The 288,358-nt window shown below is 43.4% G+C and overlaps 3 protein-coding genes across 7 annotated transcripts in view; 1 reads left to right on the forward strand and 2 right to left on the reverse strand.

The window, feature by feature from the left end:
- The first annotated feature begins 79,349 nt into the window (after window positions 1–79,349).
- tafa1b (TAFA chemokine like family member 1b) lies at window positions 79,350–202,458 on the forward strand. 4 transcript variants are annotated; one of them, XR_003984478.1, is made up of 6 exons: window positions 79,363–80,178; window positions 82,454–82,590; window positions 178,861–179,001; window positions 193,198–193,322; window positions 195,417–195,508; window positions 196,749–197,876. XR_003984478.1 is itself a non-coding variant. In XM_030421394.1 (5 exons), exons 2-5 carry the CDS (start codon window positions 82,467–82,469, stop codon window positions 196,776–196,778), a joined length of 420 nt encoding a protein of 139 aa, XP_030277254.1. In that variant the 5' UTR covers window positions 79,350–80,178; window positions 82,454–82,466; the 3' UTR covers window positions 196,779–197,876. The 4 variants fall into 4 exon arrangements, 2 of the variants coding, with proteins under 2 accessions (XP_030277254.1, XP_030277255.1); XR_003984477.1 differs by lacking the exon at window positions 196,749–197,876 and adding an exon at window positions 200,960–202,458 and having other exon boundaries at window positions 79,364–80,178; XM_030421394.1 differs by lacking the exon at window positions 195,417–195,508 and having other exon boundaries at window positions 79,350–80,178.
- A 31,603-nt stretch (window positions 202,459–234,061) lies between these two features.
- Window positions 234,062–288,358, reverse strand: part of tafa4b (TAFA chemokine like family member 4b) — a 57,680-nt gene continuing 3,383 nt past the window's right edge. The window contains exons 2-6 of the mRNA XM_030421506.1: window positions 274,823–274,974; window positions 273,539–273,654; window positions 264,689–264,844; window positions 237,095–237,219; window positions 234,062–235,104 (exon numbers count right to left, since the gene is read on the reverse strand). Coding sequence (XP_030277366.1) covers window positions 235,093–235,104; window positions 237,095–237,219; window positions 264,689–264,844; window positions 273,539–273,653 — 408 coding nt within the window. The 5' untranslated portion in view covers window position 273,654; window positions 274,823–274,974 and the 3' untranslated portion in view covers window positions 234,062–235,092. The remainder of the gene's footprint in view (window positions 235,105–237,094; window positions 237,220–264,688; window positions 264,845–273,538; window positions 273,655–274,822; window positions 274,975–288,358) is intronic.
- Window positions 250,282–254,874, reverse strand: LOC115584097 (myosin-9-like). Of its 2 annotated transcripts, XM_030421505.1 has the most exons (2): window positions 253,425–254,874; window positions 250,282–253,070 (listed from the first exon to the last, which is right to left on the reverse strand). In XM_030421505.1, the coding sequence occupies exons 1-2, from the start codon at window positions 254,847–254,849 to the stop codon at window positions 251,649–251,651; spliced, it is 2,847 nt and encodes a 948-aa protein (XP_030277365.1). In that variant the 5' UTR covers window positions 254,850–254,874; the 3' UTR covers window positions 250,282–251,648. The 2 variants fall into 2 exon arrangements, with proteins under 2 accessions (XP_030277365.1, XP_030277363.1); XM_030421503.1 differs by having other exon boundaries at window positions 250,282–254,874.

Below are 288,358 nucleotides of genomic sequence, written 5' to 3' on the forward strand. Positions count from 1 at the left end.
GGTAAAACCCTAAACACCATTTAAACCCCTTTTTTCTATTTATCTTGTTGTATATATTGTATTATTGTTGTATATGTTATGATTTGTATCATTTTTTGAATACCTATTTATGTTGATATTTATATTGTCAAACGAAGAGCTTTTATCTGTGTTTCGTTGTTTCTGAAATAATGACGATAAACATCTATTATATTCTATCTTTTACTAGCTAGTACAGTTTAATTGTAGGCATGGTAATCAGCGTTTCCTCTGTAGTATAACGGTTCTTTTGGCAGCACCTTTGTTGTCCCCTACAGGAATTTCTGCTGAAAATGTTTTCTGTTTATCATCCCCGCCAACAGTGAAGTGGAATATCCGGCCTTGTTAAAATCAGAAAATGTATAAAATTATGGTCAAGGTCTACTTTTTCATTTCGAGCTACAATAAAAGATCCAGGAAATTATGTTTGATTCACAATAGCCTTTTTAAATCCATAATTCTCTGAATTTTCAATTTTCAAATTTTTATGTTTATTTAAATATTCATGAGGGAAAAAAAAGGTACTTTTTCCTGATAACTCAGGAACTCTGGCTGACATGAATGCAATCAATCTTTTTTGCTTAAAAATAGATCATAGAGAATGGTGAAAACTGATCTGAAGTTTGGAACAAGAGGAGGAAATGAATTGCAGAAAATAAAATATTTAAATATTGAGTGGATTAAGTATTACTTATGTATGAATAATGCATGCTTACAGGGGTTGAATGGTGAATATAGGCTTTTCTTGTTAATGTTTTGGTATCATGGTTAGGTTTGTTTGGATTCCGGTCAGTTATTGTGTTTATCATTGTTGACATCTTCTGAGATTTTATAAAGGCAAAATATAAGATTGTCTGTATATGTTTAAACGTTCATTAAGCCAACATGTGCTGTAATACGTCAGTGGATATACATATGATCTTTTTGTTTAATTTCCGATTGATGTGCCTGAATGGTTGAAGTAATGCTGGTATCAAATTGAATTCATATTTATGGAGGTAAGTCCAAGTCTGTAAGTATAAGATGTATATAAGTATAAGTTCATTGTTCTAAGTTGAATGTTCCCTGCAACCCTCTGTTTGTGGGGTAATATGTAGGAATTGTGGTGTTTTGCAGAATAATTTGAGATAACCCCAAGAGAAGAACAAAACATTAGATATTCCTTCATTATTTTATTCATTCCCTGCAGACCGACATCTTTCTAACTTGTTCCTTGTTGGAGTTTCTCTAATTGAGGGGAAGAGACCCTTTAAAGGTGGCTCATCATGCTCTTTTCAGGTTCATAGTTTTATTTGGGATGTTTAAATACTCAAATATTCAATAAATACATATTTTTTTTCACACTGTCCATTGCTGCAGTACCTCTGCTTACCCTTTATTATGTCCTGTATTGCCAGACCTATCTCCACAGTGCTGTTTCAGAAATAAAGAAAGGTCTGGCTGCACCAATTATCATTCTCGTCCGATGGGAAAAAAACAGTCTTTATATTGTATTGTTTGTATTTCTTTAAACCAATCACATATATCTTGGGTGGGGCTAAACCTAGGACGCAGTGGTGGTGCCCCTGCAAAATACATCAGGGTAAACCTGTTGTGCAAACCTTAGCATTTAAATGGTAAAATCCCAGCTAAAGAAAAGATAACAGCTGTTAGCTTGTTGACGTTCATACCATTAATCACCAGGTTTGTGCTGGAATAACTTGCCATTTTCAGGTTGGAAGTTGCTGGCATGGAGGTTGTTGTTGTTGAGACAGGCATTTTGAAAACAGTAACATGCAGATAGCAGAAGGGAGAGGAACGTTGCCTGAAACAGGCGCCCAGCGGCAGGTTTATATTAACCACCTACAGACTCTCTCTCAATGTACCATTTGAGTGTCTGTCTCTTAAGCTCAATCTGCTCTCATTGGTCAGCTCTCACAGGCCTGAGCAAAGTAGGCCCCACCCACCGCGTTGTTTCCGCATCAGCTCTGCCAGTTTGGCAACCCCTGCTGTGCTGGTGACGTGGCTCTGTACAGTTGCCACATCACAACAATACGGAAGTCCTAACGGCTCATCCACACAGTGACACAGTCACTGATTGCGAGCTGAATGCATTTCTCAATAAATTAAGCATTTTCATACTTTCACAGTATTTATATGGCAAAATGGAAGCTTTAAAGGGATATTCCATCTTAAAGGGATAGTTCAGGTTTTTTGATATGAATCTGTATGGCATCCCGTCAGCAGTGTCGTGCATCAACACTGACTAACCCCCGACAGTGTCCTGTGCGCCGAGTTCTTGTCCGGTTTTGGTGCTGACGAAAGTAGTCCGGCAAGTTGTCTGGGGTCATGAAAATAAAACCTTTTTCTTCTCAAAACAAATGTGTTCAAAAGAGTGATACATATGCATCACAAAACCGTTGTCCACGAAAAAGTCAGACCTCATAATCGCTTGGCGCTATTTTCTCTCGATTCGTATCACCGCGCGCTGTTGCCAGCTGAGAGCCGCACACGAATCCAACACTATTTTCAGTTGTTGGCAGTGTTTTACGTGCTCGGACCAACGACCACAGCGACGCGAGAGAGCTAACGTGAGAGCTAGCTAGCGAGAAGTTTATAAGCTTATATAAGCTATATAAGAATATATATAAAAATGGTGAGGACTTGTGACTATCCAGGCTGTAACAACAAAAATCTGGCTGAATCTCTGCACACATTTCACCGTTTTCCTGTCACAGACTGGCTGGCAGGCAGCGCGCAGTGATTGAAGTACTGTTCTAAGCATTATTTGTGGCTATGAGTGGCTTTTTGAAGGAGGTTTCTTGGTTGGAGGCATAGACTGCAGTGTATTGTTATCGTGCGGTCTTTCTGAGGTTGCTAAAACTACATAAGCTAGCGGTCAGAAAACTTGATCTCTGCAGTGTTATCGTGCGGTATTTTCTGAGGTTGCTAAAACTACATAAGCTAGCGGTCAGAAAACTTGATCTCTCGGGAGGGGGGGGGGTCTTACTCGGTGTCACGGTGTGTTAGACCATAGATTAAATTCATACTGGAATATCCCTTTAAGCTGTCTATCGTGCCTTTAAACTTTTTATTCGTCAGGGGGATAGAGTGAATAGGACTGCTCATTTTAATCACGTGATTGACATGGCTTGAGTAGGCACTAAAAGAACATGGATTTTGAATGCCTGAGCTAACCCATCCAGTATGTGACCTTGTGAGCAGGACAAACAATCACTGTGCTCAGCTGAGAGGTATTGGTAGGGAGCCGAGTTAAAGAGCGTGGGATGTGTGAGCTGATCTTGTCTGAATAGCTAAATAGCCCACTCACACAGTCCTCCAGAGCCCTCATTACATGCCGCATCTTGAAAGGGCAGAGAGGGCAAACCGATCATAAAGAGCAGTGATTATGACAGAGGGGGAGAGAGAGAGGGATGAGATACTCACTTAGAAACCATCAGTGTCAGCAGGCTGGGGAGGACAAGACGGAGGGGAGGCGACGACGATGAACAGCTACATCCAAGAGATCTTTTTTTTGCCAAGCCCCCGTTATGGTCAAATACCTCAATCTACATTGTAAAACCTTGAAAAACTTTTGATATGTGCAAATGTAAACCCCTTTAATGTCAGCTGGGAGGGAATTTATCTCATGTTTATTTGATATTTTTGCTCTTAACCCCCTTCTTTTGGGCGAGAGCTTCTCATAGTCAGTGATCCATGTTCCACACAGTGAAATATTCTTTTGACGCATGCCGTCCTTTCAAGACTAACCATAGTAAGAGCACAAATGAAGTGAAAAGTGCTGCACTGGCATAATACTCTGGTATGTCAACAAATCCTGTCGAATGCATAAAATGCCTTCCCTGTCTCTTTGTGTTGGCGAAGAGTGGCGCGCTCAACTAAAGTCGAAGAATTCACTAAGAGCAAGCAGAGTGACTAAAAGATGATTCACTTGAACATTCTCAGCCTTTTGTTTTTTTTTTTCTTTTTCTTTGCCTCACCAGGGGCATTTTCTCCTCTCAAGGGAACTGATATTCAGACAGGCCTGTCAGAATATCAATGGCCTTTACTAATGCAATTCAACTTTTCTCATTTTGGATGTTGTCCTGTCTCGCAGAACAAAAGCTCTGTTTTTGTTCCGCAGTGATAGCAATCATGTCATTATTCTGCTGGGATACAAACAACATAGTGCTGCTTTTTCTTCTTCACGGAACACTTTCGCTGACATTTTGCGGATTTTGATTTCAGTGGGCACCTCACGAGGAAGCCACAGTGATATTTTGGATAACTTTATATTGTCCCATACACAAAATCATGATTGCTTTTCCAGATGTATGCTCATTTTCAGAATCAGTGGAGTGGGGAAAAAACATTCTTAAGATCATAATAGTTAGCAAATTACACCTATTGCGTATTGAGTTCTTGTACTTGCTTTAAGTGGTTCACTAAAACAGAGTTTAAATCTAAGAGTAAAAGTCAACACTCTAAACACCAGACATAAAACTTAAAGCTGATATTTTCTAAGTGTTAAACAGCTCTATATTACAACAGTAAGCACTGTCATAGAGTGTTTGATCAGTTACCCATGACAGTCACTCCTCCTCCTCCTGCTCGTGCAGTAACATAGAAAAGACACATTCTGGTTTCCCTGCCCACTTCATCCAATCAGGACAGAGAACTCCACAAAGAGGTTATCGACTTGCAGAGATCAGGATCCTACTGTGCTGCTATGTCTGGCAATTAGCGCAGTGCATTCATGTGGTGATGTAAAGAGGAGGGACAGGATTGCTAACTGTTAACACTTTAAGATTTTGGACAGGGAGTTATCAAGCCACTGCCGAGCATCAGCTGTTTTTTTTTTCCTTTAGCACAATTAGATGCCATAACATATAGATTTTACATGTTGCATTTATCCTTTGGCATTACCTGCATCACTCGCTTTTAAGATATATTGCCATGAAACCTGTCCTAGATAGGTATTCATCAGCAGGGATATGAAAAAAGAGACACGGGAGAATTAAAACTAGAGATCATCTCGCGATTGGATCACACCAGCTACAGCTCCCATCCATATCCTGACGCGCCAACCCATGAGTGCTCACTACTCATTACTACATTATTACATCACTGAGTTGTCATTTTTATTCAAACTCAGCCTTTATTTTGAGCTCAGCTACACACAATAGCCAGGATCATCTGTAGCAGTCATCTTCAGTTTCATCAAAGGTCAGGCAGACGTTTAAAGTGCAACAATTGTCATTAAAATGTCGGTAAGACAAACGGTTATTATATTGTACATCCCCTATATTTCCTTTTATTACACTTATTAATTTAATAAACTTTTTTTTTTTAAAGTAAGAACGATAAGTAGTTTATTGTCATTGTTTCAAAAACAACGAAACATGGATTAATGGATACATTTACTACTGACCCTTATTATAAATCAGATCAATAGGTGTTTGCGTGACCACATTTAGCCATGATGAAGAACTAACACACACAAATACACAGAGACTCTGTAGACAATATACACAATACACAAATATTTGTGAGGTAAGGATCATAGACCAAAAAAAAAAAAAGACCATATCTCACCACGAACACACACACACAATGTGTGGGAAGACTGCTTTACTGTAAGTGTGAAGATCAAGATGTTTGATCTCAGCCTCCAAAATCATGTGACAAGTTACACTAGAATGCATACATTTTCATCATACTCTCTGGTTAATTTCCCTACACTCTTAATTGCCCTGTGGGTAATAATAACGTTGCACATCCCATCTTTTCTTCCTTCTGCTCGCCTCCCCTGAGGAAAAATGTGGAGGCGAGAAACTAATTTGAGGTTTCTCTCAGTAATTCATTGTCAGCTTCCGCTCGCTGAGCTGCAAGCCGTCAGAATAGCAGAGACAGACAGCTGCAGCTCCCAGCAGGCCATGCGGTCAGCTCTGACCCCTCCCTCGCACTTGAATAACAGCGGGGCGCTCGGCTAACAACCCACGCGCGCTCACAGCTTGGGGCTGACACCTTCAGTCTGGACCACACTGTCGGCCTCTGTTCATCTGCCATCGCCCTCTCCTTCTCCTCTTCTGTCTCAGGTGTCTCTTCCTCTGTCTCCGTTTCCTCTCGCTGTGATGCCTCGCCCTCTGTTGTTCTCCCCGCGTCTCTTTTGTTTCTCGCCTCTTCCCCTCCGCACGCCTTCTTTTCCCTGACCTGCCTGTTAACCACATTTCCAAGATGTGGGCTCAAAAAGAGAATTCGGCACGGCCGGTCCTCCTGACTGCAGGGCCCTCTTCAAAAGTCATTGACACAATGACAGCAAGGTTTCTGCCCATCTAATTAACGTGACTGGCTGGACAGCATAGCAGATCACCAGAGAGGAGAAAGGAGAATTCACCAGCATCTGAAAGGCTTTTGCTTCACCGTCTGTCTGTCTCGCACACACACACACACACACACACCCACACACATACACACACACCCACACACACACTCTCTCTCTCTCTCTCTCTCTCTCTCTTAAAAGAAGGCCTGGACACTTTAATGACCCTTTTTCTCGGACCGAATGCAGATAGATCCATTTCATTTTATTCCACCAGACATGTCCAAGCACCAACCTACTGGTTTGACCTCTGTGAATAAATGTATACGATGTACTGAGGCCAAAAGTACGGCAGCGCATGCAAGAACGAGAGCGCATCGGCGGCATGCAGAGTCTGAAGGTGGCAATTCCACTTCGTAATAGCGCCGCGACTCTGCTCAAAGCCACAGTTTTAGACTCTGTTTTGTTATATGTTTACATATAGATTTATGTGGCATTACCCACCCAGAGAACAGTTTTGTTTTCTATCCCGCAGAATACCAAATGAGTGAGAGAGATGGGGAATTAATGCACTTAACTGCTGAGTCAACAAGCGAGGAATCTCGCAGCTTAGTCGCACAGACAGCGAGCAGACTGCCTGACAGGGAAATTAAAATAGGCGAGAAGGACGCCGCGGAGACCTGAGAGTGACGGAGAGCGCGCGGACAAAGACAGAAAGTGAAAGAGACGGGCAGCAGTGGGGACGGTCACTGCCACCCCCTGCTCAGCACATCTTTTGATATGACAGACGGCAAACATAATTAGTCATCGTTTTCTGTGCTAACCCTCAGAGTTCACAATGTCACAGCCATGCATATGTATGAGGCTGAGGCCTTCCTTTCATCCTCCCATTTGCTACCACAGAGTTTGGACAGATTATGACCCAGTAAACACTTTTGCGCTCCAGAAGCAGCGCGCCGATGACTTTCCCCCAGCGTCGACTGCCATACCTTCGCACCGACCTGCAATAACTTTCACTCTTTCTGCCGTGAAATCCGCACCAGCCCAAGAACATAAGATTGTCAAAGCTTGGCTCGTGTGTGCTCTGAATGTCAGCGCCGGAGAGTGAATCAATACAGCGACAGGAGCTGCCACATCTTAGCTATCTCTCTCCCCCAGATGTCTGACAGCCACACTCAGCTGGAGGCCCTCCATTAATGTGCTGTGGAATAACATAGTCAGTGGGTCTCCATGCTTGTAGACAGATGCATCAAACGGGGCTTGTGAAGTGATGGGCCTACAAGTGTGTGATGCTCCTGCAGGTTTTTGCAGCGGTTCCCTGGATGGAAATAACCAGCTCTGATCAAAGCGGGGGAGACGCAATATTATGATATCACATGAGAGAAGCACTCATGGAGGTGATTGATCTGTTAATCATGTATGCATGTGAGCTGATGCACGGCGAACCATTGGTGGGCTCCTCACTACATCTTTACAGATGATACCATATAGAGATATCATGCAGCTCATATTCATCTGAGAGTTTAGCTGCACTGCAGAGGGGAGGGAATCCAGTGGCTTTCTCGAACAAACTTCACAACAGAGGAATATTGGCTTCAATAGACAGCCATTTTTTATTTTTTTGTATTTTTTTTCTCCAGGCTTCAGCATCACACACAGCGTGGCGCGCTGCACTGGCGAGCACGGAATTCATAACCCAAACAAAGCCAAACACTGCACCTGATAAACACAAGAAACACACACAAATACCCCCACACAAACAAACACAGGGTGGAGGCCAGCGGAGGCCTGGCAAAGTGCTTAGATGTGCATATGAGAGAGTAAGAGGAGCCAGATTTCTTCACAAGCCTCTCAGCACACGCTGAGCCACCTTCGTCACCAAAGGGGGACTGGGTCATGCTTTAAAACTTTTAGCTGCTCCTCTGCTGCCTTTCATTCCCCTTATAAACCTCCAGCATGTCGCCGCCCTCCTTGCCTGTGACCTCGAAGAGGCAGCGGGGTGCCTCTCATCCCTTTCCCTCTGAAGGCGATATCTTCACATGGACAAGAAGATGTGCAGAGACAGACGGGGGTGCGTTGGCCAGCCTCTGAACTCATGGAGCATAAAGTAAACATGATTGTTGCACACGAAGCTCCAGGCACGCTATGAGAGATATTGTGTGTCTTTTTTTCCCCCTCTCTCTCTCTCTCTCTCTTTATTTGAGTGTTTTTCATGAGCGGCGGATGCACGCTCGCCATCCCCGGCCGAGCATGAAAAATGCATGCAGGTGGGATGGTCGTAAATGTCAATAGAGAAATCAAACAATCAGGATGGTGCTGAAGGGGAAGCTGGTGCGATAAATCATGTCGCTGCTGACGGAGGTCACGGGGAGAGGAGGAGGAGGGTGGGGTAAGGCATGGTGGGCAAGGTGCAGCCTACTCAACCACATGCCCGAGGGAATGGCTCAAAGACACACTTTATTCAAGGGTGTGATTCAGAGTGTGACTCTTGATGCAGAGTCATTTGTGACACAGTGACCTTTGCAGGGCCCCGCTCTCTCTCCCAGAGTTATTTCTTTGATTTAAGCCTCGTGTTGCCGCCTCTCTCCCGTGGGAAATGATGACAGATACACCCATGGGCTCGAGATTAGCTCAATAGGACATTATTGCCTACATCAGAAAAGCTGCTACACGGCAAGATCATTGATGGATGATAGTTCCTAAAATGGTTTTCCCGGCGAAATGATATCCAAATGCATTTTTTAGTAGCGAAAATGTTTCCTGCTCTTGCTGTTTCTGCACGCTGACACGCGATGATTAAACTTCTCGGTTTTCATCACATAATAGAGCTGGAAATAGCAGTTGGTTATTTACCATACTGCCATTTCCCATTGCCAAGTGAAGTATTACTTAAATAATGCAATGACCGTAAGCAGATGTGAATGTCATCTCAATAGCCTATACCCACAGTTCAAACTCCCAAGGCAGCCAGCCCCTCCACCTTAAAGGCAGATGAATAACTAAGACACAGTAACACTCTCCGTGTGGATGAAGGGAAGAGAAGGAAGGAGTTATCTGAGGCTCCATTAACCTTGTTTGTGTAGAGGCACCTCCACTATCCTAAGCCCACATCGCGTGGAGAACCTCAGGGGACCCTCCACTAATTAACCTTGTGGAGACACCCTCAGTAGAGGGAGGCTGGGGCCGGAATAATAAGGAGGCCTTTGCCAGGCCATTAGCAGGAAGATTAACACATCCAACTTTCAAGTAGCTTTTTGACACAAAACCAATATTTGTCTGCACTGGCTTGGACCGAGCTGTGACACCGCTGAATTCTAAGTGACACGTGTGTTTCAGCCCCTCGGAAAGCTCAGCCGTCACACAGCCTTTTTCCCCTGGCAGCTCCATTACGAGAGGGTCTGGTGTTTAGCTGAACGTCTGTATATGCAATGTGTATAAATGTATATTTTTGTCGTGCATTCTTGAATCACCATTCTCCTTTTGCAGTATAGGCTTTGAGCCAAGAGGAGACCGCAGCATCGCTGTGCCATATGTGTGACGGTAATGCGCTTCACATTTGTTGTATCACATCGCAGGTGCATGGAGTTCACGTTCATCGAGAAAGGCAAAGAGAGGGACCTTGATCGATTATGGTCCAACACAAGAGTAACACAGAAGAGGGAGAAAAATCCCACCTTCACACCTCCAGGCAGTTTACATTCATTAATTCTCCTGACCTACACGTCTGGACTGTGGGTGGAAATCAGCATGAACACTGGAAGAACATGTAATCACAAAGTGGGAAGCAAAACGAGGAATACGACTGGGCTGTGCTGTGAGATATAATGGGTAGCTGCTGAGCACCATACCCTGTACAGAAATGTTGCCTTTATATGTGTGTTACCTATAAGGTAATATACCATCATTGCATACCAGCGTTTTCTGAGTATACAGGAATATACTATGGGCATACATGAAAACACACATTGTAAAATTTGCATTTGTACACGAATACTTGCTGCGGCTATATATGTTAACAATGTAATTAATATTTGTAGACCATGTAGGTTTACAGAAATTCCCCCAACATTTGTATATCTGAATACATACATATAAATGTATCTGTGTGTGTACATGTATGCGTAAATATATTTCATATACGGGAATTCTATATATGTTCATATATTACATTACTAGTAATAAAGTACTGAAGTTTCTGTGCAAAAACTGTAAACCCAACATTAATGGATGAATGCATCTTTCAGCAGCCTAATTTGCACATATTCAAATGTTGTGTTATGTAGAATACATTTATCAGGTTGGGTCCATTAGGAACATCTTTGATCTAAATCCTCTGTTGTTGTTCTATGATTAGTCAACAGCGTCTTCTTAAACCCCGAGTCGGGCCCTGCATAGTCCACATCGCAAATGCAGTCGTTTCCTATGCCCACTGTATACTTTATATTCAACTGGATGCTGAATTAGCGTTTGAAGGAAACTATTAACTTCACACATCTGAATATATAAAAGGCAACATAATGTTTCACTGAAAAACTGTAGTTGGAAGAAATTGTGTCATTTCCCACACAGATCCAGATGTGCTAACAAGTGAGTTATGTATGAACTGGCCACCTGCTGAAGCAAGGTCCCCCCAACAAATACAGTGCATCATATCACCGGTTTAGCTTAGTTAGCTGTGCAGTTAGCGGTCCAGACTATGAACTTGTGGTGTTATTAGGCTAAGGGCTAGCTGGTTTGCATGCTAACTATAGCAGATATCTTGGCAACACAAGACAGTCGTATTTGACATAACGTCAGAACTGTTATTTCTTTACATTCTGTTGATCATTTGAGTTAATTCATTGAATTTCGAAAACCAAAAGTCATACATATTGCAATTTAAGGTGATCAGGAGCCCACTTAAGATGGCATTAAGATTATGACTCACATAATTTTGATTAATGCTCACCCCATAGTGAGCGCTGTCTAGGAATTAGCATGGTAAAAACATATTGATGATCCTTTCCATTGTCATTACTGAGATTCTATCACGGTATGCTCAACAAGGGTTGACCATGGGAGCGGAAAAAAAAGACAAAAAAACAGTTTCTATTGAGCGGTGCAGATAAATGCATGAAATGGAGACGAAATATATCCCTCTAAGATGTGAAAACTGTCACCGTAAGCATGTATGTCTGCTCGCAAGTGAGAGATCTCTGACTGCTTTTTATCTCATATTGCCTGACATGCTGGGATTTGTGCCAGTCGTTGCTTTAAAAAAAAAAAAGAAAAAGAAAAAACATGCACACAAAGGTGAATGTGGCTCTGTCTCACCGGCTTTTTATCGGGACATGCCATCACATAGCTTGTTCTGCGTATGATCTGTTTCAGCCTTTATCTCCTTTCTTTATTTCCCCTCCCTACAGTGTGTTCTACTCTAACTTTATCTGCAAAACACACCTGCACAATGTTTGGGTGGTTGCCACATCCCTATCTCGCACCCCTTCATTAAACTTTACAGCCGAATAAGGAAGTTTTGCACTTCCACCCAAGAGAAAATCCACAGAAATCGGGAAAAAAAATCCAAGGCAGCACTTTGAGACTTCAAAAGAAAAAAAGGACACAATGCATTTGAATATCTAACTCCTCCATGCCATTTCTTTATTCACCGTCCACCCACAGAGCCAGAGAGAGATGTCATATCTGAAGGTGACTGGCTGTTAGTCACACTTCAATGGGAGCACTGAGGTGGTGGTCAAGGCTGAAAGCGGGGAGAATTATCACCTCTTAACCCCTCATTGATTTGGACGTATTTTATTGTGTTATGCAACATTGTGAATTCCCAAAGAAATGGTGTCGGAACGACTTTGTATAGCGGAGCCGGGCGACAGCATGGTGCGTGCTCGGAGACCTTCTGGGCTTCATGCATAATGCTCTTTGTGTTTCCTGGGAAGGATGGACGAGTGACAGGGAGGACTGAGTCCCTTCCAGAATCTCAAATGGATTATGCTTACTTTCTCTCCCTCCTCGCCTCGCTCTCCCTCTCTCTTTTATACCGTTCGCTGGAAACAGCCAACGTCATTGATGTGGCCTTTTTCCTGCGTGTGGCATGAGAACAAAGGCAGTGTGGTTCTTTAGCATGCTATAACCGCCATCGCTCTCCCACTCTTTCTCTGTCTGTCCTCTCCTCTCTATTTCCATGCGCTCCCTCTACCTTTCTTTCATCTCGCGGTTTTTAATGATTTATTTTTGCAAGAACGCCTGACCTGTGCTCTTACTGAGTCGAAAGTGTCACTTCAAAAGGGGGATTCATGTCAATTATTTCCATCTGAGACGGCGACAGTGATAAGACACGACTGGATGTCTCACAATTATGTCTGGCAGTTTTGTTTATAATAGCACTTAGTTCGTTTCAAGCTGGCAGCCGGATACGCATCCTTGATAAGCACCTCACCTTGAACAGAGAGGGGGGTCGTCTTTCATTACAGTGAAATGAAGCTAACTTGACATGTGTAGCCATAACTTCCAAATTCATTAGAAAAGCCTAGTTCCCATTACAGTGGTCATACAATATTCCCAAATTTCATCAGGCTGCGTTTCATTACATAACAGCGCAGGGCCCATTAGCCCGTTGCACCCACATTTACAACTCCATGAATTATGAATCAGTTTCCTTTCATCACAGCTGGAACGCTCTCCCTGATGTGCAAATTACACTCAGGAAAACAACCTCGGCCCAGCCAGAGTTACTTTATAGAATCCGAACCTCCAAACAAGTCGGCGCGGACCTCAGACAGGCCCTGAAGAAAAAAGGAGCAGCATTCTTTTCATGCATTGGTCAATCTGGAGATTTCAGGCGGTTTTATATAACCTTTATATAATAGCGGAAAGAAGACGTCAAAATACGCAACTGGCTGTTTATCTCAGCTTAGATTTCTGTTGTAGACGTTTATGCAAATCAACACAAATTTGATTAGATAACCTTGGTGTCATGTTTGAGCGTAAGAAGACCAATACAAAAAAGAATAACTGTCTATATCTCTCAATGTTTAAAGGCCGACATTGAGCTGGTAAACCTTACCAATAACCGTAGCCTAATTGTTGAGTGGTGAATGTATAGTTCATGTAGCTTAACTTTAGTTTGAAATTTGAAATTTAGTTTATTTGAAAACAGGGACAGTGCATATTAATAACATTACTGTAAATGCGCCAGAATTAGCCAAGAGGCTATTTTTCATCTGTAGTCCCTAGACAGATGTTAAAGCCACTCTAAAAACAAAATGATATATAAAAAAAATAAGATTAAAATTACAAAATTACTAGCCAGGGCAATCTACAAAACATGCACAGCAGTTAACAAACATGACAAAATAGCATATATAACATCAATTTAGAAAACATCATTCAAGATGCAAGACACATCACACCACAGCATGCAAAGCAGAAGCACAAATACAGAATGCATGCAACACAATAAAAACAAGACCACAGTAAGACAGCACGCAGTAAAAAGAGAAGATGGCTACAGGTTCAGCCAGTGATGTGTACAAGGGGGGGGGGCAGGGGGGGCCCAATTGTTGAAAAACGCGCGCTAAAGTGCCCTCCTGAGAGCCAAAACGTGCGCTAAAGTGCCCTCCTGAGAGCCAAAACGTGCGCTAAAGTGTCCTCCTGAGAGCCAAAAAAGTGTGCCAAAGTGCCCTCTTGGTTGGAAAAACACACTAAACTGCCCCCTTGGCTGGTTAAAACATGATAAACTGCCCTCTTGGGCGCCAAAACACACGCTAAAGTGCCCTCTTGGGAGCCAAAACGCGCGCTAAATTGTCCCCTTGGGAGCCAAAACGCGCGCTAAAGTGCCCTTTTTTTCACCCCTGCCCTTCAAAAAGTCTGCGCACGCCACTGGGTTCAGCACAGACGGACCGAGGACAGGAAGGTGTAATCAAGTGCTGAGCACCAATTAACCATCTCTTCAAATGAGCTCTGAATAAACTATAGCTATATACTTATATACTATAATACTTTCCCTGTTAACAAACAGCCGTTTATTGTAAAGTTGCATGTGTGGTAAATGGTTAGTAAATACTGTGTGGCTGACCCATAAACATTCATTGGAAGGCTATTATGAAGTCGCAAATTGTGTTTTTAAGCATTGGGATTGTTTTATAAATGTTTTATAAAGAACTGAATTGCTTATTAATGTTGAAATGACTATGAAGTATTGTTTAATCAACTATTCATTAACCATTTATTTATATATATTATGTCATAAAGTGTCACTGTCTAGTTTATTTTTGTCCTACTGTCAGCAAAACATCTCCACTCTGCACTTAAGTTATTGCTATCTATAATCTCTTTTATTCATTTAGATCCCCATTTGCAGCTGCAGAGGCAGTGTCATGATTTGAACAGACAGGGGACCCAAATGCAAGACACACATGAGATCCAGTGACTGAACGAAAAGAAAGCTTTTAATGACAAAAGCCGAAAAACCAAAATCCACGAACACAAAACGCAGGGACGGCACACCAGAGCTAAACAAAGCACAGACCAACATACCAGATCAAACGGCAAAGTGTCAAATCAAAAAGGAAGCGGCACGAACCGTGAATAAGGAAGCAAAAAGCCAGAAACGCAACACGGGGTGATGGGAGTGGGAGACACTGGAACAGACGAACTGCCAAAGAGCAGGGAGCACACAGACTGTATACCCGAGGGAGGCCGGGATAATTGGATACAGGTGAAACACATCAGGGAGGGGCAGACAATCACAAAGGCGGGAAAATGGACAACGGGAGGAAGTAGAAAGTGAGACACAGGAGGATATAACTTAAAGCAACAACACCAACAACAACAAAAAAAAAAACAGGAAAAAACATAAGCACAAACTCAAACTGTTACAGGTGAAAGCTATTCTCCCTTAGCTTCACAAGCACAGTAAATGATACTGCATTGATCATATAGTCAGATATTACGTATGGAAGCCTGCCTGATGTGGAGAGAGGCTGCTGTTCTGTTCCATTTGATATTTCTCCAGACTCGTTTCAAAAACAGTTGGGCTATGTAATATGTGCAATGTGTTCCTGTGGCCATTACTGCTATACAGAAGTCCAAAGTACGGAACATTCTGGATTTGAAAAATGAATATTACCATCCCGTCCCTCACCAGTGACCAACCCGAGGCCCTCTGCATTCTCATGATGTTGGTCCTTCTGTTGCAGTTCGCAGCGAGACGTGCAGCTCCGTTCTCGGCTAACTGCTTTTTTCTCCAAGTCTTTTATTTGGCCGCACCGCTGAACAGTGATCCAGATGAGCAAAGGTCTAATGTTTGAACAATGCATTGTTGAGGTAGAAATTCAATAACTGCCAGCTCCTCTTCCCAAAGCTGCGACAGTTTCCTACAATCTGCTCCCGAATGTTACTTCCAGGAGTTTGGCTTCCTCTCACCGGCTCCACGGGCACTCCCCGTATAGACGAGGTTGGCTGCGGCTTATGTTTAAGTCTAGAACACGTTTTCTTTCTGATAAATCGAGAACTTGTCACTCGATGCCCACATTACAACTGACTGTAGTTATCTTTTTTGAAAGCGCTAGACAATCTGAAGGTTTCCACAGAGGGTTATGTTTCACTCATAGCCTGGTTTATGTAACAATTTGTTCCTAAAATCATGGTGAAAAAATAAATACAAAAAATAAATTTGAAAAAACAGATCCATAATTCCATCTGTGGAAACCTCTGACTCTAATATAGAGTCAGCAAAAGAACACAATCATTCTGACCCTGGCATTGTTCAGATTTCTGTTCGGAGAATGTTTTGCAAACGAGTGCATATTTAATTCGATAATAACTCATCCGCATGAATACAACTACAATCTCAGAAAACTTGAAATACAAAATATAGTTGTCTTAATGTGACTTTTCAGCTACTGTGTCCATTGTTTTGAAAATGTCACCCTGTTCACCTGTAGTGTCTCCAAAATGGCATTGACTCCACTGGACACATTTCTTGAACCTCTTCTCCTTTATATATGTGTACAGTAGATACACTATTCAAGACAGCTCAGCCCGGTTTTAATATTCTGCGCTTGACTCTTTCACTGACAATAAGTTCGAGCTAATAGATAGCTGCAGCCTGTAACACTCCCCTAGAGGTGGACTTCAGGACCGAGGACGTATTAACAATAGATGTGTACTCACAGCACTGCCCCGTCCACACGATTTCTCAAAGCCTGGGACTCCCTGTAGTGCTTTATAATGCTCTCAGATATCCAGGTCAGCCGCTAGCTACATTCACACTGCATGCAAGCCCATGAGCAGAGATTAGTGAAACATAAATCAGGGAAGCGAGAGAGGAATGGGCCCCCGGCGTAATGCAGAGGCGATTATGAACTCAAATGTGCACTCTTTTCAATAAAAACATGAAATATGATCCGGCTGCCGGAGTTTTGAAAGACACTTACAAGAACGTTAACAAGACCTGTTCGCCGAGGTCAGGGCACGGCTACAAGACCCGTTCCTGATTCAGCCCGATCCTGTCGTGTCGAGTTCAGTTTCGTGAGGGTGAAAGTGGCGTGACAAATCCTGCGTCATTTCATTCCCATGGCAACACTAAGGATGATGAGGAAGATGTTCTGAAGGCACACCTAATTGCACTAAAGCACCTGGAAATGTACTGATTGTGTGCAGCATCTCTGTTTTCCAACTGATTAATAGCCATTAACATTCCTGTGTGAAAAGAATTGACTATTCGATTGATGGACCGGGCTCTGAGAGTACAAGGTTTTCTCTACACGTTCGATGTGGCCACAAAAAAACACAAAGCTCTCAAGTAAAAATAGAGGTGGAGGAGGAGGACATTCGTCATAGATGCACCATAACAGCCACATAATGGGCCTTCTTCGGGCCTATGTGCCCTTGTATCCACTGTGCATGTACAAAGAAGCCTTGATAGTTCAAAGCACAGATTTCCAATCATTTCAGCATGGACCAAAGGTACAGTTACCGGAGTGAGTAGATAGCACACTGATCGAGGAGCCTGGAAAGAGCAGGGGAACAAAGTAGTCACCGACTCACCACGGAGACCTGAGGTTCCACCCACGGTCCGTGCTTATGGGTCGGCCCCTTCAAACCAGATACGTTGATGGGAAGTCAGTGAAGGGTCATGACCTCTAGATACTGTATGCACAGACTGTTCTGCACTCACTGCCTTTCTTCTGTCTTTTACGCTGGCCAGGCTAAGAAAAAGAGCACCGACCCTAACTGACGGAATTCTCACTAAAGGATAAGTTCACCCAAAGATGAAAATTCACTCAATTTCTACTTAGCCCCATGCTGATGGAGAATCAGGTGAGGTTTCGTAGTCCAGCATACATTTCTGGAGTTTCACAAAGAAACAGCGTTGCAGCACACTCCTAATCAACCAGTATCAAGTAGATGGAGACTTGTTTTAAAATATATTTAAAAAAAAAAAACACCTGGAAAGAAAACAGAAAATGGCGCAGAGATTCCAAATGGATTTGAAAAGATGATACTTACACCCTTGACATGCACTTTTTGCCAATTTCGCTTTTAGCTTAGCAGCTTCAGAGAAGATTTCAGCTTTATTTATTGTGTGTACTGTGTTGTTGTACTGCGCCAGTATGCAAGCTGCTGAAACCAATTGCCCCTGGTGGGATTAATAAAGTTGTCTGAGTCTGAAAAAGAGTGTAAATATCAAAATCAACTTTTGGATCTGGGGCCTCAAGAGACTTGGATAACACCTTACAGGGTATATGGTGCCATTGTTTTTTGTTTACAAAAATCCCCATCTACTTTATCTATTTAGGAGAATACTGCAACCTTTTTTTGTTATGAAGCTCCAAAAAGCTTTGACTGCACAGAACTTACCATTAACATGAAGGTAGGTAATGACTTACTTTATAGTTTTTCTTTCCTTTCTCCTAAGGCATGTGAAAGGAAATAAACTATGGCTTAGGTAAAGTTTGGGCTCAGCAGCCAAAACATCTAATTAAGGTTAATATATAAGATAAAATACAAGATTAAACATCTAAAACACTTGCTTATTGTTAGGGAAAAAAGCTTAATTACATTTGATGAAGCCGAGATGGGTTTTGCAAGTGCACAGTGCATCCTGAATTTGCACTGAATGATGGCATTGGACCTAACAAATGAGGCGCAGTGTCATTTTATGGGAGCAGCTCCCAGGGTTACCGGGCTGAAGGACTGGAGAGGAAACTGGCTTTTTGTAAAAGCTGTGTGAATGTATAAATGTGTAAAGGTGGGACATTTATTATTTTTTAGAACTTACTAATCTGACATTTGAAGTGTAAAGGAATATTGGACAGACAAAGGATTTTACTTTTGAAGGTATAATAGCGAGGTTACCAAAAGAAAAAGGCTCTTTTATGTATAAGGTTGCTCCACAAGGGTAAAGTCCTGCTGTATGTTTCCTCTGACAGTGTTTAATCAAACCCATGATTCATATTAATGGACCTTTAGTATTTAATAACTATGTCAGATTTACCGCCATTCAGAGATTTTCACAGCCGGGGCCTACCATCTCTTTCTTATCCACGACGCAGGGCGAGATGGATGCTGATGTGTGCTCACAGAATCTCATCAGACACGGCGTTCCACCTCAGCTCTGCTCGTCTCTCCCATTTAGCGTTGCTCTGATTAGGGCCCCTAAATTGGATTCCAGCGCGGTTCTATCATTTTTTATGTTGTTTTGTGTTTGCGCGCCGTCCCCTCCCACTCCCGCTCGCGCTCCACCTCTCGCTCTGTCTGCCTCCATTTCACAGCTTTTCTCTGTTCGCGCCGGCTCAGCTTTTTTGCTGCAGCGAGGGGCTGACATTTCGGTAGAATTGTGCTATTGTAAGGCCATTGCGTTCGGTTCAGATGATGTGACAACAGAGCAAATTTTCGGCCATTGTGTGGGGATGATGTAGAGATGTTTTTTTTTTTTTTTCGTCTGCAGTAGCGGTGAAGTTCTTTCGGAGCGAACAATATGTTATCATGGGTATGTGGCACACGTTTCTGTGCAACATCATATCAAACAGTTCCACATCACTTAATCTATGTGGAGCCTCTTTTAATTAATATACAACATAAAAGGCATTAAAGACAACCGAAGGAAGGCACTATAGTAGTACAAGCTCTTAGAGCACATTGCAGGGCCTGTAGGGTAATATCAAATTAAAAGCAGCACATAAGTAGTAGCTCCCTGGTTGTATTTTTATTAGACTTGCATAGGCCCATTGTCTCTTCATAGTGCAACTAATTAGCTACTTCCAGAATATCTTTGCATTCATAATTCATACCAACTTTGATGATTTGATGATGCCATCCAAGGCACAATTGCAGTGTTTACCATAAAACACAGCCAACACCTTAGTGTATGTTAAGCACAGCCTGTCACTCCTGCTGCTGAGGGTCTCTTAAATAGTGTTGTGAAGTAGCGTGGGATCATGGGAGTTGCTGTCTTCATTGTTAGGCACCACCATCGCTGCTGAAAATGAATAATCCCGCTCAGTCCGGAGAAATACCAGCTAATAGCAGAACAACGGAGTGGCTGTCTGGCTGGTTGGCCAGCTTTCATCCTCACTGTCTGACATATCATCTGGCGTAATTTAAAGGGGGGTTAACGGGGATATGACGCCTTTGACAAGCCACCAAATGAAGCACACCATCACCTTGAGTAAATTTGGCCTTTTCAAGTGAAAACTGGTGTAATCCTGTATTTCATTTGAAAAGACAAAACAAACTTTAGGCACTCAAGACAGAAAAGAAAAAAAAAAGGAATAAGACAATGTGTGGTATGTTTAATTTACTGACCGTGTAGATGTGTCCAAAAACTAACTGAAAGGAAACCAAAAGTTTATTCAATCCTAACAGTGAAGCAAAAGTAACTTTTCAGAGAAATAAATTATCATATGAACACGAACAACAATAGTATCTTGCAATAGCCATTGCCCATTGGTCCAGAGGGCGAGGCTATGCGGGTTCCCTTGATGAATCGATGCTGCGGAACATGACAGCGTCGCCATGTTCACTACAAAGCCCCTGAATTCTCAAACAAGATGAGGCATACCACTGAGAGGCTGAGAAAATCCACTGTGCGGAAAGCTTATTGATTATGATCAGCAGTTTAAAAGTTATTAAACCTTTTAAAACAATAGCTATTACCTAATTACTTAGCAGAACTTAAAAACAACTGGTCTGTGGAGATTAAGTTGAATGAATAACCCATTCAATCACCACAGCCCATCCTCTATCTTGGATTATTTTTTCATTGCTGTTTAAACCACAGTAATAACCTGCTGCTTCAAGAAGTGATCCTAATGGGGTACCTACACGTCAGATTGTGGAGCTTTTAGGGCCACAGACCAGCCTGCTGTATTTGATGTGTTGTTAAAATCCAGGATAATTCTGTCATGCTTACCCTCAGATATTCACCAACTCTCTGTTGTTAGGCGCGTTACGACACCTGTGTCCTCTCAAACAACAACTGAATTAAGGACCGGAAAAATGGCATAATCCCTACATTAAGATACAATGTGAGTATGACTGAAATGATTTCCTGTGATGTACACGCACAACCCACACCAGCACAAAGCTTACATAAATCTGAATGTTTCTAAACCTTTCATGCTGCTAAATCCGGCGCTTTAATGCTTTTATTTTGGCCATATGCGCCGGTTCTCCCACATACAGATACTTTATTAAACTTGGACTGTTTTTGGGCAGCTGCCAATCCACAGCCCACTGCTCGGAGAGGCAGAGTAAAAAGATTCTATTGTTTTTTTTTTTTCATGGAGGGAGCGCCTGGAGGTAGGTGATGAGTGGGGTCACCAGCTGAACAAGCCAAGCGTGCTGTCATGTTGCCCTCGCCTCCGCCACTCTGCTTCCAATGCACGTTTTCTCCTGCTCCGGCACAGAGCACACGCATGTGAACTGCCACACATTCTTGAATATATAAATCCGCCACATAGAAAAAGAAATGCGCATCCACATGTGCATCTATGAACACATACGCAGGGCACTGCCCATGCATGCACCCTTACAGAGAGTGCTAAACCTTGTAGTTTAGTTAGATTAATGTTAATCATGAATGATGGATGATGTAGTTGTTTATGGTATCGATGATGTGAAGGGCCTCTTTCATGGATTTACCAAGAAAAGTGCAAGAAATCAATGCACTCTCTCTCACTGTCTGCTCTAAGTTCAGTTTGAGTTTTTCAACCTTTGGGTACCGACTCCGTGTGGGGACACTTGATACAACAATTGTTTTGCTGGAAATGTCACGAGTGTTACTGTGAGGAAATGCACAATTTTGTGGCAATCCAAAGATTGCATCCAAAGATAAGATTTGCTCTGGCAGCACAAACTAAGGAAAAGACCTCATTTGGTCCGGTACACCTGCTTTGGACCTTAAGCTTCTCGCTATAATGACCTCTCTGACTGTTTAGACTGCTAGGTGCTTCATCGATTTGCCGGTGGGGAAAAGTCTGAATATTTTATGGATGGAGGCGATGATGTTTCCTGATTTTGTACGGCCCACTCAGAGAAATCATTCGGCGCTTATGTGCATCCTGCAGTGTGATAAATGGTCAAATTTGGGGATAAAATCAACATCTTCACACAGCAGCTTCTGTGTGCAGCGACACGACTCTGCTTGTATGCCTGTCAGCAGGTCAAACTTCCCCTTAGCGTCTTGCATGTATCAGCTGAATGTTTTAAGTCCACACTGCCCAGACCATCGGTTGTGTCTTGGCTTGTCTGTACAAGATGGTCATGATTGAACACAACTCCCCTACAGATGAGACAGGGAGATCCTGCTCGCATCTCCATCTGCTTCGGAGGCCTGTTTGGACCCGTGCCACTCAGTGTTTTCTAGTCAACAGACAACAGAGTATGTTTTCCACTGCGACATTTTGTTACCATTTCTCTGAAAGCTCCACCTTGTCAGCTGCTGACGAAGTCTCAACAGTTAGTGGCGGCAGGGTGGCGCTTTAATGACAGATCTTTCCAAGAGCACACGAGGGAAAGTGATATTACTCATCCTGCTACAGATGACCCCTCGCAGTACCAAAGCCTGCTTGCCACCAGCATGATTTTTCTTAATCTTCTTCTCTTAAAAGAAATCCCACCAGCAGAAAAAAAAACAAAAAAACGAGTGACCTGCAAAGCATGGCCCCACCGTGGCCTCATATTGCTCAAACGCACAACCAAAGCGTGAACCCCCTCTGGGAGCTGGCAGCCATTACTTTGTCTCGAGAAGAGCTGATAACTAAAAACATCTTACCTCACCTGAAGGGTCGTAAAGAGCACCGAAATCAGTGCACAGTGTTTCCCACCGTCTTCCACTCCTGTACGCAGGAGTGTGTGACAACAGATGTCAGCTATTTTTGTCCTCAACTCCATCTGCTACGTGTGATGTCACCAGGCAGCAGCTTTTCCACAGTCAATAAAGAGTGCTCTTTCTCATCATCTGCCACCACTCTTGAATCATCATCCACTGTAAATACATGAAGATATGTTTACTGTTAATGAGCAGTGCTGTTCAGCCTATGAACATTTCCATACTGTCTCTGGATGGGGCATTAGACTTTTGAATTTTTAAGGGGAAACTGAATCAGACAGCTTTAAAGGGATATTCCGGTATAAATTTAATCCATGGTCTAAATCACCGTGAAACTGTGTTAGAATCCCTCTCGAGAGAGATCAAGTTAGCAGACCGCTAATTTACAGAGTTTTATCAACCTCAGAAACGACCACACGACAACAATACACTGCAGTAAATGGGTCCAAATAAAAAAACGCCACCAAAAAGCCACAAATAATGCTCAGAACAGCACCAAACTTCAGCAACAGTACAAATAGGGTCTCAGCACATAGTCCGGGGCATCTAACCTCCGCTAGCTTAGCTGGATTTCTACTGAAAAGCTGACAAAATGTACCACTCTTCTGCAGCAGCTTCCTTTTGACGGGAAGTCCCGACGAGTCGATTACCGAGTGCAGTACAGTTCCGCGGCTTATGGATGAAAATGTATGATTATGACTCCATGGAAAAGCAATCAAAGTTCATATGTGTCTTACCTGCCAGTTTATAACAGTTATTATCGAGAGCGGACAGGGAAAAGAACGGAATTGAGCATTTCTAATCGAACTCGGTAATCGTCGCGTCGGGACTTCCCCGACACGGAAGCTGATGGAGGAGAGTTGAAATCTGTTTTTAGCTTCCCAATAGCTTCCCTAGCTAAGCTAGCGGAGGTTAGATGCCCCGGACTATGTGCTGAGACCCTATTTGTACTGTTGCTGAAGTTTGGTGCTGTTCTGAGCATTATTTGTGGCTTTTTTGTGGCGGTTTATATTTGGATACATTTACTGCAGTGTATTGTTGTCATGCAGTCGTTTCTGAGGTTGATAAAACTCCGTAAATTAGCGGTCTGCTAACTTGATCTCTCAAGAGGGAGTCTAACAGTTTTACAGTGATTTAGACCGTGGATTAAACTTACACTGGAATATCCCTTTAAAAAAAAAAGCCTTGGTATTTCTATAAGCTCCTTAGACATGCACATTGTGACCAGAGAAAACATAACCAAGAATAGGTTTGACTTACAATACCTGCTATCTTAAAGGTGCAATATGAAAGATTTTTGGTTGAAAACATTCTCAAACCTAACCAAAGTGATCAATAGAACATTCAGGGAAGGCAAACAGTTTTGCCATTACAACGTCTGTGTATGTGTTGCAAAGCATGCTTAGCATGCTAATCGGCTAGCCCTGGTCAGTCCTGCTCCAAAGCTTAAGTGCAAGCAGTATAGACAACTTTCAACACTTCCCCCAATGCTTCGAGGTGCTTTTGAGCCAGTCTGAACTGCTAGCTGCACGGCTAACCAATCTATCTAGCTAATGGCGGCTACAGTTGGCTAAAGTAAGCCTTTACTTTAATATGCCAATAACCTATTGGTTTTAAAAATGCATTCAACAGGTGGTTAATATATTGACCCTTTCATGTCCCAAAATTACTGAGATATCAGGAATCATGTTTTTTTTTTCTTCTTTTTGGAATAAGTTTTGTATTTTAAGAAATTGTTTGTGATAAAGGCTGATGACAGAGGACTTTTTTGAAACAATTCTATGTTGAATTTGACAATAACAAACTCCTAAAGGTCTCATGTCGTAGAAAGTGAGATGTCCGTCAACTGCGCACAGCTCCTACTCAGTTCCGTCAGTACTGCTTTAAGGTTGTGACGTTACAACTACACAGCCACTGCCATCAGAAGTGCCACAAGCAGTGTTCAGACAGAGGGTGAATAGAGGCGCTACAGCAATGAACACCACAAGGAAAACATTTTTTATTTTTTTTTCAAGATTTACATTTTCTAATAAACACCCAAAATGATTGCATTAACCTAAAAGTTAGCATAATATGAGGACCTATGCAAGATTTCTCTCCTTCAACCCACCTATCTCAGATAAATGCCTGTAAAGATATTCTGGGTGGTTTTAATCACCCACTGTAGAGCCCGTCTGTCCTGAGCCGTGCAGGAACCATGCAGTTTGTGATGTTTCCAGTCAGGATGCTTTCTTTTGATCATCTGTAAAAGCTGACCTGAATCTTGCTCCGGAATTCAGCCTTCCTAAGTTTCTGGAGGAAGAAGAGCCTTTCCTGTGCTTTTTTAACCAGGGTGGAGAAATGTGATGACCAAGGTCAAGACAAATAAATAAACAGGGCCTTTTGCACTGAAAGTAGAATATAATCTTTAACAGAGGCTGAAATGTGAGGCTGAGCAAATAACATCACATTGGTAATGGTAATAATCATTTGAATCGTTTAAATCCTCTTAGAGATAATAAAAAACAATGATTTCCACCACGGCAGTGATACATTAGGATTCAGGGGAGACCATCTCATATTTAATGTTTTTTAATCATGTTTACTGATTGCAGCGCAGAATTCTCCAGGTGTGTAATTGTAATTCTGTGACTCTTCCAGGTCCTGAATGGGGGAGTGTTCAACTCTGAACGGAATCTATTTCCTGTCTAATAACCACCTGCCACAAGATTTGATAAAAACCCTCTCAGCTAGACCTTTCTAATTAAGAGGCATTACCATTGTGCTTTTCCAAATCTGCCTCCCCGTTCATTTCCTCACCGTGTGCGTGCCAGCCGCTGGTCAGCGGTTGAAGAAACTGCGCCTCTCTTCCTCTCAGAGCACATTTCCTGCCCAAGACAGCTCCTCTCAGGGGAGTGACACTTATTCTAGTCTGGTAGAGTGAGAGCAGAGCCCGGAATACACTTCTCGCACTGTAGTAAAGCACACGCCAGGGCCGAAGAGACTAGTGCCTCACCTTTACTTGACCTTGTATGGACTGACTTGCTCTCAGCAGGCTGCCGCCGGTTGCTGCTGAAATGCTCCACCAGAGCTACCTCACAGCCCCTGAGCAGCAGCCGTCACCGCTGGACAGTTCCGACACTGAACGCGACACACACATCCTCTCAGGGCGGCTGATGATATTACATGTTTGGGTTCAGACACAGGTGACAGTCTGTTTTATCTAAATAAATCATCACAATACAGATGCTGTGTCAGCGACATTAAAGGAGTCGTTTTTCAATGCCAGACATAATCCACGTGAAACTGTGACCAGCAAAAATAGTCAGCGAACTGCCCAAAGATGAAACGCGCTCATACATTATTTTAAAATAGAGCTGTAATTTTGTTGAGGAGTCTCTATGCCCTGTTTGACTTTCAAAAGAGAGCGCCGCAGACAAAGGTAATTCACGCCAGGGCAGAAAAGAAAGAAACCTTTGTGCAGGCAGGAGGAAGTGTTCTGTGACTCACCTCCTGCTTTTCCCCCACACACACAAAAAGTGTTTTTTTACCTGAGCACAAGTCACTAATGAACAATTCTATATGCCATAATTGGGTCATAACTGGCTTGTCACATATAAGCTGCACATTATGAATGACTGTGTGAAACGATCAGCTCTGAGCCCTTTGTCAGCACGCTTTGGGAACAAAGGCAGATTGAAAGGTCGCCAGTGCATCACAATGTACACAAAGGATGTGAAGACCTTGTCAGCTCTGAGCATTCATGTTGTGAGGCATCAGTGCTGCCCAATCAGCTAACACTCCTTGCTGTCATGAAATTAAGACACATATAAAAGGGAAAAGCAGCCCAGTCGCCAGAATAAATGTTGCCAACATTAGTTAAGACGTTTAAACTTCCATGTTTGACTTGAGGTTTCTTATGGTTCAGTTTATCAGCTTCTCTAATGTCACGATGCAGTGCTCTGGTTACGTACGTAAGGGTTAGGAAAACATCCTGTTTTGGCTTTAAATACTTGTTTTGGTGTCCACAGGATGTCCCGTTGTTTTGTTAAAAACCCCCAGTATTATTGCCACAAACGCTCCTGCAGAGGGCCAAATATTCCGTCAGAAATATACATTTTTGTCACCACAAATGCAGCTGGAAAGCTGGAGGTCACCTTAAGAACATCCAGTGGTGTCACGTTAACAAATGTTGAAATGCTGTGGTCTTTCGACAAAGGTACTGAGTCATTTCACATTTACAAATGTTGAAACGGCGCCTCGAACTGTGGTCAATCACTGTCACTTCCACCCAAAGACATGTCAAAGTCAGGTTTATAGACATGTCATGTGAACATGATATGACATGTAAAGTAGAAATGTAAAAATAAAAAGGGACATAGCCTTTTAAATGTAGAAATTTGAACATATAATATAGAAGAAAATATGTTGGCAGAGATGCTAACTACTGACATTTAATCCTGGTGGAAAAAAGTCAGTTCCCGCACACACTTTTCATGTCTTTATTGATTTCTTGAGCAAGGTCGTTTTACGTTTCAGTCACAAGGACCTTTCTCAAATCAAGACATATCAATCATGAAGTGATACAGGGCTTAAATAAAGCCCATAATTGAGTCCACAGCTGTGCTGAGAGGTGAGTCTGTGATAACATACAGCAGCTCATTAATTCAAAATTCCCATGTCAAATCATACTCACAGTCCCTTTCATACCCCGGGTAGGAAGGATTTCTTTTTAATTTGATAGTATAAATACAAGACATAGCCCAAGTACATAGCATATAAACATCCCATGAGGTCATTCATCTAACAAAATATAAATATACAAATCTTGAATATAAACCAAAACACATTTTCGGGAGAAAAAGAAAAACTTGAAAACTTCACTCGCCCCGATTAACACCCATTCACCCGGTCCTGCACGTACATGCTGACTGTTGCTTGGTTACATGTGTAGTTAGTTTAGGCTGTGATACTGTTTTATCACAAACCCTAACCCTTTTGACGGAGATTTGATGTAAAGGATTATGTGACAGCATTAGAGACAATGTCCCCTTGACGATGACAATAAGATGTATCTGATTTCATGACTTCTTTTTCTCCGCGCCGTGCTGTGAGCTTGAATGTTGTACTTTGAATGGAAGGAAGATTCTCTCACATTTGGCCTTTTTTTTCTTTTCTTTTAGGTGTAAATCTCCCCGTCTTGTGCCTGAGGTTTGGAACAGAGGATTTAAATGTTCAGCGCAAAAAAAGAGGACGGCACGGCGAAGCATTTCACAAGGTTGTAGAAGAGAGTCCGGATCCTCCAGGCGCTTGGTAATGTTCTGACCCCAATGTAAATCCATCAGTGCCATTTTGCTAATGAACTGATCTATGATTTACACTGTCAGTGGAGCTCGTTTCCTGCCGCCGCCGCCGCCTCGCGCAAAGTGCTGACAGCGCCTCTCTGTATTCGGCAGACCTTTTGTGTTCTTGTGAGTAAGCTGATTTGTGTTATTCATCTTAAATTCCTGATCCAGTCTGGTTGTCGGTTGATAACTTCGGCTCGCTGCATACACAAGGAGAAGAAATACTTTGGGGGGGAAAGTTTTATTACATAAAACCAATTACTGAGCTGCTCTGGGTGTGTGGTGCTTGCATACAGATCTGGTGCTTATGTGCATAATTCATGGTGCATAATCGAGATGCCTTATGCAGCACATTTTTCTAACAATAAACGAATGCATCTGGCGCTCTTTCCAACTTAAACAATAGTGTTATTACACTTGATTGAGTGATCATTAACGGCAAAAACAATAAAAGAATGCATACATGCAAAGATGATTTTTGTTTTTCTTTATTTCCAGCTCCTCTGTGCGTCGGGGAAAGGTACGCGCTGTGGGACATCTGTGGCGCTGAGTGAACATCCTGAGGTGTAATGAGGCTTAATGTTACAGACGCGTGTCTCCAGCTGAGTGACGCCCACCTCACACAACCTGGCACTCTCTCGTGAGAGGGGAGTGCCCAGTGGGGGGGGAGGGAAACTGGGAATGGAAATGCAATCTAAATGTTGCAGAAAGCTCAACTAAGTTCTCTGCTTCAATTTGAGCAAAACACAGAGAAATCTCACAATGCACGCCGACATCACTCAATAAATTAAGCGCAGCGCCATCCACAGAGGACACGTCATCGCCACGTTAACACATGCTCAGTGCACACGACTCCAATCACAGCTTGCATCTCCTGTCTTGTCAAGTGTTTCTTAATCGCTGAAATTGAAATGTCCATCAGTCTCCTCTGACAGAGCGTCCAGGGCTTAAGGTGTCAAGGGGGTAATTACAGTGATAATCATGTGATTTGTCCCGTGTGTTCAGGCCTTGCGCTAATCTTGTTTTGATCATGCGTTGCTCACGTGGTTATACTTTCGCACAGTGTTGGGGAGCAGTGGACCACATGTTATGAAACTATCAGTTGAACTATTACATAACTTAAGTTATTACATAACGTCTTTTCTTCTTTTCAGATTTCCCTCGTATTTTGGAAATACTCAAAAATATCTTTAAAAAATAGAAACTTAAGAAAAAGACTGGGTTGACATGTCTGATGTTGAACAAAATAAATAAAGTCTGTTTTTGTACCAACGTTTTTTTTTTTCACATGATTTCACAAGATTTTTGTTGCATTGAAAATGTGATGTTCTAGTTTAACACTATTAACATTTATCAAATTAGATCAAATTAATGACAATCAACAATAAAAGAAGTACTGGGTTCTAATATTTCTGATTCAAGTCAAATTCCTTTCTCCAATTTTGGTATCACTAACTACTGAAACAATTTCATGCATAAAAGGAAAAGGATGATTATCTATGAGTTTACCTGTGTTTCCCTGCCCTGGCCCCTTTGTCTTTCAGCCTGATCACTTTAGCTAAGGTGATTTCTCTGTAGGGAACACTACTTTACCTAAATGCATCTTATGAAGTATATCCATCATGATTTTAAAATTTGTTGGGAAAGTGAACAAAGGTGAGCTCATTGCAAGACACCAGGTAAAGAAAGGTCAAATAACATCTTGAGTGACATCAGCCTGATCCCGGCTCTGTGTGTGCTTTGAGGACTGAGGGGAGGCTGCTTCTCCACAGTCATATCTGTGTAAAGCCGGTGATGGCTCTTGCTCGCAAAGAATAAAAGTCGACTAAGTAAATGAAACATTGTGCCGTTTTTGAACACTCTTTCTCACTGGTCCTAGAGAACCATTTTCCGTTTTAATGACACTAGATTCAAGCAGGGAGCAAAGCAAATTTTCACCTCGTGTTATTCATTTGACAGCGGCAAGTCCATGCACGAGGGGGGCTTGGATACGCTAAAGAAAGAGAGAGACTGCCAGGCCATTAAAACCCGAATCAGTTTGTACATACAGTATGTATAGTGTTGGAAAAATCTCCAGTGTGAACAGATCATACCAACAAAGAATCAATGTGATTATGTGGGTTAACGATAATACTAACAAATCTGTATGGATTTTGACTATAAAAATTAAAAGTAAAAAAAAAATAAAAATGAATCATTCAAAACCACAGAATGATCACCAGAAGTCCAGTCAGAGCTCTGAGGTACAAAACAAACACTTTATGTATGTAAATATCTAGTCCTGCAGCCTTAATCATAGAGTGAAAATGACTAGCTATTGCGCTTGGCTGTTTTTTTGAAGCAGTTTTTATGTGAAGTAATACAACTAAAAGATGAATTACTGGCATAAACAGTAAACAGAAAAAAAGCTTTCAACAAAATGGTTAAAGAACACTGTGGCCGGTTGTGAAATGGCCTCAGCTGATTCCTGTCCTGCAATCCCCGTCTCTTAGACGGCGCAGATTACGGATAAAAAGACTGAAATTTACTTTGGAAGAGGTTCTTTGGTAATTCTAAATTAAATCACTTTGGCGTCAGTAATCATATTTTACCTTCCAAGTGCCATAATGCAAAGGAATTCTGCTGAGATACTGCATTGGGCTACAGAAGCCATAGTGGAACAGACGTGACTTTGGACAAACCTACAAGATTTATGCCCAAGTTATGATAAATCAATAATAATAATCATTTAAAGCGGTTGTGAATTTCATTTTCTTGTTTAAAGTTGCAATATGTAACAATTTTAGTAAAAAATAAAAAACAAAATTATCAACAGAATGTGCAGAAATAACAGATTTGATGTCAAAGATGTGTGCGTTTTGTGTTGCAGAGATATCTACTGAAGACGTAGCTAACCTGCTAGCCCTGTGCCTGAAAACCTGAAGTGGAAGGCTCCTGTGCAAGCACCTGGTACATACACTGGCAATGGTGGATTTGAAATTTTGTTTATTTGAAAACAGGGACAGTTCACATTAATAACATTACTGTAAATGCGCCAGAATTAGCCAAGAGGCTATTTTTTATCTGTAGTCCCTAGACAGATGTTAAAGTCACCCTAAAAACAAAACAGAATATATAAAAAATAAGATTAAAATTACAAAATTACTAGCCAGGGCAATCTACAAAACATGCAGTTAACAAACATGACAAAATAGCATATATGACATCAGGGATCAGGGGAAGCTACCAATTCCTGCGCTGCCAGGGACAGTTTATACAACCAAACAGGCCTAGTGAAGAAAAACACCTGCAAGGAGTCGCACAAGTGTGGCGACGTAGAGAGGAGAGACGGGATTGCTATTACAGCAGCTTTAAGAGTGAATGCAAGAGAATTTGTGTTTGCTCCACATAATTTTTTTATATCAGCCTCCCACATGTTCATTAAATTATTTAATTCGAGCACAAGATATTTCTGAATGGCAAGTACATGCTCAGGGCCAGTATCAGTATTTCCATTTCCCCACTCTCCCAAAGCAGAGAGAGGCACACTTTCCGCACAATACTGTCCTCAGATCTGACTTTATGAGGCATTTCTCATCGATTGTTTCGTTCTCAGCCACTGAAACACAGTGATGAAAGTTAATGATGTGTGTCTGGTCTTCCTACAACACTATTAATTATTTTTAGACCGTGGGTGGCGAGGTCACGGTGTGAAATGGCACTGCTCCAGTCTGTTTGAGCGATTTCCCTAATAGACAGACAGCGCCGTGAATTTTAATATATGCATGTGTAGCGCTGTGGCGATTGCCTAACCCAGACAGACGGATCAGTGACGGGGGAACGAGGGAACCCTAACTAAATTTGGAGGTAATGGCAGATGCTCCGCTGTCTGCCAAACGTCTCCTGAGAGGAGGGGAGGGTGTTAGAGGGGTCTGGGTGAGTGGTATGACATGGTGTCTGATGGCATGTCTTTTTCATGTTGTTGTCGGCTAGCTATCCTCACCCCCCCCAACCCCCACGCAGTCCGGCCACTTCCAACCTCAGCGCACCTCTAGCTGAGGCACCATCATGTCCACCATTGCACTCACAGCCAGAGCTCCATGTGGCTCGTCAGAAAGCCACGGGGACAAGCGGTCCCGAGTGTTGACAATGGCTGTAATTTTATAAAGAGGTAGAGGAGCCGTGTCTCTTTATTCAGCTAACCTGATTACAGACCGTCATTTTGCCCGTGCGAGCACACAGTGTAATCTAAAAGCAACACCTGGGCCACTAGGCAATCCAAAGAAGGCATTCCAAAGTACTGGCACACCCCCAAAATGAATTAAGGTGGGCTATTCAGGTCTGTCCTGACCTTGGGGAGATGTGAATACCCGTTTCTGCTCTCGGAGAAACAAGCTGAATACAGTCTTTTATTACAGAGTCACTGTGAAATGTGTAATGTATGTTAATCCGGCCGGGATTGGGAGGAGGAGAGCCAGGTTCTGAAGGGGCAAAATGATGGCGTTAAGAGAGACGGAGAAAGAAGGTGGATAAGAGGTAGAGAGAGCAGGAAATTGGTTCAAATGGGACAGTGAAGGAGACCGGCGGAAGAAGAAAGACGTGGAGAAAATGATAGAGAGCCGACAGGCAGACACGGGTTAGACAGACAGAGACACCATAGGGAACAGGTAGAGAGAGCCAGGATAGACAGATGGAAAGACAAGGGCACATTCACACTGCAGCTGAAATACCTCCTGATTCTGGGTCCCCCGTTTTCTCCCCGTTCGCATGTCAGATTTGATATTTTCTAGTGAATGTGATGCAAGGAACAATCTGACGTCTACTTTATTTTTCCAGTCCGGAGCTGTAGCCCACCGAAAAGATCTAGTTCTGAAGCATGTGAGAGGCACGCAGCTTGACAGCGCTGCCATGGCGATAGGTAAAGCATATAATTCACCTGAGGCAGCTGACATAATGTTTCGCCGTGAATGCCTGGCTGAGGTATATGTACCTCCGGAAGAAACGAATAACACATCCAAACTTTTAAATGAAAAGTTGAGCTCATAAGCTATTGAATGCCTCAATGCACATAAGGTTTTTGGTGCTACATGCTCTGTGTATCAAAACGAAACAATCAGCGGTATATACTTTGACATGCTACGTGGCGCCGTTGACTAACTGTATGCTGTCTTGACGGTGCTGAGCTCTGGGGGAACAGAGGGCCAGAGAGGATGTTACTGTAGCATGTTTGCACATATTGCATTGTCCACTTTTGATTGTAAGGAGCAGTCTCAGGTTGGAACGTAACTGATGATGTACAAGGGTTGACCCCTTTCACAGGAGGAGATTTCAGTTATTACCCCTTGCAACTCTGTCCTGATGGGCAAGAGGTTCACCCGAAAACGAACGTCTTCAATCTATTTTTAGGGGTGGTTAATAAGAAAAGACATTATTTATGTCCATTTAAAACATTAAGCAGCCGCAAGACGTAAAGGAAACCTGACTTAACTAGCAGATCCCCGAAACGTGAGACACACTTGGCACTGGAATGTGCTTTATTAATGCATCCCCCTTTCAAGCAGTGCATGGTCTCACCATTTGTTTCAGGCTTTTGAATTTAGCCTACCTAATGATTTTGGAACACCGTATTTTGAACATGCTTTTCCTCTTGTACCGAGTGTTTTGATCAATCACTCTCGTTGGCTTTTTACCCACCAAGGTTTTTATTGCACTTACAGCAGCAAGCATTTTGTTGTTAATTTGAGTAAGACGTTATTATTCAAGTCTCCCTGCCGCTGCCTCTGAGTGTGTGTGTGTGTGTGTGTGTGTGTGTGTGTGTGTGTGTGTGTGTGTGTGTGTGTGTGTGCGCGTGGTGTGTATGTGGAGGAGCTCAGAATAGTTCTCGGGCAAACACCATCGCAGAGAGCTGTGGGGAAAGTGACAGAGGAGTGGCTGCATGTGTGATCATAAATTACACCGAAACCATTCTGTGATCCACTAATCTCACTCTCTGCTTTCTTCAAGTACCGAGAAAATGCTTGGGGCTCTTACAAATGTAGAACCGGTTCCAATTTAGTACCGGGTCTTGATGGGCATTCCCAGGAGTCATTTGCATACTCTTAACTGATGTTTAGTTGCATATTTGATCCCAAACCATAAGTACATGGAGTGCCGCTGTGGCGCTTTCTGGGTTGAAATCTGACACTAAAATACAAAATCAAAACGTACAAGCATCTACAGTGGGACTCTGGTTAAAGGAGCCGTTCACTGAATAATAAAGAAAATTCAGCCATCATCCTTGGCAGTGGAAAGTTGGGTGACTCTTCACAGCGAAACAGCGTCGCAGCATTCTCCTAAGCAACTGAAGTAGATGGGGACTTATAGATGGGGAAATAAAAAGCCAAAACAATTCTAATAACACTTATAATTCAACTGTGGAGTAACTCAACTTCCCAACCTTCCATCCACATGGGGATGAGTCGATAATGACTGAATTTATGGGTGAACTTTTCCTTTCAGCTTTTGGTCTGGTATGACCAGAAGCTTATGTTGGCAAACATAACGTTGTGAAAGTGACATAACTGAACTAGTTAACTGTTCTGATGTCTGTTCTCTATATTGCTGTTGTTACCCATGCTTTTGCATTAACAGTTACACTTCTACCATAAATACAGGCGTTAGTTATGCAAATGTATGACGAGTTGATGTAGAAGAAATCACAGAATTAGAGGCGGGACTACTGCCGAGGAGTTTCAGGATCCTTGTTGGAATTTTTCACTTTCAAGATCTTTTACCTAGGCTTGCTTCAACATAGAGGACCATGAGATATGTAAAAAAAGGAAATGAAAGTCATATATCAGCAGATTGTGTACTAAATGTATAGTTAAGAAGGATTAATAGAGCTGACGTGATGACTTTTGAAAGTGATAATATAATTGATGTGAGCATCTCTTCCAGGACAACCAGATGTGAGCAACCGAGGTGTGAACGCAGACACAAAGAGCTGACGGCAGCATAGCTCACACTTCAGTCATGTCCCTCGGCTCACGCCAGCCCTTCCTGTCTCCACCTATTGAGTGGGAGAGTGAGAGGCGCCTGGGCTGCACCAGCAGCTGTGGGATCAGGTGGCTTTTCTTCTCCGGGCCATACGATCCTGTCCTGCCCTCCTTTCTCCCTCATCTCTCCCACAACTGATCAGCATGCACACTGTCGCACGTCGTCCGCCTGCCAAGAAGAGTAAGGGAGAGGATACTCTGTAATCTACGGCTGCCATGATGACTTTGAGGAGCCCAGTTGTTACCTCCCATTCTCTCCCACCTCACCCTCTTCCCCACAGTGGTAATCCTGGAGCTGTCAGCAGGCCGAGAGTTATGGTCTGACCAGGGAGAGGGCATTTTGTCATAGAGATGAAAAGTGGGGAAAAAGAATGTGGGCAGCGGAGGCCTATAAACTTGTTTTATTGCATTGCAGAGAGGCGCTTCCGTGGAGCACATGCTTTTAATTAATGATACCCCCGCCTGACCCTGCGCTACTTCACGCTGTACATCCAGCAGCCTTAGTGCCGTGAGCCTCAAGCAGAGGACTGCCTTGGCACTGCATGAGTTTGTCCAGGCCCAAACTAAACAAATGAAACACAATTTACAGCAGCAATATTTGGCAATTATTCTCACTATATCAACCTGTTAGTTGTAATAAGTTGTCAAAACTTTCAGAGTAGAAACTCTAACATGCCTGGGTGAATTGCTTTTTATTTCAAAAAGGCGAGAACTGTAGAATTGGGGGTTTTGACCTCAATTTATATGATTTACCTGATTCATTGTCCTTTTGTAACTGCTTAAAGGGTAAACTCCACTAATTTTAAGGTTTTAAGGAGTCCGCATGTTCGAAAGAAAGTAGTATAAACACTTTTGTGGCTCCAGAGAAAGCCGCATTTAATCGGATTAATTATCTCCAGTGATGTCACAGTGACAACGCTGCACTATGGGTAATGTAGGCACCAGGTTTTGCAAAGGAAGAATGCACAGAATAAAAAAGGTGATATCTCTTGTTCTGCTGAATCAAAACAATAATTTTAGTTGTATTTATTGGTTTTTTAAACTGTATGTGTCCAATGAGTCCAACAATTTAAGCGCAATGCTAGACCAGTGGACTGCACTTCAAAACCTGGGGCCTACATTACCCACAAAGCATCTGGTCCATGACATCACTGGAGGCAGTTTAAACCATTACATGCAGCTTCCTCGGAACAGAAGGTTTTTTTACAAAATGTTTCACCTATGCAGTAATACTCCAAGACCTGTAAACGCACTTGTATGTATATAATTGTAATATACATATAATGTATTTAATTTCTTTGCCGTTATCTTTCTCTATATGAATAGGACTTTATTATCATAAACTTATACTTTTGACTATACAGTGGGTAATGCATTGTGAATACTTGGCTCCCTGTCAGGAAGGATATGAAAAATACATGGGACTCAGGTAGGTAAAAAAGTGCAGGCTAACATCAAAGCCATCACACAAAAGACAGGGAGAGCGGCCACATGAAAAATTGATGAGGCACTTAAATCTAAGATTAAAAAAAGTCTAGAGGAAAACAAAAAGGAATCTTTTATAACTCATAAACAACAGAGGGGCTTCGCCTTCACAAGAGAACTCCTGAAATATGGATTACTGGATTTGCGACCTGGAATGACCAACGTGCCGTACCAAGTCTGTCACTCTCAGCTGTGATGGCCCTTCATAGCGGGTCATGTATAATGGATGCTACAGCAAAAGGACGTGGGAAGAGTTCCCTGCCCTCTATTGTTTTATTAATCCTTCAACATTTGATCTCACACCTGTGACCTGGGATCTGTCTGTGAGACGGTTTTGGAGAGGAGCGTACAAACAAGCGACAACAGATGATGAATAAAGGAGGAGATTGATGTCAGAAGCAATGGTTCTGTCTGTCAGCAAAAGCTTTTCAAACAATTAGAAACGTCGGTCATCGATTGGATGGGTACGAGTCTCTGCTGGAATAAGACAGAGGCTTTATTGCTGCAAGGGGCTTCTTTTAAAGTGTTCAGACAGTTTGGTGCCTGGTGTGAAATCTGTGATATCAATACTGAAACCAGAGTCCGTCTCTCTCTCTCTCTCTCCCTCTCTCTCTCTCTCTATCCCTCTGTTTCTCTCTCACTGCCTCACACACACACACACACAACCACGCACGCACTAACAGATGTGGTTAGGCTTAGATCGGTACCTTGAGCTTGAATTGTTTATTTATGAGGCTTACCAAGCCCAGTCTGTCTGAAGCTAATTTTTCTTTTCTTTTTAATTTCCCGTCACAATCCACAGAGTTATGAAGAATTTTTAGTTACCATAGCAAACTGGCTCTGGGGATGGCTATGTGGGTGTGTTGGTCATTCAGTGGTCTGAGTGAAATATCTCAACAACTAGTCCTGACATGGAGCAGATATCCATGGTGCCCTGAGGATGAATCTTACAGACTTTGGTGATGCCGTGACTTTGCCTACAGCACATCTAGCAGTCCAAACTTTTCACTCACACAGTGAAATGTTGCTTCTTCTTCAAGGACAATCCGAGGATCCCAGACTGTCCTGAGGACATTGGTGATATCCTGACTTCTTCTCGAGCTTCTGGTGCATTGCAAATTTTAACTCATCTCTTCGCAAATCTTTGGTATGAACAGGACCTTCACTGCGGTGGTTTTAGTCGAGTTTGGATGTAAAAATAGAACAGCTCTGGAGTTCGAGTCAGACTTGGTTAGTACTTTCTAGGACTTGGATGCTAATGCTAATATCCTAAACCAGTGTGGGTTGTGGCCCCCTGGTGGGCCATGAAGGTACTGGAGGTGGGCTGCAACAGGTCATTTACAATAAACTGAAATAAAGTTTTTAATTTTAATTGAGATTCAAATTAAGTTGGAAATTGCCATGAAATTATCAAATAGATCAAATATGTACATTTAAAAAGTAGTCAGAACAAACACAGTGGTTAAATTAGACTAAATGTTATCGTTCATTTGGCTGACAATAGCTTATTTATCTGGTATTGTGCTGAAGTCTGAAACACAATTTTATCAGGAGTATTTATTTGACTGGTGAATTGACTTCAGCACAACATCGGCTCACAATCCTGTGTTGTGCCAATGACGGGATCAACTGATTTAAAGTTTGGGTGGACCCAAAAAGATTATCAAACATCAAAATGGCCTGCGTCACTCTTAAGTTGGTGAATGGTTGCCCTAAACTGTAGTGAATGTGGTGAACCAAACATTAGCATGTTGCTATTGTGAGCATATTATTGAGCTGATGTTAGCATTTAGCTCAAAGTAAAACAGCCAGCATGACAGGAGTCTTTTTAATGCTGCTTCTATTGTACCCCTCACTGTTAGGTCCATCCCAGCTATTGATACTTATATGATGTGTCTAATCTCAGATCCATCTTGTGTTTCCTCACTTTATGGCCTCAAAACTTACTGAATTTTTCCAATTTGTCTGTTATACTTACTCAGCTATTTATGTGCTTTATGTTCTCTGACGCATTTTGACCAACATCTATATTATTCAAATGTGCTCTGTAACCACATAGAATGCCTTCACTGTTTGGTAGAGATTCACAACATTCTTAGCTCAGTGGATTCATCCCGAGAACACGACAGACGCAGAAGATGCTCTGTTCTATTTATATGTACAGCTGTGATGGAACTTTTAATGTCCTGATTTAAGTTCATGGTACATTTAACATGACATCACACTGCTGGAAATACTTCACTGTGCATATACATTCAGTGGCCACTGATGAGTGGCCCTGACAAGTTGCCATCATACTGTAATCATATAAATCCCCTCGAGGGTGGAATTAGTCATGTTAATAGCAACTTTTTAATTCCATCAGATGGTAGAGAGAGGGGGATAGAAACGCAGTTATCCAACAGCCAAAGCTGGGATGCAGATCATGTATTTTTAATGAGCTCATGGTAGGATCAGATATTGAGAAAGGCTAAACATCTCTGGGATATTTAGTTCCTCTAAAAGCCACAAATGAAATGAACAAATGTTTTGGCTTATGAAGTAAACAGCGGTGGAAGCAACATCGGTGTACAGCGGAGGCTCTGGAGGGAGGGGAGGTTTCGGCTGGCTGTGACCTTTCGACAGCTTTCATATCACCCAGCAGGGCTTCTGCACATGTGTGGCTTTTACCAAAGGCTCTTTTCTTTTTTCTTTCTTTCTTTCTTTTTTTTTTTTTACAACACAAACGTGTAAAAGCCAACAAGAACACAAGACGTACGTATATGTTTTTAATCTTGTTCTTTAAGCGCTACAGACACATGCATCGTGCAGTCCAGGTCCGGAGGGAATTAAAGTGGCATTCACTTCTGTTTTCAGTAAAAAAAAAAAATAATATTGAACAAGTGACAGGCATTCAAAGACATCTCGAGAAAGTAGGAAACATATTGAGGTTGTACAAAGCTTTGCCCGATGTGCTGTAGTTCTGTCGCCGGAAGGTTATGCGTACAGAGAGATGCCCATGAATAATAAGACATTCTGGACTGTACAACAATTTCCTTTTCACTCATGTTCTTTTGAATGTCAACAGTGTGTATATATGTGTGTGTGTGTGTGTGTGTGTGTTTCTGCGAGACCAAGGCAGAGTGTCCTCAATATAAGAAGCGAACTGTGTAAAATATTTTAAAAATTGGAAAACTCGGCCCGGCTGCCCGTTGGGACAATAAAAGACAGAGAAAATATATAACATTTATTCTTCTTTAAGCAGTTTCTTCGACTCGAAGCTGAGCGTCTGCTGCAGTCGTTGTCACAGCTGCCAATCTATGAACACTGAAGCCAGACTGTACACGAGAGCCGTACAGTAGGTCACCACGACATTACAGGTGGTAAATTATAGCATTCGTCTTGAAGTGATATTCAACTTCGCGTGTCTTTTGAGCTTCATCTGAAAAGTGAATTTTGAGCAGCTTCAAGTCACGTCCGCAACGCATAACCATAAAGCCTCGGAACATCCACGTTGCTGTCTTCCTCCAACATCGTCCTCTCCTCTGTCTATTCTGGATGTCCCTACTATCTTGAGCTGATGAGCAGCACGTGCGCTGGTTTGTGCATTTTTAGAGCAATCTCACACTCATTCCATCGGTCAGAGGACCGGCCCTGTCACGGCTTTATTTGCCTGGCACATGTTAAATGGACAGATCGAGAGCGGAAGTGCATTATGACAAGGTTTCTGTGTGGCCATTTGTGTTCTCCGGGAAGTTGCAAGCTTTTCACACCTGCAAGTGGAGAGTGTTTTATTGACTTTATTGCACGTCTTTTTGTTCCCCATGTACAAACCATTGCTTTTTTGCAAACCTTCATACGAAACATCGATTCATGAAAGAGGATTTTCTTCAACCCAGAAGCACGAGAAAACGCTGAAAAATATAGAGTGGTCCTCTCAGGTGCAAATCCCAAGTTGGATGTTTCAGCACGTGTTAATATGTGAGTTGCACATGCACATGCATGTGACACTCCATAGCCGACAACACCAAACATATCTAGCCTATAATTTCACTGCTTTCTTTGCCATGTTCCTGTGCATACGTGATGACTTTGTCCTCGATGAAACAATTTCGAAAACGCTCGCTAAAGCCACTGGGCTTGTGAGTTCACTATCAGCATGAGCACAAATGTATAACCTTTTAAACAAAGGCTCACTTGCTCTGCCTCAGGCTACACTTGCCAGTTTGCTTTGTTGTCAAGGCAGAAAGGAAACGCTCATAAGAGAGAAGTGCGCACAGATGAAGAGGGAGAACATTGGTGACAAGTCAAAACTCTGACAGACAGATGCTGAGAGGCTGATAGCATTCTATTTACATGCCTGGAATACACATTTACACATCAAACGCTCGCTTGGTTTATATAAAAGCCATGTGCTTCCCTAAGATGTCTTCTGTTGCCAGCTGTAAGGGAAATAGAGGGAGGAATTGTGTCTCGTAAGCACAGAATGTGCACAAAAAACACAGTAACACAATGAGACCGTGCGTGTACGGAAGGAAAAAAAAACTGTTTTCCCTGCAACATGCACAGGAAGACGTGCACACAGACATAATGAGCGAGAGACGACAACAACAAATACCGAGCTTTGACGCAGATATCCACGGCATCAGTGAGCCATCTCATCGCTCCATCTCCTTGCTACATATCTACCTGCTATCTCACTGCTGTTGGACAGATGTTACAGACTGGAGCTGCGTCACACAAACAGAGGCAACTGCTGCATGTTTTCAGTAGGCTGTTTTTCATTTTTCGTCACGAGGAAATGTATATATCGTAAATAAGCTTGTGGCTTCTTGCTGAATGGATGTGGTCATATCTGTTAAGCAGGTGGAGCATCTGTGTTTAAGCATCTCAAGGCCTTTATTTTTGCTTTCAGTTGTCTGAGGAGGCGGCAGATGAGCACCACCTTCTTATTACTCGTCCTTTCTCCAAAAATCCTTTTTCATATACCAAACATGCTAATTAGTCTTCTGTTATCACACCTGCCCAGCCTTCCTCAATTCAATATTGAACAGAAATGCCAAAAAAAGGGCTATTCATTTTCTCATAAAGCGAAATATATTTGAATAATGGCGGAGGAGCAGGTAATTACATGAAAATGTTATTTTTTTATTTATTATTTTTTCTTTTTTGTAACTGCCCCCTAGAATGAAAAAAAAAAATGGAAGCACTTTTGTGATCTGATCAGCAGGAAGACATAATTTTTCTGTCTCTTAAAAACAATTAAAATAGCTGTTGAATAATAAACAATGACAATAAACTGTATTATAATTTGACAACACTTTGGTGAAGGTTTGGAAAGGTTAAGATACTTAAATGACTCGGTTCGGTTCGAGTAAAAGGTTAAATAGGCACATTAGTAACAGAATTTACATAATTAGTGTTGTGAATGGAACCCAAGACATGATTTTTATTATTAGACCAAACAAAAATTAGAGCGTACGAGGAAGTTCCGGTACATGTTTCGTGTTGTCATTGGACCTGTGATATGTGTCGCGTCCGGACATGCTGACAATCAACCTTTTTAGTTGTTTGAGTATGAGGGTCTCCACAAATATAAGAAGCAGCATATCACCAGAGTGACCAACAACTGCTGCTCTTGGCAAGCTATCCTTGGGCATAGCTAGCTACCATTAGCTAATTAGCTCATGGTAACCTCTGTGATCTGATGTCACATGGGTTTGGCTGCCTGACATAAGAGTAATCAGGGCTGGACATCAAACTGGAATTGACAACAGGGGATACCGTACAGAGGTGATTTACAGTGAAAAATATATATATATATGTCTGAACACTATACATATATATATATATATATATATATATATATATATATATATATATATATACATATATACATATATATATATATATATGAAATACAGTATTATTGCCTGTGGCCTGACTGACCCCAATGGACCTTTGAATCATTGAAAAAAATCTTTGTGGCCCTTTAAGATTTGTATTTGATTACCCCTGTATTAAGAGGACCTTTGTTTCACGGTTCCAATAATAACCGTGTGTTAAGATAACTTAACAAACCCGGTCGTGGTTAAAAGAAACTCAGAGTTTTCTTGACCATCTGTCCAACCTACCCTCCTCCTTACACAGATTTTCCAGCTCTATCAGAATGAGACTGGATTGTAAGAGGGCTGCAGATCAATTCAGCAGATTTCTGGGAAGGTGAGTGCACATGTTGATATGCATCTCAGGTATGCATTTTGTCAGCCAGTAAAGAGCAATTTAGCACCAGCTAAAAAAATTGTGGTTTTTTTTTATGTTTAACCTCGCTGCAGTTATGATCAATCAAGTAGTCTGTGAAAGCACTGTTTGGTATGTTGACATGTGCAGAAGAGCACACTTATGACCACAACACGGACATGACACGCAGCCTTGGATTTCAACAAGTCACTTTTAATCCAATTAACACTTTTTGCATGCATTCGATAATTACTGTTTGCATGAAGACATTTAAACATTTATCTATGCCACATTTTGCTCATTAAATCACGCATTCTGTCTTGTTAACTGATACAAACATTTAAAGTGCTACTAATGAACCCTACTATGAATTTAAACAAATTAAAATTAAGTGCACAGCAGGGTGGATTTCTTCTTTTATAGCTTTTTTTTCTTTCCAGGGAATGTAATCAGCATAATTTTTGTAGATAACACCATTCTTTAGCGAAAATTAGGATTTGTGAAACCACACATTTTCATCATCATACCGCCCCATTTCAACCGAATGTATTTGGAAGCTTTGTGTATATTTCAGCCATGTGTCTCTGCTCTGCACTCTCATATTGATTTCCCTCCTGAGGCAAAATTGTTTTGGCACAGCATTCTTCAGCCATGGACTACACTGAAGGAGTGTGAAAGCTTGTTTTGTAGCATGCTGTTCTTGTATTTAAAAAAAAAAAAGAAGCTTGACAGTGTAATGTGGTCAGAAATGCTGATAGTTAAAGGCAAAGCGGGGAAGCATTTACAGCAGACATGACAGGCTTATACATTTAAGTGGCATAGGATCCAAAGTTGGGAAGAGGAAGCACCTTTAAAAACCTGAATAACTGATTCGGCCAGAGGGAAGAACTCCTGCCTCTCATTGTTTTTGTCCATGAGCTGCTATCGAGTCTTTTATAGTCTGATCAATATGCTTCTCATGGAGCTGAGCCGTGGATATTATTGCACGGGCTCTTATTGCGAACTAAAATAATCCAACGTAACGTGCCTGTCAAACTGCAGAATCATCCCTCTGACATTTAGCAGACATCTGCCCTTAACCTCTGGCCTTAACCGTAAGGAGCGCAACCAAGCTCGATGGGGTAATGTTCTCCTCATGCATGGCCGGTCTCGGATCACGACAGAAGGAACCTTTGTGACTAACTACCGATCCGTCTTCTAATGGTATTCATGTATGTTAGTTACAGGAATTCATGCCTGGTGGCCATCGATTGTAGACCAGCGGGTCCGGAGGCAGAAATGTCTCTATTGTATTTCACCTAACCAGCCCTTTCATCTTACTTACAGTATTGACAGCCCAGCGAGAGAGAGAGAGAGAGAATTAGATGTAGAAAGAGAGGGAGAGGGAACAGCTCACTCTAGCCTGGTTTTCTTTTCCCTCCCGTGATCACTTGGCTCTTCTTAAAGCACATCTGTATTCAAGTGGACGTTATGTACGACCGTCCCTGCATAAACAGTGGCAATGTTAAGAAGTTGTAACGCGACAATTCATTTGCGCGGGGAGATAAAACATTTCAGTTGTGATAGAGGAGGAGAGCGAGACAGAGAACGAGAGAGAGAGAGAGAGAGAGAGAGCAAATAGAGGTTTTATTGCAACGCATCCAAATATATCCGGGCGATGTGTTACCAAATATGCAGGACCTATTTATGTCAGTGAGCATCAGTGCATCCCACTTACAGACAGAAAGTGCTGCTTCGACTCCCTCAGCACAGCCCGGGCATACAGCGCGTGTCACATGCGCAGAGGGAGACGGCCTTATTGTTTATGGAGCTGCAGCCACCTTTTAACCTAGATTATATGGCTAGATTACGGCCCTAAATAGGCTCTCCATTTCCAAGGCCAGAAGACACTAATGGGTAATGACCAACTCAAACGACCCGTGACTGAGCTTGGAGGGAACACGCCTGCGGGGCAGACGAGAATCCAGCGAGCAGCCCTTATAGTTTGAGACGTTCAATTATTTTCCACTTAGTACAGTGATGACTGCGGGAAAGCAAAAGTTTGCCGACGACTTCCAACATCTGTGTGAAAGTTTGGTGTTATCGCATTGTGCTTAAATATAGTGAAGTGTTTGCAAAGGGAGGTTGGGGGGGGGGGGGGGGGGGGGGGGGGGGGGGTGCAAGATAGCGAGATCGGGAGGTGGAGGATGGAGGAGGATGGGGAATGTGCTGCACTATGAAGTCTGTATAGTTTCTCACAGGTGTGAAAGAGAGCAGCAGCAGAAGGAGCACAACGCAGAGACGTCAGGCTGCGCTGCTCGATGCTAACCACTGTTGGCAACGAGGGGGCTTGCCTCCTCCCACCCAGGCTCCAGGCCGGGGGCCTCCCAGGAGGCTGCCGGTGATTGAAATGGAAATTCAGGAAGTAATGCTTCAGAGGGAGGAAGTGTCTCGCTCTCCCTGCCAGTCAGTCTGTCTGTTCATCCTGCGGTGCTTTATTACTGTCACTTTCTGCTCGCATTAACCCATAATCATTCATGGCACATAATCACTTTCGGCATTCTCGGCTCCGAAATCCACATGCAAGCTCCGAAGTTTAAAAGGGATGCACGGAATTTTAAAAATATTCCGTGAAGAGCAGCTGCAGGTCCTGTTTCCTTTCGTTGAACTCTGAAATAATGCTGATATTGTTGTCACAACTGCTCACGCTGTTTAAATGAATCAATTTCGTATGAGTAGGTCCCGTTGATCCGAGCTGTAGCTCTGATCATCTTCTATCCAGCCTCACGGGAAGCCCATAAATGTTTACAACATACTTAACTGAAGACTATAAACTTGTAGATATATTGTAAGTGTAATGAAGCTGCTAATAATGAACGCCTCTCCTCTCAGGCTACTCAAGAAAAGGCCTGTTTAAACATCTCTTTGCTTGTTTGTTTGTTTGCTTGCTTGTTTATGGCTGCTGGCAAATTACACGTGCGAAATATCACAAAGCGCACAGCGGCTCCGCTCCTATTCATGCCTGCTTCTGTCATTTCTGTGGTGTTGTTAAACGGCGAGATATGAAAATCTTTAAACCTTTGATTTATGCAGCCCCGAACACTTTAGAGAACAAAGCGGCCGTAGGCTAGCAAGAGGTTTGACAGTGCAGCCTCGATACATTGTATTCAGTCTGTGTGTTCGAAAAGGTCATTAATGATGGGCACGGACCCCCCCCGGTCAAAATCCCGATATCTCTTTATAGGGCAAACGGGCCTGAGTCAGTGCCTGCTGTGCCTCTCTGTCAAACCCCGGTGTGTGTCACTTTCCAAACAATACCAAACAAAAATCACACACGTCATCCCTCATCTATTTTGTTATAAAAGACCAGACGCCCGCGAGCGCTAAAGAGGAGAGGAAAAGGGTAAATTATATGCAAAGTGAGTGGAGTAGGGGGGCGTTTGGTTCAGCGCGCTGTAACCTTGTTTCCACGCCGAACAATGTGCCTCCCTGTTTGAAGAGAGGTAGTGGACAAAGCGAGGAGGTGAAGTGAGGAGAAGAGGCGGGAGGCGGTTGGCGCTACCCGCTGAGCGCCGCTTTGGTAATTTATAGGTGAAACAAGAGTGTACAGCCAAGGTAGCAGCTCGGTATGGCTAGACAGAGTGGTGCTTTGAGCTAAATGCGAATGTCAGGATGCTAAAACGCTGATGTTGGGCAGATATAATGCCCACCATGTTTACCATCTGAGTTATGTTTATTGGCATGCCGACACTTTTTAATTAGCATTTAACACGGAGTAGAGCTGAGGCTGAGGGGAAGGTCATTAGCTTTGTGGATTTTTAGTCTCAAACCGAAGTATCGGCCTAATTGTCATTTTAAGAAATGATACTTTTTGGGGTATTTGTGAATTTATTAGATGGTGCCAGGAGAGAGATGACAGGAAACCAGGGGGAGAGAGATGTTACAAAGGTCCCCAGCCAGACTGATGATGAAAGTTAAGAGACTCGTGTCGAGGCTAAAGTCAGGGGATCACCAAAGCCTCCAGGATGCAGGCAGGCAAAGGATAAAAGTCTGATGAATCCTTGGAAAGTGAAAAGGCATTTCTTTCAGCTTTCCAGTACATAAATTGCGCTAAATTACGTTTTTGTGCTTTCCTCTGATAAACTTGTTTGCCATTTTGGCATTTCACCAGCATGATTCTTCTTCAGGGGATATTTGTTGTGGTGCCACACTGGATGTGGATCAATTCGTGAACAAACATCATGAGTACTTAATTTCGAGTGGCAACGGGTTACTGGCAGCCTGGTCTCACTCCCAATGCATCAAATACTGCTGCCTGGCCAGTGGTCTTACACTTCTGAGTGTGACACTGTAGGTGCCCACCTAGTGTGACTTCTTTAAGCACCCCTCTATGTAGTCAGGATAAAGAGCAAAAACAAGTCAAATAACATCACTTGAGTTATGTGAAGTGAGTTACGTCACTTATGTTACTGCAGGTGAGACAAAACTTAGTTATCCTGACCCAAAGTATGATCTTTTCCTCTACCTAACCGAGAAGTCTTTGACAGTCAGTGACAGTATACAATATGGATGGAGCTGATGTGGTCAGTGCCCTGAATCTGTATTCTTTCTAATGGCCGGAAGTGACTCATTGGTTTCAATAAGAAGTTCAATTACGTGTAAGCTTATGAGAAGACGACCACACTTCTCACTTGATTTATTAGCTCAGTAAACAGTTTCCTACTGAGTTAATGGTCTCAATCGCTAGTGTCAACTCTTTTTTTTAATACAGCCTGATGCTCATTATATTAGCTATGGTCCCATTTAGATTAAGACAGACCATAAAGCATAGTAAGCTTTAGTGTGTGGGTGCCCTGTGATTGATAAAACATCCCTCCAAGCTCCACCCACTCTACTGAATAAGGACAGTGGGTCCCAATCCATGTAGCAGATGTTGAGAGGTTTAACAGGACACGTGTGTTTGATCTGTTTGATACATAGTGTTAAGTTCTGTTAAATATCTACCATCGTTTCAATAGTTTATAATCTCTGCTTATAAGTCACAGTATGGTTATTTGATAGACGGTCATTTAAATGCTGTTAAAATTGTGGTAATAAGTCAATCTAGGAGCCCGTAACAAAGTTTTCAGACCTCTGCAGAAGCCACTGATGAGAGAATGATCAGTCAGAAATCATGGAGGAGTGCTAAAACTGAAAAAGAGCAGAGTCGAGAGCGGAACTACAAATGAATAGTGTGGCAATGAACGTGTAGCGATGCGAAGTCACTGGAGTATCCGCATGAATACGGAAGACGGTGTGGTTTTCACCGGCCTTGAGCACGGCTCCACTGATATTTGCAGCTCTGTTGAGAAGCGTTTTCTTGCACGTGTGTTCGAAAGTCCAAGACACACTCCTCCCGCCGTCTCACTCGGCTCACGCTGCTGCTTGACGAGATCATCTGGATTTCCTCTTGAATGAAAAGTGACACTTCATTACGAAGATGCCAGCTGTTAACATCAGCCGTCATGCGGCTTCAGTTGGAGTCATTGCCGCCGTGGATATCCGCAACTTCCATTGCAGTTGCTGCTCATTATGGAGATGATAATGATGGCGCTGATTAGCGCTGGAGTTGCTGGCTGTGGTGGATGATGATAATTGGTGCAATAATTGGATTTGATCACAGAAACAACTAATAACATGGCAGTAACATGGTTGTTGATTCAATTAAGAGTCAGTGACATTTTCAGGAAATGTCAGTTTGTTACTTTATCACTGATTATAGACAAAATAGTGGTGGAGCTTATAGATATGGTAATCATACTGTGGTAGACGGAGAGATGAAGCACCTTTTGCAAAAACCTTTTGGAGTGACAGGCTCTCTCTGTAGACAGCAAAGACATCACAGTAGGAGTTGCTCTCACCGTGATAAAAGAATAAAAGATCTGATTTTCCAGATGATCACCTTAGATTTTATATTCTGTCAGCACCAGGGAGCAATGCAATCTTTCTGGCAATTTGTACGAGCCTGGCCATGACTAGGGGTTCTTTACAAATGCCCGACTTTTTCATGAATTTGTGCCGATCGCGAGTTTGTCAGCGCTCACACCAATAAACAGCAGCTCCCGAGATAACAAACTGGAACGTGACAACGCCAAAATAAGCGCTCTCACACCAGAGTGGCTTTCACAGGGTCTCCAGGAGCTGATGAAGTGTTAACAGTATAACGAAATTAATTAGCAAAGAAGCTAAAAGAGAGGTGATGGTGTGATGCACCTAAAGTACAGAGGTGGAGGGGGGCGCGGGCCGGGAACAGATATAGCATCCATGGAAGAATGAGACGAGGCGGCGGCAAGGGGGGGGAGGGGGAGCTGAGGGATAGGAAAATCAGCATTTCAATTACATGAAAGCAATTGTTTTTTATCTTGAGTGCAAGTTAATGAAACTAATTAGTCTTTGCAGCATGAACCCTCTGGCACGTCAGATAATCGCCAGGGGCTTAGATAGTGCCAGTCAATTTTTAGCTTACTGCAGTGGAGGGGAAAAACAAACAGGGCTTTATCGCTCCAACAGGCATTACACCTGGGGTTTACATCAACTTCAGGACCTCTTTTCACCTTTCCAGGTTACTTACTGGCCATTTACATGGGGTATCCGCAACGTAACGCCTCTATCGGCTACAAGCCTGCGGGCCCTTAGAACAACTTAATTAGCATTTGATTGAGAGCTCCGGCAGGAAATTTGAATATCTATCTGGAGTAGTACGTCTCAGCCCCTAGGAAGCCGAGGCTTTTATCTGCTTTACAAAAGTGTGTGCATTTGATGCATCGCTATGCAGCACAGGTAGACCCAAGACCTGCACATTGCTACAACACTATGAGAATAGTAGGTTATTACACCGTAAGTCTGGATTGGAGACGCCCACAGTGGGCTCGATTGCTGAGAATCGTACAAGGCTGCACACACAAGCATCCACATCCTGCTCTGGCTTTATCGTGGAATACGCTTTCAGAATAGAGTACCCCTTTGCAATGAAAGCAAAGAATAGCAGTAAATACAATCCCAAACTGTTCATCACAAGAAAGGGAAGTAGAAAGAATTAGACTCAACCCTAACCCTTCACCAAGAGGACACTGAGTTTGCCTGCCTGAGAGAGTCAAGTGTGGAGGAGAAAAAAAACAAACAAACATGGATAACCTTTTATAGATCGGCGCATGGATGAACTCATCTTGGTTAAATGTCTCGACCGGACAGAGCAGCACTGCGCTACTCCAACCCAAACATGGACAGCGCTTGTTTTTTCATTTGTTAGATAGTCGATTTCAACACCTTACAAGACTTTCTCAGGAGGGTTCAGGTGCAGTAGATATAGACTGCGCGGAAAGACCAACGTGTCCCAGTCAGGCGAGGACACCATCAGGAATGTTAAGGTGAGCTTCAAGGTCTGCGATCAAGATGGCATGTAGTCACGTAGCAGGCAGCGCAGAGAGGAGAGAGAGCGGGGCCGTCCATGTACTGTATGAGTTGGCGTGAGCTGAGGGAGCTGTCCGTGGTGCTGAACTCCGACTGCTACATGAAGAGGCAGCTGATGGAGAGCTGTCCACGTCGCTGAACTGTGATGCCCTGGAGCGCTCTCATCGGCAACAAAAAAAACATAAAAGATGCTAACTCTCTTCTCTGACATCTAACATGAACTTTAGTTTATAGCATATTCATAAAACAGCGCTCTAAAGGCTACACGGAGGATTCATGAATAATTGATCCCCTTTGTTGTAACCTAGGTTCATCGGGATTGTTATCCATGAGTTTTAATGTGAATGTGTAAGAATGCTAAATAAGCTTCGAGCAAATATTTTATGCATTCAGTTTAATTTTTAAATTGATGCTTACAGAGAACTTGTTCAAAGCTAAAAACGGGGCAGAGAAGGCACCGAGTGATCCAAGGAGATTTAGAATTTAATGGAAAAGGTCAGAACTTTGTGGAGTTACAGCGATAGATTGCTGGCGCATTGATCTGACAAAGCATCACCTTGTGTTTCTCGTTTTAATACTGCTATTGATTGACTGACCTTCATGTATATAAATGGACACCACCCTCAATGTGGCCGGCATGGATTATTTCCACTTATATCTGTTTGTCAAAGCTCTTAGAACCCCCGGCTTGTCAATCAATAGTCAGAACTGCATGGGGATCTTTCGATCCACATCAAAAAGTAATGAAAAACAGTATTTGGTGCCTCGGCTTCAGTCTTCTGGAGTGCATTCGGGAAAACCACTCCGTTTTGAAAAGCTTTTTATGCAATAATGCCCGATTTCGATTAGCAACAGATTGTGGCAACGGTCATCAGCCATCAGTCATCAGATGTTTACTGACCTGCTAAACAATGTCTGGCAGGAAGTATAATAATATGCTGTCCATTTTCTATGAACACCGCATTTGTAATTTGTTCATAATAAATTAATTCATACTGTATGACTAGATTCAAGTAATGCTTCCTGTCAGCTATATCAACATTATAGATATAATGAATTATAAGTTCTTGTGGCTTATGACCAGCCTGCTGATCAGATATGTAGACTAGAGGCTGACTGGTGGGGCTTATAATACATTATGACTGCCTACAGTATACTCACTTTTACAAACCTCAACAATCAAGGGCTCACATTATGCAGAAATAGTCCAAAAGCAGACTAAATTCACTTTTAATGCCCTGCATTTTGGCATTTTACATTATAATAACTTTACTTACCACCATCAATAAAACATAGTGATCCAGCATGTGTTTTTATAGATGCATCCGTATGCACTTCGGTCAACTAAATGATAGTTGTGATATAATATGTAACTGGAATGTCTAAAAACGACTGGATCTTGATATTCTGTTGAGTTCTGTGGTTGCATCATCACAAATGTTTCCTACAATGTTCAAACCCAGAGAAATCCACAATTTGACACAAGGTTAAAGGTGTTGTTTATTTGGTCGCCCATCTCTGCTGCCGAGATAGAGAAATCAGCAAAGGAGACTGAACTGAACACGAACAAAACATTACCTCATCTGTATATATTTGTGCCTGAGTCACGTCAGATGGACTTTTCATCCGCAATGTTGGTTGTTTAATGATGAGTTAAACGGGCCGTTATTTGTGGGAGCTGGACCGCAGCCTTACTCGTGCAAGTGTTTATTCGCCCCCAGCCTGATTACTTCACTGTACCCTAGCCTTATTAAGCTAGCAAGCGACGGCACACACGGAGGGTGGGGGCGTCTCTGTGTTTGAAGTCAGGTCGACCTCTGACACTCACCGGATCGCTTTAAAGTCAGGTTGATAAGGCGGAATGAAGGTGATTCTATCTTTCAGTCTTAAATTTCAAAAAGTATTCTCTGAGCTCTCCTCCCGTCAGTAAATGGCTGAAAATAGGATGTGAGTCTGAAATCAATACAACACTCAGGAATTGTCTTTTTGTTTTATTTCGATTGAAAGCTGCAAATATTACATATTGTGCATTTAACAGATAAAATGTTAATTTAGCAGAGTCCTTATGACAGTTGGTTGTAGAGTCGTGTCAATGTGCCTCTAGGTCATTATAATGTATTATAAGCCCTGTTAGTGAATCTCAAGTTGATAACTAGTCAAGATGATCCATAAAACATTTTAACTTATCATTAATTATAAGGAACCTTTATAATGTTCAATGACTGTTGCCATAGAGCATCAGAGAGTCTTATGTGTGTTAATGTCTGCACCATAAACACATGATACTCAACTATGAATGTCCCCATAAAAACACATTAGATGAGGTCTTCATAGAAAGTGGTGCTGAATCTGTTTTCAAAGTTTCATTACACAGTCATTAAGCCTACAGAGTATCTCTCAGTATTCTAGCTTGATTCATGGGCTGCTGTGCAATTGCTGCCCTGCTTCGATTGAACCCATTTATGTAAGCTCAACTACATCCAGTAAAAGCTTGGTACTTACTGAAGAAACCTCCGTACAAACTCCAAGGGTAAAGTTAGCAAAGGCATATGGCCCTGGAACTCACCGCATGGCAACCCAGAATCTAGAGGGAGACAGAAGTTTGATGGTGAAGTACAGAAGCTCCAACTAGGTCAGAACTATTCCTGGTCTCCCACCATATGTTAAAAGGTGCTCCAGTACACTGGCGAGTGTGAGTAGAAGAATATCAATGCTGCTGCTAAATTCATCAGCTGGCGCTGTGGGTACACAAACCTCGAGGTGTTTACAGCAGTGCAGCCAGTGTCCAGCAGCTGGTCATCCATCCAGCCCTCTAATACTGGGCCTGGCTAAAACCCAGTGCCACAAAGAGGAGAGAGAGGCAGCCAGCATGCATATACCACAGGCTGGATGATATATCTATTCTTTGAAGCTGAAGCTATTTAATAACAGGCTTGGAGCTTACTCTAAATCAAGGTAGAAAGCATCAGAAGCATATACCAACATCTCTGAAATCTAAAAAAAATGATTCCTGCTTCATCTCTGGATTCATGTTTAAACCTGACATTAACCAAAAACCGCTGCCGCCGCTCCATCTCTCCTGGCCTTTAGCTTTGGAACACACACATCCACACAAAAAAAGGACTGGATCAGATTGGACGGATCCATAAATGATATTCTGGAGCAGAAGGCCACAATGTGGATGACGGCTCATGCATCCTTTAAATACCAGGCAGCATCTTTGGACACCACCTAGCAACTGTGCTGCTACACCTCATGAATGCATCGTGGTTTTCAGCCATCAACTAACTCAACTATGTTATTTGTGAGTGCTGAAATGTATATGCAGAATATAATGTACCGTATGTGACATCTGAAGTAGAGGAAGTGATTTGGGGAAAAAAACAAACATTTATACACTTGGTTGCCCAAAAGTAAAGAAGAAAATGATGCACTTTATTAAGGGAAATTCAATTGATTCACACACACACACACACACACACACACACACACACAGGCCCTAAATACACACACATGCACAAATGGGATCTTTACACATGCAATAATGTTAGTCAGTGTGCTTGCTTGACATGGGTTGGGTTTTTTAGTTTGTGGATTTCCTATTTCATCTTGAGAGTGTATCCTCGTGTGTCATGTGTCACTTTACACACAGTCTCTTTGTCGGTTTTCCCGCCCCTTCTCTGTGTACACCTGTGTCTCAATAGTTTGCTGCCTGTGTATTTCAGCCTGTGTTTTCCCCTCACTCTGTTCTGGTCTGTCTGTTGTCATCCTGTGTCTCCTGCATTTCCAGCATCTGTTCCCTGGTCCTTGTGTGTTCCCCGTGTTCGTAACTTGTCTCCTCGTGGCTTACTGGTTTGACTTCAGTTTTCAGTATTTCTCTTTAGTTTCTGTGAACTTCTCTCTCCTGACATTTTGTTTTACTGGACTGTAGAGATGGGCTGCATGTGTAACCAGCCATCATATGTTACTGATGGAAATGGTGCCGAAAGTTGAAAATATTGAGACGTCTAAAACCCCCCTACCATAGGAACAGGTTTTTTTTCTGGTGGCGCGTTGCCGCTGACTAAGCACTGCGAAAAGGGGAGAAACAGCTTGCCCTAATCGAGGCGCCCAAAGGTACCAAACTATGCCTCCCACCAGTTGCCTGGAAACCAGCGGAAACCTGACCAAGAAATAGCACAACACAACCGTCTGAAAAGTGTTGGTTAAATCAGACTAAACAAACAAGTTTCATATTTACTGCACAGACATGGCAAATAAAAGACAAGTTGAGGCTTTGAATCCCTCGGACATCATCAGTGACACAGTGAACACGTGACATGGCTGCTTTCACGGACGGGACCAAGATCACCAAAACTAAACATCCTTATCATCATTTGTTGTTTTTTTTTCGTTTTTTTTTTATCTTGGAATCTGTGAGATGTGTCGGGGAACTTTAATTAAGTCTGCAGTGTCGGGAGAGGATGTCCATATTACTCCTCTGACATTTCAGCTCCACTGATATGGAAACCAGAAGTGCACAGATTCCATTAAGTGTGCAGGGTGCGTGGCGGAAGACATGGGGCACCCGCGGGATTCCTAAAGTGGCATTTCCTCGGCCTGTCATATCCTCTCTGCTAGTAATGAAATCAGTTTGGCTCCTTCACCCTAGCTCAGCGCTGTCTGATACATTGTACAGTTTTACTGAAAAGAAAAAAGAAAAAAAAGAGGACGTGATGAGGGGAAGAAAAGCTAAAATTTTGATTTATGTAGCTGTTTCTTCTCTGCAATCATAGAGACTATGATTAGATGAAAGATATAGTAATTGCTTAATCGATGAGGTGTTTCCACCAAAGAAATGTATCTGTCTCATATTTTACAGTCTTGTTTATTTCCATAAAAGATTCTGTTCAAAGCACTACTTCTAACCAGACTCCCACAAAGTACATCACACCTGACTGAGCTCTCCATCATTCCCCCTTTCCAGTCCAACTGCCTCATTAGAGAAATGCTTTCCTCAAAGCTTCCATTAAAGGATAACGTCGCCCGATTTCAGCTCAATTTAGACATCATTAGATTCTCACTGCCAGGGTTTTAATATTTCCACTGGAGAATCTCTCACAACTACAGTTGTTAAGTGCTGAAAAACACGCATGGGTAGAGCTCCTAAGACGAAAAAGTCTGATGCATCGTAGTATCAAATCTGATCCTGCATAGACCTGCTTTAGATTTCTGAGAGGAGCCTTGTCTTTGTGTGTTAAGTCCCGACCAATAAATGAACCCTAACAACACCATCCGCAGAGTGGAGGGCTGTGTCAGCCAAGCTGTCAGAGGAGCAGCTGGATCCTCTCTGAGCCGAAATCTCTTGGAGACAATTGAACACTTTGTGTGCTACCTCACCGGAATGAAGCTTGAAGTGGGATTATCTGGTTATCTGCTTATGCCCTTGATATCTGTTATGACTGACTCTGATGAGTGCACCGAAATACTGCCGGAAAAACATCTTTTTGGCTGCCACAAAGCAAAGGTTAAGGAAAGGCTTGCTTCAGCACGTACAGTAGAGTACGAGGATGAATTTCTAGAAGTAAAACACAACAGCTGGCGCTGGTTGCTCACAGTCGACAGCAGCACCAAATGATATGCACTCTTTAGGGCCTCGTCTTTGTCATCAAACAATGACAAAAGCCTTATTTTATTCCAAGTGTAGACAAGAGGATTTTATGACTGTGGCTTCATTGTGAGACATCTTATAAGTTACAGTTATAGTACATGGGAACAGTGGGGCAGGACGTATTCTGATCATTTACACAAGAAAGAAAGGAAGTAAGTTACTTTAATTAATTTATAGGGGCAGTGTGCAGCTCATACGTACTGTTAATGTGACCTTTTGATGCATTGTACCAGATTATAGCAATTACTTAAAGCAACTTGATGTGTATAAAAATACATTTCTATATTTCTCCTGCAGTGGCCATTCAAAACATACTGTTTAAAGTGCATTTTTTTTCAACCAGCTATTAAGCATTACCTTAGAGTTAAAGCTCCACCTTGAGCAGACATTTGCCTGGGGCCCACATGTCAGTAATTCATTGCAAAGCATTATGAACACACAGCTAAACCGTACACTGGAGTATGGCTCAAAAACATTTGAAGCAACAAACGCAGTATGGCAAGGCTAAGCAGTAACTAAACCTTGTTTCATATTTTATCAGCACTGCTGAATGTTCATCAGTGGGATCTGAGTTTGTTGAGCAGTGTGTGCTCAGATGCTGCTTTCTTCACACTAGTGACTACCAATGATGTATATTTAGCCTTAAAGGGACAGTGTGTAATAAATCAAGTATTTAGCGTCATCTAGCTGTGAGGTTCTACATTGCAACACTCCTTTGCTCACCCCTCCCGTTCTGAAGACGTTGGAGACGTTCCGGAAACTACGGTGGCCCTGACGGACAAGAAACTCATTTTCAAAATATGGACTCTTTCTTAACAGCGTCGAGTATTTCTACTGATTCAAGTAATGAGGTAAAGATGTAGTTAGTTATTGTTATTGTTAGTGACGAACGCTTTCGCTAAGCTCTCTCCCAGTTCCGCAGTCAAGCTGGCTCTGAGCGAAAACGCGTTCAGCCTTACTACGTAGTACGACTTAGTGCTTTGTGTCCCTCTCGGCAGTCCATAGTTTTTTTAAAACCGGAAAGACATGGTGGCCTCCATAGAGCTTGCCCGTGCTATGTATATTCAGATAGGTAATTCTTCGCTCAGGAGGATAAGTCAGATTGTTGGCAGAGGTAATTGTACACCAATGAGGACTTACTTATGAACGAAGACGTTGATTTGAGTTAATAAATTACTTAAATCGTTACACATTGTCCCTTTAAGTAAAACGTACCACTGTTAAAGTGAGCTGCATACATTCAGCAAAGTTATTCATTTCAAAATAGGCATATGAGTTTGTATTGCAGTAACCACTGTGGTTTCAAAGTGGAGCTTAACTTTGTGATTGTTATAAAATAGTTTGGTAAATGTACATAATCTGTATTTCCCAAGCAACAAGCAGCTGATCCCTCTCTCATTGGGTGTTGTTGCTTGTAAACATTATAGCCCTTGAAGCTAACGTTAACTAGCATACTACTGTTGACAGAATTTTAAAACCTCACCTCCGGTTCACGCTGAAGAAAGGAAAACCCAAGCTGACCCCATCTCTGTGTTTCTACAGCAACCTAGCTCAATGTGAGCCCAGCTTCTGTCTGTTGAGCCTTGACGCCAGAGCACCAAGGCCGCATCCGCTACAGTCAAGTGTCAAGTAGGTGGGATGACATTTATTTCGAGATATCCAAACAACAGAGAAACCAACAGAGATTCCTTGATTATAGTTAGATGTCAGTAGATCATGATTACTCAGGCTGTGATACAGAGGCAAGATTATGCTGCTGTGGTTGGCTGAGGTGGAGCAACTACAGATTACCTCATAATTGGATAATGGACTGATTATTTTCTCCACAATTGATTTTTTGGTTTATAACTTCCCGAAAATAGTGATAAATGCCCAAAAGTCACTTTGACAATGCGACTTTTGTCTTACCAACAGTCCAAACCTCAGAATGATCAAAAATAACATCATTATTTTATCACCACTTAATCTGTTCATTTAACCAGAGATCAGGTAATCTTGTGAGTTATACAGTGCAATGCTTTCTTGTGAACTGCAGTGGAGTAGAAGTTGGAAGTGATATTAAAGAAAAAATTTTTTTAAAACTACTGCATTTTTTTTTACTTAAAATTGCACTATGTAGTATTTGGAGAAGAACTTAAAATTCAGAATTTAGATATCTGTTCTCAAAGGAAAATGAGTTCCCAGACTTAAGTAAAACAGCATAAAATTGTGTCACTTTGTTTATTCAGTCACAAAAACAAAGGGGGTTTGTTTATTTAGTTTGTTTATCCTCAGTTCCTGAAGATCTTTCTCTTCTTATAAAAAAAATCCTCCCCAAACTAAAAAGTGCACCTTCGCCCTTTAACCTGTAACTAAAGCTTTCAGACACAATGCTTCCAAGCGAATTGCACTGGAACAGAAATAGAAACCAAGGTACAGTAGTTCAGTAAATACACTTAGTGACATCCCAACCTACATGTTAAGTATGTTGACCTCATGTACCGTACCGGCTTCTTTGTTCCTCGAACGCGCCTTCTCAAGGTGAGCATCAATCCATCACTGCGTCCTGTTTTAACACCGAAAAGCTCCGGCGAGGTTAAAAAATGGGCTGCCGGCTCAGCGTCCTAAATTTCACTGGGCCTTGACAGGTTGATGCCATATTTACTGTGTGAAATATAATGCAATGAGATGTGGCTATTAGAATGGCTGTAGCTCTTTTTTGATCAGAGCCCTCTGCAGCACAGAGCTGTCAGCGGAGCTCCGTGAGTTTTTTATTGGGTCGGAGATGCACGGCTCATCGGGGAGCCGGGCTAACAGATAGATCCTATGGGGTTCATGTACAACACAGACAAGCCCAATAGGTCCGGACGTATCTGCAGTGCCGCTTTGCTTATTGTTTAACAGCCCCCGTGCAGCCTCGAAATGTGAAGAAAGACAAGCTGAACTTTTTATCCCTCCTGTCAGATCTTATGGAGTGCTTAAATGAGACAGCATACTACGTGTAAAGAAGCAGTGACCTCAGTGATTGTAAGGCTCTGTCGGCTGAGGGAGGACAAAAAAAAAAAAAAAAAACATCCCGAAAAAGATTTGTGTTATTTTGTTTAATACACGAAATCAAGCTGTGATGGAAGAAAAAAAAAGGCAAAGCGGCAACATAATTTATTTTGTGGTCTCTTGTTGCCAAATAGGCTTCTGCTTTATTCACTTTAGTTATCACTGGAAAGGTATGAACGTAATCACTGTCAGTTCGAGTTAGAAGCAAAACAGGCAAGAATGCAGCTAATGGAGTTAGCTACGTCTCGAGACATTTCATCTTTTCGGAGAATGAGAAATGTCGGTTAAGAGTCACAAATTGGAAAGTCTTTTGAATAGCCAAGGAAAGTGTAAATAGAAACGCAGAAAATAAACTTCACATGCACACGAGAACATTTTGACGCGGGTCACAACATTACACACGTGCTCGTGACAACACGGCGGCGCCTTCCATTTCCTCTGAGGTCTTAGCAGAGGAAGAATAACAGCCCAGGACGAACCAAATAACAGCGAAAATAACCGCGGCGCTCTCCAGCACGGATCCGGCTCCAGTGTGCCAGCTGACATTGACGGAAGCCCTGAGCCTCCCCTGTAACAGGAGCTTCTAATATCTCGCAGCCTGCTGATGACTGTGGCCTTTCTTCCCCTTTTCCCCATTGTGTCCAATCCACAGATTCGATTTACAGGCCTTTAAAAATGATCCAAACTTTTATTGCACTGCTCACTGAACAGAACGCAGCCAAAATGAAATATGGGAGGAACGAGGCAGACATATTTTATTTGAAAGTTTTACTCCCATCTAATGTCACAGCCGGCACACAGCGCGGGGTCAGACTTCCATTGTTTTAGCTTTGAAAGCCACATTTTTCTTAGGCTGTTAAAATACATTTGACTATTTTTACAGGGGAAACGGGCGGCCTGATTTTTAAAAGGACACGGGTATATGTGGACGGTCATGAAAGGTTTTGAGCTCAAACGTCTCCAGATTAATTGTAAGAGAAATTAAAAAATACAAGGCCACAGAAGTCACTTTGGCACAGCGGGAAAATAGAGGAAAGGCCCGACACTGTATAGATTCATTTGAGGGAAGATGCCAATATTGCACCTAGTGTACGGCAGGCAAGAGAAGTGGAGGAAAATGGTGTTAAAGTTACCTCTAATGACATGCTACATTATGTATATTCAGACGATTATGCAGGCCTCACGTTGTGTAAATATACGGAAATTATTCTGAGAGTGGCAGACGATATCCAGCCTTGCCGAGGGGGAGTGCATTATACATACGGTACAGTGGGTTAGTTATGCATAAATGTATAGGGAGCAAGAGGTGCGAGTTGGTTGGTAAACTGCAGCTGGTGAGCAGTGAACAAGTTGCGCCGTGATCTCATTGATCCGCGCTCACGGGGGGGGGGCGGGGCGGGGGGAGCTGAAACACACTTGGGAAATCATCTCTGACCTAAAATGTCACCAGTGGATTTCCATGTATAGAAATGGGCAGGAGGGGTCGGAGGAGGTTGAGGAAATGAATGTTAAAGGAAGAGGACAGCCTTGAGAGGGTTGTCAGCATGGATTTCCTGGATTAGTGTTTGGGGGCAGCGGTGCGGAGTGACTGAAGCTGCATTTGTGGCCACGGGAAGGTAATTAATTAAAAGCGCTTGTAACGCGCCGCGCTCCGTCCCATAATGCCAATGCTGATGAGACTCTGCAGAGGAGGAGGTTATCTGTGCAGACCGTGCCCACAAATCACTTTCATTAGGTATCTTCTCCCCAAATCTCTCTTATTGTTATCATCCGCCTGGACTGACAAAAAAAAAAAGCCCAATGTTTTCTTAGCGGTCTCCGGCCACCGCCGCCACGGCTTAAGTTTCATCCCATTAAAGTCCAGAGCAGTCAATCTACCAGCATGCTTTAATAAATGAGTCAGGAGGCAGGACTTAGCGGGAGATTGGAGCTGATTGCGCCCTTGTTCTGTTCATTTGCACGGACCCCAGTTAATTGACTCCCGAGCAGCGATCCATTGGACACGCGCTGTCTGCTGCAAGCCTCCTCCTGACCCCCACTCGCGGCGGGGAACAAAAGAGCAGTGATTGTTTAAACCAAACGGTTTGTTTTCGTCCATGTGCAGGAAGATGTTTGTTCGTGTAAAACACAGAGAGAAAGAGAGAGAGAGAGAGAGAGAAACAAAGAAAGAGAAGAAGAGAAAAAGTAGGGAGATGTATTTATCTGGTGCCGGGATAATGTGCGGGGCAAGTAACGGGAAGATGAGGAGCAGGAAAGGGAGAGGTAAGATTGATGTAGGTGGCAGACTGTGCTTAATATAAGTCAGCCATTGATTCATAGCTCTATAAAAAGAGAAAGTGTGCAATGAACATGTCTAATTCTCTGATGATACATAGACAGCTGCAGCCTCTTATCGTACCAGTTGTTGCCAAGATGCGATGGACGTGCAGATAAGACAAAGCAATAAAACGGAGGGGGAAGCGCTGTTGGATTTTATTTTTTTCGCTTCAGTCTGTGTCCACAGTTGTTTCTCAGAAAGTAACCCGAGAAAGGGTGAAACACGAGGTGATCTGGGCTGTCAGGGAACTCACTCGCTGAACCGTTGAGGCGACTGTCATCCCGCGTCATCGGGGCTACACGGAGTCACATGGGGGACTCACATTCCAAACAGCAAGTCTCGCAACAAATTATGCCGAAATTAATGAGTCTAGAGAGCTCAGGAGGACACGACTGTGAGTGTGAGCGGCATTAGTTGAGACTGCAACTGGAGCCGACGAACGACAAAACGGGAGAAAGCTGCTACGCAGCCGCTAATTTTAACTACCTGTTTTTCTCTCAGTCTTTATTGCTTAACTGCTAAAATACACAAAGTAGAACATGAGGTCAACACACATCTGCGCTTTTACAGTACGCTCACATGCTCACCATGGTAACATCACTTTGTGGGAGTTTGAGAGATTGCTTTCTTGAGAGTTTGCGATCTGTATATTGATTCAGTAGCAGTTTAACTTGTTTTTATGCTACGACCGCACACATGCCATCATGAAATCATCTGTTTCACACCGCAAATGAAGCCAAAGTCTGCTTGGGAGCAGAAAAGGCCCCCCCATTTCAGCCAGTCTTGGGCCACTTCTGCACCAAAGTCTGATTCATCGTCTTCACTCGAGCCTGACCAAAATATTGTTTGCGCAATATAGTTTGCTGATATTGGCCGATTATAGAAACTTAAGTGTCGGTGTATATGTTGTTTGGTATCGGCTGAGAGGAAACAAAGAATAATGCAGAAACAGATGCTTGGGTGCCGGGTGTTGCCAGATGCCTGATTTTTGATTTCTACATTTCCAACGTTTACGGTTCAGTGCACTGATGTCTTTCTAGAAAATTTGTTTGATTGTTAATCTTTACAGTATCCTGCCTCCTTTAAATATCGTTGTCATACCTTTTTCGATAACCACATTGGAGGGATCATTCCAAAAATCATTTCTATATCAGCCAGTATAAGGAAATCGGAATAACCGTATGGTTTATTGGTCAGCCCTAGTTTTCTCACCAGTCAATATTTTTACTTAAGGGTGTCCTCTGAAGGACATCTCTACCGGTCATTTCCATGCAAACCCAACTGAACCTCACCTCATCCGTGTTCGGCCTCTGTCACTATATGAATTTTCTCCCTCTCTGTCTGTTTCCATCCTGTTACCTCCGCCGTGTGTGATCTGGATTGATGTCGGGAAGGCGGCATGCAGTGACGCAAGAGAAGAATAAATGATCATTCCCCTCGAATGCATGAAAACTAAAGTAACAGCCTGCTTTCACAGTGTAAGGTGTAGAAAGTACAGATGTTTGTGTTAAGACATAGAGGGTGGAGGTGCAAAGTTGTCAGAAAAATAAGTACTCAAGTAAGGATACATGAAAAAGCTACGTAAAGGACAGTTTTTGTGCTTTGTTACATTCCAATTCTGTCAAAAGCTTTTCAGTCCATACAAAAAGAAGTGGATGCAACACCCAAAGGTGTTCAGTGTTGATTCAAACTGCCTTCGGTTCAGCACTATGATCTGTCTGTGAGTCAGTCAGATTGTTCAAACTGTTCAGTTTCAGTTCAGGACAAAATTAGCACTGCACATGAGGTTAACAGCTCAGCCGCCTATTACCAGCAACCCAGTTATCAGATAATGATTGTTTCTGTGGCTTTCATGGTCCTTGGATAAGCTTCTAATGAGGAAGTATGTTCTTGCAGCTCAGTTCATATATGCAAACTTACCACGTCTAGAGCTGAAGTGCAGTGTGCTTAACGGCATAGCAAACAGGGTAGCTGTTTTTGTTGGCAGTAAGCGTTTTTGCATGCTGCCTATGCGGTTAAGATGCCCGAAGTGCCTTGAATCTTTGCTGGAGAGCTTTGAACGTGCAGAGTTGAGACGGAATCGTCAAACTGTGTGCTCCACTCATCCTGAAATGAGTCAAACAACAAGCCCTGAACTGACCGTAATCCAGGTGAAGCTCCTGGAGCAGCTGGAGCAGCTGGTTGCACTCGCTGCGATGCCTCCTCTTTCTGGTCGTCTCATTTTTCCACGTGCGTCTCTGTTTCTCAGCCTCAATCAGAATCCAGAGGAAGTGCCCTCCACCTGTCAATGTGGCGTGGCACTTTGTAACCGGGAAAACATGCCGTATGATCGGGCTTCAAAGTCGATTCATGGACTGCTGAGGGGGCTGCATGGTAAACGGACTTGCATTCATACAGCACTTTACCACTCTAGTGACTACTTTACAACACTTGTCACATTCACCTATTCATACACATATTCATACACTGATGGCGGAGGCTATACCAAAGCAGCCAATGATATTTAGATGCTCAGATATAGAGACACACACTCACACAGGAGAGATTTTTGGGTTCAGTATCTTGGCCAAGGATACTTCGACATGCAGCCAGGGGACCCCGTGAGCCAACCACCAACTTTCCAACTTGTGGTTTCCAACTCCTGAGCCACACTTTGAAACGGTATAGGTTTAAAAAAAAAATGTACTTCTTTTTTGCTGGGATTTGCATCTTAAGGCATTTGTGGGTTTTACCTCATATTTTATTTAGTCAAAAGCTTCATTGTATACAGAAACAGTGCTCCCTGCTCGGGGAATGTCAGTTAAGCAACCTTTCCCTCGACACAGTTCCTCCATTTGGAACACTCCCTGTAACTTCCCCAGCGCAGTCATCACTTCTTCTGTGCGTTACACTGACAATGTACCTTGGATACCTATCGTCACATGAACTAATACATAACAAAATGGACTGTATTCTATTGAATATCCTTGAGAATAAATGCGACTTGACAAGACGTAGCCTACAGTGTCAATCCTAAAGAGATCTATAGTACGCAGATGTTTACAGGTGTATTATTTTATGTCGATTGATTTTAACGCTATAATTGACAAATAATTGCATCATTCGTCTTTGGTAATTATGAATGGTACATGAAATGAAAGCCAGGACTCATTCGCCCTGTGGTCAACATTGCCAACCTTACCTTTCACATGTGAAACTAGCAAAAATACTGGAGGTGGCAACAGTAGCTTGTTTCCTGTGAAATATAACAGAAATAAATGTAAATAAATAATAATTAAATAAATATAAATAGTAGATATTATATGAGCAGTACTGGTTTTAAACAACTTAACGACTCAAATCTTCATACCGACAGTGATACCGTTGGTTACAACTGAGCTTGATTGTTTGAGCGCAGTGACAGATGGGTAATCTTACTTGTCAACTGCCGGAAAAGTGATGAGCTGTCCAATTGTTCCCTACACAGTTCACAGTTCCCTTTGAATCAAACACTGTTCGCTCCCTACGGTTTGCAATCCTACTCAACATGGCTGAACACCCGGCGCGGTCTACCTGGCAGAGAACCAACAGGTGATCTGAATGCACCTTTAGTCTACCAAACTTGCTGTGCAGTGATGTGTTGCCGACAGGTCAAAGGTTTTCTTTCGCACGCAGACACACTGAGGTCTTTCAGGGCGTACAGTGTGTCATTTGAATGAGCTCAGTGAATCAAACAAAAGACATCAAGACACTGATCACCCTTCAGATGCAGCCAGCTGATCTGTAGTTACTGCCGCTCTGCACTGCCACTTGTAAAACTCTGTATAAATCAAAGGCAGCGTTTCGCGTGACTTCAGCGCGGACTGACTTTCCCTCAGCACTCCGACTCTGACCTACTCCCGGGGTCCCTGCTTCACCTCCACCAGCCGTTTGTCACGCCACAATTTGAAGGAAATCCTCGCTGACTGCAACTCTGCCGCGCAACTGTGGTTTTTCAGCTCTTGCCTTCCACCTGAAAGCGTGATCAGACGGCGGTGACAGTGTTGTGTGAGAGTCTGGGATTCCAAAGAGTGAGCAAAGCAGCCCCTTGCTTAAATTTCCGTCGGGAGGGGGGCAAAGGTGACAGATGAGCTTGTGACAGGTGAGGCAGGCACTTGTCAGCAGCCGTGTCACAGAAACAGAAGTAACCATGGCAATAAGGCATAAAGATGTCAGCTCGGCGAGCCCGAACACGCGCTGTTCCTCCTCTATCATTATTCTGCGACGGATATGCCAGCTGGAGAAAGTATACACATATAGCTCGACTGCAAAACAACCCAAACAATAACACATCTTGTCGAGTGATACTGAAGGGATGCTGGAATCGCAGTGGTTGTGCTGACTCCAAATATTTTCCGCCACTTTTCAGCATGAGGCATAGATCTGGATCCAGCGCCGCCACCGCCTGCTTAGTGACTCACATTTTTGCAAGCGGGGCATTGGATTTCACTCATAAATGTTTTAAAATCCAGCCATATTTATGATCATCCACTTTTATGGCTAATCTATAGTAGAACCATTAGGCATGCATTAGTGAGTGAAGTATATTTGACCTAATCCTGGTCCTCATTCAGAAGTCAATAGCCCGCATTAAGCCTGCCTAAATAAAAACTATGGCCTGGCCGTGTTTTTGCGCCAGTCACTTGAGTACCACTTTCAAGAACCCCTCCCCTCCCACCGCCGGCTAATTGGGACATTCATAACTCGAACGTGATCCCTCCGCGACTATTTTAGACCTCAGGGACGCAGAGGAAGAGAGAAGCAGGAGAGGGGGAACGAGAGACAGGCTAAGAAAGAGAGAGAGAGACAAAGACAGTCCCATTAGGTACAGATGTATTGTGTACGGTAAAAGGTAAAGTGACGGTGCTTCTGTAGCCTGTCTCCTCAACCGTCGTCCCCCAAGGCGATCCATCTAATTACCTGTCCTTCAAACGACCTTGATATTCGTGACTCTGAAGTTTATTTGGGCTACGGCTTGATTCATAAAACGCTACGAATTGACTTATCAAATCTGTGTTTTGATAATTACATCAAAGCTAGAGGCAAATGTATAAAAAACTGGATTAGTGGCGCCATGGCGGCCTCTATGAAAACAGCCTGACAGGCAATTTGGCGTCCTACTGAGTGCACTTCCAAGGTACAAACTAAAATATCGCTGTTTTTCAAATCCCACATTGTTTCTTTTCTTTTCCCCGCGACTAACTTCTGAGTCACGCACAACTGCTCGGTATAACAAAAGGTCCAATCCAAGCACTCACAAAGGATGAAACTCTTGAATTTCACTCCTGAGAAGAAAGAGAAGTCTGTCGGCGTCGTTCCACCTTCTCCTCTTTGACAGCTGGCTGCTACAAACCAAGGCTGCTGCAGTACTGTAGCTCAGGGCGTATGTGCTGTGTTTGTGAGATAAATGGCGACATGTGGAAGACTCTCCACAACACTCCACCTCCTTTGTCACCAAGTCAGACTCTCGGGCTGCTCCGGATCAACTGTCTGGCTGAGGTGAACGGAGACATGAGGGGTGGGACGGCTGTCAGGGGCCCCTCGGCCACTGCGGATTATCGCAGCCTCAAGTGTGTTATATCTCATCACGCCCAGGGATCTGCTGAGAAGTACAAAGGAAAACCTTCGGCGAAACGATTACCTCAGCTCAACCAAGATGTGTCACGTGGCGGTCGCCCAAGAAACTGCACCGGATAGGTTTCAGTTATGGCAACACTGTCGGGCCGGGCTAATGAGAAGAGACACGCTAAACTACTTAACATGCAAATGTCCTTTGCTTTTTCCCCAGAGCTTTTAAATGGTTTTTCCCCGGTGCTTTTAAGTGGTTTGAGAAGTTACAAGTCTACAATTTGAATCCAATTTATAGACATATTGACCCATGAAGAATCACATGCAAATGGAATCAGTGGCGGCCAGGTTAAGTGAGCGATCTTGGCGGCGGTCGAGAACTTTTGGGCTCACGAATAGCAAATGGATGGCTGGACGAGGCCCACTTGAGTCCCCCTTTCTCTCTTCCTCTCGCGTTCCCGCTCTTCTTCCTCGATAACTCAGCCCCAGCATGAATATAAATGGAGACCGGTGAAGAGCAGGGACCGGGTGCCAGTGAATGGCTTTCTGCTCGGCCTCCGACAGCAGTGCTCCCCTAATGGGTTCAGCCTGACTGGATTCAATCATGTCCCCTGATACCCTCTGAAGAGGATGCAAATTGTCAATCAGACCTCCTCCCCCCCCTTCTGCTGCTGTCTTCGCCTCGTTCCCTGTGATCATCTTGCCATCATTCACCTTGCTCTTACTTCCCATTTCCTCTTCCTACAGCCTTCACATATTAGCCCGACCTCCTTGCTTCCGTGTTCGGTTCGTCTCGATCTGCCCTGAAGATATTGACATGAGCCGCATCCAGGTCGGATGGAATAATGAGCGCGGAGAAGGTCACGCGCATGCAAAATTCAAGGAAAATACTGCATTTCTTCAGTCTACGTGCTGGCATTTCGAGTAAGAAAAAAAACAAAACATCCCTCCTCTCTTATAAAGGGGCGATAAATGGAAGATTTTAAATGAACATGTCTATTGTAGTAACAGGTCCACTGACTCAGTAAACACTGGACAGCCCAGGAAAATTGAAAAGGATAAATATATTTTTGTTTAATCCAGACATTTTTAGGCAAACAGCCACAGTGAGGAGAAGATGACATATTTTTTATTAGCAAAGGTTAATGTATTTATTGGATTGCCTCATAATGCATTTGTATTTCATTAGCTTCATGTAAAAGCAATCAGACTGTGAAAGCTCTTGCTGGCGGGCAGGCACAGCGAGGAGACAAATAAACATATTGCCACACTGGATGACAACTTAATCCACCCTGTGGGCTACAGGTGCACCCTGCTTTCCTTCGAAATGCAGGGACCTCTTCCCGCGCCTCATTAGTTTGTGCCGCACAACACACCGGCCGCAAGACACGCCGCTGTGTCAGTGCGACCTCGTGTTCTAAGACGAATACCATGTGAACAGAACACTGTTGGCCTCCAGCTGAGACCAAGACGTCATCGTACCTGAAGACCAAAATCATTCATTACCCACTGCCTTTCTCGTGCATACCAAACTTCTACCTAACGAGGTATCTGAACTGAGAGCATAGCGAGCAAGTGTCAGTGCATTCTCATCTACTGGAACGGAATGTCCGAACTTGCAGCGAGCAACACAGCAACACATTGGACCACTTAGGGCTGAACTTTTGGTGGACTCCCTGTTCCTATTTGCTCCTGTCGCTCACGTTCTTCTCTGGTAAAAAAAAAAAAAAAATATTGCTAAAAACAACCTGCATGCTGTTGGCTATGCTGTATGTCATTTCCAGTAAACAAAATCGAATGTGTTCCAACAGTAATAACTGTTACAGGGTATACAATTTTTTGTATCCCTGCCTGCTTTATCCAGGACAGAGATGCCATAAAGAGGCGGTCCCCTCTGCTTAGGCTATGATAACTGCTCTTTGTTCATGTGGTGTCGTAGAAAGCAGAGAGGGGATTGCTCACCGCAAAACAGAAGTTAGCTGAAACTACGACAACGCTTACAGCAGCTTTGAGTAATTGCGTTGACCGGTGATGACATTTGTCCGAGGCGGATTACGGTCCTGATATTGAAAGTGTTTTCACATTGGGCGGTAACGGAATTTACTCTGTGGGTTATAAGTGCAACTTCCATCAGAGGACACGAGGTACATTAAAGGAGAACTTCGATTTAAACATGCCGCTTCATTGCTCAAGCTACCCTTGACTTGCCAGTACCGAAGACGCGAACACATTTGGTCCAGCCATTACAGAGCTCCGTGAACGGAGATTTAGCATTGACAGCTAACAGCATGGGGTCAGAACTTTACACTGTGTTTTAAGCGTCTTAACATGCTCCACATCTCACACCAAAAGTTATGCAACATCAGCAGACACCTTACAACACAGCGCTGTAGCGTGTATGACTCAAAATTAATAAAAAAGTGTGTTTGTGCAAGGAGCTACATACCTGTTTGTTGACATCCGTGTGTTCCGGTAGCTAGACCAAACTAGTATATCCATCGAGTGCACTTAACAGGCTATTGTAAGGCTTATGGCTCATGACAGGCTGTAACATGGACATGTACATTATGAACAGAAACACGAAAATGCTGGAATACGTTTCCGTCTCCGTCAATAAGGGAGTAAGTGCACGCTCGACCGATTGACTAGTTTGGTCTAGCTACCGGAAGACACCGATGTCAACAAACAGGTATGTGGCTGCTTGCAAAAACACACTGTTTAAACTACTTTTTTATTAATTTTGAGTCATGGGTTGTAAGGTGTCTGCTGATGTTGCATAACTTTTGGTGTGAGATGTGGAGCATGTTAAGACGCTTAAAACACAGTGTAAAGTTCTGACCCCATGCTGTTAGCTGTCAATGCTAAATCTTCGTTCACGGAGCGTTGTAATGGTTGGACCAAATGTGTTCGCGTCTTCGGTACTGGCAAGTCAAGGGTAGCTTGAGCAATGAAGCTGCATGTTTAAATCGACCGAAGTTCTCCTTTAAGTTTATGAACCAAACTCCAGTTTCTCTCTTTGACTGCTACTTGCATCATCTGTAAAGTAGTATAAAGTCTCTTTTGACATGGCTTGTTTTGAATTGATTTAATTCAGACACATTCAGTTCATTCAGTTGTATTTTCAACGCACCGTAAACAACATAAAACCAACAGATAGTCGTCTAAGTCACTGACAAACAATAGTAAGGCTTTTCAGGTTTCACGGCTAATGGGGTCCGGGCCGATGAGAGCTAAATTGCTCGGCTCGTTTTCGCCCATTTCACCGCTCGTGCTGTCAGAAACGTTCACTACCTTCCCCGCCGCCGTCGAAAACAAAGTTGAAATAGAAGGAGATGGTCCTGACGTGATCGATGACAGGGGGCGATGCGCTGCAATTAGCCGTGATGAATTGCCAGACTCTTTAGAAACTCTGTAAATAATTGATTTTAAAAAGAAACATCAGATGTAGGCATTCCAAAACTACAAGCATCAGTGTCAGTGGGTGATGTATGGAAACCCAGTTAAGAGCCCATTTTCCTCCCATTCCACCGGGAGAGGAGAGGCCGCAGTAAATAACCACCACATCGCCAGAGGGGGAAAGGGAGAGAGTGGGGAGAGTAGTGGAGAGGAGAAAATCCCCCGTACTCACACCACCTTTCTCCTCTCCCTGCTTTCCTGCTTATGCTAGTCCATGCATTCGTTTCGTCCCCACTCCACCCCACCCCCCGGCCTCCCCCACATCTTCTCTCTGTACGTCTCAATCTCCTTTGCTTTCTTGCCCTCTCAATCCCGCTCCTTTCATTCCCGCGTGCCTGGCAGACGAGTGCTGAAAGGAAGGTGGAATTGGATGCCTCCCTCGCCGAGCTTCCCTTTGAGACTCGCGGGAGATTTTGTTTTGCCGGAGTGAGGTGTTGCTGCCTCGCCGTCATCCAAAACATCAGCTGCCTGTCTGTGACGGGCGGCCGCGGTCCTTACAGGGAGTTTAGGAACATACACGCTTCTCTGACGCCATTCAGGCACCCACTTGAGATGTAATACATGAACATTACCTGAGACTATATTGTAGATGTTCTTTTTTTCCATTGATGCCTTTCATCTCCTGATTGAAGGAAAGAGAAAGCATACTTCCCCCACTGCACGCTCCTCGGGGCTGTACTCAGGACCTGGATTAAATTGCAGTTGTTATGATCTAGATTTGGTGAGTCACTCTAACAGACGCGCGCTCTATAATGCTTTATTTTTTTATCCAAGTATGGCTGAGTGACTCCCAGTACCTCTCGATATAGAATTGGAAGTCCCTCTCCGACTCCAGCGAATTGCACTGGAATATGCAACTCTCTGCGGGTGGAGCGCCGGGTGTTTGGCATTCAGCAGGGGCTGGGTTTTTTTTTTTTTTTTTCTCAAGGCTTCACTGCCATGTTTGACAGATTGTAATTGTCAGAGGAGGGAAAACGCTGAGCACCCTTGTCTCATGCCTGATGAAAAAGGTCACTCCAGTTCCCCCGTATTGCACTGAGTCACCAGTACACTCAACAATGACGGTGGCCGCGGCGGCTGACAACTCAGTAGCCCCCCTTTCTCCACCCCATTTCTCCCCAGCGAAGAAACAGAAGGTTTAATCCTTTCTCACAGGTTGAAACCATCTCCTCTCTTATCGCCCTTCTCTTTCTGCTTCTCTTTGAGTGACGGACAGGCGGCTTGAGCCGTTATGGAAGGCAGCGAGGCAGGTCAAAGGTGACTGAGCGGAATAAGCCTTTTATGAAACCCTCCTCCACAACTGAAGTAAAGCTGGCGTAAGGAAGGTCAGCTTGTAGGCTCTGTCCCTCCTCAGCATCAGCCGAAGATTGTACCGCTCTATTCACTCGCTTACCTTGAGAAGCGCACAGCTGGCTTATCGCCCTGGAATTGGCTGTGCAGCATGAATGCAGCAGAAGAGAGGAGCCGGATGAATGTTTGAATGGGGCTGGAGAATGTGAATGCCTTACCTGTTTCAGTCTTTCTGCCGCCAGCTTCCCTCTATCCTCTATCTCTTGTTTCTCCCCCCTCTTACTTTTATCTCAGTCTATTCTTCCGCACATCCTCCGAGTCTTTGTGCGCGGAATTGAATCCCGTCTCCCGTCTGGGATCTGTGTGTTTTGAAGATGACCTGAGTGAAGAGTGAGTCTTGCTGAATGGGATCATGCCCTTTTGTACAGGCCCGCTGAGAATCAAGCCTTGTCGTACTGCGACACAGTGTTCAGATGAATAAAGTAAAAAAGAGGAAAAAATTCCAGTGACTCTGAGGCTTTTCTAAGTCACCCCTCATGTCCGTTTTTTTTTTGCTTGTAGATGCAGCTCCTTATCCAAGCGGTGGATAGAAATAAAAACCCAGTGACAGATTGCGTCACTTTAAAGCTACACCGATCAATATTTTTACATGAACAATGGACTAAATGACTATCATAGTAAACTCACCAAGATTTTCTTTTAAAAACTCTGCAGTTCCTCCCACCTCTGCAGATAGTTTAAGCATTTCAACTTTCAGCGTCACTCTCACTGCTCTTGTCAGCCTCTTTCCAGCCCTTTTTTATATCTTAAAACCTCGATAAATCCACTGTATTGCTACTCGAATAGAGAGACAAAGTTAGGGATTAGCTGGTGGACAGGGTGGAGTATTAACCAGTCATGGTTAATACTCCACCCTGAAAATGGAAGACTCCAAATGAAAATGGAACATTCTTTGTTTCCTCCCATTGTACAAAAAACTTAATCCAGAATATTTTCGATACAGGTGAGGCCATCTTATGCTGGTGACATCATTTGAAGCCTGAGTCTGTGCACTAGCGATTTTGGAGTTGCTGTATCGAGTTCCCACACATGCACCTGCCAGAACCAATCAGGGCATGGCCCAGCTGTCAATCATGATTTCACACAAGCTTGTTAAAGCTCAAAACCATCAATTTAGTTTAGCTCATGTCTCATATGCTAACGGGGGGTTAAACATAGACTGAGACCAGCCACTAGGGCTGTCGAAATTGCTCCAAAATGACGTTTGAATATTCCCTTTAAAAAACACACATACTTTCGAACCATTCGAATATCTATATTTGGTATTAGGTGCTGTTATACATTTCTTCAGTTCTATTGTTGATTGTTCCACGGCTCGGGATACAGTACCTTGGTTCCAATTCTTGACAAAACTCTGAAGCCCGTGCCATCAACAATACTGATCACGTTACGCTGGTGCTAGCTGTTAGCATGCTAACTTTGTTAGCAACACAATAATTGGACATCATAACATCAAAATGTTACCTCTTCGAATGCAGAATTCTTAAATATTACATTTTTAAGGTTGGGTCACTGAAAATGCGGATAAGATTTGTGCTCAGATAGTCAAGTCAAATCTGGTCATTTATCTTTCAGGAAATCCTTCTGTAGTAAGATGTATTTATTTTACCTTTCACAGATGTTTACTACAGTGATAATCCCAGACACAGCAGGCAACCTCTTTCAGTGGAAGAGCTCTGATAAACCCAATGCACGCTACAAGCCCATTACCAAACATCAAACAAGGTTAGTGACTAGCTGGTAAAGAGCTAAAGATTTTTCCATCAGGGGCTGGAGACAAAAATACAGCTATACAGCAAGGCTACAGATGAATAGCGATGATAGGCCGTGTCTGCTGGATGTGTAAAAAGGCAACTGTTTGCAAACATATCAACTCTTCGAGGTGTTAATATGTTAATGCCTTGTTTACAGCGTGTTGCAGTGCCCTGCAGGTGGCACGAAAAAAGAAAAGGAAAAAAATCCATTAATGCAGGTTTAAAAATCAACACTCGTAGTTGGATCTGAAAATAACGTTAAAATGCATTTTGCACTTGTAATGAAAGTTCACAATGTACAGAGAATTCTCCCAAAAGGCCCACTGACCCGTCTTCGTTTGCAGCCTCTGACTGTTCATCACATTTCATTGTTAAGGTTTAAAATCTGATTCAGGTGCAAATGGGAGACTTGTCACTACAGAGACCCGGTCTGTATTATCAAGCAGTCAAATAAATCCTTCTCACTCTGACTCCTTGATACATTTCTGATCAGTTAAGTACTGTTGAGGGATGCTGACAGCTGTCACACTAAGGACGCCTTGAGCAATTACATATCCGCTACTTTTTCCAATCTGAAAAGTGAAAAGCAGTCGGGGCAATTTTTTTTTCTGTCTTCTTGTTCTCATCAGCATCACCCTCTTTATCACTCTTTTTTTTTCTCTCAGCGATTCCCCTGTCTCATCAGTTTAATAGTGGTGTATTGAGCAAAGCATTTCCACAGGTGGTCTCCTCGGGCCAGAACCCAACCCCACTGTCCCCGGTCCAATTACAGCAAGAAGGAGAGGACATTTTTATTGGTCTGTGAGGGGACATTTCCATGGCTGCCATCGTCTCCAGGAGTAGAGTCATCTAGCGCTCAATTACTCCTCCTTTCTGAACCGGCAAGGGAAAGAAACCTCCCCTGCTGAGACCCGGTGAGTCCCAGCGCATTACCAGCACAGAATTTCTGACCTACTTCAAACACAAAAACCCCCACAACTTATTTTCTCCCTGCTACCTACAGTTTATGATTGAATATGTGGCAAGTTATATTCCCTCGGAGTTTGCTAGAGAGGCACCAGCACCGGCTCTTTAATAACATACTTTTCACAACACATTACAAAAGCATTACAAGCACTTTCATTACGCTTGAGTGCAAAGATGCCATAAGTAATAAATTATCTCAAAGGCACACATTAATAAACAAACGAAAGCCAATAATGATAATAATAATAATAACTACTGTTTATATGGCGCGCTACAAAACAAAGTATTCAACCAAAGTTTTTTGTACTCAAACACCCCAACAAATGAATCCATACAAGACTGATTTTCTTTGTATGCCATGCAATTTTGTTACGCTTCCTCTGCCACTGTGCTGATTCTCAATACTATGAATGAGTGTTTCTGCTGTGGAAGGACATTTGACAATGGATAATTTGGCAGTGGCAGCATAGAAATACAAAAAGCGGACGACTGAGGACATTGCCAAGAGGAACTCCACCATTCAGAGTGTCAGTAACGGATTTGGAACATGTCAGGTGTCAAGTGGATTTGTAACGTTCAAGTAGAAAGTGTGATGTGATGATAAACCATAAAAGCCGCCCTCAGGTCAAGTAGAACTAAAACATGCGCCTCAACAGCACCAGTGGCGACGATGAGATCATTTGTGAATTAGAGCACGGGCCAAACAAGGTCATTTTGAATCATCCGATCAGTTTGAAAAAAAATCATATGTCTTTTTTAATAATGACGGGTTGGCAGTCACCCCATGAAGACAGACGTCGTTTTGTCAGGGAGGAGGTGTGAGCATGTGCCAAGGAGAAACGCGCCACCAGGACAGCGTGGACCAGACGCTCATACGGTTTTGATATCTAGCATGCAGAACACCAGGAAGGGCCAGATTGAGACACCTACGTTTTCTCTCTACCCCTTACAAGGAACCTTGGCGCACATCATAAGGCTGCTGCCCAAAGGCCTTCACGGAGGATCACTGGTACTCATGGCCGTGCAAAGTCATGCCAACAACAGCCTGTTCTCGCTCTCTACACATCAAATACAGCAACCTGTTCACTTGCCCGAGGCTTTTGAGTTTGACACTGCAATTAACCCTCTAGCGTCACTTCTGGAAGCTCCCCTCTAGTGTAGTAGCATAAAGAGCAAGACGCTCCAGGTTAGGGCAGCAGGTGGGTTGGGTGGATGGGTCATACGTGGGAATTTACCTCAGGACACCAGGGATGGAATCCTGTGTGCAAACATGACACCTTATTTTAAGCAGCGTTAGTTCTGGAGCCTGAACCTGACCAAGTAGTTTTCCCTCGAGGGGCAGGTAGAATGTGGTAGTCTGAAGGTTAAGGCCTCTAATCAAGCTGCTGTATTTTGATGAGCTGGGAGTGCGAGGGTGACTCCTCCGGCCGCACGGAAAGTGCACGGGGACCTCGGCAGGAAACTCAAGCTGACTGACACCTTCACACTGACCTTACTGACGTGATCACACAGCCAGAGGTGTCAGAACAGGTGCTCCCGTTTGAGCGGGAGTGGATTGAGGAGTAAATATCAAAGAACGCTGGTCAAATATGAGGTGCTGGTAGGTCAATGGCGGATGAACGGCTGGATGGTTGAAGACCTTGAGAAAATGTTGAAATTTGTGAGGTGCATACTGCAACTGGTGGCCCTTTATGACTGGAAACAAACAGCAGACTCGGGAAACAGATGTAGTGAAAACAAACCCTTAACTTGTCGACAGGCAGGCTTACAGCCGGCTGTGTGTAGGCTGTCAGGACAGGCAAACAAATCGAAAAGGGCTACAGCAAGCAAGCAGGTCATAATAACAGGTACAGGCAAGCACAACTGAGACTGGAACACCAAGAGAACATACAGGATCTGTAAGGAAAGGACCGCCAGTAACACAAACACGCCCGGCTCTAGTGCCATGATGCTCTGCTCCTAGGGCTGTACAGACGGATTACTGGGCCAGGTGATGGCAAACCGCGTTTCACCACGAAGTCACACACATGCCTGACGGCCCGCACTACGGCAGGATGTCACACACCTTCTGCCTTTGCCATCGAACGCAAACACCAGCGAATAAAAAACAGTCTAATTATAGAGGAACGGAGCGTCTCAATGACTAACCGACTTGAATTTGCCTCTTGATGAAAACGAGAAAGTAATTACAGTCGTGGCAGCAGAAATTATTTGTTTATGGCTTCGAAATAACTATTTGCTTTTTCGCGGAGTCGTGTACGACTCCCTTTGAGAGCTCATACGGACATGTTAGCGTTTATTCTAACAGGATCTGATGATCGGGGAGAAAAAAGCTGAAGGTAAAGCCTGAGAGGTTCCAGTGAGGAGGAGAAGCCTTACAGCGCATTTTTTTTATACGTTTCAAAAGTTCCACCGTTACAAATTGACAATATCCTCATAGCCGGGTTCCCTCGGTAATGAACACCTGTGAGCAAAAAAATAAGAGGGACGCTCTGATAAATGTGAAATAAATTATTTCTCCGGATCAGGCTCCTTCATTTCATTAATCATCTTCTTCCCTTCACCATCCACCGCTGAGCAGGAGTTGCCGCTGCGTACTTCTTCCAAATGAATTTTTATCTCCCGGCCTCAATCTTTACTTCTTTCTCGCTATTTTCGTTCTCTGCCTCCCTTTGTCGTTCTACCTGTCTCTCACATAGAATATTTCATGCGCCGAGTGTTTGAGGAGAGCAGGTTTACTGACACAACAACTCCCCCCATCAGACGGAGAAACGCTTGGTCTGCTCCGGTGAGAACAGTTGAGATGTATGAGGGGATAATAGTGGACAAGGGCTCATTTTCTTTAAAGGAAAGCTGAAAGCTGCAGAGAGGGGTGGGTTAAAATGGTATTTTTGCACTGCTAGCGGGTGCATATTAAAGCTTGTTGGCTGCTCTGGAAGGAAGAATCTTATTAGCCAGAGGGAGAAACAAAAAGAACAAGAACGACAGAATGAGACAGAAAGACCGAGCGAGGGAGCGTTATTGGCAAACGGCTGTGTTTAACAGGGCTGCCCAGATCCAAACACAGAGTTGGCCGGTGATTGGTCGGTTGTGGTTGGGTCTTGGCACAGGCGGCAGCGACAGCTGTTTGGAAATGATGGAAGCCCCAGAGAAGGGAGACAGGAAAGAGCGGCACCACGACAACAATCCAGAATTACTGTGAAATTCTGTCGTCCCAGTGCCCTCTCCCAACACAGCCCCGACCAACATGGAATGAAAAATAGGAGGCCGCAACAAATCAACAAAAGGAAACAAATTGAGATACAAATGGGCGAGTTGCGTTGGTACCGCTCATTGCTGAGAGGAACATGTAGTAATTGGATGCCTTCAATCTTAAGTTCTCCTCCGAGGCTTGTTTGTGGGCCTGTTTCATTTCACGCCTTCATCTCGGTCCAGTGGGAAAGATCATCAAAACATTAAGCGCTCAAGACAAAATGAAATCCAAGCGTGAATGCCATTAATGCTCCTCACAAAAGGAAATATCAGCAACTATGCACAAATACAAATAAGCCTATTTACTGGTGATCAAGCCATTCTGTGCAAATATAGCCCGACAGTGCAGAAACACTAATCAATGCGGTAATTACTCTGCAGTCCCTGCTTAATGTGAATCTGGTCACTTAACATGTGGTGTGCTTTACTCAACAGAGATCCAGATGGCAGCTTCACTATTCATAAATGCTTCCCAATTAGATTATTACACAACTATGTGAATACAAAGGACACCGTCCAAAGGCAATAAAACAGGAAGAACCACCACGACACTCGTATTGTTTCGGCCCATTTTTTCAGTCTCTGTTAACACGTATTATTTGACCCACTCAGGGGCACACATGCATCACACTTTGAGGGAATCCAACAAGGGGAATAATACATTCTCCCTGCCTCTCTTCCTCCATTTTGTAACACTGTATTTTTGCTACTTCCAGCCTCGTACTCGCCGGCAAATTGTGACGGCGTGGGGCTGTGCACGTCTGGCCGTCAAATCACACCGTGGCATGTAAAGAACAGGCAGCAGCAGAGGCAGTGCGGGATGCCCCGTGGCATGGACTGTTACTCCAAAAATGTCCACCTTTTTTTTTTTCTTTATTTCCTAGATAACTGGACGACAACAGCCAGTCAGGAAGCCGGTGATTTTGCACCGGGGCTCTCCGAGATTCATAGCGTGCGGTGGAAACAGGGTGCAGTACAGCTCTAAGACAAAGTTTATTCAGATATTCATCATCAAGTTCATCCGTCTGTACTCCCCCACAGTACCAACACCATCCTCACTGTCTGCCAGCTTATTTAGCCCCTCAGCTGTGTATTGTTGTGAGCAGCACCGGGTTCATTTTCTGTGAAATGTCAGACTGTGAGTGAGTCAGCCGTGGCAGGTGCGTGGGATTGGCATATACTGTAAATCTCTGTTTAACAGTATAATGAGTTAAAGGGGAGCTACTCCATATGGAGGGAAATGCGCTGGAGGAAAACACACTCCACGCAAACAAGACCGGTCGCTTTTTCACCTGCCTGCATGGCTCCGGCACAGCGGGGAACACACACATGCACACACCCACACAAACACACACACACACACACACACACAGGAAAAGACAATGGATGTGTTTCCTTCAGAGCCAGATTCAGTCTCAGAGCAGGCGACAGAAGAATGCTCACAGGCTCTTTCAGGCTGCCGCCGCCACCGCCGCCGCTGAGTTTGTTTCAGTGGTGGGAAACAACCAGAAAGGGGGCAGGTGGTGAAAACAAATCCCCTCTCAAACAGGTACAGAGAGCACAGCCGGCGCGTTATGGATAATATGGTGATTGCAGAGCTGTGATGAGGCGCTGCCTTCTATTAAAAGTGCTGCGCTCGGAGCATATTTCACTTTCACCCGTCAAACGCTGGAAGGCGATGACTAAAAAGAGGCACATTCAGTCATCCTCCCCTCCACACCCTCTGCAAGTCACACACACACACACCCACACACTACTACACACGTGGCACACAAGAAAGTGAGCTAAAGGCTACACTCATGCATAATGTGGCGAACGGGATGTATAGAGGGGTGGGTTCATAGAACATGCTTCATTTGCTGATGAAGTCTTGATGCAGAAGTGGGCAGTCTTGCTTTAATACATGTGATCTGACTCTCTCACAGCTCTCTCTCTCTCTCTCTCTCTCTCTCTTTCCAGCTGGGCTACATTGTAATACGCACACACACACTCTCCCTCACGCACGCACGCTCACTCACACACCCGCGCCGCCTCTCTCTCTGACACAGACTCTCTACTTAGTGCGTTGGAGAGAGGACTGAGGCTCACACTATCAGCGCAGCTTCTCAATGGGGGGACGCAGCCAAGAGCAGACAGAGCAGTCATTCCACTGGAGCCTTCCGCCGCGCGCGTGAGGAGGAGACGACCAGTCGGAGGTGTGCGTGTGTGCGTGTGCGCGTGTGTGCGTGTTTGTGGGTGCGTGTAAATTAGCTCCCTGTCATCACAGACATAGGAGTGTACTGACGGAGGCTGAAAGAAGGAGAAGGGACGACAGATCTCGCTCGCATGTGGCTGATGGAGCAGTGACATGATCAGCCTCCCATCCCGGCCAGTTTGTGACTTAGACCCCTGGGTGTTTTGCTTCTGGTGACTGTTTTCCACGGATTTCACGAGGAGCTGCGCAGCAGCGGGGGGTCCAGAGGAAAGATTATTGACGAAGAAGAAGGAGAAGAAGAAGAGGAAGAAGAGCATTTCAGTCCCCCCCCCCCCCCTTTTTTTTTGTGGCGTGTTGCGCTTATCTGGTGCTGGAATTTCAGGCGGGAATCCCTGGCTTCGAAGTATGGATGGATTTAAGACAGAGGAGTGAGTCTGCTGGGCAGGCAGGCAGGCTGTGATTCTGAGTGAGCTCCTTTCCTCCTGAACACACTGCTCAGGTAAGCAAGGGTGTGGGGACTTTCGAGGAACACCTCTGGTGTTTGGGGACGGGATGGGTGGGGTGTTGGGGGGTCGACGAAGTGTGTCTCGGGATACTCGCCAAACACAGCTTGTTGGAAAGGATGACAGCGGTGATATACGTGGAAAGGAAACAGGTGTTGTTATTCATGGTATACGTATTCTCTCAGAGCAATCTTACTTAAGTTATATACATGCTTGAACAGCGCACATACGTTGCATTTCTCGCGTAAAAACAACGAATGGCGGCCAGCGCGAAGGGTTAAATACATAAAGTGCGCGGTGGTTATTATAATTATAGTTCAGGAGCCTGTATTATCCTCAGTCAGACACATGTGTTTTTCGCTGAAGGAATCAGTACGAGCGTGACAATCTCAAATCACCGTTGCGCGCAGGTGCACCGCGCGCCTGCAGGTGTGTCTGCCGCTTCTGTTCCTCGACCGCACTTTACTACAGCTGGCGCTCTCTCGCTGGACTTGCCAATTAGGCTTAAAAGATGTGTCGCCTCTCGTTTGGCGTGATCCAACAAAAGTCGGAGTGAAGTGGCCCCCTTTACGCGTGGAAAAGAAAAACACACACACACACACACACACACATACAAAACAAAAAAAACCAAAATGAGATGGGCATTTGTGTGAAAAGAGAAACGAACGAGGCTGCAAGAGTTTGATTCAATCTCCCTGCTTCCTTTTTCATTCGAACTGACTTTAAATTGATTACCGTGCTTCTCGGTAGTTTCTCTTAAAAGTCCTCAACACCTCTGGCAGGAAGCACATTTTTTATTTATTTTTTTCGGCAAGACTGGCTCCCGACAACCAGGAGGAGAGCTCAGGGTCTCTGTGCAATATTCTGCTAACCACGCGAGCGCGACGAACCCTTTTTTGGAATATGCGGCCAGCCCGGCGAGCAGAAACACTACTGCGTGGTTAGAAAGAAGAAAACAAAGAGAGAGAAAGAGAGAAAGAAATAAAAAGGCAGAGGAAAACATACCCACGGGACCTGTTCACAATACCACCAAAACCGCGGATTAGGTTGGATTCAGTGCAGGGGTGGGGATTTACAATGCGCTGTTGATAATTATATGCGTAAATTTCGCTGAATATTGAGCAGCCTCAATGTCAGCGCGGGCGCGCGACTGCACGTGCAACATTCAGTGGCCCTAATGGCTTTAATCTCACGCGCACATCTGAGCGCGCGGTGGGTGCTGGGAGCGACAGAGCAAGCAGTGGCTTCGCGAGGCTTTGTGGCAGGACCAGGCCTGCCACCACGGCACTTTGCTCAGACGTGTGAAACATTCATGTCAGACTCCTTATTTAAATGTGAGATTTCCTCGGTTTGAAGTTCATATAGAAGAAGAGGCTCCCCCGGGGGCTCCGAGTCTGCTTTATATTCTCTTGTGTGTTAAGATACGGCAGAATCAAACATTAAAGCCCCATTAGTGCCACAGCGTTACATTAGAGCGGCAGACTCCCCCAGAAAAGTCCCCACCTCAGTGGAAAATGTAAAACAAATGCAGTCGGTGCCTGCAGACACAGGGAATGATTTGTGTGAGTGAAATCCTCTCAGAAGCAAGAATATTTCTGTCTTTTTTTATTCTCTCTCTCTCTTTCTCTCTCTCTCTCTCTCTCTCTCTCTCTTTCCCAATGAGTCTGGCTCAATAGGATGCAGTCAGCGGAGAGTCTAAACACAGGGGCCACCGTTTGGTTCAGAGGCGGTGGGATGGTGCTTTTAAATATTCCACAGAATGGGGAAGAAGAGAGGAGCGCTAATAACACCTGGGAAGGAGGAGAGCCTCATTATTCAATGAGGGCTAAGGCGTGTCTCCATATGCTGGCCCTCAGCAGCCATTAGGCAGCCGCTGAACGAATCTGCGAGAAGACTGCTGATGCTTAGAAATGCAGTTTTCGATTTGAAACTTTGAGACTATCCGGGCATTAAATACTCGACACTGTACAAATATTAGAGTCCGACAAAGAGATTTGTTATTTATCTTGGTGTTTGCAGGCAGCAGCAGGTTTGGATATTGACGCAATTAACGTTGCTTGTGATCATTTGTTTGCCTCTTTTGTCTGCTGTCGCCCCTTTTTCTTCTCATTCCTTGTTTTAGCATAAGAAAGTACCCACATACCCTTTTAATTAATCATACTAGCAGACATCTTGGTCCGAGTGTTAGACTCTGGTTACAGTATACTTCTTCCTGTCTCTCTTCTGGTGTTGTAAATCTGTCCCTGTTTCCCCCCGTGTGCCTCCCTGCAGACCCGGCCTCACCATGTCCTGGTTGCTGGCCGTGTGGATTAGCCTCGGCTTCCTGCTGTTGTGCCAGGCCACGCTCTACCAGACCATCCAGCAGCACCATGTGGCCCGGCCCGGCCGCACCGACATCCTCACCCTGGGTACGTGCACCTCTCTTGTCAGCCTTTCGGCCTCGCAGCGGCGCGTTGCAGAGCGAGACGTTGCCCTCTCGATGGGGGCAGGAGCTCTCGGCTTTGGCTGTTCAGAAAGCAACAGCGAGAGACTGCTGCAGTATGTCAGAGTGATTTGTCACAGCGCTGTACTGTAACATGATGATTCACCATGCTCCCAGTCATACAGGACGAGGAAAAGGGGGGAGACTTATAATTATGCATCTAATTGCAGGTTAGCTTCAGTCACTCTCATGTCTATCTCCTTTACATTTTGTCCTGTTTGTGGACGGAACATACACCCCGTCCATGTTGTTGGACCCTGGGGGAGAGCATCTTCAAACCCTGCAAGCTAGCTGGTAGGGAGATGATTTGTGTGTGAATTCTCGACTACAGCACTCTGCATCTTGCTGGCAGGACAAGCTGTAGGCAAAAATCCCTATTACTGTGCGGCTAGCCAAGGGAGCTTTGATCACTGTGGCTTAGATGGAAATGACAATTATGTTTCCCCCTTTTGCACTGGAAACGTTTGGCAATTAAGCGCGATGCCTCCCGCACCGTAGGGGCAAAAGGGAAGGAGGGTAGATGCCGAGGCGGATCTAATTCTCTGATTATGGAGAAGCTTACCAGCATTGCTTATGGTGTATGTGGGAGTGTTACGGGGGGAAGGCAATGGTTTTCCAGAGCAAAGCGACGACTTTCTTTAAGCTTCTAACAATGAGTGTGACTCCCAAGCTGAACCCTCGTACGGCGCGTGGCTCTCTCGCTCTCTCTCTCTCCAGAAGCCAAGCGACTGTTAAGCATTGATGCTATCTTCCCGCCTGCCTTCCCTTTGTGTGTGTGCGTTGCATTGCCAGGCAAAAAAAAGTGCAGTAATTGAAGCAAAAACTCCAGCATTGAATTCTCCACGCTTGTGTTGAACATCGGTGACTTTAAGCGGCATGTCGGAGAATTGGCTTACTTTTGCCGGGGAACAGCTGACACATGAAAATCCCAGCTATGATAGATCGAAACTTCTCAAAGAATCCCGCTCCCGTTAATTGGAACAAGAGGGTGAGGGATGAGCGACAGAGAGCTCGGGATGAATTTTTAAAGGCTCTCTTCCAGTTTTTCTGTTTTTCTTTTCTTTTTTTCTTTTTTTTTTTCTTTTTTGACTGGTTGGCAAGTCGAGCTTGGTGCCAAAGATGTACAAGGAAGTGCAAGGCTCAGTAAGTGTCTCTTGAATAATGCAGAAGTCCCAAAGGGGAAAAAAGGAAAAAAATAAAATAAAATAAGAGCCCCCCCCCCCCCAACTACAACACCACCCTGACGTAGCTCTAGAGGAGTCATCCAGGCAGGGGATAGTTATGGCTGAGAGTTCTCCGAGAGGCTTCCTGTCAGACAGATCAACTCACACACTTTGCAGCATACAACATTGAGGAGGGGACGGACATGTACATGCTCGCACATTTACACACCGTTTTCTCACCGAGGCCATTAGTGGTGTGGCATTTTCACGGGCCCTCTGGGGATGCCGCAGCTGTGTTCAGGACGCGTCGGGTCTTAAACTGCAGAGGCGGATGACAAACACACACTCTGTTGATTCAATCTCTCTGTAGTCTCGCATTTCATTAACGTTATTAGACTGACTTAGGCTGAGACACTCAACTTTAAACAACGTCACCTGAGAGCTAATCACAAGAGAGATGGTTACTGTATTGTTGGGGCAGGGTGATACTTTCAACATCATCTATCATCATTCATATATATATATATATATATTTATGTATATATATATATATATATATATATATATATATATATATATATATATATATATATATATATATATCGGTATCGGCCAATTTGTTTTCGGATACAAATCGGCCGATTACAGATACCATCCAATATGAAAGCTTTTTGTTATTGCAGAAAAACATGCTTGACGGGAAATTAGGTAAAATTTGTCTCACTTATATGATTAGTAATCATATAGTATTAGAAATTATGAGAAATAATAAGATGAGATGTGATTTACATGTGATCACGATGAAGGGACACAGCAGATAGCTGGCTGCTCTCAGCAGCTGTGAAGTCCAGTAGAGAAGAGCACACAGGGGCAGGACAGCCACGGTGAGAGACCAGGAAGGAAGAGAGGGAGGACAAAGACGGAGCTGGAGTTTTGTCAACCTCTCATATCTCTCCGCTGGATCTCTGGCAGGGCCTGACACCTAGGTGTGCTGACCTGAAGGATTGTGGGGAACTGAGTTAAGATCAGAGTTCAGTTGAAATCCCACAATGACTACATTCATCTGTGGATCCCAACAGTATACACCAGCGTACACACTGAGGCCTATTACAGTGTTCTTTTCTTAAACACAAGTGCTCTCCAGAAAAAAACTTTTAAAATCAACCAAACCAAACTGCGATGGATGACAGTTGTAATTGCATCTGACAATCATAATGGGAGGATATGTTGTGATATTTGACTATCCTAATCAGCAGCTTCCTCGATTTAACACCCTATCGCAACCAGGCACTCAAACAGAACACATCTCCGTCAGTTCTTTTCCTCTTCTGCTGCTCGGCAACTGAACAATTTACTGTATATCGTGTTTTTTTTTTTTAAAGAGGATTAAGCCGACATCAATCTTACTCAGCCACGGAGTAGCGTTAACCGATCTAACCAGAACTGCTCTCTCTGAATTGAAATGCTATGATGAATATTTGAATTAGAATTGATTTTATAATTTGAGGAGCTCTCTGGTTTCATTGAGGCCGGAGCCCTCGGATATAAATAGACATGGCTATGTAGGACGTAGCAAAAAAAAAAAAAAAAAAAAAGAGAGAGATGTCTTGCCTTGAAAAATCCATCGGCTTTCATGCCACGCTGTTTTTTTCCGTAATCTAATAATGTGCTTGCGTTTCTGAAGGGGATGATGAAAAGATGTGCGATATAGTGTCCGCCGCACAGAAAATTAAGTTGTAAAATGGTTTCGTTAATGAAGCATGAGGAATACAGAATTCAGAATGTCTGTGCTGATAAACAGGTTAATAGAAATCGTGTGTTATCTTGGATTGATTGATTAATTATCTTCAAATTGCTTGATGACAGATAGATCGTGCAATGCGGCATGCTTTTGCCACTCTGTCATCCTCTGTAGTGATAAGCCAAGCCTTGAAGTGAAATAAGGGGGTTGGTATTTTGAGAAATGAGAAACCGTGTCCTGAAATAAGTTTGTGTGGATCTTGGCTAGCAGCCTGGCCGACTGTCTGAGAGACTGAGTGGGACAAAAACTCACTCACCGTCCCACATAGACAAAGAGACGCAGAAGAGGGGCCATGTGGGCATCTGAGGAGGGGAAGTGAAGGTCACGTTGAGCTAGGCACAGATGTAATCCTCCAGCCGGTTGAAGCATCTAACAATGTTTGAGAAATCAGCTTATATGCCGTCTGCAACCCTGAGCTGACAGCGCATGCAAAAAAAACCCAAAAACAACCAAATGTGACTGCTGAGATAAAGTTTCAAGATTGCGTTTTATTTATTTTCATTGAATGCATCCGTGACAAATCGGCATAGTCACCGCCGAGGCGGAGATTGAGTAACGAGTTACCTGACTGCACCGTCACCTGCTCAGGAAGCGGCGCCGCTTTCTTTCCCATGAGCCTCTGCTCCAGCCGCTCCTCACCCCTCCACCCCTTGCGTCCTGCTAGTGCGGCTGAAGATTGATGGCGGCCTGATTCTGGGCAGCCAATTCTGGTCTCTCAAGAAATAATCCACTACATTGACAGATGAGCGGAATGTGACATGACACACACACACAAACGCTCGGCTCTGCACTCTCCCCACCTGCCAACACAGCGAGCACAAGCGCTCACTGCCAAGACCGCTGCTGCACAAACCAGGCCAATCTTGACAGCGCGTAGTATTGGAGTCCATCACCAGTCAGTAAAAGTGTAACCAATTCACAGTGTCAGTGCGTTGCTGGCTGAAGTTACTATAGATTCGGTGTGTTGTCTGCACGGTGTGTTGTCATTAAGTTACGCTTAGCAGGAACTGAATTAATTCACCCCTGTGCAGCCGAAGTATGCATATACAGTCGTCAAGTTCATGTAATGCATCAATACCCAGAGCGGCAGTCTGAATAGAACAACACTTAAGCTACTGCTTTGTTTTATTATGACTCTGACAGGGCAGTTTAAGAGAGTCTCAGATCTAATAGACCAACATGAGTCCTGTTCCAGAAGCAGCTGTAAAACTAACTCCACGAGCCTGTTAGGCTTTGATAGCAGTCTGCTGCTGACGTTTTGTTTGACCTTTTTTTTTCTGTCAGCCATCACGACCAGGCACCACTGTGTATATTGCACTATTACAGAACTGTACTTCATATATTATTAAACCCCTTATTAGGAAGTTACCAACTGTTCATTTTGAAAGACTAAAATAATCAAAGGCTGAAAGTGTTTCAACTGTGAGTGGCAGCCATGCTGATTTTGCATGTCCATGAAAAAAAAATGTGCCACGGGCCGGCACAAAATGGGCTATGATGTAGTTGAAAAGGCGGACGGTGGTGCCGCTGTTATGTTTTCATCCACTGACTACAGACGTCTTGTAAAGTCTAATCACAGATGATTGGAAGGCTTTTTAATGAGCACATTGTTCATTGTGCCATGACGCTCCTTCAGTGTAGGGAACTCTTTGAGGTGGAAGAAAACATGTAATTGCTTTGATAAGCCAAGATGCATCACATGGTCATACAAGGGCAGCAATGTGCATCATAAGCAGGGGCGTGTTTCTTGAATTAAGAAATGCATCTCCGGCTTTCAGAACACAACCTGTCAAAAACAAGGTAGCGCTCAAGTTTTTCTGTTGAGGCGCTGTTTTTTTAACTCGAGATCTAAGGACCAGAGTTTTCTGTCGGGGGGGGGGGAATCTGGCAAGAGCCAGGGTTTTGAAATAAACCTTGAACTTGATATAGGATAGCTGTCTCTTGCTAAATGAGGATGGGCTCGAAGTCTAAAAAGCCATACATACACATAGTATGAATTGATTTTTTTTTTTGCAGTGCAGAACGGATGGCTGCTTCAGAAGATTGATGATTTTTTTCAGACAGTGTTGGGGAATGTTCAGAAATTAGCTTCACTGGTTTACAAACCGAATGTGCACACTGTTTTCAACTCGGAACTCATTTCCATAGTTGTCAGACTCCTCATTGCAAGAACTCGGCGCTAGCCCTGGAAACACAGACGTGAACACGCACCTTTTTCTTTTTTCCCCCCCACACAGTCATCTTCAAAGTGCTAATCTTGCTGCTTCGCTTCTTCTGTGGAGATGTAAGAGCTTTTATGAAAGGCAGATCCATCCGCACACATACGGGGCACAGCTTTCCATATAGGCGCTCTGTGTTTTTGTTTTGCCGTTAAATCTGCTTTATTTACATCCCCATTAAACTGTGGCGACTAATTAGAGGGAGAATTGATGGTGAAAGAAAATTCAATTAAAGTACAGTCACTAGAATGGACGACGCCTGAGTCATATAATGTGGAGGAGAATAAATTGTTTGATCTGGCTGGCAGCAATAGCTCAGGCGGTGATATAAAGTATAAATATGGATATATACACACACATAAACCCAAACTCAACCAAGTAATTGCTGTCCAAGGGTGCCAAATAGCTTCTTTAAGTGGTTGAGGTAGGCATGTTTTGTATATTCACTGCTGTGTGTATCATGTAAAATCACCTCTTCGAGATTATCTCAAGTGAAATAAATTATTTATAACACCAATGTACTTACATTTATTTTTCCGAGCGTGGCATCTACAAATCCTGCCTTCTGCCAACAGAGCAACTTAAATCCTATAATGTACCTCCACATGGGATTATAATTGCTTTGAAAACTGTGGGCATAGCGAGCTCATCAGCACGATGTGATCGCACTTTCTATCACACAGCATGCCCTTCGAGGTAATGAAAGCAACCTTTCTAAAAACCAGGCAATAACTGCCTGATCATTCAGGTGCCGAGCGGCACTCTCTCCGTGCCTGGCCTCTTCCCCCCCAGCCCTCCATCCTCTTGTCTCCCCCCCCACCTCCCTCCACCCTTTCCCCCCCTCCATCTCCTCGTCTCTATCGGCCCCTCAGACGATTTGTCATGGATCAGATGAGACAATTTGTCATGGATTAGTGCACTTAAATGTCTGTGTGATAGTGGAAGCAGTCACTGGAAAAGCTTAGGAATCCTATTACACTGCGTTTTATGGCTGGCGAGAGCGGAGGGAGGAGTGGAGGTTGAATTGGCACTTTCTATGGCCTGTGTGCCATTTCTTGACTTTTTCCTCCACACATAATCAGATATACACTTAGAGGTGAGCTCCACTGATTTGTCTAATCTGAGAAAGTAGACCAGAAGTTGTATATTCTTTCTTGGTTCACCTCTTGCTAACTGACTGTTCGCCAAGCCTGGCTGGTACGCCACCCTGTCTGCTGTCAAGCTGTTCACACTCAGGATGAGAAAACTCAAAATGCTGTACTGCTGTGTTCCACGTTACAATTCATTGAAACGTAGGGAATCTGACAAATTGTTGTCATTGTAGCTTTTCCTCATTATCCAACAACTGTACAGACATTGGTAGTTAAAATCTGTTGGGACGTCAGGCCATATGTCAAGGTGAACCAACAAAATTACCTGTTAGCCATCAACCGCTTCCTAGCTAACATTACTGTTTTATAGTGTGACACCATAAGAAACGTGTTGATTCATCTGAAAATATCAGCGCACATCTTGAATACATTTACTTAAACAGGGAAGTGGAAGGCACCAGAGCCCTAAGAAGGCAGTCATTTTAGTGAAAATTGCTAACGTTAGCGAACAGGTTATCAAATCTGTTATTTCTACTTATATATATGACCCCATGTCCCTGCTGGTTTTACACAATCCACCATCTTTGAGGTTACTGATTTTATTTTTTATGATTTTAGCTTGCTACGTTGGATTTTGTTCTTTGAAATGAGGAGCTGTTTTTATCTGATTTAATTAGCTATAGCTAGCTAGCAAGCAAGTTAATGCTAAAAACCTGGAGTTGGTTGTAAATGCAGACTTTTAAAGCTTTTCCCCTTGAATTATTTGTTTTAAAACAAGAACCTTATAAAGAGCTGATATTTCTCCAATATTAGTATTTAGCTCTCTCACAGTGTATGTTCCTGTTCTAAACTTATATTTTCTCAACATTACCTGTATCCCCACAAAATATGAGCTAACCTACTGACACACACTGACCTTTGGAAGGTTACCACTATTAAGCTGGTTAACGGGACATGCTAACGTGCCCAGACACACAGTTTAATCCATTCCTTATACGTTTGATCTTGTGTTTTTGGTTGTGTAAAGGCTTTCTAAACTCTTAAGATAAGGGGTGCAGCTCATTAGTGTCTCGCACACCATTTCCTTACCACGAGGAACTTATAGCTTGAGAGGCCTGCTTGGTTACGGTTGATGAGCTATGATTATGAGAGGGTTTGAAGAACACTCAATTAGGATGTTATTTGCCTTTCCATATTACAAACTTCCCCCACACCCTACTGTACCTATTAATTTCTGAGTATTAGTGATACATTTGCAGCTAAATGTTAGCGTGTTTCTGTTTGAGTTCCAGTTACAGCTACGAATGACTCAGCTTCATATCCTGTGTCTGCAAACAGATTCTGATTCACCTGTGGCAATATTGCCATGTCATTAGTATTTATTTGCTTGGCGGTCTCTCTCATTTCAAGCCTTTAACTGCGTGTACTCTGGTGTATTCTACCCCGCCTTGCCCGAGATTAGATGGTCGTAAATTAGATCCTGTTCTTCTCTGATGTCAAATGATTGTCTCAGACAGAATATACAGGTGCTATTTAACAGAGGTGGCTCAGTCCCACAATTATTTCCAATTAATGGAAGGATATATAGATAGGCAAACCAGTCACACTATGCAAAGCGTGTTCAAACAACCCCGTCTGGAAACACCTTGGGATTCACGCCTGGGTCTCACAGTAAGTCTATTTCCAGCTGTCTATTTTAAATAGTCCTCTATGCTTTTTCTGTCAGGTTTTATTCTTCCCAGGCCCTTGCAGCAGCACATCCATATTATGTATACTAAACAGAGCAGCAGGAAGTTACTGTATCATAGATCATTACCATCTTTATTCATACAATATCTTATGCAGCTCTGCTATCACCTCTAGGCCCCTTAAGCCCTTTAGTAGCGTCTTGCTGAAGTCAAATAGCCTGCTTATGTTAATGGAGCACAGAGCGACACTGCCAGGTAATTGTGATGCAGCCGAGATGCTTCGCGGCATCATTTAGAGCCACTGCGGGGGACAAATGTTAGTCATTGAGTGTTTTGTTTGCAGAGGACCCACTTTGCCCCAGCAACTCATTTACCCAGTGGCAGTCAAATTAGGTTGACTTAACCATACTACTAATTTACTTTCTAAATTGTTTCACTGCAATTTTCTTCTCGCAATCAACTTCGGAGACCACTTTAGTGAGATGTATAAAATAGATGATTTTTAGCAATCGATCTCTTTTCAAACAGCCAGCTACTGGAATCCAAAGATAACATGATGACACCCATTGTCTTTGCCAGGTACCTGGTTATAGAGGGCCAAGAGTAAGTGGATATTTTATCCATGTTTTTATCTTCTCTGGTTTCACTTTTGTTGAAATAGATACGGAACCGTCGATTCTTAATTTCAGCTTTTACCTCGGCTCAGGCCTGATCAATTCCATGTTCACTGACATTACAGCTGCAACGATTAGTCGATTGAAAGAGCATTCATTGCCAACTTGACAATCGGTAAATAGTCTTTTTCGAGCATTTCCAACATCTGCTGGTCCCAGCTTCCTAAATATAAAGATTTGCTGCATGTCTTTGTCATCTGTGATTGTGAATGAAGAGTCTTTGGGGTTTTCGCCTATTGGTTGGACTAATGATGATTAGTGGCTTAGTCGAACAGTGATTTGGAGATGTCACTTTGGGAAATTGTGATGAGCGTTTCATTACAATTTTTGAACATTTTCTAGACTAAACAATGACTCACTTACTTGCCATATAAACTGCAGGATAATCAATCATTCATTACGTGGATACAGACATGAATTAATGCCAGCGTTGCTTCATATCTGCAGCATTTAAATAGGAACCCAGTGTTCCATCACAGAATGGCTGTGTAGTTGTGGAGGGGGGCATTAATGTTCCAGCCCAAGTGAACTATATGTGTGGGGAAACTGTTTGCTAACAAGTTAATATCAACTTCAAAGGTTATATTATGTCAGTGTTGTGTTTACAGCTCATTTCTCATCCCAAAATGCAGGTTTGACTTTTTTCCTCCCATCTCGTTAACCTTCTAAGTGTGTACACACCTCACTCACAAAATAACCAAATGCCACTTCATCTTTGCACCTTCTGCATCTCAGAATTGTTTTTACACTCCTAACAACATGAAATCTGAGATGCATACATTCAATGTGTTGCCAAGGTGACTTGCTTTCTCAGTACGGTCCACTGAGTCTTTCATTCAAGCCCTGACAGGGGACAAAAATTGATTATGGGCTTTGGAATTATGGAAACAGGAATCCTCTAGCTTGAATATGTCCGCACTTGTCATACGAATGATTGAAAGTCTGTCTACATTTTCCACCCGGGGTGCTCCGTCAGCATTAGCCGAGGTCTATTTGTCTTGCCTGATGTGTCTGGATGTTTCTATGCCGCTGCTGTGCCGAGGCAGCACCGTATTGTCTTATCACAGCTTTATCTGACAGCAGACGTCTAATAATGGAAAGGAATGGTTGAGATGTCACAGTTAACTGTTCATCACTGCCTCACACGAGATGGACATGACCAAATATGTGAATAAATAGACAGAATATCTTGCTGTATCCACACTATTGTGTATCTTGTATTAAATGTGCCAGTCACTTGTACTGTACACAGCGAGAACGGTGACGGACTGTTGAAATATGCGGTGGGACAATTAGTATCCGCTGGCCCAGCAATGTATCTTCATTTGCCACAGTATCTCCAGCACATGTCAGGTTCACTGAACATGGCTCAATGCCCTCATGCCTTCCCGCCCGGCGCCTGTTGGCCAGGAGAGTGAGAGAATGAAGGATGAGGTGGCACCTGCATGTGTCTGTCTGTAGCCTAATGACCCAGAGGAGCTTTCTCCCTCGCAGACCGTCTCTCTCCTCACTCTTACGCTCTTTATCTCAGACGTTCTCCGGACACCTCGTCTGCCTATTAGCCGCGCAGCTCATCCGCCTCGGGTCTTATCCCGGTCTTATTCTCTTACTCGCAGACTCCTCTGTACATCACTTCCCTCTGTGGATTTGCCAAAAAAGACACATTTAACTTCAATTATCTTGGGAAACTGAGCAAAGCTGGCAGTGTGTATTTGCAAGGAAATATTATTTCAAACCTCAGGCAGCCAGGCATGCTGTGTAGGGTTTTCCCTTCCTCATCTCACATCCCAGAGGTTTAAGTGGTAGGAGCTACTGAGCTTTTCCAACAAAAAGACCTTTTGACCTGCTTTCTGTAAGTTTTGTGAGTTGAGTATTAATGCCTGCGCCAAGGAACTCGCTCAACCTTCTCCCCGAGGGCTTCAAGGAAAGTATGAGGATGGCGAACATGTGTACGAAATAAGAGTGTTATTGGAACCAAGCTCATAGCACTGAATACTTTTTTGCATGCCGCCTTTGATCACAGCATCTTTTCCTCGTCCTCGCGGATTTCACTCGTCTCACAGGCACAGAATGCGAGGCACACATGCATGCTAAATAAAGAGCGCTGGAACTGTACCGATGTGTAACAGGATCCCTCACCTCATCTTTTATCATAATATGTTTTTTGTTTTTTTTTCTCTCCGTCCTCGTGGAGTTGAATCCGCATCAAGGCCCGCGAGCTTAAGCGCCTCCGTGAAAGACAAACAAAAACATTTTTTATAATCTTGCTGCGGCGCTTATCGTTTGTAGGACATTCAGGCTGACTCAGGGTGCAAAATGACTTCATCCCTTGCATCCACAGAGGGGGATGGAGCTGCAGTAGCATGTGTTTGCCAAACAGGCGGTGCAAAGGAAAACTGTGCAGGTTAATGTACGTACAAAGGACACTGAACATTGTGTAATATTAAACTCGTGTTATTTTCACTATTTCATACAATGAAAATGATTTTCTTAGCCAACTTAAATGCTGCTTTTCTTTCTCTTTCCTTACAAGCATTTTCCCTCATTGACTACGTTCATGCGAATGTGTGACTTGGTGTAAGCTTGTAATGAAAAGTCTGCTCAGAGCCGAGCCAGTGTACTCTGCTCTCGTCAGGATCAAGGGCTTTAGTTTCGCTCTCAGCAGATGCAAAGAAGCACAGGAACAGTGTGATGTTTCGCTGAAGAGAGAAGAAGTACCTCTGTTCCACTTACTGTATATTAGCTTTTAGCGTTACATTCCACCTCTCCCCCTCCTGTTTTCGCTGAGTTTTCAGGCCTCGCGTGGAGCTCGCTCGCGTCTCGACACGACTCCCCCTCTTCTCTTAGGTGCAATCAAAGCGTATGTCTTTGATTTAAGCATGAATAAAATACAGAAATGTTTTGTGAGACATTCGGTGGAGTCTAGTTTGGATGCTGCACTTTTTCTCTCTTTTTGTTACGGAGTACATGTCAGGCAGCCAGCTGGGAGTGAGGGAAGGAGCTGGCTCTGTCTCCACATTAGTCACAGTCACCAGTATTATTCATTCACTATTTTAGTCACTTAAGTCATACTTCCACACCTTCATCTCCCGTCTGATCGTGGGATGGATACGCTCACACGTGCTGTTAGTGTGATCAGGACGCTCTATATATAAGATGACGCATTACCTTGAAACGAAACATGGCTGCAGCAGGAGTTGTTGCAATATGGAGGAGCTGTGCGCATCCTGTCAGGGCCATCAAATCAGACTGGGGTCTCTGAGCTGCAGCATGTTGCTGTAGTGATGTTATTACAGTTTTGGATGATTCACATGAGAGGGCAGGCGGCAGCACTTTTTTTTTTTTCTTCTCGGCTCTTCAGCAAATGAGAAATGTCACCCACAGCTGCAGCTGGGGCAGGCTTAAAGGGGTACATATTCAGCAGAGCTGTGACTATTTGTTCCACTGGTGTGATGCAGTTGGAGGTATAGACCGGAGGGTAAAGGAATGCGCTTGTGAGGAGGAGGGAGGGCAGAGCAGTGAAGAAGATGGAAAGCTCTGAACAAGGTTCATTAGAGGCTGAAAATATGAGTTTGACCCACTGAATGTCTGTTTCTGACAGGTTGCTCTTTGCTCTGACGTTGTGACTTGTTATAGAGCAGCATGTGTGTGTGTGTGTGTGTGTGTGTGTGTGTGTGTGTGTGTGTGTGTGTAACCTTGTGCTCATCACATCTCTCAACGTCTTGCGGCGAGATGTGCAAAAAGAGAAAGTTCCACTCAAGCACCTTCTGAGGTGCAATAGTGTTATCACGTTTACAGTCTTGAAGTGTCTGTTAGATTGTACCTCAGCCTTTTGATGAGTACTTGTTAGATATGTCATACAGCTCCCAGTTCACAATATACTGTCATTCACAGTAACATCACATTTACTCCTGTTTGTGATTGGTTTATATCGCAGTGCAGCGTTCTTATCTAATGCCGTGTCATTATTTTAATTTACTTAGATTAAATTGCTTTAACAGGGCAAACTTTGCAATGTCAAATCAATCTTGAAGTTAACTGCTGCTCCGGCTCTCAAAGATGCCTCAAATAAAGATAAGGGGTTGTGGGGATAAAGTTTATGGCAGCATGTTTGTGAAGGGTTATTGCGTGTGCCGACCATGTCCTCCTACGAGAGACTGAAGGCTCAGTGTGATGCAGTAACCACAGAAAGAAGTCAACAGTCAGTATTAGTTTTGACCTGGTCCAACCTCTGTCCTGTTTTTTTTTTTTTTTTTACTTATTTGACAATTCTGTTGGGGAGTAAGGGTTAGGGTTTGGCAGTCACTGCTGCAGCGGTTGGGGCCAAGGTCTGGTAAAAAGGAAATCATTTCTGTTACAGTCAGGTCAGTGGATGCATAAACCAAAAAGTAACCAAATACCATTTGTTTTGATCATTTTTCCGAGAAAGATGCCTTTGGTCGTTCGTGCTTGTCAAATAGAGATCGTTTAATGCCTCAGTACCTACAATTCTGCAAAAAAGAAACAAAAAAAAAATGTCCTGGCCTTTTTTCAGTGCATTTAAAAACAGTAAATCATTAAAGGAGACATATTTTGCTAATATATCAGGTTTATCAGTTTATTTCGTTACACTACTAGAAGAAGTTTACATGATTTCCTGCTCACACAACACATCAGATTTGTCATACTGTCTCATACTTGAATGTGACCTACTAGTCTATGGGGCAAGATATCTGATTGTATCAGTGTTCCCCCCTATCCTCTCAGATCAGAAAGTCAACAGTTTCTGCGATAAACGTCTCACCTGCCGCTGCCAGAGTAGGATGAAGACGTTCAGAATTAACTTGAGTACCACTTCAGCTGTGAATCAATGAGGGGGGATTTCCTGCAGGATGAGGAGATGAAAGCCCCTCAGTTGTGCCTAACAGATGTTATCTTACACCAGCGCTGGAGACGAGGGGCCCCTCTTTGTCACTCTCTAGCCAGGGCTGCCGTGTACTAATGTTAGCGGTGTTGGTGATATTGGAAGGTGAATACGAGCACCTCGTAAGGTCTTACAGGCTCTCGCCAACACGCCATCTCTCCCTGAGGTGAATTGTATGAGGAGCCGGTACAGATCTCGTAAGCTCCCTATAGGAATCGAGTTTCTCTCTCTGCAAGGGCACTCGTAATAGGTGTCTTACACGTGGGACAGCGGCGATGAAACAGCCTCATATTCCCCTTCACAAGGAACAGGGGATTATGTAGTCTTAAAGGGGGATGTGACTGCTGTGCTGTGATTGTGAAAGATGAAATCGACACTAGAGAAATTGTTGGTTCAACATGAGTAATAGTGTAAAACATATAAGAACCATATGACTATGATGATCTAATCTTGCCAGTCTCTTATTGCTATCCAGGCAGAATGCTGTGCCTTTGCTTTGTGGCTGAACACGAGAGTAAGGACAATTAGATTCTTGTTTCTGTGGCTCCTGTTCAAACATGGCTGCCAGTTGGAGGAGGAAGCAACGTGTTTGAACACTGAGGAAATTTGGCCGCTCAATCTCACTTCCCCTGTCCAAAGACTAGACTGCCATCGATCATTGTTTACCCGTTATATCTCTTTCCCGGGAAGATGTTAGTTGCCATCTTGCAACAGTTTTCCATGGACATTTGCATGTCTGGCTGGATTCACCTGTTTGTGAGCATCTGTGTGTTCCTGAGAATGAGCGTATGTGTATTCAAAAGAACCTGATAGGATGCGTCTGCCTCACTCGGCCAACCAGCTCGCTGCGGCCCTGTCGCTGAAGCCCGGCCAGACAGATGGTCTCCATTTGATCAGGGAGATGCTGTAATAGTGGTCCAAGAGCACCTAAGAGAGGCTGTTACCGGGTCTTTATGAGCAGGTCATACCTCCAGTCTGATAAGGGGTGAATCCTTTAACCTTCGTAAAAGCCTACCTTCTTTGGCCCCACTGCTCCACTGATGTGTCAGCTGTCAGATCGTTAGCAGGACTGTCGCTGACCTCACAGTGTTCATCAGTGTTTGCATATAGACATGCCTGTCCACACTTTAGAGGTGCCACCATCGGCAGTGTTTATACTATTTAGAATTTTACAAATTTAAACGAAACCTGAATGATACAGTACAAGAAAAGGACATGAAAACAACAATGCACCTTTTCAGTCTGTTTTAGATAGATTGTCAGTTTCATTCTCATAAAGTCTATGTGTCTGGGTTAAATTTGTTTTAATGAAATAAAAATTATATTTTTTTGCTTATAACTACATACATTGAATAATTAGCCTACTATAATGATCAAAGGGTCGGGATGAAGTCATTAAGGGGCTGCATTTGACCCACGGGTTGAATATGTCTGGGCTACAGCTCACTAGCAGCTCTCTGATCCTCCACTTTGGCACAGCCAACATCAGAATGCAAAGCAAGCTAATATTTGCTAATGAGAATTTAGTAATTAGTAAGTAACTTAAAACATTCACACAATTTATGTGTTTGCCACAATTTCTTCACCTTAGACCAAAAAGGTCCTTCTTATAGTGGTGCTGCTGGAAGAAGTCAGATGATCACCAAAATAATTAGAATTCATCATCAAGCTATCATGGCTAAAAAGTACTAACATAGAATGAAATGGGCGTACTATGAGTGACTGGATGATCATCACAGGGATTGTAGCCGATTTTCATGTATGCTGAAACATATCTGTGACCGCATTTGTTTTTCTGTGTTGGCTCTATATCAGCCAGATGCTACTGAGCATGCTCAGAAACATGGTTTTGTGTTGGAATAAATTAAACACTATGGCCTTTTATTGTTCTTTATAGTTCCTAGATGATAATGGAAGTGTGTGGCATGGTGGCGTGGGCTCTATCAGACTGTGGCTGTACAGACAAAGCGTCCTATCCTGGTCTTTTTTATGGGATATTTCCACAATAATAAATAGATTTAAACCAGGCTTATCCTTTAAACGAGGGAATGTACCACTGTGTGTTATACAACGGGGAACTCGTGATGAGCTCCAACCTATTGCTAAAATTGGTAAACAGATTTAAAGGGAACATTTTGTCGCACTGATGGTATTCAGCTGATTTAAAAGGTGTTACATTTTAATGGAACAGCTTCGTGCTTCATTTAAAAAAAAAAAAATAGTCCAACACAGAACATATGCTTAATCCACAGAGTGATAATTTTCCTCGTACACACATTTGATATAAGATGAAAGGCGACATCTTAAGCCAATAGCGCTTAATTTTCCTATGCAACCAGTGATTGTCTCCCCCACTTGTCACGGGGCGGAGACATTTTCAGGATCACACTCAGCCCTTATCTCGCCACACTCGCAAATCCATTTTTAAAAGGTTAGACATTAATGGCAAGAATCCCCTCCTCCTTCACCATCCTCTCCCTCCCACTTTTCAGATACGAGATTACACATTTCACCCTGAGCAACAGACAGAGACTAATCCCCGGTCCATGTGCGATATTAGGCCTATGCTCGCCGCGTTGCTGACAGCTCCGCGGGGCCAAGTTTGGATATTGGGCATTTAACAGGCCACTGTAAAAAATCCGACTTCTGTTAGGCACCAAACCACACACAGACGCTCATAGACACATGCGCGCGTGCACAACCTCACACACTTTGCACCCTCCGTGTACTCAAATGAACACAGCAGATTTCGCCTCGGTGTTGTTGAAAAACTATGCAGCGTGATTTCAAGTACAGTACGGCAAGTGTTAAATAGCAAGATAAGCATTGGGCCTATCAGAGAAAGTGTGATAAGCATCCCATTAAGTGCACTGTGGCTTCTACATTCTCTCTGAATCAGGGATCCTAAGTGGAGAAATTAATATTTAATGCCTCTGGTAGAGTGCTACAGACAGTAGACAGTATCAAACCCACCATTTGACTCGCCTTAACAGCAATTGGCTTATCTAAAAGGGCGAGATACGTTTATAAGCAGCATTCCTTAGTTCTGCCCTCGTTTTACCATATATCAACATTATTTCCAGGGTGTGCAGTCGGTTCATTGATTATCGCCCTTTGATTCATAATTTCAGTCATTTTTCCAAGCAGAATTCTCATTACATTACATTATATAACCTGGTTCCAGTTTTGTAAATGGAAGGATTTCTGTCTTTCTTTGTAATTTATCATAGTAACTGAAGATCCTTTGGGTTTTGCACAGTTAAGCATTTATTACAATTATCTGAAATGTTATTGAGTGAACAATCAATCAATTTATAGTGAATATACTCTATGATATAGATAATTGTTAGTTGCAGCCATAGCACACACATGAATGCATGTGTCCACCCACAGAACAGTACATACAGTATTAACATGCATGTCTATTATTTTTCAAACATGCGCACTTTTATGATATGGAAATGTTGGTCCCATTGAAGAAATAGCCACATAATCCTGGAGACAAATGCATAATTGTTTCAATGTTATGCATTCAGCAATACTCACAGTTTGAAAAGTCACGCCTAAAAGATGGGTGATGCTGACACGAAATAGTTCCAATCGCCCTGACTAGAAATATGTATGAAAAACTGATTGAAATGGGAATTCATTTTGCCTGTTTGTAATGAATGCTTATTCATCAGACTGTGCAGAAAACCTCAGGAAGTGTTGGCTGTGTTTCCGATGGCTTCTGCACTTTGCAACAGCACCAATGGCAGCCGTATCAAACACTCCCGGAATTTTGTATGAGTAACTACTGTTCAGTCTGTTCAAGTGAAGGACAGGCTGGACCGCTGTAGTAAGAGCCGGGGGGGAATTTACTCAGCATTCATCATGCATGCCCAATTCATTAAGATCTGCTTTTTTATAAGGGTATCATAAATTTCAGATCTGAATTTTAACATCAAGAAGCTGCCCTTATTAATAAATTACCACCACATAATTTGGATTCGTTTCTGTGGTTTGAATAAACCCACCGGCTCTACGTCGACTCACAAGCGTGTCACGACGTGTGGACGTGTGGGTTTTGTGGTTAACCACTCTTCAGGGGCAGACGTTGATTTATTAGGTTATTTATTAATTTTCCGCCATGTTTATCCCTCTGTGCTGTCGACAGCCGTGGCGGGAGGTCCGTCAGTCCGTCCCATTGTCATGAGCATCACATCTAAGGAGCGCCTTGAGGGAATTTCCTCAAATTTGGCACAGACGTCCAGGAAGAACTCACTCGATTTTAATGGTCCAAGGTCAAAGGTCACTGTGGCATCCCAAACTCAAGAATTGCACAATGATTCGTACACTAATTGTGACAACATTTCACACAAATGTCTTATAACAGAAAAGTTACAACATTTTTTTAATCCAGTAGCGGTAACGGTCGACATTACTCAACGCAGTAACTCAGGAACCGGAGGGGAGATTGTGACCATATTTCACATTCGGTGGGCATCTGGATTGATGATTAAAGAGGTCATCTATGCTGCCAGACGTCTGTGAAGTATTCACATTTTAGAATTTGTAGCTTTTTGATGTGGCAACATCAACTTTTTCAGCCTTTTGTACTCATCATGTCATGGCCACAACTTTCTGATCCATCAGAATCAGCTTCGTGGGCCAAATCTGTGAACGCATGTGAGGAATTTGACAGTGGTAGTCCAGCACAAGCTTATTGTTCCTCTGTACCGCAGCAAAATGAGTCTTTAAGTGAAGACAGAATGAAATTATTAACTGGAAATATACATATCAGTACAGTAGGGGTGGGAAAAGTAATCGATTCTTAGATGAATCGCGATTCGGACGTTGATGATTCTGAATCGATTCACAAATGTCAAAAAACGATTTTCTACATGTTAAATGACAAGATAATGTTAACGGAACGCAAGAGGTGGAACTCAGAAGTGCGGAAGTGCAGCGCCCGGACAGTTTACGGAATGCTCACAAAAAAAAAGTGGGATGTGTCGTGAATGTCTGTACTCACAAACAACTCATGGGTGGAACGTCTGAGGCATTTGTTCACGCCGAGCGGCTCGAGAGCAGCGTGGAGACCGCTGTTGGCTGTTAGCTGTTGGCTGATAGCTGTTAGCTGTTGGCTGATAGCTGTTAGCTGTGGCGTTTAGTGCGCAGCGTCCAGGTTAACTTGCAACACCTGTAACTAACTATCGGGTATTTCTGTCATTCCGCCGTGCGTTCAAATGGTTACTTAAAGCCATCGTTCCCAGCCGCAAACATCGTTATTAAGCTGAATCCAAGTCGATGTGAAAACTGTACACTGTCAAACAGCCCGCACAGTATGTTGAAATCCAGCCCGAACTCAGCGTGAGGTCAGTCAGCTGTGAGACGTCCAGATCAACCTGTGATACAAACACCTGTATCGACCGTTTATTGATTTTTTTTAAATCGTGCATGGAAATGTACATAAAAAACTTGCTGCACCGAGATGCATCAAGAATCGATTTAGAATCGAATCGTTAAAAATCGTTCCCACCCCTACAGTACAGTGATATCTTCCATCTCACCAAAAATACCTAAATGCCTTTTATTAAAGTCCTTCAAAGACTACCTATATTGAATGAGTGTGCACAAACAGATATAAACTGCAACTTGTGGTAGTTCTAGCTTTAGTTTGACTTGCAAGCCTGTCATGTCTTGTTCACCGAACTCAGGACTCAAAACAGAAACAGAAAAAATATCAAATTGAAGCATTTTTTTTCCCCCTCACAGTATCTGTCATACTCATCACTTGCTATGGTAAAACTCAAAACATGCAAATCAAAAAGCAGCACAAGCTCTTCCTCATTGCTGAGCTTAGATTAAAAGCCGTTCACTCGAAGTACACGATCATATTAGCGACACAGCATGTTTTGACGTGTGTGGACGTGTTTCCTTGAGACCCCGTCAGTCAGTCCCACGTCGATGAGATTAAAGTGTCTTTTTTGTCTTGTTAAAGAACAACACTCTCCCTGCGCAGCCTTCTGTACAGCACAGAATAGATGCCAACTGATAGACAGCCAATTTTCTATTGTGCTTCTGTTGTGAATACAGCCGTGAGCCCTGGACAGAGTTAATGAGTTACTGTACGTGTATTTGAGACACGCGCCAACACCGAGCCAAGCTATTCACCGAGTTACGAAGGCGTGAGGGGAGAGGGGGCTGACAGTTTACATTCCTGGACCCTCCATTCACACCAGTCTGCTGGTCTAAATCCAATTCATCAGCCCTTAATGGACTGCACAAATTGTCTCTCTAGGATCTTAACTCGAGGAATGGTTGGACTAAACGGGAAAAGAGTGGGAGCATATGGCACATAGTGTTGAGCACAGCGTAAAGGGTTAGGGCTGCAGAATAACCCGTTTACACGTACAAACATACATTTCTGCATACGTAGTTGATTGTAGATTTTCTGAAGGGAGTTCCAGGCGGCTCGGGGAATTATTGGCAAACATTCACCCTGGATTCTCACCTTCTCTCAGAATTCACACCGGGCAGCAAAACTAAACTTAACAAAATGAATTAGCTTCAATTAGTTTCCCGAATTTGACCTTTATTGCAACCACAGTGTTGCTTAAACTGTATCAGTTGTCGTTGGTAAAGCGCAGTCAACAGACATTTCGAGGTGTGATTCTAGTGTTCATTTGTGTTTTTGTATTGTAAACAGTTTGGACTAACCGTGCTGTGCAGAAGCTTCACATTTAAATTTCGACATCTTAAAAAACACTGTGCGTCCAGTTTGACTGCGTGTGAGCACTGAGCATCAATGACGTAAACACAGTCCACCTCTCCTTGGCACACTGTAGTCCTGCACTCTATTGGCTCTGAACAGGATCCACCTGTTTGGTACAACAGCTTGATCCAGGATGTTTGTGGTGGAGGACAGGTCACTGTAAAGATGTGTGCACCTCAGTCTCTAATATTGAGTCCCATTTCATTGTCCTGCGACCAGACGTTGGCCAGGCGCTGCCTTAAATCCTAGATGGCTTAGCATGGCTCCCGTTCCGGATCTCTCCCCTCCCCTCCCTGGGTTGGCCTGGTCGATTAGATTGGATGGTCAAAAAGTGCCATGGGCAGTGCAAAACCCCATCTTTCATCTCCAATGCTGATAAATGTATATCTGTAATAGGTTATACTTGTTTCATCATTAAAGTGGAAATTTTACGGTAAAAAAAAAATGAAAATGTAGCAAAATTTGAAAGAGCTACCGGCAGCTGTAACTGCATGCGCCGCCTGCAGTTCACAAGTTGAGTGGCTGAATGTCACTGCACACATTTCCAGCGCACATGCACCTGCAACTAAAATTACAGATGGCATGTTTCAATAGCAATGAGTATCTGTCGCAGAGCGATGCTCGCTTGGCCGGTAGATTCAGCTGCGAGCGGTGTGTTGGAGAAACGAGAGCTATCCTTCCTCCCTAAAATCCATTTGCTCCCTCCATTTCCCTGCATTTGAACATGATCACACAGCTCACAGAGCTCAACAGCAGCAGCAACAATAACAACGCTGCTAAATTGTCAGTCTTTTACCCAGGGGCAGCCACGCTTACCGGGCACTCTGTTCAGCTCTATCACGCCTTTGATCCTGTGTGTGAACGGTGTGTAGTTCATGTATGTGTGCGTGAGGATCATGCGAACTAATGGAACGTATTGTAAAAGCGCCGGATTCTCCTGAAAAGGCGCATTATATCAGCAACTTTGGAAAATTCATTGCAACACACTGTCAGCTCCTTTGCCCCCGCAGTTTTTCCTTTTTTGTTTCTCAGCTTGGTTTGTCTGCTCTCGCTCCAGCTGTCAAATTACCACCCATATGACTTGTTTCACTACAATTGATTACTTAGTTCAATTTGGAAAGCAGAGTAACACAGGTGGCGGGCTGTCTCACTTTATCCCTTTTATTTCCCTCTCTGTGTTTTAAACGGAAAGGAGAGTGGGAGAGAATGAACCCATCTGCAGCAGAATGATTCATCAGGCCTTTTCCATGGTTGAAATCCCCCCCTAACAGTCTGGGAGCACACACAGTCCTGCCGCTACTGCTGCTGTTGTTGTCGTACAACAACCAGCAAAATCCTGACCGGACCACCTGTCAACACATACGCTCAGCAAAGGAAGCTGTTTCACTGTTGAGAAAACATTTTTCACTCCTATTGGAAAATGTGGAAGTGAATTCTCAGATAATCTATTGATATTGAAGGATTTTTGTATTGTTCTGAATTTCTAGCTTCTGCATTGTGAAAATAAGAGGCTCTTCAAATTTGGTTTTACCATGGCATTAAATGTGTTTCAACAATAGATGTGGTTTTTTTTTACACAAATAAATACATATTTTCATGTATAAGAAATGCCGAATTTACAAGTAGTCCCGAAGAGTCAAGAATTTGACTCGGACAGCGATTCACAAAGTTCATAAAGCTTCTCTTAACGCAAAAGTCCAAAAGTGTAGTGTTTTTTAAAGGGAGTCTGGTGGCTTTTGCGTGGACGACAAAGAAGCATCACTTATCAGTGACTGTATTTGTAAAGACATGTTAATATGTTATATTCTGTGATACATTTGGTGTAACTGTTGAAAGACTGTTGTTCAGACAAACAGCTGTCGGGAGGTATGACGCACTTCAGACAAAAGCAGACTGGTTGACATGGTGACGCTGCTACTGACACTTTTTTAGATGGAAAGAAGCAGCTTGATGTGTTGCGTCTGTTGCTGAACTTACTAGACAGCAGCGATTGTTAAGAATTTCCTTTTCACAACATTTTTTTTTTCAGTTTCTCCTCATGCAGCAACTCTTAAAATCACACAATTTGTAAGGGAGTCTGGGGCAATTGCCGTTACAAGTTTAGTGGTTAGGTGAAACAGACCTTCACAAACGTCTGCTGCTACCACTGAAGTGTTAACGGAGAGCCCAAGCATGCCATTTAAAATACACCGAACATCATGCTAATCAGACAGAGTTTAATCAGTGATTGTTGCTCTGGCTTCCTCTTGTTTCGCGGAAGGATGTCAGCTGAGGAGGCCGTCCTTCAGTGTGGCCCAGGACACGCCGAATGACAAATGAATGTGGTCACTTGCGTCTCCGACCACCACAAAAATGTGTCCTCAATGCGTCCAGAGCGTGTTCACACCTGTACTCATGGCTGTCCGCGTGTGAACGGATCACCGAGGAGGTACGTCGGTACCAAACGTGAAAAGCCTCTAAGTCTGGGACCAGCGGGTTTTCTTTCTTAAAGTGATGGAGCTTTCCCTTCTATACCTCCTTCAGATGAGAAACTCCTCTCCTGCACTCATGCATGCGGCTCTCCTGACCTTACTTCACGCTCCGCTTGGCAGGAACACTTAAAGACTTCCCTCCATCCATATATACCCTCTCCCTCTCTCACACCTCCGCTCTCCCCTGCCCTGACATAACTGGAGAGATCGACTCTTCATGATTTTTTAATATCCCCCACATCTCGGGACTGCGCTGCGTTTTTGCGTGATCAATGTTTTCCAGGCTCTACATCTCGCTTTAATCAGGGCATGATCGCCCCGCTCGGGGTTTGCTGAGACAGGTGCGCTGTGACCTTTTTTTTCCGCTTTCCCTCTCTCACCTTTTGTATTACGCTTTTCCCACCACCTCTTGGTTTTGCTGTAGTGTGAGCATGTTATTTAAGTCGTTCCTGTGAGAGGGGCTCCCGAGGGCAAGGGAGGGGTGGTGAACGGTGCGAAAAAGAAGTCAGTTGTGTGATGCAGGGCGCAGGGTGAGGCCGGGGCAACGCACATCGATCAAACCGGGCAAATCCTAAATCATAGCCACATCACGACTTCTGTTTTGTCTTTAACCTTGTGAATTTATTTGTCATTCTCTACAGACCCGGAATGGGAGTCTGACGCCGGCGAACAAATGCGTGTTGTTTAGCATGCCAGAAGAAAAGGCGTGAGATTTAACCTTAGATTCACACAATGCTGCTGTAACACCTCACCTAGAGGTGCAAGGCTGTCACGTCAGCTCCGTGCCGACTATTCAGAGGCATTAAAAAAAACAAACAAACTTTGTTCCAAGTCATATTATAAGGCATGACTTTGCAGTGACAGCTCAAACTCAAAACTGCTCTTTTTGTTTCTCCCCTTTTTCCCCTGGCTCAGATTTGTGCTTTTTGTCTATTCACTTTGAGGTAAATATTGTCATTTTAGGGATCAGAGTGCCAAATGGTGTACAGTATAGTCTTATCAGAAGCTTCTCAGCCCCCCCGGGTCTCTTAGCGCTTTGGTGTGGCTCGGATCAAAAGCGCTGATCAGATCAGAAGGATGCCGGAGCAGGCCTGAACCCACGCTGAAAAGGTCACGGTTCACTCCATTATTCATCAGGTTCTCATGCTAAAGCCCGGGGAGTGTCAAGAAAAGCAAAGAGAAGGACAGAGAATGAGAGATCGAGAGATTGATTTAGAGAGGCGACCCCCTTTTTTATACCTGTCCTCCCACAGAGACCCCTGCCAAAAGTCCTCCTTCGCTACTCCAAAAGCCCCAGCTCTCCTGTGGATAGAGAACAAAGGGTGGAGGCAAAATGAGGCAGACAGAGAGAGAGGCAGAAGAGGGAGAGCACCTCTCTCTGAATTCTTCTCTTGATTTAGCCGTCTCTGCTGTCTCCCGCCCCCCTCCGAGATACGGGACCAAACAGAAAGATGCCCCCGAATGTGACATCTCGAATGGCACCTTGATGTCGGCACTACTTCGCTCCTAGACCCCTCAACCACTGGCCAAGATGAGTCGACTTGCCGAGAACACAGAGAATATTCATACTGGTAGACTTCCCTGAAATGATCGAGCCCTTCCCCGTCACCAGCTGCATGAGCAGCAGCTCCACATCCAGCCATCGCCGTGTCATCCCAGGCGCAGTCGTAATACTCTGTAAGGGATAGACGAGAGCTGAAGATAAACACAAAGCTGGAGTGAAAAAAATGAACACGTTCACACTTTTCCCGTAAAAAATCTTAATACTTCTGGGACTCTTGTTGTACACTCTGTTCAGCGTTTGTATTCCCCGCGGAGCAAATACTCTCAAACTGTTCCGGGTTTTTTTTTTTTTTTATTATTATTATTTATTTTTCACGCAGCAGCATTGGCCGCCAGCAAAGCTCTCCCCTAACACTGACCCCCGCCGCACAAGCCTCTCTAGAAAATTCTGACGTCCCGGCTTCCTGAGGGGGAATGTTTCAGTAAAGGGAGCACGAGAGGTGAGATCCATAATCGAACATATACCACTTTCTTCTCCCCGTCCGCCCCCGCAATCTCTCCCATCCCGTCAACACACTCTCGCACTCGCGCAAACGCACCACCTCTGCAGAACAATGAGAGAATCCTGCGATCCCCTGTTGTGCAAAAAAAAGCTCCCCCCCCCCCCCCCCCAACTTTTTTTTTTTTTTTTTTAAATAGCAGCATACAGTATCAGCAGAATTACTGAGGCTCGGCTTCGACGCTGCAGCAGCCTTGCTAGAGTGTGTCAAGCCCAGAGGGGTTTAAGGCTTTGATCTAACGCACAATACCCAGCGTGTGTGTGTGTGTGTGTGCGCACACACCCGTACGCAAATGAGTGCACTGCTCAACCGTACATTGTACACCTCTACAAGCACACGCGCCCATGTACACATACACACGCACACACACACCCCCTTTGATATCGTTCCAGGCTTTTAGTGGGTGATTAGGAGAGGCGACCCAACTAAAGGTCTGGAGTGATAGGAGGAAGCAGGAGCCTGCTGCTCTTTAGTTAGAGGAAACCAATACTCTGTCTGTAGATAGAGGGGTAATTATGCTCAAGGGTTGAGGGGAGAGAGGAGCAAGCATTTTGGAGCAGCAGCCAATCAGGGGAGGAGGATTAGGGTGAGGGCAAGAGTGAGCAAGACTGTGCTGGGGGGGGGGGGGGGTTGATTATAGATTCCCCACTGTGTCACCCCCACAGACAGCAATTAGAAATCCTCCAGAGGGATTTTAGTGTGTGTTTGTGTGTGTGTGTGTGTGTGTGTGTGTGTGTGTGTGAGGCCATATGTGTGTTTACATTATGGTGCAGGCCACCGGATTCCTCCAGTGCTGCATAAATGCAGTGGAGGTGGCCGCTGTGGTGCATGCACACACATGTATGCAAGTGTTTACTAAATCCACTCCAACACTTGTTGGTGGTCTAAGCGCGATGAAATATTAATGTCCCCCCTCTCTTAATGATTCATAAATTGTATTCCGATACTCACCACTCTGCCTCTTCTCGCAACTTTCCACTCCCCTTAATTGGACCGTTGGCTTGGTTAAAAAGAAGAGCGAGGGAGGGCCAGAGATGAAAATCAAGTTTTTCCTCCCTCCTCACACATTTCGGCAGGCCGCATGCAAGTGCACAGGGATCATAATGTCAGTAGATAGTATTCATGAACAAACGCTCTCCCAGGGAATGTGTTTTTCAGCATTCGCGCCAGACACCGAACAGTGCTGCGCGCTTGTCCGGGAAAAAAACCGCTGCGGACTGCCAGTGACACCTTACAAAATAGCAGCTTTGGCCGACAGGAAACAAGGGGGATGCCTTACTTACTGTAATAAGCCCTCCATTATCAGGGAGAAAACCTTCAGATCATTTCTCTCTCTCTCCTCACATTAAGATATGGCGAGGGGCTTCACTCTAATGTGCGCTAATCTAAGAGAAACAGATTCACATTATGTTTGTTTTATTTATTTATTACCCGGCATCGATCGGAGCGGCAAAATCACCACTCAGGACTAAATGAAAAGAAAATAAGCCTCTCCCTCTATTGCTTCTTTATCTGCTGTCTCTCTCAGTCCCCCCAGCCTTTACCCTGCTCTCTTTTTGATTCAATAACACTTTGTAAGACGGGCGCATTAATATTAGGGTAGGAGAAAATCTCCAGTGGGAGGAGAATGGCTGCTTTAGATGCTCTTCCTCACCTTCCTGTGTCTTTAACTCTCTCTCTCTCTCACACTCACACGCACACCTGAACACACATTCAAGGGCGTAAGTGGCTCATCTGCAGGACCAGCTGGATGTCTGTTTACAATAATAGGTGAAGTAATAAAGCGTCTCATTGTAGCTCATAGAGGTGATTGGCTTTCGGTGGTGACATGTCTACTCTAGGTGAGAGCACACATTTGTGCTTAAGATGTGCTCGACTTAATCTTCCTCATTACACACACACTCAAACACACACACATGTAATGGGGGATAAGCTGCAGAGGCTTTTGTCCCAGGTGGGTTGCCATTCTTGTGGAAGTATCAAACAAACATGTATTCAAAAAACCAGACAGCTGGGGAATTCGCATACCTCCTCGTAGATAAGACACGAGGACGCATGTAGAAGTCTAACATGTGTATGCTCAGTCACACTCACCTTGGTTGAAGGATTCATCAGGAATGATCAGTCCAGCTGTAATTCCCCCCTATATGGCTCTCATGAATAGCGGATGAACTGAGTATTACTGATAATAAATCATTTACACCCTAGAATGTAAGTGGATCTTAGGATCCATATCTCTGCTATACAGAAGACCCAGAATGCAGTTGCATCTCATTTTTGGAAAGCGAGAGCAACTGAACAATCAGCCCAAAGATTTAGCAAGATGCACTCAATAATCCGGGGCCGAGTGGCTCCTCAATCACCCCCCCCCCGCCAAAAGCCCTACTGACTACAGCAAAGGTCACTCCCTCTGAGAATCTATTGAAACGGGCGGCCCTAGATATCTCTGCTTGTGACAGGAGCTTCTTTTTTTCCCTTTGCTTGAACCCACGCTGACCAATGACTAATGAAGATTGATCCAGTATATTATTGGCACAAAAACTTCCAAGAGCTACTAAATCCTGCCAGTGCTGTAGGGCAGACGGACAAAAGGGAAGAGTGTGCGGGAAAGAGAGAGCCAACGCAGCATGCTGCAGACGTTTTCCTTCGGATCGCATGGAGAAATGTGGGTCAGAGGCCAGGACTGAGGTGGTGCGTGATGTAAGACCATGATAGTGTTGGCGCAGGGCTGGAAATGTTGTACATTCAAAATGCAAAAGAAACAGGCTACATTGACATAGACTGGCATGGTGATTTGGCATCCGCACACGTGATGGTTATAATGAGCATATCGGCAGCCTGTCATCACACCACACATGTCAGTGCAGGCGGAGTAGCCTCCCACTTGTTCAGTGTTTTCATGACAATGTCACCCACGCACGAGAGACACAAGTTAATGCGGCTGCCAAGGAAGGAAAGGCATGAATGTCCACTGTCAGCGAGGTAATGACAACTATTGAGCACAAAAAACATGCAGTTACATCCGCTGTGCATTTGACACACAGCTGAATCAGGAAGGGAAGGCAAGATTAGACACAAGCATGCACTCACAAAGCCATCTTCTCCACTTACACAGTATAGTCTTTTCAATTTACTTAATTATTATTATTTATAAGGTGCAATATGTATGATTTTTCTTTGAAAATGTAATAATGAACTAAAATCATCAACAGAATGTGAAGAAATAACAGTTTTGGCCTTATGTCAAAGATACATATTGTATTGTGTTGCACAGAATATCTATTGAAGTTTGCGTGCTAACCAGCTCGCCTAGTACATTAGGATGTAATAGCAGAGTTCCCAGTCCAGCCAAAGTCAGCTTATACAATCCCTAGCTGTAGGGTTAAAGGTTTTATTGATTAAAGCATCCCATCACCCCCCACGGTTACATTCACATCAGAATACTGCAAGTTTGTTGCAAGTTTGTTGTCATTACCGTTGCTAACACTTGCTCACCAAAACAAGCTACGATAATGTCACTGACTACAATCGCCAATAGATAATAGCGAATGTTAACGTCATGGATGCTGGCTAGCTAATGTTACGACAGTACAGTGTGCTGAGCACGTAAGAATCAGACACTACGTGATCACAGCACTCTTACACTATTGACGGACCAACCTTGTTAGAATCTGGGACAAGCTGTTAGAATTGTTACACAAAGATGAACAAAACAATCATTTAGTTTTATTTTTTGAAGAAATGATCTCTTCTTCATAAGTATATTATCCGTATGACCTTTGAATTAGCTTACTGGCTAAGGTCAGCAGCTGTCAGCAGTTACTTTAACGATATGATGTCGACTACTTGTTTGATGCATGAATTTGACATGGGGCCTGTTCCTACATATTGCACCTTTAATTAGGCTAACAGCATAGAGCAAAGAGAGGACATAGATGGCTAGCAGGAAAAAGCGTTTCATCACTGGGAAAGAAGTAAAGGTTCGCTGGCCACCAGCATGATGCAACATGGTGACATTTTTATCATCTGTTTTTACGTAAGCTGTTCCCGAATACAGTAGGTACAGTGCTGTTTTTTCAATCAAGATAACCAGACATCAGACTCTCGTTTTTCTTTTCTTTCACAACCCCCATCATTTTTTTTTTTTTTTTTGCACTGCCTCACAGCCATGTCTGTTCTCTCAAGGGTACCACAAAGTTAACACACAAGTCATTAGCTGCCCCCACATTTCCCATTTTTTCCTCCCAAAAATGAGACACAATTACATTCGGAGGCGTGCAACCATCTCCCTTCTTTTCCATCTAAGTGATGTATTCGAGCCAGCAGCGCCCGCCCGCCCGCCCGCCCACTCTCTGGGGGTATGTTGTGATAGGCAGAGACATGCGGTGTTCGAGGCCCCCGGGCCCTTCCGCATCTGGAGCCTGCCACTACCGCTCTGTTATAGCAGGCTCGTGAGCTGCAGTGATGACCACCACAGGCCACCCCTCATCCCGTGTCCCCGTCGCTGCCATCTCCTCTGGCTGGGTGGGTGGGAATGGCGGGGGGTTACACCTCCTCCAGCTGACATGGATGCTGCGCATGTTTATGTATGTGTTGATTCTAATAATGTCCTACTTCATTTGAGAGCCATGCGAGGCAGTGGGAGACCACCATAATGCGACTTGTCTTGCACTCTGACTTGCCTGTCTGTTACATTTCTGTACTGCCAGCACAGGCGTTGACTGAGCATTGTCTGTTTACTCATTCGCCTCAGGGCGTTCGTGCACAAGCTGCCGCATAGACTGTAAATGCCTTTCCTAACATTGCTGTCGCTGCCTCTCACCTCCACCAGTGTCAATATGTCATATTTATAGTATGCATTGCACGGCATTATAGCAAATGTTCGCTGTTGATTAGGTTGGTGTCTCACGGTAATCCACTTTGATGCTATGTATAGAGGCGGAATCGAAAAAGGACCAGTCTCCCAAGACGTCCTTTACTATCAGACACTTGGTGTGGACCAATGTTTAAGGTATCAAAGGAGAAGGAGGGAGAGAAGAGGAGCAGAGAGGAGTGGGAACCCTCCTATATAATAGTGAGGGATGGTTCCGTGACGCAGCCCTACTGAGAGAGATAGCCCTCCATCTCACTTATCTCCTGTTTGCTCAATTTCCTCTACGTGCGACGGTGCACCTGGGGTCTGGCTGCAGCCTCCCAATGCTCCTCGGCGGCAGACCCCACGAGATAATAGCCAATCCCGCTCTCCCCAGTCCCAAATCAGACGGGGCCAAAAGACCTTGTGCTTTGTTTAAGATTTCCAATGAACAAAACCATGTCCCTGTGGCAGCAAGCCATTACGAAACCAGACAGACTTATATCAGACTCCTTTTCACTCAGCTAACAGTACAAAAGCGAAAAAAGAAGAAAAAAAAAAGCTCTTTGCTCTCAGACAAAGGTCGTGTCAACTAAAAGGGGCTATTTGGCTATTGTGTGCTACACCCTGATTACTCCATCGATGATAAAGAAAAGTATTCGACTATCATTTCCTTCAACTCGGCCACCTCAAATCAAAGCATTACTTGCAGAATGATTGGCTTCTAATGGCTGCAAGATTGTTGGAGTGACACGACGCACCGATAACAGCGATAGCGAGGCACTCTGTATACAGAGTTGCGGCGCTGCCGCTAATGCTTTGATGTCCCCTACCATTATCTTCCCACTCGACACCTCGTCGTCTTTGTGTTTGTTGAAGGAGTCAGGTGCAATTATCAGACGCTCGCGGCTGTGTCAATCAGTCTCCCGTCTGCCTGATTCCACTTTCAACTCGGGACGTCATATCTGTCATTATTAAAACACAACAGCTGCCTTTAATGAAAGGCGGTCACACTTCTCACGATCGAGCCTTTCAGATTCATGTGACTGCTGGAGACCTCTGGGTTTGCAAAAGGATAAAGAAACCCGCTTTTTTTTTCTAGCATTGATATCCAGAACATTTGTGAACAACTGAAAGGCTGGACAGGCATGAATTCGGACTTTGTGCACGTTTTTGTTCACTCCCAACCCTAGCCTGTATTTTCTTTTAATATAAAACGCAGATGCCCTTAGTGCCTGTCGGAGGCAGCGGGCTGATACCGTGTGAGTAGACGGATCTGTATTGTACAGTGTCCGGGAGTGTCTCAGCCTCACTGCAGCAGAGATGGGCCAAACAGATATCGCATAGAGTAACATCCCAAGGGTACGCTCTTTCTGGTCAAAGAGGAAGAGAACCGCAGGTGAATCGTTAGGAAACCCAAACCCTCAAAAACCCAAGCACAAATCAATGAGCAGAGCTGCCTACGAGGAGCGCGCCAACAAAACAGCCTTCGACTCCCCGATTGCCGCACTATCAACATTTCATGTTGATGTGACGGGATCGGCAGCACACTGGGAAAACCACTTGGGCCCCATCCGTCATGGTGGAGACATATGAGCTGCTAAGGCCCCTTAGAGATGAAAACACAGATATTACCTACACATGCGCTGAGGCACACATTCGCATGCGCCCGCTCACACGTATTACGAGCAACAGAGCTGTCGGGGCTTGTAAGCTGCAAAACCACTTGATATGGGAAATCGGAACAGACCAACAGGATGATCGGCAGCGGCCTGATACGCAGCTCCTCTTTCACCACGTTACAGTACTTTTCTTAGCCTGCTCTCTGTAGTTGTCTACAATAAGCCTCGGTCTGAAGGAATCCAATCTTAATGTGTAGCATACTTGTGAGGGCTTTTAATGTCTCCTGTTTCTGCACTCTAAAATGCCAAATCATTGCTAACCTACTTAACCTAGCACCTCCGGAAAAAAGGATGAGAGATTACAGGAGACTTTTATCCCTCTAGTAAAAACCACACTAGCCGAGGAGAGGATCGGGCAGGGTGGTTCTTTCTTAATAGGGCCCTCTCTAACTAATGCTTTTAAATGATAGATTAAACAAGGAGACACTCGGTGGTACGGAGGGGTGATGGGGAGATCCAAGAGATCCGTGATTGAAATCAGAATTAGGGACACATGATGGGAGGGAGGGAGAGAGAGCGAGAGGAGCAGGAGGAGGGAAGGCAGCCGGCTCGAGTCGAGTCATTCAACGGACAAATTCTAAATAATGCCACACAAATCCTTTAACTGGAATTCTGCGCCACATGCGAAGTCAATTACCGCTCGTGGTAGAGAATCAACAAGCGAGGCCGGGCGTAATGGACGACAGCTCGAGCCGTTTACGGCGCAGTGGATGCGGTTCTTTAAAAGTAAGGCCTCAGTTTCAGAGTCGTCTCCGGAGAGCCGCTATTAAGAAGGAAGCGGAGGGAGGCTCCGAGTCAGACACAGTCAAACCATAAAGAAACAGATGGTGCTAGGCTGCCTGTTTACACTACTAGTCTTAACTGCTGGGACATTAAACACACCCACGCTGCTGCACTCACAATCACTCACATTTGCATGACTCAGACGAGAGAATTGGGCAATGTCAAGAGAAAGTCAAGAATGCTTGTTAGCGTTAATGGAATGTCTGGCGCCATTGTGAAAACGCAGCAACGTATCATTTAGTGTTTTTGGGTTGTTTTTTTTGTTTTGTTTTGCTCAGACTGCGGTCACAGCTCTTCTCTCTTTTACGGCAGCCAGGAGGTGTAAGTTAACTTTTCCCGTTGAAGAGAGGCACTTAACATTGATGTGTGCATGCTGAGATATTTGCTGGTTCATTTACTCGCGAGTGAACATGCTGTGCTACCTCTCTCGTGCGCTGCTGCTCTGTTAGGATGCATTTTCACGTTAAATGCGCATTTATTTTTAAATTTTTTTGCACCCCGATGCATGCAGCGTTTCAGTGCAGGACTGTGGTTACAACCCCCCCGCCGGCCCAGACCTCCTAAAGCTTGTTCTCATTCAGTCGGCGATACTCTGTTTGCCCGCGCCTCCCAGCTCATTAAACGTGCCGGTCTCTTTTTGCCGTTATCTAAGAGACGAGCAAACAGACAAATAATGACTCATCCACATGTAATTATGTCAGATTATTGTCACATTACAGTCATTGCATTTGATTGCCAGCCTCCTCGTTATCATATGTAATCTATGCGCCAACCCCCGTAACTGTCCTCCTGCTTTTGCTTCCAGAAGGGGTCTGCGCCTTCACACGACGTTACATACAATTAGATGTAATTGCCGATGTTTCATGAAGATGTTGTCCTCTCAAGAGCAGCCCGATGATTAGATATTGAAATATGTATAACTCTCATAATGCTCAGCCACCGTGCCTGAATGCCACAATTTATTAGGCAGTCTAGTATCGCTGTACTCAAAAATGCAAGTAACTCTCAATTATCCACAGAGGACACTATGAATTTTCTGATTTCAATTATGCTTAGAGGAGACCTGAGGTAGATGAGGAAGCACTTACATAATTTTAAGCTTTTATAATGATTGACCAGAACAAAATGTTATTGGATATGTCAGCGATCGGTGCAACAGAAAATTGCTGATGGAAAGGGAGATAAAGCAGAGAAAACAAGAGGGTTCAGAGACAATCGAGTGCAGTCTATAAATGTTTCAGAGCAACTGACACTGATATTGATCAAATGTTTCCTCGGCTATGCCATTTCAGAGTCAGCACTGGATCTGTGTTTAAAGGTGCAATATGTGAGAACTGGCCACCCATCAAATTCATACTCAAGACAAACACAGGGCTGCGTATCACAAGAGTAACTGCTAAGAGAAGCTGCCGCGAGCTAGTTAGCCCGGTTAGCCGTGTGTCTAGCAATACAGACTTGGAGTGCAGAGCACCAGAGGAGTGTTGTGATTTACACCACTAGCACTGGCATGTTGGACGGGGACAACCAGGGCGTGCTGGTTAGCATGTTGACTTCATTAGATATCTCTGTAATACAATATTTACACCTCAAGGCATTCACATTTGTATTTTTAAACATTCTGTAGGTGATTTTGAATAATTTTTTGAAAGTTTTCCACGACAAAAAAAATTCTTACATAGTGCACCTTTGAAAATAAAGCATCAGTAACAGTGTTATTGACCAATATATAAACATTAATTGTGTCATGACCTTTTATACTTAACAAAAAAGGGTAAAAATACCTTGACTTTGCTTGTGTACTAACAGGCTCAGTTGAAAATAATAATTTGCCAAGCGAAAGTGTTATTAATCCCTACTATGGTATTAAAAAGGACATATGTGCCTCAGAGGGCAGACTGCAGCTTTTGTGATAGTTTAAAACTAAAATCTATTAGACAGCCAGGCCTTGGAAGTGTAATTAAGCAGCTACCTGGCAAAATACTCTCTGTTGCCAAAGTTTTTCAAAGCCCACCTTGCTTCAAAGCAAAGGACCCCTGAAGAAAGGAATCAATTAATTCATTATTTATTATTTACTGACTCTACACCGGAATAAACAAAATCTTTTTTAAGCACCTAATGCAACCTCTAAGCTAGGCTCCTCGGAGAGTAAACAATGGCTGGTTTTAGCCTTCCATTTCTGCATCCAGTCTCTGTATCTCCTCTCCATTGTGTTCGCCGCGTGTGGCACTCTAAGCTTGGAATGTGTGCCGCTTGCAATTATATGACTTATTCATGTGATTGTGAGAGGAAGACGATAGATGGAGAGCATGAAAGAGATGGGTGGCTGAGTGTTGGTGCCTAAGTAACAAATGGCAGCTTTGACTCTGACTCACCTTTGGGTGAGGGCCTGGTGGACATTGGGTGATGCTAATGTGGAGTGACAAAGCAGCCCATAGGCTAATAGGAGCTAAACAAAGCGTCCCCTTCACACTCTTGGTGAAAATCCTTCTTTCTCGCCACGCTTTCGCCGTCACATAAATACTTCCATTAAATCCATTGTAGCACATCACAGCTTAGCGATCAATTATTTTTTCTGTCTTTGTATTTTTAGATCTATCCAGGCATAGATGTTACAATGCGCAAATAATGGGAATTGTTTAATGTGATTATTGTGATGTCAAAATGATAAATGTGTTTTTGTTAAAGCTTAGAAATACTACATGTCCTGCTTGCCATCTTAAATGCCTGTTGAGTTAGGACATAACACGATAGATATATGGGATATGAAATATGGGCGATAACAGGACAAAAACAGCCAAATCTCAACATTAAAGCCAATCAGTGTGTTTCGAGGTGAAGTGAACCTTGCCTTCTGACTTTGCACTTAAGTAAAGTGAAGCCTTTTGACTCAATCAGCCCTCTCTCAACACATATTTCCAAGTCCGTTTGAAGATTCAGCTCAAATTGGTCGTATGGAACAAGCAGCGGGCAGATGTGTGTAAGACTAAAGGCACACACACAGTACTCACGGCTGATCACTTTACATTCAGAGAGGAGGACGATCCGCCAGAGATTTGCACTTACGACTGTGCACGTCTGTGGGGAACTCCTTTCATTTCACACTGTAATTTAATGATTCACTGCCCATGGAAATAGCATGAGTGCTATAGAGTACGAACACGCCTTCACAAATGTGTGTTCGAAAGCCAGCAGGATTTGACATGATTGCTATCAGCTCTTACTGTAGAGGAGCCGCAGCAGCAGCAGACACGGACAAGTAAATCACTCTGCCTAGATGATTCACAGATGATATATGAAGCATTCAGCATCTCAGGGTGAGCACTGTTATTGTAAATGATGACCCCATCAACCTCCAGCATTATGCACAAAACCTGTTCTTCAAACATTACGGAATGACCGATGTTGTTATTCAACATCAGTGGTGCTGTCACACCGCTTCGCCAGAAGTAAAGCATTGTCTGACAGCCGTGCCCTTATTGTCTAACACTTAATTAGCTGGAATCTTTTGTCTGCCATCTGATTTCAGCAGCTATTGAGCAGTGTATGTGTTTTTAGATGAGCATCCCTGGGGCTTATGCAAACACCACACAATTACCCCAAGGGGTCTTCACCCAATAAACTGCCAAGCTGGAAATAAAGCGAGGTCCAGTGACACACTGAATATTACCATGTGCGTACCACACCTTCTCTTTATTTGCTGACCCTGGACATCGAATTCTCATCCTTCGATAATCAGTTGTTAAGGAAGTGTGCAATATTTGCTGCCCTTAGATGCCGAGAGCCATGCGATGCTATGCGGTGCTGCAGATTCTATGCACAAGGGTTGAGGGTTGCCATGGAGACTGATATCTGGACTACCTAAGTTATGATTTATCAAAACACCCTCAGGTATGTAGCCTAGATACTTGAGGCTCTCAGAGGATGCAACCCGGCTACACAAAGTGTCTGGTCAGGCAGGAATGCATTGTGTGTCTGTCACAAGCACAATGGCTCTTTAAGAGCCGGCTTCAGATACTTCGGGGAATCAAAATAATTGCAACATCCTTCCTTTTGTGAGCCGTGCAACATGTTCTCAGCGTGTGCATTTCTGCTAAACCGGCTGAGTTATGCCAAAGGTGTGAAAATGTGAGCAATATCTGGAGCAAAATCAGTCACGACTTCAGGAGTTTGAGTTGGCTCAGAGGCTGTGACCCGAGTGAACTGAAATCATTATGACCTCATGGACCTGGCTCCGCAGAAATGAAGCTCCGTGTTCAGAGCTGAGGGAAAAGAGGTCAGGGGCCAAACGGTGGCTGGGGAGCGGGTCACTGATTACAGTAAGAGGCACGGCCGCTCATCGATCCCCCGGCTCAGGCTAGAGCAGGGTGAACGACTGGAGCTCACAGACGCCCTGAGACAAAAATGGAGCTGATGCAAGGAAACAGGAAGAGATGGGGGCCAAGGAGAGGCCAGGGACACTGAGAAGCAGAGGCACGCACTATGAAGTCTCTCCAAATGAGAGTAGGAAGGGCCGTGTCAGCGAGTGCTGTGTAGAGACAACACGAAATGTGTGAAGTGAACCTGAACTGAGCACCCCTGGAAAAAATGCTCTGTTCTTGGTCTAGTGGTAAACTCAAAAAATAACTTAAATTCAATTTGCTTCCAGGGGTATTTGTGTACAGGGACACACCATCTGTAAATATAAGCTCTACCTTGACTTGCAAAATACTTTTGACTGCACCAAAACTTTAATTACTTTCAAACATGGCCGTGATTATCTGGCTCGCAACCATTTCTTACTGAGAATCACAGACTAATGTAGTCCAGTAATCACAGTGAGTAGGGCTTATTGAAAAGCTAATTGCCTATTAGGCTCAACTTGTTGCCTTGGATTTTCCTAGCCCGGTTATGAGGCTGAGGACCAAAGGGATCGAGAAAAATACGAGGCGATGTTTTCAAACTTCAGAGAGAAGCTGTCAAGCTGTAATGGAAAATGCCAAGATTTGCAATGATGGTTTTACACAGCCAGAGCAACGGAAAATATTTATAAAGTTCGAGTCGCTCCATCATGCTCTGTCTGTGTGAAAAGACGGAGAGAACAAAAGTACTTTTCCTAAAATGCTTGCCCTAAGATAAACATGTACATTGTAACATATTCAATTGAAATAAAAGGCAAATGCATTTTTTTAAGAAAGGCAACGTGAACTTTGCTGGTTGTTAAGAAGAATTTGCTGCATTGAAGGCATTTCTTCCTTTCAAGTGGCTTTCCAGCATACTGTAGTGGCACGGCAATTCATGAAAATGTCAGGAAATATAATCCACAGAATTTGTGGACTTGACTCAGAGCAGCTATCTTTCGTGCCTGCACCGCTTTTCTTGAAAAATGAAACACTACAGTGTTGACAGTAGAGTCGAGGGACATAATGCATAAAAAAAACTCTGTGTAGGTTCAGGACTAAAACTGTGACGGAGACAAAGAAACACATATGCGCCTACGCATTCTTTCCTCAGATTTATAAAGCTGAGCATACGCTATTATCATATGTATATTGATAATTGTACATGACTCGTAAGACCCGTCAATGCGAAGAACGGCAGAGAAGAAGAAATGTAACCTGTTGTGTTTCACCAGTGAGGTTCTCCAACAGCATCTGAACAGTTGCCAAGACGAGCAACCGTTACGGACGGCTGTGGCTATTCATAGCGCTGTACCCACGTAGGTAGGCCTACTTGTAAACCATCTTCTGTTTGGGCTACTGTCCAGTACAATTCCTCATATTTAAAACATGAATAACGTTTTGTGGTGCAATACGTAATAATCTGCCACCTTGAATTCATACTCTCAACAAATAGAGGCATCACATCAGCACAGTAACTGGGACCTTTTAGCTAATAATATTCTTCATATGCATTCATGACTGTAGCTACTGTTAGCCCGTTGGCTCAGTTAGCTTTGCAGCTAGGTGTTGGTGTTTGTGTTAACACCGCTATCACAGGAGCTTTGGGGAGAAAGAGGTTTTCAGGCCTGACGCTAGCTGGTTAGCATGCTATCTTCAGCAGAGGTCGTCAACACAGTACGTAGACGTCTTTGACCTGTTAATTCTTCACATTCGGTTGATGATTTTCAGATATTCTTTGAGTGCTGTGAACTGAAATTACATATTGCACCCTTAAGATCAACATACGTATACTGGGAGATTAATCAGTATAGTTGTAGCCACTTATTTGTGTAAATAAAGTACAATTCATGCTCATGAACACGAATCCTATGGATGAAATTCTGTAACTATCATTTTGTTTATGGTTTGGCTTTCTCATATTGGCTTATTCTACAAGACAAACAGGCTTATACTATCTATACACACCAAAACAAATAGTATAGAGTATAGTTTGTCTCAGAGGCACAAGCATACACACACACAAAGTGGACAGTCTCATCAAATTGTCCACCCACTCCCCCCAGCCAGCCCTACTTCTTTTCTGCACTATTATTTTCCTCTCCGAGCCCTCTTCATCCCAGTCCCCATGCAGCCCTCACAGTCATTTTACCCCCACTGAGTTAATCAGAGGTGGATGCTACAGCAGTGTGCCTGCAGAGTATACTCTATAATCTGCCTAAACACACACATGCTGCACAAACACACACACACACACACACACACACACACACACACACTGCACCTGTACTTGTAAAGGTTATAATCAGGCTGCTTGGCTCTCTCCTGGTGAGAGTAGAAGAGAGGGCTGGACCAGGCAGCACTGATGATGGTCTGGAGTGGTAATCACTACCTGATGATACTAAAGGGGCCAATTCAGGCCTCGGCTCCTGGCCCTTACATCCCATTGCCGGACACATATTATACCCCCAACCACATCTATCATAAGAATGTAAATTGATGTATTTGGTGCTTCGTACACCTCCTTTTTTTTTTACATTTTACTCCCCGAGATATCTTTGCAATTTATTTCAGTGTCACTTAAAGACGAGAAAGCAATTCCTGAAATTGTGGATCACCAGGGCTGTCGAATGATGGTGTTTAAAAACAGCATCCACCAATGTTTCATCCAAGTGCTCACAGAAAGCTTGAGCCAGAGCCACCCCCGACTCAGCGCTCGTGGGGATGCTAAATATAGAAACCATTTTTCCATATTTCTTTTCATCAACACCAGGGCCATTGCCCAGCATATCATTTTCTCATCATGCAAATTGGCAGAAACTTGTACCATTTGCGTTGTTCATCTATTTGGCAGAGACAGTCTGTTCACTTGATGCGACAACGTCACAAAATTCTAACCGGAGGTTTTTTTTTGCTTGTTTATTCGACTTCAGTGCATTGTGGTGGAAACTGAACTATGCGAAAGTGAGAGACGAGACTGAAAGAAGCGCGATTTGATCTGCTGATGCATATTTATAAACTAAATGGTTCCAATGGCGAGCGAAGAGGGGAGAGGAATACAACTTCTGAGACTGAATTTAAAGAACGTCCTGCTGGGTAAAGACTGTCTTTGAGATGAGAATTTGAACAAAAACTATAACAGATCCTACTTGAACAATTATTATAAACCACACAAGAGTGCTGCCCCTCATTGTTTCTGGGTGTGTGTGTGTGTGTGTGTGTGTGTGGTGTGTGTGGGGGGGGGGGGGGGGGGGGGGGGTGGTGCTCTAACTTTTAAATGTGTAAATAATTTATGTTTCAGCTTCCACAATATTTGGGGGGAGAGAAGACAAACTCCAGCCAAATTGCCAGGGGCAGTGAAAAGTGTTTGCATAATCTGGATACTGTTGAGGAAATATAACTAAATATAAATAAAGAAGTAGCTGATGGAAATAGTGAAGGAGATGCATATACATCAAGAAAAAGGGAGCGAGGTGGTAGAAAGCGTCAGAGGAGTCCTCGGCTAATGGATCAGATCTGCTGCCACTGTCTGCACCTGCTGTCACCATCGCTTGTCCTTAAAGGTCCAAGCAGGTAACACGTAGCCCGGCAAACTGGCTAAGAGGGGCTAACGCAGAGTGAAAACACTACAGAGCCCACAGAAGTTTTGTCATTCCCTTAAAGCTTTATGGTTGAGAGCTTTGAGCACTTTTGGGAAGCATATTTACTATAAGGAAATGTGTACTAAATACTTAAAGATAAAAGAAAAGTAAAGGTATCTATAAAAACGTGTCCCTTTTCAGGCCCTGTTGCTGCAGCAGCTCTCCATCAGAGGTTCATTCTGTTTCTTCCTGTGCCTGGATCGTGTGCTGCAGTGCACAGGGAACAGCATGTTTCTTTTTTTTTTTTTTTTTTACCTCTATCTTTCATTTTCATGGACTTAACGTCTTTTGACTAGATATGCTAATACTGGCCAAGCAACAGTGGTCGAGAATGTTGTTTTTTTTATGTAAAAGTAGCAACAGCACAATTTGAAATACCAAGTTGCGGATAAAATTCACGCATCCAAAAGTATGTAAGCATTAGCAGCAAAAATGTTCTTAAACTGTCTTAAGTAGAAGCATTCATTATGAAAAGTGGCACCATTCATAATGTTATATCTGTCATACAGTAGAAAGTAGAAAGTACACATAAATTAACATATATTCTATTAAAATAGAAATACCTCAAATGTGTACCTATGTCAGTATATGTACTTTATTACATTTAACCGCGAGCACCAGGGTTGCATTATTTTTTGCGTCAGCTTAGATTAATGTTGCCTATTAGCTGATATTAATATCACTAATGATAGCTAGCTAACATTAAACATCATACTGTATCACTCAGCCATTTTAAAAATAAATTCCACAAACTGGCAATTACCAAGACTGTTGATCACTGACGAAACACGAATTCCAAATGATACCAATTAACGCCTTACACTACTGGCTCACAAACCTTGTTAGAAGCTGGAACCAACTGTCAGAATTCTTACGCACATATAAGCAAAACAATCATTTTGGACCTGACAAATATTTTAAAATGTATAATAATGATAATATTTTTTGAGGAAAAGAGACACTTTATTCTGCTTTTTTTTACAAGCTCTGAAGATGTGTTATTTTTCTTCATGATTTGTCCACATTAGATTTGATCAACATGACCTTATAGTCGTCTGTGAATTTAGGCATAGTAAACTGATGTGGATGGCTGATTCTAAATAATATTTTGTTCCACACATGTCCCTTGATTCAAATGCTCATAGTCTTGCAAATTGCTGCTGGTTATTTCACATAAATAACAGGGTCAATTTATGATGATTAATTACGTCTTTGATTTAAATGGCTGTGCCCGCAGGATGTGGTGAATGAGATTAAAGGAATGTGCTTATGAGGTGTGTTGTAAATTAGAGACATACAACTGTATAGTTATTTCCTTTAAAAAGTGGTCTGCATTATTCTTTTCTTTCAAGAACTATTCAACTATAAGTTATAGTCCCCAGAAAAAAATGTGTCCTGGTTATTCTGTCAATATCAGATAACTGAATAAGTAGAGCACCTGCTGTACCTTTTTTCAGCAGGGAAGCCCAAACAGCAGGCTTTTTAATATCTAAAGATGTCAATAGTATGAATAGTAAAAGCCCTTAGACCGAGAGAGAAACTTTATTCAGACTCACGTCTTGGACTTTATTGCTATTCCCCACTGCAGAACCCACTTTTTTTTTTCTTTTTTTTTTACAAATGCCAGAGTTTCAAAAAAAAGTTGAATCAAAATCTTAAGGGAGATTTTTTTATTTATTTTTTTTAACCCGCGAGAACACACTTTTCGTGACACCACCGGTAAAGTTGCCACAAACATTCAGACTTTCTGTGCTACAGATTCCAGCATGGAAAGGAACGTCTGTGCGCTAAAGTGAAGAAAAAATGTCTCCAGGCATAGTGTGTGAGGGGAATGATAAAGTGGTGCCCGCAGGAAGCAATATAGTTGCATAGTGGGCAGAAAACACGTAAACTCAACCAAATGTGTGTTGTTTTCCGGTGGTGGGTCTTAGGCTCTTGTCTGACACGTCATCAACAGTGAGGTGAGCGAGTCTTTGAGCCGATTTCCACTCCCTAGATGTCCCCTCCCTCTACATTACCTCCACCCTTAATTACCTGTGATCAGTCATTCCTTAAGGCATCTACTCAGAGCCCCACAGCAGACAAAGACAACAACAGAGATGATGCTCTCATTGCGGAGTTGGAAGGAGTGTGGGAATGCGGAACGTCAAGCAAAATTGTTTTTACATTTCATCTTGTTGGCTGCTTATCTATTCCACTGTTTATCTGCATCTCTTCTGAGGTATGTGCAGGCTCCTGGCGTGCGTCTCCGTGCGTGTTTGTGTGCAGCAACTGCCAAAGTAAGGAGGCAGACAGCTTGCTGTGTCAAGGGCTGCAGGGGGAATGTTCAAACTCGAGTCAGCGGGGGATTGTGTGTGAAATACAGATGTTAGAGACGGCTCCACTGTTTGCCTATTGTTATCACCGCTCTTTGGCTAAGAGAGGAACAGTCTTGGGTTCTGACTTGACAAGGGAGAAACAGAATGATAAATTGTCCCACCAGCTTTCATCCAAGACACCACCCCCACTCTTCCCCCCCCCCCTACACCGCCGCCCCACCCTCAGCTGTAGATAGCATAAAAAAACAACAGATTACAAAGTAATACACTGACAGCGACACAATGAGGAGAGGAGATAGGAGTCCCCGCCCTCTTGTTTCACCAGCTGCCACACAGGGAAACAGGGCATGTGTTAATAAGGCAAAGAGAGGGTTACAACAGGGCCTTTTCTTTTCTTTTTTTCTTTTTTTTTAAATGAGTGATTTCTGGGGGCTAGGTAGGAGAGAGAAGAGAGACTGGCAGAAACAAAGAAAACATCACATCCCAACAACACAGTAAATGTGCATGTATACTGTCAAAATCTGCGCGATGAAATTAAGATGTGAAAGTTGTGCGGAGGGGAGCGCTGTGTAAAATAATCATGCGTTCTAGGATGTGTGCTCCTCATGACAATGATTTTCACGACGCTTGTTTTCCACCAGTGTTGCATCTACATACTAATTATCCAGAGGAGGAAACAAGTCAACTCTCCAGTCTCTCCGGCTGAATGCTGACAATGGGCAGTTTGGCTGCAGAAGTAATTACGTCCAGTTGCGCGACAAAGTACCATGTAATGTTCGGCCGTAAAATGAGGCCCGTTTTCAAACAACCAGACACATCTTTAGCACATAACGTCACCGTTTGAACTGTTTCATGTGGCCTCTGCTCAGGCTGACGGTGCATAAATAGGAGATAACAAAACAAAACAAAACAATGTTTGGCAGTAAAAATAGCCTCTTGGCTAATTACAGGACTGGCACATAACAAGAACAAAGTTAGGTGTTAGTCTGAAGGTGGGGATGCCTGTGCGCTAATTAGTCTGCGGGGACCAGGACGCGTGTTGCTAATAAGTCCATGCGTTTTCAGGCAAACCTATATTTACATATTCAAAACGCTCCTACAGTGTGCCAACCTTGACAACAGACAGACCTTTTAACCCTCGTGCCCATGTTATGCAATATTAACCTCAACATGAATACACTAAAGCTGGGTGCTATACGGGTATCATCACCATCACAGGTTTCACGTTCTGCTGCGACATATTGAAATACTGTCATTACCGCGATAAATGTTTTCAGCAAATGAAAGTAGAGGGATCAACACAGAATCACAGAGCTGCAGTTACATCCAGTAACTACTGTTTTGCTCGACTTCAGTACATCTTCATTTTCTCCCACCATCCGAAAAGAAGTGAAGACCCTGAATTTTATTTTTGCTGAAAATGTCCCCGCAACCACTGGAAAACGCGTATATATATATCTGCACTTCCAGTTTGACTTTGGACTGCTTATTGAACGAGGACCGGCCTTCTTAACAATCAGTTGTTGCTTCAGAACTTAAGCTCAAGGATGGATTGTTATCCAGTTCAAACTTGGAACCTGAGAGTTTTGGCATTGTCTATGTAGCTCTACTGTTTATTTTGCAGGTTATGTCGGCCTACACCTGGGCCGGTAAACATGGATGCTTTTTAATCATCTTTTTGTCTTTCTCAATATATGTGAAAAGAGGTAGAATCATGTTGAAGTCAAGTACCCCTTTTGATTTGGTACTATTGTGCTATCATAGCATCACCTAAAACACACACAGCATTTTTTTTATGGCACTTTGACAAGAATGTGACCGACAGTAACACACAGGTGCACGCATATATTAAAGTAAAGTATTTAGGTCAGTTACTTCGTAAAAGTCGTAATACTCACATTGAAAATACTCAGTTACAATTAAATTCTGAATTCTTAACCTTACTGGGGGAAAAGTATGTAACCATAACAGCCACATTTGCAGCAGTCATTGTGGAGTGAAATTATGAAATGGTTCTTGTCAGTGGTTTGTTATTATATCTGATGTATAGATTTAATATTACTGTTGCATTAATGTGTGTGTTTCATTTTCCTGCTGTAGGTGTAAAAGCTTGAGCTAATTTCAACTACTTCATCTATGACTGGCTAGTTTGATCAACAGCAGTGCATCATACTCTATACGATTATAGTTGTCCTTTGAGAGCCATGTATCTCTAAAAAGTCAGCTTTTCATGAGCTAAAGAGTTGAGACGATGCGTTTTCAACTCTGATCCACCCCATCACATGATGTATACATGGTTTTCATTGGATAGGAAGGGTATGAAAAATGACATCACACACACACGCACACACACACACACACACACACACACACACACAAAGGTAGAAACTCTCCTCAGAAAATGTGATAATGCAGATACAGCATTATAAAGTAGGGACGCTAACATAACATGGAACACAGAACATAATGTAAAACACTTAATAAAGACCTGTCTCTAATATAAGCCTGCTCCAAAATAAAGGCCTGGTCCTGTCTATCTTCTGGCCTTGGCCCCTATTTGAGAATTTATGGTATGTTTTAAGGTCGAAATATGTGTTTTGAAATATATAATATAAAGCAGCTTATCCTAAAAATATCAAGATATTGTTTATAAGCCATATTGCCCAGACCTATAGCATAGACTACAATCCAAACCCCCCCCCCCGCGAAAAAGGAGGAGTGAAAGATCAAATTTCACCCTGAGCTGCAGGAGCTCTCTGGCTGATATGTAACATTAATTTCTCATGATGTCAGTCAGCTTTCATCAACGTTAAACTTTAGCATACCCGCGAGATGAGCATCCGGGACAGACGTGGGATGACGCCGGAGGGGGAGAAGATGTGAGAAGAGGACTGCCCCCGCTACCCTCTGTGGTTGTGGCTTCACACCCACCCAGTCAGAACTGCCATTGCAAAAAAAGAAAAAAAAAAAAAGACTGAAGAAAAAGGTGAAACTAATACATTTTAATATCTCCTGCCTGGATGCCTTACCCTCGCTGCGTGGTCATGTTTCTCAGAAAGCCTTCACTGGCTTTCCAATTACAGTAGAGAAGAAAACAGGAGATGGGAATAAAAGTGTGTAATGGAAACACACACACTGCCTGGGTGTGTGTGGGAGAATGAGTTGGTGTAGGTGCGTGTCTTGGCTGCATGGCTGCTGCTATATCTAGAATTATTTTCACTGGTATCCAGGTGCAGTATTTGGATACTTTGTTATATAAAATGGTGATATAAAGCCTTATGTAAATCCAACAGTGAGAGTTGATTATGCTCTATTTGACCTTCACCATGCAACAAACGCCATTGTTTCTATACACTATGTATAGATTGGAGCAGGGTTGTAAAACATACTCCAAAATCGTACTTGAGGAAAATATATTGTGTGAAGATATTACATCGGGAAAGGTGAAAGTCACCTATATGAATAGTATTTGAGTAAGAGTATAAATGTATGGACTCAAGTATGAAAAGTAAAAGGAAATTACACACATCTCTGGCTCTGATGCAACATGTAATCTGCAAAATAATTAGTAACTACATTTAGCAAATAACTGCAGTGGAGTGAACATGTAAAGCAGCAGGAGATGGATTGTAAAACCTCCTCAAAATGTACTTAGTTACTTAGGAAAATGTACTTAGGAAAAATCTAACAGAAAACTCAATTAGAATTCTTTGCGTAACTAAGGTTATGACAAAACACTCATGCCTGTATTTTATGTTTTTCTTCACTACATTATCATAATTTGTCAGTGTTTTAACCAGGATACTAACTAAGTAAATATACTCAAGTCCTGTAACAGTACAAATTCAAGGTGCTTCACTTGAGTATCTGCATTTGCTGTAGGTTTACACTTCTACTAAGTAAATATTGAACTTTTTCCTTTTTTAGTAACCACTAAGTACCTCAAAAGTAAAGATAAGTACAGTACTTGAGTAAATGTACTTTAAATGTTACATTGCAACACTGGATTGGAGCAGTGGTTGTAAATGTCCTCATTTTCAAATTAAAATTGCTGTTTCAAATTAATCAGGATCGTTAGCACAGCGAGGTTTTGCCAATCTGCATTTCACGGTGCAAGACAATGAAAGAACCATAGTTCTGAATAACTCCACAGATGTTCACTGCTTTTGATGAAGCATATTCTGACTGCCATTATGCGCTGAGAAAACACTCTTCTAGGTTTAATCATAATAGGTCTCATTCCTGTGAAGCAGAGCTGGGGCAACACTGACAGAGTTTGACCTCGTATTGTATGTAGCCGATAGCTCCGAGAGGAACGAAGAAAAGAATCATTAACCGGTGTGGTAGATGGAACTTAAGACGCTGTCTGCAGGGTTTAGAAGCCTCCTCTGCTCACAGTGTTCAGCCTTTGTGGGGAGAGCGGTGTTCCCATCCATCATGCATCACCTTTCCATGGTCGCATAGCTCCCACAGCCAACCACTTTTACATTATATATTGTGAGCCAAGTGGTCTTATGCAGGCATATTGCCGCTAAAGGAACAGCCAGCGCCTCACTTACTAAAAGGATTCTTTTTCTTTTTTTTTTTCCTAAGTCTGTCTCACTTGTTTGCCTCTTCCCATTTCTATGAAGTGGAAGAGGCTTTTAATGTAGCTCGTGCTCCTGCTTCAACAGAGAAAGACCTTCACTTTTTCTGGTTTATCATTGGTTCAGCTAATCCAATTGGCCATGGCGAGACAGGAGCAGAAACATGTCTCAGCGTTATCTTACAGTACTTTGAGCTCTGAACTTCAATGTTTTTTTCTTTTAGGGATGCGTGGGAGAGTGTGCTTTCATCTGCCACAGTGATAGTATTGGTTTATTAAGAGCCTTGAATAATCCTTGAAATCACTCCCAAACGCCCTGTCCCCAAAAAAATGGGGGGGAAGGTAAAAATAAAAGTAGAAGCAGTTATTCTATTTCTTCATATGGTGATGCTCTCAGTGCATAGTTGGAAAAACCGCCAATGAGCGATACATAGCCGGGGAAATCTCTTTGTTTCTTTCAGGCGGCTGTCAAAGAAGGATTTGCTGTGGCACGGAGGGAAAAAATATCACCTCACACAGTTTGAATGAATGACTCAGGAAAACGTGGTTTACCACTTAGTGTATAAATATTCAGGCAACGTGCTGTCCCCATAGGGATCTATGTGGACTATCAATATGATGGATTAGTCTTCCGACTGGAGAAAAAAAATAATTACTCAGAGCAATAATTACAGCAGCCCCATGCTGAATCGCACAACACTCGCCGATAGATAAGATTTCATTGTCAAAGTGCTGAGGTGAGAAACATGCAACATGAAGGACGAGTAGAGATCAACAAACTTCGCAGGTCATCTGTGTTTGTCTGCCACTTTTGTTTTTTAAAGTACGTGGATGCTTAATAGAGCTACTTATGGGCCAAATTAACACACAGTTCCTGATTTCACCTAATACGTCTGTTTCAGATAGTTCCGGGAAGTTATAAGGGGGCAATTTAAATTTGATTGGTTTACAATACCGGGCTGCTAGTATTTGTAGCTAAGTTCCAGTAACTATTAAGAGGAGATGACTCACCTCGCTCTACTCAAGGGGCTCATCAGTGGTGCTGAGCAGATATAGGGGGGGGGTTTAATTAAAAACAAAAAAACAAAGACACCGTGTCGGGTTCTCATCAACTTTTACAGGGGAGCAATGGAAAGCATCCTGACTGGAAACATCCTAAAGTGGCATGGATTATACTCGCTAGTGCCCATCTACAGAGCGTGAGTGATAGTTGTGAAGTGAGGGGTCTGAATAGAGTCCCACCCTAATCACATCTGTTCGCCTTGCTGCCGCCTGACAAAAGAAACCAAAGTATCCGCTGCCGTATCACCAGACTACGGAGCAGCTTCTCTGAGACTCCTGACTCATCCTCAAGTCTTTCTTGTATAGCATAAAGGGACTGTGACAAACATTTTGTTGTAGAATGACAGTTAAGTCAACCTTGAACCTCTATGCTGATGGTTTCCCTGACTGAGCCAAACGTTACAAGCACGGATCCTCCGTCCGGTAATAGAGCTGCTGCTTCTCTCTGTGGCAGTCCTTTATTTGGTCAACACTGTCAGCAAGCAGTAATGGATGTCAAATAACTGAGTAACAATGTGAGTGATTTCTGAGCGCTTGCCACATCATTACAACCTCTTACACCACATTCCTCTGGTGAGCCGATGGCCTGTCGTGCCTATTAACGGTCACCTCGCTCGTGTTACTGTGCGGCACAGAAACACACCCCCAGAGATCTGCTGTTGATGATTTCATTAAATCACTGAAGTCAACAGCACTTGGCAGATCCAGCAGTTTAATAAGCTCTTTAATGGGAGAGAGAGGGATTGGATCATGGCTTTTTCCAGTTGGGGTGATGGTGATTTGGACCCGCGTCGGAGCGTGCGTTCGCGTATGCGTGCATGCGAGTTCACTGTATGGTAAAGAGAAGTGTGTTGCTAGTGAAGAAACAAGCACTGCTCCAGTAATTAATTTATCGTTGAGTGACAGTTAAGCTGTGGGGCAGAAGCTAGCCCGCCGCCGATAAACAGATAGGAGTTGATTTATGTAGAAGTCCAGGGCGTGTGCGCTTATCTGTGTGTGTCTCTGTCTGCTTGTTTCATTTTGGCTGACATGCGTGCGTACGTGTTTATACATAATGCAGTCGCTACAGTCGCCGCCTCTAGCTGTCTTTTTATTTATATTTGCAGGGACTTCGGAATCTTCCCGCAGTTGTTTCATAGTGATGGGATCCATCAAGCCGGTGCAGCGAGAACAACAGAGGAGCAGGGGTCAATTGAGAGCACGGTGCACATCAGAGGAAACAATGGTTGCTGAATTATTGAGTCCCTCCTGTCCCATCAGCCATTTGTCCCAGGCCTAATGGTTTTTTTTTTTCTCTAAAAGGGAGTGTGAGTGAAGGGAAGGAATTTAAGTATTATGAGGTAAAAACAAAAAAGAAAAAAAAGAGAGGCGCCTCGTGCTTCAGTTTGTAGCGGGAAAAAAATACAGAATTCAACAATTCTAAAATGTTCACTTAGGCTTTGGGTTGGGCCCAAAAGAGAGTGCTGTAACTACTGCATTACAGAGTCGTGTTATAATGTAACTAGTACTCAAACTGCGTATTTTCTTAAATAACTAATTTACCGTTACTGACAGACTGGCTCCTTTTGTTATCATTTTTTTATGTAGCTGGGTTAAATAGTTTATTTTGGACAGCCGCAGAGATCCATAGTATCCACCCCTGTTTATGCACAAAGATTGATCAGACCTCATGTGTAGATATGTCTGGACATGTATGATAGTGGCTGCCATGATGCTGTTACCCATTATTTTCGAACTTTTCAAACAAATGCCACTGTCTCTAAATTAAGTTCTTAATTCCAAACCTCAGCGCCCGTAACACCTACCATTTTTCTCTCCAAATTCCTCCTCCAGTGGGTTAGATTTGTATCAACATTTCCATCAGTGCATCACATAAATCTCATCTGAATTTCTTGTGATATTTTTCTGTCACTGGAAATCGTTTAAAAAGTCGTTTGGTGTAAGGCCAGTAAGGATAGCCTTGTATAACCCCTGTATTTTCAGCACCATGGACAGGGTTAGGAGCCACTGAACTAACAACTGAAGGGAGAGCGTGTAGCTTCGCAGCGCTGGCCGTTTGTTTTCGGAAATAATGGCCTGTCAGAGCAATGGGCATAGCCCCTGATGGTGGCAGACAGGTGAAGTTACTTCGGATGAAAATCTTTCTCCCTGCTTCTCAGAAGAAAGACAAAAATCTGAGAGGTGTTGAGAAATTTAACCAGTGCCAGTTGACAAACAACACTTCTAACCATTTAAAGCACCTGGTCCAGCAACATGGCTGCACAAAGGTAGTCTAGGTACAGATGTACGGTGGCCATTAATATACATGGCCCTTCCAAACAAAGCATATCTTTTTTTTTTATACTCTTTATTTATTTGTTTCAAATGAATCCCTTACAATAGTTGCTTGACACCCAGTTTTAGGGTGACTACTGTACATATCCCCTAACCCATGCCATAGTCCCAACATCCCACAATCAAAAGGAAAAATAAATAAATAAATAATTATAATTAATTAAATAGAAAAATTAAAAAATTTAAAATAAATAAATTAAATAAATTAATTAAATAAATACATTAAATTAATTTTTAAAAAGCACATACAAAATTAAAGTAACACAGGCTTGTAGATGTATGTACACACAAAGATATATACATATATGTATGTGTTCACACTTGTAGGCCTTTATTTGGCTCGGGGAATATCTCCGGGCTCAAGGAATATCTGTATCCTCTTCCATCTCACCTCAAACAACTTAGATAAATTCCTAATCCTGTGATTTATTATTTCCATTTTATATACTTCATTAATCAAGTCCTTCCATTTGCTTAGCTGGGGTGCTACTGGTTTCAGCCATTTTTTTGTTATCTGCTTAGGTGCAGTTACTCGTAATATTCTAAAAAGATACTTATCGGTCTGCAGGGAGAGAGGCTGTGGTGTTCTACCAAGTAGTATTTGCTCGGGCCCCAAAAAAAGTGGGCATTGAAATATGGAATCCATAGCTTTACATACCTCACTCCAATATTGCTGCAGAGCTGGGCAGGAGAAGAATATATGAGTGTAATTAGCTTCTGTCTCACCACATTTTCACCATCAGCTTGGTGTTACCTCCTTAGAGTACTTTGCTTGAATGACAGGTGTTATAAAAAAAGCGTAGTTGGATTTTCCAGGAGTACTCTCTCCAAATGGTTGAGCTTGTGGGTTTCCATGTATTATTACTTATCTCCTTCCATATTTCTGGTGATATAGTTCAATTCAATTCCCTCTCCCAGCTAGTAATTACTGTGGTTTCCCGACTTCGAAATTTTCCTTCCACAATCCGATAGATCTGACCTAATATATTTTTTGTATGGGCATTGTTAGATATGTTTAATACACAAAGCAAAGCATATCTGTGGGAAACACTGGAAGTCATACAAGCCACTATCACAGTAGAGTGTTACTATTTGGTAAAAGTAATTCATAATTTAGTTTTTTAATGAGTTGACTGGTAGCCAACTAATTACTATTTTACCTCCCTCAAACCAATTTACTTTTTCACTTCATCATTTATTCAGAGTAACAGCGCCTGGCCTGGGCTCACACCCCCGTGGCGCACGGGTGAGGAGGGTGAGGGTGTTTTCGATACACACTCGCCTACACACAGATATGTATCGAAAAAAGAGGCATTGACTGACCAGCTGTCCGACCGGTGCTGTCTGCAGCGGTGGAGGAATCTGTCTGCCAGCGTCTTCGATTAATCCACGCTTCCCCGGGCTGCTTAGATTTAGTTCTCATCAGTCGATGGGAAGTGAGCGCACACAAACACACACGTCGCTGCGCACACACATCACAAATGTGTCCAGTGACACGGACGGACAGGTGGTAGATACACAGTCACATACACACACACAGCTCTCACACCTTTCGAGAGCATGTGTGCGCTCCTGTGGGTTTTATTGGGTGGGCCGCCATCCAGCCATGAGTTCAGGAATCTGGTCTGTCAGCTGGCAGTCAGGACTCGGCAGGTGTCTCCTCCGCACAAAGGCGAAGTCAAGGGCCAATAAACAACCACAGCAGGGGAACTCAGGGCCAAGTCAATAGCAAAACCGTGTATTCTCCCCTGCACTGGCAGTTAGATCTTCCTCATCGCATAATAACGCGCCCGCTCCTCGCTCACGGCGGTGCATCCACACGCACCTCCGCCTCAGCGACATGGGAGTGACACGCCTTGGGCTGCAAATGTCTTCTCTGGATACGCCGCCGTCAGTTGGAACGCTCGCCCAAAACTACAGCTGTTGTCCCCCAGTGTCGGTTTTGGCGTGATTGCTGTCAGGTCATTCAAATCAACACATGGAGAAAAGCAGCCCTTTTTTTTACCCACAGTATTAGCTGTTTATCTAATTCACTGAACCAGTAATAGTTTATCTGGTATCTTGCGATGTTCTCGAATGGAAAGCAAGTGTTTGTCTTGTGGGCTGAATGTCAGCTTGCGAAATCTGCAATTCTTCCCTGACTGGAAATGAGTGGAATGGATGCGTCCAAATATGTTGTGGAGTCACTCGGCTGGACGGAGTTCGACTGAGCTGTGAGTGACTCACAGTGAACTCAGATGCAATCAGGCATGTGGTTACCATGCTGATGCGAAAAACAACACTTCAAGCTCTCCGCGCGTTAACTCGGAGTTCATGTGGAATTTCAAGTCTGGCTGGACTCAATAACTCTAGCACCTTTGAGGACAAGCAATCAGATGAATCATAGAGGAACAATGGTTTTGAATAAGGCATGGGGTTTGTTTTATAACCATTCAAGTCAGCAATTAGAGGGGTTTTTTTTCTGCACAGTACATTTGGAAATATAATATCAGGGTGAAAAATGTGAATCGGGCATACTGATTTTCCCTCCGTTTTAAGTGGTTTATTTTTCACAAAACCTCACAGACTGATTTTGTTTCACGGCCTATAAACATTACATGAATTCATTAAACCTGTTCTTAACTTAATAGCCAGGATAGAATATCACTTTTGCCTCTTCCTCGGGTCGTTCTGGCACCCTGGGAAAATAATTTTACTGCCGTTTTATTAAGGTTATTATCTACCTCCTCCACAGCTTTTAAATCTCACACATTAGGTGTTTTTTTTGGTTTTTTTTGTTTTTTTTTTACCACAGCTGAAAATGTACTTTCCTACCCGTTTTCTTTATTTACTCTCAGGGGGCACGCGCACTCACATATCGGTAGTATAAGTATGCACACATACACCCTCAGACTTCAAAGATGCACGCTGTCAGCAGCATTGGGCAGAAGATGAAGAAGTTAACCAAGTATAGGGCTCCCCTATAGATTCCAGTATAAAGCTGCAGCTCTGCAGTGCCTCATTGCCACTGATTCATGTTTCCTCAGCGTAAACAGTCAGAAGTCTCGGCCTATAGCATCACCAATTAAGACAGTTAGGCCCGGCACAGTAACTCTGTATTTAAACACAGAATCACTGAATAATACAACGGGGTATGTTGTTCTGTCATTAACATCCTCACAACATATACACTGCTGTTCAGAGGTGTAGGATCTCTCGCCACAAAGGTTTGATTCAGTGGCTGAAAGGAATACTCTTTTTTTCTTTTTTTTTAAAAAAGGTGTTATTTAGTTTGGAGGTTTGCAAAAAAAGTAATGGTGAACAAAAGTAAACAGGGAACAAGTTCCACTTCCTGTTTCAGTGTCAGGACAACAATAATGCTTATAACCAGCTGGGATGATCAGGGGTGTCCTTCTAGCAAATCTATTCTGAAAACTGCATCATGGGAGTGGAGGGGTTGGTCCGGGGTTAGCATTGTTAGCAATGATCAGTTGACAAATCACAGTTTCACAAACGAATTAGACTGCAGAGGGCCCAAAGAAAAACGTGTCCACAAAACACTCTGAACCTAATTGCACCATTGTGATTCAATCACGATTGCGAACAAATTCAAAATCAAAAGGTAATTGGAGGGACAAAAGGTTACAAGAGTACTCTCCCCTGTCATTCAACAATGTGGGGGTGTCCACTGAATGGGAGTTTTGATCACTGAATTTTTCTTCTTTTGGGGGCAAAACTAATTTGAAAGTTACTAATACATTTGGTTTCTGGATTATAGTCATTCAAATGTTAACAGGATAAGGAGAAAAACGTCACAATAACAGGTGATTCCAAACATCTGGACGGTTGTGAAGCTGCAGCAGCACTGTGTGTCGCCTGATCTCACGGTAGCTTTCATCGATTCATTGATTCTTGTCTGTCAACAGAGAACAAGTTCTTCATTACTGTATGATTAGATTTTTCAGTTATCTGTACTTTACTATACTTTTACTCCTTACATAACAAAATTATCATTTTTTTGTACTCCCAACATTTTTTAAAACAGACTCATTTGAGCACTTTTAGTTTTAATTGCATTCCTTTGGGATAATCCTTTCATTTTATTGTGCATCATTGCTCACAGTTAGCTTTGCATAGGATGGCCGTCAGAAATGTCCTTCAGGTTTCTACTTTTTACTTTTTTACTTTGAGAACATTTCAGAACCTGCACTGTCTTGATTTTACTTTAGTAAAGAAGTGGATCAGTAAAGAATGTGTGTACTTTTGCCACTTCTGATAATAGTAACGTTATGTTGAGATTCGGATGACCCCCTAGTTAACACACGACAGTTGGAAAAGGACAGGGCCCATATAGCTCTGAAGATTACAGTGGCTCTACTGCGCCTCGTTCTACAACAAGCTGTTTGAAAAGCGCCCAAATGGTGAGTAGTGACTCCGCCAAGACTGACCAGATTCGAACATCTCAAACACAGTTCTGTCATTCAGCCATAATTGAGGCAGACCCCTTTCTGTCATATGTGTAGAATTTTACAGTATCAACTCTGTCTGCAGTGCAACACCAAAAAAAAAATAATGTGTGTAGATGGGTCTTTTTCTGCCAAATGGGTATTAACATAAGCTGCTGTAACTGCCCAGAGTTATTAATGTGTCATAAATCTGTTTAAAAAATTGGCCCCGTTAATTTAAAATGCTGGAAAAACAGACCCAGGGTTTGTCCTGATTGCTGACCCGTGACGAGGACGAACCTATGTTTAGATATAGAGTACAGCCAGTGGTCGTGGTCGGTCAGTTAAACTTACACAGAGGGCGACAACATCTCTATGCATTTTGGATAAAGCCCTTCACATATATCAAAAGCTGTGTGCTCTTTAACACATCTGCTTTTTATTATTATTTATATTTTAAATTTACATGAATTGAAGGTTTAGCACAGTAAGAGCCAGTAAGTTTCCACCCTTGTGATTAGAACTGATTGTGAGTAATGTCAGGCACCCAGCACCAGAAAACGCTTTAGCTCCCCGAATCTATTATGTATTATTATGCTATGCGGAATATATATTTTATATTTCATATACCGTATTTATGGGTGAGAAAATGCTTTGTGGATATGAGCCAAGAACCTCAGGGATTGGCTCTTCCTAGAGCAGAGAAGAGGAGAACCAGGGGATCCCTGTGTTGGGTCTGTTTAACACATCATTTCACTGAGAAATTGTGTTTTCTTTTTCAACGTATCTCAGCAGCCATTAAGGAGGATTTGCCCGCGCTCGCTCCAAGTTTGGGTACGGCGGCATTACAGCCACGCAGCTAACTGCCGTTATCACGACTCGGGATCCACCAGAGCCCGAACAATTACAAGGGCCCATGTTCTTGTGAATATGTGTCACATTAAATTTGCTCTGACAGGAAGGAAGGAGGGAAGTGAGGACAGAAATGCTGTAGGGATTAATGTTGAGCTCGGAAGCCCATTTCTTCAAGGCATTAGCTGCCTGCTGAAGCGCTCAGGGCCTGACAGGGAACTATGACACAGCGCGTTGAGCCATTCGGGAGTGTTACAGCTGAACACACACACGTTTTCCTGCCCCCCAAGTGTGTGTGTGTGTGTTAGTGTAAGCTGCCGCGGAGATCACACGCCCAGTCCTCGTACCTCAGAGAGAACAGGTAGCTCGGGAGCACTCAGAGGGCCTGCTGCGCGCCGACACACAAAGACGGCGGCAGCAGGACGCGCTGTCAAAAGTTGTATTTTCAATTTTAAAAAAGAAACACAACAAATTAATTATCACAACAGAGCATGAATTTTTTATAAATGGGAGAAGACACACTGTCAACAGGACCTCGGGCCAGCAAACATAGAGGAAAACTAGAGGTTGATAAATGATGCACAAATGCAGATATCTACCCACACCCGTCTGAGTTGTATGTAAATAAGTTTGGCCCGCAGGTTTGGTCTATTTGAAGGGACGGCGAGGATTGGTGTTTTAACGGCGTGACCTTTGAGTGAGTTGAATGCATGTAGACAGCAGCGTGGAGCCTGATGAATAGCTCGGGTCTTTTCCCAGCTGGGAGAGCAGATGCTGAGAGGGGAAACGGAACATGTTTTTCTATCCTCCTGCACTCCCTTTTTTTCCTCTCCTTGCTCCTTATCTTATACAGTGTTTCGAGATGGGTTGGTTGAAAGGGGAGGGGAGGGGCGGGGGTGCGCTCAGGAGATGACACACTATTAACTCTCCTGGCGTTAATCTTAATGCCTGATGCTAGAGGACTATACACAATCCATTTTAATGCAATTAGCTCTTGCCAGGAAGGATGAGTTATTCAATGGGGGCATAATTGCATCCTCAAGTTTTTACACTGGTTCATTCCAGGGATGTAATTACTTTCATACATGGTTTAACACATGGCGCCACTGACACAGACACTATGTACACACACACACACACCGAGGCACTCATGCAGACACACACGCAGTCGGATGAAATTAAGTTGACACGCAATAGATCACACAATTTTACCTGATTATTCAAAGTAGAGAAGTAGAATTGGCCAGCATCAGGTTTCATCAGCGCTGGCATTCACACTGAACTCCCGAGGAGCGGACCCGGACGCGCAGCGTGCCGAGATTGATGGGTTGGCTTTGGATGCGTCACCCTGAGGGGGGCCACTGTGTCTTCCTGCTGTTCCACAAAGCCGTCGCGCTGCTTTGTATTAAAATCAGTATGACAAAAGCTCCAAACATTACACTTTTATATTTCAGAGGAAGATAAAGCAGGATGCACTAAACACACGCTGGCATTTTTCTTCCTCGGTGTGTTTACAGTTCTCCTTCCTTCCTTCCTTCCTCTCTCTCTCTCTCTCTCTCTCTCTCTCTTGCCTTCATCACTCTCCTTGGCTTTAAAAGTCCGCTTCGTCTTAAGTATCTCCAAAGGAGTTGGCAACACCGTCATCAACACAATCCCCCAAATCACCCAACGCTCCCTTCTGTAAATTTCTCTTTTTTTTTTTCCATTTCAAACTTTGTTATAGCAAATTGATTAGGTTTTTGAAAAATGAAACGGTTTCAAATTAAACTGAAGCGAGATTAGTTCACTTTTGAAGTTGCTTTCTCAGAGTTGATTTCGCTCTCCCTTAAGGATAATAGACTTTAAAAAAACGAGGACATTGCGAGATGATGACATCAAGTTGAGAGCTATTGCACGGATACAGAGCACAAAGAGCGCTTTCTCAAAACTTGATAAATTCTCTTGCTCCTCGCAGTGAATAGCTTAAACACTGAGTCCCCGTTGGCTCTGCCTCTTATTGTCGTATATTACACAGAAGGCAAAGATGGAAGGCTCACAGCATTGTCCCTGCGAGGCCACTGCTTAGCCAGTGATGTCTGTGTAAATAAAGGTTCTGTGTAATGGGGGAGCAGCCGAGACGTATGGCCAATGAGCTGCCGCGAGGGAGATTGTTCCTCTGCTTTAAGTCTATAAATAATGGAGATGAAAGGGAACTAGGCCTTGAAATGCTGTTGAGTGGCCGTGGGCAGCCCACGGGGCCTCTGTCAGAGCCAGGGGGGAAGCAGGCCCTAGGTCCACCCACAACTTCAGTCCCAAGCCTGCAGTTAAATTTGGCAAGACAGCAATGTTCAGGCATTTACAATGAGGGGGTTGATCAGTTGTTATGCAACTGTTTCACGTCTTGTCCTACAAGTCTATTCTGGAAAGAGACCAGAGGAACTTTCTTTTAAAAGCTTGTAGCATTTTGTTTTGGCATCCAGGAGCCATACTTTGCCTAAAATGCTGACAATTATGCATGATGTAATTAAATCTTGATTATACTAGCACTCGAATAAGCACATGGTCTTGAACTTACTCAGACAGCCGTGAACAGTCACTTCAAAAGGATGTTTGCACTCACACTCCAATTCTCTGACACGGCTTCGGAGGGTCAGGCCCTCGGTGCTCCTGTGATCATCTGCCCCCCCCCCCAGCCGCAGCTTTAGTCAGCGGCAGCAGCATTAGTAACATGTCCACATGCACTGACCCCTCCTCCGTGTAGCAAATCGCTGACAAGCCACTTTTTTTTCCGGCGACCTCAACATATTTCCCGGTGTTGCTTGAGACCCCCTTCGCCGAATCCCCCCCCCCCCCCCCCCCCCCCCCCCCCTCAACCCCTGCAGCATACATGACCTTGACTGCAGAAACTGGAGGCTCTCTGGTGTTCAGCCACATGTTGGAAGTGTCATGGCAGAACTGCGGGCAGAGGTCACCGATGATGGGGCGGATGCACACCGAAACCCCTGGGCCCGTGAGGTACAGTATGCCTGACACCTGCACACCTTCAACCTTCAGGTAGCTGGATCTGCCGGCCCGCATTTCACCAGGTTGAGTTATTATGTCTTGGCACCGGGGCAGCAACCTACAGTGGACCACACGTATCGCATGAATGTGTAGGCAAAGACACGCACAGCTCAGCCTCAGCCATCTGACAGCGCCTCATTGCCTTAATCCCTCAGTAAGCCATTACACTGTCTTACTTACTGACCTGTTCTTAGAGCCATTGTTGCCTTTTCTCTTCTCCGGCAACCGCCTGGATTATTTAGATATGTTTTACCTCTAAGCTGAACGGATGCCGAGTGAGTGCACATGCAGCAAGTGCGCGCAAATATGCATGTGTGTGTGAACATCTCCACTGTCTGTTATTTCTCCGGCTGCCGTTGCATCTCACGCTGAAAATTGGCATGGAAGCCCAACATGAGGAGGAAAATTTACATGGCTGCTGGTGTGATTCTACATAATAACCCTCACCGTAACCCACTTCACTGGGGAAAACTGACGCGGAGAGCTAGCGCGTCTATTATCGAGCTCTCGCCGTGCTCAGGCACGTCTCGTGATGCAGACATCCCGCCAACTCATTTATAAATGATCTGAGAGTATGATACAGCCCTGGGAAGAAAAAAAAATAGAAAAACGTGTAGCTGTCCAAGTGAATTTCACTGACATGGTGCTTTATATAGAGCAGACTGGACTTCAGAGTGGAGAGAGCGAGAGAGCGAATTCCGTTTGGTGTCAAACTCCACTGTTGTACCTCCAGCCTACAGTTGTGGACACACAAGGTCCCACTGTGACAACCATTTCATTGACTTGGCACTGCAGTATTTACCATTCTCTTCCTGCACACAGCAGAAAACACACCTTTTTCCAGTCTCCCTCGCCAGGCCTGCAACATATGGAGCCATTCTAAAGACGACAAAAGAGCGTTGTTGAAAGTTAACTCTCCATCTCCCCATGAATCTTTCATCCTGTGTTCATTTACAGCGGCACACGTCTGCATAACGACAACGCTGTTAGCACCAGACATCTCTAGAGGAACTATCTGGAAGTGGAACGCTCTACTTTTGTTTTTCCTCTACATGTCCCAGGGAGCTACGTTGGGAATGTGACAGTAGCATCGCTTGTAAAACTGCTAACCCACAACTCCAGCTTTGGCAGCTATATTAATAAACAAGCTGATACACACATTAGCAGATCGACGGTACCAGAATAGAACAGACTGACAAAACAATGAGCATGGCGGTGGAAACAAGGCACGCTCCAAGACTCTGATGAGAATATCTTCCACAGAGCACAGGAGAATATAGAACCGAAAGCTTTTTCATCATCGTCATCATCATTAAAATGATCTAGCGTTGCTCCTTTTTAATGTTTTAAACTCCTCAGATCCATGCCCAGCTGACCTGCTCATTATTAGGACTATCCATCTCACCAACTCTCCAGCACTTAATTCGTTTACAACTACACTTCAGGTACCACTTCTGAGCTCCACATGAAAACCTCCGTCCGCTCTCTTAAGATAATCCCTGGTGAACTCTTTCAATGTGTCAATGACACAATTAGTCGCAGCATCCTCTCAATTAAGAGCCAACTGATAACTGGTCCCTTTCCTGTATCCTCCGAGCTCACCTGCAGTTTTCCAGCCCCTCATCAAACACGGATGAACAGTGTCCCTGGTGAAAACATAGAAACCACAACCGGCCAATATTATCTGTGGCCGGCATGCGGTCCTGCGCCACCTACAGCACGCTAAGATACAGCTGCTGCCAATGTCACACCACCCCACGCTGCGTTCGCATGCTCCTCATGTCAGAATGTGCCAGATAATAAAATAAGTTGTTTTGCATTCTATTGCTCATTGAAACAACACAATGGGAGATGTCTCCAGCAGTTGAGTGACAATGTAGCGCAAAGGTAAAAACAATACAATGACAATTTGTACCGTTTTGCGAGAGTTCCAACGCACAGTTATGACTGTCTTCTTTGACAGAATAAGATTTGATACTGATTCTCTTAGTGGATGACTTTTAAAAGCACTCTTTATTCTCTGTCCGTGGGTGCTTCTTAGTGCGACCTCGTCAAAACCCACTGTAGCTGCCCCTGTCTTCTCAGCCTACATTGGCTTGATGTATCATACCGGTTCTATTGTTAAAGCAGCTACAAGAATCGTCTTTTTGTGTTGAATCCGGCGGTGCCTGTGGACAAAAACGCTATGAGCAACACCCCCTGGTGTCATAAGGATTTTTATCCAGCTAGCGTGTGCATTGTTTGTGAAGGTGAATGAAAGATCAACAAAATGTGTATTATTTTTCTTTCTTTTTTTCAAAAAAAGAAAAGGAAAATGTTTTCTATGTAGCAATGTGAGGGTAAGGTATAATGTAGCAATTTCAATCCAAACCATGATGTTTTCCAAGTTGGTTGGTGGCCAAACCTAACCAAAACGTGGCAGTACATAAAAAAAAGTATTCTTTCAGTGAACAGTGATGTTGTCCTGCTGAACTAGGGCATCATTCATGGCCAAGTGAGGTTATCTCTAGCTTAGTCTTGAGGACTTGCAGTGTGTCTATCAGAGAAGAGCAACTCTACCGTGATATTAAATACTTGATATAACCCTATCCAGATAAGAGTGTACTTGGCATGCCTGTCATCAAGGAGGAGGAGGCGCATCATTGAGCCATTTACAATTAAGGTCGTTCTAAATTTGCTCACTCTACGTTTCAATCAAGCTGTCCTCTGTACATTTTTGACAAGGCGATGTACCCCAGGGTGAAGCCAGTCGCATTAACCTTGCTCATCCTCCTGGAGCATCTGCTGCTGGGTACCCTCCGTCAAGGCTGCGCTTCCATCCAGAGGTGTGATAGGCCCTCTGTCACACCTCGGCCTCACAACCTGGTACTTAAGATGGATGGGTGTAAACCCCAGTGCCCAGGTGAACTACAGTGAGCCCTCTCTGCCATGGTGCTGCTAGCTGCCAGCCCAACAGCTGACCTGGCTGGAGCTGACAGCTAACTGGCCCAGACACAAAGCTGGATTAGGCAGAGGAGAGCTGCCAGAACCCTAGTGGTAGTCGAACCACAGGCTTTATGACAATTACTCAGTAGGTCTGACTAAAATCAAGCCCACTTACAACATCTACAGGCTGGCATAGTTAGAGTTTGTTTAAACAGTTACTTAAAATACCCAAGGTGACTCCAAGGTGGTTCCCCACTGCGTACTGTCGTCTGAGCGGAGATGCTGGATAATGAGCTGGCGTGGTTGATCAGAGGCTGTCAAGGGACATCAGCTGGAGGCTGGCCAGTAATTCTCACCAGTCAGCATGGGACCACCATCACAGGGTAGCCGGGCTCGGACACAAGCTGCAGGGATGCCCTGCACCACACTGCTCATCACATCAGACCTCCAGACCAAGAGGATTGTTTTTTTGGTTTGTGGTCAAAGCAATCTGTTTTTTTGCTGCATGTTCAGATGAGTCATGCTGCATGCTGCAACATAGACATTATGTTTTCCATTTTGTTGAATAACTTTATGATGTGGTAATTGCGTGGAGCCACAGATAATAACAGCTGTAGAGACTGTTATCGGAGAAACCCATTTTTCTTTGTTTTTTGTGTTGCCTCTCTGCTGCCTTTCTTTTTGCGCCATTTAGTTTTTCCCTGTTGTTTTCACACTTTTCTTGTGTGTGCGTGTCTCTCAGGAGTCTGTGTTCATGGGCACAGTACGATTGCCTCTAAACGGGCCGCTGGTCTATCTTGGTAGGAGATAGAGTAGCCATTATTCAGGCGTTGGCCTCTTCCCAGCTTCCCTGGTCACCCATCCCCAGCTGAGTGACAATGAGGCTGGGCAGCAGAGGAGGCTCAGGGAGGCGAATATGACAGGGAGAGGGCAGCTGTGAATATGGATGGAGGTGCTGCTGGGGAGGTGGAGGTGTTGTTAGGTAGGAGAGGAAGAGGAGGAGGAGGAGGAGGTGAGCCACAGAGGCCTGGACCCAGGGACCATTGCTCGCCTGTCAGCGAGGTGGCAGAGCGGACAGCCTGCCTCTGTGCTGAGCTCTCCCCGCTCAAGAGCCCGGTAACGCCTAAACACCGTGGAACATCCAAAAACGTTACTGCTCAGTGACTGCTCAGCACTGGACTACACATCTGAGGCGCGACTTGGCCCCGAGGCTCAGCAGAGTGAAGTGTAACTAATACAGGAGAAAATAAATGAACGTGGCAGCGACCAATTCCAAAACTCGAGACGCTGTTAATAAAACGGCAGCTCCTGTGAGGATTTTGTAATGAAAATCACAGTTCAACAAACAATCCTCACCTTCATTTTGAATATTTAGTCACAATATTTTTTCTCTTTGAAATCACCCAACTGTAGGTAACACTTTCTGCTGTAACCCACCGGAAAGGCAAACCGTGCTAATGATTCGTCTCTCTTTTTGAGAAGTGACGATAGTTTGCCTTGGATCCAGTCGTATTGTGAAAGGGGTTAATTGCTGATTATGAGGTTTTTAACAACTAACACTTCATGTCTCACTACCCCCGCTTTTAGAAAAGTACGATGTTTTTTGTTTTTTTTACCCGATACTATGGTGGCCCATAGCTGAAAATGACTTTAAGAAAACATCTTCATCAGTTTGACTACACATGCACACAATTTAGCGAATGTGCTGCAAATACACACAACACAACCAAGTAAACGGACGCGCTGCAACCAAAAATCCACAAATCCTGAAAATGCATACAACAGAAAACACGGCTTATCCAGTCTCCACATGAAGTGCTCCAGGCCTGCAGGGGGAGCACTCTCCACCCCGCTGCAAGATGTTGTGCGACTGATGGTAAGGTTTAGTAGTCAGAGATACCAGATGCATTTGTATTATAAACCAAGGGCGCTAACAGTGTCCTGTCGTCTCCCTGCCTCGGAACAAAAAGAAAACGTGCATAGGCTGAACTTGACAAGTTGAATTGACTACAACCGACAATGCTGACTAAACGGAACACATCTCGTCGTGCTTCTACCATACTTCTCATTGTACTCCCCGGTGTCCTCTTTCCTACAAATAAATTACGTGGTATTGGATTGGTACTCTAGGCAGCCTCTGAGGCATTCCCGATACTGGTATTGGTATCGGCACAACCCAACTGGCTTTGATTGCAGTCTTCGTGGACATCGTGGGAAAATGTTTGTGGCTATTAAAAGAACTTGGTTATGTTTTGTGTCGAGCAAATGGGGATATATCTGGGATCTGCGGTTGATATGAGCTCCCAAGAATCCAGCTACAGATCCCCCAATTATTGCCACCCTATGGGGTTCAGGAAGTAGTCCTTCTTTTGAGGGAAACACAGTGAGTGGGCTTAGTTCACAGGGAGCTGATACTGTATACTGTATGTGTCTGTGAGTGCATCCATGTGTTCACTGAAGGGTTTCTTTGCTGCCTTTTTTCTGTATGACGCCTTTCTTCGCATAGGTTAATTGAATCTGTTGACCCCAGCAGTACTTCTTTTTTTATCCATTCAGAGAAAAACATATTAGTCTCACTTCCAGTAAAGAGCAAAACCCATCAAACTCATAGAAAAACACCAACATTTTCTAGCCACAATATTGTGGCTTTTTACATCGTCTGGAAAACGAGGTCTCATTTTTTTATGTATCACATAGTAGCAGGATGTTGTACTTTTTTGTCATTTTCTTTTACTTCAGGCACAGAGAAATGCACCAAAGCTACTGTGTAGCAGCCACAGCTAACTGTGGGTGCAGCAGGTAAAACCATTTCTATGGGAACACTGAGTTTCGCCCGAGTTATGCTCCACTCATCCCTACCCATCGATCAGCACCTCTGTGTGACGGCAGGAAATCACATCATATTACTAGCCCTTCGCTAATGTCGTTAGCGAATATTGTTCTGAGGCGAAGTGTGGACTTGCTCAATGTGATTAGGGCCTATGATGAATTTGCCCTGTTGTTTGGAGACCGTTAACTGACTAGAATGATTGACCTGAACCAAGAGCCTTCAGAGCATTTATTGATGTTCCCCGAGTGTTATTCCTTTAATGACTGACTCTGATCATTGCCAGCTTTATGGCTTGGGGGAAGCCAAGTTGAGTTAGCAAAGTTAGACTAAATGGAGTTTTAGAGGTTCATGGGCACGAAGCAGGGTTACTGTGCACACATGGTTTGGCAGTGTTTACCGCAGCTGGATTGCTGTTTTTATTGAGTGTTTGTGATAACTGTAAGGGCTTTCGGATAGGTAGAGGAGAGACAAATGCCTGAAGGGCCCTGTGTGTTAGGTCTCTCCTGGAGTGAGGGCCTGGCAGTTTTAGCTAAGACAAAGTGGTCATACAGTATGTGTCCTCTAAAGAAAGGAGAGAAGTGAGACAGTTGAGAATTTCCTAGAGTAAGGCTGCAACTAACATTTATTTTTTAACATTGGTTAATGTGTCAATTATTTGTTTGAGAAATCAATTGTTTTTTTGCTCTATAAAATGTCAGTGTTTCTGAAAGCTGGGGACGACGTCCTCAAACGTGTTGTTTTGTCCACATCCCAAAGACAGTTTACGGTCACGGAAGAGTAAAGACACCAGAAAATATTTGTATTTAATCTACTGTGCTGTCCAGTTTTTGTCCTTTCTATCTGTGTTTTATATTTGTTCTTCTGCATGTAAAAAGTCTTGAAAGTTAACACTAAAAGAACCTCCACTCTCCTACAGAAAACACTGCTCCTGAAACGCATCGTCAGTAGTACCACCTTCAATTCTGTGACTTTGTGACATCACACTACACATTTAAATGATACATTCCTTGCAGCTAGTTTGCCATGTAAAAATTAATTTAGCAAAGCTGCTCTGTTGTTAGCGGTGCTGGGTCAGGCATGTGCAAGCTGACCAATCAGAGCACACCGGGCAACTGGGAGGGAGGAGGCTTTTTTTTTTGCTCTCAGCTGGCCTTTTCTCTTTCTAAATGATATCTTCCAATAAACAGTGTTGTTCTGTTTGTGTTTGTGTGTGTGTTTGTGTGTGTGTGTGTGTGTGTGTGTGTGTGTGTGTATGTGTGCACACACTCTATGAATAGCCTCTGCCCTGTGTAGGTTGGAGTGTAGTCTGTCAATCAGTGGGTTATCTGTGCACTCAAGCATTCCCAAGAGTCAGACCCTCACCTGTTAAATTGACTCCCCCAGGCCATTTTAGCTGAGAGCTGGGGAAACACGAAGCAACATACAGCAGATTCACAACAACACCTCCACATAGAAAATGGGTTGCAATCGGATTCCACCTGCTAACCTGCTCAGCCGAGTTCAGTCTGCCCAACTGCAGGTGGTTCAACAACAGGGTGCATGGCTAAATGAACACAGGTTTTAGTTGGGAAAACCACGCTCGACATCATTCACTCCTCTTAGTGTCGCAGCAGCTGAGCAGATTGCTTTGGTTTCTTGCTGTTTGTGGGACGAGTCTGGCCGGGGACATCTGTTGCGTGTCATTCTCCATCCCTGTCTCCCCTCATTTCCTGTTATTTCTCTGCTGTCATCTCCCTCATGAAGGCGCAAAATGCCCACTTGCATTTTCAGCCCATTGAACATTTATTGTCCCTGGCGCCGGTTTTGTTGCATTTTTAGACGGACACAGGAAATCGCTTGGTTGTACTGTTGTGTCTTCAGAGCCAGATAAGAGCTCAGTTCATTCCATCACACACATTTCCAATGCACAGGCCGCCTCGGCCTCGATAAGACATGGCTCACACTGAGTCGAAAGGTAATCCATCTTATAAAAAAACATGTGGGTGACTTTGGTTATCATCTCTGATGTGTTCTTTATGTTCGCAGTAATGAAGTCTGTTGAGTTGTGTGTTTCTTTTGTCAGCGTTTTTGCCAACAGTGATAAATGGTTGCTCGAGTCGTTTACACCTATATGACAGTTTGATGATGCTCCTTTGATACAATACTCATGGCACTGCAACTTTACAGTGTGAATGCGTGACAGCAGGTTTCTGTCGTAGATCACATTTGTCTCATATACCCCCTTTCTTTCAATGCGAAGGCCTTGCTTGTTAGGAGGAGATATAAAGGGGAGGAGGAAATGTGAGGCTGTGAGGGGGGGGATAGACCTATTGTCATTCACAATAGAGGACAATATTTTGGCAATTACCAGTTGTGTTACAAGTTGCCGTTTAAAAGCGCAACACCCTGGTCCCTTCCTACCTAGGCAACAAGAAAATAAAGCTGCACTATTCTGAAACGTGGCACGGAGCATCAGCAAAATGAACGTGCCATGCTTTTGTTCAATCAGTATAAAGCCAAATCCTTTTGAGGCCATATTCATTTTCTTTCATCTGCAGCCCTGCAAAAAAGAACCATAACCCTGCTCATTAGAGTCATGAAAGCTCATGCTTAATAATGTCCTGTCATTATCTTACAGGAGGTTTCACTGCGTGTATGGCCATTGATATTTTTCAAATTACTCCAAGGTAAATACATGTAATGGAACATGAGGATTAATAATGGTGTTTTAATGACATGATAGTTCATGTTTATATCATTAGTAGTAGAAAAGAAATGAAATATATATAATACAGTACAGATGATATACTCATCCAACAACTGTAATGTTAAGTATTATCTAAAGGAGACCTATTATGTGTTTTCCTTTTTTACAGTTCCTGTAGCATTTTATAGTGGTTCATTAAAGGTCTTGAAAGTTAAAAAGGTCAAAGTCAGCACCAACAGAAGCTCCTCCCTCCCACAGAAAACACTGCGTCTGAAACACCTTCTCAGTAGTCCCGCCTTTAACTTTGTGACTTGATATGATTTCAAACTATGTCACCATGTCATACATTGGCATAATTTATGCATAGGGGATAATTTGGCACCAATGAATTGCTCTGCTGTTGCAAACTGGGTATTCCGGAGGGGGGGATCTTAAAGTGACAGGAGCTCAAACAGAGTGTTTCAGACAGAGGGGGAATAATGTGCAGCAGCACTGGACAGTATGAGAAAACTGATGTGTTTTTTTGAGCACTTAAGCATGAACACCTATTCTAATAGTAACCTAAAATAAAATTATGAACACCAAAAAATGCTCTATGCTGTCATTCATATTTTTTTTTTTTACCCAAAATTCCATCATCAGTGTGAGGGTGGATAACAGCTCTCATTTATCAAGCTGTTGCAGCCCATATGCTTGCAAATTGCTCACACAGCCAACTCCTTTGTGTGAGAACACTGCCCACATGCCTATCAGAGTGTGTCTTGCCCATTAGTTGCCCATAAGCCTACCTATCCTGCGCATGTGGTCATGGTGACCTACAGTCCTCACTCCATCCATTCACCCACGCACACATACGTGCACAGAGCCTGTCCACAACTGCCGCGCAACATCCCAGATGTGTCGCTGCCCACCTGCAGGGGAGAGAAGGCTGATTGTGCTGCATGTTGATTTGAGAACAGCCACGCGCCCGACTGCCCACACTCTGAAGAAAGTGGGCAGTCAGGTGCCGGTATACAGGTATACACATTGTTGCTGTACAATGGGGAGAGAAACAAACGCTGCACACGCATGCTTCGGTCTTTTTTATATATCATAGCATCATTTAGTCTGTGTACTAAATATACCACGTCAGATTGGTGAATAAGCTTGAACACATGCTGCATGATGAACTGTGGCGGCCTTTACAGTAAGACCCAGTGAGAGAACTGAATACAAGTCCAAAAAAACATTTTTTATTTGTTATTTTTCAAATGTCCCAATCTGTTTTCGAGCTGCTTCATCGTTGTTTCTCCGAAGAATGGCTGGTTAGGGCAGCTGTCCAGATAACCTTTGTCTCCTTGGCAACCAAGGCCAAGAGATACATACTCTCTCTTCTCGGACAGACAGACGGTCTCCTATTAGATTGTGTTGCATGTGGGCAAAAGATCACACATCGTGACTTAGGATATCATAGGCAAACATAGTTTCTTGTTTAGTTTCCAGTACCCAATAGAATCCTCACTATGTATAGATGAGTGAAGAGTACCATATTTGGACACTTTGTAAGCCTTGTAGGTTTGTTAAGAGTTAAATACTCCCATGAATTGTCCCTAAAGAATTGGTCTGGCACTACTGATTCTTGTCCCTTGTGTATCCTTGATCAAGGAAACTAGGCAAGACATGTTTCAGCGTAATACATCCAAGTCTCACACACCTTCTTCAGTAACGAGCTGACCAGTTCTCAAGAATTCCTATTCTCAGTATTTAAATGTGCATTAGAGAACACTGTCCAACTCGAGACATAGAACGCTGTTCAAAAAAATCATCGGGTATGACATTTGTTTTATATTCATGAATCTCTTACACAAGTGATGAATGTATGTGTGCTTAATGATGTTATTTGATTACAACGTATCACAGATGCTGTCATTTTTGCAGATAACCCCGCGTTCTGTAAAATCCCGGTCTGCAGAGACTTGCATGCGGAGTGTTTTTGCATTTTGCTCTGTCGCTTTCAATTGTTGCACACACAGCACGAAGATTATGGCTACTTTAACAATGTAGGGATTGGAGAATCCATGAATACTTAAGTGTCTGGTAAAAAAAAAAAATGATGTAATGGTGATGTAAGCCACTGAAAGCCGTTAGTCTGAACAGTTTATACCTGAGCCTTTTTTCTTTTTTTTTTCTACTCCAATTCACCTTTTTCAGTCGGATCCTTAAGGTCCTCTTTGTGCTTCCATAATGGCCGCACATACAACATGGTAAGTGTTTGCTTGTCTGTGTTTGTTTCATGAATGCTTAAGTGCCTCAGCATGCAAATGAATGCAAAACCGTTGAGATCCACTCGCTCTTTATGATGGACCAGGACAAGGGCCTTTGCTATTCACTTTGAATGTCTGTTCAACACTGATCAGCCTTTCAACTGCTGGAATAAAACATCGCAGAGCCCTCTCACAGTAGCCCTGAGCTCCACCATACGTTTGCATACAAGGATCTGAGCCTTAGCGGAGCTGACAATATCACTTCATGAGTCACTGTACGCACAGTGGCAATCCTTTGATCCCCATCATTTTGACTGCTGAATGTGAGACACACACACGTACAGTGAGAGGCATCTCAGCCCTATCACAGGGGATGCTGCTGCACTGGATAGGAGTGGTGGGAAGTAGCAAAATGCATTTGCACAAGTAAGAATGTTGTGTTACTTGTAAGTTATTTACAGTGAGTTCTCAATCTTATATATACTTTATAATACTTTTACTGCACACTTTTTTTGGACATTTATTTAATGATGTTAGTTACTTTGAAGATTTAGATCAATAATACAAAATATCAGAATCAGTATGCTCCTGAAAAAAGAAAGATGTTGTGCAAGTGTGGCGACGTAGAGAGGAGGAGGGGGATTACCATCTGGACTGGAAGTCAGCTACAACAGTTAACAGTCTTAATCTAGAAAATCTGCATCGGATTCATCATTGATTTCAATAATCATTAGTTGCAGCCATGACTTTTGCTTAAGTAGGATTCTGAATGCTGGACTGTTGGTTGCAGCATTTCCACACAGTGCTATTGCTGCTTTTACTTATGTATTAGATCTGACTACTTCCTCCAGCACAGCTCAGTAGAGACAATTAGAACAGGAAGCATTTAGTGATTCATGCAACATTTGACACATCCCACTGGATCTCCCCATCCCATCCTTTCCCTCCCTCTCTCCCACTCTCCCTCTCTCTCTCTCTCTCTCTCTCTCTCTCTGTTCCCTTCCTTTCAATCAGTCCCTCTGTGCATGTGTATGTCTTTACAGGCAGATGAGAGTGAGACTCCTCCATCCTGTTCAACTCCATTAAGCAGCTAGTGTGCCTCAGTTCACCACAAATCATAATCTGCTCATGGTGAGAGGAACTATTCAGCATGAATGGGACTTGACGGCAGAGAGTCACATTGAGCTTTAGTTCGGGAGTGTTTGTGTGTGTGTGTGGGTGTGTCTCCCTTAGAGAGTGTCAAACTGAATTATTTGCATGTCACATCTAGCACAGGTCATACCTGGACTGGTGTCAGACATGGATCGCTATCACTACCTCGCGGCAGACGCAACATTTCTCGGCACATGGCTGACTGCTTTTTCAATTTTTTCCACTCTTAACTCTTAACCTCGAGAGCGTCGCAGCTTCCGTCTCACCTCGGCAGGGGATTGGCTGAGGGTGCAGGGGGGTCAGATCAAGACTCCCCCCTTGTGCAGACCGAACAGTGGGACACAGCGAGACATGTCAGCCACCACTGCAGCACCTTATATTGATGAATCCTGCCCGAATTTGGATGCGACAGACCGACGTGTCACTGCAGCAAACAGCTATTCCCCACATCTCTCAAGTCAACAAGATGGATCTATTGCTGTGCGGCTTCAGTCAGAAGTGTTCATGTGGTTTCTCTGTTTTCGGAGGCTTATCGCGGGATTTTTGTTGCTGCCACCAAGAATTGAAAGAGATTGACAGAGAGGGTAAAAAATGTGCACAAGAAAGGCAGTGAGGGAAACACAGAAGCAGGAGAATGGATGTTACGGCTGCTGCCTGCTTTCTCTTCCCCTCTTCCACCCTCTCGAAGGCCATTATTAGCATGCATGGGTCTTCCGTTCCTCGGTGCTCTTGGGAAGGCTCTCACCCAGCCGGTTCATATTTAGTCTCCTGAATGAAACATTCATAGCTCAGGTATGTGGTCTTAAAAACAATGAGTGCTGCTGCTTCAGAGAGGCCTGCATCAATCACAAGCCCGGAGAAGCCATGCATGAGATAAAAAAAAAAACAAGCGTCCTTGTCAAAGCAATTTGGGCTCACCCCGGGGGTGGTGCGGGGGTCATGGACACAGGGGTCCCCACAGTGGGATCCAGAGGAACTAACAACATCATTTGCATTTTCAGGGGCCACCCATGTCTCTCTGGGATTATTTCTTTTTGCCTTTGTGCTGGTTTATCTCTTAAACACACAGAGCCATACAGTAGTGCAGCTTCATGTGAGCACTGCCTGGTTTATTTTCAGACTCCAGCCTCCCTCGGTTGTGTAACCTACCTCTCAGCCCCCGCTATTTTTCTAAACACATTAGCGCTGAATTATGGGTATGCATCATGTAATTATTGAAGAAATGCCCACAGAAAAAGTCTCCCCCTAGAGACGCAAACTGCTGTTATTGTTGTTATTATTATCATCATTAGAGCGATCAGCTTGTCTGCAGAATAAATATTCCGGCTCTCAACTGTGGTACAATTGCTGATTAATCCAGTTCAAACGAGGGCTCGCATTTTGTGCTCCAAGAACGAGCACAAAGAGTTCCTCCGCTCAGAAACCTCCTCTGTCTCACACCACAGCGGCCCATCTCCCTCTCTCGTGCTGTTGAATCTGTAATTAAACCACTAACGGGAGGAAAAGGGAGCACCCTGAGATGCTCCTGACCCACCCAGAGACAAACCTCTAGGGGAAACTAACGAGAGCCTCCCTCTGTCTCTCTCTCCTCTCGTCATCTCCCCTGCTGCTCTCACTTGCAGTTGGACTTCCAACTATTTGCTTTGATTATATTAAATTGTACATTTCCAATTTGCAGCCCAATTGAGACCCCGTCAGACCCCCTGCCTCTTCAGATTTCACACCCCTGTGGGTTTCCTTGCACGGGCGGGAGGAAGCTGCACACGGGAAACATGCAGAGTGGATACATGCTGATACTGACGCTTTCGGTAAGTGGTGAGCAGTAGCCGACAACACACGGCACACGTGTCCTTTCTACCTCGCTCAATCTCTTTTCCGCTTTTGAAATATCACAGACAGCTGCCACATATTTTAGCGTGTAGTCCAGGTGCTGTTTGGTTGTCTAAGGGCTCCCCAGTGCTGGAGAGAAGAAAGAGCCTCAAGGTCTCCTTCGCCAATAAAGAAAGGAAAACAGATGAAAAAGGAAAAAGGAAATTAGAAACAGTCTGCTCAGTCACACAAGCGCGCTGGCAATTGCCGTGTCCCAGAAGAAAACACGCATTCTCCAAATTGTTTGGCTTAAAAACACAATGTTGAACAAAGCGAAGTAAAACAGGGGTTATATTATACGTACTTGAAATCGTTTGGTGGAGTGCCAGCTGCTGTATGCAGCACAGCTCCGTTTCCAGTGGAAATGCGTTCCAAATGAGAGCCGGTGCTCAGCTTCAATCAGGGCAGAGGGTTAGGACAATGTAAAAATAGAGTCGGCAGTCAGCAGAATTCACTCAAATGTGGATATCAGGTTTGGGATTTTTTCAAGTCTGTCTTAATATAACCTGCATGTTGAAGGAGTGCGGGGGTGCTGTAATTAGTCCTCTTTCTAGTGCAGCGATCCCTCTCCAATGTGACCAGTTACCTTCAAAGTTGCTGCCTTTCTGTCATCAAATTCCCTCTGTGTGTTTCCTCGGGCAGTGCTTTTATTTTTTTCTTGACTACCAGAATAACGAGTCCAGAACACACAACAGACAAGATAAGCATTTTGTTGAATGACCTTTTTGTTTACTATTTATCTATTTAGAAAAATCCAAAACAGTTGAAACAGCATTTTCAGTTTCCACTTGCACGTCCATGATCAAGGCAACAGGAATAAATATTCATTTGTAAAAAATGTCATGTTGTTTTTGAATGATTTTTTTTTTCAGATCAAGATCAAGACAAGAATATACAGGTCTTTAGTTTCCTGATTATTTCCATACTTTTTTTTAAGACGTAAAATCAACTCAGGAAAGGTAGGCCTTTGTGGTATGATGTGCTGAGTGCTGCTATTACGTCTCTTCGTTTTTAAAACACCAAGTCCCCTGAGGTGTTTGTAATTTACAGCATTTAGAAAAAAAACCTTCCTCACGGCTTTTCTCCTTTTGCTGTGCTTCCTCTCTCCAGCCATACATTTTCTCTTTCTCTCTCGGGCTGTCCATTTCTTCGGCCACTTGCCCTCCACGCACTGACTCAGAGTTGTGTTGATGTGCGTGTGCGACTAATTTGCTTGATGACACACGGAGGTAGGTCATACCATCAGCTATAAAGCAGGCAGCAAGGGTGACGCATTACACTTCTGGGGGACTGTTGCTGCCCTGTGTTGTTCTCTCTTTGGTTTTTCATTTAGCATTTAACACTGGACTGGATTGTGCCCTTAATTTCTTACTGTCCTATCTGGAGGGACCTGTCCGGTATATTTTTATTTTTTATTTTTATGTTTTTTCTGTAAATTTGGTCGGTTCAATACCACAGTAATTGATTTCCTTGCCACTTGGATGCAGTGGAAGAAAAAAAAAAAAAAGACATTTAGTTCTTTTTCCAATATTTTATTTTTTGCCTAAATATAGTTGAGGGAGCAGAGGTCAGACAGGAAATGTGGAGAGAACGAAGAGTTTTATATGGCTCATAACCGCTTCACTAGTTCACCAGTGCTTTTTAACTTAAAGAAAGAACTAACTTTAATTAAAAAAAAAAAAAAAGCTAAATTATACCCCTGGAGGGTATACCTTTATGTAGGAAGGGTTTGAGTTAAAAATTTTAGCTTTTTTGCTGGGGTCTTGAAAATAACTTTAGGGGTCTTTGCCAGCAGCAGCCTTCATATGACGGCATAGTAGCTAGTCCATACTACTAGAGTATTTTTCTATTCAATCTTGTATAACGATTATATTGCTGGTGACACATGTAGTGGCTCCATCCTCAAAATGTTTTGGTTTTTTTACGAGCTCACACGATCTCGACAGGAGCATGTGGTGAGGTGTAGTCACTGTCGGTGCCATTCCTGTGTGGATGTGGTGCGCGCCCATTGAAAAACGCATTACTGGGGATTGAAATAATGGTTGTTGGCAACATATTAATGACCCCCACAGACACTGCTGCTTTCCACGGGAGCCCAGACCCCTGCCTGATCCCATGTGGCTCCCACATAATTAGAGCCCCGCATGTTGAGACATGAAATACACAGACAATATTACAAGTATATACAAGTGAACAGCTCAGGGAATCAATAGGATGTGAGCATTTGTAATATTTCAAGTTCCTCTGGTTCAAACTCAAACATTTCTTTGGTGGGTGGGGCTGCAGGGGTTGATGTTTGATGTATTTTTAAAAACCCCGCATCCTGCGTGTTCACAGTGTAGTTTGTAGGTGGAATCATTACAGCAACTGTGACTTTCTCAACATGAGGGAGCTGTCTTTGGATAGACTCGACTAAATAATGCATTACCTTTGGCCAACAAAATCATTAATATGCATGTTTTCACGTACACAGCATATGTCAAAAATAAATACACCCACATGCGTTGGCTGTTATTTCCAGAGCCTGAAAAGACAAAATCTTAGTCAGCATCATTGACCGCTGCTATTTTCCCGTCTCCATGCGGGCTGCGTTTGTGATGCAGGCGGATGTCACCTTCGAACGAGTGTGGGCGCACGAGTGTGGGTGTTATTGAAAGAGAAGGGAGAGAGAGAAGCAGACGGTGGGTCCAGTTGTGACAAAAGTGAGTCAGGCGGTGGAAACGGGGCAGGTTGCTGCCTCCCTTCCTGCCTTCCTCCTCCTCCTCCTTCTCCTCCTCCCTCCCTCCCTCCCTCCCTCCCTCTCTCTCTCTCTCTCTGTTACTCTGTGGGGATTTAGTTATTGTGTATTTTCTCTCCTGTTTGGCAGGTAGTTTTTGCCTGATAAATGAGCAGCATTTGAATCGAACAAAGAGAGCAGAGGAAATTGCATTCAACAGTAAAAAAGTTTCTTTAACCTTCCCCTCTCTCCACCCTCACTCCCTTATTTTTATTTTTTTTTATTTTTGCCTCTTCTTCGTTGACACTTTGAGCAGAGTAGGTGACAGTGTTTGGTTATGCGGCTACGGCAGGGAAAACAGAGTTAGGGGGGCATCTTTGTGTCTGGCAAAATGGAAATGTTGAGAACTGGCACTCACGTACTGTACCTGCTCTCAACAGAAGAAAGCTGTAAAAAGCCCTGTTCCTACCAGTGCCAGCAGCGGGCTCATTTTCTCACTGAGACGAAGAAAAAAAGAAATGTCTTTCAACCTGCATCCGCTCCTCTACGCTGAGAACAAGGGAAGCTTTCAGTCTAAGTGGAGTATTCAGGAGAAAGAGCGAGTGAGCGAGAGAGAGAAACGGGGAGGAGGAGGAGGAGGAGGAGGAGGAGGAGGAGGGAAAGTGAACGAGGCAGCGAGCTTGGTTTCGGGAGCCATTTCATCAGTCATTGTGTTGTGAGACGGTCCCACTGCTTGGGCTCAGTGATGCCAACTGTTCAGAGGAAAGCGTCCTGCTGAGTGCTGTCTATGGCTGCCACTCTGAGAAGATTTGAGGCAACATAAAATGGGCAGTTTTACATAATGCTAACCTAATTTTTGTGCCGGAGACAACTTCTCAGCTCTATACTGAAGTCAAACCCCAAAGAAAAGCAGCCACTTAGAGCCATTTGGACCTAATTGTTCTTTTTATAGAGGGACATCGTCAAACCTGCCACGTGATGGGCTCCAGTCAAACACGGGACATTGTTATTGAAAATTGGTTCCCACCACAACAGGTCACCTCCCATTGTGAAAATTATGTTTTGAATAACAGCTCAAGCATTCCGACTGCGTTGTGACCCCGCATCCTTTGTATACTACGTGAGCACTTCTCGCTCCAGATTTCTCTATTCTTATTTAATCACCACTCTCGTCTCTGCAAGAAGGAGTAGGCTGGGGCTGATATAAGTTTTCATCGAATATCGCAGAATGTGCAGGCATATGCAGTATTTTTCAAAATAACAAATACCGAATAGCCGTTCTGTCATTGTTGGGCTTTTATTTTGAAAAGACAATGCGCGTGTGCTAATTGCTCGGGTGAAAGGCAGATTTCTTTACCGCTAAATCCTATCCCTGTAACGTGGCCCCTAAGTCAGAACTAAAAAGGGTCGCCACGCGAGACCTCCATGCAAATCAACCACACCGACAAACACCAGTGTTTCAAAACGCAAAAAAAAAGAAAGAAATGGAAAGCATTCCTGAAAAGGTTAGACGGGGCCCCGTCCGCTCGTCTCTGACTCGTCCTTTTTCAAGGTGAGCTCCCCAGTGCCATCATAATTGAAAATTAAGTATTTGCCGCGGTATAATTAAATGGTGACTTTTGAACTCAAATGAGACCTCAGATGCATATTAAGAGATTAGTGGGGCTCGGATCTGTCCACACACACACACACACACACACATGCAGACACGGACAGTGAAACACACACACTCGCAATGACAAGGTAACAAACGGTGACAGCTTAATTATCACCCTGCCTAAGTCGTTAAAGCACAGCCTCCTACATCACCTTTCGATTTCTACAGCCCATAAGTTCAGGGAATATCCCATTTATTTTTAATTAATATCACATGGCACCATAAAGGTGGTGGTAATGACGAGGGAGAGGGCTTGATGGCTCCTGGGGGAACATTCCGGGGGATCATTGTGTGAACTTTGAGTTTTGGGTGAGGAGGAATCAAAAAAGTTGTTCCTCTCATGGAAGAGATATCTATAAATAAGACTCCATGGATATTCCTCACAAGCTTTCATCCAGCTAGACACGCGTACAAAGGGTTCCTGCACAGCAGCTTAATTGAAACAGATTAGTCAGGGTAACTTGTGGACCATCTTTTGAAAGTGCTGCTCACCATGTAATATTATTTTCATTTACTGACCGCTTGCTACCTAATGTCTCAATTCCAATCACCCGACTCCGCTGAAAACTGTGAAATACTATTATTACTGGCGCTATTATGGATTCCTAATGAGTCATAAATTAAAGCGGAGGATACTTTGATATGTGGAACAGAGAGAAAAATGCCGAAAGGCTTTTTCCCATTTCAACAAATGGAATCATCAATGGAGTTTGGTTATTATAAATCTTTGAGGAACATTAATATAAATATGATTAATGATTATGGATGTAGGCAGAATTATCCATTAGTTTCATTGGGGTTCACTTCATTTCCCTTCTATGGCCTTCCATTTCATTCTTCTCTTTTTCAGATCTTGACTGGCCAAGGAAAGTTTTGCAAAGATCACATACGAAATAAATATTGTAGCGGAGATGCTCGCTGATTTGTTCTGTTTGTTCTGCCATTGATGCGGTATTTTAAGTCTGCGGGTCACTGACAGATGGACTTCAGTCTCATAATAGCATCACTTAACTGGGATCAGCAGGAAACCATAACACTCACATCAATCCCTTTACACAAACTGGGAGGGGATTGTTATGTGTGATGCTTTGAGCTCAGCGGTGGTTTACATTGATTAGCACGCAGTGTCTCCTGCTTAGCCAGAGAGGAGGTCTGCATTTAAAAAAATCACAACAGCTCTTAATCTCAGCTCAGAACAAGGGCAGAGCACAGGCGATCAATAGCATTAGAACGCAGTTCATACTCCCACTTATCTTGTTCTAATTCTGTGATGTAAGAGGAGGGAGAAGAGAGCGAGAAGAATGGGAAACTTGAAAGGACTCAGTGCACAATTCAAGCCAAGTGTCAGCAGGCTGTACGGTGCTGTCTGGAAATGTGTTTCAGTCCACCGCAACTCAGGGAACCCGTAGTGCAGCACAAGACCAGTCGTCCAGAAGAACGTCCCAGCTGACTTCCGCCAGAGACTGAGTGAAATCTTTTGATATCGACTGGATTTTGGACTTAAGTGTTTCTCCCGCGGCTCAGCCTTATTCACTGACTGCACGGGAAATATTTCAATGACATATTACGCTTCATTTTGTATCTCTCGCCTCTGTCCAGTGCTGTATATAACCGCCTGCGCACCAGGGATAAATCACTTCCCAGCCAGCTTATTACATGAAATGAAGGAATTCATCATGGTGACAGTTGGCCGTTGCGAGGCGTTCGCTGTGATTTATCTGGGAGAAACTGATTGATTCATTAACACTGAGTGAACAGTGCTTTGCTTGTGGGGGCAGCGCGGCGCACCTTTGCCGCATGCCGCCGTGCGCGTTGAAGGAGCACATCTCCAGTACGGAGGTCTTAGGCGGGTGTCCCCCCTGTAGCAGCAGACAGGGGGGGGGGCTCTTATGTCGCCAGCTCAGCTCATTACCTGGCCAGCGTAGTCAGTGGCCCAGAGCAGAGAAGGCACTTTGTGGCGAAGAACAGAGAGTTCCTAATTAATTCATCCATATGCCTTCCAACATAATGGAGAATGGCTTCTGATATGACAAGGCACTCTGATTTAAGTTTTTTACTCAGAGACACTGCAAAGTAGAGTGCACAGGCCTTAATTTTATTATTCTGGCTGATGTAAGTCCTACGCTGAGTATTATATGACTATGAATGCCCTTTAGGGTAGAGCGCAGTATATACACTGATCAATAGTCTGAAGCTTTACTTGACTGAGTCGAGACATTTCTATGCCGTTAACTCTCCATGTGCCCTTCAAGGGTCTGTGTGTGCACTTTCATGAGAAAACTGTGTGTCATTTCCAAGGCTGCAATGTGCCTAAAGTGCATGACAAGAGTGATGTGTTTAACAGTGTCTGGTGAGAGAGTTGACGGGTGACTTTATGATGGCAAATTTCAGGGGTTTTTTTTTTTTTATCCCTCCCTGTTGTCTCGGCTCATTATGTCAGTGCTGCGGGAAGCGTGAGTCTCTCCTTCTGTTTAATTGCATTAGTGCGGAAAATCTAATGGTTTCCCTGAAGTTTTGATCTGAGCCAGTGATACTGATTAAAGAGTTTTTCGGGGGCCTTCTTTGCAGCCAGATTGTGCATTAGTAGTTGTGTGATTGAAAGCGTTCAGGTGTTCCAGCAGGGCTGACCCACATTCCTGTTTATCCTCCTGCAAAGAGGAGCAAGTAAATAGCATGGAAAAGTTTTGCTAAACTGTGTCCTTTAAGAAAAGTTTTAGGTAAATGTTGTGACAAGGTCAGGAAGAGACCTAGTCTTGATGAAGAAAGGAGAAAACATGGATGAGTTATATGAGGAGACACTACAGTATGGCAAGCTTGCTGGCTGCAACCTGTTCCATCTGTCTTTTTATCCCACTTCCTGTTCCTCCGTCTCTTTTCATCCTTTTCATCTGCTGCTCTCACAGAGCTGCGACTGGGGATTATTTCCATTATAGATGAATGTATTGATTCATTTCAGGATTAACTAATAAATCACCCCATTGATTACATGTTAAAGCTATAACATTAAAAAAAGAATGTTTTTTGCCATTCCATTTTCAAAGATACTTGATTTAAAAATGATATTCCAGCAACTTCACATTTACATTTGTCAGACCAGCACATGTTTGGTGCTTTTAGCCATGTCATAGCAGTTAGATAAGACAATGTCAGTCTGTCCAACACACTCTGTTGGACAGACTGACATGAATTTCTGCACAGACATTCATTGTCTCCACAGGATGAGCTGTCATCACTTTCCTGACCATTACATCTTTCGTGTAGCACCATCAGCAGGTCGAATTTTGAATTTGTCAGACAATTTGGGTCACGAACAAATCAAAGCAAAACTGATGAATTTTCCCTCAGCCTCAGCTGGCTCATCGCTCTGAAACAGCTGTGACAATCACAGGGAAGTGTCACAGCAATGGCACAACAAATGAAGAGACAGTTCTTCAAGAAATAATATCATTGTCAGGATGAAGCAGAGCGGCACAGAGTGAACACACAGGACTACCGATCTGCAGCCAGATGAACTTCATTTTCGCATGTATGACTAAAAAATAGTAATAGATTAACAAAGATAATACATTGAATGTTTACTGTTTAATCAATTTTCAACATAGTTGAGAACTAATTGCCCATCCATTAACTAACTGATTAGTCAGGTAATCCTTGCAGCTCTATATAACATACGACAGCAACAATGCATTGCACCAAAATATAACACAGACAGTTAAAACAGATTTTAAGGTAAGACAAAGAAAAAACTAAAGTTCAGTTCATTACCTCATCACAAAAATAGGACCCTCGTTACTTACTTGACTTACCTTGTTATGCATTTCTCAATGAGAAACTCTAGTTTATTTCAACCTGAGTCTAATATTCATTGCTTTGGTCATCATTTTGTCGTTTTCAATGCTGGCATGTATATTGTCTGAAACAATTTAGGGCTCCCTTGAAAAAGAGATTTAGTGATTTGAACAGAACATCTTTAAATACAGGTTTCATAATATTAATACGTTTTATTTGGCCTTGACATTGGCCATGTATTCATCAGTAATTGCCAAACACAGGGACGTCATTACTACATTACAAAAAAGCAAGACAAGGACAGAGGCACACTGTTACCAATAGAAATGAGTCCAATATGAAAATTTGACCAGTAAGATCCAGGTAATATGAAACCAGAATTGAACTTTTAGCCACTGATTAAATATAAAAATTTGTCAGCTCGTTCCCTCCCCCCAAAGGCTCAAGTGTAAAAGATGCAGCTGTGCTGCGCGTCGGTACTGTATGTTCAGAGTGAGACCCTCTGGGGTTGGAGAGTACATCACAATCTGCATCTCGCTCTGTTCCTCCGTCTAATCGGAGCCCTCCAGCTGATGACAGCAGAGGTGTGCATGGCTGAGAGGGCGTGCCAGGCTCCTCTCGTGACGTCAACAAAAAGCTGCACAATTCTCAGAAGGCCACATGCCAAATTTGAAGGTGATTAATGAAATTCCAAAGAGAGCAGGAGGGTCTGAAGACATTTCTACTTTCAATAGAGTTGGCATCAGCCTCAGCCACCGCAACTCTGAGAATGAAAGATAGGAGACCTTTAAAACACATTTAAACAAGCTGCCTTTGTGTGCAGCTGAATGAGTCGGTCTGCTCTAAAACACACAGCCGTTTGCTGTTACAAAATGCCATCAGTTGTGAAAATGGATAAATAATAGAGCTCATCCAGAAAAGTCCGCAGTGATAAACACAGGAGTGTCAAAGTACAGTAACTACTGGGGATTTACTCTCCTCTCGATCAACCATCTGTTGCTGAGCCTTGAGAGCTGCACTCTAATTTAATTTGCGTGCGAGAAACAGCTGGCAAGTATTGTTATTGCATTTTCTTCCGTTTAGAGTGCATAGGTGTTGACAGATCAGAGCAATAATGTGAAAATTAATGTACAAATTACCCCGTGATGAAATTAATCAAAAACGCACTCCTTTGCAACAGTGTCAAGCAAAAGACAACCAGTACAACTCCATTAGCTGCCATTTAGAAACATGTACCTGCGCCCCCGCTCAATACCTTCTTTGTATGATAGCCTTAATTGCAATGATTACCGCAACATGTGAGATCTATTTTGAAAGTTTAATTTTTGTGTGTGCGTGCACATTCATAACACACATTGGTTTTTTTCCCCTACCCTTACTGCACGATCTCCATCGTGGCCTGCATGCGGCACATCCCGATATCGATGTTTTGGGGGGTTTTTTAGGGCAGAGGTGCAGTCTTTTTGCAACAGCTGCCAGCCAGTGGGGCCACTGAGCCCAGGTGACCTCTGGCCAGTGACCTGGGGTAATGAGAGCCCTACATGGTGCGATCTGTCCGCTCTGAACACGTCACAGCTCGGTCCGGTCAGATGCTACACGGCCACCGTTTGAGATGTCTCTAATGAGAGAGAGATGTGAGAACAGCAGAAGGCAGGCAGTGAGAAAAGTGAAATGGAGACATTCGAAGACAAGTATAGAGTGAAGGATAGCATCGCACTTAGTTTGTGTGTGTGTGTGTGTGTGTGTGTGTGTGTGTGTGTGTGTGTGTGTGTGTGTGTGTGTGTGTGTGTGTGTGTGTGTACGTGCGTGAGACACAGAGAGGAGTTGATGAGTCTCTAACAAGCAGCTTCATCAGAGTGAGGAATGAGCTGCCAAGCAGGATCTTTCTTTTGACCTACCTTGGCGGGAGCGATGGATGGACAGATGGGTGGATGGATGGATAGATGGATGGATGGATGGAGGGAGACAGAACAGAGAGAGACAGGGAGAGCCGGTGCTGAAGTGCTTTGCAGAGGCTCCTTTCTTCATTGCCCGTCAAGGCAGCTCGTCCGTCTGCCTGGAGACAATCACTTATCTCGCAGCTCTGATCCCACAGTCACGACTTGGAGCACCACACAGTACACAGGCAATGACCAGGGAAATGATGCAGCGCATATGATGGATAAAGAGGGGACAAGCGGTGGCTGCTGCTTTTGGCACCTTCCCAGCCATATCTCATCCCCAGTTGATGGGTTAAGGAGCGGAGTAAGGAGAAAGGGATGTGGGGCATATTTGATCGTACAATCTGGGGATGAAAGGCAGACATCAGCATGGAGAAGTTGTTAATGTGCACCTTTATGTACCTGAAAATTGTGTTTAACCTTATTTCTCCCCTGGATAAAATATTCACTAAATGTCAACACAATTCACTTTTTCCAATATATTTATTTTTTCTTTGAAGGGAGATTTTCTCCGGCTGTTTCCTCCATCTCTCCCTCTCTCTATATATCTGTCTCTCTCTCTCTCTCTCTCGCTCCATCATGGGGCTCAGTGCATCACTTCTTGCATTAGTATGCACACTGAGTGCAGTCACACTTTGATGTGCAGCCACATGATTTCACAGTCCACCCTGGTGGCACAGATCAAATTTACAGGTATGTAGAGGCAAGACTGATGAGGAGATTCAGCTTTTCATTTCATTTCTACGTAAGGCTTTCACAGTTACCAGACAATATAACGCCCAAGGTACACAAACTCTATGTGGATATTGGGTGCTTGTGTTGATACAAGGCTCTAAGAATTCAATCATTTGGTCGTTTTGTCGCCGTAACCTAAACTCACAGGAGAGTTTCAGCAGAAAAGTGCTTGCATGACTGAACTTGTGAACTTTTTTTAAAACGTTTAATTAATTCTTTCCCTTTGTTTCGTCGCGTGTTGGTCTGCATATATAAGAAAGAATGACCTTGAGAATCAGCGTGGGCCCGAGTTCAACGTCCTGATTCTAATCTTTGTAATTAATGTAAGAGCCTGTGTCATTCATTACCGCTGATATTTAATCTCGTAGATGGGGGATAGTTTCTCTGACTGAATCAAGGCATATTTCAATTGCTGATTGATTCCTTTTTCTGCAGAGGATGGCTATGGAAGATGAAGTAATCACTCTCAGTCAAAAAAGAAAAGAGCGAAAGCTAGGCCTTTTTCTTTTCACGGAGCTCCAGCATTCAGTCAGTCAATTCAGCGTGCTCCCAGTGTTAGGCCGTTTGATGAGAAGCCAGCAGGAAGCTTGAAAATGTTTGATTGCAATATTATGTGTGCACACAGAGACAACATGGCATTCTTATAAAAGCACGTTTTAATAAACACTATTGATCCGAAAGTGGTGAAAGTTTGTTGTTGTCCTCGTCTCTGCGGGGATGTGCGATGGCAGCGTGTTAATGATAAACTCGTCAATCAGGTTTATAATGAATCATCTCACATCTCATTGCGGTGGTACGCAGTTCATTTTTCTCTGTTGTGGCCTCAACAATGAAAACAGATGAGACTGAGACTCCTCTCCCACTTGTGTTACCACATCAAGATGTTATCTCCAGCTTAAAAGCTTATCAGGCCGACAGTAATGATATTGAGTGACTGAATTGTGTGTTTTGATGGATATCGCTGTGAGTAATCTGATGCCAAATTGTGTTCCAGTTCTCATAATGTTCCGATTTTAGACTCTGCAAATAACCGCGCTCCCCTTCCCCTCTCATCCGTACCCCCTCCGATTCTGCCCCCCCGCTCCCACCCTAGACTCCCGTCTCGCTTTTAGTCATTTGTCATAGCTGTGATTCTTTCCCACAGGTACAGAAGTAGGTTGAAAACCCATTTTGGTGCTCCGTGACACAAAATAGATTATCATTGTCCGATGTCTATTTGCCCCCTAGTTAATCTGTTTCACATTGTGTGCTGTGCTTTATTTTCAATAGTCTCCATTATGCTCTCTGAACCTGTCTCTGCCTTATGAGGAGGATGATTAGCTTCTACGGTAAAGAAAACACCACTGAGGATGGGGAAAAATTAATTGTGAATACTTCTTTCATCAGATCATTTTACACACAATCGTGGCTCCAATTAAATTTAATTATGTTTTGAGGTCGTATGGAAAGGGTTTGTGATGCGTTTTTGCGGGGCAACTTAAGACCAGGGTATGCAGAAAAATAACTTGTAGTTCAGAAACATTGGAAGTGTTTCAACCTGATCTGAATGGCCACACTCAAAAGCGGGGTGACCCTGTTTTGGGGGCCATTTTCCTCTGACGTTGGCTCAGGGTGGAAAGCTTTTCTCCACCCTGAGCCAACGTAATCAACATAATCTCATGCTGCCGTGGTGCAGGTTGCAGGTCGTAAACGTAAGGAATCTGATACATTGTTGTCGTTTCATCACTGGATCATACTAAGTCAAAGTATCTGATGGTAGAAAAATTTAGATAATCTCATAGTATATAATGTAAATCATATTGGAAAGTACTGCAAGCGCTGCAGATTTCTATTCTGAAAAAGTCCACCAATGAAATTAGAAGACCCAATGACAAACGACCGTTGTCTCAGATAAACAACCCCTGTGCCCTTTGATTGATCCACAGATTCATCTAATGAGGGGGGAAATGTGAAAGGCAGGTCTGAAAATCTTCTGTCGCCCGTTCACCTTAAATAGAACTTCTTCAGCCGTGATGAATCGCAGCTTTTTATGACAGCCTCACGCTCCTGTCCTCTTCTTAGTCCGCACACACTCTTGTCCTTGTTGCTATCAAGAGCAAGGTCAGCTGCTAAATGCCACATCTGACATCGTTACTCCGCATTGTCAAACAGGAGAGAAGTGTTTAGCACATTGATTTTTCCTGGGAATGTGATCAATGTGCCGCCATACAATTATCATCTCGTGAATGCGTCATTTAAAAGCCAATATCCGCTTTAATAAGGTGCTTAGTGGGAAACTCTGTCATATACATGTCAGGCAGCGACACTGGACCTAAATAGAGGATACAGACGGTGAATCACAGAACATGTGCACGAGCTGTGGGCTGTTGTTAACAGATCTTTTGACACGTCTGTAGGTGTAGTTAGCGAGACAATAAAGCATACTGTGCATGCAGGGACAGGACTGCTTTGGATCAACCAGTTTCGGGGCAAAAAAGGGTCCCTTTAAACAGCTTTCAAGCCACATTCAGCCTGGAGATATGTGTGCTGCTGATGCATTTAAAATGCTGTTTGTGCATGCATATATTTACAATAAAATGAATGAATTAATGAATACATGAATGAATAAGAGTGAACATTAACAAACATAAATGATATGTAGCCCACTGCCTTAATGCGAACAGGCAGCATTAAAACATGCAAACATTCCAGTGAGGGGGATTTGAGCCTATTAACATTTATTGCATATGGGGCCCAGTAATGCAAAACCATGCAGCTCCCTGATTGCTCAGCTTCGCAGAAAGTGAGCAGATTACTTCCACAGCAAAGTGCCATTTTCTCTACATACACTACTCTGGGAATTTTTGGACGCATCCATAATTTGATGTTAAGTGCCTGCTGATGCATTATGCATATTCGTAATGCATTGTGTGTGATCGAGGCGGACCTCGCCTGAGCCTGAAACAGCACGCCGCTCCAGACCACACACACGCAGAAGCCGCGGTATGGCATGTTTGCTGGTTGAGACAGCCGCCATCACTGCATCACACCTCCTCCGATGTGTCAGTCTGCGTCGCACAATATTCAAAATAGACCTTCGACCAGACAGAAGCTCTGATGCGTCTGACCCGACAATACTATAACGCATTTCATAGCTTTATTTTTAGACATTCTTAGAACTTGTTTTTTTTTTTTCCCTTTCCTCTTCGAAAAGGTGAACTGAAATGCATGGTCTGTTTTGAGGCTATTTTCCAGGGCTCACAGCTTTCAATTGTTTTCCACCAAGGAATGTCACTTTTTGAAGGCTGCTCTACGGTGCCGTTCAACAAAAACGGCAGCTCTGTGATTTTGAATGGACAATTTAGTTTCTCATTTCGCTATCCGGCTCTCATTTAGAGCGAGCAGTGACCTGTGTCATATGGACACTGGATAGAGGTCAGGCACCGCCAACTGTACTGCAGGGTGCAGTAAAACACACAGACGTGCAGCCGTGGCCGCTTCTACACCGATTGGATCCCATGGTCGTGTTGGCTTATAATGACACACACACAAACACACACACACACACACACACACACACACAGCAGCAGCAGTAGAGAAGAATAAAGTAAGAAACAAGAAGTCATAAATAGAAGTTTGCTGACTTTATTTAATGCACCTCTTTATATGGCCGTGACAGCATATAGTAAATTCTGTACAATATTGTTCCTGGCACTGCTCTACACTATTTCTGGCTTCACCCTCCTGTCATGGTAATAAGATAAGTGGGATGTTAGTGAAGGGACACGAGCCATCTCGCCCCTTTACTGCAGGTTTTTATTTTGATACCGCATTTAAAATGCAATGAAGTCCTCCTCCATACAAATATAACTGCCATACGCATAAAAGAGTATCCAACAAAGTTCTCCTTACACCTGAAAGACCACAGAAGTAGGTTACATCCTGCATATATTTACCATAATCACCCCACCCCCCACCCCTGCACCATTCGTCTCTAAGGTAACTTCTGAGAACTTTTAATGTGTTTTCTCCAAAGCGTTGTTTTTCAGTTTTTTTTTTTTCTTTCACCTGACAGCTATTAGTTTTCATCGCCTTTCTGAACAGCCATGTGGGTAATAAAGGCTCGAATTGACATTTAAGCTATAATGGTTGTATCGCCCTTCCCCTCGCTGGGCTTGAGCTTGGCAGTGGGTCTTCTTGCGGCGGGGCTGAGTGCATGACACGGAGAGTTATATATGCCAGGGCATTACAGAACCCTTCTTAATCCGGTTTGTCACGCTGCTCCCTCTGGACTGGGGTAATTTCATGGTGCTGAACTGGTATTGATAGAGCCTCGGTAAATGAGGCACGCAGCAATCGTTAACTTTAATAACCATAAAGATGTGAGCATTGGAGTCATACAGGCCCACGAGAGGAAACCCATACAGGTGATTAAGAATCGACCAGGGCCGTGGCCAGCAGCACCTTGCATCTCTTATTTGTACTAATGGAATTACCTGTTAAAGATGTCAAGACTGTTACCCCCGATGGTGCAATCACTGCACTGTTTTCCCTATTCAGTAAACCGGAGGCTTCTTCCATGTTCCCTTTCATGAAGAACACATGTTTAAAGCAAGGTGTATGCTAAGATCTTTCAAGATTTGTAAGATTCTTTCTTTTCATTAAAGGGCTACTTCACCAAATGTACACAAAAGTGTGTTTAAGAGTATTACACAAACTACACATTTGAGAAAAGTAGTATAAAGCCTTTAGTGGCTCCACGAGAAGATGCATATGATCTTAGAATTTGCCTCCAGTGATGTCATGCAGTGCTTAAGTTGCATTGTGGGTGATGTTGGTCTAGGAATGCACTTGCTGTAGTCATTATGGACAGTTTAAAAACAAATGATCAGAATCGATACAGCAGAACCAGGGGTATCGCCTTTTTTATTCCACACATTCTTTTTCTTCTTTTCAAAACCTGGCACCTACATCGCCCACAATGCAACGTCACCACTGAGTGACGTCACTGGAGGCACTTTATCAGATTACATGTAGCTTCCTCTGGAGAAACTGAAGGCTTAACGCCACTTAAACGTACTATTTTTAACATATGCATTTGCAGTCCCAGAGACCTGTAAACACAGTCTTACTGTTCCCCTTTAATCAAACCCATTCATTGTGGGTTTCTGTCAGTTGGACCCACCATAACTGAGCAGTATTCAGTATTCTGTGAGACTATCGCTAGATTCAGAAATAAGCCATACCAGCAGAGGGGTAAAAAAACAACATTGATTCGTGTGACTCCAGTATAGCTGGGTCAGTGGTTCCTGTCAGTCAGCCTGAGCTCTAGAGTATCTTTCTCTCGTATCCCCTCTCCCCCTCTCCTCCTACTCCCCCCCCCCCCCCCTCTCCTCCTACTCCCCCCCCCCCCCCCCCCCAAGGTTTGTGGTAGCTCCAGGCACTACTATAGCTGCTATGTCCACTTGTTTGTCTACTCCCATTACTGTGGGTGATGCTGCCTCAGGAAGAAAGTGAAATCCAGGCCACGAAGGGGTCAGGGAGAAACCAGCCTGAAGCCTTCGCACTGGCTGAGGTCAGACAACCCATACGGATCACTGCAACAGGGTGCTGATGGGCACTTGATAAACAGTGAATCCACTCCATCCCCTGATGCAGCAGTGACACACGGGTCAAAAGGTTTTTAGATTGGATAAACAACAGTTAACGATGCCAGAGATTAATTTGTTTGTTGTTCTTTGAGACCGCAGCCGGCACAATAAAACGTCCCAGAGCTCATATTCCTCCCACTTCTTTTTTAGATGCGTTTAGATTTGAATGGTGCGAGCTCCCCTGCTCCTTGAGGCTACCTTTTTATTATTCATCGGCGGGAGTCAGCTCTCTGAGAAAGGGCTTCCGAGTGAGAGCAAGTGGCCAGGGCTCAAGCCTTAGTGGACGATTTACTCTCCAGGGCCTGGAGAGCCTCAGTAGTCTATGTCAAAACCACAAGAGGAATGGTGTCTTTTTGTGCTTTTACCAACAAAGGGCTCTTCCTCATGTATAAGAGACGTAGTCAGTGTCCATGTTAACACCTCCAGTTAGTGACACGCATAACAGCATATCTCTAATGTGGCATGTACAGGGGAATATGCACTATGCATGCAGGCACCCTCTCTCAACTTCACACGTCTCCCTCATAGTCCGCAAGGCGTGATTCAGGAAGCATTAGCAGCATCATGGAAATGCAGCAGTGAGGTCTAATTCTACTCCTCCCAGGGATTTCTCTTCACGCACACTGTTCATATAAGATGCTCCTGTTCCAGCAGCAGAGGAATTTGAGCGGTAAATTAGGGTTGTGTAATTTCTGATAAAATATAGAAACGGTATCAGTTGCCAAGAGGAAGGACATGAAAAGTTGTTCCCTGGCACTGCCTCTGAGGCCTCCGTTTGGAATCCACTCGGCGGTGCTTTGTAGCATGTTTAAACATTATCCTAAGTAATCAGGGGGAGTGTTCATGAAGCTCCAACTTGATGTTTAAGTAATGAAAAGCTAAATTCTGATGAGCATCATTAAACATATATGCAGTGGGACAGCTGGCCCACAGCCACTTTGATGCCTTTGCTTCTTGAAACAGATCATTAATATCCCCCCACCCCCCTCGAATCTGAAAACCTAATCGTGACAAACAGAATAGAGCTTTTTTCATTTTTGGCATATCTGACAACTTTTTAATCAGATTCATTTTACTATGTTTAAAACTGTGCATCACAAGTCATGAAAAAGGGTCATTTTCCATTATGCATGATTTCACAGAAAAGGAAAGTTGATGGGAGAAAAAAACTCAATAAACAATCTGCTGCTTAAAAAAAACTTTGTGGGGGCTGGAATTGACTTCTCTGGCACGCAGTACAAAGTAACTTTGTTCGCTTGTAAAAAAAAGAAAAAAAGAAAAGGCATTTGGCTACTGTGAGTGTTTGTCTTCCAAATGTGCATCATTTTCAGCAATAATTTGAAATGCGGCTCTCACTCTGCTGCTTGAATGAGAACGGACTGTCAAATTTACATTTCTTAGCTCTAGGCATGTCTACATTTATTTACTGACAATGGGAGCCATAATTCCCGTCGCCACCTGAGATGTGTAAATTGACAATTAGAAGTAGTGAGACGGCGGAAAGCTGTCAGTTACACAGAAGCACTGGGGAACAACAACGAGCCCACTGAAGAAAGGAGGAACTGTGCAGAAAGATGGACTGCGGTTGACGCAGCAGCTGCCTGTCTGGCAAAACAAAACAGGCACTACAGCATGCAGGCGGAAACGTCTCATTTTCAACCGAGTGTGTACTGATTAAGTTGTTATGACGAGTCCTTGAGAGGCTTAAGTTTTCCCGGGTGCTGTGTTCCTTCCCTCGGCCATATGTCATTACTTAATAACCGCAGCAGTGAGAGAAGCAGTGTTAGGGAGAAGGGGGAGGTGACAGAAATGCTTGCTGATGGCGAGCCAGTGATTACAGCTCTTGGCCACTCTGCATAGATTATAGCTGTTGTCGCTGAAGCTGAGCCAAGGTGTAGTCAGAGGGTGTTCTGTGTTTGTTTGTCTCTTTGTGTTGACATGTCATGAGCACCTGCATTTATCTCCGTATCAAAAAATTGCCAGACGCAGCAAGATCAGAAAGAAATTGGCTGGCAGTAGAGTGCGTTCCTTGTCACAAAGCAGATAAAAAGAAACTGTCGCTTTCACTCCTCTGAGCCGGGAGTCTTCGGTTGAACAAACTGTCACGGGTTTGTTACTCTGACCTTGAGTTCATGTACAGAAATAATGCAGCCCGTCATGGACTGTGTGTTGTCGCTCTTGGTGACCCATCCCTCTACAGCAGCAAAACACAAGCCCCCAGTAAGTTAACTTGAGCTAACGAAACACTGTTGAGGGTTAATTAAATCCTGACACCGCCAGTGCTTTAATTTACTGCTAATGCAGTCAGAACATTTTCTGCTGCTGTCGCGTTAAAAGCACTAAACCGGTGAAAAACAAGCTGAGTTCTGTTGTGAATTAGTCACAGGAAGGGCATGCGGTTGACAGTGAGTCTAGCATTTATTACTATTTTCATCAAAAATGTCGGGTTTTGCCATTATTTGACAGTGGATCAGTTTGAAATATTGCAAATATCAGTTTTGTAAAGTTCATGGGAGTCACTGAACAAGAAGGAGCAGCCACAGTCAGCTACAGCTGAGAGGATGCACACCTTCAACTTCTCAGTGATTTAACCAACTCCTTTCCTCTTTGACAAAAAATCCTCTGACGTCGTCTTGTCTGTCAGCTACCGTTAAGGTTTTGACTCACCACGTTGGCGCTTGTCGGGACAGTCGGTTAGCGTCCATGGCTCTAGTCGGTGTTGTGTGTTGGCACCGGTCAGGCGCTTTTGGCCTAACGGGCATACAGAACAGGCAGAAGCTCATCGGTGAGAGAAATCAAAAAATTTTGCTGTAGTATCCATGATCTCACTCATTTAGCAAGGCCTCTTCAAATGTCTCTCCTCTGCCTCTTCACAAGTGCCATTTGCAACTTTCATCAAACACATACTCGATTAGAAGCAGCTATATTAAGAAAATAAATAAATAAACATTTGTCATGTATTTGCAGAGAGGTATTTCCTTTCAGGAAGACGCAGAATGTACACGCTTGTTGTCCACAGGCTAAAGTCTTTGCGGTGTGTTCAGAAGCAGCTTTTTGGCCAGGACACAGGAGACACCACGTGACGCAAATCTTCTGCCATTCTTGTAGCTAGTTTTTCCTTGTCAGTTTGGTTTCTCTGAGCCTTTACTCTCGTCACGTGAGAAGTGAAATGTGACTCAGCTACTCTCTTATTGCTGTTGCTTTGGTACGGAGCCGACACTTTCCGTTTTGTAATTGTAGCGTCCATCAAGCATTGATTAAAAAAAGAGCAAACGACAGGGCAACATACAGGCTAACGCTAAAAGTCACACTTTAAACAGACTTAAACATGCAAACCATGCAACATTAAAGCTACAAAGAACCCATTATACATATGGATCACACAAGAGTAACACGTAAAACACTTCCCTCACTTTTTCAAATGTAATCTCGAGAAAATACTTTAATATGTAAGTGTAAAAGGTTTCTTTTGACGTTTGTAAATCTCAAACTCTCAGCTCTCCGTTGAACAGACTCTAACATGAAGTATGTCTCGGGCTTCCGTCCGTTCTCCCCCTATCTATCTCCACATTTTACAGCCTCACCTCATTAACAGCTCCTAATTGGCCGTTGGGCTAAGCCGAAAACAATGAAGCATTGATTTCCTTAAACATAATCACCTCGTCCAGTCATTTAATGGCTGCTGTCACTGTGGGCCGCCGAGAGAAAAATGGCCAGTCAGTGGTCCCATCGATGCCCTTCACCTCCCCTCACCAAAGGCTAGAGTGCACTGCCACCCACTCCATCTTAGCAGGTTGGTTTAACCCCTTTAGCCGCCTGACAGGCTCCAAGCACTGCATCCATCACAACCTGCAGTCACGTCTCAAGTTGTTGTAATCCCACATTGCACTTTAATGCACACACAGCTACTGTTGTGCAGTTGGCAGAAAGCATATAGACTGGAATGCCACAGAGTACTATACGCATTAATGCACAAACAGTCTGATAGAGGCACAGATGCACACACACCAACTCCGACACAGATAATGGATGGTCATTTACCCGGCCAACTACCTGAATGGGATTACATCTAGTCCAAGTGACCATTTGTCGTCTAAGTGTCTCCTGTGACCGACCCAGTAGAGTCATCGTGAAGCCATTTACTGGGCTCTCTCCTCCACCGACCAGATGGTTCATCGTGATCACGCTAATGTCCACCTGGCTGATGGCTAGACCTCACCCCATGGCTGATACACACACATCATCATGTGCTTATGTACGTGTGCGTGTGTTAGGGATAATCCTGAATTCTGATGACAGTGATTATTACGATGAGCTGTCCAAATTTTTCGCGTTCGGTCTGAAGTCTAAAAGTAAAACACAGCAGCGTTGTACAAAAGGATAGCTTGTCCTCCAGATCAGCATTTTTTTTAAAGCCTCTCTCGACAAACCATGTATCCTTTAAATTTGCTGATTATTTTTTAGAAAATGGTGCCATATTTTTGTACAGTAAATCATTGAACGTGCCTGACGGGCAACCATCCCTTTTCATCTCTTTCTGCTGACAGCGGCTCAATACTGGCGTCATTTACTGCCCGTTGTCATTGCTCTGTTAGTTTAGACTTACTGTAATTCAGAAGAAATCTTACATTTACAGTGCAAATGGAACGTAATTGAATGTGTTCATGGTTCTGTTTTGACCTCATTTTGAAAAAGCTGTCAAGGTGGCAGGTGGCACATCCCTGAGTCCTTGTCCACAATTCCAATTGATGATATCTGGCATCTTCTGGTACATGTTTTACATGATTAAGAAAACATCTGTCCAGCTCAGTTATGCACCAAAGGCTGTGTTCTGCCTATTTAGATTCTGCCATATTTTACATGTTTTATTTCTGATTATGATATCATTTGATCTTGAATAGTCTTATTAAACAGCTATATTACGATATACTTGAGATTTTATCTAAAATATGGCCCAATAGGCAGAATATTCCCTTTGTAGAAATTCATTTTCAATATCAGATAAAAGATGTACAAGAAAAATAATATTACAACTGGTTAAAAGAAGCACAGCTGTAACACACAGTTATTCCAGAATCACTTTTTATACCATTGATGCACTGTGGCCACTGCAGTAACTCCTTCAAAATAATGAATGATTTTCACTTCTTTAAGACTAAACACAAACTTATAACTTATGTGAACTTATGTGTGAATACTTTTACAACTGTATGAGCATTTACAAAATATGGTCCGTTTTGGGACTTGAGTGTCTCTGACTAAAGCTCGCAATTTTTTAATATTTGATGCATAAACTTGCCTCTGTAAAAGTCCCACTGAGGAAATGAATCCAAAGTCACAGATCAGGACAAGTCACATTGCATTCAAGCCAGTGACGTGAATATGACAGGGGTTGTCTTTTATTGTCCCTTGTCACATGTTTGCTGGTCGCCCCCCGGTAGTGCTAACCTGTAAATCGGGCACTGAAACTAGCCGGGGGGATTGAACCCGATTCAGTATTCTGCGATGCAACGTAAAGTCCTCACTTATTCAGAGATCTGCTTTGACTTGAAAGCAAGTCTGCAGGTCAGGAAGCTGTCAGTAAAATATTCAACAAGCCAACACATTGTGGGGTTTGGGGTTTTAGAACACTCAAGGGATTTTTCTCCTCACTTTTATGGTCTGTGTTCTGCCTCCTCGTGCCCAGAAATATCCAACAACAAGCGCTGAGAGAGTGACATTAATACTGCACGACAGCACGGTCCAGCAGGACTGCAAATGTTTGCCTTTTAATCCAGGACTCGACGGCCTTTGGTCTGGCTGCGGCAGACATTGATGGGAATGGGAGAAGAAAACTGTTGCCAAACTTGTCGAGGCTGCTGGGAGCTCAGTTCCGTAATTCATGACCCAAGCCATTTCAAACATTTGCACAGCCAGCCCCGGCTAGAGAAACACACACCGGTTGTTGTCATGCCAGTGGAGGCAAATGCATCCTCTCAGTGCAGCAGGATGTTCTCTTTGGAAGCTGGTTCGGCCGAGTGAGATAAGGCTGAAACAAGATGAAATGTGGCATTTGGTTGTCTTAATTTCTATGTGCACCCTACCCATTCTGTGGATTGGAGAGAAAAAGGTGTCCTCCCCTCTCCTCTCCTCTCCTGCTCTCTCTCCTCTCCTCTCCTCTCTTCTCCTCTCCTCTCTTCTCCTCTCCTCTGTCCGGGGATGAGCTCCAGTTTAATTGTTGGACGCTGGTGTCTGTTGCGGGTGGCTGTCACGGGAAGATAAAGAGTTTTTCCTGGGGCGTAAGGAAAGGGGAGAGCGGTGATGGAGGGCCTCTCTCCTGCAGCTCCGCTGGCTGCATTAGCCCCACGCTTTATAATTGTGTGAAGGGGGCACTTCCAGTGGCTCCCTCATTACTCACTGGCATGGTCAGTCCCTGGCAGCCAGACACACCTTGTCCTCTAGCTCTCTCGCTCTCTCTGCCCGTCTCTCTCATTTCAGGATGTCCCTCAGCTCCATCACCCCCTTTCCCTCCCCTGGGCAATCTCCCCTATTGTTATTTTGACCCAGTACCGCCACCGGCACATATCGCCTTCTCTTTTCACAGAATTTGTTTGACATCCTCTTTTGTCAGAGCGGGACCTATTGTACAGGGTTTGCTCTGACTGATGTCACCTATTCTTCGGAATTAATGCTTTGGTGCAGTGTAGCCTTCGACTGCATGGGCCCAGTCATGTGACTCCAAAGCGTCAGCCATCACAGTGCTTGAGTGAGGCCTGTGACTGCGTGGTCTTCACTGGAGAAGCTTGGACAAAAGATTCATCCTTTATAATCGTATCGACGACATATGGACGCAATCACGGATACAAAGGCAGGCGCATTAATACATAACGAGTGCATGATGTGATCTTCATCATGGGCTGATTGGTATGGAGTGAGGACAGCCATCACCGAGTGCGAGGCAATTAGATGACATAATTGAGATGCCTAGAGGGCCAATTTGTTACACATACTTACAGAGGAAGTGCCCACTGATTGTATTGCAGTGTGCCTCACATGGTGTAATGTGAGGCAGTCGAGATTCCTGAAACCTATCTTTCAATCGCATTACGGCTGCTCTTTTGCATTTTTTTATGTTGATAGAAAAAAAAAAAACATGTGCATTCAGATGATGAAACCTTTCTGTGTAGTTGCTTCACTTCATGTCGTTTGTGTGTTAATCGCTCTGTGTCATGTACTGACCGTCTGTGTCTGTGTCTGTCTGCAGAGGGAGGTACGTGCGAGGTGATCGCCGCCCACCGATGCTGTAACAAGAATCGCATTGAGGAGCGTTCCCAGACAGTCAAGTGCTCCTGTTTACCGGGGAAAGTTGCCGGGACGACACGCAACAAACCCTCCTGTGTGGATGGTGAGTCAGCCTGAGTGTTTTAACATTGTGTATTTATTACTGGAGGCTCTAGTAAATCCATATCTGTCTGAAACCCGTTGTACTCAGCCTCTAACGCTGAAAATTATGAGCAGATTGCATCCAATATGCCCACATTCAGTGGCAGACCTTGTACAACTTTTATTTGCCATTATTACGATCTTTCCCCAACCCTGTCTTTACCATAGTTGCAAGGCATATATATTATTAAAAGAAAGAGTTTAAATGACATTGGCCTCGGACGTAAATAAACAAAAGTTTGAGTTCTGGAATCCAGGGTTTTGCACAGTCATCATCATTAATGTTTTTTAAGTTAGTTTAGTAACAATGTTTTTTTGTTCATTTCTAGTATAAAATAAGGTTTTCAAGTCACACTGTCGTGAAACAAAAAAGGATATGACATTGCAAAAGAAGGTCATCTAAATAAGAATAATGTTTTAGCTAAATTACATTCAATCAGAATGCAGTTCTGAAATAGAGAAAAAATGCATATTAACACACTGGAGGTCACTGCATATCTCTGCCGAGTTTAGTCACTTATAGTATAACTTTGACCCCTTTTTACAATTTAATTTTTACAAAAGAGCTTCCTCAGAGATTCATCCTGCCTTGGAGCAGCTATCCACATGATATATGTGGTATAGACTAACCTAACCTCTGAGCATGTCAGCTGCCTTATCGGTACTTAGCATGTGCAACTCTCAACAGAGACGAGATAGAGGCAAATGTCTCCCTCTGTAGCTCCTTCCATTATCCGCTCCTGAAAAGGCGATGTGTCTAATTCATGATGTTATTGTTTGAGACTTTTTAAAAACAAGTCAAATTGTCTTCTGGACGTGTTCCGATCTATTGCTTTCTACTGTTCCCTGTTTTTCCGGCGTGTTTGTGATGACTAACGTGACACACAACGGGGGAAAAACAGAAAGGCAAACTCATCTCATGACGCCTCCTTTTAGCAGGTTTATCCACATTTTAAAAAAGCATGACGCTTATTTTGCTATACAAGTGGTATTATAGTGTAAAAGTACAAGTAAACCTATAGTCAAACTCTTACTGAGGTTAAAGTACAAAAGTATTAGCATCGAAATCTTGTCTTGATGAGGTTCTCATGATACAGAATGGCTTAGCTCAGAATAAAAGGTATGATATGACAGGATTATAATTATTGATGCATTATGTGTACATCACTTTAATAGTGCAGTCGATAAATGTGGAACTAATTTGAAATACTTTATATACTGCTGTGTGGATTAATCTATAATAATATATCATGATTTTGAGTTGTTTTATATTTTTCAATCTAAATATGATAAGTAAGTAAGTAAAGCTGTCAGATAAGTGTTATGGAGTAAAAGCATGATATGTAGTGCAGTAGAATAATAAAGTAGCATAAAATGTAAATACTGAAACAAACTACAAGTAGCTCAACATTGTACTTCAGTACTGTGAGTAAATGTACTCAGTTACTTCTGTAACACTGTTCCAAGGTGTGATTTGAACTCATCAGCTATGAGTGCATGTATTCTTTAATAAACAACTCCAACTGAGCTGTACATCATATTACAGTACATCTTTCTCTATCATGTAAAAAAAAAAATACATTGAAACATTGAGAACCCGGTGGTGCCATGATGCTGGGCATCATGGGAGATGATCCAGTTGGGCTGTTGAACACCTGAGTGGGGAGCACGTTGCAGATAACATCGCCTACGGCAGCTCAGGCTGATGGAAATGAATAACTAATAAACACAAGTCAGGGAAGCTCCAGGCTAGTGCACCTGAATTACCTCAGCTGAGAAAAACAATCAGGCACAGGCAGCTCCACCGAGGGGGGGAAAAAAAGCCGACAGGAAGTCACAAGTCTACTGAGACAGAACTGCGATGCCCCCTTCGCTCCACAGAGCTCATTTACTGCTCCTCAGTCTCGATCTTTGCACCCCCACCTTCAGCAGCGATCAAAGTCGTCTCTCTGACTGCCCTCTCACAAAGAAATGACACCAAAATATCTTCATTTTGAGGGATGTAACATGAAGGGCCAGACAGTGGGTTTCACAGGGTTGGTTAGCCATAGCTGACAGTCAAAAAGATCCTAGAATATGGATTCGATGCGAGCCGTGGACAAGACATAAGAACTTTTTCTTGGTTTAGTGAAAACTTAGCCAGAACCCTTTAAACTTTCCAGTGATCAGTGGATTTTTTATATTTTTTTCCCTTGAGACATTTTGTTCAAGAAACGGATGTTTGCCCTGTGGTTGGAGGCATCGCCTGAATGAAACATATTCCGATCTGACCTTGAGATGCAGCTGTTTTAGCAGAGTGAATTGTCCTTGTTCGGAGAGGAGCACGACCAGACACTCCTCCGCAGCAGCCAGCAGACAAGAGACAGGAGGGAGGTTTTTATATTCATTCAGATTGCGTCTCTATCACTGAACTCACCGTAGACAGACCTAATAACGTCCCTGAAAGCCTTAACAGCCGACTGAGACATTTCCTTGCCAACAAGTAAAATGGACAACACGGTCCTTAAGATAAAAATAACATGTTAAAATAGATAGGGAAGAGATGAGGAAATCGTTGGACAGGGATAAACCAATGAGCAAATCAAAAACTAAATGTGAGACGTCATTAGCACTTCATGCCTCTATGCCTCGGGCTCCCGTGCCGAGAAAATCCTCACTGTTGGTGTATTGATTAACAGCACTTATAAAGGCAATGGTGACAAAAATGGAAATGACAAGTCACTGAGCAGCAAGCCACACCACTGAGCACCACTACACAGAAAGATGCTCGAAAAGACGGCCTCTTCATAAAACCACGGCTGTCTATGCAGTGGAACGCACAAATATTTTTTAAATGAGTGTTTTTTTGACCAGAGAAACAGGGGGGCTGTGATATTCTCTTTTTTTTTTAAAGGTGGAAAATCTGCATCTACCAGAATGCACTACACCACACAGCACAAAATGAAATGAAATTAACACTGAATTTGTGGAGAAAATGTACTCAGTCCTGGGAAATTATCTGCCCATGCAGCAGGATGATTTTACTTGACAGGAAGTCTTAGATCAGGTGGTCCAGTGGGCTCTGAAAGTGTTACAAAGCTTACAAGTAAGTGGAAAAAGGCTGTTCCCTTTTGAGATCAAATTACTTTAGATCATTTCTGCAACACAGTAATAAGTGAAATACATCGTGTAACACTTTCAAGTAGCATCGTAATCATTCGCACTGAGTAATTTTCCACTTAAATATTGGTGTGGTTTTTTATTCGTTCCTTGGCCTTTCATTTTTAGTTTGCTGAAATGACTGTAAATCAGCAAACAAAGTGTGTTACATGTTTTTATTTAATTCCAGCTGTAAAAAAAAAGATTTATCACCAAGGAGCATGAAAAAAAAAAACACCAATTTAGTTGGAAAATTCTCCTGATTTTACTGGTTTCTGTGGAAAAAGAATGGTAGCTGCACTCTATCTAATGCAGCTGTTTTACCAGTAAGTTTCTCAATCTCAGAAGATCTCTTCATTAATTGAGGCATAAAAGACACATAAACTTGTAAATAACAAGATGAGTATCTTAAATCTAAGATTTTACATCCTGGCAAGCAGAGACATTTTTATAGTTCACCAGACCAATAAAATTGGTTTTGCTCATCCGTTTGGAAACGGGAAAACAATATGACGGCTGGCTGGTGGCAAACAATCTCATATTACTGCTCAACGTCACACTAAACTGTAATGTCTCGTGCTGTTTATGAAACAATTCAGGGGAGAAATAGGCTATGCAGTCAAAGAAACATGTTTTTTATTTGATCACCACCGCCTCATTTTAAACTGTGGTTTGAGTGCGAGAGAGAAGGAGAGGTGTCTCTCTCTCTCTGTCTCTACTTCTGCTTCTATCCATGCTGTTTGTTTGCTGTCCGTGGTCGTGCTAATACAAAAATGCATCAGTACAATCTGAGTTTAAACAACAGCCTTATGGCCAGATGATGCAAAATTGCCAAATTGGTCAACTGTGCGGGGGGAGGCTCTGGATGTGGGCAACATGGAGGACAGCTTACCATTGTGCAGCTGCATACACTACCCACAGTGTAATGGTTCAAATCAGGTTGAAAATCTGCTTTTTTGTTTCATTCCCTTTCAGGTAAACTCTTCTTTCAGTAATCGTATTCCCTTTATTTGGGGCCTTCGCCTCCTCTCTTGGATAATTTCCACCTGCTTGAAAGCGAATCAGGCTGTGTTATTTATTTAACACTGAAACCACCACGGGATGAGGGCTGAAGGGCAGGCGAAATGATTATGTGATTATTCATAAGAGCTCATTTGTAGTCGGAAGTGCCACGCATTGCAAACACGGTATTTAATTAAAGGATCTTTTTTTGTTAAGTGTGGAAAATAAGTGGGCACTGGAGGGGTTGGAGCACCCCGTCCGAGCGCTTGGATTATTTAGGAGGGCTAAAGTTGCGAGTGTTTGTCAACCGGGCCCTGCAGGCTGCCGTAGCACCGTGTGAGGGATTATAGACTGGCGGAGTCAGTGGTCTGTCCCCTCAGCAGCACAGCGGCCTGGCCCAGATGGAGCTTTCTCCCCAGGTCCCGGCGTTATTAATGTTCCGTCCAGATGAGAAACGATGCCGCAGCCCTGCTCATCTCGCCGCCCCCCCCCCTGGGGGACACCTGCTGCCACTGTACCATACACAGGTTATGTTCCCACCAAAAACATAATAATAGAGAAAAGAAATTCATAAAGAAAAGCCAGCGCTCTGATAGAACAAATCCAAAATACATCTTCAGAGGTCGTTTGGTTTGGACACACGTGCAGAGCCCGGAGGAAGGGAACACTCCTTTATCTTTGGCCAAATTTGCAGAAAAAGGCAGTCTCCCTGATGTGGCGTATTAACGGTCATTAGCTTCAAACTCCAACATCAAAGCACACAGTGAAGATCGCTCCCGTTGTCCAGTGTTTACCACCTCACGCGTGCGGTGGCACGTGCGGGGTTTGTTTCAGCTGCTATCGATGACTGTTCGGTGGTTGTTATTAATATATGGGGGGATGTGACGACAGCTTGTGTAGGGAGGTGTCACGCTCAGTGGGGGTCTGCTGTCAGATTATCCCTGTAGTGGGAACTGATTATTAGCTTTGACAAGGAGAACTATGTCCCAGTTATGTCAGGGCCAACGAGGCTCTTAGTGAGGAACATCCCTTTTAACAAGTCAAACGCTCGTATCTCTCCAGCCTCGCCGGGCCGATCACATGCGCTCAGATTAGGCGCTCATCACTGCACCACTGCCTTCATCCCAGTGTGCGAGACATGTAAGCCCTCAGCCACAGCGCAGACACACACACACACACACACATACTGTACATATGCACTCATTTACTCAGCACATGCACGCAGATGCCCTAACATGCACACATGCTACCACTTTGTGTCGTCATGTAGCCGCTGTAGCAGTAAACTCCTTCGACAAGAGATGCACGCAGATGCCCGCCCGTCGCTGATCACTGATGGGGAATGAACCCTTCTGTTTGGCTGCAGGCGCGTATAGCTGAGCATGACAGGTTGTCATGGTACATTTGAGATACATCCAGGGGGGAGACACATGGACGCTACTTGAGGGGGAGGGACGAGAAGCACGGCGGTTCTGCCACACAAATTGCTGGTCAAACAGTGCGGAATATCATAAACAAGATGGAGTTTGACAGTCTTTAAAATCTAATGGTCCCATTACATTAGCGGGGATGTAGTTTATCAAACAAAGTGCGTCCTTATTGGCCAACCTTGTCCTTGAAGGTGTTTCGTACGAGCTTCCTCATTAGTTTAATTGCTTGCATGGATAGCAAAGTCCAAACGGATGACACCCAAGAACATCTCACCCTCCTGTTATAAAGCCTCCTCCAGTCCTCTCTCTGCTCTCATATTGTTCCATAGCCCTCTGCTACTGTGTGTGGTTGGCACGTAACAGGCAGGTGGATAATGCCTGAGGGGACGGACAGAGGGAGCACATCACACTGTGCGATAACTGGTTTCTCTTGCTGACAGACGCACACCGAGGCAGACGTAAGGAGGGTCTAACAAACAGCAAAAATCCTCCCGGGTCAAAAAAACATGCTCATGTCTTCGTAGAAGTTGAAGATAATGACTGTGAAGCTGGGTTTTCTACTCCATCTTTGTCACGTCCCACTGAGCTCTCGCCGCAGTGACGATGTGATTAGACTCGAAACCTTTAACCTGCCAGGGGAGCATCTGATCCTAAGCTGGAGTTGAAATGTCTCCTTAGTATCCCCCCCCCCTTTCTCTTTTAAAAGTAACATATCTCCTCTCTGCTCTCACTAGTGGAGTAACAAGTCTGCTGTTGTGCTGAGAGAGAAGTAAAGACGCATAAGGCAGATCTATGTCAGCTGTCAGCTTTCGTAAATCCTTTTTGTACCCACATAAAGCGAAGGAAATATCCACACGACAAAAGGAGGTATTGTTCATCCATTAATAGGCAACACGAACACACACAAACACACACGCACACACACACCTACTCCACAAGCGCAAATTTCCACTCACTTATTGATGCTCCGAATGCGCACAGACACACTCACACAGGAATAGTAGCATCAAATGAAACGTTCGGATTCTGCAGAGCTTTTATTGTAACTGTACATTCTAGTTTTACCGAGATGGATCTGTGGCTGTGCATAGCAACAGACCCTTTCTGTGGCATTTCCGAGAATTAATTTGAATTTTAAAAGTCAAAGTCAAAGTAATCAAATAAAAAATACGGAACAATTCCTCTTCGGGTCTTGCGGGTGCCGGGGTGTCCATTTCAAATTCAGAAATTTCAGAAAAGCTGTGTGATTAGAAAGCCAAACGATATTTTCTGAATAGCTAATCAAACCTCGGCTCTCTCTTTTCTGAGGGGGGCAAAGATTAATGCGGAATAATAACTCTGTGAAGCCGACCTCGAGTTCAGGGGTCCGAGTCTCGGCCCCGCTGTAATTATACACTTGCTTCATTTGCTTCATGCTCCTGTGACCCTTTCAGTACTTTACTGCTGTTGCAGTACCCAGCACCTTTGTCTCATTAAGATGGAAATGTTTTGTTTTTTAATCAGGCATTTCACTGTAACTCTCTCTGCTTCCGTGCGTGATTATGCGAATGAAGGACTGATTGAGTGGCCGTTTTGTTTGCTTAATAACTGAGTCATCAGTGCACTTGCAGAGCAGTGACGTAAACTGATCAGGTAAGAGGGGAGAGACAAAAGACATTCTGGTCGTAGAAAAAGCAGCGATGGACTCAGGATGTTTGAGGGGCGGGGGTGGAAAACATACAAAGGGCACCAGCTGAATGCAGTGGGGCACGCAGAAAGTCATGATACATTCCACCCTGGAGGGCACTTCCTCACGTTTCCTCCACTGGAACTTACTTTATCACGTTTTGTCCACCACAGGGGCATCCAAGAGGGCGAATCCGCTGTGTCTTTTCGGACATTGGGGCACCTAAGGGGGCCGAGTGCCTGAATGAGTCGGTGAAAGAAAAGAGGTGAAGCTGGTTGTTTTAGGGAAGCATCAATCCCCCGCCAATCCGACAGAGTGGAATCAGAATTTAAGGCTTAATTGCTTTCGGCTCCAGAACTCGACTGAAGGCAACTAATTTCAGTGACATCATCAGAAAGCCACCACTTCGCTATGATTAATTCAAGTCCGCCGAGTGTCACGCAGGCCACTTCAAGTTAAGAAACATTAACTATTCATCGAGCCCACAGAAACGTATTCACTTTTTGACACCGACGGAACTCATTTCTCTGCCTCATCCGTCAAGGTGTTCAAACATTCTGCTACCTGGCAGAGACGTGTCAGCGGGTTCAATCCATCACACGGGGCTGCTCACCAGAGATCTGACAGATGCACTTGTAAAAGGTCCATCGCTTCATGTTTTTCAATCCATTCGAGTCCCAATCTAGGTTGTTTGTCCATCAAAAGCTCCAAGCTCCAGCCGGCTGCATGGCCAACATCTTGAATCAAACACTTCCAGTCCTTGTTTGCTGATTATTCCGAGCCCATCTGTCATATTTGACAGTGTGCAGCAGCTACTTTATGTTAACACGTGAGGATTGTGTTAATTGGCGTTGATGCCTTAAATCATGTTGAAGGCTTTCAGCTTGTAAACAGATGGATCGGGAAATTAATAGTCAGCCCAGAAGGGGTGGTTGGGACAGTGGTCAGTTTACAGCCCTCCTCCCTCCTCCCTCCTCCTCTCGCGCCCTGCAGCAGACACAGAGGATGGCTAAAGTTTGCTGATGTTGGAACAAAGGTTATACCCTCCATGCTGACGGCTGCACTGGGAGTAGTTAAAGTAAAACGACTGTTGGAGGTCAGCGGTCACCAGAGAGTGATGCATGGATCCCGGCCCAGAGATGGCTCTTCTCCAGTGGTCAAGGTCAGAGCCAGCCGCCCTGGCCCGAGCGCAGCCACAGACATGAAGCGTGTGTGTTCACATTCGGCCCGACTCTGTCTGTCTGTGTTTTATCCTCGAGGCATTCGGACCAGACATGTCGTTTACAGTGCACTGCCAGGTTTTGCTCGTCTTCCACATGTGCTGACTGAAATAGATTTTTGAGGCAAAGATCAAATTTGAACATGAATATTTATAAGATGCGTTTCATAGTCGCTGCTCATTAAAGTTTTACTCTCCTTTTAGTACAAGACGAGGAGCTGTCAAGATGTTAATTAGGGTTGTGCATAAGTGCTTTTTTTTTTTTTCTAAAGTTGGCGGATCATCCTGCCTGAGCTTTATTAATGTTATGGTGTTTTTTTTTTTTCTGTCTTTCCTTTTGAACACAGACCTGAAGCCCTGCTCCAGTTTATATTGTCTGCATGGTGACATGTTTTCCGGGCCAGTGTTCTGAAGGCTACTGAAGCTCAGACTCATGGGCCGCAGCGTCCACAGCTCTTAAAAAGCTGTAATGAGGCAACTTCATTGTTTTTGCATTGCAGACATATTTTAAGACATGTAAAAATACAATGCTTTGAAGCATTATTTGGTTTTTTTTTTTTAGGACAAACACGTCAAAACACCTTGTTACTGTAATAACATCACTCCTTCTCTCTGAATCTATGCAAATAATGTATTGTCGTATTTTTTTATTAGATATGTTTCACAAGTTTAACTATAAGACTACCACTTAGGGTTTGTTCACACTGCAGGGAAATCAGATTGGAGTGTCCATGCTGTTATTTAGTGATTTCAGATTGGATTTTTGTGTCCAGACATCACCAACCGATCTGCATGGGTTGCTGTGGTAACAGGCGTCAGTCACCACGTACACTGGTCACGTTGCTTTCCAACAGGGGAGCATGAAGAATGTCGGTTTATTTCAGAGTGACTGTCCACAGACTGTTGCACTGATCCAGTCAGTCTGGATTGGATGATGTCGTGTGTTGCGCGACACAAAAGACATCTTAAAATCCAATTTTAGCAGCAAGAGCATCCAGACTGACTGAGGCACTTCTGTAGAAATATGATCACTTTTCAAACAGCCTCCAAATGCAGTTCGGATGTGATTTGCAAAGATTGCATTTCATGTGGTTTTTTGTTGTCCAGACTTTCTAAAATCAATCTGGGTATGGCCTTGATGTGCCAAAAAATAGATTTGGGCGGGCAGTCTGAATATTGACGTAATACACACGAGGTGCCTTCTGCTTCACTTTAGTTTATTCTCATTGCAATGTGTGCTGGAAGTTATAACTTTCCACCTCACATTTGTCTAAGCCCTCAAGATGTCGCAACATCAGTTTCATACGTAAAACTCTTTTCTTCAGGAAACAACTTGTTTTTCAAAGATGCACTATGTTGTTAGGAAAAATACATACAAAAACTCAGAAAGGTAATATTTACAATATACAGACAGTAATAATACAAACTCAGGAGTATTTGTTTTAATTTTAATCAAATAAATGAGTATTCGTCAGAGGAAAATAAGGTCCCAGAACACTGTTTAAATCTAAAAAGGTGGCAGGGTCCGCCACATATAAGCAAAGTAAAACTGTATAAAATGATGTTGTGCTTTAAGGTCATTCTGTTTATTTAGTTTGTTTAAGCATGAAATTTAAAAATTGAAAATATTTTCTCCTTTCTTCCGAAAACAACATAGTGCAGCTTTTAGAAAAAACATAATTCATTCATCTAAGCACAACAGTGTAACTTTCAGGTCCACTTCTAAAATCCACACTCACTTGCTTTGATGTGCATGCTCAAAAAGCAGAATTAATCAATGCAGGAGGGCCCTTTCAGACAGGCTTTCCAAACATTTGAGGGGCAGCAGAGCACTTGAGTGGAAAAAAAACTAATTTGAGCATCAAAAAGATGAATCTCAGAGGAACCCTTCGTAGCCAAAGACGTTCTAACGTAGAAAAGAGAGGGCACAGAGTTCACATATGATGAGAAACACTGAGATCCTTTGTTCAGATCGTGACGATTTGTCATCCGATTTGACTCCACAACACACCGTTATTAGCACCGACTACTCAGCAGCCGTGCTGCTCTCTTGATCTGCGGGCTTAAATAAAACTCATACACAAGACACTACTAACAACACAGAAAAAGCACCGATATATTTTAATGGACAAAGCAAACCACGAAACAATGTTCGCTGTCAAGACAAACAGCAAAATCAATAATCCAGGTCAAGCAGTGAACTATTGAACAATCAGTTGGCATTCTGACTCGTCCCCCCCGTCCAGAAACATTGTACAGGAATTTAATATTAGACATCACGGAAGTAAATAAATAATAAAGGCAACAAAGAACACTGTGAGGAAACTTCACAGGCCCGTGTAATGCAGCCGTTTTGTAGACTCCCCGTGTATGAATTATCTACGCTCCGTGTGCGCACATTTCAGGCCACAGAGAGCGAGGTGAATTCAGCTCTGTGAAGTACAGTAAATATCATTCAACTTTCATGCAAAGCGGCTCTCGTGAGGCAGCGTTTTTAATCTCCTGCCTCATTTTCCGCTTCCCCCCTTTTTTCTCCCTCTCCTCTCCCGGCTTTTCTCTCTGGTTCCATTTGAAGGGAGCTGATTTTTGCTCCGCAGGTATTACTCCACCATTTTCAATTGCGGGTTGGATCCCGCATTCACATTGCTGAATATAAATCCTTCTCGGTCGGTGGCATAATGAAAAACAACTCCAGTCCTCCCCCTCGCTCCGTATAGCGAGAAGAAGGGGGCTAAACAGAGTGGCGGCGCATCATCCTCCCTCGGTAGAATTGATTAAACACATCTCCTCGAGCCTCATCATAATTTGCCACCTAACGAGGACTTCCAGTGCAGTTGTGGATGTTGCACCTAAAACACAGCCGAATGTAAACATGATTAATGATGTGTAGTGCATATTTAGCCCATGGATGAAGACGGAGGGAGAGAAGGGAAGATAGATGGAGCTCGCTTGGATAATGCACCAACATGTGGTAATTAGTGGATAAGGTAAACAGCCAATGGGGGAGCCAAAGGGCAGGTTCACCGCCTGTTAGTGGATGCTCTCATTCTGGCGGTGGGTTTCTTCGTGGTTCACGGGGAGAATAGCAAAGAAGGAAGTCAGGAAGAAATGCGGCAAGTTCACTGAGCAACAGTGGGGTGTTACTCTGCGTCCAGTCTGCTCTCTGGCATATTTGTGTGTGTGTGTGTGTGTGTGTGTGTGTGTGTGCACGCGTGTCCGTACGCACAGAGCCGGAGCACGCTTTGTGCTGTGAGGGACTGCACTTAAACCATCTTCCTCCATCTGCTGGAGACGGCATGTTGCTCATACTCACAATTGATTGGTGGTTGGCCTGTAACCTTGGCAACAGCAGGCTGGAGGGGGAAAAAGAAAGCATTTTTCCGGAAGGTTCAAAAAATGGGTTTGGAAAATGAAAACGGCGCCAGTTTAACTCGTTGCTCTCTCCCAGCTGTTTGACCTTCACATTTCACTCTTAAGTCTCCATGATAAAAGGAGGGGAGCTATTTAGAGATTCCACTACATCCTACACGCTGAAAGGATTTCTGTGGGAGGAACGATCATCTGATAGCGGCTTAGAACTTTTGCCGCGTCACGCTCGCTGTCAGTAAACGGAGGAGTGTGAAAAACAAAAAAAAGTTCTTCACACATCATGGTTTATAAATGAACCAGGAGCTGACTTTGAAAGACTGGTTTAGATGTGTCAGTATGATTTAATTCAAAGGAGAGAGTTCCCGCTGCAAAACGGGACGCAACCTATAACACTTTATAAAATGCACTTTTGACAACACAATTTCACACTGTTTTTCTTTGTATATATCTTTATATTTTACCTTTTCTAGCTTCAAACAGTGTTTTAGGGAGCTTATTTTCCTCTGAGAACATCTTGATTACTCATAAGAGTTTGACTTTCTTCTCCAAAACGCCACACAAAGCTACTTTACGTTAGAGAACAAGTTTCACTAACCATTGCTCTAATTATGAAGATGCTTAGGATTTTTTTAGGACGCCAACACGCCCTGTTTTTGCTGCAGTCTCACCATTTTTAACCCTTTCTCCTGCTGTGCCACCGATTAGTAAGTTCCCCTTTAAATCTCGCATTTTCATGCTGATACAAACCTAATAGGCATTTCTCAGTTTCTGTGTTGGACCTGTGCCATGGTATCTGGCAATTACGAGGCAGAGGTGAGCGTGCACGAACGACCCCGCCGACGCTTGTGACCGGCCCTTCAGCTGCGCTCAGTTTGCCGCTGAAAATGGACGAGAGAGTTGCCAAGAAGAAGAGATGCGCTTCCAAATTTCCCTTCCGCCTGGTGCGAGACTTTCCCCTTCGTTGACCTTTGCCTCCTGCCCCACTCGCTCGTCCTCTTGCCTCCACTCTGCAGACTGTAGTCCTGCGTCATTTTATCCTCCCTCTTGTTCTTTTTTAAAGGTCTGCCTGGCACTGGTGACTCCTCACTCTCACAATGTCATGATCATTTTAGTTGTTGACTTTTGTTCCCTTTTTGTACATTTTCTATTGTGTTTATCCATTTTACCATGAGCTATGAATTCAAGATGAATAGAAAGTAATTTTACAATTATATCCGTACTTATACTGATTCTATGTTATTGGTGGTGGTTGAAGGAAGGTTGTTTGCCAACACCCCAGAACATTTCCCACTTTTTCACAGCCTCGTGTTGGCAGGCATGCTTATGCAGGTATCATGTCAGGATTATTGTGACAGGAATGTGTCAGTCTCCTGCACACCCCGTCAAGTGTTACTGACATGAAAACTATTACAAGTGTTCATCTCAGATATACAGGTGCGGGAGAGTGTGAATTCACAGTTTCTCATGTGATTAATATGGACCACGTTAATTAGAGTAACCAAACTTTATTTATACAGTAACACCTTCTACATGATGTCTCCAAGTCAAACAACATAAAAGGTGATGTTGGCAGCATCTACCACTGTAAACATGAACACACACACACACACACACACACACACACACACACACACACATACAGCTCACCCGGAGACATGCATAGAGAAGGAGCAAAGGAGGGAGGGAGACCTTGATGAGACGATGAGAACATATTTGTTTTTGTCAGCTAGCTGGAGGAAGAATTTCAGTCGATGTTAATGAGAGGCAATTAGTTTTGATTAAAAACGAGATTGCTCCCCTACATGCAATGTAGCTGTATCAAAACAAAATAATGATTAATTTCTGTTGGTAGAAGACATTATTGTCAACAGCAAAAGTACCCATGCAGCAGCGATACAATTGCTCTGAGGCCGGAGAGGAGGAAAAACATTCATTTAGGGACTCGGCTGGATGTTCCTCTGCAGCAGCTCATAATAAAGTGTGTGGGTGCTTTTGTATGCAGTATCCGCACACATACAAGCGTGCTTGTGTATAATGTGGACACACGATATGTTTGTGTGGGAGGTTTCTGACTACGTTGAACTTTCGGTGATCATTCTTACCTCCATTACAAACTTTGGCTACTCCCAATGTTGATTATTCTATGTTTCAATTATTAATTTACTTTTAATGTTTATTCAAGGTTCATTTCATATTTAATTATGCCCCTTGGCTTTATCATATGCATCTACTGAGTTCGCTAGAGTTTCTTTACTACTACCAGTGCTTCTATCGTCACTTGTGTCTACGTGAAACTAACAGCCGGTGTTATGTCTCTTTGCTCCCCTCTCCCAGCGTCCATTGTAACTGGGAAATGGTGGTGTGAGATGGAACCGTGTCTGGAGGGAGAGGAGTGTAAGACTCTGCCTGACAACTCCGGATGGATGTGCTCCTCTGGGAACAAAATCAAGACCACAAGAGTGAGACCTCCCACACACTCACACACACTTGAGCACACCTGTGTGTGCGTGTGTGTGTGCATCTACAGAGCTGCACACGCAACGACCAGATGCACACGTACACGTACAATACATGCGTACGCACATGTAACCCAGGCATACACTCTAGCACGCTCACACCATTTCCAAACAGTATATGCCAAAATGCCACACACGTTTCACTCGCCTATGAATTTCTTCTTTAAGTCCAAGAGAAGAGGTTTACTCTTTTTTCTTCGATTTAAAGGATACTGTAAGCTCACCCAAAAATAAAAATGTAGTCATTATCTTCTCACCCACATGTTGGTGGAAAGATAGGTGAAGTTTCATAATCCTCAAAATATTTCAGGCGCTTCACAGCAAAACAGCGTTCTAGTATTCTCGCAAACAACTGAAATAGTTGTGGACTTGTTTGAAAACAATGAAAAAAAAAACAGAAAAAATATGACATTCATGCTCACTGTCGCTGCTAGGCTAAAGTCAAGTTGGGATCTCTGTGTTTCTGGAGATTACGCTGATGAGGTGCAGCGAGCCATTTTTGTATTTTTTGTTTTGTCTTGTTTTTGTTTGCAAAATAAGGCCCCCAACGGCTTCAGCTGTTTTCGGAGAATGCCGCCAAGCTCTTCTGCCGTGAAGCTCTGGAAATGTGTTGTAGACGACGCCCCCATTTCTTTACATGACAGTTTTGCAAAAAAAAAAAAAAAAACTTGTGCGTTCATATTACAAGCTGAAAACATAATACAAATGCGTGCAGTTGAGTCATGTAGTCACAGTTTTAGGTTTTAAGAACTGAGAAATGCTAGTTTACATGACGGCTACACTCTTGGAACCAGTTTCAAAAGCGTTTTCAGGCCCCCAAAATGCTGTTGCCACATGAAAGAAAATGCCAAAATGCGAGAAAGGTTTATGCAAAAAACATTATTGTGTCAATAGCCCTAATGAAACTTCATACGATGCTCATTTGAGACTTGGGCGAGTCAATAACGACTGAGTTTTTCATTTTTGGGTGAACTCATACTGAACTGAGGACATCTCGCCACAGCCTGCTTAATTTTTAACTTTAATCTTCTGCCTCTTAACAATCAAACATGCACAGTGTCGAACCTGTGGGTGGAAATAGATGTGCACGAGTCACACAGTAAACAGTCAGAAAACACAGCACATCTGTGAGCTGTATAAAACTGTGGGATTTGTCTGGTGTAAGCATACTATCCAAGGGCCCATAGTAGTAAAGAACAAGCGTAAAGTAGGCCGTAAACAAACAGGTGGGCTCTGCCTCGGGCCACACTCCTCTCACAGATAAAGTTAACGGCCACTCTGCTTCTCCGCTGCCTTTCGGCTGTGTAAACTGACTCAGAATGCGGCATGCAAAAATAATGAAGGGAGTTAAGTCCTCGAAGCCAGCAGTCCAGCAGTCTGTGACAGCTTGATCACCCGATTTGTATTCATTTAATTGACTCCCCCCCATCTCCCACCCTCCCCACCTGCTCGCGATCAGCAAACCTTTCGTCTCCTCTCAGTGCTTGGTGACAATGACTTTGAATAGAAGCAGAGACTAATGTGATGGTGGAGGGTGAAAAAGAGGGAGCAACCAGTGAAGGTTAGACCGCACGGGGGCTTCCCAAGGTCGCTCTGCAGATTTATAAGCCAGCAGATAGACATAAAGCTCTCACTGGGGCCCCTTCGCTGCCAACCACGCACAGGCCCCAAATTCTCAGAAAAGAAGTTGATCGAACGGGGGTCTTGCCATCCTGTCAAGGTAAGGTGTAGTGCTTGGTTCACTAAAGAATGCATCTCTAATTCTCAGTTCAGTCCTTTGCACAATTTGAAAATAAGTCAACTTGATTGTTTTTGTGTAACTTGGGACGAATTCTTAACGATGCTCTTGAGACACATTAATCAAGACTGTACATTTCTGCACACAAATGGAGAATGAGCATTAAGACGTATCTATGAGTAAAAATGACCTAAGCATCATCATCAAAACCTTAAGAGAAGAGGGCCAAAAGGTCAGGCCTGAAGCTGCTTTACTACCCAATACACACGTGTCCTTTTCTCTTGACCCTCTCTTTGCAGAACACCCAGCCATACTCCCCTTTTTAGCTTCCGGAAGCAAAATGCAGAGGATGCGTCAACAGAAATTGAGCTGCATTCTTGCTTCTGTAAAGGTTAGTCTTTTTCTCAAGCTGTTGTTTGTTTTAGTTTATATTTTTTTTTGTTTATTTTTCCGTCTCTCTCTCTCTCTCTCTCTCTCTGTCCCTCTCTCTCGCACACATCACTGTAATGCACTTGAGTGTCGGGCGGTAGGAGTGGGACCAACTCATGTTCAATGACTTCTCATTAACCCAAATACTCAGTGCGAAATAATCAAGTGTGTGTTTACATGCTGTGCATGATTAGGCAGGCATGACACAAATACTGAACGCACCGCCACCCACTGTAAATATTTATCACCCGGCAGCACGCGCATAAATACAAAGTAAGTTGCTGCATTTTCATATAAACGGTGGCACTTGTATCGCTAAAATACATCAGTCGGTACAAAGATGGGTAAACATGCAGCAGTGCGCTCATGGTGGAGTACTTAGAAACCCACACACACAGAGCCAGGTCCACCCCTGAGCGGAGTCCTGCTGCCTGTGAACAGTGTGTAATGTCAGGATCAGTGCCTCTCCCTTTCATTGCCTCCTTTGTTCCATGTCCTGTTTTCGCTATCAGCCACTGTGTGGGTTTGATTACAGTGACTTGCTCTGGTCTGCCAATCCCATTAGTCACTAATCTGTGACATGCTACTTGCTCCTCTCTGTGTGTCTGTGCTCCTAGTTGTGTGCGAACGCACATGTTTGATGTGTTTGATACGGCTGCTTTTGTGTGTGTGCGCTCACACGTGTGCACAGGCCCCCGCCCCCCCCCGGCAAAGCCTCTTCCCTTTTTTCCGTCATGTGGCTTCTTATCAGAGGCCACTTGATACCCTGATCCCCCTCCGAGGGTCTTGTTGAAGCAGCTATCAGCACACAGCATAGCCCACAGGCTACATGAAAGGCCTTTTATCCTGCACTCTGCTCTCTTTTTTTAATCAACATTCCTCATTCACCTGCCTCTTAGGCCAAATTGCCTCATTTGTATTTGTTCTGTAACAAGCTCAGCAAGCCCATACCACACCATTGTTTTTTTGTTTCATTTTCGTTTTTTAAATTCTCTGCCATTTAATTTCATCTGCAGGTTTTTCCTTTTGCTCTGAAAAGTGTCAGGGGAACACAGTGAGGCCAAAACACACACATGTTGTTCACGCGCACGTAGACTTTGTAGCTAACTTTTATCAAAAATTGGCATGAAAGGTAAAGACGCCAAGCAGAAAGCCAGTGCCTGACATCCATGTTTCTTCTTTTCTTTCTTTATGTCTTTCAGAGAGGGAGCCCTTCATTGCCTGTTCTGTAGCAGCAGACAAGGCAGGCCCTTTTGTTTGTGGAAGTCACAGTGAGAGCGAGGCTGGGGGAGCACCTTCCAAAACACACAGCCGCCATAGATCTGCATTACCCGCTCCACTCACTTAATACAACAATCCATTTCTGCTCCCTCCGAACAACTTTACACCTTAAGAGAGATAGGCAGAGGGAGAGGGGCTGTAATGAAAACATCGTTTCTGCCACTTCTCTCATGCTTTTTGAAAATAGTGAAAGGAATTATGTTCATCTGATAACCTCACTGTTAGGGTGCCAGACTGACTATGAATCTGTCATCAGTATCCAGGCAGGAATGTCATGCATACATAACACAAAGCTCTTAGAACAGTCAATGAATTTCAGTGACTTTTTTTAGTCGTTATCGACAACATAGCCACTCGTGTACAGCAGCTGTTTTAATGTATAAGACCACGGCATTTACTTAGTGGACTACGTATCAGATCGGTGAGTGCTAAGCATTGAACTCAACTGGATGCACCGCCGTTTCTCACACTTTACCGAGTGTGTCCCCTCCAACTAGTCCAACATGATTTACTGGCTGTTCAGAGACTCACACCTCCCTTATTAAAAGCAGCGGAGGGTACTTTTTCTAGCAACGTAACACACCATGACAGGATGCAGCCCATCTGTGAGACAGTTTCAGAGCAAAAGTGACCTGCCAGCATTGCCATCTAATTTGTCAAAATCGGGAGATCTCAGTCTGCAGTTGATCAAAATGAACTCCGGGCGGCCATGCCACACATGCAGTTCAACTTCACTGAGAAATCCCCCGTTCCATCTCTGTGCTTGCCAACATTTCCTCTTCCTCCTTCCGTCCTGTATGATGTCATCATGAAGACAAACATGCAGACATACACAAGCGAATGAATAATGAAATGCTTTTTTGAAAAGTACAACTCTGTAGGCTGACAGCTGCAGCCCAGACTGCCAAGAATGGCCAGAATGTCATCCTTATGACATTTTTATACAGGTGGAGGATGGAGGAGTTCATTCCAAGTGCTACTGATTAATTTATACCCGTTTTCTTTGCTTTTCTCCATTGTCAATGTCACATTAAATGGATCTTGATGTATTTTGCTGTCTGGAGTCTTCTGTTTTTAGAGGGTGCTCTTTAGTGCTGTTTGAAGAGGTTTCTCAGCTGGCATGATTGATTTGTTCAGCACTAAACGAGAAAGGGGGAAAGGGTAGGCTGTGTTTGCACTAAATTCCTTTGCTAAGGCAATTGTCCTTGGCTCTTTTTACTAACTGGAGTCTGAGTAAATTGCAGTTTAATGCAGCCAGCAAATTAGAATGCAGACGGCTTAGTTGCCAGCAAAGATGGGATAGGCAGGAAATCCTTGAGCAATCCGCTGCTACCTGCTGCACTGTTCATTTGAAGAGACGGGGAGGACAGAGAAGAATAGAGGACACTTTTAGTCCCACACAAATGCATGCATGTGGGTTGAAATTACAGCATTTGCATACAACCCCTTCTCTCCCGCTAACAAACCTCTGGTGGATTGTGTCTGAGATGGAGAGTGAGCCGTAATGTGTAACCTGTTACTGCTCTTGTTCTGGCAGAGGTCATTCTCTGCTCCAACATTCCGATACGTCGCCTCACAGTAGATGATACGGATGCAAATGTTGGACACATGAGCCCAGAGGATTACTGTGTTTAAGGATCATGGGGGGGGGGGGGAAATGGACCAAAACCGCACAGAGAGAGACAATGTGTGGCTTTGAAGCTATTTAAGGCACACTGACACAGACATAAATAGGCATGATGTATTTACCCAGGGAGAATAGTGTTTCTTTGACAGGGATTTATTTGACATCTGTTTTAACATGTCATTCGGTCTTTAAAAAAAAAAACTGCAAATGGAGTTCCACCTGTTTCCGCTGAGAATTGTCTTGTTTCAGACAATTTCTAGCATCATTATTCTTAAACGTGTGTGTGTTTATATATACACACTTTAAACAACAACAAAAAAAGAACTTCAACAGTAATGATTTTAAGCAATGTAATAGGAGGATCATGAGGCTTCATTATGCAGGGAATAAAAAAAAACGTGATGAAAAAGAAATGTAATGTAATGTAAAAAAGTAGTCAGCACATTGCCAAGGCTGTGCAATCCTGTGAATTTATTTCAGAGACTGGAAATGTATATAAATCATTACTCTGCATCTGGATCTGTATTTAAATAAAATGATATCGGAGAATGAGGAGATGCATAACTCAGACCGTTTTTAATTGATATACAGGTAAGTGCATAAGTTCATGTGAAAATACTCAGGTATGCATTTAGAAATAATACCTGCTCCTTGTTGGTTTACTCCTTCAAACTTTAAAATCTTTTACTAGATTTTTTAGATGCTAAGGGCATCCCACTAACAGAACTGAAAACATGTAAATGACAGTTTATTCCAGAACATTCTTTAAAGGGTAACTTAAAGTAAAGTGTGTTTACAGGTCATGGGGAGGACTACAGCATATGTGAAAAGTTGTACAAACCCTTTTTTGGCTACAGGGGAAGCTGTATGTAAACTGATAAATTGCCTCCATTGATGTCCCTCAGTGGCATTGTGGGTAATGTAGGCTCCAGGTTTTAAAGAGGAAGAACACATGGAGTGCAATGATAGACCAGTGGACTGCTTTTCAAGACCTGCCACCTACATTACCCACAATGCAACTTCAACACTGAGTGATATCATCATGGCATCATTTATCAGATTACATGTAGCTTTATACTACTTTAGCACACATGCAGTAGTACTCCCCAACACCTGTAAACACACTTCAATGTTCAAAATTGGTGGAGTTACCCTTTAAGTGGATTTTCACTTTAAAAAATGGTGAAACAATTTTCAACCCGCGGGCAGAGTTTTGCAAACAAATGAGATCATAAATCCACAATGGCCCTAATGACATGCTAAAAATTAAGACTTTCTTTAATAGTGTCAAACCAAAATACTGTGTTCAATCAAACACTGTGTACCAACAATATAACTGAAACGCCTGAGAGTCTCTTCCTCTGATTGTTCTCTGGAGCCTAATCTCAAACCAACACACAGCACAGCAGGTGAATACAGGTGCACACAATATACCCCGGGAAAAATGGCTAATAAAATCATTTGGCTAGCATGTCCGACACATTGGAGCTCTGAGACTCTCCATGTGCTACAGCTCCCGAACAGCACCCTCCGCAATCAAATCCACACACCTGGCCACCACCTGCCAAGCCTGCTGGAAATGTCATGGCTGTATTTCTTAGTTGAACAGGATTATGGGATTTCTAATTGGCCCCACAGTGTGTAGGGGACTTAAAATCTCCTCAACGTAAAATCTGAAGGCAATGAAATAACTGGAAAATGTGATGAAAGTAAGGTTAAAAAAAATATATAAAAAAAAAAATGTTCTGGAAAACAAGCAATTTGCAGCACAGACAGTCATACGAGGGCAAGGAACTCGACTACTTTAACTGCGGCAGACAACGTGCGCACAGCTTTTATTGAGCTTCAGGTTGAGCAGGATGCTGAAAAGCAGGACATTCAATAGCAGTCTCAAGGTTGCACAATGTACCATTGAAATGTGTCCAGGCTTGCAACCGAGGCTGAATAAGAGTCCCTGAACCAGAGTCACGGAGAGACAGCTCAGACTCCGCAGCGGGTGCCGTGATCCCATTTAGCAATGCCAAAGTCATTTTATCGGGTTGGAGGAAAAATCCTCAGCTGTGATTGGCTGGCCTCGGAGAGAAGGTGCAAACGTTTGAGGGCGGGGGAGGGGATGTGGCTAAAAGGGCCCGTGATGAAGTCAAAAATATGCCCGGGTGTCAGTTTGTGAAGCAGACGTACACAGCATGGAAACACACCAGGGTTTTTTTTTTTTCGGCACAAAGAGTTCTCCAGATATATCCCAGTATACCGATATATGCCTAAAACACCTCCGTTTAGGGCCGTTTCCACTCATATAAGCTGTCTGTTTTTAGTAGCAGCGGGAACTGGGAGGTGAGACGGGGCTGTACAAAGCCTCCACAGTTCAAAAAGACTCCCCCTTGTTTCTGAAACACGCAAACGGAGCAACTCCTCTGGGTCTAATCCTCGCACACTTGTATGCCTTTGTTCTATCTAAGTCTATGTGTGTTTTCTCTCCTCTCCTCTTCCTCCTCTATGTTGCAGATTCATCCCAGGACCTAACAGAGAGCTCCCATCGCAGGGCTGCGTGCCAGGCTCTTCCCCTCTCCCCATCTACCCACTTTTCTCCTCCCACCAAACCGGACTAAAACTATTACATCTGCGGCTACTGACTGGATTACCTGGGACCACAGAAAGGATATCCACCCAGATAAAAACAGCTTTGCTCGTGTGGTGCCAAGGATTTGAAACCAGACTAATCCCCTGTTTGATCAATGAGCCCCATGTTGGTGACTCTCCTCTTCCACACAGCTGCGGCCAGTTTCCGACCTGCTCTCTCTCTCTCTCTCTCTCTCTCTCTCTCTCTCTCTCTCTCTCTCTCTGGTCCTACCCCCCCACCCCACCCCACCCCTCTCAGAAACTGAAACAGCTTAGCAGGGGTTATTTAGAGGTTGTTAAAACATTATTCGATAGACATTCGGCCCCGCCTGAAGGTAAACCGGTTGAGAGGGGCTTACACGGACCTGAACTTGGAAGTGGAAGAGGGGGAAATTACCCTGATGTCCTTTTCTTTCTGTGTGGAAGGCGTTCGTATTTGACTCGGCCTGCTGAGAGGACACGGAGGAGATTCGGTTGACAAACACTGGATCTGCAGCCTGTCATGAGTTCACGGAGAACCTTCGAGGGGCTTTAGGGTCTGTCCTCGTGGACACTTTGACTTTTATTTCGAGGGCATGCCCGATGTAAATTCATGAGCACTTCTTTTCTTTGTATGTAAGATAATTTGTGTATATATACATATATAAATACATTACATATAAGATGACAGATCCGAGACGCTGAAAAATATATTTAAGAATCTATTAGGCGCTTGAGCCCCATGGTGGAATATTGATCAGCCACTGAGTATAACTTATCCAGAGGCTGCTGTCCCCCGGTACATGGTGGGACTGCTACGAGACAGTCATAAAATATAAGTATTGGTCACTTTCGTCATTCAGCAGTGTCCTTGGTTAAGCCAGAGGATGCTTGTAGTTTCTGTAAAGATGAGGAAAACACTGTATAGAACTGCCTCACAAAAGAAAGCCGCACTAACAACGACCCCTGAGCTTTCCACTCGGTTACAGACGGGACGCGGAGCAGCAGCAGCAGACACTCGGACCATAATCGGACAGTTAGTCACGGGCGACTGCTTTGACTGACTTTGTTTCTTGTGTAGATCTCCCTCCAACACACCAGAGAGAGGTGATTTATTCAGAATGACAGTGAGAAAGTATTAGTCACCACGGAGAAACATACAGTTATCCCCCAGTAGATAAAAGTACATTACAGGACAGCCTTATGAGAAATAAAAATGGTTTTCTATACTGATACACTGTCTCTCATTCCTTGGCATTGTAACCGATACTTTTTGAAAAATGTTCCTCTTATGACAATTTGATATGTTGTAATATGTGGGTGGAAGATCTTGTCAGAGTTTCATTTATATGATGTGTTAACATTGTGAAGTCTCTGCTTGAGTAAACAAGCAATCAGCAACAGCATAAGGCATTGTGAGAATGACTTACGGGCACAGACACACACACACACACAGACAAGCATGCCGGAAACACACAAACAAATCTGTGATACTTCATTTACACTATTCCCTCGTGGCAGAGAGGATTTATCAGAACAGCACATTCAATTCATCCATGCAATTAGAATAAATATTTCCAATATTGTGCCAGGCAAAATTCCAGATGATTTTCAATATCAAGCTCCTTTCTCGGCTGATATGAGATTCGTCTCTTCTCCCAGTGGACGCACTAGTGTACATTCATCATTTAGGAATTTGGCTAGTTGCGTGGAGCCCGGCGCCTCGCTGAGCAGTCACAGAAGGTACGAAAAAGACAGACACATCAATCTCCCAGCGGTCTTGCCAGAATCTAGAAGGAATATGCAAAAGGAGAGGGAGCGTGTTTTTTCCTCCTCAATGAGCCGTTCTCTTCTTTGTTTTCTCATATCTAATAGGGTTCACTGTCCTGCAGTCTTATTGAGCCTGTGCGTAAAAAAAGAAAATGAGTTTGTGTACGAAAGTGTCTCTGGGTGCTTTTCTCTCGCTGTAAATGAACACGTCTGAGTTTATGTGTGCATTTGTCTGTTTTGCCACGCGCCTGTGTGTGTGTATTTTTAGAGAGGGTACCGAGAGTCTGCGAGACAGTCATCCCGCTACGACACACTGTGAAGATTATCCTCAAATTCAGTGCTTGTGTGGAAAATCAGGGGATTTCTCCCTCCCTACTTATGCAAGTTCTAAGTGGATTTTTGCTTAAAAGGTGCTCAGGGATCAGAAATGGAAGAGGTACTTTTTCTTATGCTCCTTTATGCACTTTTTAGCTCTACCCAGAGATGATGGAGTCATGCTGTGGAGGGAGGTCCTGCTCCATTTTAGGCCGGGCAGAAAGGAACACAGCGTGAATAGATAGCGAGTCCTCTTCCCTCTCCGCGGTGCTGTGCAATCTCAAAAGAGAGACATCCATCATGTCCTGCCGACCTCCCATGGAGACGCAGAGACAGCCGTGTCCACATCACGGCGGACGGCTAATCAACGCCTGACAGCAAGGACAACCTTTTTCATGCAGCTGAGACGTGTGTGTGAGCAGAGGATGCCCGGCAGTGTTGTTTATAAAAACTTGCATTAGTAACTTCCAAGGGTATCTCAAGTAAAACACAAACTTTGGCCCTCTGTACAAGTTAAACACGTGCTTGCCTTTGGGAGCTTTTGGCATAGTAAGAGCCTCCACTCCCCATTGACAGCACTTCCTGTCTTTGCACTTTATCACATTCATATTCTTTAATAACATTGCACAGCAACCTATAATTTGTGGAAAGGGCAAACTCCTTACCTGTGGGGGCTTTGCGGGCGATAATTATAGTTATTAGCGGCATGAGTCACTGTGAATGTGGCCTTCACAATTAACATCCACTGGAGCTGGACGTCTAGGAGCATCTCGAAATCATTAATGACTCTAAAACCAAAAGTCTCAGTGATAGCTGCTCAGCATTGTTGCCTTAGGCCTATTTTCTAATAAAAGCATGATATCAGACAGTGGTACATTAGAGTAGATTGTTGAATAATCATCTCTCACACTGGACATGACAAATGGGAAAATTACATACCATTATGCACAGCAAATGATGATGAGGGTGTGATCTGTTCTTACGAAGATCAGAAAACTAGATACAAAGCCACCCTACTTTTTTTCTTAAGTCTGAGAGCAGCAAATAAGATAAACTGAACACACCAGTGCCCTGCTGCAACACCATTGTTTGTAACAAATGAACACACTCCGATGGGTGCACAATACATCACTGTCATTGTCCCATGACACCGCGCCTTGCCGGCCAACCACCAATATACTTGTCAGCAAAATGACTTGCCAGTCTATGACTGTCAGCACCTGCCATAATGACAATTTATTTATCTGCTGCTTTGCCATTCTCCTCACCTTATTTCCCCTCATGCTTCGACACAAAACGTAGCAACAACTTGGCCCCAACAACGGGAAAACTAGTGTCGTCACATTCCGGCATCCCCGGGAAGTTTCAGCTTGCCCATTATATGGGGAGTATTTTAGCATAGCAGTGTCCATACAGCTTCACAGACGTCAACACTCAGGCTCCAAGAGTTTGCCACCTGAGACTAAATGACCGAGAGCTAGATTTGGAAAAGAGGGGGGACCAGGTAGAGACAGGAGCTATTTGGCTTGACTCTTCAAAACGATACAAACTTGTGGAGAAACAAATTCTGGCATTTGTTTTCATGATCTTTGTATGGTTTAACACAAGGGATGGAGAAGCCTCTCTGGTCAGCACTGCTGCTGTTGGATCAGGACACACAGAGCACCTGGCAGGCTTAAAAAGCACTTACCTTTTCCATCTTGCGTGTGAAAAATACAAAGTCCACCTGCTTTTTCATGACTGACCAGAAAATAAAAACACAGGTGCAGTGCAATAAAATACACCTAGGTACTCTAGTGTTGCATTGCATATTGATCAGTTAGATAATATTCTTTGAAATTATGTTTAGAATATCACCTTCTTGCATTAATAATGGAACAGGAAAAAATATGTGTTATTTATATCTGAAACGTTTTGTGTGCACCAGTATGTTGAGGGAAAAAATGTGCTTCTTTTTTTTTTTTTTTTTTACTTCTTTTAGTGGAGGTCAGTTGATTTTATGTTTTTAAATTTTGTGTTGTCTGTCCAAGTTTGTATGGAGAGTTCACAACAGCAGCTTGGCCTTCGGGCTTCAGGCTGCCTGCCAGAGACAAAGCTCTGTGCCATCAGTCCAAACCTGCCCACACACACAGTACGCTGCAGCGAACTTACAGTTCGGACAATAGACAGAAGAAACTAGGGCGCTTGTCTTGCCTACACACTGACTGAAGACTTTTTCCATGCCACTGGGTGCATTCCATATTCCTCTTTGACTCCTAGTTAAGCTACCTGAGTTTGATGGCTTTTATTCTGAAATGTGATTACATTGAGTACAGTATTCCCGTATACAACACGTTGACTATGACTATGAATATAAATCTTTGTATTATAAAGCCACAGTACAGCCAACCAGCAGTTCACATTTTATTTTATTTGATGCAGAAATTGTCAAGACTTTTTGATATACTTGAAAACGAAAATATGAAAAAAAAAAAAACACCATCGAAAAATTCTACAAAAAGAATACTTTATCATTTTAAACTCTCACCTTTTGCTGTGAAGACATCAGACATTCATCCTAACCGCGCCTGTGTTAACCTCATTACCCTGCTCTGTCTCGTCTTCATTATACCGCTTACTCTTCAAGGACTCCTCGAGGAAAAGTCCTTTACATTCTGTCGCCTTGAAACTGAATCACTGTCCTCTGTCATTAAAACGCATCAAGAAAACGCCAGCAGGAATCCATAACCACGTTTCATAATAAGTAAAAACCTTTGCATGGCCATTTCCATCATTAAATGCACCAAGTCTCACAGAAAAATGAGAGAACAGAAAGAGACATTGTCTCCAGACGGCACAGTTTTAAATCAAAATAAGGTGACATTTTATAAATGGGCGTGGTAAACATCTTTTTCTCGCATATCAAATACCAATTGTTCACTCATTAAAAGTGGTCATGTATAATGAGAGAATAACAAACATAATAGAAAGAAGTTAGTCAAGATTCACTAACATTGCAATACCTTTTTCTGTGTTTCTTCTGAATGAATTCACTCATAGCATATTAACACTCTGATGCAGTAGAGTCAGTAACAGCTCTCAGCAGTGTCTTTTGTCTGGGTTAATGGTAAAGGTGATTGTCTAATGGGTGCAGGATGGAACCGCATCTCCCAATTCCACCCTCAGCCGATGAGCTGCTCCGTTCTCTGGTATGCAAATGAGAGGCACAAGGGCAAGCAGGGATTGTGAAGGACACAGTCTTTGGACCAGGAGGAGACAGAGCCACCCTGGAGGGCCAAGCATGCCTCATTTAGATTCTACACTATCATTTCACTTAGGCAGGTGAAATCTAAGTGCTCGTGCTCGTGCTCCATACAGTGCCAAGAACACAAGCAGGCATTTCTTGAATAAGCTACAGAGAAAATTGTGTGTGACCTGTTTTCCTTTTCCAAGTCTTGTAGAGGCTATCAACCCAGAATTTAAAATGCATTACCATAATGTGCTATCCACGCTGTAAATGCATATAACTCAGAACAGCCTATTCTGCTTAGCAAGTCACCGTAACCTCGCAAAAAAGGCACACAAAAAGGGGCAGAATACCTTCCTTCATCTAAGTGGCCAGGATGGCAAAGCCTGCTGCTAGAATGTAATGTTAACATGAGCATGGTGCAGAAATCAATTTAGATGTTATTCCCACGACAGCGCCCGGGCATGACTGTCCAGGGTTTTTCTATTTTGTATTACCTTCCCCATCTTGTTTTTCCCAAAGCTATCATCCCAAAAAGAATGGTGTCTGTGTCTCAAGGCGATGGCCATTGATCCACATTGGAAGTGAGATACTACTGCCTGAGCCACCAGCGCAATGCATTTTATTCGTCAGACCACATTGATGAGTGCAAATAGACAGAAAGACCATACAAAAAAGTCCTGCAGGAACACGTGGCTGTGGTACAAACCGGCTGCTACAGTATGCATCAAGATGTTCTGATAACACGGTCTGGTTGAATGCTTGATTCTGATTGGCTGCAGGGTGTCACTTAACTCCTGATAAATGGACACCCAGGGTAGAACTAAGAAAGTACTCGCCATGCTCAACAGAAGTAGCTTAAGTAAAAACGACAGCACTTTCAAGGCTTTGGAAGCGTTACAAAGCAAGCTAAGCTGTAATAATAATAATAATGATAGGGTTAATAGTATTCACTGGATAAAGTGACTAACTCAGATCTTTGTGAATTAATCATATGCACTCTCTATTCGTGCAAGGGTTCATGACGGCTTGGTATAAGGTTTCTAATCTGAAGACTTTATTTACAACACTGAGTGTAATCCTCCACCTTAACATCCACAGCATTACGTGGTGCGGATAACACACAAGCTGCAGGAAGTGGCAGTCCCTCTGAACGTACTGGTATCAGGCAATCATCTTACACCAGTTCGCTAACTGTTTAGGTTCTTGTTCTTGTACGTGGAAATCTTGATACTGATTCGGGGACAATGAGCTAGCCAGTCTTGTTGTCAAACATGTTGTTATGTCATATTTTCTGTTAATCCACTAAACACAAAGGTAATGACTTTGAATCTTGCTGGCATATCATTAGCTGTCGGGCTAATATCTGAGCCAAACTGCTTCCTTGAGCTGAGTGGACTAAGTCATCTCCCTTTGCTAAGTCATGCCAAAGGTTTGTCCGGCTATTTACTGGAGTGGTGAACAACATCTCCATTGTATAAGAGCCATAAAGGACTTTACCAAACGTTCCAGGTTGTAGTAAGACCCTCAGGATTTGCCCGGGAAACAGATAAAAGGCTTTTGAAAAACATGACATTTTTAATGGAAAATGAAACTGAAACCATAAATTAACGCTCTTATTAATTAATTTTGTTTGTCAAGTGCTCATGGTATTGGCAGGGTTAATACCTGATGGAGTGTCTAGTGGACTAATGGATGATGTGGAAGCCAGAGCCGGTTGCCTGCTGAGGCAACTTATATTATTAAAAAGTATTGCAGAAACTCCACATACAAGCTGTTCCTTCTTACTATGGTGTATGTTAGAATTAACTAATTGGTCTAGATTACATCTCATAAGCATGGTATTCTATAGCTAACACAGAAATGAAATGGCAATGATGCTGAAGCTAATAGTATAAATGTATCAGCACACAGATGCATGAACAATTAATGTCAAACACCCACAATGCAAAACAAAGAGTGCCCTGTTCACTCTTAGTCCCTCGTGGATCTATTAGGGAGTACATAGTTGACAGCCGTCTGGATAGATGCGGTCCACTAGGACGTCTCTCAATATGATCTCATAGCTTCAAATGCCAAGTAAACTTGTAGCAGTAACACCCACACTCACACTCACACTCCAAGAAGACAATATCCATTTGCATTAGATCTGCCTAGAACAACTTATCTAATTGTACAGTTGTTCTGCAATTCTACAAGATGGAAAACTGGCAACTTTGGACACCAAGTGACTCCAAGCAGCGTAAGTATTATTCTGTATTAGCCTTTGTGTTAGCTGTCACAGCGTTAACTTCCGATCATGTACTACCCTCCCTGGCAGAAAGCAAAGAGAACACAAATAGGCCTTTGCATATGAGCTGATATTTTGACATTATGCAAACAAGCAAGCATATTGCAAACTGACAAACTCAATAGAGGCACTGCAATATAAACATAAAGGTGAGTTATTTTTTTCCCACAACATAAAAGTATGCTCATTGGAGGGCAGTCATCCTTATTTGAGTGTTGTGGCTAATTTTCATGGTGTGAGAAAATAAGTTTTGTTTGGTGGCAAATATTTCATTATTTCTACAGCCAATACCAGAATTTGTTTAAGAATGCTATACCAAAAAAAATAATTGCTTATAACAAAAAGAGCGCTTGCTACTTTTTCACCAGTATTGTGATCCATGAGATGCTCCGGATGTTGTCTTGCAACATTTGGAAGTTAGTTTTATTTGTCATGTCACCAAAGCCTCTCATGCCACAATGTTTTCCTGAGACAAAGACAGTGATACACACTTTCACAATTTGCCTATGTATTTGCATGTAGCAGAAAAAGTTTCAAGGTCTGGCACCTTTAAACCCTGACTGACTACCTGTATTAATCAATCAATCAACAAAACTGTATTTGCAAAACACTTAGCAAAGTAACACAAAGTGCTTTACAGAATGAGAATAAATAAAACCATACCTTCGACAAATCTCATGGCATCCCAACATTTGGCACATCCCCCTCCAGCTCCAACAGCAGCATGACATGAGCCGGCACAGACCCTTGGAGTCTGCACAAGATCCATGTCCCGCCAGCACAAGGATACCCCCTAGGAGATCCCTGTGATGAAACAGAACGCTCTGCACCCCAGCCTCCAAGCACCCCTGAAAATGTCCAACACGACCGAGGCCAGCCAGGAGTCCCCAGTGACCCCCAGCACCCAGGCAGAACAAAGCCGCTGCAGGACAATGACCCGAGAAACCCCAAAGCCCCACAAGAAGATATTAAGCTACTCCATCAAATGACCCCTGGCATGAAATCTACTGATTGGCTATTAGAGTGTGCATCATAACATAACATATAATGCTCTTACGACAGCAACAACGATGCTTCACTGAAGCCATCTAGAACACATGAAAGCAGTTCTGTCATGGGGCAATTTTCAGTGCAGCAAAGCTGTAATGTGAGAAGTTCAACTAGAGCGAAACTCTCATCCCCTGATACAGTACACTGTGGGCTGTTACAGGGACGTCCCCTGCCACCGCTCTCATTTCATATTGCACTGGCACTGCATTTTCCCTCACTGCTCAGAGCAAAACTATTTAAACTCGCTCCCCAAATGAACAACTTAGTAAATGAATGCCCGGACTGTGTCATCGATTAAACAGCACAGTCTTTCTCCTATGATTCATAGGCAGGGTGTGTGCACTCAGCCACATAATCTCTCTTTTTCATTTCAGCACCTCCAGAATTGCCTTCTAAACACAAATAATGACAGTGGCAGCAAAGCTCCACAAGCCTATCCACAAGCTCAGATGAAATGCGTTGATCATTTGGCTGATTCATAATTTTCCGCTACCCCGAAGCGCAGTTCTGTGCTGTAGTCAGATATTTGTTTTACTGCATGCTAAATAGCAATATTTTGATATAACTCAGGCTACATATTAGAGACAATGAAATTACACCCTTTAATAATGCTGTGGACACTAACGAAAAGGGGAGATGGTGGATGGTCCAATGTGCAACTATGACTACACAGCTGAATATAATCATTTACAATGCTTTAAGTTTGAAGGATGTAAGGTTTTCTTGTCTCAAGCATGCGGAGACCACAGAAAGAATGTGTGTTTGGTCAAAATAGAGAGCTCCAGCTCCAGTCAGAGGATCCGTCCAAGACCTCCAGCTTTGTATAAAACGTATCAAATCAGCCAAAGCTGGTAGTATTAATTTGTTAAATTATGTTATGAAAATAATGTTAATGCAAATGTTAGCTACCATTCTTTAGCCACACTCACATTAGCCCTAAAACAGCTTTTAAAACTTTACCTGTCACACAAATGATTTGATGTTGGAGTTCTTGGGTTTTGGCACTTTTTCTCTTTCTCCACAGGCTGATAGATGGGTGAGCTTTGTGTCTTCTGTGTACAGTTTAGTAAAGGTTGAGGCGATCAGGTCAATCATAAACAATTGGAGATGTGTGAGGACAAGAGTTTTTCATTTCAGGTTCAGATTAAACTACTTTTTGCATTGTTAACATCTGATTCAAAGTAAATATATATATATATATATATATATATATATATATATATATATATATATATATATATATATACATATATATATATATATATATATATATACATATATATATATATATTTACATAGTGTTCCTCCAGCCAAGGGCAGTGGCTGACCTCTGCTTTGCTTTCAGTTGTGCTCCAAAGTCTTTATGCTAGTGGTGTGTATTCTTCATATCAAGTTATTTTACTTCACTTTGACTGTATTTTCTGGACGTTGAATAACTTGGATGGGCTATATCATTGGGAAATTCTCTGATTTCTCCAAAGCTTCATCAAACAGTTGGGAAAACAAAATCGATTCAAAAACAACATTTAATTTAGCTTTCGTAGAGATGCTCGTGTTCATTCAGCCATTTGATTATGCTTTATACTGAGTAGTTCTCCAGAGGTAGTGGCTGCGGTGCGTCGCAGTCAAATTGTTTTAATAATTGTTTTGCCTTTTTGACTTATCTGTTGCATTAAGACTTAAATGGACTATCTCAGATTTACATCTGGTGTGTACATGTTTTGTCAAAAGCTTCAAAAGGTTGGAAATCTCAAAATATGTAAAAAATAAATTTAAAAATACATTAAAATTAAATTGGGGGGAAATAGATAGGAGGTAAAATATGGTGATGCACTAGCAAAACATGTATTGACAGAGGCTTATGATATTTATAACAAGCACATCCATAACATAAACCAATGTATTCAAATTCAAATGAGAAAGAAAAGTGATAGCTGCAAAATTATTCCTTTGCCACTTCTCAGCCCTCATTAAATGTCTGCTGTATCGAGCTCTTACATCTGTTTTTTTCCTGTCTTCTTTTTGGTTGATATTGCTGAATTCCACACAACCTCATACAGAAGCCTGATTTATTCCCCCGCACCTAATCCCCTCGTTATTTTACTTTGTATTTAAAGCCTGTGATGTTCGCTTACTCTTTGTCGGTTTGTCTGTTTCCGTCCAAGCGTCTCCTGTGCATGTTCCCCGGTCCTGGTGTGTTCCTCATGTTCCTGATTTGGTCCTGGTGGTTTTCTGGTTTGTCCTCAGCTTTGTATTTTACTTTAGTTTTCTCCTCCATGGACTTACCTGTCTTTATTTATCTTGCTTTTTGGAGGTTCTGGACTTTGAATTTTGGATTTCACTGGATATCAACTCTTTAAAGCTTGCTTTTTGTTTCCAACCTGCCTGCATCACTCAACACCAGCAACAGCTGTACCTTTGTTGTATCTAAACCTACTTGGTTACATTTAAGAAAAGTTTGTGGCTTGGGTTGAAATAACTTAACTTAACTTATCTTGCTTACATACATTGTGTACTTGATGTAAATTAACTAGATTGCTAAATTTTTCTACTCCCCATTGTACTGGTTTAACACAGGTCGCCTCCCAACAAGATGAAACAGTCCTGTTATTGTACACATTGCTAACATACAGTATCAGTCGAGAAGAAGGGTTCTAACCAAATATCATTAATTGACTGATTGATTTAATTAGCCCAAGACGCAGTACTATGAGTTTTATGTGATGATCAACATTATAACTCTGAGACCTCTGAGATGAGGTTGCAGATGAGGTTGAACATGAGAACGTTGCATGCTGCAACAACACATGATGTTGGTTTAACAGACAGTGATTGAAAATACTGAACATAATAACAGATCTTTAAGTTGACATGAAAAAATTATTTGAGTTTAACAAGTAAGTATTTCCGTAAATATAAACTTGCGAACAAAGGTTTCTGGACGAACATGATATTTGTGACACCTTGCATAAAGTCTAAAACAGATCATCTTCTCTATTTGTCATGTCCAGCCAGGCAGCCTTTTATTCCAATCTATCTCTGAGACACCTTAGAATATTCCCATTTTCAGGTAATTCGCTTTGATAAAGCAAAGGTTAGAGTATAATCAATAACTCCTGGTGATAATAACTCAAAAGTCATAAGATGATGTAATGCCTATTTCAGCCATGGTGTGTTACATGGCGTGCACTGTACCTTTCAAGCCTCTCCCTGAATCTCTGTTGTGTAGCAAATGAAAGACCTGAACCCCCCCATCGGTATAACATTAATCACGCTCGCCTATATTAAATGAAATCCATTTAAATACCCCTGGTTGCACAAATAATTTGTGTAGCCAGGTTGAAAGAGTTGGGAGTCAAAGGCGGCATAATTAGACGGGACGATTCTGAAACCTAATACAAGATGTAATTAAGGAAATTAATAAGGTGCCAGCCCCCTTTCACTGGGTGCTCTGCCTGATGATTAATCACAGCCTGGGCTAATTTGATTTGTGACAAGGAAAGGGATGACTTGCTAAGTCAGTTAGGAGAGCCCAGTTCGACAGCATATGACATTAATAAAACATGAACAGTAGGGGCTCAGAGAGGAACGAAAATCCACTTGCGATCTACATGAAGCGATCAGATTAAAGAAGTCTTTGGATAGATAGCCCTGTGACAAAGTCACTGACAGGGGAGTGACTAGAATTTAATCAATGCCTCTGATGTCACATTATTGTCATCACTGAGTAATTGGACACAACACCTTTTATAAATAAACGTGTCGACCAAGATTTTCTCTTCAGGAGGTGAAGACGAGGTTAAACCAAACTACATTCTAGACATAATGTGAACTTTTAATAAGCTGGGAACAGTCTGTGACAGATCTGAGCAGTAGAAGATGAGGGCAGGGCATTCATCATTGCACCCCAGGATTTGAGGACGGGCGGTGCAGTACCTCTTTCAGGAACACAAAAAGCCTGCCTCGTGGCTCAAAAGGTCACAAATCCTTAGACATCCCCAAGCATAGAGATTAAGGTTAGCCCTGTCGATGCTGTCACTGTAATATGACACAATTCAACTTGTGCTCCCTCCAGGTGCTGCTGAGTGAAGCTTAGTGGAGGCAGGCAAACTGTACCTAATTCATTTTATCGAGTGAATTCAAATTATATTTGGGCCCCTAAGTCAGAGGAGAGGTGTGTAGATTGCTTATAATTGTGTTTACCCATGCAGAGTGTAGCCATAACAGAAAACACCTGTATTATGATGCAACAGCTTTGCAATAAGCTCTATCTTTGCATGGCATTTGTGTTTAAGCTCAATCCTCTCTGCTTCAGGGTTGTTAACTGACAGATGTTATTGAAGATCGGGGTGTTAAGGGGATAGTTCGGGTCTTCTGATGTGGGGTTTTATGAGGTACCTATTCCTGGTCAGTGTATTCCCAGCAGTAGATGACCGTCAGCTCTCAGCAGAGTGTGGAGCCGACAGGAGGCAAAGCATTGTACCGCTGTAAATAAAAAGCAGCAGCAAGACGTATTTCAGCCACCTAAAATAAGAACAACCTGAGAAATATATACATCCATTAAACTGTCTTGAGCATCTTTGGCACACAGCGTTGCCATCAAACAGCCTTTTCCTTTGGCACTACCATTTCCACAACCGTACAACATCCATATTCCTGCGCACAAGCACAATGTACTGAGGTCGGACTTATTTCTCCACACAGAGGGAGAGCTGACAGCCATCTACTGCAGGTAATACACTGACTAGGCACTTCAAGTGTGAGTGAGTGCATAATGTACATAAAGCATTCATAAAGCATGGGAATCTATGGGCATTTAATAATTTGATTTGGTTCAGAGGACTACGATGTGATTACTGATTGTCGATGCATCTTGATGCATCAAAATGTTTGACTTCTGTACACAACGTACTTTTCTCACCGCAAGACTACATAACCACTGCGTAATTGTATGTTTCGATCGATAACAATAAACAGATTAATTGATTTCTATTATCTTTCGGCTGCTCATGCTCAGCCATCATCTCCAAAAGAAGTATCCTAGATTAGAATGTAAACACGATGTTACCATCTGTTAGGTTTCACCGTCCAGTTGGTTCAGCCATAGGGAACATTCAGCACGGTCTTAAACGATTGTTACAGGAGATTGCGTCGAGAATTTAGAATGAATTAGTTCACAGTCATGTTCTTCTGCATTATCTTTGATGTAACAAACTAAGATAACATGCTACTTATAAGATTTGCGTATTATTATTATAATAATATTTACAGCGTCAACTTAATTGTTCCAACTCGACTTCGTTGTTAGGGAGGTGTAAACAATGTCAAAATATGTTGGGTAGGACATAATAAATATCTCTGGAAATCTGCATGTTAGTTACAGACCGCTGTGCTAACAAGGTCTTCAGTGTGACTGTATTTCTTTGAGCAGCTTTGTAATCCAGCCTTGAACTGCAGTGCCGCTTCAGAGACTTAAAAGGAAAAATGAAATAAATAAAACTGATCCATAATATTAAAGTTGAATACCTCCTGTGAATATTGATCCATTTTTCATGTTGAAAACAGAGTTATTATTGTTGCTAGCTGACCACTGGTAATCCCACAATGCCTTGGGTTTAGACAGTCGATGATTCAGAGGCTGTGTTAATGACTTGTCGACCAATAATTGGCAGAGTAGAGTGGATCTTTGTAAGAAAAGCAGTGGGGTCCATAATAATGCAGCTTTGTATGAAACATTACCCTCCATTTCATTTAAAGCCAGATGTAGTAAAACAGTGTATTAGTGGAGTTAACTCTTGTGGGAGCTAGCTCACATTCCCGCTCTTTTAGCATGTTCATTCAAACCAAAGATTATTGACTTCAGTAAGAGAGAATCAAAATGCCTCTAAGAATCGATTTTTATCCCCCCCTCCTGGCCTGCACATTAACACATTATCTCCCAGGAGTCTCCAGAGTCCTCCATTGTTGCCAAACCTCAAGTCCCCCCAATGTGTAATCCCCCAGATTGACAAGGTCATGGCCTGACCCATGAATGTGCACCAGGCCAATCCTCCAAGGACTGCAGCGAGACCAGACACAGAATGACAAATAGTCCCCAGCCATTACAACCAAGTCCCTGAAGAATGTGGTGACTTGGGGAGTTTGTCACACACACTTACCGCTGTGATTCAGCGCAGATGCTGCTAATTAAGATGCCATAAGCAGGGCGCGTTATGCGCAGCAACACCGGCTCTTTATCCATTTAATATATAGGATGTCATGTATGTGCCGAGACATGCCTATAGTGTGTTGTAATTGCATATTCATAGGTATTTATAGAAGGGACATTTATCAAGGTTGAATCAAAGCTTTCTGTGATCCAGACAGGAAGTGCGTTTATTGAATCATAGTAATACAAATACAATACTCTTTCACAAAATAATGAAAAATATACATAGTCATTGAAACGAAAATGACATAAATCATGTAACTGGCCACTAAATTGAATTTCACAATTGTTGTGGATGTACAGTATTTAAACTTAAGTTAAACATGCATTCAGTTCATTCATTCTCCTCTAACCTGACCACTCAGGCTTCTTTTTGACACCAAACGAAAAAAGAAATGTAAAAAACTGGTTCTTATTTCCTCGGCCAAAGACATTATGATTTCACGCTGTGTCTATCGTTTTGTTAACTGGTTAGTTTGTCAGCAGGATTACCCAAAAAGTACAGTACATATTTCCACAAAACTTTACTGGAGGATTGTTCTCAGCCCTGAACAGACCTCAATAACTTTTGGTCTGGATTGAGATATGATATGGACACACACATTTTTCCTCACTTTCTTTAAAATTGCGATATTTTTGTCAATTTCTCAAAGAACAATGCATGCCATTGTGTATTTAGGTGGCTGGTATCTAATAGGAGCACGACTTGATGCAGGTCCAACTATAAATCTGAATCTAGTAGATTCAAATGTGTTTTTTTCGATACTGGATTAGGCTTTGTTGAATTAAAGGGGAATGTTGGGTCTTAGCGGAGGTATGCTCTCTGCTGTGTGCCATTCTAGTTTTCCTTTTTCCATCATAATTCTACTGATTCTAGTGATGGGATCATTTAGTCATCTTTTTAACTCTAAAATATGGGAACAGAACTTTTCAATAGCCAGCAGCACAGATGAGTGTTAAATACATACACGATCTGTATTTCATGATGCCTTGTCCACTGATTTGTAAAGCCGTATCTGCAAGTGTCTTTGCATATTTTAGCAGTAAAGCTGCCAAGCCAAAGGAAGAATGTTATCTTATGCATGATTGTTGTGGCCTTAAAAAGCCAGACCAGTTCCAACTGCAAATCTGAAAATATACACTGAAGGACTGATTTGGCCTGGTCAGATATATTCTGGACCGCTCTTGCAAACTTTTTGGAGTGTTCGGATAGCCTTGGGTTGATGTGATGTGTGCAATTCATTCACCTGTTATACAAATCATTTGAAGAGTTACTGTATGTCTTGGGCTAATTTACCCATGGCCTTGCCAACCTCAGTGAAATAAGCCACCGTGTGGGCTGGCATTGACAGGTTTGAAATTATGGCAGGACCTGTGGGGAAAAAAAATAATGGTGAGGTTATATAAAGAAAATGTTGCTGGACATAATTAAATGTATTGACTAGACATGATGATACATATTGTACGTCTGTCCACATATTTTCCCAAAGAAACAGATGAAGCTGGAGGTGGAACAGGCCAAGCTGTCAGAAATACGGCACCTGGGATGTGAGTGGGTATAAATAGCAGTCAGGCTATCTGGCTGAGTTGTGTCGTGCCCTGCCAGTTGTAATAGAGATGTGAATGTCCCGCTGACAGCCAGTAGCTACCTGGCCGGGGTTGCTCATGAGGGGAATATTTACTTTAGTTTGAGGGAGATCTACAGCATCAGTCAAGCATAGTCATAGCTCTAACATTTACCCTGAGCAAACGGTGAAATATGTCCTGTGATTGAAAGTCAATATACCTGTCTGTGAGACAGACAGACTGGCAGACATACAGTCAGAATCTCGCCATGACTCAGTCCGCTGCCTCCAACAGCTTCCTGCAGTGATGCACAAGGTGTGCTGGCAGACACTAAAAGGTCGATATAAGTAATGACTTCAACTCATTTCATGCAGTGAGGAGCACTGGTGCCTCAAATAAGGATGTAAGTGATTGAAAATAAACTATGCATTAGGCTACATCTGTTTTACCTCAGACTGTCTGCGAGCGTGTTCAGGGCCGAATGTGTCTGCCTGTGCTGTCTATTTTTTCCTCTCTCCCAGATGTCGGACACCGGGGCTGCTGCTTGGCAGTGGATGCAGATGCTGCCATTGACTCGTTGGTCACCGCCGCCAGCTGAAGCCCTTCGTCAACACAGTGTACTTCCTGGCAGCGGCTGCAGTCGCTGCCCTTACTGACGTGTACAAAAGTTCTTCCTCCTGCCAGACTGTGCGGCATTACATTGGAGATGTTGTTCAGGTGAATGTTGTGCTGTGACCTTGTCAGAGACTATTTGTGTTTGTTCTTCTCTGTTACTGTTCGTTTGCGGATCTGCTGCACTGTCATATTATATCCTCCTTTTGCTTTTTTTTTTAATGCTCTTCACTAAGCACACTTTTTTTCCTGTGTACAACGGTTTTCTCTATTTCACTGTCGCGCCCGAGCTGTCTTCAGGTTACGTTTTTCTCACCCTAGTGAAAGGGATTTGATTTTGTTTCCATGTCCAAAGCCAGCCTTTGAAGACCTTTGAGAATGTAACTGTGATGAAAATAAACTTGACAACTCAAGAGTCCTCAATTGAAATATTGAATCCAACAGTGTACACAACCCAGACCAAAGGCGTGGGCAGGCCACTGGAAAAAAGCCCTCCTGGCAAAATCCAGCCAACTATTGGTCATTGTACATCTCAATAATTCTTACCAGTATCAGCATTCTACACAGAAGTGATTCAATAAATCCATGTTCAGTAATTCAAGATAGTTGGTGGATGCTTAAAGGTGCAATATGCTAGAAATGGCCCCCTGTCAAACTCCAAACATAGCCGCTAAGTGCTTCTGCTGTAGCTGCCATTAGCTAGTGAGCTCAGTCAACCGTGCAGCCAGCAGCCTTATTAGCTGACTTAGCCTGGATGGGGAGCTCAGAGCACTGGCGAGTGTTAGTGTTGTGTACTAGCGATATGTCATCACTCAGAAAAGAGGTTGAAAATGGCTAGGGGCTAGCTGGTTAGCATGCTAAGTTCAATAGATGTCTCTGCAACTCTGCAAACATGGACTCTGACATGATTTCAAGGCTGTTATTTATTCATATTCTATTGATGATATTAATTCTTAAACATTTTAAGGGGGAATTTGTAAGAATTTTAGTTTAAAATGTTTAAAAACTTAACAGAATGTAAAAAATGTATAATAATAGGTCTGAAGAATTGTAATTGGTCAGCTACCGTTTGCAGCAGTTAGTCTGCTTTTTGTCTGGAGTCTACATGTGGCCAATACTTAGATATTGCATCCTAAACTAAAATTCATATATATTATACCTTTACATATTATAATCTTTCCCTTAGATGGCCGCTCAAAACTAAAAACATGAAAGTGTTTAGTTTGTCTGTCCTGGGTTACTGTAGAAGAATAAACCCAAGAGGCTTTTCAGTTACTTTTTAATATTACATTCCATTTTTGTTCTCAAATCCTACACACTGTACCTACCTTTAAACATCTTGTACCTTTCTGTGTCACTCTTTCAACCATCCTGCACAAGAATTGTGTTTTGCATTGCTTTATTTCTACAGAACATGTTGCTGCTTGCTGCTGCAATGTGTTCTTTAAAGGCCACATCAGTTTTCACATTAATAGATGTTTTCATAGCTTAATTGTCTGCTTAGCCTGCTTTAGCCTCTGTTGCCTCAACAGTCATGTCTATGCCGCTCACTTTATCTCAAGCTAGAGTGCATATTAGTGCAGTCATGTAATAATAATGAAATCTCAACTATATCAAATCCTTGCTTGTGAAGGTTATTGTGATCCAAATACCTTTTGGGTATTTTTCATTAATTTTAACGGTGTTGGTCAACGTCTAAAATCTAGACTTTGATGCATTTGCTTTCTGAATGTTTAAAACTACAGCACCATGGGTGATCAGAAGCAAACATGACAGGTTTTTCAAATAAAGCCTCAAACTCTCTGAAGGACTCTTCATTTCCTACAGCTTACATCATATACAGCCACATATCCCCCGACCCACTGGAGGTTTACCCAAGGACAATCGTTCACATGTTGACATCTGTCAAGGCAGCTGAGAACAGGGCCGACAGTCTGATCCCTGGGGCTTTTCCCACATTTACTCTGCCATGGACGACACCGTTTCACACAAGCAAAGGTGTGCAGGAGTAATAATGAGGAGATGGTTTATGACTTTCCCTGTGGACATCTTATGCTATTACACTATAATGAGCCTTTATAGTTCCCTTGATCACGGCCCAGGGTTTCCTGTGCACTACCTGCCAAGCCCACAACAATCTATTAGAAAGGACCCTTCTCTCATGGGTTTAAATTACCAGCAAGATGGATACTACAGAGTGCAATTCATGATGGAATGCCAAAAAAAATACAAAGATAATTAGTGGTATCTATTATAGGATTCATTTTTGCCACTTCATAAAGAGACATCAGTATGGCTTCCTGTCATGCTGTTATGTGGGCTTTAAGATCTTGTCTGGGACTGATTGTTAATGAGATTATGATGGCTGTGGGGCATCTTTAAAAAAAAACAAAAAAAAAACACATGGACTTGGCTTTAACTCCACCGATGAATCTTTATTCCTGTATATTTGTGAGTCTGTATATCTACATGAATGTAGTTCTAAAGCAGAAATAATACATGAGAGGAAACAGATCACTTCCACTGCATCGACATTAAATGAGGCAAATTGCTGTAACAGCTACTGATACATTTGCTAAACTTGAATAAGGTCAAACAGGTGTATGCAGCAGGTAAACACATGAGCGCCTAGTGAAACTAATGCAAAAACTTGGTAATGTAACTGCAATTCAGCTTTTGGTTTAACATCTGCATCTCTTATGAACTAATAAGCAAAAACTAATCAAAAACTATTTAAATAATACAACACTTAACTAAACACTATAGTAAAACTGGACTTATAGCTGCATGCACAATATGAAGAAACATCAAGTCTGTTATACACAGAACCCTCAAACAACTTGTGAAAGGACAGCCTTGTCTCAGTCTCCAGGCAGACAAAAAGACTGAGTGCTGCCCTTGCACAGTCAACCCTCTGTAGCCTTTTACAAGTAAATCCAATATGAAAATGAACTGTTGGCCCATTCACTGTGAAAGGATCACATACATAATAATCTAGTATGCGGTACTGAAAAACAAGCCGAAAAAAATTTAACTAATGACCAATTCAGAACCTACTGGTACTTACTTGATCTCGTATTTAAATATATTTATTCATACTCCAAACAAATAGGGGGCAGCATATAACACTAGAGCTAACTAGTTTGGGGCTAGCTAGTTAGCTCTGGTGATAGCTAGCACACTAACACACTAACTAACTAATGGATGTCTTTCACACATTGTAAAAACTGTTTCTGTTCATAACTTTAGTTTTTTTTTTTTTTACATCATAATCAAAAATTCTCACATATTACGTCTTCATAGGCACAACCAATGATCCGAATGTATACATAGACCCAACACCGATTCCAATTTGACAGTTTGGCTAACAAACACGCTGAGACTAAACTAGCTCAGTAATTACTGTCCTTTTTGCCACAGGCCTCATTCGCTTTTGTTTCTCTAAACACTCTCCCACTCTTTACTGTGCCGCAGTCCACTGAAATTTGCATGTACTAGTTTGGCCATCAGAACAAACCCACCAAATCCCAGCCCCATACCAGCTGTATAAACATCTGTTACACCTACAGATGGGATTTTTTTTTCAGCCTAAAGAGCAACGCAACAACTAAGATGACTTACCTGAAGCCAAGGATGACCTTGTCTTCTGCCCGAGTCTTGTATGACATCCACAAGGGACTCAGCTTCATCAGTAAGGTGCCTAAAGGGTCTTGAACTGATTAAATACTTTGCAGGCACAGACTAAGACATAACAATTATGGTAAATATCATAAAATACATTCAGCTTAGGAAGTTATTGTTATTTTTCATTCACAATGACTAACATCAGCAGTAAGATCAGACCCAACTCTACCTCGCAGATGGCCCAAGTTTTCCAGCTCTGTCATCTCCCATTACAGAATTGCTGATTGTATCAACTCAGTAATAAGCTATTAGCTGATGAGTGTGTTCTCAACGCTCCTTTTGTTACAATAAGTGTATTAATTATTGCAGATGTAATTATCAGCCTATTGTTCCACTGTAATTAGGCTGTCACTAATGAATTTTAAGAACTTCACCCAATCCAGAGCTAATTGATTCCTCTGACTCTCACTAACCTCTTTAACTGAAAACGTTGCCTTTGCCGCGGCTGAGAACATTCTCCAAACCCCATCTGTCTCCGCGGCTCGACAGTGACAGCAGCCTCCATTTTGTCATGAGCTCAGCTTTCACTTTCAGTGACCCAGAAATGTTTCCAGGCGGCGCGACGGCCTGAGCAACAGCTTTTTTTTTCAAGCTGACCTTGCGGCTCCCCATCATCACCACCGAGGTTAATAAAGGATGTACATACTCATCGGAAACACGTCAGCAGCAATGTGTGAAACATTAGTCCCTTTGATATTATGAGGGCTTCTCTCAAGTTAATGTTATGGCTTGTCACTAATTTGCTGCCATTGTGTCAATTCCCTGTGAAATTCTCGTTTTGATTCGATGACTCTGCAAATGAAGGTGAGGTGAGATGAAGACTTTCTCGTCTGCTACATGCGTCACGTCCTTCACTGGCTGTGTGCATGTTTCTTTGAGGACCCCGGCTTCGACGGAGCCTCTCTGTATGAGCATAGTTCTTGTTAATGACTCTGGCTACGGCCAGTTAGGGAAATGAAACAGATGCTTAATTTTCTCTTTCTCCTCAGTGGATTGGCTGACTTTGGGATATTACACCCAAATTAGCGCTGTGAAGTGACAGTTTTTTTTCTCTCATTAGCTCTGTGTCAAGTGTGAAACACAGCCTCCACGAAACCTTCTCTCAGTTTTATCCAGAGACACCTCTCCACACACACACACACACACACACACACGGATTGTGTGTCATCTGACCTTTGGCTGGAGGTGTGAGCCCTTTCATGCAGATTCCTACTACCAAGCTAACCTCTGTGTATACTGAATCTGCAGCACGAGCAGCCCGAAACGGCCATGGCTCAGATATCCTTGTCATGTAACACCTAAAGACAGTCAAAGGTCAGGTAGTGAGGGAACAGAAGGGCCACAGATGGAGCTGCACCGACTGGCCCTGCCCTGCCCCAGCGCTGTCACATCACCACGCGCCTAGCCCCCGACCATCCCACCATTCCACCCCCTGGGGGGCCAGGCCAACTTTTTCATGCACACACAAGGACACGCCAGACCATACATGCACCGATATCTACACACTACCACATGTAAATGCGCGCAGTGTCGCACACACTTGCTGAGTGGATTAATGAGAGTGAGCATGCACTTCAGTCAGATTCCAAGGAGTTTAACTGGAGGTCTGCTGAGAGTCCACAGTGACCCCCAGGCAGGATGGCAAGGAAGGAGGGGAGAGCAGGTGGTGGGGGCTCTGGATAGCATGGTCTCTCTTGCTCTTTCTCTCTCATAATGTCACTCCTCTGGCTCTCTTCCAGTGTTAAATGCAAAGTCCATTACTACACCTGTCGTCAGGACATTTCTGTGTGACAGAGAGAAACGTTTTGTTCATTACAATTTAAAATTGCTACAAGCTGGTTATGAAACAGTTTCAGATAATAATGATGCCTTGATATGACCTGCATAAGCAAACGAGACTATCAGTGTGAAGATTGGCTATTCTTATATGATAAAGAGAGTTATTCCTAGAAATATAACAGCCAGAGTACTTTACCGTAAACGTTAGCGAGCAACAGCACACACCGAGGGTGTGTACGTCTGTGTTTAAACTGCGGTAAACTCTCAGTGAATGCACTCACCAGAGACTTCAGTTCTGTCTTTTCTCCTCTCCACTCTTCTCAGTAACGTTACGTTAATGAAGTAAAGCACATTTCCCCTCCAGCTCCAGCCAGCAGTCAAAAATATGGAGGGTCAACACTGGACAGCCGAGGTCAGCTCCACAGATCATTGCTGCAGTCAGGCTGATAAATAGGAGTGGAGACAAAAATCCACTTTTTAATCCTAAAAGTGAATAAGTAATCTCTGACCCCTCCTCCCGTCAGAAACATGGCTCTGGACTGGATCAGAGCAGAGGCCAATGTGACTCTGGGTATTTTCTTTCTCCAGAAGGTCTGGCTCGGCTCCAGACCCTCTAGCTCGCTGTGAGCAGCTGAGCATCTGAGCAACGGCTTTGTTGTCTAGTTGTACGTACGGCAGTAAAACACAATTTGCTTCATTATGTTACAGCTATCAATATCAAATAACCACAATGCATCCTGTAAATAGCTGTATCTTTAGACAAGAGGCCTCGTGAACTCCAGACTCAACACAAAATGACAGTTCTTTGTAGGGTGCTTGAAACTAAAAACTTAAAATGCTTCAACACTGGAGTACAATGTCCAGTACACAGCAAAACATCCTCACATAATTTCTAAGGAACGAGGCAAAAAAAGTAACAACAGTGAATCTGTCATGGCATGAATATGTAGTGTGTATCATGCATCATTAAGAAAATGTTCCTTATTAAGGTTTAGGTTTTCTTCCGTATGCATAATCCCAGAGCGATTAGTCAGCTGTCAAAACAGTGGTCAGCTGAGAAACCCTCCAAGGACATGGGTCTCTGTGCGGGAGGTCCAGGATGTAAATGAATGATACATTAGCGCTGGCTGACTGACTTACATGGAGCTCGGCCCACAGTCTTATTTTGAAGTGTGCTCTGGACTACATATGTCAAGTGCATTTATCATTAGCAGAGGGCTTAGGCTGTAAACAGGCCACATCATTACCAAGTCTAATTACATTTGGGTCCGAGGTCTCTCTGCAGACAGACACAGGCACTCATACAAGGACACACTTCTAAACACATGCACACAGTTGTCCAGGGCAAGAAACAAGAGTGAGAAGAGGCAGAAAAACAGCACAGCACTGAGACAATGGTTTAAAGAAGGGTAAACTTGGCTGCTGGGGAATTGGAAGCTGCTGCAAATATGATCTTGTCTTACATTTGGACTGCTGATGCTAATCTTATAGTGAGAAAGCAGACACATAATTTTCTGACATCATTCAGAGTCCGATGTCGCAACTGGGACCCAACAACGGTATCGAGCAAGAGATCGGAGCGCAGCAGTACGAATTCAGTCGGTGTAACACCTCAGCATGATGCTCTCACATCCCACTTGCAGCGCTGACTCTCTTGGCAGGAACTATGATCTCCAGTTCAAGCGGGTGATGCCATCAGAACCGGGGGCAGGCTTTGACAGGACCGCCCTGTATTACACCTCAGACTTCATCAGAGTGAAAGGTCCGGATAATGATCTGATGCACAGTGATTAGCAGCGCCATGATTAGCACTGACAGCCTGATGACAAGATCGCTGTGACAGCTAAAGTGTTGGTGTGAGACAGGAGAGGGAGTTAGGTAGACAGAGAGAGCGCGATAAGAAAGAGGGGGAGGAGTGGAAGAAGTCTGTAACAAGCAACGAGAATAGGTCCTTTAACAAAGTCGGACATGGAAGCATCTTAATCAATGAGAAAAAGAGAGAGGGAGAGTGATTAAGGGAGATGTTTGGGTGGTAAACACGAGCGTGCATTACAGCAGAGAGCATAATCAATATGTCCCATAGAGCAAGCTAGCAAACTGCGGCTGGATAATGCCACCCAAATTATTTTCCCCCTCCATTTCCCATTTTTTTTTTTTCAGCCCCTCTCCTCCGTTCCCCATCTCTTACACCCTCGCCGCGACAATATGTCATGCAATGGATATAATTGTAATAATGCAATTTGGTTTGGAGGCGGATTGAGAGAATAATTGGACTCAACCCCAACGAAGTGACAGGCTAATGATTTAGCATGGCCACTGGCTATTGTGAGAAGCGAGCGCTTTCAACGCTACTGAGCTAATTTCCTCTGATGATGGTCTTAGCGCGTTGTCTTTGTGTCGGCACAGAGGAGCGCATGGCCATGAGGCGGACAGCTAGATGATGTAACCCACCCACCCAATGCCAAACAAACACATGTCTCTTGTCTGGCAGAAGCCACCCACTGTTCTCAGTTACTTCATGCAAAAAAAGGGCCTCATTTGAAGTAAAGATAAAGCAAATCCCGGAGCAAGAAAAAGTCCCAAAAAAGGCCTCATCTTTTTTCACTTTCCCCAGACAGATGAGCTCTGTAGGAAACCAAAGAGAGATGCCAAGAGGAGAGAAAGCATTAGCATAGCCATCATGGCTAATTGCAAAGTGTTACGGTAAGGCAGGATGAGGATTACTGCAGCAACTGCAGTCAGTTGGGTGTAACGACAGATGTGAATATGTATGACTTTGAAGTGGAAATGATTCTGGTGTCCTACTGTACAGAATGCAAGCGCAATGTTTGTGATGTATTCTGATATAAAATATAATCATATTTTTTTATATCATCAAAGCACCTGACGGTACAGCTGTACAGCTTCTTTCAAAGAGAAATCTGCATTTGAATGGCGCGAGCGCCCGTCACTTCCACAACAATAACAAGGCAGCAGTGCTTTTACCAGTGACCAGTGTGGAGAAATGTCACATCTTGATACCTTTTTTCTGTTAGATAAGACGAGAGAATGAGACTTCAAGACATTTTCTCCCACTTCTGCAAAGTACGGCTCAAGTGAAGCAACCGCAGATAAGCTTGTTTCTCCGTCTGCGGACATGATGGGAATGTGAAGTGTGCAAAGTCAAAAGAGGCTGCGAAACAGTGCGTGCTTGTGTCTGCATTTGCGTGCATGTGTGTGTGCGTCCGCGCATGTGCGTGTGTTTGTTGGCAGACTGAGGCTTGAAACCAGGCTGGTGCATTTATTTATATCAGCACGTTTTTTTAGCCCTGCAGCTGGCAAGATGAAAGGGTTACCGCAGTATAGACGATGCGTGTGTGTGTGTGTGTGTGTATGTGTGCATGTACGTATGATTGGCGCGTGTGAGAGCGGATTATTAATGACTTTCACCCAGGTAACGTGAGGCAATCTCACACACTTACATTCTCTGTTTTCTGACATTTTGTGCCAGAGGGGGACAGAATGAAATGTTTTGCTGTGACAGTGTTCCTCTCTCTACCCTTTTACTGACACAGATTTCTCCTCTCTATCCCTCCATCCTCTTCCTGCGTATCTGTTTTGTTTCCTCCTCCTTCTTCTTCTTCTTCTTCTTCTTGTGAAGTTTGTCCTGCATCTTTCTTATTTTATCTTTTCTTTCTTTTATGTCTCTCTCTTGCTCTCTCTGCAGCCATCTGCTCTTTTGTTTCTCTCTGGCTGTGTTGTTGCCGTACACTGGCATGATGGCTTACCCTCCATTCCGCACAGAGAAGCATTACAAGAGGAAAACATAGAGAGTAGCTGAAAGGGAATGGAGGCCAGCAGGGAAAAAAGAACTACACCTGGCAAGTGTTGAATCACCACGGCTGGCCAAGGCAAGGACTAAAGGAAAGAGAAAAGCATTAATAAAGGTTAGCACCAGGAAAGCCTTTCCCCCCCCCATGTGCTCTCACTCCCTCTCAGCCAGAATCAATGCTCCAAAATCCCCCAAAGCCAGATCCTCTTACATCCTATCAATTATTCAACCTGCCTCTTTTGTACAACCACTCCTGTTTACAAGGACTGCCTGGCCAATTGTAAATGTTTGTGTGCCCGCTGAGCCCCCATCACCTCCCAGCCACACACGTTGATTACACAGTGATTTAGCTCCACTCTGCCATCCGCTGCCGCCCCCTCGCCACTCACATCTGTGCTGACGGCGCATCTGTCAGGCTGGCACAGTGGCAGCCGTAGAGGCGGCTAGCCCTGGGCGCTCAGGGCAAGTAGGGTAGAGCGGCATGAGAGACGCCAGTCACCGCCTGTGGAGCTTGTCGTCTGGGCTGGGGTCTGGCTGAGGGCACGGCATCTGGCTGCCAGGCCCAGCAGATGTGCAGCCACGCTCAGGAGGCTCTGAAAATATGCGTCTGGTCTACAGCACCCGCAAAATAGCTGGTGGACAGAAAACAGTGGCATTTCTAGAGAAATGCCTTGAATGTGTAAAGAGACGAAGTTGTCCATATAGCTCCTGTTTTGTATTGTTATACTTTTGAAAAGTTTGAACATGTCCTTCAGGCTTTCTGTTCATAACATGGCTAAATGGGTACCTACTGCTATAGTGGAGGGTTACTTTTGAGCACCTATTATTTCCATCGTTCACATGTTGTTTTGTTTGCTATCTATACAAAAACCACAGTCGCACAGTGAAAACCATCAGAGAGAGCTGACGTCGTTTCCTCTCGCCTCTGTAATGCCTGTGTACAGCTGTCTCTTTTATTGAGGGTTTCTTACATATCCATTTTCTGATAAAGTCATATCTTCCATACAGGACTTGCTATTAGAATTAGAACCCTTTTGTAATTAAACAAAAAACAATAATTCATTTTGAGAGCATATAAAAACTACAGCTGCCATGAAAAATTTCCAGCGTGGTTGGGAGGATTTCTTTCCACCATATCTGCAAACACCCTCGTGTCATTTTTTCCAGCTTCTTCACGGTAATTTCTGCTGTCTTCAAAAACTGCCAGCGGTCCTGTCCATGGCCGAATTAAACCATGGATGGCAGCTTCATTATATTTTTTCGCAGAGACTCAGACACCAACCAGCACTCCTGTACTGATACGCTACTTAGCCCTAAGGTTTTCTGTATGCCAGTTGTGGTTTTATAATAAAATGTGCAAAAATGTGCAAAAATGTTAAAATGTTCGTTATTTATGAAAATTCATCATGTGGGCACGATTTAAACAGGATTCTCTACGGGGCAGAACATCTACTCACACAAGACCCCGGTGATTTTTTTTTTTTTACTAAAGTGAAGCAAATTCTGAAACAAATTTGCAGTTAATTAAATTAAAAATGAAGTGAGACCTGTTGAACCTGGAGCTTTTGACTTTCCAGCTGTGTCCGTCCTCATGTCTCTTCATGGATGGTTCAGTCTTCTTATTAAAAATCACTGAAAACTGAAATATGAAATATACATTTCATGTTTCCCTTCCATTAATATTAGAATGTTTGGTTATAGTTATATCCCAAGGGGACAAAAGAGATAAGCAATAGTGTTGCAGGGATGATGTATTTTTGCAAGCTCACCCAGATGTTAGCATTGTCCTGATTCCCTCAAAATAAATCCTCGCCGCAGCGGCCCAGGGTGGCCCTTTGCTGCATGTTACCCCTCCCTTTTGCATTCGCTGTCACTGAGTGTTTCCCGACGCTGATGTATTTCATGTCGTACAACAAAACTTGAAAATGCTTCGGGCATCTCACCAAAAACCCATTCAAAAAACCCAACAACGCTGAGACTAGGAGCAGTAGAGCAAAAATGCTAACTCATTTCTTAGTTTTAAGGCTCATACCTGATGCACTCTTATAGGGTCAGTGCAACGTTGGGTTCAGGTTCAAGCTCTTGAACACTACCACTCACAGGAAAAGCCCTAGCATGGCCATGGCAGCATTTAATGATTTGAAAATAGCAATGCACTCAAGTTTCACTATCCAGTACACTAGCTGAAGCCCATTAAGCTTAGAATGAGAACAGCAAACCACTGAAAGATGTGTCAGGTTTGCAGAAAGATGAATGAAAGAAAAACTTAGTCACAGGTGCGAGCGGGAACAGAGGCTCGCTAGCGGAGAGAGGAGGGTGTTTATGCCACAAGTACCTCAACAGCGTAGAACTTGTGGAGTCTCTGCTTGTACTGATTTTAAACTTGTAGCGGCGGGCCGCAGACGCAGCGGAACTAATGGTTTCTGTGTGTTTGATCCTCCCTTGTTATCTCTCATCACTCTCTCCATACCTCACCTGCCAGGGAAATTTATGAGGACGCTGTTTCTCCACCCAACGTACCAGACAAGCGATACTTCCCAGGCAAACAAACCATTAATTTGGTAAATAAGGAAGGAGTAGCACATTTGGATAATTAATTATGAATAATGCATGCAAACTTAGCTGCTGTTGTCATTGGCATAAACACTGAAAACACTTACTAGGTCATTTCACCAATTAGCATAAACGGGGCCCGTTTGACAGTTAAATTCATATGTGTCATCTGAATGTGTCTCTCTCCTCGTGTGTTCCCACATGTCGGGGGGTGCTCGCGACATTGTTGGCGGTAATACAGTGTGACAGTCAAGTAAATGCAATTTCTTCAGATTAGAGACAGGCTTTAAATAGCACTCTTCCCATACCATATACGCTAGCTGAGAGCCACAGGCCACGCGCCACACTGCAGCGACGGCGAGCAACGTTTTGTCCCTGTAAGCATGGCGACTCATCACGTTGTCATGTGAGTGTGTGTGTGTGTGTGTGTGTAATCTTATAGCTTCAGTATTAAAAATTAGATCTGTCACCTCTGTCACGCGTGAGCTTCGCATCCCGCCTAATGTATTGTGTATTGAGACGTATATTTCTGCCGTCTGATAGCTGCATTACAACATCAGTGTTATGGTGAGTTCAATTTTTTGCATGTCGCAGCATAAAGGCAGGCGAAAATTGAATTTACATACAAATGTGAATTGCTTACATTGACTGTTCAGTTATTCACACCCCCCTTGTGCGAACAGGGATACAGCACACACACACACACACACACAAACACATACACACACACACCCTATTGCACACAAATACAAGTATGGAAGTACAAATGGTTCAATGGTAGCTGTCAGTTAAACGCATGTATGTAGGTCCTGTACCCTCCCAAAACACACACACACACACACGTGCACATGCACACCGCAGGGCTCCTCTTTATCAGCACCGCTCACATTGGCACCGACACATGCATTGCCAAGACTGCCAGGCTACGGCCATGCTAATGTGGCCCGTTAGTCTAACAAAGGCTCAGGTCAATGGAGCCTCCAGTGGCTAATTGCTTCAGAGAGATAAGTGAGTTTGACGACGCAGCAAGGAACGGCTCAGCGAAAGGAAGCAGTGAGGGAGAAGATGTTAATGAATGCCCTGTTCACTCCACCATCAATATCGGGCCGTCGCAGGCCCGCCGCAAAATGAATATTAAAGACACTTTTGATTGTTTGCCCTTTTTTTCCCGTCGGTTTCATTGAATTTTAATGGGCTGTGTTGTGGTGTTTTTGTCACATATTCTATGCTGGGTAAGAGAGTGGAGCTAATGCAATTAATCCCCCCACCATCACCTGACGGCTAACCAGCTGTGGTAGCCAATAAATTCACGTGACCGTGTTTCACTAATCCAACGCGCCGCACCAGAATACTAAATGAAGGGGACCGACTTCATTGTGTTTCCGAGCGAGCTGAGAGATGATAAAACGCCTGAGTACAATTAGACGGAGTTTGAATGAGGTATTTTTTCGAGAGCGTTTTTGCACATCTGATCCAGTTTGTGTAATTACATGTCATGGTTGTCAGGAGAACGATTTGATCTGTGAAGGGAAACATTTTGGCTTGAGTTGATTCGTTTTCCTGTGAAGTGACAGTGACAAGACCAGTGGCTGCCGCGTGGCGCCGATAACCCGATCAGATCTTCTTCGTCAGCTAATCTCCCTCTGACGTATATTAAATCAATGTCAGTTCCAGACAGCAGGACTTGAAGCCCGTCTCTACTACAATGGCAAAGCTCTCTTCTCCAAGAGCCGACTCAAGTTGTCACACATCTCTCTGCCTCTGACAGACTCACTTCATCTGAAGATTACCGTTTTCACTGAACATGAATCCTGAACCCATATTTCCTGAATATGGCTGGAGGCTAATACAAATTGGACTTGACAAAAGATGATGCATAAGCCAAGACAACGGTGTTTCATCCCTTTATTTCTCCCTCTCCAGGTACCGACTGTGTAAATTGCCGACGAGTGTGATGATGGACTATTGGAGGCGTTTGGCCTCTCGGGAGCCACCTGGGCCTAGCGCATAAACAAAGACGTACTTAAAATACTCTTCACACACGCCCCCTCTCTCAAACGCTATAGCCATACCTCTGTGTCTCTGTTTTTTCTTAAAGGTAGTTCATTGTTCTTCTGCTTTCTGCTCTCACTCAAACTGCCTAGCCAGTCTCATTAGCATGTTCTTCTGCAGTCATGTCCTGCATGCTGCGTTTGCTTCCTGCCCTCCGGGTCCCACCAGTTGCTAACCCATCGAGATCAAAGTAGCCAGTCTCCGTGGGATGTTGGGGAGGTTAGAGCCCTGTTGACACACTACAGACAGATCCGCTTCCAGTTAAAAAGAAAATTATTTCTTACACTGAACAATGTTTCACACAGGGAATAGATAGCCTTCATTATTTTTGAAGGCGACTGGTAAACAGGATGTTAGAGGTGGTTTTGAGAGGTTTTTTTTTCATGCCATGAATGGACCATGTAATAACTCGTGGATAGGCATTTATGCCTGCTAAATTTGCACGCTATGTTACATCTCATTAAAGGTGAAAATGGTAATTCAAAATCCCTCCAAGACACCTTGAGGCCTCTAGACAAGTTCAGTCGTCTTCCCGCTCATAAATTGGCAAAGGCAGAGGAGTGTGTGTCTGCTGTGCTGCAGGGCTGGCCAGCCTGCACAGCAGTGGTAAATGTATGTGCGGTGCACTTTGCAGGTTTTCTTCTTGAATAGTGGCGACCTGAGATGAGCTGTGAATCTGTCCCTGGCAGGTCTAACTGTGTTTGGAACTGAAAGGTGGAGCTGCAGCGTCAAACCCCAGCCACCAGGGAGCAGCGCAGCGCAAATTGTCCTCAAATATTGATTCTGCTGCAGAGAGTGATGTAGGACGGAGGGAGCGAGGCGCCAGGCTCATCTGCAGAACACCAAACCTCTGGGGGGGAGAGAGAGAGAGAGAGAGAGAGAGAGGAGGAGAGGGAGGGAAGGAAGGAGGGGAGGAGAGAGGGCGAGGAAAGGAAACATATCTCTCCTACGGTTTGATGGTGCACAGCTCTGGAGAGATTTAGCTTCATGTTGGCTGTAATTAAGATTTTCACTTCCTCTGCTGATGCCAGTGTGTGCACGTGAGTGTGAGTGGGCCGGTGGGAGGCCGCTCAAAGTTAAATGTGTGTTCATGTAGGTGTGTTTGCTTATGTGCTAATGCAGCTGCTGAATGTCATCCTATCCCCGTTGTTGCTGAGACGCTGCTCAAGGAAAGAGGGCATTGTGGTGTGACTGGCCTAACTGCAGCGCTGCACTGTAGGCCTAAAAATATTCCATGTCAGCGGTCCCGGGAGAAGCCCAGTGCTATCCAGGCCTCTCAGTAATGAGAGAGTGGAGCTGCCTGCCACTGGTAGCCCTGCTGTCCCCCAGCTCCCTCCGGCTCAGAGCTCGGTGCTGGAGAGGCAGCGGCTCAGCTCCCGCAGATTTATCATAGCTCACAAAGCAGCATGTCTGAAAGCGGAGGCTCTCGTTCACAGAGGAGCAGCCCCCCGGCGGGCTAACCCCTGGGCACACTGACCCAACACACTCACATATCAGAAGGGGCAGACAGATACAGTTTGAGAAAGAATCACACTTGGATGTGGGAAAAAAATGGATTTGGACAGCATGAGAGCAAAAAGGCAGCGCACTTGTACAAGCAGCCGAGAAATAAAGATATAGTTTAGGACAGAGTGTGTGAAGACTAGTTTGACTGCGCCTCCTTTTGTATGATAGGCGCAATGTGGCAGAAGACAATGCGAGAGAGGGCCGGAGAGATTCAAAGCAAAAGGAGAGTGTGAGAGGGAGAATGGACAGAGATAATTGAGAGATGTAAGGTGGTTGTTTGGGGCACTACGCTGTCGTACTCAGTGCAGTAATGATCGAGCCCTGAAGGGGAAAAAAACATGTTTGTGAAGGGTTGAGCTCCCATTATCAGAAGCAATTATTTCAGTATATCTCAGTGAAGAATTCAGGGGGATTGTGGAGGCAATCAATGGGCAATGTGCGCACAAAAGCATACTTTATCTCTTGCTTAGGGTAGTTAAAAAGACTCCTATTCATGAGGTTTTCTTGCATTTATGGTGTACTCATCGACTGGGAACCTGAAAGTTTAGATAGAATAAAGTGAAATAACGACATAAAGACAACTCAACCTCCTTGTTAGAACATTTTATGGGCCTCCTTTTAACAGTTAACATAAGAGATGTCACAGACTGAATATAATAGGTCAAAGATATATAACTTTGAAGGCTGAGCTTGGAAATGTTTCTGGGCAAAAATGACAGAGATGAATCACGCTTTGCTAGTTGATATCGTACCAAGCTGCATGTAAGTGAGGCTCAACAGTCTGAGCCGTTTTTACCAATAACTACTCGGGAGTAATGGGGCATATATATATATATATATATATATATATATACTTCAAGTGTCAGACATTTTACAAAATGCTCACCTTCAATTTCATGTGACATCCACAGCAAAAGATGGGAGATATCTAGAAAAACAAAACATTCCCAAACGGTTTCAGCTAGTGCAAATATCTTACATGAATTTTTAATATGTTGTTATGATCCTACACTGCAGTTCCTAATTAGAACTGCAAAATGACTCCCGCAAAACAGTCGTCATGGTAGTGACTTGACCCACAAGAGCAATTTGATGCTAATTTGCTATTTGCTAGTTCTGAGCTTGCTACCCCCTTTTCATTTCTCCCAAATCATCTGAAACTGCCTCCAGTATAAGCTCTAAATATTGACAGCAGGTCAGCAGTACTCTAATGACAGCTTTTAGTTCACATCTCACGCTCATCCACAAATGCTTTGTTGAAATATATACTTTGAAATGCTTAATCGGTAAATGAAATTGACCAGTTTTTTGATCAATCCACACTTTGTCCATTGTGGGAAAATAAGAGTCCATTTGTGTCCAGATGTACCCTGGGCGTCCATCATTGTATGCCATTGGTCTCAACAGCCAGCATACTGTATATGCTTTACGTGTGGCTCCATGTAGACAAGTGTTCATAGTTTGCGATGAGTACGTTTTATCCCATTGTTTTGTGATGGATAGCCTGACAGCGGTCCTTTCCTTGATAATTTCCCCATTGTACGGTAAATATGTGTGAGTCATCCATCCTTTCCACATGGAGAGTTTCAGGTTTCCTTGTGGCTCAGTGGCTCCCTCGCTATCGTGTGACCTAAAGAAGAAACAATATCACAGATAAGAGAAGACAATCAGCGTCATGGACACATGTAATCACACGACGCGACCCCTGTGTCCCGGCTCACACTCACTGAGTGAATTGTTTCCATTTGAAAGCGCCAATCAGAGGTCAGAGACGAATATTCCAAACCAAATCAAATCATTTACTCTCTGTTTTCTCTATTTATTTATTTTTTTCAATGTCTTTTTCATTGGATTCAAAATGTTTGTTTGCAGTCTAGCTGGCTGACTGATTGCAGGGACCAGCGGTGTCTTCACATGTCTCAGAGCCAGTAATGGTTTGTTTACGCTTTGGCAGCAAGTTGCAGGCGTATATGTATAGAGCTTGTTTTCCATCAGCAAACTCCATCCCATGTGCACTTATAATGAACAGATATGTCCATAAAAAAAACAACCTGTAAATGTTTTCCCATAAAGACGTATGAAACGGGATATGTGAAAATGTGTATCTCATGGCGCGGCGTCTTTGCTCTCCCTTGTTAAACAGTGTTCCGGTGCCTCTGTAAGGCAGTCTATGCATCTCTCTACTGCACACCTACGCTGTGTGGGAGGGAAACAGATGGACAGATACAGATCATCGTGGTGAATGAGACGCTGAGGTGGAGAAAGGAGGTCATGGGTAGAAAAAGAGAGACGCAGGAGAAAGAAAGAGAGACATGGGGGGGGTGCGAGAGTGCAGGGCCGTTCGAGCAGTTGCCAGGGAATCGATGTCTCACTGCAGCTGTCTTCGGTGACATCTGCTACCAAGTCTCCAAGTAACTGCTTGCCGCTCCCAAAGCACCTTGCAAAGGCACAATTAATGTCCACTGATGTAGTCAGCCAGCGGCTCCTCATTGCTCTCTCAGCTGATCGGCTAGTCAGACAAGGGCGGTGGAGACACAACAAAGAGAAGAGGAGAGAAGAGGAAGAAGAGATGGGAACATGCAACAGAATGGGTATAATTGCACCTATCAGTCCCAGAGTTTATGTTTGGCCCAGGGTCATTAATTCCACTGCCTGCAACTGAGCGCAGCAGTGCCTCAGTTCTTCAGTCTATCCCACTCACCAATTTAATTATGACTCTTAATTGTAAAGCCTCGGTGGAAGGCCCCAGCCATAATGCATTCTAATGAATGCGACAGATGTTGTGCTGTTATGCCATCTCTCAAGCAATTACTCTTATGGCGCCTGCACCGCTTCCCTCGCAACTGTTTCGTTTTTTTTTTTATACCGCACCTGTAAATAAACTGCACCTGCTGCATCCCACAACATGCACTCTGGCACATACATACACACACCCAGGTCGTCAGTCCCGCAAATTAACTTTCACACTTCAACAGCTTACAAAGGGCCATGAAGGACCCTCATTTAAATCAATTTATCCCATCTGAACAGCGTCAGTTTACACGGCGTCACTTGGTGGTTGTGTGGGGTGTGCTGCGTACAGAGGTCTCGCGTTTTCACCATCAGTTGTTTTTAACACTCGCCTGTGAAGACACAGTCGCAGCAGATTAACAAACAAGGCTCACAGAGGTGTTGGTATGTTGATTAGCTCCGTATTTTCTTTGCAATTTTGTATTGATGTTTGAAATAACTCATTTGACTACTCTTATCTGTGGGTGTCTTGAAGTTTCAAACAACCTTTGTTCATAAGATTATTTTTTAATTTGCTTGCAGTCAGTACTTCTAAGAGCGTTCTTCTCATATGCGGTAATATATAATATGAAAAACACCAGACGCTAATTGAGGCGAGATGTATCATAGAAAAGGAAAATCTATTCAAGTGAAGATCATGGCCATTTGTAGCTACATCAAATGGAAGCTCCTAGGTAACACATTTATTTATTATTTCTGGACATCATTAATTTCTCAGCAGACCCTTTAAGGCGAACATTGAAATGATGACGTGTTTTCTTATTGCTTGGAAATCAGAAGACTGTGATAATTCCAGTTGACTAGATGTACGTGTAGGCCAGTCTTCTCACCTTGGTGGTTTTGACTTTGTTGCCAGTGCTGCAGGACCAGCCTTTCAGGTCAGGCAGGACCTTACACTCCTCTCCATCCATACATGGATGCATCTGGCACCACCACTTCTGGGCTACAATGGAGGCTGGAGCAGCAAACGGAGGTTTGGAGGAAAAGAAAGACAACAGGTTAATAAAGGGGCGTAAGGATGTGGTGAAGAGCACTGAATTAACGACAAGTACGAGACAAACGGACAACCATTACCCACACAATAACTCAGTAATACTCAGTGACGGACTCGGGATGTTGAAGGGGTGGGGGCAAGAAAAAAGTGGGGCACCAGCTGTATGCGGGGGGGGGCACCTGTGTGCAGAAAGTCGGGATACATTTATAGTGAACAGGAAGGGCACCCTAGAGAGCCCTTCATCATGTTTTCTCCACTGGAAGGGCACCATCGAGGGCAATTTATCACGTTTTGGCACCCTAAAAGGACACAACATAACATTTGCCCCTGCAGCATATTCTCATTGTAAATGTGACGAGCGCTGTCCACGGTGCTGATCATAGTGCTGGGACCGTCAGCACCATGAACAGCACTTACAACTGTCGCTCTGTTCAAGCTTCCTGTCTTTCTCAGCAGTCATATGTTTATCCATCTGTAATGTGATTACTCTGAGATTCACAGGAGCTTAAATGTATAGCCGTTGCCTTTTGAAAAAAGAAAAAACATGTGATTAGATTAATGTAATCCCTTAACACGGGATCCTAAAGCCTACACAGCATGGGGTAAGTCTGTCATCTGCAGTGTAAAAAAAATAATATGGTAGATATAACAGGTGGAATACGACACTAAGATTTCAGAATAAAAAAAATCTCTTACTGGACGGAACCAATGTCATGTTAAATTGATTTGTATCTATTTTTGCTTTTGTGCAGATGTATGAGTCACCACTTAATTTTAAGTGTATCACTTTACTTCCCAATTGTTTGTATAATTCCTGTTGTATCATACAGAGAGTAAAAGCAGGATTGTGATGAACCGAGGCAATCAATTAAAACAGTGTGCTCTCATGTGTTTGACACTCGTTTTTATGATGTATTGTGTGATTTGTTTTGTATGATGCAGGAATAAAAGATCTCTGTTTATTCCTGTGCATTTAATGTTGTGAAAAACAAAGAAGGTACTGTTCAAACATTCTAGGCAGGTATGAATAAATGCTGTAAACTAAAAAAAAAATATAAATAATAATTGTTTATCAATTTACAAAATGCAAAGTGAGCGAACAAAAGAAAAATCCAAATCAAATCAATATTTGGTCTTACTACCATTTGCCTTCAAACCAGCATCAATTCTTATAGGTACTTGCACAAAGCTAGGGATTTTGTAGGATTATAGTCAGGTGTATGATCAACTAGTTATACCAAACAAGTGCTAATGATCATCAGTTTCACATGTAGGTTTAAACACAGCCATTAACTGGAACAGAAACAGCTGTGTAGGAGGCTTTATACTGGGTGAGCAACAGCTAAACTCTGCTGCTACCAAGGTGGAGTTGTGTAAGACAGTTTCATGTCAGAGGTCATACACCATGGCAAGACTGAGCACTGCAAAAAGACACAAGGTAGTTAAACTCCATCAGCAAGGTCTCTCCCAGATAAAGATTTCAAAGCAGACTGGGATTTCAATATGTGCTGTTCAAGCTCTTTTGAAGAAGCACAAAGAAACGGGCAACACTGAGGATCATAGACGCAGTTGTCAGCAAAGGAAACTTGGTGCAGATGATGAAAAACACATCAAGCTTATTTCCCTTCGAAATCAGAAGATGTCCAGCAGTGCCATAAGCTAGGACCTGGCAGAAACCAGTGGGACCGAGGTACACCCATCTACTGTCCGTGGAAGTCTGGCCCAGAAGTCTTTATGGAAGCAGCCAAAAAGCCATACCTCTGACATGGAATCAAGGCCAAGCGACTCAACTATGCACGAGAACATAGGAACTGGGGTGCAGAGAAATGGCAGCAGGTGCTCTGGACTGATAAGTCAAAACTTGAAATGTTCAGCTGAAGCAGAATGCAGTTTGTTCGCCGAAGGACTGGAAAGCGGTAAAATAGTGAGTGTCTGCAGGCAACAGTGAAGCTTGGTGGAGGTTCCTTGCGAGTTTGGAGCCACATTTCTGCAAATGGAGTTGGAGATTTGGTCAGGACTAATGGTGTCCTCAGTGCTGAGAAATATGGCAGCTACTTATCAATACCATCAGGGAGGTGTATGATTGGCCCCAAATGTATTCTGCAGCAGGACAACCACCCCAAACATACAGCCAATGTCATTAAGAACTATCTTCATTGTAAAGAAGATCAAGAAGCCCTAGAAGGGAAGGTATGGCCCCAACAGAGCCCTGATCTCAACATCATCGAGTCTGTCCGAGATTACAGGAAGAGAAAGGTAGATTTGAGGAAGCCTACGTCCACAGAAGATCTGTTAGCACCCTACCAGCCGAGTTACTTCAAAAACTGCGTGCAAATGTACCTAGAAGAACTGATTCTGCTTTGAAGGCAAAGGGTGGTCACACCAAATATTGATTTGATTTAGATGTCCCCTCTGTTCATTCAATGTATTTTGTTAATTGATAATAATAAACTATTAGCATTCTTAGTTTTTACACCTGCCTAAAACTTTTGCACAGTACTGTATATGAAAAGGGCCTTCAGAGATTGACAAAAATCAAATTTCCCTAATTGTATATCATTTCTTTCAAATGAAGTAATGATTTATGTGCCAGAAAATGGGTATTCAAACACAGCTTGAGAACTGGGCCTGATCTACAGTTAATCCTGTGTCGAAAGCCAAAGTTTTCTCAGGTTTTAGCAGCTGACACTCAAATCTTCCAGATCATCTGACCCACTGTCTAGACAGGAGACAGCCTGACAGCTGAGAATAACTCAATTCCCCCTCTCCTAACTCATCAGCCATCCGTCCTTCTGTCTCAAGTGTGGAGGCAGGGAGAGATAAAAGAGTGCACACATTTCACCAACTTCATTAAACTTGCGGACTGATGGTTCTCAGAGAGAAATTTTGATCTCTAGTGACTATTGTTTCCAACAAAGGGAGATGATGAGGAGCTATTGGGGAGAAAATGGGCTTTCAACCGCATAATGTAAAAGAACATGGACGAATCGTCTCAAGCATCATGTAGGAAGACAACACTGAAAGAAAGGGAGGAAAAAGAAGGGGGAGAGGGAGGCTAAATAAAAAGGTGTTCACAGAGAAAAACTTCTTTAGTGTGGAAATGAGCAGCGAGGGGGAATGGGAGAGGCAGAGAGAGAGAGCTGGGGGTGAAGAGAGGCTGTTTGAGGATGGCTATCACTGAGTCCAGCAGAGAAAGGAGCCGATTAAACAAAGGGAACAGAGAGAACTTTGTTTAATCGGCTCCTTTCTCCGGTGGTGCTTGTAACGAACTGAAGCAGAGCGGAAAAACAGACAGCACAAGTGCAGTTACAGACACAGAGAGACGTGAAGGGAAACAAGGAAAAGCCAAGTTGCCAAGTCACCACAAGAAAAAGTCACAGCTTTCACGGGGCGTAATGTTGAACACACTGTTATGATGCATGAGCTCAGTGGCAGTAAGCGGTTCTAAAAACCAATGGCTGTGTAATGCTCGTTAATGTGGCCATTATGGTGTCGACAACGGCGCTTTGCACTGCAAGACTGTTATTTAGAGCTAATGGGCATGGCCTCTGAGTGCTATTATGGAGTTAGCGTTCCCCGCAGCTTATCTCACGCTGTACTGGGAGGGCGGAGCAGGCGTGACACATAAGCACCTGCCTGTCAAGCCACAGAATGAACGGGAGCCAGCGCAAGGCCTGTGATGTCATTGATGGTTCAGATGTTAGACAGCACTCACAGACAGGTCGCAACAGGTCAATGATAAAAAGATTACAGAGGTACTTAGTGTGTGCTGTAGTTCATTCTGAGCTCATCACCTCTGGGACTATATGTTCTTCCAAGCCCTACTAATAGTAAATGCACAGAGGCTGCTGGTGGGAGCTGGTTGGATTCATCCCATAGCTGTGATGCCTTTGAGGTCTGTTTCTGCACCAATGGCAGACTTTACAAGACTTTGTCTGAAGTATAAACATCTCATTTCAAGTGTGAATGGATGTCTTTCAGTTCCACTATAAAGAAATAGTTATATAGCTGAAGTTATTCAACGGGCCTGTTACCCTTACCTGTAGTGCTTTTTTTATCTATCTGGATTGTTTTGGTGTGTGTTGCTAGGTTTTGGAGATACTAGCCATAGAGATGTGTACCTTCTCTCCAATGTAATGGAACTCGGCACTCCACTTGTGGTGCTCAACGTGACAATAGGAATAAAAACACTTGAAAAACTAGACCAAAATTTCTCCTTTAAAATGATTCCCAGACCTCGTTGTGAGCAGTTGCATGGAGGGACTTATTCTTTGCAACAGACCTATGGACAAGAGGCCAGCTATCTCAGCCTGCTAACATGACAGCACAGCCAAGCCATCAATGTTTACATCCTGTGCAGTCACTAGCAGGAGCTTTGATTTTGGGGTGAACTGTCCCTTTTAAGAAAATGTCAATACCCTCCTAATAAGCTAGTTAGCATGGCTTTGTCCAACTCCCAGCACCTTTAAAGCTCAATGAAATCCATGTTGTATCTTGTAATAGCTTGGGTTCCGTACGACAACTGAAGTGTAAAAATTTGAGGCTGTGGTTTCAACACAGAACCTCCAGTAATCATTTTTTACATTTTTGTCCTTGCATTGTTGAACTACATATAGGTAAAACTAGTGGCTTACTGCTAGTTCAAGTACATTTATATTTGCAAATTGATTCCAGTTGTTGAATATGTTTAGTTAACTAGTAAAACTACAAACAATTTTAGGTCACAAAAATTAAGGGAAACTTGTATTAGGGGTCAGTTATCCACCTCTTATGATTATTGATATTTACAGCAAATAATCAGAGAACTTTTAATTTCAACTGAGTTGTCCTGCTTGATGCAATACTCCCAGCTAGGTTCTGGCCTTCTGAATGTGTTGGGGTTTATTTCACAGATGTATGTCCCGTGAACAAGTTGGCACATTTCAAGACTTTTTGCTCAGTTAAAGCTGTAGTCTATAACTTTTTTTTGGTTATACTTGCTAAAATTGTCATTATGATGTGACACTAGAATAAGATACAGGTCAGCTGTATAAAAATCCACTCTCTGTGGCCCCACCCAGTGGCTGTAATTTGATTTGCAGGAATGTACCGCTCCCGGGTAAATACAACCATTCAGAGCCAAGAAGAGTGTCTGAGAAGTGTCAATCACTGTCGTGCATACGCTGCTGGCAGCCCCCCTGCCTCATCTGTGTACTCGGCAATGCCCCTCCCCCGCGGAGGCTCAGTGCCTGCTCTTACCTGGTCAGATACGTTCAAGCCCAAATTATAAACAATGATGGAGAACAGATAACAACAACAGAGCCTAAAAAAATGCCCCACCATTGCCCACTTCAAAGAGAAGAAATAAGAAGACTGACGAACAAAAGCAGTGTAACAAAAAAGAACTGCACCGAGCCAGAGAGAAAACAAGGATAAATATGGGAGTGTCACTTCAGAGGTGGAGGGAGCTGCAGGATTTGTAATGACTCAAGAGCGACGCAGAGTTAGCTGCTTTTCTGCTGAACAAGGACCCCTGCTTGATATATGTTTAATTCTATGTTTTAATCACAAGGCCATGGTGGCTCGGTTACAGTAATGCTCACAATAGCGCTTACCGGCGTACAGTGTTGAAGTCGAGCTATGTAGCTTGTTGCTAAATCTCGCTTGTTAGCTTGTATGCTAACTCCGGTGTTTAGCTTTGTGTATATGGCTACTGGTTAGCAAAAGTGTCTTTCAAGAAGCTGGGCAGTTATAATGACGTTAGTTTGTGTCCATGACGCTCTGAAGTGGTTGAATTGGTTTAGAGAAATAACGTTACTCATGCTTCAGAAAGGCAGTATGGTGATGATGATTACCTGAATGATTACCTGGTAACTTCTACAGCGATGTGAGGAATAGCATTTGTTACTCGGGATATATACAGCGATCTGCAGGAGGCACTTGTCAGAGTCCTGCACGGGTTCGGGTACCCGCGGGTACCCGACAGGTGACCCGCACAATTTGGATGAAACGGGTGAGAAATAATGTCCTGTGTCGGACACGGGTGCGGATCGGGTCGGACGCCTAGAGAGCGCGGGTCGGGTTTTGCGATTGTCATTTTCATGGCGTCAGGTGCAAAAAAATAAAAAAAAATCATTAGCGCCACATCTACAAAAATATGCCTGCATTTCAAAATGATAAGCATGTACTGTATTGACTCGAATATAGGATGAGGTTTTTTTTCGATGAAAATTATGTGGAAAAAGTGGGGTCGTCTTCTAATCGGGGTCTAACCGTTGACACATGCTGATAGTTGTCTGGGTCGCTATGCGACCACAACAGCAGAGGGCGCCAGCTTATTGTAGAGACGTCACTGACACTGTGGCTGGGTTATCTGTCAATCACAGCGGAGAAGAAGTGACAGGAGATGAAAAATGGAGAGACGCGGTGATTTAACGGAGCAAAGTGGATCAAAAGTGTGGCAAGTTAACAGACATCTGAGGCGGAGCTATGATGCTGATTTTAAGATAATGGAGATCAGTGCAGCGGAGGCGCCAAACAACTGTCAGCCAGCCAAGAAATATGGAGTTACGGAGTGTAACGTCCGAAGATGGCGGGTCCCAAAAGACCGTCTGAAAACGCTAACAGTAAGAGAAAAGCTCATCGTGGTCCTCTAAGCGGCCGCTTCCAAGAGATTGACAGGAGGGTATGTGAGTTTGTTATTGAGAATCGAATTTTGGTTATCAGAGTCTTTTTTCTGAAGATTAATCTTGAAAAGAGGGGTCGTCTTAGAATCAGGGTCGTCCTATATTCGGGTCAATACGGTATATTTCATATGAGCTCATTCATGCCTGCTTGCGCCCTCCCAGAACTCCTATTCCCCACGCTGGCTTACTTTCATTTTTAAAAAACTGCGTCAGTCTAATTTTGCTTCGAGTGCGGGTCGGGCGTTGGTATCAATTTATAGCGGGTCGGCTCGGGTGCGGAATGTAATTTGTGCTACTGTCGGGAAACGGTTCGGATGCGGTTTTAAGTACAGGACAGGTACAGGCGGGTGCGGGTTTGCAAAATAAGACCTGTGCAGGACTCTGGCACTTGTCATTGTAATTTAGTTGTATTAATCCGAAATAGAACAATGTTTATTATTTATTTAACTTATGTTGTTGATATTTTGAATGTACCGTCTTGTTATCTAGCGTCCTCTTGTTACCGTGGTTACAGGCCTGCAAGTGCACAGCAGGCTCCGCTGTGGGGAGGGACTTTGAAGGCAGGGAGGAAGAAGGAGGGACCTGGGAGCTGTATCATTCAAATATATATAATAAGTCTACTTTTTTATCAAAACTCCAGACTGCAGCTTTAAGTGGCATTTTTTGCTGGAATGTGACCTTTTAGAATTATATTTTGTTGTTCTTAAATATTGTGTTTTAAAGTAGTCTGAAGTATGTGTTCTGAGTAGCTATAGTTGTCACTCTCAAAGTGACTGCTCCAACACTGGTAGTACATGGCTTTCCTTAATTCACAGCCAGGCTAGTTGTTTCATTTACATCTACATTTACATTTAGGGAATTCGGCAGACACTGATGGCGGTGGCTGCCATGCAAGGTGCCGGCCAGCACATCAGGAGCAGCTTTTTGGGGTTCAGTATCTTGCCCAAGGACACTTCAACATGCAGACTAGGGGACTCGAACCAGCGACCAATAACAAGACGCTGGCTCTACCCATGACACCACAGCCACCCTGTGTGTCCAGTGTTTATGCTAATAGATACCTTTATTAATCCTCGAGGGGAAATCAGGATATCATAGCAGCAGGTATATTCAAGTACAAATACAATCAAAATACAAGGGCAAATATAGAAACAATAAAGTACTATATACAATATACAAAAAACAATAAAGTACAAAGTACAAAATATAAAATAAAATGATTAAGTAGTTAAAGAATACAATAAAATACTGAGGTAAATAAAATTAAATGCTGATATCATGCTAACTATCTTTCCATGAACCAGAAACTCATGACTGTGGTGCCATAACTGTCAGAAAGAAAGAAAATACGTATTTAATGTTGAGCTTTCTCATCAATACGTTGTCATGACTCATATACAAGTTGTTTACTATCCATGTCACACTGGTCAACTCTCCACAAGCAGAAATACTTGAAAAGCAGTATTAGCTCAGTTGCCTTTAAAAGGATTGAGCTTATTTGACAATGATGACTTTATTGTCTATGCAATAACCACCCTATACAGAACTATACTTTTTTTTAGTTGAACATTCAATGAGTTAAGTGTGAAAATGTATCCCTGCCAAGCACTTGAAATAGAAGCAGGACGCATATTCTCCAGGAAAAAATGTGTATAACACACGAAGTATCTCTCAGGCTACCAACTCTAATTGGATCAGTCTAATTAAGAGTCTACATTTATATTCACAAAAGGTGCATATGCTAATTAAAACAGGTTTGCAGCTCAGGCATACATTTCATCACAGTTACTATCAGCTCATTACGACAGAGTTTTCACCCAATATGGCTCCCTTTCAAGTTCTCTCTCAAACTTTCTGCACGGTCTCAGCTGAGGGCAAACGTCTAGACAGTGCTTTGCTTAAGGTGCAGGTGATTAGGCAACGCGGGGGACTGAGGCTATGTTATTCCCAAGGTTCCCACCTAGTCTCTGGGGTTCTCTAAATAAGGTGTGCAGAGGTTTGACACTACGAGGCTGCCTACAGCTCTGTCTCTCCTCCTGGTGATCACAACACGTCAATCTAACACACACCTGATAAATGTCACTCATCCATATGCCTGTTGTGGGTACAGCTTTTCATTTATGTGTGTGTGTGTGTGTGTGTGTGTGTGTGTGTGTGTGTGTGTGTGCGTCTGTGTGTGTGTGAGCAAGTATGCCAGCTGTTTGTTTCTTCCTGCAATGCCGCCTGCACTGTCGTTGTAATGTTTGTGACATCAAGTGGACAAAGTTGAAACTGCAGGTCCCCTCAGCCACATGTCAGTTCTGTGACTTTACATGAACACATAATTGGTGTATTGCTCAGACTCCTGTGACCAAATATAAGCCTGTAAACTGTGTATTATGCCTTGTTATAGGCCAATTAACACTTTGAGAATGTTGCCTTTGGTTGCCACATGTATATAATGTGTGTTAAAGTGTTAATGAAGAACACAAGACCTCCCCAGGGGAAAACTGCAGACTCAATGCAGTATATAGCATTTTGAGCAGTGGAAGAAAACTGCTTTAAAATTAAACATGATAAACAGGTTGACACTGTTCACCTAGGGAGACAAAAAACAGGTGTAAATTAAGCTCACACTTTATTCATCAGTGCTGGAAGAAGATCCTTTATTTGAGTAAAAGTACTTATACCACACAAGAATTTGGGTGATATTAGATCTAGGTTTTTTTTAAGTACTCACTCTGCAGAAAAATGGTATACTGTCTCTGTTTTACTATCATACAGTATATATTCATGTGTTTTTTGTATTAATACTGCTGCATTATATTATACTGCTGTGGTTGTTTAAAGGAGAACTTCGGTCGATTTAAACATGCAGCTTCATTGCTCAAGCTACCCTTGACTTTCCAATACCGAAGACGCGAACAAATTTGGTCCAGCCATTACAGAGCTCCGTGAACGGAGATGTAGCATTGAACGCTAACAGCATGGGGTCAGAACTTTACACTGTGTTTTAAGCGTCTTAACATGCTCCACATCTCACACCAAAAGTTATGCAACATCAGCAGACACCTTAGCACACAGCACTGTAGCGTGTATGACTCAAAATGAATAAAAAAGTAGTTAAAATAGTGTGTTTGTGCAAGCAGCTACATACCTGTTTGTTGACATCCGTGTGTTCCGGTAGCTAGACCAAACTAGCATATCCATCGAGTGTGCACTTAACAGGCTTAACAGGCTATTGTAAGGCTCATGGCTTATGACAGGCTGTAACATGGACATGTACATTATGAACAGAAACACGAAAATGCTGGATTACGTTTCCGTCTCCGCCAGTGAGGGAGTAAGCGCACGCTCGACGGATTGACTAGTTTGGTCTAGCAACCTTTAAGGTTGAGCTCATTTTAACTACTCTGTATAAACAAATAATCTAATCTTGATTTCCAGCAATGCATCATATTCCATAAGATCATCACATGTTTCTTCAGTTCTTTTTTGACAATGGGGCAGCTGTGGCTCAGGAGGTGGAGCAGGTTGTCCACTGATTGGGAGGCCTGTGGCCTGTGGCACGATCTCCGGATCCCCCAGCTGCACGTCAAGGCAAGATACTGAACCCCAAGTTGCTCCCTATGGCTGTTCCATCAGTGTGTAAGCGTGTGTGAGTGGCTGAGCATGGAAATACTGTGGGACGCTTTGGAAAGAAGTCGCTGTATGGCTACCTTTGAGCAGGTCGGCACCTCGCATGGCAGCCTCTGTCATCAGTTTATGAATGTGTATGTGAGAATAAGTGAATCTGAAAATCACCATTTTATCACCGTTGAGGGTTTCAGAACTCTGAAGACTGTTCGGAATGTGAGTCGGTCTGCTCTTATTAGTGATAGAAGGGAAATTGCCTCCTCTTTATTTATGAGCCGTTGCTAGGCGAGTTACCCTACAACCTCACTGCTCTTTTGTCATCAAACATGCTCACAAGAATTTTCATCCCTTGAAATTCTGCGATAAATGCTAAGCTTGGTAAATTAGCTTGAAGTTTTTTGCACCAAATAAATGGATCAAGTTACAAGAGGTATTCAAATTAGCCACGCACGTGTTGGTTGATCATTTAAAGGGTTTACTAGATGAAGTGGTTGTTGTGGAGCGTTACTGCAGTCTATTTCATTTTTTTTTATTGCAGTTGTTTACTATATCCTCCCGCTTGCAGACTAATTTCAAATTCCTTTGTTGTTGTTAAATTTCTTTTCCCTCCTTGTGCTGTATTTGTTGTTGTACCATTAGACATGTTTGCTGATTCTTGCTTTTCTTGAACTATATGGTCTTATTTGGGCTTGTTAATTTCTTTATTGTTGTTATGGTGACTGTTATCATGTTTGTGTCCTTTCCAGCCAGAACGAATGTGATTTCTGGGCATTGCTGTAAAAGAGGTTAATGATCATCTTGCCCTTATAAAACAGTGGCTGGTGAAGAAGAAAAATTCAAATGTCAAAAAATTCAAAATGACAAAATTTGGACATGCTAAAACGTATGAAATACTGAAATCTAAAGCGTGACATGTAACTAAAGCTGCTGTCAGACGAGTAGACAGTCATGGTCATACCCAGCATTGAGGTCACCTCTGTATTTTTTCCAAATGCACATCATAAAGGTTATCAAATAATTACCAAAACAGAACTCTACTTGAAATATTCAAAAGCATTTTACCGCACTAAGATAACCGATTTTATCATCTGACCACAGCACCGGAATAGCGGCAGTGTATTAGCCTACATATAGATATAAATGCTGCGAATTAAATGCTGTAATGCAGTAACGTAGTAACTGTAAATGTCTTAACTCATCTTATGTTAGGAAAAACATACCGCTGATATATGTGGAGATATATTCCTGTCTGTCTTCCCGATTCTTCATCACATTTCTCCAGAAAAACAGCGTCTGTCACCGGCAAAAAACTGGAACTCCCCAAGTGTTTGGTGTAAAAAAAAATCACTGCGACGGTCAGCCCTCCAGGCGAGACTTCAATGTACTTTCCCCTGGAAAATAGCCTCCGTCCCCATGGGTGACAGAGTCAGACAGCATCCAGTTTACTGATGGCGATTATTTAATTATATAATTTAGAGCAAAAAACGTAACTTTGACACTTTCCAGGATGGTTGGTGGGTCAGGATCTCAATCACAACACATTATAACATCATCCATATGATTATAAACTGTCTGCGGGTTTAGATTGAGACACCTGGGAAAACACACAGACATCATCATCATGACGTGTACCGCCACACCTCTTTAAGAGCTGCAATGCCGGCTTTCTGTGTGAATTACACAGCTGTTCACTTTTAAGCCTGCACTGCTTGGCTCTGTGTGAATGACCAACAGTGGAGAACTGGTGAACCACCGCTCTATGTGAAAGGCGCTAGTGAAACAAAGTATTACTTTGTCACTTCTATCACCTGACGAAGAGACGTACTTATTAACTCAGTTTATACCATGGTCTGGGGGAATACTCGATTCTGATTGGCTGCAGGGTGTCCATTAACCCCTGATATATGGACACCTGCTAAGTAGTTCCAGTCAAATTGTCTGTTCACCGCTCTAAATTAATGCTCTAGCTGGCGTATCAAATCCGAACCGAGTGCAGTCCGTCAGTCCTTCAGTGTCTTATCCTCTGAACACCACAGGGTGGAGAATGTAACACACAAGCTGCAGAAAGTACACTTCCCCTCTAAACTCACTGATACGCGAATAAACTCACATTCCCTTCGCTGTTCAACTCTCTACTTCAGGCTGCGGCCACAGTAACGTAACACACGGCCGATCATTTGTTCGTGAAAATCTTGATATTGATTTGGTGACAATGACATGACTGGTTAATGAGCTATTCTTGCTGTTACATACTGTCAAATTAAATTTACTGTTTGTCAACTGTACGCAATGTTATTGACTTTGAATCTTGCTAGCATAGCGTTAGCTTTCTGGCTCATCGCTGAGCGGACTAGAATATCTCCCGTTGCCAAGTCGTATCTAAGGTCCGTCCTATTTCCCGGAGGAGTGAACAATGTGGTAGCATGTAAGTAGCCTATCAGTTGACCATGTGATTACTTGTGTATTGATTACTTGATACTGACTATTGAAATGTCACTTTTCAACAGTCAGTATCATATGAGTCATGGAGGAAGTACTCAAATCCTTTATTTATGTGCAAATACTTACAACTACATTTATCACAAGTCCTGCATTCAAAACTTTAATTACCTCAAGAATTAGGCTGCTGAAGGTACTTGAAGTATCCAAAGTAAAAGCACAGGTTCTGCAGTCATATTACCACTGTGTAGCTCAAGCGTTACAACATACTTTAAATTCTCAAGAACAACTGACAAACATGACATTATTATTATTATTATTCATTTATTTATGTAAGATTTCAAGGCTGTTTATTTAATTGTATTTAATTTTTCATGCTATTCTTTTTGTTAGGCCCAAACGTGATTATGGAAGGCCTTCCAGACCCAGATCAGGAACCAGTACCCAGCCCAAGCTCTCTAAGAAGACGAGGAACAACTCCCCATGAACCTCAAAAAAGCCTTTAAAGGACATGGGAAGAAACCTCGGGAAAGGCAATTCAGAGAGAGATCCCCTCTCCACGGACAGCTGGGTGTCTATGTGCATTTGTTCTGGGATGTTTGTGATGTTTGTTTTACACACCTAAGCAAATTTTTCTTTTTTTTTTAAATTTAAGAATTTCTTCTTAAATTAAAGTTGGCTAACCGGAGAACCCGGAGGAAACCAGTTGTTGCTCAGGGAGAACAAATGCATGTTATTGACCTGAGTTCCTGAGCTGTTTATTTAATTGTATTTAATTTTTCATGCTATTCTTTTTGTTATGCCCAAACGTGATAATGGAAGGCCTTGCAGCCCAGATCAGGAACCAGTACCCAGCCAAAGCTCTCTAAGAAGACGAGGAACAACTCCCCATGAACCTCAAAAAAGCCTTTAAAGGACATGGGAAGAAACCTCGGGAAAGGCAATTCAGAGAGAGATCCCCTCTCCATGGACAGCTGGGTGTCTATGTGCATTTGTTCTGGGATGTTTGTTTTACACACCTGAGCAAATTTCTTGTCTTTTTTTTTTTAACTCAAGAATTTCTCCTTGAATTAAAATTGGCTAACCAGAGTACCTGGAGGAAACCAGTTGTTGCTCAGGGAGAACAAATGCATGTTATTGACCTGAGTTCCTGAGCTGTTTATTTAATTGTATTTAATTTTTCATGCTATTGTTTTTGTTATGCCTAAACGTGATTATGGAAGGCCTTCCAGACCCAGATCAGGAACCAGTACCCAGCCAAAGCTCTCTAAGAAGACGAGGAACAACTCCCCATGAACCTCAAACAAGCCTTTAAAGGACGCGGGAAGAAACCTCGGGAAAGGCAATTCAGAGAGAGATCCCCTCTCCACGGACAGCTGGGTGTCTATGTGCATTTGTTCTGGGATGTTAGTGATGTTAGTTTGTTTTACACACCTGAGCAAATTTTTTTTTTTTTTTTTAATTCAAGAATTTCTTCTTAAATTAAAATTGGCGAACCAGAGCACCTGGAGGAAACCAGTTGTTTCTCAGGGAGAACAAATGCATGTTATTGACCTGAGTTCCTGAGCTGTTTAATTATTTGTATTTAATTTTTCATGCTATTGTTTTTGTTATGCCCAATTCTTTTTGTTATGGAGTGCCTTTCAGACCAGTTCAGTTCCCGAGAGTGGATCAGGCCAAACAGAATAACCTCCTGAACCATTTCCTCTTTCTCTTCTTCTTGCTCAGGAGATCCTCCAGCTGGGACTTCATGGAGCTTTCTTTCTCCTCCCACTCCTGCTCCTTGTCCTGCAGCGTCTTCTGGAGATCCTCTGTGGCCTGAATGAGGGATGTCTTTTCCTCCTGCCATTCCACCTGATGACTCTCCAGCTTCTGTTCAGCATTCCTCAGAGCAGCCGCAAGGGTTTTGTTCTCGCATTTCTGCTCATCCAGCTGAGCCTGACAGAGGGCTGTAGACTTCTCCATCTCCTCCAGAAGGGAGATTTTCTCCTGCTGCCAGCAGAGGCGCTCAGTTTCCAGACGATCCTCAGCCTTTTTCAGGGCAGATGCGATCTTCCTGGTTTCCTCTCTGTGCTCCTCAAGCTGGGCTTGATGGGAAGCCTGAGATCTTTCCACAGCCTCCTTTGCCTCCTCTTGCATATCATGCACAGTCTGCTTGAAGTCTTCTGTGGCCTGAATGAGGGATGTCTTTTCCTCCTGCCATTCCACCTGATGACTTTCCAGCTTCAGCTCAGCATTCCTCAGAGCAGCCGCAAGGGTTTTGTTCTTGCATTTCTGCTCATCCAGCTGAGCCTGACAGAGATCTGTTAAGTTCTCCGTCTCCTCCAGCAGGGAGATTTTCTCCTGCAGCCAACAGATTTGCTCAGTCTCCAGACGATCCTCAGCCTTTCTCAGGGCAGATGCGATCTTCCTGGTTTCCTCTCCGTGCTCCTCAAGCTGGGCTTGATGGGAAGCCTGAGATCTTTCCACAGCCTCCTTTGCTTCCTCTTGCATATCATGCACAGTCTGCTTGAAGTCTTCTGTGGCCTGAATGAGGGATGTCTTTTCCTCCTGCCATTCCACCTGATGACTCTCCAGCTTCTGTTCAGCATTCCTCAGAGCAGCCGCAAGGGTTTTGTTCTCGCATTTCTGCTCATCCAGCTGAGCCTGAGAGACAGCTGTGGACTTCTCCATCTCCTCCAGCAGGGAGATTTTCTCCTGCTGCCAGCAGAGGCGCTCAGTTTCCAGACAATCCTCAGCCTTTCTCAGGGCAGATGCGATCTTCCTGGTTTCCTCTCTGTGCTCCTCAAGTTGGGCTTGATGGGAAGCCTGAGATCTTTCCACAGCCTCCTTTGCTTCCTCTTGCATATCATGCACAGTCTGCTTGAAGTCTTCTGTGGCCTGAATGAGGGATGTCTTTTCCTCCTGCCATTCCACCTGATGACTTTCCAGCTTCAGCTCAGCATTCCTCAGAGCAGCCGCAAGAGTTTTGTTCTTGCATTTCTGCTCATCCAGCTGAGCCTGACAGAGATCTGTTAAGTTCTCCATCTCCTCCAGCAGGGAGATTTTCTCCCGCAGGCAACAGATTTGCTCAGTCTCCAGACGATCCTCAGCCTCTCTCAGGGCAGATGCGATCTTCCTGGTTTCCTCTCTGTGCTCCTCAAGCTGGGCGTGATGGGAAGCCTGAGATCTTTCCACAGCCTCCTTTGCTTCCTCTTGCATATCATGCACAGTCTGCTTGAAGTCTTCTGTGGCCTGAATGAGGGATGTCTTTTCCTCCTGCCATTCCACCTGATGACTCTCCAGCTTCTGTTCAGCATTCCTCAGAGCAGCCGCAAGGGTTTTGTTCTCGCATTTCTGCTCATCCAGCTGAGCCTGAGAGACAGCTGTGGACTTCTCCATCTCCTCCAGCAGGGAGATGTTCTCCTGCTGCCAGCAGAGGCGCTGTGTCTCCAGAAGATCCTCAGCCTCTCTCAGGGCAGATGCGATCTTCCTGGTTTCCTCTCTGTGCTCCTCAAGCTGGGCATGATGGGAAGCCTGAGATCTTTCCACAGCCTCCTTTGCCTCCTCATGCATATCATGCGCAGTCTGCTTGAAGTCTTCTGTTGCCTGAATGAGGGATGTCTTTTCCTCCTGCCATTCCACCTGATGACTCTCCAGCTTCTGTTCAGCATTCCTCAGAGCAGCCGCGAGGGTTTTGTTCTTGCATTTCTGCTCATCCAGCTGAGCCTGACAGAGATCTGTTAAGTTCTCCATCTCCTCCAGCAGGGAGAGTTTCTCCTGCAGCCAACAGAGTTGCTCAGTCTCCAGACGATCCTCAGCCTTTTTCAGGGCAGATGCGATCTTCCTGGTTTCCTCTCTGTGCTCCTCAAGCTGGGCTTGATAGGAAGCCTGAGATCTTTCCACAGCCTCCTTTGCTTCCTCTTGCATATCATGCACAGTCTGCTTGAAGCCTTCTGTGGGCTGACTGAGGGATGTCTTTTCCTCCTGCCATTCCACCTGATGACTCTCCAGCTTCTGTTCAGCATTCCTCAGAGCAGCCGCAAGGGTTTTGTTCTCGCATTTCTGCTCATCCAACTGAGCCTGAGAGATAGCAGCTGTGGACTTCTCCATCTCCTCCAGCAGAGAGATTTTCTCTTGCTGCCAGCAGAGGTGCTCATTCTCCAGAAGATCCTCAGCCTTTCTCAGGGCAGATGTGATCTTTCTGGTTTCCTTTCTGTGATCCTCAAGCTGGGAGATTTTCTCCTGTTGCCAACAGAGGCGCTCAGTCTCCAGAGAATCCTCTGCTTTTTTAAGGGCAGATGTGATCTTCTTGGTTTCCTTTCTGTGCCCCTTAAGCAGGGAGCTTTTCTCCTTCTGCCAGGAAAGGCGCTCAGTCTCCAAAAGGTCCTCTGCCTTTTTCAGAGCAGATGCGATCTTCTTGGTTTCCTCTCTGTGCTCCTCAAGCTGGGCTCGATGGGAAGCCTCCCCAGGGTCCTTTGCTTCCTGTTGCATATCGTGCACATCACTGTTGAAGCCTCCTGGGGCCTTAAAGAGGGATGTCTTTTCCCACTGCCAATTAACATGCTGACTCTCAAACTTCGGCTCAACATTGCTCTGAGCAGCCACAAGGGTTTCATTCTCATGCCTCTGCTCATTCAGCTGATCCTCATTGAGGGCTGTAGATTTCTCCATCTCCTCCAGCAGGAACATTCCCTCCTGATCCTCAAAGAGAGGTTCGGCTTCCTCCTCATCCTTAAAGAGAGGTTCGGCTTCCTCCTGATCTCCAAAGAGAGGTTCGGCTTCCTCCTGATCCTCAAAGAGAGGTTCGGATTCCTCCATCTCGTCTTGTGACCAGGTCTCTCTGGTATTATCCTCGTAGTCTACTAGCTTCTTGCTCTTCTGTCTTCTCATGGCGACGGTCTGATTAGAAATGGCATATGTGTATATGTCAGGTCCCCTATAGCCTTTCAACATTCTAGAATTCATGACATCACCGGGGCTTTGACAAGTCTTCTTTCATGTCCTGCTTTGACAATCTCCATTCTGTTGCTATAGCAACAATAACAGTGTTTGTTGTGGTTTGAAATTACTTGATGGCCTTTTTTCTTAATATTTTATTTGAAATTGTAAATATTTACATTGTTTATTTATTGACAAATTTTCATCTAAATAATCAAACTATAGAAACAAACTGTCTTTGTTTTCATGTCTGAATAAACAAACTGACTTTAAATTACACTTATCCATAACTTTAAAGTTTTTTGGCCTTTTTTATGGCTTTATTGATAGTGCAGCTGAAGAGGGTGACAGGAAACAGGGAGAGAGAGGGGGGGGGAGTGACACGCAGCAAAGGGACCCAGGTGGGGAGTCAAACCTGGGTCCGCCACAGAGGCTCAGTACGTGGGACGCACGCTCTACCAACTGAGCTAAACAGCTCCCCAACTTATCCATAACTTTGATGAGACAGAGAAATTCAATGACACTCATTTACTCATCAATAAAGTTATGACTCATGATAATAATAATACATTGAATTTATATAGAGCCTTTTAGGGTACCCAAGGACACAAAAAATAGAATGAATAGAGCGGCTGTCAGTCAGCACGGAGGGAATAGCACCTTATGAATAAACAGACTTGTGTCTGGAGGCCCCGTGCACACCGCGGGGGTGAAGCAGGAGACCGAGAGACGCAGTCCCAGCGATGAAGCCTGGGGTGTTAGACCGCAGAAGTCCGGAGCTCCTGCGCTGAACACCTGAAGACCCCGCTAGCAACGGCTGAGCAGCGACCAAGGAGCCAGGCGGTGAATAACCCCGAGGTTGTGGTGAAGGGAGGACCAACGGAGCAATGATGGAGAGCCAACAGAGTACTGAGTAAGTCGGTTTGAAAGCTAGCGTTGCTAGGCTAACAGCTGATCGACGAGGCTAACAGCAGATCAGCGGAGAAAGGTGAGTCCATGGATTCAATTGTTCAGATGTGCAACCTTCAAAGTTAGTAGCACAGCCCCCGAGCTTGTAGGGACAACTTGGCTTTATTTTTTCAACAGAAAAAAGCAATTTTGCCATGGATGAAAAGCAGCTATATTCGCGCCAGCATCCTCTCGCATCCGGGTTGCCATGGAAACTCATTACTTGTTTGTACCCATACTGACATTTTCTAGCATAAATGAACTAGATTTGATTGTCTGCAAGATTTCCAAATCTTGTTATCTCAATATTAACAGGCATGAGCAACCAGTCGATGTTCAGGAAAACTATTTAGAGGGAGGCTGCTGAAGCCAAGAGTGTAGAAACCTTCATGGATACTGTGTCACCTGCACCGCTTGTTTTTCAAGTTTTGTTGTCTAGTTCCCCTTGTCCTCAACGAACACATGCCTCAAATACTTAAAGCAGCCAGACCACCCTCACTCTCAGACAATCCAAAACAGGAAACAGGGCACAGACATCTCTTTGAGACCAATTAAAAGAGGAACATCCTCAAACAGACACACAAACATGTGCGCATGCTGGTGCAAAGTGTAATGTGCAATAGTCATTTGAAGAATTGCAATGTGATGTAAAGAAGTCCTGACCATTCTATTACACGTGTTACGACATAGTAAAGGCATTTACGGCAAGCGGTGGGGCCTAAAGACGAGGCTTACCTAGCCTCTTACAGGTTACATTTTATGGCATCTATCAAAAAGTATGATCTGGGCAGCTGTGGCTCAGGGGCATAGGCGTACCCAGCACTGAGGTCAGTGATGTCCGGACCTCAGTAACTTTTTCCAAAGTACACATCGTAAAAGTTGTCCAATAATTACCTAAACAGAACTCTACTTGAAAGATGCAAAAGCATTTTACTACGCTAAGATAATCAGTAGGCCAAACACCCTTTGTATCTATGTTATGAACTAAGTATTCAATCTAAGAAAATATGTTGACAGCCCTGGTTAGATCAAATATTTTTGTAAATGTATATTTGAATCAGGCAGTCCAGCTGGCGTCAGGTCAGTGTGTTTGCCAGAGGAGAGGCAGAGACGTACTTATTAACTCAGTTTGAAGAAGACCAGTGTCTATACAAAAGACTACATCAGGCAAAGCAGAACTTTTGTGCTGGAGAGGAGACAGGAGAAAGAGAAAGAGGTGTAATTGTAAAGTTCCATTGCCAGATTATCATGATAGCCTTTATATCTCACCACTATACAGTTCAGTCTTGCATATGTATACTATTTTGTTATTCTATAAACATGTTGAATATAATAACCCCTGTAGGTTGTAGGCCTGTATTGTAATTTATTTATTAGTTTTCACAAAATTAACAAACATCAACAATCAGCATTTCTTGTACACTAGCAAATGTTTAATTTTGGACTTGCAGGAAATCCTGCATACGGCCCTGTAGAAAGTACAATACTTGCCTCTGAGATGTTGTGAAGTAGATACATTTGAGTGGATTACAGCACTTGAGTAAATGTAGTTAGTTACATTCGGGCAAGAAATGTAACGCCAGAACAGTCAGCTATCATCCAAGACGTGGAAATGTATTTTATGTGGTGAAATTGAATACGTCGCTAATTGTGTAGGTTCAAAGGGACTTCCTTCACCTCTCACCCTTTCATCTCAAGTCATCCTATATCAGGTGACTTGATAAGGAATAATACATTAGCCTTTGATATAAAAAGACCTAATTCAATGACTGCATATGCAATTGTATCATTGGAATATAGCCTGTTTGATGTCAGGCAGGGCATGCTAATACAATATGTGCACTGAGGCGTGTATCTGTTAGAGTGTTTGCCCATTAATACTTTACAGAGGCACCGGCTGAACTTGCTCGATGGAGCAACACAAGCTGCAACAGGGAGTTTACTTTTACTTTGCATCTGTGCGTATGTGCGTCGGCGTGTGCAGACGTGCCTGCTGTGCACGTACAGACGCCTTTGTGTGTTTTGTGTGCGTACATATATGCAGCCCCGACTGCCTAGTAAGTGTCAGGCGTAAAAGCACAATCACAAGCAGCCCCGTGCCCTTGCTCCCAGGTCATTAATATTTAAAGGAAATATGATGTACCTTTACACACACACACACACACAAGAAGCTGGAGATGGACCCAGAGGTATGGATACCCTGAGGCATTGTAACTGTTCCACTCAGTGATCCTGGAGTGCAGAGGCAGTTGGAGAGAGGCATCCATCTCTTTCTACAGTGATTTACTAACACACTGTATCTCAGCTGCCGTGGCTCACACAGCAGCGCCAGCACACCCAGGTATGCATGACGAGAAAACAAAAGTGCAAAGGTGCAGTGGAAAAACGGTCCGAAAAATAGATTATACACGGCGAGTGGTGACACACATACACAGGAGCGGGGTGACAAAATGACAAAGGCGCGACACTGTTGAGCTGATGTAACAGTAAACAACAGCAGGCTGATGTGCGCCGAAACGCTAAACTTGATTTCTTTGCCCAGTAATGAAACACAGTTTGTCCGTCGCTGACTTTCTCCAAATCAGACACCAAACAAAATCCACTCAGCCCCAGTTTTTATCAAGGTGCTGTTTGTCTTTCTCCACCACCGAACACACTTCGATGACAGAGTGCCTGTGAGAAGATTAAAAACTCAGCGAGTCTGTGTAGGATTTTGAGGTATCTAGCGGTGTTGTTGCAGATTACAACAAACTGACAAAAACAATTCTTATTCCCGGGTGATTAAATACTAATGAAAACATAATTATGACTATTATATTCAATTTCTGTCCCTAAATCACAAAAAAAATCCTTAACACTGTACCCTTAAGTACAATTTGGAGGGACTCATGATGACAGATAAACGCACCAAGGCTCATTTGAAGTGTTAAAGGTTAAATAACCCAGCAGTATATGTAGCGGTTCCAATCAGCTGTGCACATCACTTTATAGATAATGTGGCGCTGAAAGCATTAATCCCTCCTTTCCCTACGCATTTGACACTGCATATTTTGATGCTCACATTGACAAATGTTCGAGTGCCGGTGTTGTAATAGAGGATGTTATACACTGTTGTACTGATAGTGACATTTACATGAGTAAAAAATATGAGCATTTTAACAGTTAAGCAAGGAGTAATAACCACTTAGTTTATGCAAGGATAGCATTCTTCTTTTTACGTTGCACAGTCTAACATTCACTCCCTTGAGGAGCTTGCAAGCTCCAGCCAAAGCCAGCACATTCCTAACTAACCCTGCGAGCTTAACAAAACCTGGCAGAGCGCAAATTGAGACAAAAAAAACATTTTATTTATCCTGAATGCTGCTGCAGTAAAACCAAACAGTGGACACACATTTTGTGTTCACTTCGACAAGCTAGTCTGTTCTCCAAATTTAAAGTCCACAAGGCACGGACACACAAGTGGACCCGGTACAGTCCTCCCGTAGAGTGTTATTGCTAAGAATGAGTTCTGTTCATTAGATATTATTAATTGCACCTCCGGAAAGTCCTCACAGTCTGATTTAGACTTTTCCAAATCCCCTTACCACAAATACAACCCTTCATTCACACACGGCGCTCATTCTTATATAAAAATCGAAACAGAGGGAGCATGTTTCAAGTTTGCTCTCTTGCTCTCATGTTTCAGGAAAAAGAATATCTGACGAACGGAGCTCACTTGAAAAAGTTAGTCTGACAGTAATGGGCCCCACCGTGCAGCAGTAATGGGACCGGCTGCCATTTACTCCTCTTTCAGCCAGCATCAATAATGTAACTCCATTTACACTATGGCTTCTCTACAAAGGCCGGCTACTGAGAAGGGGTTTTTGTCTCTTTCCATCAGCGCTCCAGCCTAAAAAGGTGAAAGCAGCATGCGTGGATGTGTGTTTGTGTGCCTTGTGCGGTGTGCGACGAGGTGAGATCTTTTGTAACTGGGAACTCAGAGGTCAAGCGTGACTCATGAGATAAGTGCTGCTGAGCGCAGGATTTAGAAGTGAGAGGTGACGAGACACAGAGGTGAGATCCGAATAGGAAATTAGAAAAACCTTGTGACTGGCGTGATGGAGAAACCAAGCTGTTTGTCTCTGTGTGCGCGTCATTTTCGGAGGGAGAAAAAGAAGAAGGCAATAAAAAAAGTGATTAAGACGATGAGAAAGTGTTTATCACTGATCGACTTTCAGTAACACGGCAATAAGCGTGAGTCTATTAGCTTCTCATCAGTGTCATTCCTCACTCTTAGCAAACTATGCCGAGTCTTTAAGGAGAGGAGAGCAAAGAAAAGCGTCGGGGCAGTGCCTATTCTGAAAGGTTAGCGAAGTTTCTCATGATTCCCTCTTTATCCCAACTTTCATTACGAGGGCAATCATCTTTGCCATGGTTGCCTGATTTCATCATTATCAAGCCGATTGTTCCCATCGAGGAACTCATCAAAGAGGTGAAACAACAAATCTACTTTTTCTTATTGGGTGAAAGCAGTGCTGAAATGACCTGGCAGGTATGCTGGTGGCTGAGTCATTTGAATGGGAAAAGCACCGTCTACTGGCCACACGCAGGAACAACAACACACCGGATGGGTGCCCGGACGAGAGTGAACAGTTCAGGACAGCACAGGAGGTTGAACGGTGAGCGGTCGCTTGAATGATTTCAGAGGGACAAAGTCAGTCACTTAAAAACTCAGAAGCACGTGAAAGCGGACAGATTAGGGTGCAGATGGAGAACAGGACGGAATGATAGTCTAATGTGGGCCCTCATTTACAGCAAAAAAATCAGCTTATCAGCTTTATTTTTCCTAAATGTATGAAAATTACTTAAAAACTGTCCAAAACAGAGGAAACACACGTCTTTTTAATGAGCCAGGTGTGTCGGCGAGGGAGGAGTGGACCAGAAGTTGTAAGCAAGCTGATGTCTATTTGCAACGTTTCTGCACCAGACCTTCGTCGTGGCAAATAGTTTGTTGAAGAAAGACGCCGTCCTGAATCTAGTAGCGAAACATTCCGAATGAGTGTATTTTTATTTTTTTTTGCCAGTATGACCGTGTGTGGGAGTTGTGCTTGCAACTAATGAAGTCCACAAAATGCTACAGAAAATGATGCATTAATTCTGCTCGGGGTCTCTGACAGCTCAGCGGTAAAACACGGTTAAATACAACAAATTCTCCACATTTGTGAGTGGTGTTAACAGAGCTTTTTATTCAGCACTTCCCCTCCCAAACCCCAAATAGGTCTACTTGGATGTCGCTTCTTACAGCGTTCATCACAGTTTGCTTATAAAAGGCTCAACGGCTCGACATCTCTGGTGGATAATATAAAATGTAAGAGTCTTTGCATGTGAATGACTTTTTTCAGTAATGAAAATATATATATTACATATATATGTGCATTTTCTTTATACAAAGGCATTCTGTTGATTTGTTATGCAGTTTTTTTGCAAAGAGAAGGATTAGAAGTCAAATGCTTTTCAAAGCATTTGATTATGATGAATTCCAAAGAAAAGACAAAAATGCCACAGTTATAATCTTGCAATTTTTCTCATCCAACAGAAGGATCCGAAACAAAGAGAAGTAAAGCCCATGTCAACAAAACACAACAGCTAAATACTCAAAGCAGGGCAGCCTGCAGCCGAGAATGTGAATTAAAAAATGTATAATATAAATTAATATTTATGCTGTTTGTTTGTTTTTTTGGGGGGGGGTTGGATATAGAGTCTCTTTAAATATGTATGATCACGATTCTTTATTTATTTCACAGCTAAAACACAGTAGGCAAAGCGACACTTTGCACAGAAAGTCAGCCAATTAACGGTCCCTTATTATGAAAAACACATTTTCTCTGGTGTCTACATATATAAACTGGTCCTCCCTGAGCCTGCCAACTCTTAGAATGAGGAAAGCAAACGATTCCTGCATGGTCTCTGCAGCCCACCCACTGGTAAAACAGCGCTCCCACAGGCTGTTCAGATTCCGCTCCTGTCGTTACGTAATGAAGGAGAGATGTTCATAGGCCGGCCTCCTCTGCCCCCTCTCCCAGATGACAGGAGACATCAGAGAGGTTGGCGTCTGGTGAAGTTCGATGTGTGCAGCCGTAAGCTAGCAGTGTTTCGCAATGTCGTCACTCAAAGCCTGACACGCAAATCTCGCACCTTAACAATCCAACACCATAGGTTTCTGCTTTAGTTTTTCAGTTTTGGCCCTCCACGGGTGTATTCTGTGTATTGATGGAAGCCAGTTGTTTATGTTAGCAGAATAATCTAAACTAAACGACTATTAAACATTACAGAGAGAGGCATTCAGACGTCCTTCTTGGCCGAGAGAGTCATTAAAAAAGGTTATTTATACGTGTAAATTGCTACCATTTGTTACATTCAGCCCCTTTGATTTCCTCTTTTTACTGCTCTATATTGAGTCTGGCAGTCAAAGTGAACAGATTAAAGCTAGGGCAGGGTGAATCAAGATTTTTCTTTGTTTTATTTGCCTCCCCCTTGATGACTACCGTATCATTAATCTACATCATAAATAAACCGAAAACTGCAAATCTGATCAGGTTCAGAGTCTGAGAAAAGAAAATCACGTCATCATCTGCCCACACACCTCATCAGCGTATGTATTTGCATTGTTTTATCACTTATTTAGGCCTGCGAGTGTTTGAATTCAGTTTCCACCTGCCCGGCTGACCTTAACAGTTGAAATAACCCGTGTACTTCTGAGATTTACTGGCTCTGCTCACATATGAGACAACTATGTATTTTCCTCTGGTAGGGGGCTAATACAGCGTGATTGGATCGGGTTGGCTGGTACTGTGTGTGTGTTTGCGATCTCGGCAGAGCGTCTGTGGATGATAGGGGTCAGTGACACTGCTTGTTTCTTGCTGGGCGGGAGCTTGAACAGGTGGAACAGAGGTCGACAAAAAACAACCCACAGCTTTCATCTGTCCATCATCACTGCGCTCCCACGTACACAGCTAGCATTAACAGGCACAAACACACACCTGTATGTATGCGCTTGCTGTGTGTGTGTGAGCAGAAATCCCTGGACAATTAATTTGCTCGATACTGAGAACAGCATCATGGTTTGATGTTGCGATTTTACCCATCGTTGTCCCCAAACTCCCCTCTTGCTAATGCTGGTTCTTTATTCTTTATCATTTTTTTTATGTTAAAACACCGTCTTTATCACCATCTGTGGTATACTCAAGTGGCCCGACGAGATATGACATGGAATGCTGTCCCAAATAAAATCCTGCCTATTAAACTGGGTTTAAATTTCCATTGTTGAGGCTGAGGCACTGTTGGCCGACAGCTGTCATGTATTTGCTTCTCCTTTCATACAGCACAGGGGGAATAGGGAGGCAAGGAGACACTGGGGATCGGCCCACGAGTACCTGCATTGGTGGCTTTAATCTTTCACGTTACATGATCTAGTATACATTACACACTGGAAAAATATACATATTTAACCACTTTTCAAAAGTGCCCCAGTGTATGTGTATTAAAATAAAAATAAAACAAACTCTGACTTATTGGTGTGATTATCATGAACAAAAGAGACAACACAGGACATGTCACGGTGTGACTTTCACCTCCACGCATTTTGTTTCGCTCTTTTGATATTTGTTCCTCCTCAGCCTGTGTTTCTTTCTTGTGTGGCTTTGCTGCGGCAGATTGAAAGGCTGTGTGCCACTTTTACTTTAGCTTTTCATGTCTTCAGCCACCTTAAAAAGGTTTAGCTCTTGTTTGTGCTGGAGCGAGAGCAGATACCCCCTTTGTGCCATAAAAAAAAAAACAATTTTCACACAGAATCCAGCCTGAAAGCAGTTTAAAATAAAGTGCAACCGATTAATCTTTCCCGCAGTGGACTTCACATTTATGTGACTAATGTCTCAAAATGAATGTGCTGATGATTTGTTGTTATGTGAGGGGGTTTCATGTAGCAACTTTAATGATGCAAAATGCTTAAAAACATGACACTGTCGGATCCAGTCGCGTGTCAAACATTGCAAAAATAAACCTACACAACATCATTTTGTATTCCAGTCATGTTTCCAGGGTTTGTCAGAATTGCAGAGGCCTTGCGGCAGAGTTGTGGGAAAACGGGTAAAGAATGTTGCACAAGACGGCTTGAATATTTCTGTTTGATTTGATTGTGCAGCACTTTGGGTGTGAATATTTTCCGCACTGTGTGTGTTATATAGCTTCAGTGTGGTGCGTGTAAAACCACGGTGATGTCACCCATTTGTTTGTGGACTCGAGTTTGGCATTTTAGCCACCGACATCTTGTTTTTGTGAATCCAGTGACATGCAATGATAGCGACTTGTCAATCACAAGGTAGCCACACCGTTAATAATAATATCTATAGATAGATAGTAGACGTATAAGACTATTAAAATCATGATGAAGACGTTTGCTGAGGTATTAAATCAAATAAGAAGTAGGGTCATTTTCTCATAAGCTTACATACCATCGGACTTCTTTTTTAAAACCAGTCGCCATTTGAAAGAATGCACTGGCTTCCATATACAGTATATTTTCCCTAAAAGTTAACAAAATATGAAGGTTACAAAAGGTTGCCGCCGCTGCAGTTGAAGTGGGCGGTGCAACGGCTCCACAGACTCTGAGTTTGCTGAGTTTGAGTATGCTGTTGGTCAATGAGCAGCTCATCAAGTCGTGTGGGTGATTTACTGAGGGACATAGTTGAAGTCCTGTTTTCACAACTTAGTTTCGATATCTGCTGAATATTTTTTTTTTCTGTATGGATGTATACATTATTCACACACACACACACACAAAGACACAGGGTTGTGGTGTTGTTTACCTTCCACACAGGAGGGTCTGGCTCTGGTGGTGCCCGCCACCTGCCCAGGGAAACAGGAACACTTGACGGTTTGAGAGCGCTCCTCAATCTTATTCTTATTACAGCAGCGATGGATGGCCACCACCTCACACGTCCCCTGCTTCACCTGGTATGAGACTGAGAGAGACAGAGAAGGAAAAATTGAGAAGGGGGATTGCTTCAAATAGGCTTTTAAGATGACTTATAGTGACGGTTTCTTCCTCCAAACATTAAAGTTCAAATTGGAATGAATGTGCGCTGCGAATAACAATCAAATCTACGCCACGGCGGCTTCTCCATGGATTAAACAAATCTGCTGAATTATTTACTTTTGTATAAACCCCTCAGTTTATTCTGGTCTCACACTCTTTGATTCATAAGTAAACACTCTTTAGTGATACTTTGCTTTTATTCTCAGACCGGTGCCCTCATTAACTTAGACACAAGAGGCGGCTCTGCTGCTGCCATCGTGTGCAGGAGAGAACAACAAGACGAGCGGGGAATGTTGAAAAAATAATCATTTCTTTGGGCTCCTTTCAGTCACAATAAACCTTTTGATCTGAGCAAAGAACAGACATGCACATTTTATGAGGGAGTCACGCGGTAGAGCAGCAAAAGGATTCACTCAAATCCTTCCGGCCTGAACTCATCGCCGTTAAGTGTATCTTTGTGTACTGTGGGTGTGTATGGATGAGTGCACCTGTGTTCACACTGCATTTCTTTATTTTATTTTTTTCTCTGTGTGTACGCGTTTGTCTTCCCCGCGTTCTTGCGTCTGCCAGTGTGATCCTGAGAGTCGTAACTCATACGAGGATAATTGCTTTTTCACCTGAAACCACCAACACACAAACAGCGTCTAATCTCCCTTGATTATCTCCGCAACTCCCCAGGGACCTTGGTCTAGTTAATTATAACACTGTCTTGACAGTAATGGGACAGAAGGGCACGCTTAACTTAAAGTGAGTTTGAACTCAAAGCTCTCTGCCAGGTGGTGAAATGTGTTTTTATGTGCGTGTGTGTGATGTTGCAGGAACAATAGGCTTTTAATCAATTATTTTCTGTACTATAAAAACGTTCTTTATCTTCCAGACTTGTTCCCACTTGCATGCACGATGAATGTAGTTTTAGAGCCATGTAAAGAACATGCCGGGGCAGTCTCAGACATGTGTTTGTGTGCGGTCTGTACACACACAACAGCAGCGAGAGGATGCTGTGTAAAAGGCTTCCGTTTAGAAGTGTGTCCTGCATAATGTCGATGCTAATGTCACATTTCACTCAGCACATTAAACCAGTGAATCTCTCTGGAGCAGGTTTTTGTTGCTTACGAAAGGAAAAAACGCGCCAACCACAAATGTTGGGTAAAATGTTTACTATATCTAATCTTTGCTTATGGCTTCTGAACAGATTCCAGACACCTTATCGTCGCTCTCAAAGCTTGTTGTGCACTCCTGAGAGTCTCTGGCACCGTTTCCCGAGCGCAGCAAACCCTCCTGGCGACATTACTACCTATAAGCCTCTTTACAGCCCTGGAAAAAACCTTGGTTATACTGTACCATAAGCCCAGATTTCATTTATGTACGTGACTTTACCCAGACTCCAAAACTTTTCATGCTCAGCTCAATGAGCTTTGCAGGCAGACACAAAAGTGCACACACACACACACACACACACAGAGCTGCAAACACACAAACACGGGCGCAGACGAGGAGCGCACAGACACACACACACTCTGTTGAGGCTTCCATTTCTGCAGGCCATGGCCCCTCTCATCCTTTCTGATTTAAAGTTTGTTTGTTCTCTTCTCCAGAGAGCCCCATCAATGATCCCCGGCTCTCTGAGGGCGCCCCTCCGCTATCATCCCTCCACTTTCATTTCCCTCACTCTTCTGTCTCGGGCTCTCCTGAGGCGGGAGCAGCTGCTGGATTACGCCTGCGCGCGCACACGTGTACTCGCAAACACATATCGCCTATATCTATTGATAAAAGGCCTAAAACATAATGGAATAGGAGGCAACTCAGCGGAAATAAAGAGCCATAATCACTATGAAATCAACGAGTAATGATGTTTAAAAAGAAAAAAAGAAAAAATGAAAGCCTAATTCAAACACAATCAAATTGCCTTTGTTCTAATGGGAAGCGCGCCCTCATTATCATTACTCTGTACTGAGAATTAATTCCTCTGTTAGTGCAGAGCGGGGACTGGTCACTGGACTGCCCCTTTCTCAGATACAGGCAGCTTGTTAGCAAGAAAGAAAGAAAGAAAGAAAGAAAGAAAGAGAGGGAGGCAGGGATGGAGTCATACGGGAGGAGAAGGGGTGTCACAGGCAGCGGAGAGAACAAAGAGCGGATCTCCTCCTGCCGACATAATGAGGTCAGAGGGTTCACAGGTCTCCTCTCTTAATTGCCGACATCAGACCTGCACCGGGGCTGTTTGTATTCCAAAGCTTTGAGGATGTTGGTGCGAGCAGCGGAGGATAAACCCACCCGAACTTCGGTTGTGCTCCTTTTATGTGTCTGTCCAGCTGTGTAGGTTAATTTGAAATCTGGAAGGAGGTGTATATTAGTTTGAGGTGAAGTAAAGTATACATGAGAAAAGGCTACGTGGTTGTCTAAAGATTTTTCACGTGGTTTACTGTCACAGCTTAATGAAAAAAGAGAGTTCAAGATGCTCTTAAGCAAATATTTTAAAAGCCTGTCTTTCAGTGCCGGCTCAAAGGGACACTCCAAACAACTTCAGTGTGTCTCAGATGTTGCCGGTGCGGCCTTCATCGGTGAGCAGTACAAAAACCTGCATGCAGAAACACCCTTTTCACACTGATGATGATATGTTGACCTGTACCTGGAGTAAAATGAATAAAATTTGACAAACATGTGGTTCTTTTCACAGCTGGCAAACTCTTTCCAACACGTCAACCTTAACAGTCATGTGAGAATGCAAGCAATGGAATGTACTTCAATAGGATTTTTATCAAATTGAAAAAGTTCAAGGGTAAGTTCGCCCACAAAATGAAAATGCAGTCATTAGCTACTCCCCGTCATGCAGATAGAAAAGCAGGTGAAGGTTCAGAGCCCATAAAACATTTTCAGTGTTCTCCTAAACAACTCAAGTAGATGTTGACTTGTTTTAAAATGAGAAAAAACAACCTCCAAAAAAAAAAAGATGAGAAAATGGTTCCACACAGCTCATCCAGCATAAGCCAAATCTCTAAACCAAGCCAGGAGTCCTGAGAAAAGCCAAAATCTTTACTGTAGCCACTAAGCTAAAAGTGTTAGCATGCACCCTGTCTTTTCCGAGGGCTTCTGGAGAATTGGATTACATCAGAATCCAATCAGCTGAGTGGAACCATTTTATGTTTTCTTTCAGTTTATTCAGTTTTATTTACATTTAGGAGAATACCTGGACTCTGTTTTGCTGTGAAGCTCCAGAAATGTTTTGTGGATTATGAAACTTCACCTGCATTCCATCAACATGTCGGCTGTAAAGATAATGGCATAATTTTTATTTTAGGGCAAACTTATCCTTTTAAGTCGATCATATGCAACTTTAAGGCTTTAAAGACAGTGTTTTATTTTCCACCTTCCTGTGAGTGAGGCCAGGTGCGTTTTAATGTTCGAGCATACAACCTGAGTGTGCACAAACTGCACAAACAAGCTGCATTTCACTGATATATCACATCATACTGTATCGTACACTACCGACTTCTTTAACCTCCATGTTTCTACTGGAGAATACATAAAAGTCTCATTAGTTTGTGGTTTTGCTCCTTTTAAGAAAGAGGAAACGTCAGACTATTGGACCGTGAAAAACTGAGTAAAAAATGAAACCATGGTGCGAGTTACATTAGTGTTTTTTGTATCAAATCCTGACCGCTGGCATTTTCTCCCTTGCCGAGGAAAGTTTTATCATAATGCACCAATAATAATGTGCTTGAGATCAAAACATCTAAACTAGTGTCTGAAATATGCAGTAAAAGTAGGCGGATACGTCAATATGCGCATGAATTTAGGCCGCCTGTAAGTTTAAATGATATGTTTTGAGTTTGTTACTGGGGCCTGTTTGCAAGCAGAGCTGTACATCTTTGAAGGAGCAGCGTAGCTATGAATTGTGCCCTTGAGCATCCAAGGTATGTAATCAATCAATAGAGGTTAGAGCCATACAGAGTTTACAGCCAAAATCTATTTAATGTGGGAGAAATGAACTCGAAACATCCCACTCTTGTTGCTCGGAAACAAGAGGTTCGCAGCAAGTTCTTGTCTTTTATTGCAAACAATCTGGCAAGACTCTCAAAATGTAATGCTGGTCATTTTTTTGTGCATAATAAACATATCCCTGTGTTGTGTTTGTGCGAAAGTAAAGATCACAGATGTGGCTTCTTATATTCAGCACACGACAGAGGAGTCGATGTAGGCGACAAGGCCAGCAAGCCAGTGACCACCGTTCAAGACTGCGTTTCAACATTTGCTAGCATGAATCCGCTAAACATATTTGATATTTAAAAGGAGACCTCGGAAGCATCTCCAGCCGAATTAGTGCCAAATTAAAAGAGGTATTTTAAGCTAAAAATTGATTGATTTTCCAATGCTTAATGAGCTGTTTAAGTGCCTACACCTAACCAGACTATAAACACAGAGTTGTCACAATATAAAACTGAATATTGGAGTTAATGAAACGTAAAGTTGCAACATAAAGAAATGTGAACCTTCAACATAAATGGCGCAACGCCTGCAAGCTAGTTCAGGCGTAAAACTTGAGCTGCACTGATATAAGCATCACATTCCCCACTCTCCACAATCGTCTACCAAACGCACCCTGTCCTCGACATCTCTATGTAAATATATCCGCGGGGAGTGATGAGGTCGGAGCCTGGACGCCCAACTCCAAATGTGTTTTGCTGCCCTAATAAAACATATCAAACGCGAGTTGTCTGACTGAGCGGTCACTTGCAGACACGTTCATTGCGAACACTTATTCGGGCCACTGGGTTGTTTCGGGTGACACGCGTTCATCGACAGTACTACAGTAGTCACTTTTTTAGATTGTCCTTAACTTCAGTGTGAGTCATGACATTTGTATTATGTTTCTATCACTGCCAATCAGAGTTGGGGCCGATCAATAGAGTCATTTCAACTGGGAATGAATGCCCTTTCCCGTTAAAATCAACAGCCAGGTTTAAGTGGGTTTTTGTGCAGTGTGACAGAAGTAATAGACTGAATAATTAATAGAAAATGTCAGCACGCTAACAATGGCAATGCTAATATGCTGATGTTGAGCTGGTCAAAAGAGTCTCCGTTTTCAAGGTGCCGCACAAATTAGATTTATTTGATTTAGAACGTTTTCCACAAATGTGTAAGTGCAGTCATATACTGTATGTTAACGCTGTCAAATACATTGTTCGATAATCTGCAGGGAAACGTCACTGGTGAGTGAGTTTTCAGAGCATGTTTAGAGTTCCAGGAGTGAACAGCATAAAGATGGATCAATATCAAGCAGAGCTCTGAATCGAAATACAACTATTACAAGTTCCTGACATGAGAAACGTGGCCCAGAGTGCAGACTTAAGTACTACAGCTCGACTGTTCAGTTCTGTCTTTCCTCCGCCAGTCCCTGTTCGGGGAGCTGCTGCCTCTCACCCCTCATCTGCTTACTATTCATGTGTTGAGCAGTCAACCTCCAGCTATATACACATAATAACAGTGTATCTAATGTCTCAATGTTGCCTTTAAACCAATCTGTTATGGCCATCTCAATGTAATAGAGCCTGGCGTACACTGAGATGAAAAGACTTCTCAAGCATGGCTAAATGCTTCTATTCCCACGGCAGGCAAAGGGAAGGTGGGGTGGGGTGGGGGGGGGGGGGGGTGGGTGGCAACAGTAGCTGGGCAGCCAACAAACCAAGCTACCTTGAACTGATGGGTTAGTCAGGCGATTGATGTAGTCTGACAGACACAGGCAAGCAGGAGCGTTGTGCAATTTATCAAAAAGCTGTGTCTTCTCCCTGTCAATACCTGACAAGCATGTCCACCGCTATGAAAGGGCAGATATCTGGCAGATCTGTCTGAGACGGCAAAGTCAGAGTGGAGGGGACATACTGCATGTCTCAGGAACACAGTTTCCAGACTGCACAAAGTGGAACAAGGTGGGATAGCATGTCAAACATGTTATCCTCTCTAATACGAATCAACATATTTAAATATTAGACATTGATTTTTATTTATTTCATACCCTGTCTCCTTCCTCTCCTCATTTACCCTATTAGATCCCTCGCTGCCCTTCGTACCCCTCCTCCACTTTGCTCCCTCTCCTTCTCACCCTGATCCTACGCCGGCCATCAATCCTCCTGACATTATCAGTGTTTAACAGGCCCGAAGGCTTTATGCTAATTATCGTTAACGGGTCGCCAGCACGGCTGAGCGTTCCTGCGCAACAAATCTATCCCCAATAAAACTTGCTCTCTGAGACCTCACCAGTGCTGTTTATTAAGGGGCTGTCTTTTATAAGCGACCTCAGATGAGGACACGCAGACTGGTGTGCAGAATGCTCAAATATGAGCATGACGCACGTGCACACAGTCGTTTCCAAAGTGTCCAAAGTGACACTTCTGACACACCTCAAATGCATGAGTGTGACAGCTGGCTTTTTCATGCAGAGGTCAGGAGGACACCTCAATAAGTAACAATTATGTATCTTTGTGGACATTTTTTAGATATGATTGGTAATCATCAGTACATTCAGGGATTCGTGGTTAGTCCAAGAAACAAATTTCAAGTCTTCAAAAAAGACGAGGTAAAGGCTTTTATGAGAATCTCGGTGCCTAAAATATAATTGTCAGATACAGGAGAGTGTTGCTGAACTCCGAGAATCCAATTTTTATTGTGTGACTGTTTATGAATTGCTCCGTGTGATTGCAATGAAACGCAGCAAAAGAATAAATAAAATACATCAAAGATCTTGTGTGTGTGCTGGAGCATTTGTTTCTGCCTGTTTGGCAACAGATTTAATATTCTTTTCTCCACAGCACTGATTTATTTGTGAAAGGGCCAACTGTGAAAAAGGCGGTAAGAGTATTGAATATACTGGCTGATCATGTTTGCGTGCTGCATGTTTCAGTGTTGAGATGTGAAGCCGGAGAGGGAAAAGCTCTTTTCTGTGTGTGAGATTTCTCACTATGTGTTTTTAAGGATGTTTACGGTGCGTGCCATCTGCAGGTCAGAGAAGAAATGAAACAATAACTGTTTGTTTTCAAGGACCTCATGCGACACCTGCCAGGTGGTCATGCGCTGTAATATAGAGAACCGAGCAGAAACACATTTCGTGGCTCATTCTATGTATGTTATTCTCACAGGAGCGCTGCCAGGAAATAAAAAAGAACCTTTTTTTTTATTATTTGAAGTGACAGTTGTCAGTCATCTAAGCTCTGCTTGGTAAGTTGACATTCATCACATCCTTTTCCCGCTATAGATTCTGAAGTGTTTTTGAGGAGAGTTTCTGTAAAATGATAGAATAATGTTGAGCAAATGAGAGTAAGAGTTAAAAAAAAGAAAAAAAAAAAAAAGAACCACATACTTCTAGAGGAGCATTTTTTAACCTCTAGAGCCACCATGTGGCAGCAGCCGGTACGTCAGCAGCAGCGCAGATCAAACAAACGCCTCACTGACCTGCCAGCAAAACAGCACCTTAGTAGAAAACATGGAAAACACATCTAACAGTCACAACATGCGGCCAATTATTTTTCAGCCTTAAACTGCTGTGTGTGTGTGTGTGTGTGTGTGTGTGTGTGTGTGTGTGTGTGTAGGTGTGTGTGCGTGTGTGTGTGAGAGAGAAACGTTGGTATTCAGAGCCAACAAGTCCTAAACTTCCACCAATTAAGAGTAAACCCTCTAATAAAAAGCACCAGTCAGTTTGGGAGCGACTCATCTTGTTCCACAGCGCGAGGGCGAAGTAAAAAAAAGGGGCGGGCACCCACGCTGACCTTCACAACACACAAGGCCGGCAATTAGCAGTGTCCCCGCCGTAAGCAGGCTGCCTCCTCTCCATCAAAAGGAAACTAATACAATCACTCAGCACACAGGCTGGATGCTGGTAGCATTTCTGTGGCACATAAAGGTCACCTTGCAAAACACAACGTGGAAACCAAGAGATAATTAAGGAAATTGTCGTAATTAAGCGCGAGGATGAGGTGACTTGGGAGGTCGTCTCTAAGAAAGTTGAGGAGCGAGATGCTGTGACTCAGCACCCCGTTCCCAATGAAATATTAATAACACTGTGTTGGTCATTTTTTTTTTTGTTGCGTCTTCATGACTTGTGGAAATTAAACACAGAGAATAGATTTAGCTTGTGGGGCCTCAGTTAAGTCAGAGGTGACGATGGTTTCTATACCGTTTCATGGATTGCTCAGGGAGCAAGTGAAGTGGTTGAAGGGGGCACTCAGAGCTATGCATATTAATGTAAGCATTATGAGCCTGAGGATTAAAAGTCTTCTCCGCCCTACTCCGTGGCAACCCTAAACCTGCTTGAGAACAAAAGCATCAGGCCTGAGCTGCTGGATGGATCGGATCACACCCACGCTGATCTATTTGTGTTGACAGCTCCTGACAGCTTAAGTGCCATTTGTAGCCGTACAGACTTGATCACTCAAACAGGGGTGTGTGTTTGCATCCGAGCCCAAAACGAGGTATCGTCTACATTACATGTCACAGGGTTAGCCTGCTCCTCCTGGTCCAGGACGACTCAGGCAGCGACAGGCTCAGGGAACATGTGTTGTACCTCTGCAGTGACAGTGTAATTAACCTCTTGTGGTGTTGGAAGGGGTGTTCGGAGCAAGACCTGGTGTACCTGTGGGTCCCCGATGGTTACGGCTGCCGGCGGACACCGGGTCGACGCAGAGCATCACCAAGGCAACAAGGAAGGCCGCCTGCAAAGGCCAAGATGACCTCCCCCACAGTTTCATCCTGAGAGGGGGAAGGAGGAGAGAAGAAGGCCAAAGACGGGGAACAGGAGAGAACGCACGAGAAGAGGTTAGAACCGCACAGCAAACAGAAAATACTGCAATGTGAGAGGTGATTGGACAAAGGTCAAAGGAAAAAAAATGACACGCTCGAGAGCAGAATACACCGGAGGAAAATATTCTTCCAGCACGGAGACACAGCAAACGCTACGGCGGTGCAACTATGCTACCAGCATCCTTTAATGCGTGTTAGTATGTCATTAGGATTAGCTCTTCCAATTTTCTTCTGGCAGGAGTCAATTACAAAAGAGACTTCACGAGCAATGACAGGTCACACAGAAACATGACCCTCAGAAATAATAACACGCAGATCGGGACTGCAACTTATCATTATTCCAATAAGTGATCATTCTTTAGATTATAGTCTTGATTAGTCGGTTACGTTTAAAAATTACTTTCCCAGAGTTTTGTCTTTCAGTTGCTCCTTTTTTCTGACTAACAGTTCAAAGCCCAAATCATTCAGGACCAGCAGTGAATTATCATATTTCAGCCTTTTTGCCAGAAAAATTACACATTTTCAGTTGCTGACTGTTTCTCTACTGATCGGCTCATTGGTTCAGCTCCATTGCAGTTTGCATGTTGATGTTGTTGGGACAATTATCTGCTTATTGGATTTAATCAATCAACCAGAAAACTAATAGACAATAGTTGTTATATTGGATTCATTGTTTAAGTTACATTTTCAAGCACAATTTAGTGGGTAAGATATATTTGGGGTTCAGGCAAAGACTTTTTTCTTCATGAGGGTGAAACAGTCAATACTTCAACATATGGCATCATGTCTCCTTAGTCTCTTTTGTCACCTGGGTTGAGTTCACATGAACAGAAATTCATCAACAGGCTTCAGGTATTATAATGTAAAAATGTGCTGCTTTCCTCTGTTTTATATCCATACAAATCCTGTATCTATGTGTTTGAGACTGTTTTTTGGACAAAACAAGCTATTTAAAGATGTCAGCTCGACTTCTGGGAACCTGCGATCAGCATTTATAGACAAAACGATGAATCATTTAATTAAATAAAAGATGGATGATGATAATAATCGATAGTTGCAGCACAAGGGCTTTTTTTTTCTTGGCTTTATCTTTCCTGCCATCAGGATGTCGTCTCACCTGACGCTCGTCTTTGATCTCTCTTCCACTCGGTAGCTCCTCTATGGACAGGGTGTACAGGCCATGGCTGCATTCATGCACACCTCAGCCCTCCTCCTCTTCTTCTTCCTCCTCCTGCTTCTCCTCTTCCTCACCTCAAACAGAAAAAGCCCCTGAAGAGAGGAGGTACAAAGACACTCGGTCAGAGAGGCCAGCCTGCCCTGGGGTTCCTCAGTGGCCTCCAATGGCCTTGTACGAAGGTCTACACACACATATACACACCCACGCACACAGACAGACAGACAGACAGACAGACACACACACACACACACACACACACACACACACACACACACACACACACACAGACACACACACACAGTAGAGATGTGAAGGCCTAGATTCTGTCAGATCCATTGTTTACAATAGGTTCACCTACCCCCGGGCTGAATGTGATCCCCATTCTAGACATCACACACAGCTCTCCCTCTTTCTCTCTCTCACAAACACACACACACATACATACACACACTCCCTCATGCATCATGAGCATACACACAGATGGACACACTAAAACAGTGAACAGTGTACATAACAGCTAAACTTCAAGATTGATTCCAAAATGGGTTTACAAAAGAAAAAACCTGCAGAAGGGCCTCATAGCTTAAACATTCACCAACAGCAATCAGATGTTCACAACACAAACACACACACACGCACGCACACACGCGCGCGTGAGCACAGTGTATGCAAGGTAAATTCAAACACTGTCGGAGGACGGCAGCAGAGGCTCTCCCTAATTACACCTGAGTGACAGCTTCTGATGTGTTGGCACCTCTACACACACAATCTCTCTCTCTTCTCTCTCTCTGCGTACACACACAGAGTGAATTAACATCTCGCTGTAATAGTGTGTCAACACACCTCTCTTGACAAAGGGACTAACTCCACAAACTAAATGAAAGACAACAGATTCACATTAATAACAAAATGTTCTCCCCTCCTCGAGCCTTCATTATTCATCAGGACTCATTGATATGCGGCTCAGTTCACTGTTATGATCAGGAACTTCCTGGGAATGTGTCAGCTCCAACCAGTCCAGATACAGATCCGCTCAGCCATCAGTGTAGCGCCACTGCCCCCTGGTGGCGAACAAACAAACAGCAGCGGCAACGAACGAGCCAAAGATCGAGAGGAAATACTTCAGGAGCAAGAGCCTATTTCTACAGGTCAGGAACCAACAGGGCAATGTGACAGTGAGCCAAAGTTCATGGGAGCTGTTTGTGATTATTAACAAAGATGACCAAACTTAACCAAAACATCAAGAATTGGGACACAGGTCAGAGAGTAAAAGATCAGAAAGAGGGCAAAGGACAGGGTGAGATAATGAGAGGGAAAGGAAAGTGGGGAAAATTATAGATGGTACATTGTGTTTGCAGAATGTGACACACACACATGTACTGATGTGTTTGTGTATACTGGGTGCCTCTTCCGTATGCTCTCCTGCAGAGAAAGTGGAATGCAAATGCGGATGTCAAAGCCATCCTGTACAGCAGAGTGTTGAACCCACATTGACATGCACAGGATTTATATAATTGTGCATTTCAAATTTGCATTTCTGTGTTTATTTGTTTGTGTGCAGCATTTATAATGTGTCCATGAATTTGCTTGGGTGTGCATGCGTGTGTGTGTGTATTGAGTACAGTATGTGTAAGTATGTGAAGTTCATGTGCTGTGTGTGCAGTGTGATTAGGCATGCTGCATGGCAGCACTGTAGCCCATTTCTTATTCTCTTTTTAAAGGCTGGGCTATGGCACGCATTTTTATCAGCTTTGTTCTCTGATACACTCATTAAAAGAGCACAATAGTGCATACCGGTGTATGAATATGTGTGTGTGTGTGTGTGTGGGTGTGTGTGCGTGCGTGTGTGTGGTCTCCGGCTGCAGCTGAGTCTCGTTGGGACTTCAGGGACAAAACGTCCCATCAGTCATAGCAATGTTGTCACCTCTACTGGGTCTTACACACAGATTGCGGCCTTATAACAGAGCAATAAATTGATGGAAATAAATCTGTGCTGATGTGCATGAAGACACAATTTCATGCGCACACATTTTTACACAAAAAAATAATTTGCCGAAAAAAGTCTCAAGGGTCCCTGAGGACATTAGGACGAAGGAAGCAGAGGTGTGTGTGTGTGTGTGTGTGTGTGTGTGTGTGTGTGTGTGTGTGTGTGTGTGTGTGTGTGTCATGGGGGGGAGCTCAGCTGGTCGTCAGCTGTGAGGAGACGTTGGATCTGGCAGCAGTGAGGACACACACTCACGTGAACAAACATGCTCAAGATTACCTGAGAACATCACGACTCTAAGACGATCCCTCCTCCTATATCACCCTCTCCACCTCATCCTCTCCGTCGGTCTGCAGGGCTGATTCGTGTCATTTCTTGGAGTAATCGCACAGGAGTGACACAGCGGCTCATTGACATGCAATGAGACAATCCCACCTCGGCCACAAATACATCAGTGTGCCCTGCATCCAAACAACATCATCAGCCAGGGCACACGCGCACAAACACACTCAGATGAATCCGTCAAATGACTCATGTAGAAAATCTAAGTGACCTTATCTGACACGTCAGGAAACATGTATGATATCAGAAATTGAAAGATGAGACACGTTCTGCATGATGGGGATGTCACTGACAGTGACAGAGATTATATGATACGATAATCCCTGCGGCTCTTGTTTGGTGTGTAAAAGTACTCTGCTGTGGGATTTGGTGAATATTTGTAGTTTGCCTTTTTTATTTGTTATCTCTCATTGGAGATTTTGCACTTCGTGATTTGCTATGACAACGATGAAAAAACAACATCAACTTCATCGACTTAGGTTGATCCGGTTAAGACTTTGCTCCAGAGCAAGATTTATCAACAATTGCTGACCAAAGTGGCAGATTTCTGAAGGTCATTCATGATTTTCAATTTTGGTGACCTTTGACCTTTTTTTTCCAGCACATGAGTAGGCCAGAATTTGGACCAAAAGAAGAAATATGGTCTGAAAACGAAGAGTTCCCTGTATGATACAAGATTTATTTTTTTGAATAATCATTTGCAGAGCTTTTGTATCATTTTCTACATTATGTTGGGCAAGAAATAACTAAATCAAAGTGGCCAGGATGAAATGAGCAGGAGAAATAACTAAGCATATTAATAATCACACTATGATCAACCCTTTTAATAAGAATGACCCTGTTCCCTGTCTCCTCAGGCCAAGGATCCCATGGCTGATGGAGAGTCAGAGCAGGTACTACAAATATCACGTATAATTCTGTTAAATATTAAACTGTGCCTGCGATAACGTGTGAGCGTCATACAGTGCCATGAATAAACACGTCAGCAGCAGCTGTAGTGGTAGCCTCTCCCTCTGCAACTTCCCTGGTGCTTTCTGAGGTGGAGGATGAGTCAGAGTCTCTTGCTCTTACAGACAACTTACAAACGCTCCGTTGCCGCTCACAGAAAAGTCTATAAAGATGGGAAAAAAATAACAGCTAAGTGGCCAATATGTTCCAATAACAGTTCTCTGGGTAGGGTTTCTATTCATGTGCATTTTGAAGAAGAAAAAAAACAAATAAATCATTTTTTAAAATCATGATTAAACTAGAATTGCATTCAGTAGAGTGCATACCCCCGCCAAGGCCCAACAGTCCACTTTATAATTGAATCAAGCTTAATTGAATATCAAACTCATTAGCTCTGTATCACTCGGAAAAAACAAACCCTATCTCACAATGTAAAAGTAAGTGAGAAAAAAAAATCCTGGATCCGTCCCTTCAACTGGATCCACACCTAAAGTTAAGCTCTTGTGTAATCCTGCTGATTGACCAACCAACCAACACATGGACATGAGTGAAAACATTACCTCATAGGCAGAGGGAACAGTGATTTGGCGGCCCCCCTGTGGAAACTCTGTAAGACCCCCAGGGTTTAAGTTCCATCGTTCCATTACATGGAGAAAAGCACTGTAAAGTAAAACTGGCACCCTAGTCCTAATTTTTTTAACTAGTCTCTCTCAAATACACTCGTTCTGTTACTGTGAAGAATGGGCTGGCTGATTAAATGGACCAATAGTGGCCGTTAATTACATATCAGATATGTTCAACAGTCATATGATGCCAGCTGTGGCATGTGCTGAGGCTTCTACCTGACCACTGTTATACAGAAAAGAGTCACGCTGCAATTTAATTTTGTCTGAGTAAATCAAAGGTTCTTCCACTACCACACCTGACGTAACAGCAGCTTACTGCTAAAATTCATTCAAAATTCTGTTTTGGAAGCCTTTCTTTACACGTACAAAAACAGTTTCCCTGGATACCAATGGATTTTCTTTTGAATTTAAATCTTTTCACATTAAATGGAATCAATGAAACAAGTCACAAAAAAATAAAATAAATGCAAAATGTACGGCTCCCAGATACATTAACATCAAAAATGTCAGTATGAGTTTGGCTCGAGCTGCAGTGTGCCTGTGTGTGTGTGTGTGTGTGTGTGTGTGTGTGTGTGTGTGTGTGTGTGTGTGTGTGTGTAAAAACAGAGAGGCAGCGAGATTGAAGGCCACACAAGCATCTCACCAGTCTCTCAGTATGCTGATTTTGTGTGCCCAGACACAGCCCGAGCAGACAAAAAGCATATCAGTGTAAAACAAAGCGCATCTCCCTAAGGCGGAGAGATATTGAAAATGAAACGGGCGAGAGCACAAAGCCCGATGGAATCTTATGTGAAGCGTTTCAGATTTCTGCCGATATGCAGAGTATTAACATTCAGTTAGGGTGTGTAATGTTCTGCTTCTATATATTTGTCTGCCTCCGACTCGAAACCATTACAGCAGTCTGCACCTCGCCATTTCCTCTGGGTCGCCGGGCAGATAGAACGGGTGTGGGCCCCCCCCCCACACACACACACAAACTTAAATTAACACACAGTATGTATTCAGAAGCGAGAAGCCCCTTGCACATTTTTCTATCCCTGTTCCTACTTGAGTCCCTCACTATGGCTCTCCACAGCACCGTAACGTGCAGGTATCATTCCTCCCTTCATCAGTGTGCAGATGAGCTTCTCCTCTCCCACACACAAAGTCAATATGCCTCATTGCAAGTTCTAATCATGTACCACTATTGTTTTTCTTCTCCATCTTATAAATAAACACGTCACCGCACATGGTTGTTTGTGACACCGTGCATGTGTGTGTGAAATGTTCGTAAGAGTTCCTTTGACTGTGGCATCAGGCAGAGGAGGTCAAGTAGAAAATCGTGTATGTGAGTTAGACACACACACACACACACACACACACACTTCCACGTGAATTTTAGACCATTTTAATAAAAAGTTGCAAAATACAAAGTCTGATACAGACTTTATATGTTTAAATTGTACAAACGTTCTCAGTTTCAGTGTGATCTGACACACAACATCATATAAAACTAATAGTTCTAACTACAGCCGCACCAATTACTTGATTAATTTCCTTTTGAACCGATCAAAAGGAAATTAATCAAGCAATCAGTTGGATAATGGCCAACCACTCTGGTGATCAATTGATCAATTCTTTAGCAAAAATGGCAAACATCTGCTGGCTCCACTTTTGCTGTTTTTCTTCTTTCTTTCTTTCTGTCATTTATGATTGTAAATGGAGAGTTGGAGGTTTAGGATTGTTGGCTGGACAAAATACACAATTTGAAAACAGCATTTTGGGCTCTGGGAAATAGTGATGATAATTTTTCAATTGTTATTTTTTTTATTATTACTTTTTATAGACTAAAATATTAATGGGGCACTGTGAAGGTTTGTAGAAAATATTCTAAATATTCATAATATTAATGAGGTAAAAATACAAATCTGGGAAAAAAAAATGTGTCTCCATAACTGAATAAACAAGTTGTTCTCAGAGGAAAATAAGGTCCTCTGAATACTGTTGGAAGCTAGAAAGGTGGCAGGGTCCACCACATATAAACAAAGTAAAACAGTATGGAATTGTGGTTTCAGATCAGCTTGTTTATTCGGTCATGAAAATAAAGAAAGTTTGTTTATTTCAAGGAAGATCTTTCTCTTGTAATTGCACCTTTAATTGATTAATCTATAAAATAATTGGCTGATTCGATAATCGATAATGCAAATAATGATAATTTGCAATTGCTAGTCCAGCTGAACTGTGGTAATGTTTTGTGATATACATGCCACAAATACATATTCTTCCATGAGCATGAACAAATATGTAGGTATAATCTTAATGGAATCAGTATGAAGGTATGTGACTGAGATAAAAACTACATTGTGTTCCTCTATAAAGTCGACAGCAATCGCACATTTATGTTATTGTATAACGTGATACTTTTGTGGGTTTTTCATAGAAGAAAAGGTCAGAAGTCATATGAGGGACACACAATAACACTGCGCCCGTTTACTGCCATCCATCTGCACCCCCACATCTCCGCCACTGTATTGTTTCCTCCAATAAACCAACAAACAATAAAGTGGAGGATCCTCTGTTTGGTGAAATGGCCAGGTGGGGAGAAAGAGAGGGGAGAGAGTTTGTGAGTGAAAGTCTGAATTCAGGACCATTACCTGGCTCTGGTATTGACTGCAGAGTTCAGAGAATGGCCTTGACACTAAGGTACCATTACAGCTCAATTGATCGGCCTGCACTTAAGTCCAAATCCCACCTTGTTGCACAAGCCGGCGTCTCAGGATCCGGTGACCACGGTGTGTGTGTGTGTGTGTGTGTGTCTGTGTGTGTGTTTTTATTTGTGTGGGGCTTGGTGTGTGTATGTGGACGTGGAAGTGCTCAGAAAATGTTTGTCTCTAGTTTTGTGCCATTTTCCAAGGTTGCATCCCCTCATCTCCTCATTCTCTCTCTACCAACTCATTTTCTTTCTCACTTCCTCTCTCTGTCCCTCTCTCTTTCACTGCCCCCCCCCCCCCCCCCCCCCAAGTGTGTGTTTCACGTGTCAAAGCAGGGTGTCTGGACCACCTCTCCAGCTGGTGCACGCATAAACACAATTGCAGACTCATGCTGCATTCCCGCAAATATCATCCCATCTACCTACGCACTGACTAATAGAAACATTTCCACCTAGACTCACACACCTATACAGATCACTCTTCTTTTCACAGAATGAACAGGAGCGTTTGTTTAACAGGCGACCTTTGCTGGATGTACCTGTCACATACGCACATTGTGAGCAAGGCTCATTAAAGTCTCTGAACAGCTTCCCCCACTGAAGCAGAGGAGGTGGAGAGGTAGATGTAGGTTGTAACTTGTTTTATGGAGACGGAAAAAAAGCAGACGCTAAAAGGCTAATAAACATTAGCTCGCTAACGCGACAAGTCTGCGGCCCCAGCCCAGTCCCTGTCCCCTCTTTACAAGTCTGCCAGCATGTGAAGATCAGAGTGAGCCTCCTCAGAGCCGCTGACAGACAGAGGCAGGGCCCAAGCCGTAAATCCGGCACACTCTAATAAAGCAATAAAAGGCCGTTAAAAGTCAGTGTCCCTCAGCGCTGCAAGATGGATGGAAAGGTGGAAAGCAAAGGAGACACTTTTAGATGGCTGCACACACCCACACAAGTTTTGGCAGGTTTGTTTCCCCTCTCTTCTCCAGACAAACTACGGTAGGTATCTGCAATATTGATGCCCTTTTTCCTGCCGTTACTCCGCTTTTATCTTCTGCTGGCTGCGGCTCGCTTTTGGTGACGGGGGAAGAAAAGCAAACAATGTGATTTAGCATGGCGAAGTGCGCTCTTTATGTACTGTTCTGTTCACCGAGTAAGCTTTCTGTCTCCGCCGCTGATTGTCCCTCCTCCCCCGCGATGGTCTGCTGCAAAGTTTCCCCACTGTGATGATTTCACGTACCAGCTCGTGTTCACACAAGCGTATGAACACAGACTTAGAGTTTTTACTCACACTGTCATGCACAAATGCAAGTTTAGTTGCTCCTCACATCCTGTCTTCACCATTTGTTACAGGGTCTGAAGTAGCAATGCCAGACTTTCTTATCGGGGCTGGGACTATGTAATGGAGACATATTGTTCTAATTTTCAGGTTAATCAGTTTATTTTGGGTACTACAGGAATAGGGTTATATGCTTTAATGCTCAAAAGTATCAGTCTTCTCATACTGTCCAGTGCTGCAGCGCTGTTTTCTCTCTCTGTCTGGAACGCTCTGTTTTACTTCCTGTCTCTTTGAGGTCCCAGTCTGCTCCGATTGGTCAGCTCTCGCACGACTGAGCCACCACCGCTAACAACAACCCCAAAGCGGCCGTGCTCAATCAATACTTACGTGCCAAACTAGACGCTAGGCATGAATTATGCAAATGTTTAACGTGCTGGCGTAGTGTGATGTCTCAAAGTGATGGAAATAAAGGCGGGACTACTGGCGACCCGTTTCAGGCACTTAAGGAGCATTGCATCTGTGGGAGAGAGGAGCTTCTGCTGGTGTGGACATTGGTCTTTTTAACCGTCAAGATCTTTTACATGCACAAGAGAGAGAGAAAAAAACATAATAGGTCTCTTTTATTTGAGTTTCAGGAGGGAACCTCTTCTGATAATGGGAAAGCGCCTCTTTGTCCCACTTCATGTTTATGTCCTTTCCGTCTTTATCTACCCACTCTTCACTGCTTCACGGCAAGCATCTGTCCTCCCCAGTTTTCATTCCGCTCCCAAGCTTTTCTTCCCTTCCCCACCTGTAGATGGATCCAAAGGAGCAGAGGCTCAGATGAGAGAAGCGGTGAACCACAGCAAGACGGGCGAGAGGGAGACAGCGCAACCGAGCCAAGTCAAGACATGGTTTCCACACACCCAGTCACTGATCCTTGCTCCTTTTTTGGAGTTCTACAAAGGATAAGAAAAAGGTGTGCGGGTGTGTGTGTGTGTCTGTACGTGTGTGTGGCTGGGCCCTTCCTCAGTGGCTGCCGGTATCGAATGGCGGCCCGGAGCCAAACAAAAGCAGGCCGAGGCCCTGACAGCGGGTCTCCGGAGAGAAGCGGCCGTTCATTGTGCTTTGTGCCCAAATTATGATTAATGGAAAATAAACAACCTTGATGTGGAGCCCACTTTGATTTTTTTCTGTGAGCCTCGGCCTCGGCTCGAGTTGTAGCTACTCCGCCCAAGAGAAAAGCGCCGGACGGACGCTCAGTGGAGCTCAACTCTGGGCCTCATGGCACTCTCACACAACAGCTTTAAATCAATGGACTCACAGATGAAGAAGCTGCTTTCATGACCTCCCCTTCTGTCTCTCTCTCTCCCTCACACACGCTCTCTTTTGCTATCTCCGCACATCCATATACGCACGGAAACTCGTATATGCAGACAAACCGACATCTTGATTTTATCAGTCCCCTCAGCTGCTAATGACCAGCTTGCGCGTAATTATATTAATTACCGTACGTGCAACGCCTGTCAATTGGCGAGCTGAAGCAAAAGGGAGAGCTTGATACTGATAGGACGGAGAGAGAAAGGGCATGAAGGGAGAGACCTACAAACGAAGGCGTTGGAGAGCGGTCAGAGCGGGGCAATGGCGGAGAAGGAGGGAGGGAAGAAGAGAGGGGGAGGTCAAGAAAATAGAGTGAGAGAGAGGAAGAGAGGGAGAGGGAGAGAGACAAAGACAGAGAGCGGGGAGGGAGAGGAAGCCTGATCAATTGTTCATTTTACAAAGTCACTGAGACGTGTCAGCAGTGTCAATAAGTGAATTAATTTGTCTGTGGGTCTCTGGAGCATGACACCATATCACTCTGCTCCCCCGAGACAAGCAGGGCCTCTAACCCTCGCTCTAACACACACACACACACACACACACACAGTCTTACAAAGCAATTCCATACAAGGATCATCCACAGATATCAGCGAACAGATATGCTGACACAAAAACCTTTTTCATATAAATGGTCTCATTCTTGTAGATGCATGTTCTCAGCGCACACACACGCTTTGTTTTTGTCATTTGAGAGGACGCTGCTGCGACTTTCAGTTTAACCACCACATGCCTAATGCTAAACCAGGCATTCTTAGTTATGATGACTGAGTGCCAATTTAGGGAGCCAGCATATGATTGAGGGCTGCACAGGAGAAGTCATGAACTTGACAGGTCTCATAATGGCTCTTATCATCAAATTCCTTGAGCAGTTCACCTGCTTGCAGATCTGGCAGATTTGGCTGAACTGTCCCCCAAAGTCCGACAAAGTAAAAGCTGATCCATTTTTGTCCTGCAGCCTCCCTTTCTCACCTCAACCATTCCTTTCACATTCACATTAAAAACTGCAAAGGTCTTCACCGAAATCGCTAGCTTTAACTAACGGGACTAGCATCGATGACAGATCAAGAAGCAATTCCTGTGACACTGACGAGGTAGAAGTATTTGACAACTTGTCATTCTTAACCAGACAGATGTCGTTCGAGGGGCACAGTTTGATGGAGTAACTGTCTAGTGTATTGAACGTAGGCTATCGAAAATCAAAGTATTGAAATGGACCGTGGATGATGAAGAAGAAGAAGAAGAAGAAGAAGAAGAAGAAGAAGAAGAAGAAGAAGATTATTCCCGGACGTTGTATATTGCTGGCCTAAAAAACAGAAACTTTTCACCACATTGTACATTGTATAATTGTACGTGATGAATAAAGGTTATTCTTCTCTCTCTTCTTCACGACTCGTATCCCCACAGTGTAATTAATGCAGGAACCAGTTCACCTGAATTCAAGTCTAGGTAAAAGCTGTTGCTAGTTGGCAAACCATCAAATTTCATTGTGGATAGGATATGCATTAAAATGTAAAATTCTCCTGCTGGATGATTTACAGAAAAGTTGAATTCACTATAGATATGTACACACAATCCAACACACACACACACACACACACACACACACACACAGTCCAACAGAAATAATGATTCACCCTCGTCTGAACAATCATCCCTAAGGGAGGCTATTGTCCGCTGGTGACTGACATCAGTCAGCCACTGAGAGGGGCCCTCGACCGCTGGCTGCCTGCTGTTTTCATTACAAAGCCATCACCTCCAGCACACACACACACACACATACACACACTGGCTGTGCACAGGCATACACATTTACACACACTGCTGACAGATCTCCCCTCAGTCCTGACTACCCGTACTCCTCTCTTTAGACTTTTTCTTACACACCCATTCAATCCAACTCTTCCGTCCAGTGAGCCCCCACATTGGGCCCTGGCGTCCTCTCTTCCCTCTCTGCTGTTTTTGTTCCTCCACCGCTACCACCACCCCTCCACCCCTTCACCCACTCTGCTTTCATCCTCTGCATCCCACGGGGTTGAGCCCTCCTCCCCCCCTCGTGAGGCACAGTGTTGTTTGAGGGCTGCTGTGATGACGGCCCCAGGATACGCCACCACCACACCGCCTCCTCGCCGCGGCTGCACAGTGGACGCACGCTGCAGAGCATGCTGGGAGCTTTTCATAATCCCACAAACACACTAACACTCCCACACACTCGCACTGTCGCTCACAGATACCGGCACATCTGCCAGCTGCCGGAGGGGAGCGAACAGGGACGCACACATGGATACATACAAGCGCGCACACACACACACACACACGAGTGGAAGCAGCAGATTGTATCCAAGGTGATAGATGGAGCACTGTGGGAAGGGACTGAGCCTGTTCAATTACAATCATTACAATCACTTTGGGAGATTTGTCATGGTCAAAGTGAGTCGGAGCTGTGGAGGAATCACCTTGAGGTCTGTGAAGTGACGTTATTTTGAGCTCCCACAAAATGGTCACGACGTCCTCAAAACTCCTCCCCGATTGAAAATGACTGAAATTAAACATAAATTAATTACTCCAAAATTTCTAACAGATGTTTGAAAAAAATAATCCCTCAACGGGACACGACCGAGTCCGTAAAGCACTTGGCACATGAACACCAATAATCCACTAACCTGCAACCTGTCAACTACTTTCAAGCCACGATGAGCGCAGTAAGTTTGGACGCGTCTGCTGTGCCTTTGACTGTCTTCTCTGGGTTGGACGAGGGGGAGGACACGTGGCCGGGCGGGCTGTCAGTCAAAGCGGGGCCTGTTGGATGGAATCTGGATGGAGTCTGCAGGGTGTGAGGGCGCCACACAGGAGAGCGAGGCCTTGCTGTCACTGAGTGACTGACAGAGGGGAGAATGGAAGACACACACGGCTGTGGAGCTCCAACACGAGACCTCCGCTGTCGGTGGAGCAGGTGGAGGCCGCCCTGACAAAACGACTGCTGTGTGAAGGCAGAGCTCAGTGCTGGAAAGCTTTGCTCACAGGAAACTTTAAAGAGTGGATCAGCTGTGTTTTTTTTTGTTCATTTTTGTGGATAGGTACATTGATGTGGCTACGATCTGGCTCTCTGCCAGACGACAGGACTGTCTTTGTATGAAGTTTTCTTTCCTGACTGGATTAGGTGGGCATAACAGCATGACTAATACTGGATTTTTATTGCAATTTTCGATATTTAAGGGTTTTTTAAAAAAATCTGATAGTGACTTGTCAGCAAATTTGTTTTTTTTATGTAAATAATCGATCTTAATCCATTTATTTTTTTTTAGGATACATATTAAGTGGAACATTTCACACTATAACTACGTAATGAAAACACTCTAGCGAAATTACCTCAAACCTAAATTGGCATCTCTGCACTCCAGGTTGTTAATTAGCAGCCAGCGTGTACATTGATACTTCCATGGCTGCAATAAGCTGATAACGAGGGATTTATCGGCCTAGCTTTAATTCTAAGACATTAGTGTCATCTGCTTTATCTCCTTTTGAACCAGTGTTTAATTAGGGATGAAAATGAGATGTATTTTTTATTTTTTTTTTGTCATTACTTTTGGGGGTTCTGTGCCTTTATTTGATAGAGTGTTGACAGGAAAGGGAGGAGGAGAGAGGGTATGACGTGCAGCAGAGGGCCACAGGTTCGATTTGAACCCTCGGCCACTGCAGCGAGGACACAGCCTCTGAACACGTGGGCCTATGATGATCATTCATGTTAAGATAAAAAAAAATAACAGGATTCTTAGACTGTAAGTGAATCTATCTCTTCCTGAGTTGGTAGACTCACCTATAGACTATAGGCGAGAGGGTGTGTGAGAGTGAAAGACACAGAGAGAAGTGTACAGAAATATATAATATATGACTGTGATATGAGACTATATATCATCTTAGATTTTGGATATCATCATATTTTGATAAATCACAACTGCAGTAATATCCTGTTTTGTTTTGTTTTTTGGCGTGTGTTTTCTTTACTCACCAGACAGTTCGACTTGTTCTAATAATTTCCTCTATGCATTTGGTCATTATATCCACATAACTGATGAGTACTGATCTGATTTGAAAAAAACCTCATTGTGTTGATATCATGTGAAACTACCGATATTGCTGCAATACCAAAATCTGGTCGAAAATATTGCGATATTTGAATGTCCCCTAGTCCTAGTGCTTTGGAGGAGATTTCCAAATGTCAGGACATATATTGTAAATCATGTTACAGTCGGATATTATCCTA

This window comes from Sparus aurata, chromosome 6 (genome assembly GCF_900880675.1).
Source record: "Sparus aurata chromosome 6, fSpaAur1.1, whole genome shotgun sequence".
Classification (NCBI taxonomy): Eukaryota; Metazoa; Chordata; class Actinopteri; order Spariformes; family Sparidae; genus Sparus; species Sparus aurata.

What these genes read in the sequence shown, in the direction of transcription:
- LOC115584097 (XM_030421503.1), bottom strand. Translation starts at nt 254,849, where the DNA reads ATGAGAAGACAGAAGAGCAAGAAGCTAGTAGACTACGAGGATAATACC.
- tafa1b (XM_030421394.1), top strand. Translation starts at nt 82,467, where the DNA reads ATGTCCTGGTTGCTGGCCGTGTGGATTAGCCTCGGCTTCCTGCTGTTG. An exon ending in CAAACCCTCCTGTGTGGATG is followed by an intron (nt 179,002 to 193,197) that starts GTGAGTCAGCCT and finishes CCCCTCTCCCAG; the next exon opens with CGTCCATTGTAACTGGGAAA. An exon ending in ACAAAATCAAGACCACAAGA is followed by an intron (nt 193,323 to 196,748) that starts GTGAGACCTCCC and finishes TATGTCTTTCAG; the next exon opens with AGAGGGAGCCCTTCATTGCC.